The following is a 283,508-nucleotide window of genomic DNA, read 5'->3' as shown; positions in this document are numbered from 1 at the left end:
TACTGTCTCTGCTTTGTAGAGGGGAAAAGTCTGTCAGTTTAAGGAATGCAGCCAAGGTCTCTTGCTAATCAGGATGGAAGCAGAGAGGCAACCCCAGTCCATGGGGCTCCAGAGCTTGTATTTTAGTTCTCCATCCCACTGGCTCCAAGGAGGATGAAGCCAGCAGGCACCTGTGTCCCCTCATGGGTTGTTGGTGCCTGTAGATTGCAGGCACCAACCCCCCGTTGCGTCACACAACCCCGACTTGAGCCCTGCCAAAGGTGCGACTGTCTGGTGTCTGACCCCCTGGCTCCCAGCAGCCCTCCTGGACAGAGGCCTGGTCGCAAGAGAGTTCAAGAGACACCCAGTTTCCACCTGTCCCCACACCATGAAGGTCCTCTGGACACCAGCCGCCCAACTTCATCACTCCAGCAGCCCTTACAGCCTGAGCCTCCCAGGGCATGAGTGCAAAACTTCCAGTTCCTGTCGGCCTTGGAAATGGCCGAGGTTGGGGCCTAGCCCAGAGCTAGGAAGAGGCCCCTCTCAGAAGGGCCTTGATGTCTGGGATGATGGAATAGGGATACACACACTCCCAAAAAGTCAGGAAAGGAGAAGGCTTAGAGGTAACTCAGAAGCCCTGGAGGTTTGCATTTAAAACTCATTAAATAGTAGACACTCAAGACAAAGCAGGCAGGTGTCGAAGCCTACCCGCTCATCTTTCTCCCTCCAGAAGTTCCCGTAGCCCTGGTGCAGGAGCCAGAGGTTGCATAGATGCTCTCAGAAAGTGTCTGATTGGTCACCAATAAGAAGGCCCAGAGAGGGCAAGCAATTGGCCCAAGGCCACACAGCCCATGTTCTTTCCCCTACAACCAGGGAGAAAGGAAGTGGCACCGGGGGTGGAGGGGAAGAAACAATGGTCACACAAGTAAGGCAAGCCACACGAGTAGTGGATAGAGCATGGGGACAGCAGCAGGCTCCACCTGAGGCTACCACTCACCAGCTGGGTGACCATGGTGGACGCTTCACCACTCTGGGCCTTTACAACACATGCCTCTTGACACCTCCCAGGGAGGTGGCTGTGCTTATCTCCCAATTTGCTGATGTTTGTAAAGTACCAGCAGGCACTCAGTATATGTCAGTCCCCATCCTGATCCTTCATGATCTGCCTCCTCCAGGAAGCCCTCCCAGATGTTTCTGGCTCCCAGGGAATGTGCTATTCTCTAAGCCGCCCCTACAGGCTTCTGCACTGGGAAACCACCTGTTTCAACTCTATTCCCCTTGTTACTCTGGTAAGTAAGACTGCACATTCCAGAAGGACAGGGACAGGGACACTCTATGCCTTTGGCTCAGGGGGATCAGGAAGCTGATGTAAGTGAAAACCATCTAGACTTGCAGTGGTATGAGAGTCCTCAACCACCCATCCCACAGCTGGCCAGTGGCCCCCATGTCCCCTGGGAAGAGGATTCAGCGGCCCCTCAGCAGAGCTCTTAGGCTGGCCGGCCCCCATCACCCTGACTGGGGCACTCAGCGTCCTCTGACAACACAGCTCCTGCTCCTTCCTACCCCAGCCCGGGCTTGTGGCTCAGTGAAGCCAGAGGGGCCTCCAGAGAGGACAGCATGGGAGGAGAAAGGGAGTGCAGGGGCCAGAGACCTACGGAGAAATGAACGGAGGCGGAAAGAAGCCGAATGAACGACAGAGAGACGACCGGGCGCGGTGGCTCCCACCTGTAATCTCAGCACTTTGGGAGGCCGAGGCAGGCAGATCACAAGGTCAAGAGATCAAGACCATCCTGGCCAACATAGTGAAACCCCGTCTTTGCTAAAAATACAAAAATTAGCTGGGTGTGCTGGCGTGCGCCTGTAGTCCCACCTACTTGGGAGGCTGAGGCAGGAGAATCGCTTCAACCCGGGAAGCAGAGGTTGTAATGAGCTGACAGCTGAGACGGTGCCATTGCACTCCAGCCTGGGTGACAGAGAGAGACCCTGTCTCAAAAAAAAAAAAAGAGAGACAGAGACAGAGAAAGCCCAAAACAGGGACAAAAGAGAGAGAGAGCCCAGGACAGGAAGAGAGGCGCAGAGGAAGGAAGAGACAGTGAGGTGCAGAGGGACTGAGACAGCCAGAGACTGAGCTGGAGAGGGACAAACTGAAGGACAGAGAGAGGGACAGAACAAAGAGAGACGACACTGCGAGGGAGAACAGGAGGCAGCTCCAAGGCAGGCAGGACAGAGCCAGGAACACGAGCCCCAGAGCCCATGTGCGCTGCACTTTCCGCTTCCCTGGGGGCTTCCCTGGGCGCTCCCCTGGCCCAAGCCTGCTGCTCCTGGCACTCAGGCAGGGCTTGGGGAGACAGGTAGTGACCACTGAACTTGTGCACGGGCTGGGTGCTGGGGCCACGCTCCCTTGACGCCTCCCAGGTGGATGACTGTTCTTATCCCTAACCTGCAGGTGAAGAAACTGAAGCTGAGTGCCATTGGGTGACTTGGCCGATGACACTGAATGTCAGGGTGCAGGCAGGAAGGTCATGGATAAGGAGACAGAGGCCCAAAGAGGGGAAGTGCCTGGCTCCAGGTCACACAGCAGCCAGCTGCAGAGCCTGGGGCTGGAAACCGGCTCCCCTGGCACCTTGCCTGGCTCCTAAGAAAACAAAGCGAAACTCATTAAGTCTTTGGTAATGAGGCTCCAGGTCTTCTCAGATGGGCGGTGGCCAACACTCTAGAAGCCGTCAACGCCCGCCCCTCTGCATTCTCCGTGCCCACCTCCTGCCTCCGCTCTCTTTTCTGGGAAGGGCACCTCTGAGACTGCCCAGACTTGCCCTCTCTTCTAGGAACCAGGCCCCACTGGTGGCATCTGTGTCTCCCCACCCCCTTCAGCCTAGAGTCTCACGTAGAACCAACAGGCAGCAGGGTGGCCATTTGTACACCCCCCACAGTGACATCAGCCAAGCGTGTCCTCAGGCTCCCCACAAAGTCCTCGGCCCCCTGGAGAAAGGGAGGGAGGGCCAGCACGCTGACTCACACTGAGTGGCAGCTCCTGGCACACGCCTTCGCACGCCATGGCCTCCTGCAACCAACAAGGAAGGGACAGGGAGCAGAGCCTGACTGGGAGAGGAAGAGAGCCCCACAGGTCACCCAGGACAGCTGCCCAAGCGTGAGCTCATGCTCCTGACATTCCCCGGGACCTCCAGACTGTCTTCCTGTGTGTCCCGGTCCCATCCCTGCCCCGAGCCAAAGTGTGGGCCACCTTGCCCTGCAGCCCCTCCCCCTCCACACATATGCCCTGTGTCCTGGGATACAGCAGGCTGGGAAGAGAGGGACACTTCCTGGCTGTGGGACAAGTCAGAGATCCTCCTGGGCCATGGTGGTCCAGTCTGGGCCACTGTTTTCCTGTCTGCATCATTTGGGTGGAGGGGGGTAGCGTTATGGCCTCTGAGGGTCCTTAGGCTCACCTCTCCTGACCCTCACCTTGCCTACATGACCTCTGGGGCCTTGGGTCCTCATTTCCAGCCTCCTAGGTGGCCCTGGTGCCTTGTAGGCTGATCCCGGGCTTCCAGAACCTTCAGGAGACAGCACTCATGGTTCCTGGGGGTCAGGGAGGCACAGATGCTGTGATCTGCGTGGCCTCTGCGCCAGCCTCCTGACCCAAGGAAGGAGCATACTGGGGACAAGGATGCAGGGAGTCTGCCTGAGGCTGCTCAGGGCTGCACCACACATCCCCACGTATCCCCAACCCAGCATGCTGCTGCAAGGGTGGGACACAGCCCGTGTCTTCACAGAGCTCCCAATCTGGTGCTGGCAGAGTCTGAGGCAGATACAGAGATTACAAGGCAGCTCTTCCCAGACAAACGTGTTGTCCAAAAGCCCTTCGGGGTGGTGAAATGGCAGAAAGGAGCTTTGCTGGTGCTATGAGTTTGCAAACCAGGAAGAGGCAGTCTCTGGCATGCTGCAAGGTGCTCTCTCAGGGAGCAGGGAAGGGAAGCTTGGGTTTTGTGCCTCACAGAGCCCAGATCACGCAATAGAGTCATACATATTCAGCAGGTCTGGGGGAAAGACTACCCATATTTATGAAGGGAGGGGAGCGTATGCACACAGGCACAACAGTGTAACGCACATTCCGTGTTCACACTGGGCTAGGGTTCTAGTACTAAAATGAGGTGGAATTTGGCTCTTTACAGCAAAAGGTGTAGGACACAAAGTTTGTTTGCAGCCTCTATAAGCTGCTGAAATGGTTAAGGTCTGCAGTTATGTATCAGAAGAGGGTGTGTGAGGCCAGGCGCAGTGGCTCATGCCTGTAATCCCAGCACTTTGGGAGGCCAAGGCAAGGTGAATTGCTTGAGCTCAAGAGTTCGAGACCAGCCTGAGCAACATGGCGAAACCCCGTCTCTACAAAAAATAAAAAAATTAGCCGGGCATGGTGGTACATGCCTGTAATCCCAGCTACTCAGGAGGCTAAGGTGGAAGGATCCCATGGGCCTGGAAGGTCGAGGATGCAGTGAGCCACGTTCATGCCACTGCACTGCAGCCTGGGCAACAGAGTGAGACCCTGCCTCAAAAAAAAAAAAAAGAAAAAGAGAATGCTTGTAAGGCAGTTCCTCCATCCGGTCACAGCTATAGTGGTCTGGGTTGTAAGTCCAAGACAGGAAGAATGTGATGGCTTGCCTGACACCTCCGATTATTGGGAGTTTAGCAAGGGTGTGGTTATTTTTGAGATGGAGTCTCACTCACTCTGTTGCCCGGGCTGCAGTGCAGTGGAGCAATCTTGGCTCACTGCAAACTCCACCTCCCAGGTTCAAGCCATTCTTCTGCCTCAGCCTCCCGCGTAGCTGGGAATACAGGCATGCACCACCATCACTCAGCTAATTTTTGTGTTTTTAATAAAGACAAGCTGGTCTTGAACTCCTGACCTCAAGTGATCCACCTGCCCTGGTCTCCCAAGGTGCTGGGATTACAGGCGTGAGCCCCTGTGCTCGGCCAGGTGTGGTTATTCTCGCAGTGGTAGGAATTAAGGGAGTTGCCATGCCAACCGGGCCTCAAACCTTCTGCCTGTAGGTAACTTTTTTTTCTTAACCTTTGGTATCTGAGATGATGAACTAGAGAGGTTCCCCCAGTAACATAGGCTCTGGATTCAGTCAGGGCTGGGAGCCTTCCTGGGAGGTGACAGTGGAACAGCGGTGTGAGGAAGGGACTGGATGTCAGGCCCCTGTGCCCAGCACACCCCTTGCTTCCCTGTGGTCGCTCTGGGCTCCCCAAGGCCCACCCCTACCCGTTCCCAGGTGTTCACAGTGCCTCCTTCCTAGATAAACAACAGAGATGTCAGAGCTGTTGGTCCCTTAATGACCCATGGGCCACAAGAGCAGAGAATGGAGAAGGAAGCTGAGTGGTACGTGGGGAGCTGGGAACAGGGCCCACGCTAGAATGTAGGGCTCATGCCCTGACCGGCGCCCTGTGCACTGCCCTTCTGTGCCTGTTCTCAGACTCCAGGACACAATGTCCCCCAAGCCTGCCAAGGTGTCCCCATCATTCGTGCACTGATTGGCCGTGGGCTTCTCCCATGTCCTGGGCCCGACTTTCATGCACTCTCACCCCCTGTGACCTCATTGTAGCCCCTTCACTCCAATGTGTTGGCCTCTGTCCCCATCCCACTCACAGCCTCCTGAGTCCCCGTCAGGGCTGGCAGCCCAAGGGGTGGGAGGGGAAGCCTGGCTCTGCCTGACATGGCCAGTTTTCCCAGGAGAGGTGAAGATTTCTAAACTGGACCCAGTTTTCCAGAGCATTCACCAGCCTGGCCCCACCCCCACTCCCCACCAAAGCCTCCGCCCTGCTGGCTGGGTCTGACTTACCCACCCTGAGCACCAGGAACTGGATTCCAGGGCCAAAAATTTGACCACATCCTGGTGGGTCCAGCCTAATGCTCCCCAAAACAGGGTGGAAACCAAGGGAGCGATCAGCTGATGAGCAAAAAAGTCAGGAGAAGCTTCTAACAGCAGCACTCACTGCAAGGAATTAAAAACCCAGCCCAGAAAACAAACACAGAGAAACCTTGCTTTTCACCTGACCTGAGTCCTGAAGAAATCTTAAGAAAACTTTTGTAAGTAAATCAAAAGTTGCTTTGGCGAAGGGAGCTGACCTCTTAACAGCCACCTTTATTTCTTGCTCGTTCTAAATGCCTGTCTCCTCCACCAGGGTCCAACTCTCTTCAAGAACGAGGGCTACCTCATGTGCATTTTGGTAACCCAGCACCCAGCATTGGGTCCGGCCCATTCACTATGGATGCCCTTGGAATGAGTCGATGAAGAAGTGAGCTAAATTTGCTAATAGAGGAGGTAATTCACAATCCGTATTATCTGACACAGAGCTCCCATCCAGAATTTATAAGGAACACCTACAAATAAATGTGAAAAAAGCAGACTGCCTGATTTTTTTTAATGAGCAAAAACAAATCCCCAGATGTAGTGGCCCACGCCTGTAATCCTAGCGCTTTGGGAGGCTGAGGCGGGCGGATCACCTGAGGTGAGGAGCTCGAGGCCAGCCTGGCCAACATGGCGAAACCCCATCTCTACTAAAAATACAAAAATTAGCCAGGCACGGTGGCACACACCTGTAATCCCAGCTACTCCAGAGGCTAAGGCAGGAGAATCGCTTGAACCCAGCAGGCAGAGGTTGCAGTGAGCCGAGATTGCAAAACTGCGCTTCAGCCTGGGTGATAAAGTGAGACTCTATCCTTGCTGCCCTTCCCGCTCCCCGCCCAGAAAAAAAATTGAACAGACACTTCACTTAAAAACAGTAAAGATACCAAGAGGCCAATAAACATAGGAAAAGATTCTCGACTTCTTTAGTCACCAGGGAAATGCAAATGAAAACCAAAAGGAGACTCCACCACACTCCCACCAGGTTGGCCAAAGGTAAAAAGTCTCACAATACCAAGTGTTGGTGAGGATATGGAACAACTAGAACTCTCAGACACTGCCCATGAGAATGGAAAGTGGTAGGATCACATTGGAAAGCTGTTTGGTGGTATCTATTAGAGTTGGAGCATGACACATACTTTCCCTGTGATACGATCTGGCTCTGTGTCCCCACACAAGTCTCATATCCAATCGTAATCCCCATGTGTCAAGGGAAGAACCTGGGAGGAGGTGATTGGATCATGGGGCAGTTTCCCCCATGCTGCTCTCGGGATAGTGAGGGAGTTCTCATGAGATCTGATGGTTTAAAAGTGGCAGTTTCCCCTGTGCTCTTGCTCTCTCTCCTGCTGACTTGTGAAGAAGGTGCTTACTTCCCCTTCCACCATGATTGCAGCCTCCACAGCCATGCAGAACTGTGAGTCAATTAAACCTCTTTCCTTTATAAATTACCCAGTCTCAAGTAGATCTTTATAGCAGTGTGAAAACAGACTAATACACATATGGCCCAGCAATTCCACTCCTAGACACCCTAGAAGAATGAGACCATTTCCCACCAAAAGATATGAACAAGGACATTCATAGCAACTTGACTTTCAATAACCACAAATTGGAAATAACCCAAATGTCCATCAATAGAGAGAAGGATACATAAATGACAGCACCTTTGTTAAATGAAATATTATACAGCAATGAAAAAGAACATACTACAGTTCCATGCAAAGACAGGAATAAACCTCACAGACATATTGATATGCAAGAGAATCCAAACACAAAAGACTAAATACTGTGAGATTCCAGTTACATGAAGTTCAAGAACAGGCAAAACTAATCTATGGTGATGAAGGTCAGAAAAGTACATTTAGAGCAGGCATGAAGGGGCCTTCTGGGGTGTTGGAAATGTTCTGCATCTTGATCTGTATCTTGTAACTTGAGTGGTGATTACACTGAGTAGTTATATGTAAACACACATTGAACTATACACTTAAAATACTTTACTGAATGTATAGGAACTTCAATAAGCAATTAAACATTTTTTTTTTCATGTTGTGAAAACACATCCAAATCAGGATAGAAACCAGAAAAGGCATTATCAGGTAACCACATGTGTAGCTGGTGGGGATTAGAGTCAAAAACCTTCCAGAAACAGCATTCACTACAAGATTTTTATTTTATTTTATTATTATGATTTTATTTATGAGACAAGGTCTGGCTCTATTGCCCAGGCTGGAGTGCACTGGCACAATCTCGGCTCACTGCAACCTCCATTTCCCAGACTCAAGCCATCCTCCCAACCTCAGCCTCCCAAGTGGCTGGGACTACAGGCATGCACCACCAAACCTGGCTAATTTTTGTATTTTTTTTTTCCCATTAAACTTTTTTGATGGGTCTCAAACTTCTGTGACAAATTTTTGGTCAAGTCGATTCCATTAAAAATTTCTGATTTTAAAAACTAGCAACTTAAAACTGCCACACGCAAAAAAGAAAATCAAACTGGTCCACAAAACATTCTCCTTTCCTTCTGAGGGTTTTACAGTGCATCATTATCATTAACGAGTCTTACCACTAAACTTTAATGGCCAATTGAAACCAACAATTCTGAGACGTTCTCCTACCACTGATTAAGTCGGGGTGGCAGGTATTAGGGAGAATATTCATTTAGCCTTCTGAGCTTTCTCGGCAGACTTGGTGACCTTGCCAGTTCCAGCAACCTTCTTGTCCACTGCTTTGATGACACCCACCGCAACTGTCTGTCTCATATCATGAACGGGAAAGCGGCCCACACCTGGATAGTCCGAGACGCTCTCAACAAACATGGGTTTGCCAGGAACCATATCAATAATGGCAGCATCGCCAGACTTCAAGAATTTAGGGCCATCTTCCAGCTTTTTACCAGCGACGCTGCCATGATGAACATCCTCTTTTCCTTTTTTTTTTTGAGACAGAGTCTCTCTCTGTCACCAGGCACCAGGCTGGAGTGCAATGGCACAATCTTGGCTCACTGCAACCTCCGCCTCCCGGGTTCAAGCAATTCTTCTGCCTTAGCCTCCCAAGTAGCTGGGACTACAGGCACGTGCCACCACACCCATCTAATTTTTGTATTTTTAGTAGAGATGGGGTTTCACCATGTTGGCCAGGATAGTCTCGATCTCCTGACCTCGTGATCCTCCCGCCTCGGCCTCCCAAAGTGCTGGGATTACAGGCGTGAGCTACCACGCCCGGCGACAAACATCCTCAAGAGACACATTCTTGACATTGAAGCCCACATTGTCCCCAGGAAGAGCTTCACTTAAAGCTTCATGGTGCATGTTGACAGATTTTATTTTAGTTGTAATATTGGAGCCAAGGCCACCACCACACCAGCTCTGAGAACACCAGTCTCAACTCCGCTGTCAGGAACAGTACCAATACCACCAATTTTGTAGGCATCCTGGAGGGGCGGGTGCAAGGGCTTGTCAGTTGGACGAGTCGGTGGCAGGATGCAGTCCAGAGCCTCAAAGCAGCGGGCTCCGCTGGCATTGCCATCCTTACAGGTGACTTTCCATCCCTTGAACCAAGGCATGTTAGCACTTGGCTCCAGCATGCTGTCACCATTCCAACCGGAAATTGGCACAAATGCTACTGTCGGGGTTGGAGCCAATTTTCTTAATGTAAGTGCTGACTTCCTTAACGATTTCCTCATATCTCTTCTGGCTGTAGGGTGGCTCAGTGGAACCCATTCTGTTACCACTAATAATTAACTGTTTCACACCCAGTATGTAAGCCGGAAGGGCTTGCTCACAGGCCTGTCCATTCTTGGAGATACCAGCTTCAAATTCACCAGTACCAGCAGCAAGAATCAGGACAGCGCGGTCAGCCTGAGATGTCCCTGTAATCATGTCTTTGATGAAGTCTCTGTGTCCTGAGGCATCAGTGATAGTCACGTCGTTCTTGCTGGTCTCAGATTTATACAGAGTTATCAATGATGATACCACATTCACACTCAGCTTTCAGTTTGTCCAAGACCCAGGCAGACTTGAAGGAGCCTTTCCCATCCCAGCAGCCTCCTTCTCCAATTTTTCAATGGTTCTTTTGTCGACGCCACCGCATTTGTAGATCAGATGGCCAGTAGTGGTGGACTTGCCCGAATCTACGTGTCCAGTGACGACAATGTTAGTGTGAGTCTTCCCTTTCCCATTTTGGCTTTTAGGGGGAGTTTTCATGACACTTGTGTTCTGGCAGCAAACTCGTGAAAAAGGTAATTTTTGTATTTTTAGTAGAGACAGGATTTCTCTATGTTGCCCTGGCTGATCTTGAACTCGTGAGCTCAAGCTATCTACCTGCCGCAGCCTTCCAAAGTGCTGGGATTACAGGCGTGAGTCACCGTGCAAGGCTCACTACAAGATATTTAAAAGCCCAAATTTTAATTTACAGATAAAGCCAACCCATCGTCTGAATTTACCATCCGGGAAGTTGTGATCTGGGGTCACTTTGAGCTCCTCAAGCTGTGATCTAGAGCCACAAAGTCCCTAAGAAACAGGGCCCAGCACCCTGCAGCAGCATCAGTTTACCCAACAATTTAAGAGAGAAAAAGTATTTGAAAATGTTAAGACAAATATGGCCGTGTCATGGCGGGGCCCCTGCTGGCCCATAAGGCACCTTTGTGCAAAGTAGAAAAAAAGCACGCCCCTTCTTTGGGATAGATGCAGCCCCACGTCAGGCACAAAGCTTGACAAGAGGCACTCAGGTGGGGAGTCAGGCCCAACTCCTCCTCTTTGTGCAGTGAACAACCTGACCAACCGTTCCAGCAGCCCTGTACTGTGGAGTGGGAACTCAACTCACACGTGCACAGATATTAAGCAGGAACCTCCAAGGAGACTCTCTGCTCACAGCCAGCCTGTGCGGCTGCAACCTTGTAAATGTAAACGTAAAGTGACCCTTTACACGAGACTTTAAGAGGGATGGGTTAGCAAAGCCAGAGGAGAATAATACAAGGGAAGCAGGAGGGATGATGCTGGAAGAAAGGATGGGGGCTGATCAGGAAGGCTCCCAGACACTCCTTGCCCTGCCCCCTGGGCTATCTGGACTCAGAGCTAACAATTAGGTGCAAGTGGGGGTTCTCTCTTCCCCACTCATATGGGAGGGGCCTCTCTAACAACACAAGCTGGGTCACCAGCTTGGAAGGGGTACCTGGCCAGGAGTCAGGATCCCTAGGTCGCTGTCCTAAGACCCCGGGGACGGGCTGTGCAACCTTCTGCCCCCTCTCCAAGGAGGGGCTTGGGTAGCTGATGCTCAGAGGCCTGTCCAGCTCTGACTCAGCAAGACCAGGTGAGGCTTACATCTCCTGAGCCCCCTCCCCAACTTCTCCCCAACAACATCCCAGTGCCCCCAGCCTCCATGTCCCCCTAAGGGTCCCTCCAAGTAACCCATAGTAAGGCCAGCCAGGGTTGGGCTGAGTCTGAGAGAAAATCAGCTCCAATCTAGCCCTGAATCCCCCAATGTGCCCCTGGCCCTCTGCCCTGGGAGCACGAGGTGCCAGCATGGACTGGCAGGGCGGGCACCCCGTTCTGAGCCACCTTCTCCTTAATACATGCTTCCTGCCCCTCAGTCCCCCACTTCCCCTCAGTCCACGCACATCCTCCTTTCTCCCAGACACCCAGCGCCGTTCCACCTGCCTGCTGCCCACAGCAGCCGCCTACAGCACAGGTCTCCCAGGTGCTGGCTCTGAAGGAAGACGGGGGGGCCACCGCCTGAAGAGGAGGCTCAGGTCATGCTCAGTGGGACCCCGGACTGAGCATGGAGACAAAATGCCTGTCCCTCAGGAGCCCCCTCTCTGATCAGGGAGGAACAGCCCCTGCTCTTGAAAGCTTCTAATCTCATGGGGAAGCATAGCCCTGGAACGCACCGATCATCTAGTCTGATGGGAAAAACACAGCTCCCATCGTGTAAGAGTTAAGGGGTAGGCAATGCCCCTCCTTCCTCTGAGAACCTTCTAACCTAATGGGGGAGACACAGCCCTGCCCTGGAGTCTTTTGATGGAGGAGCCCTCAGGACACTCTTCCTGCAGGTAGCAGGGACCCACCCCCACCCTCAAGACCCACTTCTTTCCAAGGGTGGAGATGAAGCTGTTTCTGTCCTCAGGGTGTTCGTCTGCGGGATAAGACGCAGCTCTGGCCCTCAGGCAGCCTCTGGTGTGATTCCTTGTCTGATGGAGGAGGTAGCACACCCAGCAGATGCGGTCAGCAACCAAGTTCCAAGGCCTCCTCTGCCCATGTGTGCAGGGCTCCCCCTGGGCCTGTGGTTCTGGGCCAGGGTGGGAAGCCAGAGCTGAGATGAGAGGTCCGGGCGGGGGGTATGGGGAGGGTCACCCAGGGGCCGAGAGCCACTTTTCACAAGCACGCTGCTCAGTCCTGGCAAGGCATTCTCACACGCTGCCTCCCTTAGGCCTCGTCGTGGTCTAGGAGTGAGACCAGCCAGGGATGGGCCTCCCTGTTTGACAGATAGGGAAACTGAGGCCTGGAAGGAGAGGTGACAGGACCAAGGCTACACAGGGGGCAGGACTGGTGCCTAGGTTTATCTTCAGACGGTAAGAGGGAGGGAGGGAGACACCGAGAAGAGGTAGACGAGAGAGGAAGCTGGTTCCCCACACACTGGCCCAGGCAGGCAGTCGGCTCCCTCTGCCCCAGTGCCCCCGAGATGGCCTGTCTGGAGCTGGCCTTTCTCAATCCTGTTTGGATAATGACTTTTATGTGAAGAAACCCGGCTGCACCAACAGACATTTATGAGCCTGGCTTATTGGTCTGCACTAGGGAGCCTGGGGCACAGCTTCTGCGTGAGCCAAGGGAAACACTTGCCAAGGTGTGGCCCTGGCCAGCCCACGGCTTCTCTGAAAGGCAAGCCCGGGAGACGGCTGGGAATCCCCAAAGGTCAAAACCAGAAGGGACCACGGGGATGAGTGGGTCCAACCCCTGCCTTTCACAGAAGGGAATGGTGAGGAGCAGAGAAGGGTGGCGACCTGCTCGAAGTCACCGACACTGGCTCCTAGCCCCGGCCAGGGCTCTCTGCAGCATTGGAGCCGCGTGGAGCAGCCCTTCCCTCCAGCTGTCCTGTGGGGACCAGTCAGGGTGTCGGAAAGGTCTTCTGTATTTGGGTTTCTCGGGGGCTGCCCTTTGTGTTTATTTTGTTTTGTTTTTTTGAGATGAAGTCTCTGGCTCCAGTCAGCAATGAGATCCCAAGGCCTCCCAGGCTGGAGTGCGGTGGCGCGATCCCAGCTCACTGTAAATTCCGCCTCCCGGGTTCAAGCAATTCTCATGCCTTGGCCTCCCAAGTAGCTGGAATTACAGGCGCCCACCACCACGTCTGGCTAATTTTTGTATTTTTGTAGAGAGGGTTTTTGCCATGTTGGCCAGGCTGGTCTCGAACTCCTGACCTCAGGTGATCTGGCCACCTCGGCTTTCCAAAGTGCTGAGATTACAGGTGTGAGCCACCATTTCCAGCCTAGGGGGCTGCCCTTTGTAAGGCTGTCCCCTGGCTCTGTATCCACCCCTATGGCATCACTTGAGGAGGCTAACCCAGGGCCTGGCCATGGCATCTGACCCAGAGCACTACGCTTAAAATGTACGCACTCCGTAGAGGTTTGTCCCTGTCCCCATGCCCACTAGCCACCAGGATCCCCCAGGCAGGGGAAAGGGCTCTGCTGAGACAGCTGAGCTGCTCCCACTGGGGAAGGAGTAGAACTTGCTATTTGTGGGGTACCACCCATGTGCCAGCCCAGGGCAGAGCACTTGAACATAACAGTCCCTCATTCAAGTCTCAAGGGTTGTAAGACCAGGCATCTTTATGAGTTAAAAAAGGAGATTCCAGATGTTGAGACACTTTGCCTGAGGTCACGCAGCACCTACGTGGGGAGTTGGGATGCCAGCCTGGCTCAGTCTGCTTCCAAAGCCCACACTTGATTTCCCCACTGTCCTGGCAACCTCCAGAAGGGCCCCAGGCGATGCCCACCTCCTCCAGGGAGCGCCCAGAGCATCCTGTCACCTCAGCCCCTGACCTGGTCCTGCAGGGGCCAGCCTCTGCCCATGGTTCAGAGCCGGCCGTGCCCCCAGCTGTAGCCTCAGCTGTGGGGCTCCCTAAACTCCCTGGGGAGAAGCGATGGGACAGGCATAGGCAGACCTGGCCTTGGCACACATTGAAGCCCATTGAGATCCCCAGGCCCACTCAGGCCTGCACGGGGGGCCCTAGGGCTCAGCTGCAGAGGATTCATGGGCCAGACTCAGGGGTCACAGTTCCAAGGCTGGGATGGGAGTTCTGAGGCTTGGGCTCCAGCTGAACTCTGCCGTGACCTGCTGTGTGACCTTGGGCATGTTGCCGGCCCTTTCTGAGCCTTCATCGCCAGGAGCTGGTCGCTGACATCCTGTGATACGTGGATCTGCATGCGCCTGGTTAGATCCAAAGGTTCGGGCAGAACCTTTGCTCAACAGGAGGGCAGAGGAGGGGAAGAGAGCTGGGCGGGGAGCAGGTATGACCTCCTGGGCTGGGCCTCTCTGGTGGGACTTTGCTGATGGCATTCTTCACTGGTCACCACATCAGCAACTCTACCAGGGTGGAGGGTGGCTTGGTGGTGCCTCCTGCAGAAAGTCATGGCAAGCCCTGAAGTTTATGGGTGCAAGACTGAGGGCTCAACTCCTGGTCCCACTCACTTTATGGTTATAGAACAATTTGGATTCTCCATTTCTTGTGCTATGGCTCAGTGGCCCACGGGAGGCTGGCTCTGGAGAGCAGGTTGGGCACATCTCTTCCCAGCACCACACTCAGGGATGTCACGCTGGCCATGGTGGGAATATTTCCACCATGGAAACTAACACTACACATAAGGGGCTTTTAGTTGTGTGGCATTGGGTTGGTTGGTCTGGAAAGCCAATTGTTAAATATTTATCAGAACACCGCACTGGTTGTGTGAATAAGTTAGATTTTCCTAGAAACTTGTCATTTTTATGTAAGTTTTCACATTTGGGGCATATACATTCTTTTAATTTAAATTTCATTTTAAGTTGCCTCCTCAGCTCAATAGGCAGTGCGTCAGGCTCATAAATTTAATTTTAGCAACTAAAGGAAAATTGCACAAATTGGACTTCATCAAAATGTAAAACTTTGATGCTTCAAAGGACAATATCAAGAAAACAAAAAGACAAGCCCCAGAGGGGGAGAAGATATTTGCCAAATTGTGAATGTGATAAGGCTCTAGTGTCCAGAATATGTAAAGAACTCTTATCACTCAACAATGAAAAGATAACCTAATTTACAGAGCGGACAAATAATCTGGATAGATATTTCTCCAAAGAAGATATACAAATGGCCAATAAGCCCATGAAAGATACTCCACACCTTTAGTCTGGAAGGAAATGAAAATCAAACCTGCAGTGAGAAACCACCTCACACTCACTAGAATGGCTATAATGAAAAAGACAGACCGGGACAAGTGCTGAGAAGGAGATGAAGACCTTGGAACCCTCATACACTGCTGGTTGGAATGTAAAATGGTGCAGCCGCTTTGGGAAACACAGGTGCAGCTGCAGCGCTGTGATAGATTGACAGCTCTTCTACCTCTGGGGAGGAGGGGAATGTGACAGGAAGGGGCTGCTGCCCTGGGGGCTCCTTCGGGGAGGATGCAGGCACTTTTCTAGAGGTCTGGGCTCTGTGTGTTTGCAGGTACAGGCATGGCTCCCCAAAAGATTGCAGGAGATGAGTGTCCCCTCTCTTGGGGTCCCCCAAGGGCCAGTAGGTCTGAGATGGTACCAATCTCCTTCAGAAACTGAGGTGCCTTCCTTCTGTTTCCTGTGGTATAAAGATATAGGAATATATATTGTTAAGCTCCTTTTTTAAAGACCTCTTTTTCCCAAAGAACCTTGCCAAAAGTTCATCCGTTTAATTAATCTTTTCCAAGAACCAAGTTTTGGAATTTTTTTTTTAGTCCTGTTTTTTTCACCAATTTCCACTTTTACATTTATCTTTCCTTTCAGGGGGTTAATTTCATTATTTTCTAAATTCTTCAGTCTGGGGCTTAGTTTGTTAACCTTCTGCCTTTCTTCATCCCTACCGTAAACATTCAAGACTATGCATTTCTTTTTAAGAACCATTTTAGTTGAGTTCATGAGTTTTCATATGTGACAATTCTACTGCTCAGTTCAGAATTGCCATCGTAATGTCTCCTTTGATCAATGAGTAATATTTAAATGACTGGTTTTTAAAATTTCCAAATGAATAGGGTTTTCTTATTATCCTTGCTGAGTTGTAAGTCATTCGCATTAGAGTCAGAGGATGTAGTCTGGATGATGCACTTTATTCCAATTTTGTTGAGACTTGCTTTTGCCAATAACCACATAAGTCAGTTTTCATGTATGTTTCATGTGCTTGAGAAAAATGTATAATTGCCCATGCAGGGTCACCTATACATTGATTGGATGGAGCTTGTTATTTGTGTTCATCAGATCTCCTATCGACTACTCATTTTTTGTCCGCTTTATTTATCGATTGAGACATGCTAGAATCTCCCACCTTATTAGTAAATTTTTCCAGTTCTTGGAGTTCAATCAATTTTAGCGTCATATCTTTTGATATCAGGGTAATAATAGTTTGATATAAATTGAGAAATGACCTCTGTTCTTCTGTTTTCTGGAAAGATTGTGTAGAATTGGTGTAAATCCTTTAAACATTTGGTAGGACTTTCCAGTGAAACAATCTGGGTCAGGAGATTTCTTTTCAGGAGTTTTAAAATTACTAATTGATCTGGGTAGATACCCAGTAGTGGGATTGCTGGATCAAATGATAGTTCTCCTTTCAGTTCTTTAAAGAATTTCCACACTGTTTTCCATAGTGGTTGTACTAGTTTACATTCCCACCAGCAGCGTGAAAGTTCCTTTTTCACCACATCCCTACCAACATCTTTTATTTCTTTATTTTTTGATTATGGCCATTCTTGTAGGAGTAAGGTGATATGACACTGTGGTTTTGATTTGCATTTCCCTGATCATTAGTGATGTTGAGCATTTTTTCATGTTTGTTGGCCATTTGTATATCTTCTTTTGAGAATTGTTTATTCATGTCTTGAGCCCGTTTTTTGATGGGATTGTTTGGTTTTTTCCTTGCTAATTTGTTTGACTTCCTTGTAGATTCTGGATATTAGTCATTTGTTGGATTTGTTCGATTGTGAAGATTTTCTCCCACTCTGTGGATTGTCTATTTACTCTGTTGTTTCTTTTGCTATGCAGAAGCTTTTTAGTTTAATTAAGTCCCACGTGTTTATCACTGTTTTTGTTGCATTTGCTTTTGGGTTCTTGGTCATGAAGTCTTTGCTTAAGCCGATGTCTGGAAAGGTTTCTCTGATGTTATCTTCTAGAATTTTTATGGTTTCAGGTCTTAGATTTAAATCCCTGAGAAAAAGATACTTGAACACTCATGTTACTCATATTTTTAGTAGCACAATTCACAGTTGCAAAACTGTGGACCCAGCCTGAATGTCCATCAATCAATCAATGAATAAAGAAACTGTTATATATATATACATATATATATATATCAAAATTTCTGTGTGTGTGTGTGTATATATATACATACACACCATGGAATACTATTCAGCCATAAAAAGGAATGAAAAATGACATTCACAGCAACCTGGATAGAATTGGAGACCATTATTCTAAGTGAAGTAACTCAGGAAGAGAAAATCGAACATCACAGGTTCTCACTCATAATTGGGAGCTAAGCTGTAAGGATGCATAAGAATGATACAATGGGCTTTGGGGACTTGAGGGCAAGGACAGGAGGAGGGTGAGGATAAAAGACTACAAATTGGGTGCAGTGTATACTGCTAAGGTGATGGGTGCACCAAAATCTCACTAATCATCACTAAAGAACTTATTTATGTAACCAAACACCACCTGTGCCCCAAAAACCTATGGAAATTTAAAAAAATAAAATAAAACAGAGGAAAACATGAAAAAGATAAAATTACTAGTTCAATTTCTTTAATAGCTATATGGCTATTAAAATTACGTATTTCATATTGGGTGAGTTTTGGCTGTTTGTACTTTTTGAGAAAGTAGTCCATTTTATCTAAGTTGTCAAATTTGTGCCTGTCAAGTTATTTTTAGTATTCCATTACTATTGTTTTGATGTCTCCAGGGTCTGTATTGTTATTCTCATTTTATTCCTGACATTGGTAATTTGTGTCTTCTCTTTTTCTTTGTTGATCTTGCTAGGCATTTGTCAATTGTATTTATCTTTTCAAAGAACCAGATTTTCTTTCACTGATTTTCCCCATTGCTTTTTGATTTTTATTTTCTTAGGTTTCCACTCTTATCTTTATTATTTTCTTCCTTCTGGCTCATTTTGGTTTATTTTGCTCTTCTTTTTCTAATTACTTAAGGTGAGAGTATCAGTTGAAGCTTTTTCTTTTTTTTCCTAATGTAAGCATGTAGAGATTTCAATTTCCTTCTCAGCACTTGCTGTGTTCCATAAATTTGAATAGGTTGTGTTTTTATTTTTCTTGAATCTTCTTCTTTGACCTATGTATTAGCTAGAAGTGTGTCGTTTAGTTTCTAAGAATTTGGAAATTTTCCTGTTACTGATTTTTATTTTAATTCCATTGTGGTCGGAGAGCACACTCCACAATGTGAAGTCTTTTAAATTTGTTGAGATTTGTTATATGACTAAGGGTGTGGTCTATTTTGGTTTATGTCCCACAGGTTCTTGAAAAAGAATGTGTGTTCTACTTTCGTTGGGTGAGCTGGTACAAAACGTTGAGTAGATACTCTTGGTTGATAGGGTTTGTTGAGTTCTATAACTTTGCTGATTTCTGTTTAATTGTTCTATCAATTGTTGAGAGAGTGTAAAAGCCGTCAACTATAATTGTGGATGTGTTTATTTCTCTTTTCAGTTTTATCAGTTTTTGCTTCATGTATTTTGTAGCTCCATTGTTTGGTGCATGCACATTTAAGATTTCTATATCTTCTTGGTCAATTGACTCTTATCATATGTAATGGCTCTCTCTATCCCTGGTAATTTCTTTGCTCTGAAGTCTGTGTTATCTGATATTAATATAGCCACTCCTGCTGTTTTTCAATTAATGTTGACATGGTATATCTTTTTCCATTCTTTTCTGCTAAACATACTTATATCGTTATATTTGAAGTGAGTTTCTTGTAGACAGTATATAGTGAGAGTGGTCATATTTATCCACTCTACCGATTTCCATCTTCTAATTGGTTTATATAGACCATTTGCATTTAATGTAATCATTGATACGTTAGGACTTAGACCTGCCATTTTGCTTTGTTTCACTGTTTTCTTTTTCCTACCTTCTTGTGGATTACTTGAACTATTTTTTATGATTTTTTGATTCATCTATAGTGGTTTTTAGTGTATCTCTTTGTAAATTTTTTTAGCAGTTGCTCTAGACATTACATTATGTAAACATAACTGATCACAATCTACTGGTATTGTCATCTTAACAGTTTGAGTGAAGTATGGAAAACTTATTTCTCTTTATGTTATTTTTTCCTCCCCATTTATAATTGTCTTAAATATTTGATCTACATACATTCAAAATCACATCAGTGTTACAATTTCTGCTTCAACCATCAAACATAATTTAGACAACTTAGGAGAAGAAAGTTTATTGTATTTATCATAGTTTTGCTCTTTCTATTGTCTTCTTCCATTCCTAACATTTCACATTTTCTTCTTTTATCATTTTCTTTCTGCTTAAAGGCAATGATAGGTTTGCAGTGACAAAATCCCTTAATTTTCTCGCATCTGAGTGTATCTGCATTCCTGAAAGATATTTTTGCTGAGTGTAGAACTCTAGGTTAACAGTTCTTTTCTTTCATTATTTGAAAAATGTTGTGCAACATCTTTCTGTCTTCCATGGTTTATGATGACAAATCTTTGGTCAATCGAATTGTTTTCTCCATAAGTAAGAGGTTATTTCTCTCTTACTACTTTCAAGATTTTATTTGGCTTCATTTTTCAAAAGTTTGACTATAATTTGTCTTGGAATAGATTTGTTTGGGCTTATCTTGTTTGGAGTCCACTCCACCCTTAAATCTGTACGTTCATGTTCTTGGCTCATTGCAACCTCCACCTCCCAGGTTCAAGCGATTCTCCTGCCTCAGCCTCCCAAGTAACTGGAATTATAAGCACGCACCACCACGCCTGGCTAATTTCTGTATTTTTTTTATTAGAGACGGGGTTTCACCATGTTGGCCAGGCTGGTCTCAAGCTCCTGACCTCAAGTGATCTGCCCACCTCAGTCTCCCAAAGTGCTGGGATTACAGGCATGAGCCACCACTCCCAGTCTGATTTTATATTTTACTCTAGTACAAAGTTTTGCTTTTTCATCCATTTTCATGATACATGTTTTTCAACTAGGTGATTTATTCCATTCCATTTCCAATTACTATCATTGCTGGCTCATTAATTTTGTTCATCCAAATATTTAAGTGCCTATTGTGTGCCAGGCTCTGTTTTAGGTGCTAAAATGTGGCAGTGAATCAAAGAATCAAAAATACATGCCCTCTGCGTTAAAGTCTGGTTGGAGGAAACAGACAATAAACAAATGGCTGAGCAAACAAACATATGACTAGAACATATATTGCCCATGGAGAAGAATAATGTATGTAGATCTACTGAGGAGAATATGGACAGGTGGGTGGGGGAGTAACTTTACTGTGCTGTGTTAATGTCCTAGGGCTGCCATAACCAGATATCACAACTGAGTCACTTAAACAACAGAAATTTGTTCCCAAATTTCTCATCATTTTGAAGGCTGGAAGTTCAAAATCAAGGTATTGGTAGGGTTGGTTCCTTCTGAAGACTGTGAGGGAAGGAGCTTGTGTTAGTCCCTTTTCACACTGCGATAAAGAACTGCCCGAGACTGGATAATTTATAAAGAAAAGAGGTTTAATTGACTCACAGATCAGCAGGGCTGGGGAGGCCTCAGGAAACTTAGAATCATGGCAGAAGCCTAAGAGGAAGCAAGACCCCTTCTTTACAAGGTGGCAGGAAGAAGTGAAGGGGTAAGAGCCCCTTATAAAACCATCAGATCTCATGAGAATTCACTCAATAGTACGAGAACAGCATGGGAGAAACTGCCACCATGATTCCGTAACCTTCACCTGGTCTGTCCCTTGATGTGTGGAGATTATGGGGATTATGGGATTACAATTCAAGATGAGATTTGAGTGGGGACACACAGCCTAATCATACCAGAGCTATTCCACGCTTCTCTCCTTGGTTTATAGATGACTGTCTTCATGTTCACATTCTCCCTGTGTGCATGTCTCTCTCCAAATTTCCCCTTTTTTATTAGGACACCAGTCACATTGGATTAGTGCTCATCTTAACCTCATTTTAATGGGATTACCTTTGTAAAGACCCTGTCTCCAGATACAGTCACATTCTGAGGTATTAGGGGTTAGGATTTCAGCACATGAATTTTAGATGAGACACAATTCAACCCATAACAAGTGAAAACTGACGAACACTACCTCAGCCAGGTGCTCAAGATTCATGTCGGTGATGATTAGGACACAGAGCAGGGCAAGGGCACTGATTTCTATAGAGGTCAGGAAGCCTCTCTAGTAAAGCAAACTGAGTGACCTGAAGGATGCAAGGACACAGCCATGGAGACATCTGGAAAATCTGAGACCCAGAAGAGGAAGAAGCAAGTGCAGGGCCACGATTGACTCGTTCAGAGAACCAACCTCTGGGAGGCTAGTGTGGCCCAGGGGCAGGGAGGGGAAGAGACAGGGTATGTATTAGTCTGTTTTCAAGCTGCGATAAAGACATACCCAAGACTGGGTAATTTATAAAGAAAAAGAAACTTAATGGGCTCAAAGTTCCACATGGGTGGGGAGGCCTCACAATCATGGTGGAAGGCGAAAGGTACATCTTACATGGTGACAGACAAGGGAGAATGAGAGCCAAGCAAAAGAAGAAATCTCTTATAAAACCATCAGATCTCGTGAGACTTAGTCACTACCATGAGAACAGTTTGGGGGAACCGCCCCCATGATTCAATTATCTCCCACTGGGTCCCTCCCACAACATGTGGGAATTATGGGAGCTACAATTCAAGACGAGATTTGGGTGAGGACACAGCCAAACCATACCAGGGTACTAGAGGATGAAGTCAGAGAGGCGAAAGGCAGAATCATGTTGACCTTATAGGCCAAGGAAGGGTCCACTTCCTCTGAGTGAGACGAGGAGTTGCCAGAAGAGTTTGAGCAGAGGAGAAGCCTGATTTGGCAGAATCCCTCTGGCTGCTTTGCTGACCACAGATTATAGGGAGGCAAAGGCAGAAAGCAGAGAGACCAGTCCGAGAAGCACTTGTAATCCCGGTGAGAAGCAATGGTGGCTTGGACCAGGGAGGAAGCAGTGGAGCAGGGAACAAACAGTCAGACAGAGATTATTATTTGGAGGCAGATCCAACAGGGTTCACTGATGAATGAGGTGTGGGGTGTGAGAGGAAGAGAGGAGTGGATGACTCCACAGTCTTGGCACAAGCACCCAGAAGCATGGGGAAGTCTCAGGGAGGGGCGTGTTTGCAGGGCTGGACATCAGGAGGATGGTTTTGCAGGTGTGAAGCCCAGGTGCCTATTAGATCTCCAAGGGGCAATACGGGGGAGAGGACTGGATAATCTCACTAGAGTCCAGAGGCAGAGGTCTGGCTGGACATAGGACTGTGGGAGTGGGCATATATTTTCAAAGCCAGAGATCTCCTAGCAGTGAGTGTAGGTAGGAGAGAGATGGAGCCCAAGGAACTAAGCCCTGGGGCACTCACATTTAGAGTCTGGGGAAAACAAAGGAGCCAGGGAGGTAGGAGGAAGCCCAAGAGAGAGTGGGGTGTCCCAGAAGAGAAAGGGTCTCAAGAAGGGGCATGATCATCAGGTGTGGTGGCAGGAGAATTGTTTAAAGTCAAGAGTTCAAGACCAGCCTGAGCAACATAGTGACCCCCCTGCCAAAACCCCTCTCTAAAAAAATATTTTTCTTAACAAGCTGGGTATGGTGGCACACACCTGTGGTCCCAGCTACTCAAGAAGTTGAGGTGGGAGGATCACTTGAGGCCAGGAATTCCAGGCTACTGTGAGCCAAGATCGTGTTCCTGCACTACAGCCTGGGTGACAAAGCAAGACCCTGTTTCTAAAAGAAATAAAAATGATAAATAAATAGATAAAGGCCATGACCAGCATGTGAATGAAAAAGGCCTAAAAAGTGACCCCAGCTAGGCCTCCCATCCTGGTAAATAAATGCCTTTTTAATTTTAAAATTAACTTTAGGGCCAGGCGCATTGGCTCACACCTGTAATCCCAGCACTTTGAGAGGCTGAGGTAGGCGGATCACTTGAGGTGAGGAGTTCAAGACCAGCCTGGCCAATATGGTGAAACCCTGCCTCTACTGAAAAAACAGAAATTGGCTGGGGGTGGTGGCAGGCGCCTGTAATCCCAGCTACTCGGGAGGCTGAGGCAGGAGAATCCCTTGATCCCAGGGAGTGGAGGTTGCAGTGAGTTGAGATTGTGCCACTGCACTCCCGCCTGGGGGACAGGGCAAGACTCCGTCTCAAATAAATAAATAAATAAAACTAACTTTACTGAAGTATAATTTACATGTTGTATATAATTTAAATAAAGTAAAAGCATCCATTTAAGTGTATGGTCTGATGAGTTTTGACAAATGTATAAACTCCTGTAATCACCACCCCCAATCAAGAGCTAGAACATTTTCACTAGCCCCAAAAGGTGCCTTTTCCATTAGCAGTCCGTCACCTTCTCAACCCTTGACAACAAGCAACCGCTAACGTGCATTCTGTGGCTATCGACTAGATTTTTTGCCTGTCCCACAAATAATTATAAATTAAATCATTGACTAGGTATTCTTTGGCATCTTGCTTCTTTTTCTCTGCAATTTGTTGAAAGTATCTGGCACTTGATCTCAAAAGTCACCCACTTGGTCCTCCTCCAAGAGTACTTAAAAAAAAAAAAAGAAAAGGTGGGGCCGGGCGCAGTGGCTCAAGCCTATAATCCCAGCACTTTGAGAAGCCAAAGCGGGTGGATCACGAGGCGGGTGGACCATCCTGGTCAACAAGGTGAAACCCCGTCTCTACTAAAAAAATACAAAAATTAGCTGGGCATGGTGGCGCGTGCCTGTAGCCCCAGCTACTCAGGAGGCTGAGGCAGGAGAATTGCTTGAACCCAGGAGGCAGAGGTTGCGGTGAGCCGAGATCGCGCCATTGCACTCCAGCCTTGGTAACAAGAGCGAAACTCCGTCTCAAAAAAAAAAAAAAGAAAAAGAAAAAGAAAAGAAAAGAAAGAAGGAATCTGTAGTTCATTCCTTGTTATTGCTCAGTAGTATTCCATCAGTCACAATTTGTTTATCTGCTCGCTGTGGACGGACATTCCATGCTGTTTCCAGCGTTGGGATATTATAAACTTTTATGAACTTTCATATACAAATCTTTTCATGGACATGTTTTTATTTCTCTTTGGCAAATACTTAGCTATTGCTGGCTCACATGGTAAATGTACGTTTAATTTTCTTTTTTTTTTTTTTTGAAGGAGTTTCGCTCTTGTTACCCAGGCTGGAGTGCAATGGCGCGATCTCGGCTCACTGCAACCTCCGCCTCCTGGGTTCAAGCAATTCTCCTGCCTCAGCCTCCTGAGTAGCTGGGATTACAGGCGCGCGCCACCATGCCCAGCTAATTTTTTGTATTTTTAGTAGAGATGGAGTTTCACCATGTTGACCAGGATGGTCTCAATCTCTTGACCTCGTGATCCACCCGCCTCGGCCTCCCAAAGTGCTGGGATTACAGGCGTGAGCCACCGCGCCCGGCTCACATTTAATTTTTATAAGAAACCAAGTCTGGTCCTTTTTAATAGCCCCTTGTTCTGTGCCCATGCTTTTATGCTTCTTTTTTTGTTTGTTTTTGGTTCTTTTTTAGAGACAGGGTCTCGCTCTGTCACCCAGGCTGGAGTGCAAAGGCATGATCACAGCTCACTGCAGCTTCAAACTCCTGGACTCAAGCGATCCTCCCACCTCAGCCTCTCAAGTAGCTGGGACTATAGACACCCTCCACCACACCCAGCTAATTTTTGAAAAATTTGTTATGGAGACAGGGATCCCACTATGTTGCTCAGGGTGGTCTTGAACTCCTGGCCTAAAGTGACCTTCTCAAAGTCCTGGGCTTAGAAGCATCAGCTACTGTGCCCAGCGGCACACTTTTATTTAAATTATGTAGGACCCTTATGACCCAATCTGAATACTCTCACTCCGATACCTGAAGTGTTTGCAGGTCTGATTCCTCTGTTTGTGGTTTCTCTGTGTTTTAAATGTTTTATTGTGAGCTTATGATCATTAGCACTCTAACTGTAGGAACTTTATAAGATCTGGTTTCATATGTATTTCCCCAGAGAGGATTTTAGTTTCTTTCTGCTGGAGACCTGGGAGTACTTATTCACCAAGGACTCCTTGAAGCCAAGTTCTCAGCCTGGGGTTTCTGGACCAAGCAATTAGTGGGAATTTGGGCCCTGATCTCACCTGACGGCCGGCTCAGAGGAGAGTTTATTTCCCTCTTGATTCTGAGTGAAAGCCAAGACCAACCATATCCAATCCCATTTTCTCGCCACATCCTTTTAGAAGACAGATCTTTTTCAAGTTTGTCCTTTCACCAAGGATGTTGCCTGCAGACGCTCTGACTTCATGTGCAGTCTCAGATCCCACTTTCTACTCGATCAGGTCCTGGGCCGCATCTTCTATCTCCCCTGCATCTGTTAAAAAGCAAAGCTGCATTGTAGTGAGAGGAGGTTACCAAGTGGCACAGCTCCTTTGGAAAAGTTTGGCAGTTTCTTATAAAGTCAAACAAACCCTTACCATACAATCCTGCAATCTCACTCCCAGCTATTTACCCAAGTGAAGTGAAAACACTGTATTTGCACCATAACTTACATGTGAATGTTTGTAACAGCTTTACTCGTAATAACCAAAAGCAGTCCAAGTGCAGTGGCTCACACCTGTAATCCCAGCACTTTGGGAGGCCGAGATGGGAGGATTGCTTGAGCCCAGGAGTTTGAGGCCAACTTTGGCAACATTGTGAGACTCTCTCTCTACAAAAAATAAAAGAATAATTAGCAGGGCCTGGTGGTACACGCTTGTAATCGCACTACTCGGGAGGCTGAAGCAGGAGGATTGCTTGAGCTCAGGAGTTTGAGGCTGCAGTGCCATGATTCCACCACTGCACTCCAGCCTGGGCAGCAGAGCAAGACCCGTCTCAAAAATCAAGAAATGAGGCTGGGCCTGGTGACTCATGCCTGTAATCCCAGCACTTTGAGAGGCTGATATGGGCAGATCACTTGAGGACAGGAGTTGGAGACCAGCTTGGCCAACAATGGTGAAACCCTGTCTCTACTAAAAACACAAAAATTAGCTGGGTGTGGTGGCATACACCTGTAATCCCAGCTACTTGGGAGGCTGAGGCATGAGAATCGCTTGAACCTGGGAGGTGGAGGTTGCAGTGAGCCGAGATCATGCCATTGCACTCCAGCCTGGGAGACAGAGAGAGACTGTCTAACTAAATAAATAAATAAATAAAAAGACATAAAAAGCAAAAGCTGAAGACAGCTCAGATATTCTTCAGTGAGTGGATCAACAGACTGTGGCACAGCTGTACAGCACTCACACACTGATAAACGCAACACTCACACACTGATAAACGCAACACTCACACACTGATAAACGCAACACGGATGGATCTCAATTGCGTGATACTAAGTGAAAGTCAGACTCAAAAGACAACATGTTGCTGGTTGAGTCCATTTTTATGACATCCTGGAAAAGGCAAAAGTACAGGAAGAGAAGGCAGATCAGTGTTTGCCAGGAGCAGCGATGAGGACAGGGGTTGACTTCCAAGGGATGCAGGGACATTGACGAGAGATGAAATGTCTCTGTTTTTTTGTTTTGTTTTTTTTTGAGACAGGGTTTCTCCATGTTGGTCAGGATGGTCTTGAACTCCCGACCTCAGGTGATCCACCTGCCTCAGACTCCCAAAGTGCTGGAATTACAGGCGTGAGCCACCGCACCCGGCTGACATCTCTGTCTTGATAGTGATGGTGGATACGCAACTCTATGCATTTGTCAACACTCAAAGAACTTTATACGAAAAAGGGTATATTTTATTCTATGTAAAGTTGACCACAACTTAAAAAATAGCAAAGCTCTAGTTTACAGGAATCTTCTAAGCCAGCTGCCAGTCGAGGGCTCACCCCTCTTGATTTGTGTACATATTCTTTTTTTCTTTTCTTTCTTTTTTTCTTTTGAGAGCTTCATCTACCTTCTTGCCAGCTCAGTCATGCCTTTTAAAAGATTTTTTAGAATTTTTGTCCAGAGTTCCAGCTTAATGGGGTACACCTTCTTTAACCTCAAAGGGTTCTAGTCCAGTGGAAGACAGAAGAGGCAGGTACAGGAGAACATCGATGGATGGCAGCTCCCCCAGGCGCCTCGGGGCCTCCCGAACCTGCCTGAGATCACATAAATTTTTCATAATGACAGTAATGGCTGTAATTAACTGGCATAAAAATGTGATAGGCAGAAGCAACTGGCCAGGCTCACAGCCAGGGTGGTGGAACCAGGTGACTCACAGCCCGGCTGTGGGTAACATCAGGACAGGCTCCGAGGGGCGGGCACCCTGACCAGGTTCAGAGAGAGACCCGCATATCTACAGATGTCACTCTGGGCAGGCAGCCTCAAGATTGGGACTCTAATGAGGATGGGCCTGGCTCAGTCCTAGTCAGTGTCCAGGGACTCTGGGGTTGTGTCACTCTTGGAGGGAAACAAATGCCCAGAGGATTTCACCCTTGTGCTGAGAGTTCAAGTTCACCAGGCATGGATCCAAGCCCTTCACCAGTTTGGCCAACCGCATAGAGCTCTCTCCGGGCCTCTGATTCAACAATACCTGTCTCATTGGCGGCAGTGAGGATTCGGTTAGCTGACATGTGTAAAGCACTTAGCACCATGCGGGCCCCTCCATAAATGCTGATCATTATCATCATCACCCCATTTAACAGATGAGATCACTGAGGCCCGCTGCTGTTAAGGGACTTAGACAGTCATGCAGCTACCACGTTGCAGAATTGAGTACACCTGGCTCTGGAACTTTATAGGACAGAAGTTCTCAGGCCTCAGGTGGGACTCAAAATATCCCAAGGAGGGCAAAGGGGCTCCCCTGGGCCCATTCCACCTAGCTCTGAGCACCTCAGCCCTGTCCTCACTGTTGACCACCCATCTTCTCTGCATTTTCTTCCAGGCTCTAAACACCTCCTCCAGGGAGCCTTCCTTGATTCCCCTTCCTCATGTCAAAGTTCAGAATTCCATTTCACTCAAAGGCCTATTTAGATGCCAGGTACTGCCTGGAGCTCTGGGGATGTAGCAATAAGGAGCCAGACAGAGTTTTGTCCTCGTGAAGCCGACCTATTGGTGGAGAGAAGAGACAAATCAGTTTTAAAACAGTAAATGTAATTATAAATCATGATCAGGTCTGTAAAGGAAGCAAATAAAGAAGTCTGAGAAAGCCTCCTGGGTGAGGCAACATTTAAGCTAAAACCTTGGATGAGAGGGCCCCAGACACTCAGGAATAGTGCGTTTCAGGTGGGGGCGGGAAGCTTACGCAAAGGCCCTGGGGTGGAAAATTGCCTCCAGGGTTTAGGGAGCTGCAAGAAGACCTCTGTGTCTGGGAAGGGAAGGAGGAAAAGGGTGAACAGAAGCAGCAGGTAGGGGCTAGGATGCAGAGCCTTGTCCGCCAGCTGCGCCCTTTGGCTTTGACTCCAAGCGAGGTGGGAGTCACTGCAAGGTTCTGAGCCCAGGATGCTGTGTGGGGAGTGGGCGCTAAGGAGACAGGGCAGGAAAGAGGGAGATGCAGCAGGCTAGATGGGTCTCATGAAAGCTGGGACCAGAGAAGGGGCATCAGGCGGCAAGAGGTCGACAGACTGGGCTCCTGAGGACCTAGGGTTCTTTCTTCTCTAACTCTCTGCTGTCCACTGGTGCCGCCCATCCCTTCTCTAGCTTTATATCCTAGCTTCAAACACTTCTTCCAGGAAGCCCTCCCTAATTTTCCCACCCTCTGAGCTTGCACCCCAGGCTCTCCCTTCCCCCATCCACATCTCAGGCTGTTGAGAAGATTCTCCTGGAGCTGTGCACAACCTTGTCACCTAGAGCCATCCCTCACAATACAATCAAGAACTACGACTAAAGGTAGAGTCCAAGGCTGGGGACAGTCCCTGAGACCAGAGGCTTAGGGACAGCTAACTTCAGAGGGGACCTGTTTTTTCCCAAATCCTTTTAATGCCCACCTGCTCCAACAGAGGCTGGATCCAAAGGGTTTTGAAGTTGGTTTGCAGAGGATGGAATTCCCTAGTACTGGCAGCTTCCAGGTTAGTGCCAGCCTGGAACCTTCTCCCCACCACCCTCACCCCCAGCCACAGGGTTCCGGTCCTGACAGCTCTCCCTCCTAAACCTCACTCACACCTTTCCCTTCCTTAACAGCCCCCAAGCCAGGGCCCTGCTTCCTTCATTTACCCAAAAAAAGCATATTAAGCACCTACTACATGCCTGGTTCTGAGCTGCCCACTGAGATCAGAGATGGCCAAAGCACAGCCATGCCTCAGGGGTTCACAGTCTGGAGAAGGCAAGTGGGCAAACTGATGATGGCGATGGTGGTGGGATGGTGGTGGGATGGTGGGGATGATGGTGGGGATGGTGGTGGGGATGGTGGTGGGATGGTGGGGATGATGGTGGGGATGGTGGTGGGATGGTGGTGGGATGGTGGGGATGATGGTGGGGATGGTGGTGGGGATGGTGGTGGGAATGGTGGTGGGATGGCGGGGATGATGGTGGGGATGGTGGTGGGGATGGTGGTGGGATGGCGGGGATGATGGTGGGGATGGTGGTGGGATGGTGGTGGGATGGCGGGGATGATGGTGGGGATGGTGGTGGGGATGGTGGTGGGATGGCGGGGATGATGGTGGGGATGGTGGTGGGATGGTGGTGGGATGGTGGGGATGATGGTGGGGATGGTGGTGGGGATGGTGGTGGGAATGGTGGTGGGATGGTGGGGATGATGATGGCGATGGTGGTGGGATGGTGGTGGGATGGTGGGGATGATGGTGGGGATGGTGGTGGGGATGGTGGTGGGAATGGTGGGGATGATGGTGGGGATGGTGGTGGGGATGGTGGTGGGATGGTGGTGGGATGGCGGGGATGATGGTGGGGATGGTGGTGGGGATGGTGGTGGGATGGCGGGGATGATGGTGGGGATGGTGGTGGGATGGTGGTGGGATGGTGGGGATGATGGTGGGGATGGTGGTGGGGATGGTGGTGGGAATGGTGGGGATGATGGTGGGGATGATGGTGGGGATGGTGGTAGGGATGGTGGTGGGGATGATGGTGGGATGGTGGGGATGATGGTGGGGGTTGGGGGAGGGATAGTGGTGGGCATGGTAGAGGGCATGGCAGTGGAGATGAAGGGAATGGTGGTGGAGGTGGTGAGGATGGTGGTGAGGATAGTGGGGATGATGGTGGGGATGGTGGTGGGGATGGTGGTGGGGATGGTGGTGGGAATGGTGGTGGGATGGTGGGGATGATGGTGGCGATGGTGGTGGGATGGTAGTGGGATGGTGGGGATGATGGTGGGGATGGTGGTGGGGATGGTGGTGGGAATGGTGGTGGGATGGTGGGGATGATGATGGCGATGGTGGTGGGATGGTAGTGGGATGGTGGGGATGATGGTGGGGATGGTGGTGGGGATGGTGGTGGGAATGGTGGTGGGATGGTGGGGATGATGGTGGGGGTTGGGGGAGGGATAGTGGTGGGCATGGTAGAGGGCATGGCAGTGGAGATGAAGGGAATGGTGGTGGAGGTGGTGAGGATGGTGGTGAGGATAGTGGGGATGATGGTGGGGATGGTGGTGGGGATGGTGGTGGGGATGGTGGTGGGAATGGTGGTGGGATGGTGGGGATGATGGTGGCGATGGTGGTGGGATGGTAGTGGGATGGTGGGGATGATGGTGGGGATGGTGGTGGGGATGGTGGTGGGAATGGTGGTGGGATGGTGGGGATGATGGTGGCGATGGTGGTGGGATGGTAGTGGGATGGTGGGGATGATGGTGGGGATGATGGTGGGGATGGTGGTGGGGATGGTGGTGGGAATGGTGGTGGGATGGTGGGGATGATAGTGGCGATGGTGGTGGGATGGTGGGGATGATGGTGGGGATGATGGTGGGGATGGTGGTAGGGATGGTGGTGGGGATGATGGTGGGGGTTGGGGGAGGGATAGTGGTGGGCATGGTAGAGGGCATGGCGGTGGAGATGAAGGGAATGGTGGTGGAGGTGGTGAGGATGGTGGTGGGGATAGTGGGGATGATGATGGGGATGGTGGTGGGATGGTGGGGATGATGGTGGGGGTTGGGGGAGGGATAGTGGTGGGCATGGTAGAGGGCATGGTGGTAGAGGCAGTGAGGATGGTGGTGGGGATAGTGGGGATGATGGATGATGGTAGAGATGGTGGTGGAGATGGTGGTGGAGACGGTGAGGATGGTGGTGAGAATGACGGTGGGATGGTCGTGGGAATGGTAGTGGGGATCATGGGGGTGATGGGGGACGGCAGGATAATGGGGGTGGTGGGGCAGGAGGGTGGGATGGTAAGGATAATGGTGGGGATGGTGGTGGAGATGATGGAGGTGATGGAGGATGGGGGGATAATGGGGGTGGTGGGGGAGATCGTGAGGTGGGGTTGGTGATAATTGTGGTGGGCATGATGGGGATGGTAATGGAGATAGTGGTGGGGATGATGGTGGGGATGGTTGTGGGATAGTGGGAATGGTGGGAATGATGATGGGGATAGTGGGGATGGTGGTGGGGATGGTGGTGGGGATGGTGGAAATGGTGGCAGGGATGGTGGGGATGGTGGTGGGACTGATGGTGGGGATGGGAATGAGGATGGTGGTGGGGATGGTAGGGATGGGGATGGGAGTGGGAATGATGGTGGGGACGATGGTGATGGCAGTGGGGACGGTGTTGAGGACGGTGAGGCTAGTGGAGAGGGTGAGGGGACAGCGAAGAAGGTGGGGATGAGAGCTCTCATTTGTCAGGGCTCACTATGGTGCAAGCATGATACAAGCACTTGACTTCTAATCCTCATAAGAGCCCTATGAGGTAAGAATAATTATTCTAATAATGGGTAACACTTACTATTTATTAAGTGCCAGGTGCTCTTCTACAGTCTTTACAAGTGTTAGCCCAACCAAAGCAGCTACAATTATCGCCCTTATTTTGCAGATTAGGAAACTGAGACACAGAGAAGTTTTTTAACTTGACCAAGGTCGCATAGTCAGTTATCATGAGGGCAAAACGACTTGGTTATGATGGATGTGGACAGCAAGTGCTATGAGATACAGAGGAGGGTGTCCCACCATCATCCTCCTGGGCAGATCAAGGCAGACATCATGGAGCAGGTCATGTTAACCCAAGTCTTAAGGTGTTAGTAGGGGTTTGCCAGGTGGGCATGAGGGAAGGCAGAAGGCTCCTTGGAGCAGTGGCGCAGAGGCGTGCTTAGGGAACTGGGTGTGCCTCAGCATGGCTGGAGGATTGGGGCGGGGATGCTCAGGCTGGAGAAGTGAGAATAAACCCAATCCCGAGGAGCCCTGCAGGCCGGGCTGAGGGCTTGGACTTTATCCTGACGGCAATGGGAGGCTGTAGCCTCCCACCCCCAACTCTCCCCTGAACTGCCAAGACCTGTTTTCAACTCTGCTGGGTGCTGAAAAAATAAACCTTCCTTAAACCAGGCCAACTCGACAACCTTCACCTGCACCCCCACCAGAAGACTGTGGGCCCTGCCACCCACTCCATTTTGTTACACCCCAAATTGTCCTTGAGAGTCCACAGGTCACCCCACTGCCTCCCCTTAACACTGTACCTAGGTTCAGTGTATGGGTCCTATCCCAACTCCACAGCTCCCACACCTCGTCCCCCTGCCCACATACCCTGTCTTCTCCCATCCACCTGTCTACAGCCTGTTCCTACCTTGGAGTCAGCCCAGGAGCCACCTCCTCCAGAAAGCCCTCCCTGATCACTGTAACCTAGATGAGCTTCTGCCTCAGCTCTTCCCAGTTGCACGTCACATGGGATCCATAAAATTTATGAACTACCAGCTTTCTCCTTTCCAATTCCATCTCCCCAGCTGGAATGACAGAGAGATGCTTAGGGTCAAGACCGTATCCTAGAACTAAATGTAAAAGGCAGGAGCTGTTTTCTCAATGCTCCAGCAGGTGTCACTTAGTCCTCCTGACCATCAGGCCACTTGAGGAAACTGAGGCTCAGAGGGGTGAAGGGATTTCTCTCTGGTCACCAGTCAGGATTTGACTTCAAGTCTGCCTGACACCAAACTCCATGTTAGCAGCTGCCTCTCACAGATTTCCCAGAGCCCACCCTTCCCCAGGCAAGGCGCCCAGCAGGTGCACAGCAGAAACCCTCGGGACTGATCCAAAGCCTGGCCCAGCCCAGGGGTCACCCTCCATGTGAAGTCCTGCCTCAGCTTTGCTTTTTCAGATGGAGTCCTCTAAAGACTGCTGGCTGCCCTCCCAGTTACTGCTGTCGGCACAGCCAACGGCAGCATCAGGGTCTGGATGGCCCCACAAGTCCTTGGGAGCTGGAGGCTGAGTTTTCAGAAGTTCTGAGCTCCTCTGACAGATGCTGCCCTGGACTCACCTGAAAGGCCATGGGCAGGAATCCAAATCAAGGCCCGAAAGAACCCAGTTTAACAGGTGCAAGCTCACATCACTCAGCCCTGTCAAACTGCGGCCAGGTGTCACAACCACAGCCGGCCCACATCAGGCCCTGACTGTATGTCCAGCACATGCTAGGCCCTCACAGGCCATTCCCCTCTCCTCCCAACAGACAGTACCTGCAGCCCCTTTGTGCAGATGACATTTGATGCATCTCTTCCACCAGCCAGTCACCCACTGAGTCTACAAATATGTACTGAATACCTACTATGTGCCAGACCTAGAACCCAGAACTGGGCTACAAAAATGTGCAAGATAGGCCAGGCGTGGTGGCTCATGCCTGTAATCCCAGCACTTTGGGAGGCTGAGGTGGGCAGATCACGAGGTCAGGAGATCAAGACCATCATAGCTAACATAGTGAAACCCCATCTCTACTAAAAATACAAAAAAAAATTAGCTGGGCGTGGTGGCACGCTCCTGTAGTCCCAGCTACTCAGGAGGCTGAGGCAGGAGAATTGCTTGAACCCAGGAGGCAGCGGTTGCAGTGAGCAGAGATCGCACCACTCCAGCCTGATGACAGAGCGAGACTACACCTCAAAAAAAAAAAAGTGCAAGATATACACAGTCCCAACTCTTTATCATAGCATCTGAGGGGTGCTGGCTTTGGGTCCCAGACCAAAACCCCCTTGGGTGGGGTAATACAAAGGCCTCACTATGAGGATAAGAAAGGGGAAAATAACTCCACACATCCTCAGTAGAGCCTGGGGAACTGTGGCGAGCATCTACATGATTTATCCTGCCAGCTTGTACTGGGGACACCCCCGAGGGAAATCCCCACTGGACCTGAGCTCTGGGAGTGGCTCTTCTAGAGGGGCTGTCTGGCTGAGTGTCCCCCACCCATGCACCCTGCCAACATGGGGTGGGGGGCGGGGGTGACAGACAGCAAGAGAACCAGGACCACGGCATGCCATCCAACCCGGGGGTGCGCAGGTCATGAAGTCAAAGTCACTGTGCAGCCAAGGACTGGCCTTTAGCTGTGATGGCAAAGACATTCTCCAAAGGGACTCTCTGGAGGGCACGTGGCTGAGAAGGTGTGAGGAACAGAGCCGGCCAGAATAGGAACCAGAGACAGGAGGACCATGATTCCCAGATAGGGGGCTCCTGGTGGGTCTATTGCCTAAGATGACTGGGCCACACAGGCAGAGTCTAGGGCCATTCCCCCATGCGCAGATGGAGACACCAGGGCCTGCAAAGGCGGAGTGGCCTGGGGCTACACAGCAAAGGGCAGGCGCAGCCCAGGCAGACAGTGGAGCTGGCCCAGGGCACAAGCCGGCGGGAGAGCCCTGAGTCAGCAGGTCCTCCTCACCAGGGCCTGCGTGGCTTCCTCATGAGGCCCCATCACGTCCTCATGACTGGCTCTGCAGCCACCAGAGAATTACTCACAGGCTTGTGACAGAGGCCCCAGGCAGAGTGGAGAGGGTGAGGTAGGGGAGATGGGCCTCTGGCCAGCGCCCTGCCCAGCTTCCTCCTTCCTCAGCCCCTTCTCACCCCTGCTTCTCCTTTCCTGGGGCGTCTGCCGGCATCCAGAATCTCTGTCAGCGGGGAGCAAAGGCAGAGGCCGAACCTCCCCCGTTAGACTGGGGTCTCCTCTGAGGCAGAGCCGGGGCCTCTCCCGCCACATCAGGAGCTCCCCCAGGGGTACCCCTCAACGGGTGGCTCTGCCTGGGCAGAAGCTGAGCCTCCCCCTCAAACCGGGGACCTTCCCAGGGTGAACCTATGTCTCCTCCACTCCCCTAGGAACTCCCCGGACCCCCTTGCACTGGGGTCTGGCCATCCCTGGGAAACGAATCCCCCTCCACTTAGGGTCAGTGCGAGGGAACCTGAGAGGTGGCTGTTCGAGGCAAGCTGTGAAGCAGAAACCACATGTTTCCAAAGGCCCCGAGGTGAGGGATGCCCTCCAGCCTCACTCCAACCTGGATGCATGCCACCACCCAGCCCTGGGACCTAAGGTAATTGACCCAACCTCCCGGAGCCTCTGTGGCCTCACTAGTGAAGCACAGTGACAGCTGCCTGCCTTGTGGGGTGGGTAAGAAGTAAACAATGTCATGTTTGTCAAGCGCTTAATGTAGGGCCTAGCACATGGTGAGTGCCCCACAAACGGGCCCAATTATCATTGTTATAAAAAGAATCACGAGAGATGACCTCACCTCAAGGCTGCCGTGTGTGTTACAGTTTACAAAGCACTTCCCTCTGTGGTGGCATGGGAGCCTGGAAGAGCCCATGAGGTGACAGGGCTGGAGGTTCCCAGCAGCGGCAACCGAGGCCTAGGCTCCCTTCCCACATCACCATCCTCCTGGCTCTGGCCTTGTAATCCTGACCCACTGGTTGACACATGTCTGTGCTGCATCAGAGCGATTATAAACTGGGCGGCTGGAGCACAGTACTTAACCTCTCTGAGCCTTGGCTTCCTCATCTGTAAAATGGGAATGATAGTACCACCCTCACAGGCTGGCTGCAGGGAGTGAATGATGTTATGCGTGAAAAGGGCTTAGAACACCATCTGGAAGAGGCAGTGCTGCCTGTAGGAGTGTTTGCCAGTTTCATGATTTATTCAGCACCTACTCAATGGGAGTGTTTCATTTTTAAGTATCACATCTAATCCTTACAACCATATTGTTGCCATTTTACGAGGCATTTTAGGTGGTGTGCTCTGGGAAACTGACTCTGGGAAGGAGATTTGCACACTGAATTGGCAGATGCTCTCAGGATCAACACATAGGGTGGATGTGGGCAGGGCAAGGGAACAATTGGGTGGAGAGAGCAGCTGGGCTGTGGTGGACTCCAACAGAGGTGTCAGCTAAGCCCACAGGAGGCTAAAGACTGCATTTCCCAGCATCCCTTGCAGCTGGTGTGACCATGTGACCAGGATATGTCCAAGACATGTGAGAGGAAGTGATAAGTGCAACTTTCAATTGTATCCTTGAGAAAAAACAGTAAAGAAACCTGCCCTCCCTTTCCCCTCTCTCCCTTCTCATTAGATAGAATACAGATGTGATGGAGGGGCCTGGACAGCCAGACTAGGTCATGAGGCAGAAGCCAAGTGTTAAAGAGAGTGGAACAACGAGACAGAAAGAAGCTGGTCCCCACATGTCAGTCAGCTCCTTGAGTAGTCCTGGACCACATCCATTTCACCCTTCCCTCTCCTTCCTTGTTAAAGCCACTGCTTTTCTGATCTTTGTGACAGTAGCCAAATCTGTGGGCCAACTGATTCAAACCAAGGTAACCCCATCAAGAGGGAGTCTGTTAGCATTTGATCTCTCTTCTTTGATTCTTTTTTGTAGACGTATTGTATCTCTACACACACATGTTCATCTATTTATGGGGGCATGTATATTTGAACGTGTAGGAGGTGTGGGTTTCCCAGTACACAAACTCAGGTATGCAAACATAAACCAAAAATAAAATTCTAAGCCCCCAACCAACTGAATGGACTCCTCCTCTTGGCCAAGGGCATTCTAAAGGAAACCTGAAACACTAGTTCTTCAGGCCATGATGGGAAGGGTAGTTGGACATGTCTCATCATACCCCAGGCACAGCTGACCAGCATTAACAGGAAAGCAGAGATCTTAAGACAGACAGACTCTTTAAGTCTGATAAGAAACATTTATAATCTATTCTCTCTGAACCTGCTATCTGGAGGCTTCATCTGCATAATAAAAACCTTGGTCTCCACAACCCCTTATCTTAACCCAGACACTCCCTTCTATTGAATCCAGGTCTTTAAATAAATCCTTTCAACCAATTGCTAATCAGAAAGTCTTTAAGTCCACCTTTGACCTGGAACCACTCCCTCCCCGTTTCAAGTTGTCCCACTTTTCCAGACTCAACCAATGCACATCTACACGTATTGATTGATGCCTTATATCTCCCTAAAATGCATAAAACCAATCCGTATCCCAACCACCTTGGGCACATGGTGTCGGGACCTCCTGAGGCTGTCACGGGCATGTCCTTAACTTTGGCGAAATAAACTTCTAAATTGATGGAGACTTGTCTCAGATACTTTTTGGTTTACACAAGAAACACAATTTATTTTTTCTGCAACCAAATGTAGTCTGTGTAAGGCCGGTTGCCTCGCCGGGAGCTCGGACATACACACCCGCCCCCCTTTTTTTTCCCCAAAGCCCAGACATGCTCAACAAGCTCAGGCAAGCTCAGACAAGCTCGGACATGCTCGGACATGTTCCTTCTCCTCTTCTCACACAGTCTGGCCTTCAAACAAAGGCTTGTAATCCTACCCAATAGTAGTCCTGCTTTTCCCACACCCTGCTCTCCCACAACCAATCGAGCTTCTTCACTCCCTATAAAACCCCATGCCTGAGAGGAGTCCGTGTGACTTCTCGGGCCCTTTCTGTCGGACCGCAGAACCTCACCCGGGAGCCTGAATAAACCCTTCGCATTGGATCTTCTTGTGCTGGCCTCAGTTTCTTCATTTTAAACTTGGCGAGAACAAACCTTACAGTCTGTGTCTCAAGTTTCTCATTCCCTGATGGTGGAATCCTAAACCAGCCAATGAGCAGCGCTGGTCATTTCAGATTAATTTCAGTCAATGAGGATTTGTTTGCCTTTGAGCAAATCAGGGTGAGTTCCATCAACATAGGGTTTTTTCTTCCTGACCCCCACCCCTACTTCCTTTCCCAGTGTCAGGCCTCCATGTACAAGCCCGGACCCAGAAAGTCTAAAGTCCTGCCCGCTTCAGCTCATCACCGCCCTCCCCCTCTGCATTCACCATTATCCTTGATCGCCCAGTGGAGCTTCCCCTGGACATTGAGTTTCTCAGCCCACCCTGACATCTTAACCATTCTTGCTCTGTGAATATCCCTCCACCCCACTCCACCATCTTAACTGCTCTTACGCCTTACCCCACCCATCATTGTAAGTGAACTTATGGTAACATATACTCCTTGCCCCTACTCCCACCACTGTAACTGATCTTACTCGGTAACACTCCTGCACTCTCCCCAAAAGATTTGCCCCAACCTATAAAACCAACTCCTATCCCGCTGCCCTTCGCTGATGCCCTTTTCAGCCTCAGCCCACCTGCACCTAGGTGAATAAAGAGCCTTGTTGCTCACACAAAGCCTGCTTGGGGGGGTCTCTTCATTCAAAGCGCACATTTTAACACCCAGTAGCATTTAAGTTTTAGTTAATGACTTAAATATAGTTCATAATCTTGCTGACTGGAGCAGGGGCCATCTGGCATGCAGGTAGAATCAGAGGTAGACAAGGCATGTGGTTTGTGACCCATCCTTTGAGGATTCTGTATCCCTGCCTAGTTCCCAGGTGTGGGGTCTCAGCTGTCTTGGCCCCATGTCACTTGTCATGATCCCACAGTGCCACGTACACCTTTCTTGGAAATTTGAGCGGCTCTGCACCCACTTCTCAGGTCAGAAAAATCAGGGCAATGCCAACTAGTGGCCTTTTTTTATTTATTTATGGTACATAAAATATTGGTATCTGATTATTGATAGAATCTTAGATTTGATCAATTTTGGTAGCTGCTTCTATTCTCCCCATTTTGCGAATGAGGAACTGAGGCCCAGAGAGGTAAAGTCAAGGTCATGCAGCTAGCAGTAAATGGGGGAGCTGGGACTTGAATGGACGATGACTATAACCATGAGGCCATTCTGCCTCTGTGAGTGTTCCACCCTTTGCAGTTTCTTCCTCGTGGTCTTCTTTGAGGTTCGTAGACTTCTCATAAGAAAGACAAGGAATAAGGCAAGGATTACTCCTATTTTATAGTAAAGAAAATGCAGGCCCACAGAGGAGGGATGATTTGGCCTTAGTGATCCAGCTAGAGGATGATGGAACAAGGTCTGGATCCAGAGCTCCTTTGGGGAGAGTCCTGACCTTGTCAGCAATGGTCCCAACACTTACAGACACACACACACACACACACACACACACACACACACACACACACAGCCTGCATGCCCAAATGTGCATATGCACTCAGGCATATACACCCACAGAGCAGAGCAGGCCTGACCTCCTCCCAGTGGCTTCATCCTGTTGTACCCGAGCGAGTCAAGGAATGTGCCACACTCTGAGATTGAATTATGAGTCCTTTATGATGCCGGTGACGGAGAAGTGGCTAACATCCAAAATTCTCTCGGCCCCTAGGAAAATGTTAGGTGGTCTTTTATACCCTGGCTTTAAAAGGGAGGGGGAACCCAGCTGAAGCAAATTTTTCACAAAAGCAGAGTCAGCAAAAAGTTAAAAGATAAACTAGTACATGAGAAATAAAACAGCGCCAGGTGCGAGGGGTAAGGCTGTCATGAGAGACACACAACTTATAGATAATGGGGGCTCTGGGCGCTCGACGGCACCTGCATTCCCAGGCTCTGCTGGTACCACTTAACTCGGCCTCTTATCAGCAAATGCATTCCTGGAGGTGCCCAGTGTCAGCCCGCCCCAGCTACGTACTACAGTTACATACTTAATAGTGGGAAAATAACTAAAATGAAGAAGCCAAGATGGCGTCTGTCCAGCTCAAGAAGCTAACGTAAAGCCTGAACAGTTTTTAGTGTGAGAAAGACAAAGTTTTAGTTGGCAAAAAGCAGGTTATCACATTCCCAAAACACAAAAATCATTACCTGGCGCTCTCACTCCAACTCCCTCTCTGGGCAGCAGGGCAGGGCTGCTGGCGAGGAAAGTGTGACCACAGAGCTATGATCCATTCTTCACTCCAATTATCAGTGGGAAGGACCTGTCTGCTCCTGAAACCAGGAAGAGCATCATCAAACGCAATTCCTAAGTGTACCAGAGGGAAGTCTGACCCATTAGCCAAGGGGTAGCTACTGTGTGAGGAAAGGAGAGGCCATGGGAAGCAGCAGAGAGAGCCAGGAGATTCTGGTTCGATTCCCAGCTCCACCACCATGTGACCCAAGGCACATCTGTCTTACCCATTTTGTGTTGCTATAAAGGAATACCTGAGGCTGTGTAACTTATAAAGAAAAGAGGTTTATTTGGTTCATGGTTCTGCAGGCTGGAAGGTTCAGGATTAGGCGTCTGGTGAAAGCCTCAGGCTGCTTCCACTCATGGAGGAAGGTGAAAGGGAGCTGGCAGGAGCAGAGATCACATGGCAAGAGAAGAATCAAAAGCGCAGGCAGGGAGGCACCAGGCTGTTTAACAGCCAGCTCTCACCGGAGCTGGAAGATGAGGAACTCACTCACCTCCCAGGGAGGGCAATCATCTGTTCAAGAGAAATTCCCGCCCATGACCCAAACACTTCCTACTAGGCCCCACCTCTAACACTGGAATCAAATTTCAACATGAGGCTTTGGGGGACAAACATCCATACAGCACCATCATGACCTGTTGGAGATGCCCCTCTGGCATTGGCATCTTTTTTGTTTTTTTTTTTTTTTTGAGACAGAGTTTCGCTCTTGTTGCCCAGGCTGGAGTGCAATGGTGCGATCTCGGCTCACCACAACCTCTGCCTCCCAGGTTCAAACAATTCTCCTGCTCCAGCCTCCGAGTAGCTGGGATTACAGGCATGCACCACCACACCCTGCTAATTTTTTTTTTTTTAGTAGAGACACGGTTTCTCCATGTTGGTTAGGTTGGTCTTGAACTCCCGACCTCAGGTGATCTGGCCACCTAAGCCTCCCAAAGTACTGGGATTACAGGCATGAGCCACCATACCCGACCCGTATTTTTTAATGATAATAAAAATAACTTATTGTACTTGGAAAATTCTGTTCCTTTTGTGTCAGGGATCATGTCTGTGTTACCAATCATTAGATCCCCAGCACAGAGCCTAGCACATAGTACAAACTTTTTTTTTTTTTTTTGAGACAGAGTCTTACTCTGTCACCAGGCTGGAGTGCAGTGACAGGATCTTGGCTCATTGCAACCTCCACCTCCTGGGTTCAAGCGATTATCCTGCCTCAGCCTTCTGAGTAGCTGGGACTACAGACATGCGACACCATGGCCAGCTAATTTTTGTATTTTTAGTAGAGATGGGCTTTCACCATGTTGGCCAGGATGGTTTCGATCTCTTGACCTCGTGATCTGCCCACCTGGGCCTCCCAAAGTGCTAGGATTACAGGCACGAGTCAACACACCTGGCCACAGTAGGCAGGTTTTTTTTTACTTTTTTTTTTTACACGGAGTCTCGCCCTGTCGCCCAGGATGGAGTGCAGTGGCGCAATCTCGGCTGACTGCCATCTCCACCTCCCAGGTTCAAGGGATTCTCCTGCCTCAGCCTCCCAAGTAGCTGGGATTACAGGTGTCCGCCACCACACCCAACTAATTTTTTGTATCTTTAGTAGAGACGGGGTTTCACCATGTTGGCCAGGCTGGTCTCGAACTCCTGACCTCATGAGCCACCCACCTCCGCCTCCCAAAGTGCTGGGATTACAGGCGTGAGTCACCACGCCCAGCCCTCTGTCACAGTAGGCACTTTTAATGAATGATTGTTGAACGATAGAGTGGCCACTCCTTTCTATTTACACACTTTTTTTTTTTTTTTTTTTTTTGGCTAGTCAAATGAAGCAGTGGGAGTGGAGAAGTAACAAAAAAAACCTGTAACTGGTTGTATTTACATAAACTTTTACTGACCTCCTCTCATTTCATTTCATGATGTTGGGATTAATAGTCTCATTTTATAGATGAAGAAACTAAGGCTCAGAGAGACTGGGATGAAGAACAAGTTTGTAACATTCATTTCTATGTGCTAATACTCCCTGGATTTATCTTTTCTGACCTTCATTTTCTCTCCTCCCTAATTGAATCCACCCACCCCACTACACACCCCCTCACACACACACATTTATACACACATATAAGAGTAATGAGATCCATAGGTACGAACATACTCATTGCTCAGAAAGAGCAAAGCTGTGTGTTCTTACAAGGGGAACATGATGATAACTGGAAGAACAACGGCTAGGGACTCCCCAGCATCCGTCTCCCTTTTTAACAAGGACTCTCAATTTGCCAACTTGGAGCTTTGGGAGAAACTGGCCTGCCCTCAGCTTCAGAGGTAGGTACCAATTGATTTAAGTCTATCAGCATATCCCACGCGTCTGGCCACAGCCATTGATTGGAAAATGGACAGATGACCCAAGGCAGGCCAATGGGAGCCAAAAAGATCCCATACATGAACTTTTTTGAGTCACCAGGGAGGTACATTTTTCTTTTCTACTGCATTTGAATCTAAAAACATAGAGTTCCAGAAACATCTTGCAGCCATCTTTAGAACACAAAAGGAGAGTATGAGAATAGACCTAATACTGAGGCTATGGAAATGAGCATCTGTGACATGCTGGATCAAGCTGTACCTGAAGGCCAACTTACCCATGACTTCAGTTCCATGGGCCAATAAATCCCCATTTTTAGTTGAATTGGATTTTCTACAACTTGTAGCTGCTGAAAAGCATCAGATACAGCCCAAATCTTGTATTGAATTGTAATCCCCAGTATTAGAGATGGAGCCTGGTGGGAGGTGGTTGGATCATGGGAGGGTTTCCCATGAATGGTTTAACATCATCTCCCTGTACTGTCCCCATCATAGTGACCTCTCGTAAGAGCTGGCTGTTTAAAGGTGTGCCACTCCTTGCTCTCTCTCTCCCTCTTACTCCTGCTCTTGCCACGTGATCCACCTGCTCCCTCTTTGCCTTCCACCATGATTGGAAGCCTACTGGGGCCTCCCTGGAAGCAGATGCCACTATGCATCCAATAAAGCCTGCAGAACTATAAACCAATGAAACCTATGTTCTTTAGAAATTGCCCAGTCTCAGATATTTCTTTATAGCAACACAAGAATGGCCTAATACAGTATCCTGACAAATATAGACAGTTTCAACAGTCTTCCCATGAGCAACCCAGTGTCTGTTTTTATAAAGGTCTCATAACCCTACTGTTACCAGCAGAGGGTGTCTAGGATCTTGGCATTTTGAACAAAGAATTGGACAAAATGCACAAACAAAGCAAGGAAAGAATAAAGCAACAAAAGCAGAGATTTATTGGAAACGAAAGTACACTCCAGTGCAGAAGCGGCGGAAAGCAGCCAATCACAGGCTAAAGTGAAGCTACAAAGTTGCCCTTCTATGCAAGCAAAGACTTGGCCAGCAATCAGTCTGATTGGCTGTGGACAGCAACTAATCAGAGGCTGAAGTGAAGTTGCAAAATTACGCTCCTATGCAAATGTATGATTGCTTGCAGAAAGCAACCAGAGGTACTTTTAATTTTTCATCTGGCCAGCCGAAAAGATGGGGGTTTCCTAAGGGAGTAGCCTCTGGTCTTTTTGTTACTTAGGTGTGGGAAATTAGAGTTTTCCTTTTGATTTCATTTTAGGAAGTCAGCATGAATGGGCCTTAGGTTCCCTGCCTCCAGACCCTATTCTCCTGCCTCACTACTTGTTATGATCATGGATTGTAGAAGAGCAGGAAGTGGGGGTTAATAGCTGATCAGCTGAAGGTTATATGCCCAAATATAAATCTGGGGTGAAGCCGCAGAGGCTGCTGGCTGAGTATGCAGGTGGGGCTAAAGCACCCGCAGTGGAGGACACTGGCTGAGGCCAGCCAGTTTTCTTCCATCTGAAAGGAGACACAGCTCTTTCACAAACAAATTCCTATCTTTCGGCCAGCCTTCCCATGGGCAGCCGTGACAGTTTCCCAGCTTTGGCACTAGAATGTCCTGAGGTATGTCCTCCCTAATCATATCTATCAACCACCTACTGAGACATCTCCATTTGTAAAGTGATTTATTAATTCAGAGAGTTCCCGTGACCTTCGAGTGAGACCTTACCTGGTCAAAATGGCTGAGAAGCATGACGGGAGGGGTCACTGGGATTTGAGGCTTAGGTTCAAGTCCTGGTTCTGCTGCTTCTGGGCTGTGTGATTTTGGGCAGAATGCTTACTCCTTCTGCGCAAGACAGAATGATGGCCCACTAAGGATGTCCACGTCCTAATTCCTGGAACCTGTGAACGTGGCAAGAGGACCTTTGCAGATGTGGTTAAGGGTGAGGATTTTGAGATGAGGTGATGATTCTGGACTATCCAAGTGGGTCCAGTCTAATCACATGAATCCTTAAAAGCAGATAACCTTTCCCAGCTGTGGTCGCAGAGAGACACGCTATGGAAAAAAGGTCAGAGAGACGCAACATTGCTGACTAGGAGGCTGGAGGAAGCTAGAACCAGAGGGTGGGTGGTCTCTGGAAGCTGAAAAGGGCAAGAAGACGGATTATCCCTGAGAGCCTCCTGAGAGGAACGCAGCCATGCCGACCTTGGGTTTTAGCCCAGTGAGACACAAGATGGGATTCTGACCTCCAGAACTGTACGATGATAAATTTAGTAGACGTAAAGAAAGAAACTGAGGCAAAATTAATATAGAGAGTTTATTTCGGCCAAGGTTGAAGACAGCAGCCCAGGACACACTTCCAAGTTGCCTGGGGGAGTGCTCCATCCAGCCTTTGTTACAAGGAGGTTTTTAAAGCGGATACGCAGTTGTTTGATAGGCATTCTCACTGGATTACAGAGATGACATTGATCCATGATTGGTGATACCTTGTTGAATAATAACAGTATGAGTTATCGTGGTCAGCATATGGCGTTTTATAGCTACTTGGCATCAGTCAGTCTGGAGCCCACATAGCAAATGTTTCCAAGAGGTCATTATCTGGCTGAAAGCAGGAGTGAGATGTGACTGCCATCACATGCTGTCACATGTCAGTGCCTCTCTGGGCCTGAGAAATAAGTAGGCTCACATTCCTCAAATAAAAAGTTTCTTTTCAGCCAGGCATAGTGGCTAACACCTGTAATCTCAGCACTTTGGGAGGCCAAGGCAGGAGGATCACTTGAGGCCAGGAGTTAGCGACCAGCCTGGGCAACAAAGTGAGGCCCCATTTCTATTTCTTAAAAAAGGTTTTAATTAGCTTGGCGTGGTGGTGAACACCTGTAGTCCCAGCTCCTTGGGAGGCTGAAACGGGAGAATTGCTTGAGCTCAGGAGGTCAAGGCTGCAGTGAACTATTATTGCACCACTGCACCCCATCCTGGGCAACAGAGGAAGACCCAGTGTATTAATTCATTCTTGCATTGCTATAAAGAAATACCTGAGACTAGGTAATTTATAAAGAAAAGAGATTTAATTGGCTCACAGTTCCACAGCTGTATGGGAAGAATGATGCTGGCATCTGCTTGGCTTCTGGAGAAGGCACAGGAAACTTACCGGAAGGTGAAGGGGAAGCAGGTACATCTTACGTGGCCAGAGCAGGAGCAAGAAGAGTGTGAGGGGGGAGGTGCTACACACTAAACAACCAGATCTCATGAAAACTCACTATCATGAAAACAGCACCAAGGAATGGTGCTAAACGAAGGCTTTCGTGAGTAACCACCCCCATGATCCAATCACCTCCCACCAGGCCCCACCTCCAATACTGGGGATTACAATTTGACAGGAAGGTGGGGCAGGGACACAAATCCAAGCCATGTCATTCCACCTCGGCCCCTCCCAAATCTCATATCCTTCTCACATTGCAAAATACAATCATGCCTTCCCAATAGTCTTAGCTTATTTTTTTTTTTTTTAGAAAGAAAGAAAAAAAAGAATGAAGAAAAGGAAGAAAAAGGAAGAGAGAGAGAGAGAGAGAATGGGAGTATTGCTTTCTTGCCCAGGCTAGAATGCAATTTAGCAATGGGTATTGAAAACCACTTTTATACCAATAATTATACTTAATGATGTAGACAGGAAGGGATAAGGGAAGAAAATAACAATCAAGCAGCTAACCAATATTTCATTTAAACCTATGAAATGCTATGCGATTACTGAGGAGTGATTTACTTCCAATTATGTAGTCACTTTTGGAATAGGTGTGAGGTGGTAATGTATGTTTTGTGTATTTGAAGTAGAGAGTTCTATATATGTTTATTAAGTTTACTTGTTCCGGGTCTGAGTTCAAGTCCTGGATGTCCTTGTTAATTTTCTGTCTCGTTGATCTATAGAATCGTTAGTGCTTCTTGTTACATTGATCCTTTTGCCATTATGTAATGTCCTTCTTTGCCTCTTTTGATCTTTGTTGCTTTAAAGTCTACTTTATCAGAGGCGAGAATTGCGTCTCCTGCTTTTTGTTTATTTGTTTATTTTTACTCTCTGTTTGGATGGTAAATCTTTCTCCTTCTCTTTGTTTTGAGTCTTTGTGTATTGTTGCATGTGAGATGGGTCTGGATGCAGCATACCGATGGGTTTTGGCTTTTTATCCAACTTTTTATCCAAAAGTTTAATACTGCCATTTGATGCTAGCTGGCTGTTTTGCCCATTAGTTAGTGTACATTTTTTATTGTGTTAATGCTCTTTGCTTTTTGATATATTTTTGGAAAGGCTGATATTGGTTGTTCCTTTATATGTATAGTGCTTCTTTCAGAAGCTCTTGTAAAGCAGGTCTGGTGGTGGTGAAATCTCTAAGTACTTGTTTGTTCACAAAAGATTTAATTTTTCCTTCGCTCATAAAGCTTAATTTGGCTGGATATGAAATTCTGGGTTGAAAGTTCTTTTCTTTAAGGATATTAAATATTGGTCCCCACTCTTTTCTGGCTTGCAGGGTTTCTGCTGAGAGATCTGCTGTAAGTCTGATAGGTTTCCCTTTATGGGTAACCTGACCTTTCCCTCTGACTGCCCTTAGTATTTTCTCCTTCATTTCAACCCTAATAAATCTGGCAATTATGTGCCTTGGGGTTGGTCTTCTTGAAGAATATCTTTGTGGTGTTCTCTGTATTACCTGGAGTTGAATATTACCCTGCCATGCTAGGTTGGGAAAGTTTTCCTGAATGATATCCTGAAGAGTATTTTCCAACTTGGATTCATTCTCTTCGTCACATTCAGGTACACCTATCAAATGTAAATTAGGTCTTTTCACATAGTCCCATATTTCCTGGAGGCTTTGCTCATTCCTTTTTATCCTTTTTTCTCCAATCTTGTCTTCTCGTTTCATTTCACTGAGCTGGTCCTCGACTTCTGATATCCTTTCTTCTGCTTGATCAATTCGACTGTTTAAACTTGTGCTTACTTCGCGAAGTTCTTGTGTTGGGTTTTTCAGCTCCATCAATTCACTTATATTCCTCTCTAAATTGTCCATTCTTGTTAGCATTTCGTCAAACCTTTTCTCAAGGTTCTTAGTTTCTTTGCATTGGGTTAGAACAAGTTCTTTAATTCACGGAAGTTTCTTATCACCCACATTTTGAAGCCTGCTTCTGTTATTGGAACACACTCGTTCTCCATTAAGCCTTGTTCCATTACTGATGAGGAATTGCGATCCCCTGTAGAGGGAGAGGCATTCTGATTTTGAGTATTCTCTGCCTTTTTAGTCTGGTTTCTTCTCTTCATTATATATTTATCCCTCTGTCGTCTTTGTAATTACCGACTTTCTAACTAGGTCTCTGAGCGGACGTCCAACTTTTGATTCCCAGCGCCGAAATCTGAGCAATCCACTACGCCAGCCAAAACAGCAGTGCTAAGATTGATGGTGCTTTTCTGCCCGGGAATCTCCGGACTCTGCACCTAGAACTGCTGCGCTAAGGCGCCAGCAAAACCGCCGCGCCAGCCACAAGAGTCACCCTGGCGACCCGTGGGGCTCCTCCGCTGGGAATCTCCTGGTCTGTGAGCAACAAACATTCGTCTGAAAGTGTGGCATCCCCTCACTCTCCGCGCCTCCACCGGGAGCCACGTGCCCGAGCTGCCAGTGATCAGCCATCCTGGATCTCTCTCCAGTCTTAGCTTATTTTAGCATTAACTTAAAAATCCAAATTCCAAAGTCTCTTCTAAGCCAAAGCTAGTCCCTTCTGCCTATGATCCTGTAAAATCAAAAACAAGTTAGTTACTTCCAAGACACAAGGAGGGTGTAGGCATTGGGTAAACATTCCCATTCCAAAAAGGAAAATTGGCCAAAAGAAAGTGAATACAGGCTCCATGCAACTCCAAAGCCCAGACAGGCAGTCATTAAATCTTAAAACTCCAAAATGAACTCTTTTGACTCCATGTCCCATATCCAGGGCATACTGATGCAAGGAGTGGGCTCCTAAGGCCTTGGGTAGCTCCACCAATTTGGCTTTGCAGGGTTCAGCCCCTGCAGCTGCTCTCAAGGGCTGGTGTTGACTGCCTGTGGCTTTTCTAGGTACAAAGTGCAAGCTGCCCATGGCTCTACAATTCCAGGGTCTGGAGGATGGTGGCCCTCTTCTCACAGCTCAACTAGCCTGTGCCCCAGTTGGGAACTCTCCATGGAGGCTCCAACCCCACATTTCTCCTCTGTGCTGCCTTATTAGCAGCTCTCCATGAGGGCTCCACCCCTGAAGCAGGCTTCTGCTTGGACATCCAGGCTTTTCCATACATCCTCTGAAATCTCCCAGACCTCAACTCTTGCATTCTTGCACCTGCAGGCTTTACACCACATGGAGGCCACCAAGGCTTATGGCTTGCACCCTCTGAAACAGTGGCCCAAGTTGTACCTGGGCCCCTTTTAGCCACAGCTGGAGCTGGAGCAACTGGGAGGTAGGGAGCAGTGTCCCAAGCTATTAGCTTTCCTTTTAGTTATGCAAATTTCTGCAGCTAACTTGAATTGCTCCCCTGAAAATAGGCTTTTCTTTCCTACCACATGGCCAGGTTGCAAATTTTCCAAACGTTTGCACTCTGCTTCCCTTTATAATATAAGTCCCAGTTTCAGCTCATTTCTTTGCTCACACATATGAGCATAGGTGGTTAGAAGCAGCCAGGTCACATCCTGAACACTGCTGCTTAGACATTTCTTCCACCAGTTACCCTAAATCATCACTCTCAAGTTCAAAGTTCCACACATCCCTAGAGCAGGGGCACAATGCAGCCAGGCTCTTTGCTAAAGTATAGCAAGAGTGACCTTTACTCCAGTTCCCAACAAGTTCATCATTTCCATCTGAGACCTTCTCAGAGTGGTTTTCATTGTCCATAACAACATCAGCACCTTGGTCACAATAATTCAGCAAGTCTCTAGGAAGATGCAAATTTTCTTTCATCTTCCTGTCTTCTTCTGAGCCCTTCACACTCTTCCAACCTCTGCCTGTTATCCAATTCCAAAGCTGCTTCCACATTTCCAAGTGTCTTTATAGCAATGCCCCACTCCTTAGTACCAATGTTCTTCATGAGTCCATTCTCACATTGCTATAAAGAAATACATGAGACTAGGTAACTTATAAAGAAAAGAAGTTTAATTGGCTCATGGTTCTGCAGGGTGTGCAGGAAGCATGATGTTGGCATCTGCTTGGCTTCTGGGGATGTCTCAGAAAACTTACAATCATGATGGAAGGCAAAGGAGAGGCAGGCACATCTTACATGGTCAGAGCAAGAGAAAGAAGAGTGTGAGGGGGGAGGTGCTACACACTTTGAAACAACCAGATCTCACGATAACTCACTCTATCACAAGAACAGCACCAAGGGACTGGTGCTAAACCATTCATGAGAAACTGCCCCATGATCTAATCACCTCCCACCAGGCCCCACCTCCAACACTGGAGATTGTAACTTAGCACAAGATTTGGGCTGTGACACAAATCCAAACCATATCACCCTGTCTCACAAATTTCTTTTTCTTTTCAATTAAAAATAGTTTCTCTTCTTTATCAATTTATATTGGGTTTGTTTTGTTTTGTTTGAGACAGAGTCTCACTCTGTTGCCCAGGCTGGAGTGCAGTGGCACAATCTTGGCTCACTGCAACCTCTGCCTCCTGGGTTCAAGCAATTCTCGTGCCTCATCCCCCTGAGTAGCTAGGATTATAGGCATGCACCCACACGCCCAGCTAATTTTTGTATTTTTAGTAGAGATGGGGTTTCACCATGTTGGCCAGGCTGGTCTCAAACTCCTGACCTCGTGATCCACCCACCTCAGCCTCACAAAGTGCTGGGATTACAGGCATGAGCCACCTCGCCCAGCCTATAAATTTATATTGTTTAGTCATCAAATTTGTGCTAATTTGTTGCAACATCCAAGAAAACTAATACAGACACTGAGCCTCATCTCCCTCCTTTGTAAGTAGGAGTTGTAGGAGGTTATGAGCTTGGTCCTGAAATCACCAAGTCCTGGGTTCAAATCCAGGGTTGCAGAGGGGTCCCACTCGTCTCTTGCCAGGCTGGGCAAGGGGCTCAGTCCTCTGCCTGCCAGGGGCAGCCTGCCCCGCACCTCAGCGAGGAAGCCTGAGTCTTAGGCTGGTGCAAAAGTAATTGCGGTTTTGTCATTACTTCTAATAGCAAAATTACTTCTGCACCAGCCTAATACTTGGCCTTGCACTTCCCCATTCCTGCTTTCAGACCTTTGACCTTGAGCTGCCTCACCCTGGCCAGGGCCAAAGCAGTAGGATTAAGGGGGAGTCTTGGGACAGACCGGAAGAAACAAGGGCAGGGCACAGGTCCTGACCCTGAGCAGGTGCAGCCTGAGCGTTGGGGGAGGGATGAGCTCTGCAGGGCGCAGTGCTACAGGTGCCTTCTGCTTCTGGCCGTGGGATTCGCAGAAAGGCAGCTAACCTCTCTGAGCCTGTTACCCCACCTGGAAAACGGGGAAGAAATTATTAATGAGTTTTACCATGACCCCGTAAGGAAACCGTGGGCTTGGAGAGTTTAACTTGTCAAGGTCACAGGCAAACGGCTCAGGTGAGACGTGAACCGAAGGCCAGTGGTCTCACCTCTAGGCCAGGCTGCCGTGCACTGTGCAGGATGCCTGTGACCACCGACAAACGTGCTCACTTCGGGGAGCTAGACCTCCGCGAGAAGTGAGGTTGGGCCTTGGGGTTATGGGAAGGAGCCAGTCCCTCCTTGAAGGGCGCGACTCCGCGCCGCCAGCCAATGGGCTCCAGCGTTTCTCCCGCGCCCAGGCAGTGGGTGGAGACCCAGCCTGTGATTGGAGCTCATGCACTAGGGGCGGTGGCTCAGGATTCGAACGCGCAGTTTAGACACTAAGGCGCTCGCCGCCTGCACTAATCCCGGCTAATGCCTCACTCATCCCTCGCTGCGGGCTCACTCCCAGGCCGGGCCCGGCTGTCACGGGTCAGGGCCCGGCGGGGCGCGCCTCTCTCACCTGCTCACGCCACCCGTTTCACCCCTCCCCACCCCCGGGACCCGAGCGGGAAGGGCCCCGGAGTTCTTTTGGTCCGGGCCCACGTTCCCATGCCACATATGGGAAAACCGAGGCCCAGCAGGAAGGAACTTGCCCAGGGCCAGCAGAGCTGGACTTCCCCTTGGCGCTTTCAGGCGTCTGACCCTCATCACCTGATCCCCTCTAGAATAAAGGAGGGTTTTGAGGACCAAACGCGTGCCCTAGTGCGGCCAGAGCCTGGAACATAGTAGGCGTTGAGTTGTAAAGCAAGGAATCTGGCCCTTTGGGGTCAGCCCAGAACTCCACATTGAAATAGTGAAAAGGACAGACTGTGGCCTGAAGACCTAAGTGGGAGAAGTGAAGGGTAAAATATTCTGGAAGGTACAGCATAGGCTAAAACGTGCCTCTGTTATAGGAATATCTGCTAGAAATATAGCTCCTAGTGTTCCTTGAAATACTTTTTCTTTCTTTCTTTCTTTTTAAAAATTTTTGCTATCGCTTTGCAAAATAGAAGTTCCTATTTTCCACACGAAGCACCGGACTGGCAGTTTGCTGACATATTTCATTTAATCCTGTGAGCTGGAGATTACATTACAAATGAGGAAACTAAACTAAGTGAAATCAGAAGGGTTAACTCACTTGCCCAAGGCCCTGCAGCTGGAAATAGATGGAGCTGAGATTTGAATGCCAGGCTGCAGGGTTTTGTTTTGTCTTGTTTTGTTTTCAGCTGAATTGAACTAAATGTCTGCTTAGAGCTTTCAGACTGAAGGTTCTGTGGCTCTGTTGCAATATTTAATATTTTCAAATGGATCTTCTCAAAGAAGGGAAAGTCAGCTATGCTATAGCCCGGTTCTTCAGTCTGCTCCCAGCCTCTGTGACCAGGTATCCCAAAACTACCAGGAGAGGGCACCTCTCTGATTTCCTAGCCTCCTCTGGAGTCTGTTCTTTTGCAGAAAAATCTCCCCCAAAATGTACAAGAGTTTATGCACCTAACAGCCATTTGTCCCGTTTTAATAGAGTCCCAATAAAGACTTGGGAGAACTGGGAAATGCATCTCAATTCCACAGACCTTTCCTGACACTGTGTGGCGGATACTGTGCTGGTCCTGGACAGAGCAATAAATAAGACCCTCGCACGCTCTGCCCCTCAGATTCCCCATCTGTACCAGATCAGAGATGGCAGCAACAGCATGCAGCCCCATTCTCTCCCTTCCACGAGTGTGCATGCAAGCGTGCTCCCTTCCAGCACTCACGGCAGTGCTCACTGATCACGGGACACGAAGCACATTTCAGCCTCAAGTACGTATCTCCCAGGATTGGTTGAGACCAGGAGTTCAAGACTAGCTTGGTCAGCATAGTGAGATCTCATCTCTACAAAAGTAAAAAAAATTAGCCTGGCGGACTGGTGCACACCTGTGGTTCTAGCTACTCAGGCAGCTGAGGCGGGAGGATCACTTGAGTCCAGGAGTTTGAGGCTGCAGTGAGCCACGATCATGCTACTGTACTCCAGCCTGGGTGACAGAGTGAGACCCTGTCTCTCAAAACTCCCAGCAGCCCCCAAGCACCAAGGGTAGAAGTGCTAGGGAAGATGAAATGTTTTGTCCTCCTGAAACTTAGGTAGCTCAGCTTCCACCTAACTTTGCCATTCAGCCCAATATTCTCCAATTCTCCCAGGGTCCCGGCCCTGCGGTTGCTCTACTCCTGGAATGGATCCTTCCCCATGATGGGTGACACTGCTGAGCCAAGCCAGAGAGACTCGGGGCAGAGTCTCCTTCTGCCTCTTCCCTCGTGGTGCAAAGGAAGGATGTGTAAGGAGCCCCCTGAAGACCTGTTCCTTCCAGGCAGTGCCTCCCAGCAGGACTGTCCCCTCTCTCTCCCTCCCTAAGGAGGCTCAGCACTCCTGCAGTCACACAGCAGACACCTCCCCAAGACCACATTGGCTCAGGACAAAGGTGGAAAGGAAAGAAGTAATGGAAGTGTTGGGGTCAGCCAGACAAGAATCCCATAGAACTGTGGTTTTCCCATATCCATTATGCTGTCATCTCCAAGCCTTTGCACGTGCAGTTCCCTCTGCAGTGACGGCCACCACCCCACCCCCCGCCCCGCCTTGTCTGGCAAACTCCTATTCATCTCTTCAAACCCTATTCAGATGACATCTCCTGTGGGAAGTCTTCCTTGCCCTCCCTCTAGACGGTCACCAACTTCTTGTTGGCCACATCTGTGCCTGTGCATGTATTTGTTTCTCATAGCCACTACAGTGATTTCTGTACTCGTCTCTCCCTCTCTGCACTGTAAACTCTTTGAAGGCAGAACTGTGTTTTATTCCATCAGGATCTTCGCCGTCCTGGCACAGACAGGGAACTCGCTAAATATTTGTCGGCCTGTTGATTAAAGCCCAAACCCTACCACCTGAAAAGATGAAAACACACCAAGCTGACGAGCCAAAGACAAACCTCATTATCCCCAATTTGCAAGTGACTCAGCTCAGGCAAAGAGACATGCCAAAAAGTCACCTGCTCATACCACTGGCCAAGTCAGGGCGAGGACCTAAGAGTCCAAGCTCCTCAGCATTTCAAGGAGGGGAAATGATCCCTCCCTTTGATCCTGCAAATGAGATGCCCAACCCTAGGAGTCCATTAATGATTTTTCACTGTTTATATTCCAAAGCTGGAACACTTCACCCAGGTGGCTACAGCCAGGAACTTACACGATCACAGTTAAAAGTTTGCACCATTTATTTCAGCAAACACCTTTTAAGAACTCAAAAGACAAAGCTGGGCGCGGTGGCTCATGCCTGTAATCCCAGCACTTTGGGAGGCTGAGGTGGGCGGATCACGAGGTCAAGAGATTGAGACCATCCTGGCCAACATGATGAAACCCCATCTCTACTAAAAATAGAAAAATTAGCTGGGCACGTTGGCATGTGCCTGTAGTCCCAGCTACTCAGGAGGCTGAGGCAGGAGAATCTTTTGAACCCGGGAGGCGGAGGTTACAGTGAGCTGAGATCGTGCCACTTCACTGCAGCCTGGTGACAGAACATGACTCCATCTCAAAAAAAGAAAAAGAAATCAAAAGACAAAGTGTTAATATTCTTCATAAACGAGGAACGCTTACAGATAAATAAGAGTAGTAACTCAGCAGGAAAATAGATAAAAGTCACGAAGAGGCAAGCCACATAATCTAAAGTCAATTCGACTATGATTCGTTGAGCAACTACTGCATACCAGGCATGGTTCTAGATGTTGGAGGTCTTGAACAAGACAAGGTCCCTGCTCTCATGGAATGACCTAGTGAGGCAAAACAGGCAAGCAAACAAACATATATCCTTCCTATGGCAGGTCTACGGAGCAAAGTAAAATAGGGTGACCTGACAGAGGTGGCACAGCGACTCTAGGTGGGATGGCCAGGAAAGATCTCCCAAGGAGGTGCTGATATCTGAATGCCAAGAACGGGCAGTCGTGCAATGGTAGGTGGGGGAAAGCCTTCAGAGGAGGGACCAGCAAAGGTAGTGCACGTTCTCCAAGAAGGAACGAGCTGGGAATATTCAAGAAGCCAAGAGAAGGCCAGCATGGCTGGAGAGAAGTGGGCTAGGAGGCAAGCGTAGAGTACAGGACCGGCTGGAGTCTGCAGGACTCCGTAAGCGGGAGAGAGACTTGAGACTTGAATGAGGCTGGAAGACGTGGCAGATTTTAAGCAGGAGAGGGGCATCATTTAGTTACATTTTCAAACTATCATTCTGGCCACTGTGTGGAGAGTTGACGAAAATGAGAGCAGAAGCAGGGAGTCCAGTTAGGAGGCTCCTGCATTAGCCCAGGGGAGAATTGACAAACGCCTGGAATAAAGTGGAAGCGGGGGAGGTGGGGGTACAAGCGCTCGGGATGTGCTGGGGGTGGAAATTGATGGGACTTGCTAATCATGGACTGGAATTGGGGATGAGAGGAAGACAAGTCTCAAGGAAACTGTGTATACATGTTTTTTTGCCTTGAAAAATTGGGTAGATGGTGGTACTTCGTAGGTGGGAAAATGGCAGAAGACAGGCAGGAGCTGGTTTGGAGCATTAAAATAATAGTAAGCGCTCACACTTACCAGGCTTTTCCTCTGCCTGGCTTGCTCTACATCAGGAAGTCCTCAATCTCCACACTGTTGATATTTGAGATGAGATAATGTTTCATTGTCCTGTACATTGTGGGATGTTAACTAGATGGTCCCTACCCACTAGATGCCATTAGTATGCATGCAAGTATACATGCATGAGTGTACACAGAGAGAGAGAGAGAGTTGGACAACCAAAAATGTCTCCAGACACTGCCAAATGGCCCCTAGGGAAAATCATTCCTCTTGAAGAGGCTGTTCTACATGGATTCTCTTATGTAAGCCTCACAACCACTCTATAAGGTCCATCCTGATATTATCCCCATTTTACAGATGAGGAAACTGAGGCCCAGAATACTTAATTTATCCAAGGTCACGAGTCTTTAGTTTTAGCCAAGTTGGGATTGAGTGCCCACTGACCATTGCTATGGTATCAGTGTGTCTCTCCGAAATTCATGTTGGAACCTGAGACCCAATGTAATAGTATTAAGAGGTGGGACCTTTGGGATCGAATTAGTGTCCTTACCAAAGGGCTTGAGGGAGTTGATGTGCCCCTTCTAACTCTTCTGCCATGTGAGGACACAGCCAGAAAGCACCATCTTGGAAGCAGAGAGCAGTCCTCACCAGACACGAAATCTTCTGGCCCCTGATCTTGGACTGCTCACCTTCCAGAACTATGAGAGATAAGATTCTGTTCTTTATAAATTACCCAGTCTCGGGTACTTTTGTTACAGCAGCACAAACGCACTAAGACAACCATTTGTGGAGAGAGCTCCAACAGGCAGGTGTGTACATGCCACTGAGGTGCAGGGGAGTGTCAGGGTGAAGACAGAATCTGCAATTGGGAGTCCCTGGTGTCCAGATGGGACTTCCACTGTGGAACTGAATGAGGTCACCTAAGGAGACTGTAACATCCCCTCTCTTGAAGAACTTCACTTCTATTTTCTCTACTCTTTTCTGCATTACCAGTTAATCATTCCGATAAGCAAACACAGACTGTCACTGTTCCTTGGTGCCACCTCCCCCTCCAATGCCTGCCCCATTTCTCTGCTCTCTTTCATAGCAAAATTCCTTAAAGAGTTGGTACAATCTGTCTCTTCAAAATGTCACCATTCATTCTCCCCTCCACCCACTCTAAGTAGGCATTCATCCCAACACTCAACTAAGACTGCAGCCTCCAGCCCATCAAATCCAATGGTCACTCCTCTGTCCCCATCTTTCTGGCCCTCTTGGCAGCTTTGGACACACTTGCGCTCCCTCCTTCTTGAAGCATCTTCTTTCCTTGGCTTCCACGACACCACACGGTCTCGGCTCCTCCTCTAAATGTGGAAGGGGCCCAGGGTCTGGTCCCAGCCCCCTTCACTTCCCTATTTACATCAAAGAAAAAATATGGATGGCTAGTACACATTGAAGATTGTGCTCAGCCCCGATTATAACCAAAGAAATGCCCACTAAAACAAATGAGATCTATTTTAACCTAGCACGATAGCAAAGATTCAAAAGATCAATTATACTCAGTATTGGCATAGATGTGGAGAAACAAACACCCTCATTTGCCATTGATGAGAAGATAAGTGGTATCATCTTTTTTAGAAGCCATTTTCCCAATATTGATCGAGACATATAAAATAGAATGATCAATCCTATACTTTGTTCTAAACTTTCCTATTGACGTAATTTCAGACTTACAGAAAAATTGCAACAATAATACAGAGAATTCCCAGATACCCTCCCCGTCATCCACATCACCTAGATTCCCCAGGTATTATCTCACTACACGAGTGTTCTCCCTCTCCCTCTCTCCCTCCTTTTCTCTCTCTCCCCAAATATATATATACACATATGTATGTACATGTGTGTATACATACACATACATAAGGATACATGTAAACACATACATTATGTATAAACCTACAGCATGCATATATATATACATATATGCATATGTGTGTATATATAATAGTTTTTTATTTTTATGCTACATACATATATATTTTTCTGAACCACTTAGTGGTAAATTGCAGGCATGATATTCTTTACCATAAACACATAACCAAAGTACAAGAATCAAAATCAGGAATTAACATTGATATAATACGACTATCTAATCCACAGATCTCAACGGGACCTCACCAGCTGTCAATGTGGCATCTCTTTCAGCAAAAGTAAATCCAGTATCATGTGTTGCCTCCGATTGTTATGTCTCTTTAGTTTCTTTCAATCTGGAACAGTTCCTCAGTTGTCTGTTTCATGACTTTGTCATTTTTGGAATCCAGTTTTATAAAATTTTATTTGATAGAATGTCCCTGAGTTTGGTAGATTCATTTTGCCTTAAACACTTCTGTCTTTCTCTTCCCTCTGCCCGGATATTGGTCTCTTAGCTTTTCAAGTTACTTTCTTCTCCTCCTTTTCATCTCCCTTCAACTATCACCCCTTCCAAAGAGCCTTCCTACTAAATAGAATTACAATCAATTCTCAAATTTTTTTTTTTTTTTTGAGACGGAGTTTCGCTCTTATTACCCAGGCTGGAGTGCAACGGCGCGATCTCGGCTCACCGCAACCTCCGCCTCCTGGGTTCAGGCAATTCTCCTGCCTCAACCTCTTAAAATTTTTTTAAAAAAATTGGCCAAACAATGGAGCAATGTGATGTTTTAGACCAGGGGTTGGCAACTACCATACATGAGCAAAGAATGGTTTTTACATTTTTTTAATGGTTGGCAAAAAAAAAAAAACTGAAAGAAGAAAATTTTGTGAAATATTCATGAAAATTAAATGAAATTCAGCTTCAGTGTCCACAAATAAAGTTTTATTGGGACACAGCTGGGCCCGTTTGTTACATTTATCTGCGGCTACTTTCCTGCTACAATGGCAGAGCTCAGCAGCAGCCCCCAAGAGTCATTGCTCTCATCTCCTTGCGTGGCTGCTCAGCACGCTATGAACCACATGCCACCACTCCAGGTCGACAGCATACATATCGCTATGGGCAGCATTGTATTTATTTATTTGTTTATTTATTTATTGAGATGGAGTCTTGCTCTGTTGCCCAGGCTGGAGTGCAGTGGTGCAATCTCAGCTCACTGCAACCTCTGCCTCCTGGGTTCAAGCCATTCTCCTGCCTCAGCCTCCTGGGTAGCTGGGATTACAGACGCCCACCACCATGCCCAGCTAATTTTTGTATTTGTAGTAGAGATGGAGTTTCACCATGTTGACCAAGTTGGTCTCGAACTCCTGACCTCGTGATCCACCAGCCTTGGCCTCCCAAAGTGCCGGGATTACAGGCATGAGCCACCGCGCCCAACCAGCACTTTATTTTTTTATTACCAGTGCATACACATCATGTCAAAACAAGAAGAATGGACTTCCAATGTTGTACTTTTTTAAAATACGTGATAATCACGTGGTAAAATACGCATAACATAAAATTTGCCATCTTCACTATTTTTAACTCTACAGTTCAGCAGTATTCAGCACATTCACTTTACTGTGCAATCACCACCACCATTCATCTCCAGAACTCTTTTTGTTTTGAAAAACTGAAAATCTGTACCCATTAAACAAGAACTCCCCATCCCCTCCTCTCCTCTGGCCCTTGACTACTACCATTCCACTGTCAATAAAATAAAATTTCGATGAACTGAGTTTCCTAATTGGCTTTTATTATTGATTCGCTAATTCGGTAGCATCCCATCGGTGAACTAGAAAGACAGCCCAGTGAGCAGAGGGGGTTGGCTTTGGGGGCACAAAAGGGCTGAAGGGGAACAGAAACAAGGAACAAAAAGTAGACTGGGCATTTCAAGGTAAATTTCCTTGCAGGGTGAAAGCAGGGGGAACTTCCTTACCACATCAGCTCAGGTTGACTGGGTGGGACCTTGTTTGTTGGTTGCTGTAAATCTGTTTTTTTGGAAAACTGACCGTTTTAAAGGTCAATTTGATGACGGGGCACCTGGCATGAGTGACTCTATTCTGGGATCTAGTGCAGGAGCTTAATCCAAAACAATGGTCTCCAGTAAATTTTATTTAACCCCACTGTCTGTCCCTATGGTTTTGACTAGTCTAGTTACCTCATAGAAGTGGAATTATATGATACTTGTCCTTCGGTGACTGGCTTATTTCATTGACCATAACATCCTCCAGGTTCATCCACGTGATGGCATGTGTCAGAATTCCCTTCCTATTTGTTTATTTATTTATTTATTTATTTATTTTGAGATAGAGTCTCGCTGTGTCCCCCAGGCTGAAGTGCAACGGCACGATCTCGACTCACTGCAACCTCCACCTACCGGGTTCATACGATTCTCGTGCCTCAGCCCCCCAAGTAGCTAGAATTACAGGTGCGTGGCATCACGTCCAGCTAATTTTTTGTATCTTTTTAGTAGGGGCAGGTTTTCGCCATGTTGGCCAGACTGATCTCAAACTCCTGTCCTCATGTGATCCACCAGCCTCTGCCTCCCACAGTGTTGGGATTATAGGCATGAGCCACTGCTCCCAGCCATTCCTTCCTTTTTAAGGCTGAGTAATAATCTATGTATGTATATACCACATTTTGTTTATCTACGTATCCATCAATGGTGGAGTGTCACATCTTTAAGGCCCAGTGAAGCCTGCATTATTTTGTTATCCAATTAGATAGCAAAACCTTGTGCTTATTAGCCAATGACACTATATCTGTGCTAAAAGATTATAATATATGTCTGGCTCCACAATATCTAAAATATTTACTCTCTGGCTGTTTTTGGCAAAGTTGGCCAACCTGATTTTTATTTGATCCTGGCTTCACAGCAGTCATGGAACTGAACTTCAAACCACTTAGTTGCACGCCAATGTTGGCATGGCCCCATTTCAGATACCAACTCAAATGCTCAACCTTTTATCCGAAACTTTGTGTGGACTTCCCTGCAAATTCACTTGACTGTTTCCTCCCAACTTTGCCAGTTCAAACGTCACTCAGAACCACCCCTAACCCCCATCTCCACCCACAGGCCAGGTCTGTTGCCATGGTTTGAATATTTGTCTCCTTCAAAACTCATGTTGAAATTTAATCCCCAATCTGGCTGTATTGAGAGGTGGGGCCCCTAAGAGGTGGTTGGTTCATGAGGGCTCTGCCCTTATGAATGGGTTAATCCAGTCATGGATCAGTGAATTAATGGGTTCATAGATTTATGGGTTATCATGGGAGAGGAACTGGTGGCTTCATAAGGAAAAGAAGAGGCCTGAGCTAGCCTGTGGGCACTCAGCTTCCTCACCAGCTGATGTCCTGCACCACCTTGGGACTCTGCAGAGAGTCACCAGCAGCAAGAAGGACCTCACCAGACGCAGCCCCTGGACATTGGACGCAGCCTCCATAACTGTAAGAAATAAATTCCTTTCTTTGTAAATTACCCAGTTTCAGGTATTCTATTATAAGCAACAGAAAACAGACTAAGACACCTGACCTTTCTTGCCCAAACAGTCCTTCTGTAAATACTTCCTTATGCCTCTTCTGTACCCAGCCCTTGGAAGTTGGCATGAGAGAGAAGGTGACACTTAAGCACCCAGACCTGTCCCTACCTTCCCACCCACATGCTCAGCACCTTCCTGAAATTAATCATAGAATATTTGAATTACGTGATCTGAGGTGCTCAGGCTCTGCAGCAGATGTGAATTATACAAGCTCTGAGCTTTTAAGCTCTCTTATTGTGTGTTGGGGGGCGGGGGGGCGGGTTTTTTTTGAGGCAGAGTCTTACTCTGTTGCCCAGGCTGGAGTGTAGTGACATGATCTTGGTTCACCGCAACCTCCACTTCCTCTGGCCAGCTTGCCCTTCCCTTCTCCCCTCACCTCTCACCTCTCCCTGTTGAGAGGCTAGTCACTTGTCAAGGGTCTCCCCAAACGTCACCTGCACAGGAATGTGCTCCTGTGTTCCTGAGTGGCGGTCACAGCTCTCCTTTATCCTCATACGTACAAATCACCTCATGCCTACAAATCCCTTCAAGTCTCAGAGCCTCGGTCTCAGCATCTGTCAAATGAGGAGAAGAAAAATACACCCCTCAAAGGTTTGTTATGGGAATGAAACTCAGTAACACAGAAAACACTTAGCCCAGAGCCTGACACAGGGGAGGAGCTCAGCCAGCATGAGCTAAAGACCCCGCTCCAGAACCCTGGCTGGTCGCACCAGATCAGGGCCTCCATGGGCAAATGCAGAACCAACTGAATGAGCTGCTGAGCCTGAGCCCAGGAAGAAGGGAAGTGCGCACCTGGCAGGGAGGTGCCCATCCAGGATGACTCCCTGAAAGAGGATGGATTGCTTCTGCCAGGAACTATTTAGATGATGGTGGAAGATGAGGGTGAGATGTAGGGTGAGGTCAGCACGTGATTTCACACCAGCACTAGAGTAAGAGACACGTGGTGGTGGGCGGAGTCAATCACAGCCAGAGTCAATCATCAAACCTTCTGGGGGGTTAAGAGCTTTGTCCTGAAAGTCAAGCAAAGAAAACGAGGACAAGAACCATGCATTTGTTGAGCGCTTACTATTTGCCTGGTGCTGTGCTAAACACAGGATGTGTTCCAGTTTGGTTTACACCAAAGCTAGCATCAGCACTGAAAGTGTAACAGAAGGGCCAGGTAGACAGGGTTTGAATCCCAGCTCTACCTTGTGCTGGCTGTGTGACCTTGGGCAGGTCACTTTCCCTCTCTGAGCCTCAGTTTTCTTATATGTAATATAGGGCAGCAAAGGAAAAAACTTTTCTTTCTATCCTTCTAGTTTCCTGAACGGAGCCCCTGTAACAAAAAAAACAGATTAACAAGGGAAAACCATGCAAATGTATTCAATATAAATTTTACATGAGACAGGAGCCTTCATAAGGAAATGAAGACCCACTGAATGCAGTGGTGTGATCATAGCTGACTACAGCATCAACCTCCTGGGCTCAAGCAATTCTCCTCCCTCAGCCTCCAGAGTAGCTGAGACTACGATACAGGTATGCACCACCCAGTTTCTTTAGCTGAATCCTGGTTGCTTACGCGGTGACTCACTGTTCTCGTAAAAACCTTATAACTGTCCCCAGAAACCAGACAAAGTGAGGAGATTCCACTGGCTGTCATTTACATACCTGTAGCAGAGTGGTCCCCAACAGGTAAAAAGTCTTTGAATAGAATCCAGAACAGAATCAAGCAGTAAATCCATCTGCTGGTGCCATGCCTCCCGCGAGGGCTTCCAGAACCTTCTAATCATCGCAGAATCAAGAAGTTTCCAATCACGGCAGAAGGCAAATGGGAGCGGGCATGTCATATGGCAAGAAGCAAGAGAGAGAGAGGGAAGGGGTCTTTCAAACAGCCAGCTGTCACGTTAACTAATAGAGTGAGAACTCACTCATGACCGCAAGAAAGGCACCAATGTCTTCATGACGGATCCGCCCCCGAGACCCAAACACCTCCCACTAGGCCCCATGTCCAACACTGGGGATCACATTTCAACATGAGATTTGGAAGGGACAAATATTCAAACTGGATCGTTGTGCCCCTGGCCCCCAACTCTCATGTCCTTGTTACACCGCAAAATACAATCACCCCTTCCCAATAGTCCCCGAAAGTCTTAACTTGTTCCACCACCAACTCAAAAGTCCAAGCCCCATGTAAGACCCAAGGCAGGTTTCTATCACCTACAATCCTATACAGTCTCAAAAAATGCACAAATCAATCATTGATTGATTTACACTTGTGATATTTTAAGTTGAAATCTTACTATGTTTGTCAGCAGTGCTAAAAAAAGTCATAAAAATTTAAATTCATGATAAGCATAAGTTACTATATTTCAATGAATAATTTGAGTGCTTGAGAAAGTTGTGTTTATTATTAAGGCAACTGAAGTATTTTTAAAAGAAATTAAATATATTAAATTTATACATGCAGTTAAAAATGTTTAAATTTGTGTCAACTTGAAATAACCAAGAGCATCAGAATCTAAAGAGTTTGGGCCAGGCACAGCGGCTCACGCCAATAGTCTTAGCACTTTGGGAGGCTGAGGTGAGTGGATCGCTTGAGCCCAGGAGTTCAAGACCAGCCTGGGCAACATAGTGGGACACCATCTCTACAAAAAAACTTTAAAAATTAGCCAGGTGTGCTGGCCCACATCTGTCATCCCAGCTACTGAGGCTGAGGTTGGAGGATCGCTTGAGCCCAGAAGGTTAAGGCTGTAGTGAATCATGATTGTGCCACTGCACTCAAGCCTGAGCAGCAGAGTGAGACTCTCTCTCAAAAAACAATAATAACAGCCGGGTGCAGTAGCTCATGCCTGTAATTCCAGTACTTTGGGAGGCCGAGGCAGGCGGATCACCTGAGGTTTGTAGTTCCAGGCCAGCCTGACCAATCTGGAGAAACCCTGTCTCTACTAAAAATACAAAATTAGCCAGGTGTGGTGGCGCATGCCTGTAATCCCAGCTGCTCGGGAGGCCGAGGCAGGAGAATCACTTGAACCCAGGAGGCAGAGGTTTCAGTGAGCCAAGATGGCGCCATTGTACTCCAGCCTGGGCAACAAGAGAGAAACTCCATCTCAAAATAATAATAATTTTAAAATACAATAAAATAAAACAAAATAGAGTTTATTCAAGGACAGGGTGTGAGGATGGCCCTCCCAGAAACACCAACTCCAAAGTAATGAGCTCAGCATTCCGAAGTAGGGAAGTCAAGGTTACATTTATAGGGGCAGAGACAGGAGTTTTAGCAGGATTACAACATTTTTCATACAAGGCTGGCACATCGTTATAGCCGTTTGACTGGTCAGTGGCAGTGTTTCTTTCAGGGAAGGCACATCTCACATTTTTTGGGAAGGGTGTGATAGCTATGGGTTTGCTGGCATCCGGTCCTCGCAGAGCAGGACAACCAAGGGCAGGTAAACGAGTCACGGGGTCGTTAATTAAGAAGGCAGGAGGGCTTTGTCCCTGCTGATGTTTCATTCTCTCCGGTCATTGTACAGAACAAGAAAAATAAGAAAGCGAGTTAATCTACAATCTGAGGAGCAAGAGGCGTAACCGCACGTGAGTCATCAGTCACCTCTCTCTCAAGGCTGAAGTGTCTCGGGGGTTCTGACAGCTTTGAAATTATATTTTCATGCATGTTTAATTAGCTAAGATTGTAAGTGGAACCAAATATTCAGTTGTATCATTTTAATAATTTTATAATAATTTATAAAGTTATTTTTTTCCTTCTGAGACAGAGTCTCGCTCTGTCACCCAGACTGGAGTGCAGTGGTGCAATCTCAGCTCACTGCAACCTCCGCCTCCTGAGTTCAAACAATTCTCCTGCCTCAGCCTCCCAAGTAGCTGGGATTACAGGCATGCAACACCAGGCCCAGCTAATTTGTGTATTTTTAGTAGAGATGGGGTTTCACCATGTTGTCCAGGCTGGTCTCGAACTCCTGACCTCGGGTGATCGACCCGCCTCAGCCTCACAAAGTGCTAGGAATACCAGCATGAGCCATCACATCCGGCCCACTAAAGTTGTTATATTTTAAAAGAATACTTTTTCTGAGATTTGGTTTGTGAGGATCGACAAGTAGCAATCACCATCTCTGCTTGCTGAAAAGCTGCAGAGGCCGCCGGGAACCCACGCACCTGAGTCTTTTACCTTTACCCAAGAAAGGAATAAAAGAGGTCAGATGATGACAACTGTGTCCTCAACAGCCAGGCCCCAGGAATCAGTGGCTTTTGATGACGTGGCTGTGTACTTCACTAAGAAGGAATGGGCCATGATGGTGCCTGACCGGAGGGCCGTGTACAGGGATGTGATGTTGGAGAACTATGAGGCTGTAGCAGCGCCGCCCACTTCCAAACCAGCTTGGGTTTCTCATCTGGAGCAAGGGAAAGAGCCCTGTTTCACCCAACCACAGGGAGTCCTAAGCAGGAGGGACTGGAGAGCAGGCTTTATAACTCGGAACTGAGAAGATATACTTACTTAGCTAAAGCAATGTTACGTGTAATAAAATCAAAAATTCTTCAAAATCATCGATGCTGGGAAGACAGGAGAAAGGCTTAATTCTTGACATTTAAATACCAGTTTTCCAAGTCGGGAGTTGATGTAAGAGCCACCTTAAATTATGTCAAATGCACATTTTTTTTTCTGTAGACTAGTTTCTGTAGGTTTAATGTTTTTCATTCATTAAAATAATTCATTTTGATGTACAAAAAAAGAACACTTTTTCTAATTTTTTTAAAATTTTTAATCATGATAAAATATACATACCATACAGTGTTCCATCCTAGCCCTTTGTAAGCATGCAGTTCAGCTGTGTTAACACATTCACACTGTTAAATGCAGCCAATCTCCAAGACTCTTTGCATCAAAACTAGAATTCTACGCTCACTAAACGACAATTTACCACTCCTCTCTCTCATCAGCCCCCGGGGCACCCTCCTTTCTACTTTCTGTCCCTGTGAATCTGACTGTTATAGGTACCTCACTGAAGTGGAATCGTAAAGCCAGGCACAGTGGCTCATGCCTGTAATCCCAGTACTTTGGGAGGCCAAGGCGCGAGCATCACTTGAGCCCTGAAGTTCAAGACCAGTCTGGGCAACATAATGAGACCCCATCTCTAACAACTAAAAGAAAAAACGTGGAATTTGTCCATAAAAGAAGATTTTTAACCTGAACTCAAAGCTGAAGTGGAATTGTTGAATTTGAAATGACGGTAAGTAGAATAATAATTTGTGAAACCAAAGGAGATTTTTTTTTTTTTTTTTTTGAGACGGGGTCTCAGGCTGGAGTGCAGTGGCCAATCTCAGCTCACTGCAACTGCAACCTCTACCTCCCAGGCTCAAGCAATCTTCCCACCTCAGCCTCCGGAGTAGCTGGGACCACAGGCATACGCCAACATGCCCGGCTAATTTTTTTGCATTCTTGGTAGAGACAGCATTTCATGCGGCCCAAGCTGGTCTCACATAATGATGGCTGTGAAAATTAAGAGCTGGCCCCCGACTCCCACTTGCCCAGAGACTTAGGGTCACTACAAGGTCCGAATAGCCCACGAATCATCAAGCCAGGCCCTGGTAACTTGTTCTTATCCAGACAGACCAGGCTGGCTTCGGCCAGCATGGGTCGTGCCCGTCTTCAATTCCTGTCACCAATAACAACAGCAAACCAACACCGACCCTTTTCTAAATACCTCCTATGTGGTAGGGCTTTGTGTGCTCTATCTCATTTCGTTCTTATAACGATCATAGGAAGAAGACACTTTATCACCCCATTTCACAGATGGGAGCATCAAGGCACAGACAGGTAAAGGCAGCGCTAGGATTTAAATGCAGCTCCAGGGTTCTCCAATATGTCCTGCTAGACCTCAAGCTTCCTGCCCTGCCAAAGAATGAGATCTGTTTAATTACTTGCTCAGAGCAAGCCCCTTTCTCCTTTCTTCCTTAACCTCTAAGAGGCTGCACCAGGTACCTTTTCTCCTGGCGCCTCCTGCTGGAATCTGCGTGTATGGCACAGCCATGCCGATTGCTCAGGGAGGAGCTCACCTGAGAACAGGGGAAGGGCGGAGAGGTCTCCACGCTCCAAGATCTCTAGAATCTGCCCCAGAAAATTCTTTAACTTTCAGTTAAAGGCCAGTCCCACAGTCCCATCGGGGCCTCTTCACTTGTCACCTAGAGCACAGCCTCCCACCTGCTCTCAGAATCCCTCAAACCCATTCTCACCAGCAGTCAGGGTCCTCCCTTCCACGGCTCCCTCCTACCCACAGAACACAGCCGGAATGCTCTCTGGCCTGGCACTCAAGGCCTCCATGGCTTAGCCCCAAACTATTTTCTTGGTTTTTTTTTTTTATTTGTTTGTTTGTTTTTTGTTTTTTGGTTTTTTTTTTGAGACCAAGTCCTGCTCTGTCACCCAGGCTGGAGTGCAATGGCGCAATCTCGGCTCACTGCAACCTCCAACTCCCGGATTTAAGCAATTTACTTGCCTCCCAAGTAGCTGGGATTACAGACGACCAGCACAACACCCACCTAATTTTTTTTTTTTTTTTTTTTTGTATTTTTAGTAGAGACGGGGTTTCACCATCTTGGCCAAGCTGGTCTCAAACTCCTGACCTCGTGACCCACCCGCCTTGGCCTCCCAAAGTGCTGGGATTACAGGCGTGAGCCACCGCGCCCAGCCTATTTTCTTGGTCTTATACCCCAAATCTCCTCCTACAATTTACCCCACACCCCCCTGCGCTTCCACATTCCCCTCACTTGGCTGTGCTCTGCCTCCTGCCAGAAATGTCCTTCCCCCACCTCTGCTTGTCAAACTCCTACCCATCCTTCAAAGGGGAGCTCAAAGGCCACCTCCTCCATGAAGCCTTCCCTTCTTGTCTTAGCTAGTATTAAACTTTCCTCTTCTGTTGAAGCCAAGGCTGTGCACAAGAGCCTGACTCCTGACAGCACCAGCATCTCTGCCTAAAGATTTTCTCTACCCGTGGGCAACAGACCAGGAGTGCTGGGGAATTACCCCACCCTACCCTCAGGCACCACCCTGGACCCATGACTGGTGGATACATAACCCAGCTCCCTGACTCCTCATTGCAATAACACTTAAGTTTCTTTCTCTACAGTGTCCCAAAGATCCCCAATGGGATCAAGCTCCAGTTGCCCACGGCCCTCAGTTGCTTTATCTGCACTCTTTATCAACTCCCTAATCTCTACTGTCTCAGGTCCTCACTCCACCACCAGTATTTCCTGGGACTGCCTCTCAAATGAACAACTTATGCTGAATTTACATCTCAGGATCCGTGTCGGGGGAACCCACACTCAGACCCTCGTGCATTCCCTCCCCGGTACTTAATTTTTTTCAGAGATGGGGTCTGTGTTGCTCAGGCTGGTCTTGAACGCCTGGGCCCAAGTGATCCTCCCGCCTCCGCTTCCCAAGTGCTAGGATTATAGCCATGAGCCACCACATGAGGCCCCTCCCGGGAATTTAGCTGACGACTTTGCTGCCGCACTGTCCACCAGCAGCCTTGAGTAAGGGTCATTAAAACCACAGACTGGATGGACCGAGCACTTTCTATGTGCTTGGGCCTGTCTATGTATTATCTTGTTTGTTTGTTTGTTTTGAGACAGGGTCTTGCTCTGTCACCCAGGCTGGAGTGCGGTGGTGCTATCTTAGCTCACTGCAGCCTCCATGGGCTCAAGCGATCCTCCCACCTCAGCCTCCTGAGTAGCTGGGACTACAGGCACATGCCATCACACCCAGCAAATTTTTGTATTTTTCATAGAGACAGGGTTTTACCATGTTGCCCAGGCAGGTCTCAAGCCCCTGGGCTCAAGCAATCCTCCTCAGCCTCCCAAAATAGTGGGTTACAGGCATGAGCCACGGTGCCGAGCCTATCATGTCGTTTAAACCTCACAACCATCTCGGAAGGAGGTGCCATGATTAACCCCCATTTCACAGATGAGAAAACTGAGACTCAAGTGAGATGACTTGTCCAAGGTCTCCTAAGCCAGGAAAGGCTAGGAGGATGTCAACCCAGGTGGACTGATTCTAGAGATGGAAAATGTGACCACCTCATGGGGTATGGCAGAAATAATTATAGCGCCTTCCTCCACTGTGGGTGGAAATGCCTGCGTGGTGTTCTTTCTACACAAGGGTGTGTATGTGTGTGCACGTGTGCTGCATGTGTGCATATGTGCACGTGTGTGGATGCATGTACACATATGGTGTGTGTGTGTGCATGTGTGTGCGCACGTGTGCGTGTATGTACGTGTATATGTGTGTGCGTGTGTGTGCGTGCATTGACATGCTGTAAGTGTGCGCGTGTGTGTGCATGTGTGTGCATGCGTGTGTGTGCATCCATGCCTGTCCTTTGCTCCTGCTGGGTTGCTCATAAGGAGGGACCTGTGTCCCACCACTCCCGCCCGCACAGCACCTGACTCTGTGATTTGTTTATTAAGTGCTTATCAAAACGAATCAACGACCCAGGCTCACAGGACAAAGGCATTGAGGTAACAAGACAGGATGAGACACAAAAAACCTCCCTAACAACTGGCTTTGCACCCTTGGGCCGGTCACTGCCCCTCTCTGGGCCCCACTCATCCTTCTCTGGGGCTTCAGTTGCCCCTCCGTTTGGTGAGAAGTTCCCACTCTAAGGGACCTGCCACTGACCCCACACAAAGGTGGCCCCTGAATTCTGACCCAAACTACTAGGAAAAAGACGGTCCCAAAAGCTAAAGGAAGGTGCTGAGTGGGGTGGGACAGAGGCGGGAGCATCCGGCTCAGGCCAGCCAGGGCCGCCTCTCCCGAGAAAACCGCCCCCTCCGGGCTTCCAAGATGGGAATCTGGCGCCACCTCGTGGTCTCCGCGTCTTGCAGCCTTCGCGTTTTCCTTTCCCTGTTTTAGCTCTTCTTGCTGTTAACCCCACGGCTGCCCTCTGGGAACTCTGAAGTACTTCCAGTCTCTTCACCAGATATTTGTCTACTGTGCCCAGCTGTGCCCAGGCTCAATCCAGAACAATCATGAACAAATTCCTGTCAACAGTTTAGAGGCGTCTGGATCTACACTGCCCATAGAAAAATGATGCAAGCCAGCAAGGCACGGTGGCTCACCCCTGTAATCCTAGGACTTTGGGAGGCCGAGGCCGGCGGATCACTTGAGGTTAGGAGCTCTTGACCAGCCTGGCCAACATGGCGAAACCCCGTTTCTACTAAAAATACAAAAACTAGCCGGGCGTGGTGGTGCGGGCCTGTAGTCCTAGCTACCCTGGAGGCTGAGGTATGAGGATCGCTTGAACCCGGGAGGCACAGGTTGCAGTGAGCCAAGATCGCAACACTGCACTCCAGTCTGGGTGACAGATCGAGACCCTGTCTCAAAAGAAAAAGAAAAATGATTCTAACCACAAATGTGTGCCTCACAGGTAACCACATTTTCTAGGAGCCACATCTTTTTAAAAGCTGAAATAAATAGGTACGATTAATTTCAACAATACGTCTTTGGGCTTTCGCTTGCTTGTTTTTGTTTGAGACAGGGTCTTGATCTGTTGCTAAGGCTGGCGTGCAGTGGCACGGTCACTGGTCACTGCAGCCTCAACCTCCTGGGCTCAAGAGATTCCCCACACCTTGGCCTCCCAAGTAGCTGGGAGTACAGGGAGTGCACCACCATGCCTGGCTAAGTTTTAAATTTTCTATAGAGACAGAGTCTTGCTATGTTGCTCAAGCTCATCTCAAACTCCTGAATGTAAATGAGCCTCCCGCCTCAGACTCCCAGCGTGTTGGGATTACAGACATAAGCGACCACATCCAGCTAATAATACTTTTTCATTTAATGAAATACATTCACCATATTATGACATGGAGTCAATTATTTTTTAAATTACCCTCTTTTTCTCCTTCCAATTCTTTGAAATCTGTGTGTATTTTACACCAGGGGTCCCCAACCCCCCGGTTATGGACCATTATGGGTCTGTGGCCTGTTAGGAACCGGGCGCAGAGCAGGAGGTGAGCGGTGGGCTAGCAAACAAAGCTTCATCTTTAGATTCTCATCGGAGCACGGACCCTATTGTGAACTGCGCATGCGAGGGATCTCGGTTGCATGCTCCTTATGAGAATCTAATGCCTGCTGATCTGCCACTGTCTCCCACCACCCCCAGATGGGGCCGTCTAGTTGCAGGAAAACAAGCTCAGAGCTCCCCTGATTCTACATTATGGTGAGTTGTAGAATTATTTCATTATATATTACGATGTAATAATATAGAAATAAAGTCCACAATAAATGTAATCCACTTCAACCATCCCGAATCCATCCCCCCAACCACCGTCCGTGAAAAAGCTGTCTTCCACAAAACCGTTCCCTGGGGCCAAAAAGGTTGGGGACCACTGTTTACACCTACAGCACATGTCAATTCGGGTCAGCCACATTTCAAGTGCTCAGTAACCTCGTGTGGCAGTGGTTACATGGTGGACAGCATGGGTCTAGGACCTCACAGGCTTACTCTGACCCCCTGGCAGCCCTTCAGACAACTGGCTTATTACATCTCCAGAGTTCACCTTTCTAGCTCTACTTCACTGACTAGGGATAGGGCTGGACAAGTCATCTTACCCTTGGAAGCATAAAATAAGGGTAATAAAAATACTTAACTTCTGGGGTTGTAGCAAGGATTCAGTGGGATAACATATGCAAAGTGCTTAGCACAGGTGCCTGGCAAGGAATAAATGTTCCATAAATGGCGACCTAATGAATCAAAGCCTTAGCCCATCTTTCGGCATGGTGATGGTTTATTTTCTGCATCGAGTTGGCCAGGCTCTGGCACCCCGTCATCTAGTCAGTCTAGATGTGAAGATATTTTTCAGATATGATAAACGTTTAAATCAGCAGACTTTGAGTAAAGTAGATTGTTCTCTAAAATGTGTGCGGGCCACATCCAATCAGTTGAAGGTCTTAAGAGCAAAGACGGAGGTTTCCCAAAGAAGAGGCAATTCAGCCATCAGAATGCAACATAGAAACCCTGCTGTTTCCAACCTGTAGATTTCAGACTCAAGACTGCAACATAGGTTGGATACAGTGGTTCACGCCTGTAACCCCAGCACTTTGGGAGGCTGAGGTGGGCGGATCGCCTGAGGTCAGGAGTTCGAGACCAACCAGGCCAATGTGGTGAACCCCCATCTCTACTAAAAATGCAAAAATTAGCTAGGTGTGGTGGCAGGCACCTGTAATGCCAGCTACTGAGGAGGCTGAGGTAGGAGAATCTTTTGAACCTGGGAGGCAGAGGTTGCAGTGAGCCAAGATCACACCACTACACTCCAGCCTGGGCAACAGAGCAAGACTCCATCTCAAATTTTAAAAAAAAAGACCACGACATTAATTCTTCCCTCATTTCTGACTGGCTGGATCTACAAATTTCAGACTTGCCAGCCCCTACAATCATGCGAGCTAATTTCTTAAAATAAACCTCTCTCTCTGCATGTATAAATGTCCTCCAAGGGGATGCAGCCACAGCAGTGCACAGAACACACACGACGTCCTCGTTCCGAACTCACGCAGCATTAGAACAACGGAACATCCCAGCCCTTCCCTCCCTCCGAGCACCATGTCTCTCAGGATTGAGAGCTGAGGCAGAGGTTGAATCAACGCCCCGATCTGGAGACTGCTTTCAAGGGGGTGGGACCAAAGGTTGGGCTTTGTCAGGGGAAAGGGCATATGAGGTTGCCAGGCAGGGCCAGGGTTATGGGGATCTGCTCTTGAGGGTACACCTGCAGGTCCCCACGGTGCAGAGTCAGGGGTGGGCGAGGTCCCTAGGCACAGAAGGGCTGCTTTGGGGATCCGTGGCCCAGACCCCGACACCCTTCTTTCTCTGGTCTCCTGCCAGAATTCCTGTCGAATTTGGCGGCCTACAGCAGCCAGAGTGATTCTCCTAAAGCACACATCGTGCCATTGACACCTTCCAAAGTCCTTCCCAGGCTTCCCCATGACCCCATAAAAATAAAGCCCAAAAGCCTTGTCCACGACTTACAAGGCTCTGTGTGACCTGGCCACAGCCAGCCTAGCCTCTCACATTATAGAAGCGTTGAAGTATGTTCTAAAACAGCATGTAGTCAGAAGCCCCTGTTTATGAAAACTTAAAATAACTATATATGCATAGAAAATAACTGCTGTCTATTGGAGCTTGGGTCTGTGCCAGGCCACGATGTGCAGAGTCGTTTACTGGGTATCATCTTGTTCCTTAAAACAATGCCTAGTATCTCCTTTACAGAAGAAGAAACAGGCCCGGAGAGGCCCCCAGCTAGTGAGGGGCAGAGCCAGACTTGACCCCAGGTCCACCAAGACCAAAGGCCACGATCTTCACTGCCAGGGTGGTTGGTGTCTCTGTGCAAATTGAAGATAATAATAGTTCCCACCTCACAGGGCTGCCGCGAGGATTAAATGGGCTGAGATGTGTGAAGCTCTCAGAACGGCTCCTGGCATGGCACAGGGCTCAGGAAACATCCTCACCCACAGCAGCGTCGATCCGCCTCTGGGCAGCCTGGCCAGATCGTATGCACATAGATTCCGACTGATCTCTGGAACTAGGGTCACAGGTGATCGTATTTTTTTTAGCTTTTCCACAATGACCGGGTAATACTGTTGCATTTCTTTTTTCTTTTTAAATTCTTGCACGTACGGTGCCCTTGGTGAGCTCTCGACTTCCTCAAAGCAGGCCTGTCGATGTTTGAGTGGTCTCCCAGCTTCCCCCAAGGCCTGGCACAGAGACCCCCACACCCAGTAAAGGAACCGAACAGAAACCTGCTCAGAAGAGCCCCTCCCAGCCCAGGCACTCTGCCCGCAGCCTTGGCAGGGGCGGGTGTTGGAGGGGTGGGTGTGGGTGAGTGCCAGGAACTGGCCTGACCTAAGTCCCCAAAAGGCCCCATGAGATGCTCTGTGGCTCTTCCGGACCCCAGGGGAGTGGTGGGAGCAGCCGTGATGCATGAGACCTCCGGCCCTGAATCCACCAACAGCTGTGACCACTTCAGCTATTTTAAACCTCTGGGCACCAGGAAACTCCTGGCCCATCAACCAGGCTCTGGGTCCAACATGATGGCCTGAGCCAGGGCAGGAGCCCTGAGGGTGGGTGGCCAGGTCTCAGCCGGGTTTTTAAGGGGAGGGGGCTTCATATCTTCAGCCTTGTGCCTGGCTTATTGTCTCATTTGAAACCGTCCTTACGCTGGGGGATCAGTTATTTCAGAGGCAGAAAATGGGGCTCCGAATGGCAAGGCACATGGGCTTGAGGCTGTACCAAAGCAGAGCGCGACTCTCTCATCTACAAAGCACAGATGACTTTCCGCTCCTGCCCTCACCCAGCCTTGTCCTTGCTTCCCCAGTGGCCCTGCAAGTTCCTCCCTCTGCTACTCTTAGGAGCTTTGCAACCCAGAGTCAATCCCCCCACCTCCTCAGAGCTCACTGTCTTCATCTGTAATGCGGCGGAGTTACTGGGAGGGTTCAGTGGTCTAACTCTAATACACGAAAAGTGCTGCTTGGAACAGGGCCTGACCCACAGAAAGAACGCAGTAAGTGCCCGACCTTATTCCTGCTTCCCTGGGCATCACGGCCCCATGTTATCACTACCCTGCCCAACATCCTGTCATGAGCTGCCCCCGGCCTCTGTCATCATGGGTCACAGTGTCCTCCCCGACTCTGGCCCAGTCTCCCCACGGGTGAAATGAAAGGTAGAGCCCCACGAAAGTGAGAACATCAGTGGGTGCCCATTATCTGCCACACAATAAGGGCTCCAAAGTGACTCAGGGCAGAGGGGTGCCCAGACACGAGCCCACCTCTGGGGGCACCTCGAAGCCTTTCCAAACCACACATTTTGTCCCAGTTTGGCAAGTGACCACCCGAGAGATTCCTCCTGATGGAAGATGTGCTCAGCCAGGTGCTAGGAGCCCATCAGAAGTTGCTGGCCTCTGCCGAGCATGGTGGCTCACTCCTGTAATCCCAGCACTTTGGGAGGCCAAAGCGGGGGGATCATCTGAGGTCAGGAGTTCAAAACCAGCCTAGTCAATATGGTGAAACCCTGTCTGTACTACAAATACAAAATTAGCCAGGTGTGATGGTGCATGCCTGTAATCCCAGCTACTTGGGAGGCTGAGGCAGGAGAATCACTTGAACCTGGGAGGCAGAGGTTGCAGTGAGCTGAGATGGTGCCATTGCATTCCAGCCTGGGCAAAGAGAGAGAAACTTAAAAAAAAGTTACTGGTCTCTCCCTGGGTCTGTGAGCTGTGCCATTAGGGGACAAATATCTCCTGGCTAAAACTTGGGCCTTTCCTCTTCTCCACCCACATTCCTCCCAAATCCCTGCCACTCAGAAGCAGCTGGGCTCTTCACCACCTCCTAATTTGGGCCACCTCGGGGAGAAGGTCGGAGTCCAGGGGCTGGGTGTGTCAGCACTGGGCACTTGTGGGTCTCACTCTTCTGGTCCGGGGTCACCCCTTCCTGCAGGTCCATCTTCCATCAGCTCTAACTCCTTCCCAAACACGCATCCCCTCCACCCGACTCCTTCCCTTCCACGGCCTCTGCCACCCACCCTCAGTTTTTGTCCTCACCTACCAAAGATCACAGGGGTGACATATGTGTCTGAACAGCACTTGGCCTGGGTCAGAGGGGAAGGGCTGGGATGCAGGTGGGGCAGGCTCGGGCCCACACTGATTGTCACCCTGCACCTGTCACTCTGTGTAGCACCCCCTTTCCCTTGGTGGCTCAGGTCAGATCTGGGGTCCTAATCCTTGCCCCTCCCCTCTCCCTCAACCCACACATCCTGTCAGTCACCAGGTGCCACTAAACTCCCAGCCCATAAGCAGTGGCCGGATCAATCCCCACTCCTCCAGCCTAGCTACAGCCAGGGTCTTCCTTTCTCCACCCCAGCTCAGCCTTCTGTCCAGGGGCAGCGGGGGCAGCCAGAGCGACCCACTTCACACCCGATCACGGCTCGCTGAGGCAGCCACTCCAAGGTCCCATCTCCCACCCTCCAATGCCTTGGCTTGGCGTCCTGATCCCATCAGCTGCCGGGTTCCCCACCCCCACCGCTTCCCATTTTCCCTATGGTGAGGTCCATCTGACTGGTGGGGGGTGGGGGTATCGGGCTGCACCCGGCTTTGCACAGGCGGCTCCCTCTCCTCGCCTTTAGTTTGCAAACGCCTCCTTTAAGAAGGCTCGGGCATCCTCTTCTCTGGAAAGGCTTCCAGGACCCTAGGCTGGGTTAGGGCACTCTCTTTGTGCTCCCACATTGGCATTTTCTGCCCCACTTGGCTGGGGCGTCAGGAGGGGAGTCAGGGCCCTGCGTCCTGGCGCCCAACACCTGGGCGCCCACCTTAGGGTTGTTGAATGAATGAATGAGCAAAATAACCACGGAAAGCACCAAACTGGCTTTGATGATTTCACCGCGACCGCAGCGGGGCAGGACGAGTTGGGGGCGGGACCACACTTGACGAACAGGCCCACAGCCCACTGCGAGAGGACTGAGGCGGGCCGCCACGCCCACGGCCCACCCACCGGCTCTTGGATAAGGCCGCGCGCGAGGCTGTGGGGCGCAGGCTGCTGGAGAAGGCGCACCTGCTGCAGGTGCTCCTGGCGGCCCCGGACCAGCGAGAGCGGGCACTGCGGCGGGGAGGATGCTGCGCGAGCGGACCGTGCGGCTGCAGTACGGGAGCCGCGTGGAGGCGGTGTACGTGCTGGGCACCTACCTCTGGACCGATGTCTACAGGTGAGCCGGCCCACGGTGGCGCCCGGGCCGAGATCTCGCGCCCAGAAATCCTGAGACGCGCTCAGACTCGGGGACGTGGACAGCCTTTCTCCAGCCCGAGCCGTCCCTCATCCCGAGGTCCCCGAGCCCAGAAAGGCTAAGAACCTCATCCAGAAACCTGACGACCCCCAAACCTCGTGTCCACCTTCCTGAAACCCTGAGACTCTCCCAGACCCCCTAACACAGCCTCAGCCCCACCTCTCTCACGACCCCTTTCGCAGACCCTCCCCTTCACCCGTGACGCCCCGTCTGGCCCTCTCCAGTTCTCCTCCCGGAGACCTCCCACCCCTTCAGCTTCCCCGCCGCCCTCTCCCCTTTCACTTCCCCTCAGCACGTCCCTTCCCCCCGACCCACCTCAGCCCAGCCCCTCTCTTCCTTCCCACTCTCAGCTCAGCGGAGCTCCCGCAGAGACTCGCCCGGGACTGGGGCAGGGCCCAAAGGGAGCTGCCCTGAGGCGGAATCTGGGCCTGGAGGTTGCTCAGGCTCCGATTTCGCCCTGTGGGGGCTGCTGGTGGTTGCTTGTCCCCAGGCACTGGCCCTGAGCTCCGTGTCCCCAGATGCCTTTCCCTTACTTCATTCTGAGACCACAGAGGGACCATATTCCACCGAGCTGACGACGGGGACTTGGGGTGTACAGTGGTGTACTTTGTTGGAAGAGGGACCCTGATTTAGAATTCTGCTCCCTCCCCTTCTCTCTGTCCAAGAACTTGGTTGAGTGCTGGATTTCTGAGACAGCTGGAAGTAGGGTAGGACCCTATCACTCCCCTCAAATCCCAGCAAGCAGCTGAGTCCAAAGATCTGTCTCCCTGAGTACATGGGATGGGGCCTTGGAAAGGTGTGGCTGGTGTGAATGAAGGGGTGGGGCCATGCTGGGGTTTGATCCGCACCCTCCATTCCAAGCATTTAAAACGCCCCCCATTGCTAGGGTTGGAGGGGTCAGTGCTGGGGACTGAGGGCAGGCAGGACTCTGAGGTGGGACCCTGTGCTGACACCAGGCGGGCCCCCTAACCTCTGTCTGCCTTAAACTGAACTCACACGGAAGCACCATGGTGGTTTATTGCTCCCAAATCATCCCGACACCTGGAGCACCCTGCCTCTCCCAGGCCCCCACCAACCCATCATGTGTCTCCCCACACAGCCCTGGCAGCCCTCCCACCTGCCCAGTCAGTCTCCTGCCACCTCTGCAGAGGCACTGACCACGCTGATACCACCAAGACCCAGGACCAGGGACTCACTCCAGGCCTCTGCCCCTTGCCTCAACCTCTGCCTCCCCCATGTAAACCTTAGAGGTGGACTGGGTGGTCTCTGAGGACAAGAAGACAGCAGTGGAGGATGGTCCAGGCACCAGTGGGCTGGAAGAGCTCCCCTGCCTTCCCCACCCCCAGCACTGGACTGGGCGCCGCTAGGGAGTGGGCATGGAGCCAGGCTGCGCAGGTCTGTAAGCCTCAGCTGTCACCATACCCGCCTGATTATTTGCTGGGGCATGGTTGGTGCGGCCTGAAAGACTGGCAAGATGCCCCCAGTCAGGGGTGAGGAGCAAAGGAGAGGTCCTGCTCAGGCCCCTGCCCTCACTCTATTCTGGCAGAGAGAGGCCAGGCAGGGGTGGGGGCAGGGAGTGGGGAAGGGGTGGGGGCAGGGAGTGGGGCACATGTGGACTCAGCCTCCCTCTAGCAGGGGGCAGCAGTGTGACTCTTCCCCTTGTTCTTTCTCAACAACCGTAAAGACCCTCACCCCCACCGGCACTTAAAATTCTCCACCGCCATTGAGGGGGCAGTGCGCTCCAGACCAGTACTGCCCAAAAAAGTCCAATCTGAGCCACAGTAAAGCCACATTTGCGTTTTAAGTGTTCTAGTAGTCCACATTTTTTTAGAAGTTAAAAAAGGCATAATTTTAATCATATATTTTATTTAACCCAATATTTTAAAATATTACTATTTCAACATGCAATCAATATAAAAATTATTAATGAAATGGTTTACATTCTTTTTTTTTTTTCATGCTAAGTCTTTGGAATCCAGTGCACCTTTTTTTTTTTTTTTTTTTGAGACAGAGTCTTGCTCTGTCACCCAGGCTGGAGTGCAGTGGTGCTATCTCAGCTCATTGCAACCCACTGCAACCTCTGCCTCCCAGGTTCAAGTGATTCTCATGCCTCAGCCTCCTAAGTAACTGGGACAACAGGTGCCTGCTACCACACTCGGCTAATTTTTGTATTTTTAGTAGACACAGCGTTTCACTATGTTGGCCAGGCTGGTCTCAAACTCCTGGCCTCAAGTGATCCACCCACCTCGGCCTCCTGAAGTGCTGGGATTACAAGCATGAGCCACCGCACCCAGCCTTCCAGTGCGCATTTTACACTTCTGCACATCTCAGCGTAGACTGAGCTCATCTCAGGTGCTCGCTGGCCACCATGCTGGCAGCCACCGTCCTGGACAGCACAGGCCTAGCGCAGTTTCTCAATGTCAGCACTACTGCATTTTGGGCTCAACGTTTCTTTCTTGCAGTGGGATATTTAGTGGCATCCCTGACCTCTGTCCCCTAGATGACAGTAGCAACCCCCAAACTGTGATGACCAAAAATGTCTCCAGACAGTGCTAGCATGGGGTGTGGGGGCAAAATCACAGCCAGTTGAGACTCACTGGTCCAGTGGAAGGAAGCCACTCCCAGGACTAAGGAGCTTGAGTTGTTACTGCTTTGTTACTCGAATTATGTAGTCATGAGAGCAACCGTCAGCACTGATAACAGGAGGAGGTATTAGTGGGCACGTATGAACTGAACCCACCACCTCCTTTCTTCCTCACTGTAGACTCTGATCATCCCATTTTACAGATGAGGAAGGTAAGGCTCAGAGAGGTGAAGCCATTTGTCCAGTGTCACACAGCACTCAGGTCCAGATCTGTCTGACTCAGAACTCGTGCTCTTATCCCCCACTCTGTCCTATGATGTGACCCTAAAACCGGCAGGTTGAACTGGACAACCCTCTCAGCCTGTGTCTCTTCCACCCTGGCCATGAGCCGCTGTCCCCAGAGACTTCACCAACTCCCATTTGGCCTTCCACGTTTCCCTGAGTCCTTTGCATCCCAGACACAGGTCTTGGCTCAAGACTCCAAGGGATGTCCCCAGAGCCTCCAAGTAGACCCCAAGGCACAAGGCCCGGAGAGTGCTGGGCCCAGTTTATTAGGGAGTGGCATCCTGACCCTCACTCCTTCTGAGTCGCAAAATTGAGTGAACAGGCCTCAGCACCCATTCCCTTCCCCAAGGGCTCTGGGCTCCCTTTCCTGTAATGCAGACACGGCCTGTTCCCCTGCACACACACAGCAGGGGCCTCCCCAGCCCCATTCCTCAATAGACCTTGTGGTCCTGGCAGGCACTGCCCTAACTGCTTCCATCCACAGGCTGTGTGACCTTGAGCAAATCACTTTACTTCTCTGAGCCTCCACTGACCCAAATGAGGGTTGATCAGAGAACACGAGGAAAGACCTTGTGTCCAGTAGAAATTGTATGCTCAGGGTCACAGTTATGAACAATCTACCACTTTGCTGCCCCATGAGGGGTCATCCAGGCCACCATGGGCAGGGGTGTTCTGGGCCACCCACGCTCTCCCAGCAAAACTGGCTCCTTTGAGGATGGATGCCTTGACCCAGCCACATTCTGACTGCTGGTCTCCAGCAAGCAATGAATACATGCACAGAAAGAAGGAAGTAGTGTGTTTCCTAGAGACTGTACTTTGTGATTGTTGTTAAAGATACTCGCTGTTTCCTTCTACTCTTCCCAAATACACTCATCTTAGTCTTGGCACAGGTATGCCTGGCCCACACACTCTCCTCCGGTGGTGCCTTTAGCTGATAGCCACTTCTTCAGGGGGGCTGGCCTTGGTCCCCATCTGATTCAGGCTTAAAGTTGGAGAGAGGGCACAGAAGGAGTGCCTAGGTTGGTTCCATCCTGGCCACCTATGTCTCTTGAGCACTGGAGGCACGGGCACTCTCAGAGTCTGGAAGGATTAGAGAGAGGGCACCCTTGGAGTAAAGTAGGTAGCAGGGTGGTCACCCTGTGCCCACAAGCTGGGCCTCGGGAATGGCTTCTTCTGTCCCTCCCTCGGCTTAGGCTTCTGTCAGAGAGTGAGAGTTCTCGAGAAGGCAGGGGTCTTCTTTTTCTCCCTGGTGGACAGAGGCCAGGATCCAGATCCTGAGGTCTGCAGGAGCTTCAGGACACTGGGATGGCATGAACACTGTCCCTTTGCCTGTGCAAAGCAGTCTCCTGGTTCCATCTGCGTCCGTGAGGTGGAAGTGGGCAGAGGCTGACCAGCCATTGTCCCAGCAGAAGATAGAAGGAGGATAAATGTCAGCTAGTAATATCAGGTCAATAATAATAATTTGCCCATAACTCCCTGGCAGAAGATGAGAGGGCGGCATCAGGCAGGCGCTCCTAGACTTTGGCACAAACTCACTCCCAGACTGTGTCTCTTGGTTGGTGTGAGGGCTGGAGATGTACTTGCTTTTTTAAAAAGTGTCATTAGGCCAGGAGGGTCTGAGATCCAGTTTGCAGTGTTGGGGGCCTGGGGTGCTATGCACTCCCCTCCCCATAGTGCACCAGGCCCCACCTCACTGATCTCCTAGCAATTCCCCAGCACTCCATTCTGGCCACACTGGCTTTGTGGATGCCGTTAGCCCTTGGCTGAGCCAAGCTCATTCCCTCTGCAGGGCCTTTGCACTTACTGTTCCCTCTGCCTGGAACACCATCCCCCAGATCCCCACAAACCTGACTTTCATCAGTCAAGTCTCATCTCCAATGTCACCTCCTCCAGGCAGCTTTCTTTGACTACCCCATGTCGCGGTGCCCTACCCTGATTCTCGAGAACTCTGTCTCATCCCATTTTTTTCTTTGCACATCTGCTCATTGTTTCTCAATATTACTAGTTTACATTTATTGAACACTTGTTTTGTGCCTGGCAGCCTTCTCAACACTTTGCAAGCTCATCTCACGGGCATGTAATAACTGACGTATTTAAACCTAGCAACAACTTTATGTTAGGCACAATTGTTGCCCCCCTTTTGCAGTTGGGGAAACTGAAGGAAGGAATGTTTGTCCAGGATGGCACAGCTGGTAAACTGTGGAGTGCAGAGCCCAGGCCGCTGCCTGCTCTGCCGGGCCGCCCTCCTGGCACTTGTGTTTCAGTGGTCCTTGTTCGTGGTCCTCCCTGGAGTCAATGAACAGTTCCCTGGAGGGATGGATGGATGGATGGATGAATGAATGTGGCCTGTGATGCCGGTGGACTGGCCTGTCATAGGGCTGAGCTCCCCACCCTCAACCTCAAGGGACAGACACCATTGTATGGGCCTGTGGAAGGTCAAGGGCACGTGGCCAAGCTTGGCCCAAGCAGCGCTGGCTCCTGAGAGAATGACGGTGGGAGGAATTCAGGCCAGGTCAGGTGGTTCATAAATCAGAACAGCACCCAGAGCCCTCAACCCCAAACAGGAGGCCTTGCCAGGAGTCGCTCCAGGGCTCTGGTTTCAGGCTAGTTCCCTGGCATTGGGAGTGTTCTAAGAAGGACCGGGCCCAGAGTCCCCTGCATAGCTGGGGTCCCTGACACCTTCACTTATTGACTGCAGGGCCCTGAGTTGGGATGGGAGCCCAGTGGCAGGGGCTCACCCCAGGCCCCACTCCTAGCTGGCCAGACACACTTTGGAGGACACACCTGCCACACTTTGGAGGAGGCAGTTTTTGAAGGCTGCTCTCTCCCGCCCGGCCATGCCAGACCTTGCACCCAGGGGTGTTGATGGGCCCAGGCCTGCTTCTCTCTGTCATCCACCCAAGGGCCCAGGACAGGAAGCCAGTCTTCGGTGTCCCTTCTCTGAGTCTCAGAATCCCACCTGTGAAATAAGTAGGGGCTCTCATTCGGCCCGCTCCAGAGCCAGGCCTGACCCTCCCCTCTGCCCCGCACCAGGCACGCCTACCTGAGGAACCTCAGGGAAGGCTCCAGCCTTCAAATTCCCTCCCAGGGCAGGGGCATCCAGGCCCAGGCCTCAGAGAGCTTGTGTTGCCCTTACACTCAGCCATTACTGTCCCTGAGACTTGAAGCAGGTGCTTGCCTTCTGGGGGCCTCAATGTGCTCATCTGTAAATGAGCACATTGGTAATTGGGCCTTATGGGTTATCAAAAGAATAGACTGAGATCCTATGGGCCACGGGCTTGGTACAGTGCCTGAGACGTAATAATTATCAGTTCCCTGGTGCTCTAGTGGTTAAAAAAATAATAATAATAATAATAGCAAATACTCAGTAAATTGTTATGTATTAATATTGAGTTTACTATGAAAACAAATAATAATGAGACATGATCCCTGTGCTCAAAGAATTCATAGCACTTATGGGAGAGAAATGTTGAACTGTATTTATTTTATTTATTTATTTATTTATTTTTTGAAAAAGAGTCTCACTCTGTTGCGCAAGCTGGAGTGCAATGGCACAATCTCGGCTCACTGCAACCTCTGCCTCCCAGGTTCAAGCGATCCTCCTGCCTCAGCCTCCTGAGTAGCTGAAACAACAGGTGCACGCCACCATGCCCAGCTAATTTTTTGTATTTTTAGTAGACAGGGTTTCACCATGCTGGCCAGGATGGTCTCGATCTCTTGACCTCATGATCCACCCAACTTGACCTCCCAAAGTGCTGGGATTACAGGTGTGAGCCACCAATAAATGGAAGGGGAGTTTTTTTTTTTTTTTGACTAATGAGATCAAGGATGACTTCCTGGAAGAGGTGGCAACTGAGCTGGGTCTTGAAGGATGGACTGGGGATTCAGAGTGAGACCAAGAACATGCCACTCAGGGGCAGAGATCGCTGGCAGGAAAGTTGGGGCACACAGAGACAGAAAGGTCATAGCTTCAGTAGCCTGAAGTATAAGGCTAGAGGGTCAGGGAGCTCTAACCGGGCCTTGAATGCATTGTTCGGGCATTGAACTGTATTCTGCGAGTAGTAGGGAGTCACTGAAGGTTTCTGAGGAGAGGAGTAGCTATAGATCAGATTGTTTCTTCCCTAAGGAGAGGTCCAGGACAGCTGGATGCTCCAGGTGGTGAAGGAGGCTGGCTGAAGACAGACATCATGGTTTGCCTCCACTGATCCCGTTCAGGGCAGCTGCCCACCCGCAGGGCTCCAGCCACCAGCATGCCGAGCACCAGGTGCGAGGTCTGGACTGAGATCATCCTGTCTCCGGTCCTTGCCGTGGGGTTGCATGCCAGGCTGGCACCCATGACTCCCCTCCTCAGACTCCTCTAAAGCCCCAAGAGCAGGATGTCACACCCAGGCTGCCAGGAGCTGGGGTCACTCTGGGGATGAGCCCCGGCTGGTGTTAACGAGGGCCAGGCCAGGCGGGCAGGTTGAAAGCGCCAGATGCCAGTGAGGAGTAGGCACTTCGTGCTCTCGTCTGGGGCTGGTGAGCCACCCCAGCCCTGCAAGGCCAAGCCGGTGGCCCTCCCCGCTGACTGAGCCAAGACCAGAGACGACCCATGTCTCCTAGAGACCACGAAGCATTTGTGGGGCTGGGCAGGTGTCCTTTGACACCAACCAAGTGGCCATTTCTCTCCATTTCCACAGCCACTATCTGGTCCCAAGACACCATCATCGCTCATGTGAGCAGCTGCAGCCACCCCCTCCCCAACTTCCTCTGCTGCTCCCCTGAAATCCATCCCCCACCTTGCCTTCCAGGTGATCCTGCACCCCGGATGATCTATCTACGGTGCAAAACTGATCATGCCACCCCCGCTTAGAAACCTTCAGCGATTCCCCTCTGCAGTCAGGAGAAAGGCCAGCTCCTTGCCATTATCTAGAACTCCTGCTCCCACCACTCTCCCTCCCGCTTGCTCACAAACTCCAGACGCACTCCTCTCCTTCCAGTTTCTCCAACATGCATGACTAACCTCCACCTTGGGCCATCACGCAAGGTGTCCTGTTGCTTGGAGATCTCTGCTCCTCTTTCTCTCCTCCCTTGTCCAACTCAGTGGTTGTCAAACTGTGGTCCCTGGACCGGCAGCATCAACATCACCTGGGAGCGTGTTAGAAATGCAGTTTCTCAGGCTGGGCGCAGTGGCTCATGCTTGTAATCCCAGCACTTTGGGAGGCCAAGGCAGGTAGATCATGGGGTCAGGAGATCGAGACCATCCTGGCCAACATGGTGAAACCCTGTCTCTACTAAAAATATTTTTTTAAAAAAATAGCCGGGTGTGGTGGTATGCACCTGTAGTCCCAACTACTCAGGAGGCTGAGACAGGAGAATGGCTTGAACCCAGGAGGTGGAGGTTGCAGTGAGCCGAGATTGCGCCACTGCACTCCGGCCTGGACAACAACGTGAGACTCCATCTCAAAAAAAAGAAGTGCAGTTTCTCAGGTCCCACCCCACAGCTGATGAATCAGAAACTCAGGGGCTGGGCCCATTCACCTGTATTTTAGCAGTCCCTGTAGGTAGTGGTAATGCACACTCAAATTTAAGAATCTCTGGTTTAATTAATTCTTTTTTTAACAGTCAGCACTGCAATGGTATAATGAATTCTCACCTGTCCTATAGAGTATAAGGCTTAGACCTTAGTTCAAATGCCACTTCCTCAGGGAATCTCTCCTGGAACCCCAGACTGGGGCCTCATGGCACCCTATCCTTCTCCTTTATAGCAATTATCACAGCTGTAATCATGTAATCGATTGAAAGTCTGTCTTTTCCAACCAGGCGCAGTGGCTCACGCCTGTAATCCCAGCACTTTGGGAGTCTGAGGTGGGCAGATCACCTGAGGTCAGGAATTCCAGACCAGCCTGGACAACATGGTGAAACCCCAACTCTGATAAAAATACAAAAATTTGCCGGGCAAGGTGGTGGGCGCCTGTAATCTCAGCTACTCAGGAGGCTGAGGCAAGAGAATCGCTTGAACCCAGGAGGTGGAGGTTGCGCTGAGCTGAGATCGTGCCTCTGCACTCCAGTCTGGGTGATAGAGCAAGACACTGTCTCGAAAAAAAAAAATGTCTGTTTTTTCCATGGGCCCAGGGAATGTGTTCACTTTTTCACCAATGTACCCTCCAACACCTAGAACTGTGCCTGGCACGTTGTGAGTGCTCAGTAAATACATGTTGAGTGAATTAATAACCATATAAATAAGCCCTCCTCCTCCAGCCCTCCTGGAAAAAACATTGGTACTTACGGTGTGCCCGTACTAGGCCAGGTGCTGAAACAAACACAAAAAGATACAATCCCTGCCTTCAAGGAGTGAACTGCCAAAGGGCCAGGCAGTAACTGTGGGCAAGTGGATTGAGTTAGGTCTTCAAGGAGAGATGGACATTTGCCAGGCAGACAAGTCAGGGGAAAGTCTTGCTGGTGAAAGAAACGGCATATGCCAAAATGCACAGTGAGATGGAACAATGCAGGCACTGAAGCGGTGGAAGGAATCGCAGAAAATGAAGCTAGAGAGTCAAGCTGAGGTGCAGTGGCCAAATGCCCCTAGTTCAACACCAGGATGAAGAGTTTGGATTTTCTTGTATAGGTAGGCACTGAGGAGCCAGTGAATATTTTCAAGAAAGCAAACAACCTGATTTCTGTTTTTTTAAAAAAGTCACTTGGGTAATACAGTTTGGAAAGCCAAGAAGGGCAGGTGCATTCATTCACTTATTGCCAAAGTCTACATTGAGCATAGCCATGTCCTGGGTTCTGGGATTCAGCAGCAGGCAGAAGAGACGTGGCCACAGGGATTGGTAGCCTGTCCCTCCATCCACGCTTTCCTTCGCCTCTCTCTAATCAGCAAGGAGGTCACAACCATCCCCGTGCCCCCTCCGTTTCCCTCAATACTGTCCTGGGCCCCTCCCCGAAGCCTCCAGGGACAGTCAAGGTGCCTGCAGCCCCTGGCTCTCAGGTTTCTGTGAGAAGGATTCTAAAGGGTTCTTTCTGTGGAGGAAGGCAGCCAACAGGATCTGCAGGGGGACAATGGGCCCCTTTGTTGCTTCCGCCAGGGCCACTCCAAGAATAGCTGTTTGCTCAGCTCAGAGCAGGGTTGGTGCTGGGGAATAGGAGGGTGTGGGGCCCTGGAGCTGCGATGTGGGCTGGGCATTAACCCTCTGGAGCCTCTGAGGCCTCCTTTGGTTTCTCACTGGCCCAGAGGAATGAAGGCGGGCAGGAAGCATCACTTACAGTAACTGAGTCAGGGTGCTAAGAGATCATCTTGTAAAACATCTTTTCCTAAACAGAACTGTGTGCAGAAGCTCAATATATAGGACCATTGCTTTAAAAAATGTGCCCTTCTAGGGCCAGGCATGGTGGCTCATGCCTATAATCCCAGCACTTTGGGAGGCCCAGGCGGGCAGATCACTTGAGGTCAGAAATTCCAGACCAGCCTGGCCAACATAGTAAAACCCCATCTCTACTAAAAATACAAAAATTAGACAGACATGGTGGTGCACGCCTGTAGCCTCCACTACCTGGGAGACTGAGATGGGAGAATCACTTGAACCCAGGAGGCAGAAGTTGCAGTGAGCCGAGATCGCACCACTGCACATCAACCTGGGTGACAGAGCAAGACTCTGTCTCAATTTAAGAAAATAAATAAATAAATAAATAAAAGTAGTAGTGGCTCTGGTTAAGGCGGGCAGAGTGAGGGGGGCAGGAATCCATCAAGGATATCCCAAGCTTGCTTTCTTTTCTTTTTTTTTTTTTTTTTTTTTTTTTGAGACAAAGTTTTACTCTGTCACCCAGGCTGGAATGCAGTGGTGTGATCTCAACTCACTGCAACCTCCACCTCCTGGGTTCAAGTGATTACCCTGCCTCAGCCTCCTGAGTAGCTGGGGCTGCAGGCACACACGACTACACTTGGCTAATTTTTAGATTTTTTTAAAAATAGAGACAGGGTTTCGCCATGTTGACCAGGCTGGTCTTGAACTCCTGACCTCAAGTGATCCATCTGCCTCAGCCTCCCAAAGTGCTGGGATTATAGGCATGAGCCACCACACCAAGCCATCCCCAGCTTTCTAGAGCCTTCCTCCTCACCCCTTTGCCCAGGGCCTCTCTTCTGCACTCTCTGGACTCAGCCACCTCTGCTCTGGTTCCATCCTCTCACTTAACACTTGATGAAACTGAGAGAGGGAAAGTCCCTGGCCCAAGGCCACCCAGCACATTGATGGGCAAAGCAGATACTTGCAGGAGAGAAATGCTTCCCAGACCGAGGCCACAGTTTCCCAGACTCTCAAGGCTTTTGCCAAAACCATCTTCAACCTGTCTCACTATTAACACTTTTCTTTAATCCAGCTCACATTTCTCTTAGTAATTTTATTTTAAACAGAGATTTTATGGCATTACCATAAGTGTCAAGGCTTTATCAGTCACCATAAAAAGATATTGCATTTGATAAACACATAAGTCTTCTAGATTGTTCCTCCCTGTACCACCTAAAGCACCTGAGGTGGGTACCCACCCTTCTCCTTGGGAGTGGCTCACCTTCAGTCCCACTCACCTCTGCCCTCTTTGCTGGGTGAGTGGCTCACCTTCAGTCCCACTCACCTCTGCCCTCTTTGCTGGGTGTATGATGGGCCAAGCTCTGGGCTAGGCTCTGAAGAATGAGGATGAGATAGGCCAGATCATGCCCTCAGGGGGCTTATAACCCAAAGGAGAGCAGGTACCACGTGGCAACTCAGCAAAAATGGCCCCAGCCCTAGGATGGGTAAGAGACAAGTACTGTGGGCAGGAAGGTGGCAGTCCTCCTGAGGCATAGGGGCTAACACATGGACATTCAGAAGGTGCAGACCCCCTCAAGTCAGGGGCAAAACTGGGTTAAAACCCAGGTCCTCTGCACATGCACCCTCAGTCCAGGACTTTTGTCCAGACTCTGCACCCCTCTTAATGATGGATGTGGCCAGGCTTATGCCTGTAATCCCAGCACTTTGGGAGGCCTGAGGCAGGTGGATCACTTGAGGTCAGGAGTTCGAAACCAGCCTGGCCAACATGGTGAAACCCCAACTCTGCTAAAAATATAAAAATTAGCCGATTGTGGTAGCGGGCACCTGTAATCCCAGCTACTCGGGAGGCTGAGGCAGGAGAATCACTTGATCCCAGGAGGCAGAGATTGCAGTGAGCTGAGATGATGCCACTGCACTCCAGCCTGAGTGAGAGAGCAAGACGACTCCTCAAAAAATAAAAGATGGATGTGGACAGGGGACAGCAGGCCATGGCCAAGAAGTATCCAGTCTCACATCAGCCCCGTGTCCCAGGTGGGCTGTGGAGTTTGGAAGGAAGCAGGACAAGAACCAGAGCATCCTTGGGGTGTCTTCACTGAGCTCCTCTCCCAGCACTGGGCACAGGCTGCCGAGCCCTTCCCCACTCTCCTGCCACAGCCCAAGATCAGTAGTCTTTGCCCATAGCCCGTGAAGTCTGTGGCCTGGGTCAGACGCTGCCCGACAGCCTCTACAGACTCACGCCCACAGCCTTGGCCAGCCCAGCGCTCTGAGCAGTGGACCGCAGTGCTGAATGTCCGGACCAGCGGTTCTCAGAGTGTGGTACTGGGACCAGCAGCATCAACAGTTCCTGGAAGCAAGCTAGACATGCAGATTCTTGGGCCCTACCCCAGACCGCCTGAATCGGATGCTCTGAGTTGGGGCCCCGTAGTTTTGACAAGCCCCCAGGTGCTGCCAGCACCGCTGCTTCTGTGCTTTAATAGCCACTGACCTACACGTGTCATTCAGCCCTGGCCACTGTTTCCATCTTCAGCTGCCCCAGCACCCTCAGCCTCTGCCATTCCCACCAGCCTCTCCAGAGGTGGAATCCACAAATCTACAGCCTTCAAAGGAAAACACCCTATATATTTAAACAGCACCCCTGATGATTCTGATGCCTGCCATAGTTAAGAACTCCTGGAACCCAACAGCTCCAGGCCCCCAAAATAGCGGCTGTGCCTTTGAGACAGGCTTACACATATGTCTTAGTCACAAATCCCATGAGAATCCCACCTAAGTCCCTCTGAGCCCTCATGGGCCTTCAGACCAGCGGCTGGATTTAGCAAAGCCGCCAGCCCTAGGCACCTTCCTCCCTTAGTCCCCTGTCCTTCCTGTCACCTCTCCTTAAGCCAACAACAAAACACCATGGACCGGGTGGCTTAAAAACAAATTCATCTTCTCACAGTTCTGAAGGCTGGAAGTCCAAGATAAAAGGGGTGGCATGGTGGGTTCTGGTGACGGCTCTCTTTCTGGCTTGCAGATGGCCACCATGTCACTGTGTCCTCACATGGTCTTTCCTCAGTCCACGGAGAGAGATCTCTCTCTATCCACCTGTCTCTCCCTCTCTTGCTCCTCCTCCTCCTCCTCGCTCGTCTTTCTTCTCCTATTTGATTAGAAGCCTGCCCTTGGCTGGGTGCAGTGGTTCACACCTGTAATCCCAGCACTTTGGGAGGCTGAGGTGGGTGGGTCACCTGAGGTCAGTTCAAGACCAGCCTGGCCAACATGGTGAAACACTGTCTCTACTAAAAATACAAAAATTAGCTGGGTGTGGTAGCATGCTCCTATAATCCCAGCTACTCAGGATGCTGAAGTAGGAGAATCACTTGAACCCAGGAGGCGGAGGTTGTCGTGAGCTGAGATGGTGCCACTGCACTCCAGCCTGGGAGAAAGAACGAGACTCCATCTCAAAAAAAAAAAGCCTGCCCCTATGACCTCATCTAATCTCAGGCTGGGTGCAGTGGCTCACTCCTGTAATCCCAGCACTTTGGGAGGCTGAGGCAGCTGGATCACAAGGTCAGGAGATCAAGACCATCCTGGCCAACATATTGAAATCCCGTCTCTACTAAAAATACAAAAATTAGCTGGGTGTGGTGGCACATGCCTGTAATCCCAGCTACTCAAGAGGCTGGGGCAGGAGAATCCCTTGAACCAGGGAGTCGGAGGTTGCAGCCAGCCGAGATCACGCCACTGCACTCCAGCCTGGCAACAGAGGAAGTCTGTCTCAAAAAGAAAAAAAAAAAGGAGCTCTATCTCCAAATACCATGACACTGCGGGTGAAGGCTTCAACATGCTAACATGTTGAACACAAACCTTCAGTCCACAGCAGCCAGATCACACCAATTTGTTCTGCTCTGAAATCTTGATGGCTTTTCAAGAATTCCGAAAGTATTTCTTTTGCAATGGAAAACCACTTCTGAACCTCAAGAAGTGACTCAGAAAGTGAGGGATGTCAGGGCACCAAGAAAGATGTGGCAGGAAGGAAGGGATCTTTATAACAAGAGACACCCCACCTTTGCCCCATTAGGACCCAGGCTCCAGGCTCCATCTCTGTGAGGACTCAACACTTGACTCAGCGACCCTGGGCAGGGAGACGGGGTTCCAGGCCCAGCTCTGCCGGCGGAGCAGATTCTTTCCTGCCTGAGCCTCCATCTTCCACCTTCACAGGACCCTGTGGCTCCCAAAACTGGCCGCCCATCAGAGGCACTAGGAAACTTGTTAGGAATTCAGATCCCCGGGCCTCACCCTCGAACATTCAGACTCAGGAGGTGCAAGATTGACCCAAGAGATTCCGTGTTCAACACATGTCCTCCTCACAGCCAGGTGACTGCAATGCAGCCTGTTCCTTTGGGGTCTCCCAGACCAGATAACCTGGGAGGGCTATTGCAGCCTTGCCCCTCCAGAATATTTTAAAAAAAGAAGAGACAGGGACTTGCTCTGTTGCTCAGGTTGGAGTGCAGTGGCACAATCATAGCTCTCTGTGGCCCCAACTCCCAGGCTTAAGCAATTCTCCCACCTTAGTCTCCTGAGTAGTTGGGACCACAGTTACTCACCAGCATGCCCAGCTAATTTTTTAATTTACGGAAAGACAGGGTCTCGCTGTGTTGCCTGTGCTGGTCTCAAACTCCTGGGCTCAAGTGATCTTGGGCTTTGACCTCCCAAAGTGCTGGGAGCAGGAGTCTCCTCTTAAAAGCCCCCCATCCCACCTACCCCAGGGCTCCCCCTAACCCTCTCTTGTCTCTCCCCACAGCGCGGCCCCAGCCGGGGCCCAAACGTTCAGCCTGAAGCACTCGGAGCGAGTACAGGTGGAGGTGGTGCGCGATGGGGAGGCGGAGGAGGTGGCCACCAATGGCAAGCAGCGCTGGCTTCTCTCGCCCAGCACCACCCTGCGGGTCACCATGAACCAGGCGAGCACCGAGGCCAGCAGTGACAAGGTACCACAGGCTGGAAGTCCAGCCATGCGGGAGAGAGGCAGGCTTTTCCCATGGAAACCGCATGTAGGCCATGTGTCATTTTCAGTTTTGCAGTAATTCCGTTGAAAAGGCAAAAAGAAACAAGTGAAATTAATTCTTTTTTTTTTTTTGAGGCTGGAGTGCAATGGCACAATCTTGGCTCACTGCAACCTCTGCCTTCCAGGTTCAAGCAATTCTCCTGCCTCAACCTCCTGAGTAGCTGGGATTACAGGCACACACCACCATGTCCAGCTAATTTTTGTATTTTTAGTAGAGATGGGGTTTCACCATGTTGGCCAGGCTAGTCTTGAACTCCTGACCTCAGGTGATCCACCCGCCTCAGCTTCCCAAAGTGCTGGGATTATAGGCATGAGCCACCAAGCTTGGCCAATTGTCTTAATATATATTACTTAACACCATCTATCAAAATATTATCTTGATATATCATCAATATAAAAATATTAACAAAATTGTTCATTTTTAAGAGACAAGACCTCACTCTGACACCAGGCTGGAGTGCAGTGGTGTGATCATAGCTCACTGCAACCTCAAGCTACTGGGTTCAAGCAATCCTCCTGAGTAGCTGGGACTCCAGGCACCTGCCATCATGGCCAGCATTTTTTTTTTTTTTTCCAGAGACAGAGTCTCACTATATTGCCCAGGCTGGTAGTTGATATTCTTTTTCCATACCAAATTTAAAATTAGTGTGTGTTTTACACTTACACCACATCTCAGTTCAGAATAGCCACATTTCCAGTGCTCGGTAACCATGTGGATGGTGCGGGGTTAGACCATGGAATGATGGCTTCACAAAGGGCAAAAATTACAGACAGCTGAGCGATAGAAAGTGTGGAGGCTCTGAACCGTAGAATCATTGGAGTTTACAGTCACAAGCGTCCCTGGTCTATCTGTAAAATGGGGTGCTGAACACCCATGGGTGATTTGCCCAAGTGGTGAGGCTGAGACCAGAACTGTCTCCCTGCTGGATTCTATAATTATGAACTTTACCATGTGCTCCGTCACAGTGATGGCACCAAACATGGTCCAAAGAAAATAGCCTCAGCTCTGTCCCCTCCATGGGCACTAGACATGTAGCATGGCAGATATGAGGGCCCCCCAGGCAGCAGAATTCACACAGTGGCACAGGAAGGCAGACGGCATCCTAGCTGCACTCAGTCAACAGGAGGGGAGTCTACAGTCGAGTTCAGTTACCTGAGAGAAGCTGCCCACCAACCCAGGAGTGCTTCCTGGAGGAGAGGGTTCTGATGCTTGGAGAGGGTTGACTTGACAAGCCGTGAGTTGTGAGGGAGAGCAGTTGCTTGTGGTTTTCCTGATTGTGATCTGTGATCTCTGCTGTCTTTTCTCCCTACCCCAATGCGCTCCCTCCCTACCAAGGTCACCGTCAACTACTATGATGAGGAAGGGAGCATTCCCATCGACCAGGCGGGGCTTTTCCTCACGGCCATTGGTGAGTTGGTGTGGCTGCAGCCTCGGTGCCTTCATCTCCCTGGGCCTGGCACTGCTGTCCTTCTCCAGGGCACTTAGGCTGTTCTTAGTGCGCCAGACCTGGCCCTTGGAACTTCTTCTGAATGGCATATGCCTGGCGAGGGATGTCACATGTGACCCAGTCCTTCCATACTGGGGTGGGAGCTTATCTGCAGGAAGAGGCACTCCCTGATCCATCAGCAATTCCCCCCAATGTCAAGGTCCCCTGCCCAGGGTCTGTGGGCCCTAAAAGAGAAAAAAGGAAAGTGTGTTCCTCCCCTGCCTCTCCCCTACAGCCTGGAGAAGAGCACCCCTCTCATGGCAAGGGGAATGGCCACAGTCTATAAAACCTACGGCTGTTCTCGACAATCCCAGCTGCCCGTGGCCCTCCTCAGATTCAGCCCTGAGGGTGCAGAGATGCAGCCTCCAGGTCCCTAACTCACCTAGTCCAAGCCCTTCATTTGATCTGCAAGGATGGTGAGGCCCAGAGAGGTTAGGGGATTCATTCAATGTCACACCGCAACTGGGCAGCAAGTTGAGTCCAGAACCCAGGATTACCGCTGTCTCAGGTTCTGTGCATTGCATCGCATTGCCCTGTGCGGGGTGCCAGGCCTGCATGCCGGGGAAGAGGACCCCAGCATGGCTCCACGGGACCCTGAGCTGTGATCATCTGAACTTTCTGTCGCTCCACCCCCCTGCAACTGAGGCATTACTTTCAAGGCATTTTATTTCATTTTTTAATCATAGAATGTTAAAGCCAGGAGGACATTTCAGAGGGTCATTTTGTTCACCCAGCCTTGGTTTAACATTGACAGCGCTGCCGCACGGCAGAGGAAGGGAATTGCTGGTTATTGAGAGTCAACTGCTTGCGGATCGCTTTAAGGATAATGAGGTGGCCTGCTCACTGCAGACCTGCTCGCTGTCTAGAGCTGTGCTGGGCACTTTGATGAGGAGGAGGAGGGGGAGGATGATAAACAGCTGATATTGACTGAGCACCTACAGTGTGCCAGGCTCCAGTACTCTCGAAGTTTCACCGTTGCAATTTCAATCTCTTCTTTGAACAATTCCAAGGATAGACACTATGATTATCCCCATTTTATAGATGAGAAAATCAAGGCTCAGAAAAGGTAAAACAGACAAATACTTGCCTGCAGCCACATCTCCGGAAAATGGTTGGTGAGATGCCAAGTCATTTCAGTTATCCCACATTCTCAGGGGGATCTCAGAACCTCCCCAAAAATACAACCAGCTCCCAAGCCAACCCCTCCCTCTCCAGCCCTGTGCTCTCGGCGGCTGAAATAGACTCGGCAGCAGGGCTCTTCTCATTCTTGGCTAATTCCGAAAGGGGCTTGGTTCCTGGTCCCCTGTCCCTCTTTCTGCACCAAGGAGGTGCCCAGCCCTGGGGTAGGAGACCTCGGGATGACCTTGGTGAGGGTGGCAGATGATAACCAAAGAGCCCTGGGCTGTGCTGAGCCCTGGCACGTGTGTGAACCCTGCATGCACACAGCACACAGGCTGTCTCAGATGACAGTCCCTGAAGAAACCTAATCCCACCGAGACAGGGATACCTGAGGACGGGGGCAGGAAGGGCAGGGGCCTGACACCTGTCAAATGAGGGTGATCCCAGAAGGCTGACTGCATCATTAACAAGACTTCCACCAAAGCAAGACAGACTTAGGATAGACGGCAAAGTAAGGTCCGATAAGGAGGCAGGACTGGACTTTTCCTCCCCACCAGAAGACAACAAAGCTGGGCTTCCTCTAAGCTCAGAGGTACCAGCATGGCTGAGTCCCAAAAGATGCCACGTATGCCCATGACAAGGGACCGAGTCCATACTTCTGTGGTCCTGAGGGTGTGCTCTCTTAACTATTTATTAAACTGCGACAAGTTCCAGATATTTAGATTCCATGGGCCAATCAAATGTCCCCTCCCTCACCCCCTTAAAATGAGAAGACTAACAACTATGATGCTTGGCAAAAAAAAAAAAAAGAGAGAGAGAAAGAAACAAATGCATTAAGAAAACAGTTTACGGCCAGGCGCGGGGCTCATGCCTATAATCCCAGAACTTTAGGGGGCTGAGGTAGGCAGATCACGAGATCAGGAATTTGAGATCAGCCTGGCCAACATGATGAAACTGCGTCTCTACTTAAAATACAAAAATTAGCCAGGCGTGGTAGCACAAGCCTGTAGTCCCAGCTACTCAGGAGGCTGAGGCAGGAGAATTGCTTGAACCCAGGAGGCGGAGTTTGCAGTGAGCTGAGATTGCGCCACTGCATTCCAGCCTGGGCGACAGAGCAAGATTCCGTTTCAAAAACAAAAAAACAATTTGCTATCAACTTTAACCATCATTTTAACTCCTAAAAAATAGGCAGGGTCTAATCTCAGAATAAAAGACAGTCATTCAATTGCAAAAAGAAAGCTTTAAGAGAAACTAACCCCACTGAACTTCTGTTTCTGTTCCAACAGAGACCCTGGTGAAAAGCTGGTTTCCCTTGGGAAGCACTGTTCTGTCTGCCCCCTCTAGTCTTCTCTTTCCTCGGGCATCTGCCTCAGGAGCGCTTGAGCCCCTCATCCTGAGTAATCAATCACTCAGGGGCAGTGCCTCGGAGGCAAGGACACCCCCAATATCTCGAGATGCTGGGACTGACCTCCGGCACAAAAATATACCTGAGTCTCTCATCTTTGTCCTATCCTGAGTCCACATTGAGGAGAAAGAGCCTTGGCCTCAGAGTAGACAGAAATAAGCCTAAGATCTTTCTCTGCCCCCTCCAGCCACCTTGTGACCTTGGGCAAGTCACATTATCCCCCTGAGCCTTGGCTTCCTCATCTACAAAATGAGCTTCACAGAGCAGCCTTGTGTGGCGTTTACAAGGATTCAGCGGGATGCTGCGTGCAAAGGACCCAGCACAGAGTGGGTGCTCGGTCAATGCCCTCCCTGCTTTTCTCCCTTGTTCTTGGGGTAGCCACATTTCCTCTCTGCCTGGGTGAAGCTAAAGAAACGTATGGTCCTAGGCCAGGCACAGTGGCTTCCACCTGTAATCCCAGCACTTTGGGAGGCCAAGGCAGTGGGGGGAGCACCTGAGGTAGGGAGTTCAAGACCAGCCTGACCGATGTGAAGAAACACCGTCTCTACTAAAAATACAAAAAATGAGCCGGGCGTGGTGGCACATGCCTGTAGTCCCAGCTACTCAGGAGGCTGAGGCAGGAGAATTGCTTGAACCCAGAGGCGGAGGTTGTGGTGAGCCGAGATTGCACCATTGCACTCCAGCCTGGGCAACAAGAGCAAAACTCCGTTTCAAAAAAAGGAAAAACAAACCTATGGTCCCTCCCGTCTTCCTCCTGGGATTTGGGAACAAATTCATGGTTCCTTTGGCAAATCAGGCTGTGGGTCTTGGTCCCAATCCTGCCTAGGACTTGCTGTGTGACCTTAACAAGTAGCCACCCCGACTAGGACTCACTGTTTGCAAATTATAAAATGAGGGGTTTGAGCTAATTAATCCCTAAGGACCTTCAAGACTGGTTAGGGTTGATTTGCAAAGCTTCCTTTTTTGGGGGAGGGATGGGGGGAGGGAAGGGGAAGGTGGGGGGAGGGAGGAATAAGCCCACCCTATCTGAGGTCCTGGCAGTGGAAGCAGTACACACACACAGGCCCCAAAAATGTTAACATCAACCTAAGGGGCTCGGTCCTAGGCCTTCTCCCCAGAGCCTGGGATACTTGCCCTGGTTGGCTGTGGGGGAGGGAGTCCTTTCTTCCCACAGCACCTCAAGCTGCTTAGTAAGGCAAGAAGGCTAGGCACCCTGCCACTCCCTGGCCACCCTCCAAAATGCTTGTGCCTCTTGGTCACAGCTGAGGCCTCAGTGTCTTGATTCTCAGGGCAGACGGCCTTGAACCCAATCCTAGTGACATTTCCCGTCAATCTGCCCCACACCCAGGAGCCACCTGACACTTTGGGGCTATTCTGGGGAGCTGAGGTGGGATACAGAGCCTCTGGGAAATGTCCTCTGGAGCCCAGAGGCCCTGAAGCAGTGGCCCTCTCCCTCCTCCCCCTCGGGAAGGCAGAGCCATCCTGAGAGGCAATGCTCTGGGCAGATCGCATCAGCCCTGTCCTCTGTTCCTACCTGCAGCATTCCACTGGAATCTAGTTAAATCAGACACTGGGGGAAGCCTTGCAGAGGCGAAGTCCTATGGGCATGACTACAGGGGGATCTCTGGGGGTGAAGGAGCCAGAAGTCACTTCAGTAGATTAGGAGACAGGTCATGGGTCATAAGAGAGGAATTATGAGGCTGGGCGCAGTGGCTCACTCTTGTAATCCCAGCCTTTTGGGAGGCCAAGGCGGGTGGATCACCTGAGGTCGGGTGTTCAAGACCAGCCTGACCAACATGGAGAAACCCTGGCTCTACTAAAAATACAAAAAATTAGCTGGGCGTGAAGGCACGCGCCTGTAATCCTAGCTACTCAGAAGGCTGAGGCAGGAGAATTGCTTGAATCTAGAGGCAGAGGCTGCAGTGAGCCGAGATTATGCCATTGCACTCCAGCCTGGGCAACAAGAGCGTAACTCTGGCTCGAAAAAAAACACAAAGAGGAATGATGAAGCCCTGTGCGAGGTTGGGAGGAGGACGATAAGGGAGCCACACTGCAAAATGCCCACATTTCATAACAGGAAGGTAATGAAACCTGTCTGAATTCAATAAATCAGGAAATCGTGATAAGCATGATTATTTAGTATTTAGGGAGGTTGCCTCAGGCAGCCAAGGAGAAGAGCTGGACGGGGAGCAGCTGTCTTTCTTTAGAAGCAGCGTGTTACTATTTGATTTGATTTGATTCACACTATGTCCAAATATGACATGAATCAAATGTTTAAATTTAAGAGTTTGTAATGGAAAAAGCAGTATGGAGTGCACCATAGTTTCTCTCCCAGCCCATGGCCCAGGGCTTTCATGGATCCACCACAAGGCGTCTCAATGTAATGTCAACTTGCAGCCTAGAGACAAGGGCTGCCAGGGTGGGGATGTGGGCACTTCCTCTGGGAATGACCTTTAAGGGAGCAAGTCTTGGGTCTCTGACTTTGGGCCGGGCTTTTGGAAACAGCCTGGTGGGAGGTCAGCCTGGGTTCATTGCAGGGAACCCAGCGGAGAGCAGGCATCTGGAGTCCAAGGCCCTGCTGAGAGCCTGGCTCTGCGCTCTCTAGGAACTTAAATGGTCATTCCCTGCTGGGGGCCTGGGTTTCCTCATCTGTAGCGTTAGGGAGTGGAGGTAATCACACCTTCCCTGGGGTGGCCAAGAGAACATGCCATGGCAAACACTGTGCAGCTGCAGAGCAAGATGCCCACAAGGGAGAGATTGTTATCTTGAAAAGGGCAGAGCGGCTCCCTAAAGAGGCTGGGCCCAGCTCCTTCCCAGGGAGGAGTTTCAGGCAGCCGAGCTCCCTGAAAGGCAGCATTCAGTGGGTGTGACCGGCTGGAAAGTTCACAAAGGTCCCAGAGCCAAAACCAGTATTATTCCTGCCCCGGCACCTCAGCCTCTTTGATAGTCCCTGGTGCTACTCCCTGCCCTTCTGTCCCCTGGGGTCCTTATCCTGCACTGATCTCCCAGATTACCAGCCAGATTTGCTGACAGGTGACTTCTCTGAGCCTGGGTTTGCTACCCTGTGAAATGGGAGCATTTCAGGAATGCTGTGCCTGTAAGTTTTCCAAATATGTGCTATGAATCAGACCAACCGCACTGTGTACCCCAGTTCTGCTAGTGTCCCTATGTGACCTTGGGCATGGGACTTTACCTCTGAACTGAGGCTCCCAGATCTGTTCAGCGAGGATCGTTCCCCAGCCCCCAGCCAGAACAGTGAAGTGGTGGGAGGGCCCGGACCTCCCCGATGGCAGCTCTTGCTGCTGTAAGCTACGAGGTCCACACGGTGTCTGCTGATGGTCTCCAGTGGGTAGTGGGATGTTGAGGCAGGGGGTTGCATAAGAGGACGTGAGCAAGGTCCTCCCTTTCCCGTGACCAAAGGAATGGCTGAGACACACCCTAGTCCCACAGGTCTTCCTCATGCCCCTCCCCCACCCCAGCTTGCAGGCTCAGCAACTCACCCATGTCTCTTTTCCCCAGAGATCTCCCTGGATGTGGATGCAGACCGGGATGGCGTGGTGGAGAAGAACAACCCAAAGAAGGTACCTAGCTATCAGGGAAGTCACCACCCTGAACCTGGGGATCCCACAGGCAGCCACGGTTCTCCCACCAAGCAGGCAATTCCCATTTCACAGCTTAGGAGACTGAGGCCCAAGACAGGCTCCCAGACACACAGCATACCAATGATGGAACCCACAGAGAAGCCCAGGCTCCTTATAGAGACAGCTACGGAGCAGGCTCCTGAGTCTCTGTTTCCCCATCCCATGATGGGGACGCCCAGTTCATGGTACTGTTAGAAAGAATAAATGTGCCCGCTATTCGCTACAGAGGAAGCACTGCAAAGGAATTTGCTCTTCCTATTTTGCCTTTTCTTTTAAGACTGGGGAGATGGGGGAGACAGACCCTCAGGACAGAGGGTTGCATTCATCATTCTCAGTTCATTCTGTAAGTAGCTAACTATTGACTGACGGCAAAAAAAAGAAAAAGAATATCTCAGTTCAAGGCATAGTATTCCCTCTGCTGGTACATGCACAGTCCTTCTCCTCTTTCTATTTATTCATTCATTCATTCATTCATCATTCATTCATTTGTTCCTTCGTTCATTTACTTATTTTCTTTCATCTTGCGTTCCCCACTCCCATTCTGTTCCCCCACAGAGGACCATTTTGATGGGCTGAATGTGTCTCTTTCTGCTCTGGTGTCTCTTGGGAGGCATGTGGTGTGGTTGGTGTGCGTGTATTTTTAATTTGTGCCGACAGCACGGTGTTCTCCATCTCATTCTGATTTGGACTTTTCTCTCAGCCCAGTTTTTAGGCTCCATCAGTCCTGCTCTGTGTACATTCAGGCTGTTGCTTCTAACTGCTTTCCTTTCTCTGCCCTTCTTATCATCTAAATTTTTGCCTTGGGCATATGTAACCTTTATAATAACACTCTGAAGCCTGGGGTAAATTTACGTAGAGGGGTGCTTTATAAAGTAAAATAAACACAGCCTGATGAGAAGCCTGGGTCCTGGCAGCCTGCCCCTGACTCTCTGCAGGTCAGGGGAGGGTGCTCAGCCCTGTGGGGGAGCCCCTTTCTTCTAGGATCTCAAGCAGGTCTTGCCTGAGACCAGGGCCAGCCCTGCACACTCATTCTCTGAGTCTGTGGCCAAGCCACATGACCGTGAAGTCCACAGAGGCCTCTGAGGCCCAGCAGCCCCAGGGAGAGAGCTTCCAACCACCCCCAAGGGCCTCTGCAGTCTTGGCAAAGTCACACAATCCCCATGAGCCTGAACTTGGCTAGAATTTTTAAACCTGGGCTGGTGAAGTTTTCGCATTTTCTTTACTCATCCCATAAGTATTTGCTGAGCATCTTTTATGTTCCAGGAGTGGGTCAGGCCCAGGGGATGCAGAAAGAACAAGAGAAACACAGCTCTGGCCTTAAGGAGCCTATGGTCCACATTAAATATGGAGTGTTGTGGGTGGCTGTGTCATCACAACTGTCCTGAGTCCTCCCAGAAAGGATGTGTATGGTTCCAGGTGTGGACCCGGGGAAGCTGTTCTGTCCTAGAGAATCAGAAAGGCCTCCAGGAAGAAGAGATGGTTATGCTGTAACCAAGGAGGGGTAGAGTGGGCCAGGTGGAAAGGGACAGGACAGCAGCAGAGGGACCAGCTTGGGCAAAGGCCCAGGAGCTTGGGTCTTTTGGGAGCAGAAAGGCACCGGGATGCGTAGGGCAGAGCGAACAAGGGGCAAGGTGGAGGAAATGAGATACAGAGGAAGGCACGTTTCACCAGGCCTTGCAGGCCGCGGCAAGGAATCGGGGCTTCATCCTAACTCAACAGGGAGCCCCTGTCCTGGCTTAAAGCAGGGAAGTGACACAATCTGGCCCAAGTTTGTTCTAGCAGCGCTCTGGCTGCAGTGTAGAAAGTGGAGCACCATGCAGGTCCTATTTGGAGCATTCGGAGCGTATCTGGAAACAGCTGGGTGTCATCCATCCAGGCGCCTCCTCCCGAGCTCCCCTAGGAACCTTGGGACCTCTGGTAGAATGTCTGTCTGCTCATTTCTCTGGCCAGCCTCCACCTCCCTGCCTCCACCCTTGCCAGACACCAGCTGACCCAGACAGGAGGCCCATAAATGCCTCAGCCAGCCTTCCTGTCTCTGTACCTGTATTGAACTTGTCTTTGACGCCCATGCTGATCCTCTGTGGATATCAGTCTTGAGATTCACATTTGCCAGGTCACAGCTGCCCCAGTGGGTGGCGGCTACTCTTTGCTCTGATCCTGGGGCTGTCTCTCTGGTGCCCCATGGGGTCTATACTAGGATAGAGAAGAGGGCACTGACCTTTCTTCCTGCCACTGTAGGCGTCCTGGACCTGGGGCCCCGAGGGCCAGGGAGCCATCCTGCTGGTGAACTGTGACCGAGAGACACCCTGGTTGCCCAAAGAGGACTGCCGTGATGAGAAGGTCTACAGCAGGGAAGGTAGCAGCAGGCCCTGCTTTTGGGGGACAGGATGGGAGCAGTGAAAAGATTCATGCCCAGTCTTGGGCTGGACTGAGGGTGAGGTGGGTGTAGACTCAGGCCTCCTGGGGATAGTGGACACAAATACCCACTCATCCTCAAAGTCAAAGGCAAAACTGTAAACATGGTTTGATTAGAATCTTTTTTTTTTTTTGAGATGGAGTCTTGCTCTATTGCCTGGGCTAGAGTGCAATGGCACAATCCCAGCTCACTGCAACCTCCACCTCCCAGGTTCAAGCAATTCTCCTGTCTCAGCCTCCTGAGTAGCTGGGATTACAGGCATGTGCCATCATGCCCAGCTAATTTTTGTGTTTTTGTAGAGACAGGGTTTCACCATGTTGGCCAGGCTGGTCTCGAACTTCTGACCTCAGATGATCTGCCTGCCTCGGCCTCCCAAAGTGCTGGGATTACAGGTGTGAGCCACCACAGCTGGTCTGGAACCTTTTAAGTTACATACATGCATAGAAAATAGACCAGAAGGAAATTCCCAAAAGGTTAATCATCTCCAGTGTTGGAGATGACAACTGGTTTTTATTCTCTTTTATGCTTTTCTTTTCTTTTTTTGAGACTAGGTCTTGTTGTGCTGCCCAGGCTGGAGTACAGTGGCAGGATCATAGCTCACTACAGCCTCAACCTCCTGGGCTCAAGCTATCTTCCTGCCTCAGCCTCCTGAGTAGCCAGGATTACAGGCACATGCCACCATGCAGGCTAATTTTTTTTATTTTTGGGGGGATCTTGTTATGTTGCCCAGGCTGGTGTTTGTCTCCTGGCCTTAAGCAACCCACCCAGCTCTTCCTCCCAAAGCCCTGGAATGACAGGTGTGAGCCACAGCACCCGGCCTCTTTATGCTTTTCTATAGTTTCTGTAGTACACATCCATGGGGATTTTTTCCTGATTATCAAAGTAAAAAGCATTGGAAAGCTGAGGCTCCAGCAGAGTATCTCTTCATTCTCACCTCCTGCCCCTCAGATCTCAAGGACATGTCCCAGATGATCCTGCGGACCAAAGGCCCTGACCGCCTCCCCGCCGGATACGAGATGGTTCTGTACATTTCCATGTCGGACTCAGACAAAGTGGGCGTGTTCTACGTGGAGAGTGAGTGACCCCAGCCCAGCCCAGCCCTTTCTAGCCACCTACCCTCCTCCCCTTAGCAGGTGTGGCCTCCACAGGTGCAGGTGCCTGGAGAAGACCTGGATTGGTCTCTGGGTGATTGTAATGTGGCAATGCTGTTACCAAGTGAAGTTGAAAGACTTCCTCCTCTCAAGTGTGTCTGGAGTGACGTGGGTCTATGTAGAACCCAGAGGCCCTACCTCCCAACGAATCAGGGGTGGAAGGGCATTTGGGCACCTTCTTTTCTGGAGTCATGTCGACTTCAGGACACCTGAGGCAGGGCAGGCACCACCTCCAGGCATTTTCTTCCATCTCTGACTTCCAAAGACCCTTGACAATGCAGTGGGCACCTCCAAGAGTTGACCCTTTGCTCCTCTTGATGGTGACAGGTGTCCTGGGCCCCCGTTGTGTAGGCCACGGGCTCCTGCCCTGGAGCTAGTCCTGGTAGCTGCCAGCTCTGTCTCACCCTTTCTGTAAACATGTGTTGAGCCCCTTGGTGCCAGGCACTGTTCTCAGCTTTGAGATCTCTGCAGTAAACACAACAGTCACAGCCTGACCTCAAGGAGTCACCAGTCTAGCAAGAGAGACATAATCAACACAACTGGGGAAGTGAAATAGAATAAGTGAGGAGAATGGCAGAGCAGAGGCACCACTAAATGGGTGCCTCTGAAAGGCCTCTCTGAGGAGGTGACATCTGAGCTGAGACTCAAATGAACAATAAGAAGGAACCAGCCACTCGTGAGCTGAGGGAAGAGTGTTCTAAGCAGAGGGAACAGCATGTGGAAAGCATAGAGGAGACCAGTTTGGAGTGTGGGAGGAGCAGGCGGAAGCCCAGAGCGGGGCGTGTATTGGGAGTCAAGGTCAGGGAGACGGGCCAGGGGCCAGAGCGTGCAGACTGGGTTTGGATTTTATTCTGAGTGCAATGGAATGCCATTAGCAGGTTTTAAGCAAGGGACTGTCATAATAATGACACATGTATTTAAAAAGCTACCTCAGCAAAATAGTTGGCATTGCAATTTGCCATGGTACAGGGCAGGTTGTGGGGTGGGGGGGTTTCTGCATACCCAGCTGCCTGGGGGGGCAGGATCTCTGGCCCAGCCCTGGACCCACCTCTTGACAGACCTACTATATCCAGGGCACTCACCATGAGGTGAGTGAGGACCCTGAACCCTCACCTCAGAGAGCTATTTAGCCAGGATGGCAGTGGAGAGCAGCCACCTAACACCAGTCCTCCTTCTAATCCACCCTGGGCTCCAAGCAGTGACCTCACACAGGTTGGAATGTGCCCAGAGTCAGGCTGGCTCCCCTGCCCAGGGGGCTGGAAATGTTGATGTTTACACCACCCAGGCCAGAGTTGTCATGGAGGATGGGGTCGCCAGCGGGAGCAGGAGGGATGCGGTCAGGACCGCAGCCTTGGCCCCTTGACCTTGGTGTCGTGACATAAGACCTGTTGCAAATAATGATGTCTGGACATTTTCTCAACGTTTCTTCTTTTGCTAAAGGGAGTGAACTCTGGTCTGGTTCCATAATCTCATCCCTCCCCGTCACTGGCCATCTGAGATGGGTCCTGAGCAGACAAGGAGAAAGATGAACTACCACCAAAAGGGCTTTGAGAACGTTCCCCAGAGCCCTTTCTCTGGGCTGCCCATCTTGGGGGGAGCAGCCATGACGCAGGCAGTGGCCACCCAGAAGAGATAGTTTCCCAAAAATGCTGACTCCTGGGTGAAAACTCTGAGCTACACACACACACACACACACACACACACAAGCAAAGGATGACAGATAATTGATCAGTAGCACAGTCTCCTTTTCTTCCATGCAAACATGTTGGAGTTTTGTCAAATTCCATGTACACCTGTGGATGAGCAAATGTCAGGTGTCCTGGTAGGGTCAGACCAGCTCTCCCCAAGGGAAGGGGACTGGGTTGAAAACCGAAGGACCCCTATAGGGAGTGTTGGAGTCAGGGAGCTACAATTCCAGGTCCAGGCAAGTGTCTTCACCAGCCCCAGCCTTGGGGTACTCACCTCTGATGTGGTATGGGAATAGCAAGAGTCCCGACTGTCCCGGGTGTCCCGGGTGAGGATCAAATGAGGAAGATGTGTTGGGCACTGAGTGTGGTAGCTGGCCTTTGGAAAGCTCTCCAGAAATGGCAATTATGGCTTTTGTTGAGATTATGATGATTGTTAGTTATAATGATTGGGGTGGTCAGAGATTTCAGTGCTCCTAGGAAGACCTGGTGGCTGCTTTGGCCTCATGTTCTGCCCAGAATACCAAGCACTGGGGCCTTACCTCTTTACACGAGGATATGGTAATCCAGTTTGCCCAGGACTCTCCTTGTTTTAGCACTGAGGGTCCCTCATGCCAGGACACCCCTCAGTCCTAGGGAAACCAAAACAGCCGGTCACACTATCAAGGAGTCTCACTGGGAAGTAGAATCTTTCCAACGTACCTGGGAAGGTGAAGGCAAACCATACCACGTGCTGGCCAATGCCTGGGGCAGAGAGGTCCCGGTGATCAGCGGGCCCAGCCCAAGGCACGAGGACTACTCAAGAGCAGCATTGTTGGTTCTTACAGAGAGAGCTGGCCATGCTCAGTGTGAGGTCTGCGCCCAGCCAGGGCTGGAAAACGGGGGAAAGGAGGTTCCTGTGGACAATGGCTGAATTGTTCCTACTGAGAAAGCAGTCCGCCTGGAGCTGGCCCCAACTGTCAGAAAGAGGCCCAGAATAGAGACGTATTGTAAATCACAGGCTACGGGCCACATCAGGAGGGAGAAAGCTGCCTGCAGATGGACTAGAACATGTCTTCCACCTGCCCTGCCACCCCCAGCCAGATCCCCGTTCCTACCCCAGACCTTGGCAGAGCCCCCCAGGTGCTCTGAGCCCTGGGAAAGCTTTGGCTATGAGGCTGCTGCAAGGACAAGTTGGCTTCTCGGCCTGACTCTCCCCTGAGCATCCGTTCAAGTATAGCTGGGGCCTGTGGGCGTGGGAGGGCCCGAGTGCCTGGAGGAAAAAAAAATTTTTTTTTTTTTTGAGATGAAGCTTTGCTCTTGTTGCCCAGTCTGGAGCACAATGGCACAATCTCGGCTCACTGCAAGCTCCAATTCCCGGGTTCAAGCGATTCTCCTGCCTCAGCCTCCTGAGTAGCTGAGATTACAGGCACCTACCGCCATGCCCAGCTAATTTTTGTATATTTAGTAGAGACAGGATTTCACCATGTTGACCAGGCTGGTCTTGAACTCCTGACCTCAGGTGATCCACCTGCCTCAGCCTCCCAAAGTGCTGGGATTACAGGCATGAGCCACCACGCCTGATGGAAAATGTTTGAATTATGACTATCTCTCTGAATTACTGAGTGATAGAGCCATCGGGTGCACACTATTATTTCTGGGTGAGCAGGACCTCACTTTCTGTTCTTTGGGACTTGCAGTATCTGAATTTTTCTACTTCATTCCTTGGACTCCTCCCTCCCAAGGGAGGATGAGTTAGGACATGGTTTCCTTGCTTTCTGTTCCGAAACTATTCAATGAAAACTCCAAAAAAAAAAGAAAAGAAAACTCCTTGACATCCTCGTAATACCAGTCCAAGCAGTGTTACCGATGGTTACCCATGGTTACCAAGGTTACTGAAGTTACTGAGGCTGTGAGACTTGCAGTGACCCTGTAGCATGGGTATCATTATCTCCCACGAACAGTTTACTCAGTAAACTGAGGCTCAGGGATGTTTAGTGATTTCCCTGAGGTTTTATAGCTTGTGAAGCCAGAGCAGTATTTAAAGCAAGGTCCCTCTGACGTTGTAAGCCATAACCACTCAGGGAAGCACCCTTAGTGAAATTTATAACCAGGCTCTAATTGGGCACATTGTCCCACAGGAGGAGCCATCCCAAGCCCTGGCTTTGTGGCTCATCCACTTATTTCACACATTTTAATCAAGTACCTGGTTTGTACCAGGCTATTCTGGTTACGTGTTCTAACCCTCGAGCACCTCATCGTTAACCATTATCATTGTCTTTGAAAGCAGTAAGCTGAGACTGATTCTGCCCTTCCAGCTCTACAGGGCATAAAGAAATTCCTTCTGGAACTGCATAGGGTCCTCTCTCCATGCCTTTACCCATGCAAGTATCTCCTCTCCCACCACACCCATTTCTGCCACCCCTCGAGGGCATCTCAAAGGCTGCCTTTCTCTGCTCAAATGCTTCCCATCCTGCCTCCTCTGCCCTCCCCACCCCAAGTAACCAGATGATCTCACCTATAGCTGCCGTTATGCTTCCCACATCCGCTCCATCTTATCAACAGCTGAGCACTGCTCTGAGACAGAGAGGCTGCATCTAGACCACCTCTGTCTCCCCGAAGGTCCTTGCCCAATTCATGTGCTCTCGATCTGCCTGAAAACTCCCCCTTAGCCTCTCCCACAGGGAGCGTTGTGAAAGCCACCGGTTCTTTCAGAAGATATTTGTTAAACAAGACCATGTGCCAGGCAAGCCCTGGGCCCCACTGGGCCTGTCCCTACCCTCGCACAGGTCAACTACATTTAAAAAGGCCATGATGAGGCCAGCTGCGGTGGCTCACACCTGTAATCCCAGCCCTTTGGGAGGCCAAGGCAGGCAAATCACTTGAGGCAAGGAGTTCAAGACCAGCCTGGCCAAGATGGTAACGAAACCCTGTCTCGGCTAAAAATACAAAACTTAGCCAGAAGTGGTGGTGTGTGCCTGTAATCCCAGCTATTTAGGAGGCTGAGGCAGGAGAATCGCTTGAACCCCAGAGGCAGAGGTTGCAGTGAGCCAAGATCATACCACTGCACTACAGCTTGGGCGACAGAGTGAGACTCTGTCTCAAATCAATCCATCAATCAATCAATCAATAAAAAGGCTGTGATGGAGATGGCAGGGGGCTGTGGGAGCTCCAAACAGATCCCCTGGCTTTGTCTCTGGGGTATCTGGGCCGGATTGTTGCAAGTGACACAAACCAAGGCCTGAAGGAAGAAGGGGCACAATTGTTTCAGGCAGAGGGAACAGCACAAGTCAAAGTGGGAGCTTTCAGTGGGGCAGGAGCACTGGGGGGACCTGCCTTTCCTCCCAGCCACAAAAATGGACAGCCCGTTCACTGGCCTTGGCTTCCATGATATGGAGGGGAATTCTGGGTACTAATGGGCTCATAAAAATATGTTGTATTTTTGCAAACAGAATGAGAGCTTGGGATTCAGAATTAGACTTGAATCTGAGTCCCAGCTCAGCTCGGCTATTTACTGGGTCTCTGACTTTGGACAAGTCACTTCGCCTTTCTGAGATCGGTTTCCTCATCTGTGAAATGGAAACAATTGCATCCTTCCCTGACACCACTAACTGCTCTGCTGGCAATTTCTTACGTGCCATTCACGAGAGAGCTTGCTCATTTTGTAGACGGGGAAGCCAGAGCCGGAGAGGGTGACCGTCTGACGCAGCGCCACGCAGCCAGCACACAGCGCTGAGACAATGGCGATGACCTAGCCATGGCCATTCTGGTGGCATTTCTGCTTGTGCTTTTCTCTCTGTCTAGAGGACAAGTTACGTTGCCCTTTTGTCCCCATCAGTGATCCCACCCCACCGACCTCTTTCTGATGCAAGCGAGGGTCTGACGTTGGTCCCTTTCCCTCCAGACCCGTTCTTCGGCCAACGCTACATCCACATCCTGGGCCGGCGGAAGCTCTACCACGTGGTCAAGTACACGGGTGGCTCCGCGGAGCTGCTGTTCTTCGTGGAAGGCCTCTGCTTCCCCGATGAGGGCTTCTCAGGCCTGGTCTCCATCCATGTCAGCCTGCTGGAGTACATGGCCCAGGTGAGGGCTCCAGACCTCCACCACAGGCGGCTTCCCCTGGGGGCCAGCGTGGGGCTCCTACCAGTGGGCCATTCCTAGGCGCCCACGCTGTGCTCCAACCCCTCAAAGCACCAAGGGGGTGGGTCCAGGATAGGAGACCTTGATGCCCCCTGCAAAGCCAGCATGTGGCTGCCAGGGTCCTCTGAGCCATGCTCCTGGGATCAGTCTCCTTGCTACTCCTGCTCCCCACAGATTCCCTAGGGGCAATGTTTTCTGACACACTCCACGCCTGTGCCCTGGCCTGCTCTGCTCCCTGCCTAGGTCTAAGGCCCAGAGTCCTGATGGTTAGCACAAGGAGCCACCTGGGTGGGGTTGGCTGACCACCACTGCATGCCTTGTACTTCCTGCCCTTGTCTGACCCCTCCTTCAACTGTGGGTTATACCAACTCTGACCACAGGCTGAACCCCAAATCCCAGCTTCACGTTATGCCCTACCCTGGGACCAGGCATCTCAGCCAGCTTTGCTCTTGCTTTGGGGAGAAGCTGGTTGAGAAGAAGTCCTGTACCTCTAGAGAAGCCCTCTTACTGAGTGCCTGTTCTGCCCACGAGAACCTCTCACCACAAAACCTTTCGCCCCCAGACCCTAGCATCTCAGGCCCACCCTGTTTCACTCAGAAAAAGAGAAGGGACCTGGCTGCTCTCCCAGACACAGGAGCCCCTCATTTTTATCCCTGGGCCACTTTGGGACAGGATACAACGGGTGCTACAGAAGGGTGAGGCTGGAGCTAGCTGAGACGTGTGAGAATGAGCCCTGGCAGCAGACTGCCCAGGTTCAAATCCCAGTTTAACCACCACGAGAGCCTGGGCAAGTGAATTCAACTCCCTTGGTTTAGGGTCATTTGCCTTAGTTTCTCCATCTGTAAGACAGAAAGTCCAAAAGCATCTGCCGCCTGGGGAGGTTGTGAGCATCTAAACTTGTAAAGTCCTACTTACAAAGCACCCTCAAGCTCAAGGGAAGTGGAAAAGGCAAAGCTAATGGGTAGGGGGTGGGGATGGGGCTTCTTATTGTACCCGGGCCCAGGGCAGCCCAACCCCCAGGCTCTCTCAGACAGACCCCTCCGGTGGGCACCTGCTCAAAAGGCAGACCAGGGCAAGAAAGGCAAGCTGTGCAACAGGCCCCCCACCCCTCCCCACAAGAATGGGGTCCACTTCCTGTAGCTTTTGAAAGCCAGCCCCACAAAGGAACCCTGGAATCACACGTCACTTTCCCTCAGGTTCTGGGCAAGCTGCTTGACCATTCCTTAAAACAAAACAGCCTGGCCGGGCACGGTGGTTCACACCTGTAATCCCAGCACTTTGGGAGGCCAAGGCAGGCAGATCACTTACGGTCAGGAGTTCGAGACCAGCCTGGCCAACATGGTGAAACCCCATCTCTACTAAAAATACAAATATTAGCTGGGCATGGTGGTGAATGCCTGTAATCCTAGCTACTCGAGAGGCTGAGACAGGAGAATCGCTTGAACCCAGGAGGCAGAGGTTGCAGTGAGCTGAGATTGTGCCTCTGCACTCCAGCCTGGGCAACAGAGCAAGACTCCATCTCAAAAAAAAAAAAAAAGTCTGGACATAGCAAAACTGACCCAAAACAACATTAATATGCTCACAGATAAGGGCAAGATGCCCAGGGCAAAAACAGAGGAAGGCGGGGGCTGGCTCAACTGCTATGTGGGCCAATTTCAGGAAGAGAAGTTTGATGGGACAAGATAGGACAATGGCTGCATGTGAACTCAGCAGCTGACTGCCTGGGTGTAAAGCCTGGCTCTACCACTTACCAACCATGTGACCTTGGGTGGGTAACAGCCCTGTGACTCAGTTTCCCCATCTGAAAAGTGAGGATCATGCAGTATCTACCTCCTGCGGTGGTCAGAAGGCAGAAATGAATTGGCACATGTAAAAGTACTTAGCACAGGCTAGGTGCACAGTGAGCACTCAGGAAATGTATTCATTGTCATCAGTTTCACCCACTTTGGAAGGCAGGTGAGGAAAGCACCCTGACAAGACATTTTGATCCCCACACCTTGTCTCTCACACCCAGGACATTCCCCTGACGCCCATCTTCACAGACACCGTGATATTCCGGATTGCTCCGTGGATCATGACACCCAACATCCTGCCTCCCGTGTCGGTGTTTGTGTGCTGGTAAGGGGTGACCCCAGCCCGGAGAGGCAGCGTGGCAGAGTGGCCAAGAGCCGGGTCAGATGGACTTGAGTCTAGTTCCCGGCCCCGTCGCTTACCACTGTGTGACCTTGAACAACTCTCTTGGCCTCTCTGAAATGCCCACATCATAGAGTCACTGTGAGGATTAAATCAGACGAAGCAGGCAAAGCATTTATCCAAGGTCCAGCACACAGGGTATACTCTAAAAATAATAGCTGCCATTCTGTTCTCTTGCTTAACCCCCTACCATGCAGTTGGCAACCTCTTATGAAGTGGAAATGCAGCAGAAATGCAGCTCATCTGACTCATTCATTAAACAGACTTTTATTGAGCACTTATTATGCACTAGGTCCACAGCAGCAAGATGAGAACCGAGAAAAAAAGTGCCTACAGTTAGATGACTGCTAACCCCAAAAGGGACCCCTGGAGTCCTCACATCCATCCCATCTTCATGCCAGGCACAGCTCTTATTTGAAAATCTATGAAGTCAGAGGTGTGAGGCATTGGGACAGGTGGGGGTGAGAGTTCCCCTCCTCATTTTATTTGTTCATGATCTTGACAAATGCCACATGAGTGGGTGGGTTTACTTGGCCTTTGATTCCAGTGGCCTTTCTAAAGGTGGCCGTGAGCACAGGTGTGGACTGGTCTGCCCAGCACAGTCCAGAGATACCAGCTGCTGTCACCATCTCAGGGAGATGACTCTGGCCCCTCCTCACCCTTTCTCCTGGCCTCCCCTTCTTCCCCCAACTTCTCAGCATGAAGGATAATTACCTATTCCTGAAAGAGGTGAAGAACCTGGTGGAGAAAACCAACTGTGAGCTGAAGGTCTGCTTCCAGTACGTAAACCGAGGCGATCGCTGGATCCAGGTGAGGAGCCCACGTCCAGGCTAGGAAAGACAAAGCCTCGGGGTCAGGCAAAGAAGAGCCGGCTTCATGTAAACCGCCTGGCACCCAGCAGCTCCGTAGCTGGGACTCTTCTCTCAGCTCATATCTGCACATGCGCACAAAGACATGAACATGCAAGGCAGGGCACTGCAGTGCTGCTTCTTATAGTAGCAAAAGATTGCAAAGCAGCCTAAACGTCCATCCGTGCAGGACTGAGTAACAGGCTTCCCAGGAGTTCTGTGCAACCGCTAAAAAGGATGAAGCCAATCTCTTAATATGGATACAGGATGTGCTTCAAGTTAAGTTGTTACTTGAAGGAAAACATATTCAGGATGCTGCTTGCTGTTCATGTGTTTTTTGTTTTGTTTTGTTTGTTTTGTTTTGTTTGAGATGGGGTCTCGCTCTGTCACCCAGGCTGGAGTGCAGTGGCATGGTCTTGGCTCATTGCAACCTCCACTTTCCAGGCTCAAGCAATCCTTCCACCTCAGCCTCCCAAGTAGCTAGGACTACAAATATGCACCACCACGCCTGGCTATAGGTTTTTGTTTTTGTTTTTTTTTTTTTTTGAGACGGAGTTTCATTCTTGTTACCCAGGCTGGAGTGCAATGGCGCGATCTCGGCTCACCGCAACCTCCGCCTCCTGGGTTCAGGCAATTCTCCTGCCTCAGCCTCCTGAGTAGCTGGGATTATAGGCACGCACCACCATGCCCAGCTAATTTTTTGTATTTTTAGTAGAGACGGGGTTTCACCACATTGATCAGGATGGTCTCGATCTCTTGACCTCGTGATCCACCCGCCTCGGCCTTCCAAAGTGCTGGGATTACAGGCGTGAGCCACCGCTCCCGGCCCCTGGCTATTATTTTTTAAAATGAGGTCTTGGTCAGCCATGATGGCTCATGCCTGTAATCCCAGCACTTTGGGAGGCTGAAGTGGGAGGATTTCCTGCGGCCAAGAATTCAAGACAAGCTTGGGCAACATAGCAAGACCCTGTCTCTACAACAAGTTTTAAAATTAGCCTGGCATGGTAGTGCATAGCTGTAGTCCTAGCTACTCAAAGACTGAGGCAGGAGGATTGCTTAAGCCCAGGAGTTTGAGGCTGCAGTGGGTCATAATCACGGCACTGCACTTCAGCCTGGACAAGAGAGGGAGACTCTGTTTCAAAACAAAAAAATGGGGCTGGGCACAGTGACTCATGCCTGTAATCCCAGCAGTTTGGGAGACTGAGGCAGGTGGATCACCTGAGGTTGGGGATTTGGGACCATCCTGACCAACATGGAGAAATCCTGTCTCTACTAAAAATACAAAATTAGCCGGGCATGGTGGCGCATGCCTGTAATCCCAGCTACTCCAGGGTCTGAGGCAAGAGAATCGCTTGAACCCAGGAGGCGGAGGCTCCGGTGAGCCAAGATTGGGCCATTACACTCCAACCTGGGCAACAAGAGCGAAACTCCGTCTCAAAAAAAAATGGGGTTGATATCGGTAAGAAATCTGCTTATGATGTGCAAAGACTGCCTGTGGACAGTTATGCTGCCATCATCGGTGAGAGGGAAGGAGGATGGGCCACCAGGGGATGGGAACAATATAGCCATTCTTCTCCTTTGTGCTCTTGTGTTTCTTGAGTTTTCTGCCCATGCACACAAATTGTCCCTTGGGCTTGTCTCACAGCTCTCCTTGGTGTCCCTGCAGGATGAAATTGAGTTTGGCTACATCGAGGCCCCCCACAAAGGCTTCCCTGTGGTGCTGGACTCCCCCCGAGATGGAAACCTAAAGGATTTCCCTGTGAAGCAGCTCCTGGTAAGATGCTGAGGGCCACTTGGGGGTGGAGGATGATCCTGGAGACTCTCACAAGACAGAGTGGTCAGGAGACCTTGGGCCACCTTCACACATTTGTCTGCTGCCCGGAGCCTCTGCTTCTCCTCTGCAAAATGGATCATTTGGGATAGCTGCCTCTGAGGTCCTTTCCTGCTCTGATAACTGATGTTTTTCCAAAAACGTGGAGAGTTTTCTAGTGGGAAATGGGAACTAAGGGAAATAGGGTAAGACCTAGTTCCAGAGGCTCTGGCCCCTGCTGCTGCCCTTCCCCTCCAAATTGCAGCAAAGTGAGTTAAGTAAGTTTCAAAGAGGGAAAAACATAGTTATGCAATTGTCAAAAATCATGGTTCCAACTTCCAAGTTCATCAGGACCTTGAGGCTATGGTTTTCAGGGTGTGTGTGTGTGTGTGTGTGTGTGTGTGTATGTGTGTGTGTGTGTTTGGTTTCGTTTTGTTTTGTTTTTTTCTGAGATGGAATCTTCCTCTGTCGCCCAGGCTGCAGTGCAGTGGCGTGATCTTGGCTCACTGCAACCCCATCTCCCAAGTTCAAGCGATTCTCCTGCCTCGGCCTCCCAAGTAGCTGGGATTACAGGCATCCTCCACCACTCCCAGCTAATTACTATATTTTTAGTAGAGACAGGGTTTCACCATGTTGGACAGGCTGGTCTCCAACTCCTGACCTCAGGCGATCTGCCCGTCTCAGGCTCTTAGAGTGCTGGGATTACAAGCATGAGCCACTGCGCCCAGCCATGTTTGTTTGTTTTTTAAGCCATCTGACTCCTCCAATTCTGGAAGCCATTCTCACTCCCCTTTTAGGCCCTCAACAACCTAGTGTGCAAGGGCAGAAACGAAATCAATCTTTCTTTTGTCTTCACTCTTCTGCCCTGAACAGGCTGGAGGAGGTTTGAACAGGGCATGAAACAAGAGACTGGAGTAGGTCAGGGGACTTTTCCCAAGGTCACATGCAGGACAGTGTCCCTGTTAGACACCAGGGCTGCCCAGAGCAGACCCTGTGCCAGGTTCACACAGACCCTGTGCCAGGTTCTGCCCCACATTCCTTGCCCAATGCCCGGTTCACAAGGAGATACCACAGCCAATGGTGTCAGTGCAGAGCTTTGGAATGTCAGAGGGGCCAGGTCTTGAGTCCTGATTGCACCTCTTAGCAGCCATGCCACCGTGGGCAAGCAATTACCTTCCACGAGCCTCAGTTTCCTCACCTGTAAAATGGGGATAGAAATGGTATCAGTCTCACAGAATGTTGTGAAGACTGAAGGCGTTATATAAGGCATCAGTGTCGTGGCTGATATAATTACCATTATTAGCTGTTGTTATGGCTGTCACTCCCTGGCCCTGTCTTCAGTGAGCTTTCCCTAACACTATGATGAGTAGAGCCAAACCCACCACTAGCAGCGGTTGCCGCAGGCATGAGAAGCAAGGCCTTTCCAGGTCAGCACCTGCCTTCAGTATTCCAGGCTGGCCTGGTTCCAAGGCCCCAGGCCTCACGGTTCCTTGAGGCCCAGGCCAGGCCTGGCTTTGTACTGCATGCCTGTACGGTGCTGCAGAGCCCCAGCACCCCAGCCTCAGCAAGCTCCCACGTTGCCAGCTGGGGCCCCAAGGTAAGAAAGCGCTAAGCTACTACCATCCACCCCATGGGCTCAACTGTCCCGTAAGCCTTTCAGCTGAGCCAGAATAAGCCACATCCTCCCACTCCACTGGATTTTGTCAGGCAAGCTTCAATCCAACCCCCGTGCTAGCTCCCAAACAAGTCCCCTGCATTTGTTCCCCAAAAGCCATGGAAGGAATCTTAAAATTCAGGGGCAGATGGGGTTATATCTTGTGCGCTAATTCCAGTTTTTTTGGAGGTCTGAGTGAAGAAGGGTTCTGAGGCTTCCTCTGGGCTCAGTGGCAAGCCTGGCAGGTTGAGAGTGGGTTGAGAGGGCATGTATCTTCATAGCTGCCATTTGTGCATGTATTGGTCAGCTTCACCAGGTAAGGCCACACTAACAAACCAAGCCAAAATCTCCATGACGGACAACAGCAAAGGCCTGTTTCTTGCTGGCCTTCCATGTTGATTGCTGCGTGGTGGTCTGCCGCTCTGCTTCCTTATGCCTTCCTCACTCTAGTGCTCAAGCTGCCAGAGCAGCCCCAGTTTGGGAAATGCCATTCTCCTAGCACAGGGAGAAGTCCAAGAGTTGGCAGACACATGCAGGGGCTCCTATGGCTTCTGCTGTTAACTGGCATGCATCCCTTCTGCTCACATTTCATTGGCCAAAGCAAGTCACGTGACCAAGTCTCACACTGGGCAGGGAAGTATATTCGTTTTGCAGGAAGATACCAGAAGTCAGATGTCAATGGGTCAGGATGCAAAATTCTGTTACTGTGCAGAGGGTAGCAAATCTCTGGGAATAATAATACAAGCTGCCACCCTTCCTCGGGTTTCCTAATCTGGTACTTCTTTTATAGATGGGGAAATGGGCCAGAGCGCGGTGGCTCATGCTTGTAATCCCAGCACTTTGGGAGGCTGAGGCAGGCGGATCACTTGAGGTCAGGAGTTCGAGACTAGCCTGGGCAACACAGTGAAACCCCGTCTCTACTAAAAATACAAAAATGAGCCGAGTGTGGTAGTGTGTGCCTATAATCCCAGCCACTTGAGAGGCTGAGGCAGGAGATCACTTGAACTCTGGAGGCAGAGGTTGTAGTGAGCTGAGATCGCACCACTACACTCCAGCCTGGGTGACAGAGCAAGACTCCGTCTCAAAAAAAAAAAAAAAAACAGATGGGGAAACTGAAAGTCCATAATGTACAATGTGGACTAATCCTGAAATCACCAATATGTATCTGTGCTGGGGAAACAGAGGCACATGCAGATGCCACACACTCACACCCACACTCACACTTGCATTCTCTCTTACAAACTCACGTTCTCACTCACGCTGTCACACTTACACCAAGATGCTCACACACACAGCCTCCCCAGGCCCAGGCCCAGGCCCCTGCTCTTTGGTAATCATAAGAAGACCATGGGCAAACCTCCTGGGTACCCACAGACCCAAACTGAAGGTAGTGAAAGAGGGTGGCTGGCTTGGGGACTGAGGGACCTGGCTGCAGAAGATTAATGCAGGTGTGTGCCCTCTGCCTAGGGCCCAGATTTTGGCTACGTGACCCGGGAGCCCCTCTTTGAGACTGTCACCAGCCTTGACTCATTTGGAAACCTGGAGGTCAGTCCCCCAGTAACCGTGAACGGCAAGACATACCCCCTCGGCCGCATCCTCATCGGGAGCAGCTTTCCTCTGTAAGAGAAGCCAGGCTGGGGCTCGGGGCTGTGGGAGTGGGGAGGTCACTGTTTCTCTTTCGGGGTGGCCTGGGTTGCTCACACATGGAGCAAGTGGCTGGGAGAATTCTTCCCTCCCACAACTTCCTGTTAAGAGACCAACACTCTTGGAAAGAAAATCAAGTTAGCCTTTACATCTTCATGTGAATTAGGATCTAATATATAAACAAACAGACAACTGTCTTCCCCAAATGGAAAGGTGTATAATGAGATTATAAATCAGCTGGTTGGCCGGACACGGTGGCTCTCGTCTATAATCCCAACACTTTGGGAGACAGAGGTGGGTGGATCATGAGGTCAGGAGTTCGAGACCAGACGGGCCAACATGGTGAAACCCCGTCTCTACTAAAATTACAAAAATTAGCAAGGTTGTGGTGGCACAGGCCTGTAGTCTCAGCTACTCAGGATGTTGAGGCAGGAGAATCACTTGAATCTGGGAGGTGAAGGTTGCAGTGAGCCAAGATCACGCCACTGCACTCCAGCCTGGGCAACATAGAAAGACTCCATCCCAGGGGGAAAAAAAAGATTGAAGTGAGTAGAAGTTAATGTAGCAAAGAGGCACGCAGATGAGGGCGAATTTTGGAGCCCTCCTGTGCCCTAGCCCCCTCCAGCAGGATGGGCAGGACTCCCAAGCAGAGAAGGTGGCCTCCCCATGGTCACTGACACCCTCAAGGGCTGAAGCCCAGGCTCTCTGCCCTTCACACGGGCCGCGGCTGCAACTAACACCTACCTCTTTCCCCTTGGACTCAAACACCTTCCTGCCTGTGTCAGAGTCTCTTAGTCCAGCCCAGTCATCGGGACTGGGACTTCTCTGCTGATGCCACTCTGGGTCCGGGGTGGATTCCAGAGACCACACTCCTCTTGCAGGCCCTCTGGTGAGGCGAGTAACCTTCTGAAATTCCTCTTCCTCCCTCCGCCAGGTCTGGTGGTCGGAGGATGACCAAGGTGGTGCGTGACTTCCTGAAGGCCCAGCAGGTGCAGGCGCCCGTGGAACTCTACTCGGACTGGCTGACTGTGGGCCATGTGGATGAGTTCATGACCTTTGTCCCCATCCCCGGCACAAAGGTGAGCTAGCCCCCGGAGGCTGAAGTGAATAGGATAAGGGCAAACCCATATCTTACCAGCCCCAGCAGAGAGTGAGAGCTAGAGGAACGGGACAGCATAGAGGAAGGAGGAAGTAGGCTGAAGCTGGTTTGCATGTTGTTGCTGTGGCAGGTAAAATTTTAACTCACTAAATCCAAAGTAGTAGCATTTCAACATGTAATCAACCTAAAAATTATTAACAAGGGATTTAAATTCTTTTCTCATACTAAATCTTCAAAATCTGGCAAGGATTTTACTCGTATTGTACATCTCAATTCAGACTAGCCACATCTCAAGTGTTCAATGGCTGCTGTGTTGGCGGTAACGCTCTAGAGAGAAACAGGGTATGTGCCTGTGGCACTGGAGAGAGGTGCTCTCATTTTCTTATGGGCACAACTTCATACCCTGGAAATTCTCTGCAAATTACCTGGCTGCTTGGCAACTTGGAGAAGTCCTGTCCAAGGCGGCCTTTGGCTCTGAGCCTTGCCTTGGTGACATTGCTGAGGTAGAGGAAAGGTGAGAAACATTCCTCTGAAACAGAGAACACTGTTCCGTGCAGCCTTTACCACTCGGTGTGGGAGGCCCGACGCAACGTGCAGGCAAGGCACTGGGTCCTGGGTACAAGGCCTCCCCGTGCTCCTTGGGTGCCTTCCCGCTGTGACCCTGTCGCTCTGGACTGTCTCTTGCAGAAATTCCTGCTGCTCATGGCCAGCACTGCAGCCTGCTACAAGCTCTTCCGAGAGAAGCAGAAGGATGGCCATGGAGAGGCCATCATGTTCAAAGGTGAGTGGCCACAGGGCCTTGGCAGGAACTGGCGAGCTGGAGGCCCCAGAGAGACCCTCGGGAGGATGGGGCAGATGAGCACTTTGTCCCTGAGCACCCAGCTCCACTTCCCTGGGCGTCTGGCCTGATCCGGGTTTGTGAGGTTGCTGTGGTGGGAAGCAGCTCTGGTCTCCTGTGACCCTCGCTGTGGTCAGGTAAACCGTGAGCTGCCCACAGCTCCTTAGTGTCACCAGCAGTTCACAGCGGAGCTTCAGGACCTAGTGTGTACTTTAAATGGCACCAGACCCAGAGGAGGGTTAAATGCTTGAAAACCGACACATGGCTGGGTCTGGTGGTTTATGCCTACAATCCCAACACCTTGGGAGGTTGAAGCAGGAGGATCGCTTGAGGCCAGGAGTTCGAGACCAATCTGGGCAACATAGTGAGAGCCCCATCCCTATAATTAAAAAAAAAAAATTTTTTTTTTGATAGTTTCACTCTTGTTGCCCAGGCAGGAGTGCAAAGGCGCAATCTCTGCTCACTACAACCTCTGCCTCCTGGGTTCAAGTGATTCTCTTGCCTCAGCCTCCCAAGTAGCTAGGATTACAGGCTTGTGCCACCATGCCCAGCTAATTTTTTGTATTTAGTAGAGACAGGGTTTCACCACGTTGGTCAGGCTGGTCTCGAACTCCAGACCTCAGATGATCCACTCGCCTTGGCCTCCCAAAGTGCTGGGATTATAGCTGTGAGACACTGCGCCCAGCCTCTCTATAATAAATATTTTGAAAAAGAAAAAGAAAAGAAAACTGATGTGCAATCTGCATTCAAGAAGCTTGTATTTTAAAGAGAGATAGAAAAATAGATACAATTTAGGGACAGGAAGAAAAGTGGACTCTGGTGAGCAAAAGGCATGGTCAGACACTGTTGCTGCCAGACCAGGAGTGAGACATTATCTTCTACATTTAGACATTCATATAATTGGGACAGACATAGACAGAGAGAGGTTTGCATTTGAATTAATCATGGAAAGAGGGAAAGATGATCAGGTGGAGACAGCCAGCCAGGTTAGAGACACCGTGTCGATTCCTCGTACTTTTTTTTCTTCTTTTTCAACTTCTATTTTAGATTTAGGGGGTACCCGTGCAGGTTTGTTACCTGGGTGTATTGTGTGATTTGTCGTATGAATGATCCCACCACCCAAGTCCAGAGCATTGTGGCCAACGGTTAGTTGTTCAACTCTTTCCCTCCTCTGTCCCTCCCGACTCTAGCAGTCCCCAATGTCTCCTGCTGCCATCCCTACTTCCAATACCTTTTTCATTGTGATAAAATATACCTACTCTGACACATTTGTCATTTTAACCATTTGTAAGGACACAGTTCCAGGACACTAAATACGTCTACAATGCTGACTAACCATCAACAGTCTCTATATCCATTATACATTTTTTTCTTCAGTTACTTTTGTCACTTTCAGGTTGGTATCCATAATGTATCTCATGCCTGAAAGCCTGAGTTCCTGCAGCTGGGTGATACTTACATGACTGCCCCCCAGATCCAAAGACAGTGTTCCTGTCACTGGTGTCTAGGACAGACAAGATGAATTTAACACCACTACCCTTTTTTAATTCCCCACCGATGCGAAGTTTGTTCTCGGACTGGCAAGCTCGAGTCTCGACTTTCTGGAGGCTTCCTTTCTAATAGTAAAAAAACTCTCAAAAACTACCCATAGGATATAGGGACCATTATTTTTATATAAATGGGGTAAGCAGTGGTGTGGAAACAGCTTAGACACAGGGTCTGAGAGCCCCCAGACCTCTCTTTGTGTTTTAGAAAGAGAGTTAAAAAGAGAAATAGATAGAATACAGCTTGGGGACAGGAAGAAAAGTGGACTTGGATGGGCAAAAGGCATGGTCAGGCATCATCGTTGTCAGGCCAGGACTGAGACATTATCTGTTGGATTTAGACTTTCACATAATTGGGACAGACAGAGAGAGGGTGTGCAGATGCACAGTCAGCAGGACTAGAAGCACACAGGAGACCTGGGGAGGAAGGCGAACCAGGCGATGCCAAAGAACCACGCTCTCCACTGGACCAGAGCCCACAATGTGTGGGGAAAACACATCCCTTTAAAAGATGGTAAAAACTACAGACTTGCCCTCCAGAAAAATGCTTATAGGAACACGTCCCCTGAACTTGGATCAGTTTTAGAAAATCACAGATCCCCTAAAGTCTTCTGGCTCTACATGGACCCACCCTTCTGAGTCCCTAAGCCTCAAAGATTACATCCAGCTTATAGCTGGGCATCTTTGCTGCTGTCCAGCTATAAATCTGAGAAGTGCAAACCCCTTAAGGCCAGGGGTTTGCCTCCCAGATGAGGCAAAAAAAAAAAAAAAAAAGGTTAAGAGCATAGGCTCTGGAATCAGACTCCCTGATCTGCAACCCAACTCTGCCACTTGCTAGATGCGAGACCTGGAACAAGTCATATAACTTCTCCGTGCCTCAGTTTCCTCATTTCTCAGGGTAGTAACTACCCCATGGAAATGTGGGAAGGATCCATGAGTTAATTCGATATAAAGCATTTAGAAAAATGTCATCCACATAGTAGGTGCTCATTGAGTGTTAGGCATTACTAATCAAACTGGAAGCCACATAAGCCATCACGTGATATGGGAGGCAGACACAGGCCACTCCAGGGCAGCAGCCAAGCTGAGGCAGCTCTGGAAAACAGAAGGGTGACCCCTCCAGCCATGCTGCTTCCACCACACTCATGCTGGTCAGCTGCTCATCCTTAGACGCAGGTTCTAGGTGAGAGAACCAGGGGGCTACTTGTGCCACCCCCAATCCCACTGGCCAGAGCGAGAGCAAGGCAGCTACCACCACTGTCCTGGCTCAGATGTCATGGTCAACCCTGGAGAAAAGAGTGTGTTGTGCCCTCCTCAAGCAAAGAGGGAGGGCTGATTTCCCCTGGGAGTGCCATCCTGTGATCCAGCCTGTCCCCAGCCCCATCTCCGCCATCCCAGTCCAGCAGTTAGCCCAGGGACTGGGGAGTCTTGGCAAAAGGGGAGCGCCCAGTGTGGGTATCTAAAGCTTGACCATTCCCTGTCCTTTAACCCCCACAGGCTTGGGTGGGATGAGCAGCAAGCGAATCACCATCAACAAGATCCTGTCCAACGAGAGCCTCGTGCAGGAGAACCTGTACTTCCAGGTGACGGTGGGGCAGCGGCGCAACTGGTGCTGGGATGCAGGGCCAGAGGGCCCCTGGGAGGGATGAGGCTCATGCCCTCACATCCTTGGGGCTCCCATAGACAATGGCCAAGGGCTTAGGGACTCCTGACCCAGAGCACAGCAGCACAGGGACGAGCCTCCACTGCCATTCAGCCAGCCTCCTTGCTTTGCTCCTGGGCTAAAGTCCCAGGGTTGAAGGAGTGACAAAGGTGATGTGCAGAGACTAGAGGCACACAGGAGACCTGAGGAGAAAGGTGAACCAGGAGACGCTAAAGAGCCACGCTCTCCGCTGGACCAGAGCCCACAACGTGTGGGGAAAGCACACCCCTTTAAAAGATGATCAAAGCCATAGACTTGCCCTCAGAAAAATGCTTATATGAACATATTCCCTGAACCTTGATCAGTTTCAGAAGATCACAGATCCCCAAAGTTTTCTGTCTCTGCATGGACCCTCTCTTCTGAGTCCCTAAGCCTCAAATGTTACATCTAGAAGTGGAAACCAGTCATATTTTATGAATTAAGTCTCTACGTATTTGCATGGGCATATTTAAGAGGACTAAGAAAAAAATCTTTAAAAGCAGAAAATAGCCGGGTGCAGTGGCTCATGCCTGTAATCCCAGCACTTTGGGAGGCCGAGGCAGGCGGATACCCTGAGGTCAGGAGTTTGAGACCAGCCTGACCAATATGGTGAAACCCTGTCTTAAAAAATAAAAAAAATAAAAAAATAAATAAATAAATAAAAAATAGGCCGGGCGCGGTGGCTCAAGCCTGTAATCCCAGCACTTTGGGAGGCCGAGGTGGGTGGATCACGAGGTCAAGAGATCGAGACCATCCTGGTCAACATGGTGAAACCCCGTCTCTACTAATACAAAAAATTAGCTGGGCATGGTGGCGCGTGCCTGTAATCCCAGCTACTCAGGAGGCAGAGGCAGGAGAATTGCCTGAACCCAGGAGGCGGAGGTTGCGGTGAGCCGAGATCGCGCCATTGCACTCCAGCCTGGGTAACAAGAGCGAAACTCCGTCTCAAAAAAAATAAATAAATAAATAAATAAAATAAAATAAAGAAAGAAAAGCAGAAAACAACTCAAACTGGTTTAAACAAAAAGGCACAATTTGCTCATATAAGTAGAAAGTCCAGCAGCAATATGGATTTCAGGCACAGCTTGATTAGGGCTTCAGCTCCATTTCTCTGCACTGAGGGTAGGAATGTGGCTGCAACAGTTCAAGACCTCACATGCACCCAGCACACCATCTACAGAGAGAGAGGGCTGTTTTGTTATTCTTGTTTTGTTTTGGGTCTTTTTCTTGTTGTTTTTGTTTGTTTGTTTTTTGTTTTCTTTCTTTTTTTTTTTCTTTTAAAGACGGGGTTTCACCGTGTTGGTCAGGCTGGTCTTGAACTCCCGACCTCAGGTGATCAGCCCGCCTTGGTCTCCAAAGTGCTGGGATTACAGGCTTGAGCCACCACGCCCGGCCCTGTTTTTTGTTTTCTTACAGTCTCCTCTGTTGCTCAGGCTGGAGTACAGTGGAGCTATCTCAGCTCACTGCAACCTCCATCTCCCGGGTTCAAGCAATTCTCCTGCCTCAGCTGCCTGAGTAGCTGACTACAGGCGCATGCCACCTTGCCCAGCTAATTTTTTGTATTTTTAGTAGAGACGGGTTTTCACCATGTTGGTCAGGCTGGTCTCAAACACCTGACCTCATGATCCACCTGCCTCAGCCTCCCAAAGTGCTGGGATGACAGGCATAAGCGACTGCACTGAGCCAAGAGAGAGGTCTTGTATGCCCCAACAATTGACCAAGAGCTTGCATTTCACTGATTAGGCCAACCTGAACCGATGACTGTGGCCACAGGAATTCCATACGTTGTTTGGCTTAATCCTGGGTTACTGCCTGTCTCTAAGCTAATCACTGGAGCAAGGAGGTAGAGACGAGAATCCAATACTTAGCTTTCACCTGGAGGTGGAGGTGGGGCCAGTCCAACCCAACAACACAGTGTGGCATGACAAGAGGAAGTGGGTGGAGTGAGTGCTGGGGAAGCAACACAAGGCCCACTCAAATTCACAGCACTTACTGTCTATTTAGAATTTGGCTTGATTGATTGATTGATTGATTGATTTTGAGATGGTGTCTCACTCTGTCACCCGGGCTGGAGTGCAGTGGCACGCTCTTGGCTCACTGCAACCTCCATCTCCCAGGTCCAAGCGATTCCCCTGCCTCAGCCTCCTAAGTAGCTAGGATTACAGGCATGAGCCACCACATCCAGCTAATTTTTGTATTTTTAGTAGAGACGGGATTTCACCATGTTGGCCAGGCTGGTCTTGAACTCCTGACCTTGTGATCTGCCCACCTCGGCCCCCCAAAGTGCTGGGGTTGCTGGCGTGAGCCACTGTGCCCAGTTGGATGTTAACTGTATTACAACTGTCCCCCCTCTCCGCCCCATGGTCATTTCTTGGCATCGGGTAGATTGTGCCACCCCCTCACTTGGGGCATTAGGACCATGGGCAACTCACTAAGGCTGTCTTGGGTTCTCTCATCTCTAAAAAGGGGATAATAGGGGTTGGACACAGTGTCTCATGCCTGTAATCTCAGTACTTTAGGAAGCCAAAGTAGGAGGGTTGCTTAAGGCCAGGGGTTTGAGACTAGCCTGGGCAACATATTAAGACCTGTTTCTACAAAAAAATAAATAAATGAAAATTTTTTCCTTTTGATTTGGGTAGAAAAAAGGAAAAAAGAAAAATTAAAAAAACAAAAATTTTAAAGGGGATAATAATAGCATCTATATCACAGGGCTGGAGCTTAAATAAGTAATCTACGTAATGCACTTGGAACAGTACCAGGCACATGTACACGTTAGCTTTTGTTATTGCCAAAGTCATCAGTGTTATCCTCAGCTCATGAGGTGGAGGGGTCACTGAGGTGCTGTGTGGGAAGCACTTAGCACAGGGACCCACTCTAGAGAGTGCTCGGTAAATGGCAGCTGCTACTCTGACGTCTGTGACCTTCCTCTGCCCTGTTGTTACGACTGCTGTTCCTGAACCCTGGTGGACAGGGCTGGGGAGAGGCTCCAGAGGCACCCACTGAGTGTTAGAGGTCTCTCTGGAGTGCCAGGTCCCCTGACCTGGTGCTGCAGATGGGTGGAATTGACAAGGAATGACACCTGCATGCCCTCCCTCCCTTCTCCTACCTAGCGCTGCCTGGACTGGAACCGTGACATCCTCAAGAAGGAGCTGGGACTGACAGAACAGGACATCATTGACCTGCCCGCTCTGTTCAAAATGGACGAGGACCACCGTGCCAGAGCCTTCTTCCCAAACATGGTGAGGCCCTGCAGACCCCAACCCTCGCCTCATGCCAGTACAGGGCAGCCAGATCCAGAAGGACCCCTCGGCTGAGGCTATCCAATGGGGAGGCCCAGGTCTCAATCCGGCTGAGCTGCTGTGTGACCTCACCTCAGGCATTTGCCCTCTCTGAGCCTCCATTTCCTCCTAAGGGTGATATGCTTGTCCTAGCTGCTTCACTGGGATATTGGGAACCCTTTTCCTTAACAGATAGGAAAGTGCTGTGCAAAAGATTAAAAGTCCTTTATGTACAGGAGGGATTCCTGTTACATAGAGGTGAGTCTTCCATAACATAGAAAGAGGTTACAACAATACACATGTGTACATGGACACAGATATACACATACCTGTGCAAAGAAACATGTGCACTCATGGACACATATAGACACACATGCATACAGAAACACGTGCACACATGGACACATATAGACACACATGCACACAGAAACACATGTACACTCATAAACACATATACACATGCACATAGAAACACGTGCACGCATGGACACATATAGACACACATGCACACAAACACGTGTGCATGGACGCATATATACATATATTCACACAGAAACACGTGCACACATGGACACATATATACACACATGCACACAGAAACACATGCATGCATGGACACATATATACACATATGCACACAGAAACGTGCACGCATGGACACATATATACACACATGCACAAAGAAACACGTGCACGCATGGACGCATATATACATATATGCACACAGAAACATGTGCATGCATGGACGCATATATACATATATGCACACAGAAACATGTGCACGCATGAACGCATATATACACACATGCACAAAGAAACACATGCACGCATGGACACATATATACACACATGCACAAAGAAACGCATGCATGGACGCATATATACATATATGCACACAGAAACACATGCATGCATGGACACATATATACACACATGCACAAAGAAACACATGCACGCATGGACGCATATATACACACATGCACAAAGAAACACATGCACGCATGGACGCATATATACATATATGCACACAGAAACACGTGCACGCATGGACACATATATACACACATGCACAAAGAAACACATGCATGCATGGACGCATATACACACATGCACACAGAAACACGTGCACACATGGACATGTATACACACATGCACACAGAAACGTGCATGCATGGACACATATATACATATATGCACACAGAAACGTGCATGCATGGACACATATATACATGCATGCACACAGAAACACATGTGCACTCATGGACACATACACACATGCACACAGAACCACATGCACACATGGACACATATATACACACATGCACAAAGAAACACGTGCACACATGGACGCATATGGACACACATGCACAAAATACATGTGTGCATGGACACATATATACACACATGCGCACAGAAACACACGTGCATGCATGGACACATACACATGCACACAGAAACACATGCACGCATGACGCATATATACACACATGCACACAGAAACACATGCACACATGGACACATATATACACATATGCACACAGAAACACATGCACACATAGACACATATATACACACATGCACACAGAAACACGTGCACGCATGGACACATATATACACACATGCACAAAGAAACACGTGCATGCATGGACACATATATACACACATGCACACAGAAACTTGCATGCATGGACACATATATACATATATGCACACAGAAACGTGCATGCATGACACATATATACACACATGCACACAGAAACATGTGCACTCATGAACACATATATACACACATGCACACAGAAACATGTGCACTCATGGACACATATATACACACATGTACACAGAAACATATGTGCACTCATGGACAAATATACACACATGCACACAGAAACACGTGCATGCATGGACACATGTATACACACATGCACACAGAAACATGGACATGCATGGACACATATATACACACATGCACACAGAAATGTGCATGCATGGACACATATATACATATATGCACACAGAAATGTGCATGCATGGAGGCATATATACATATATGCACACAGAAACGTGCATGCATGGACACATACACACACATGCACACAGAAACACATGTGCATATATAGAAATGCACAACACACGTTTGTGTGTTGTGCATTTCTATATATGCACATGCACACAGAAACACATGCACACATGGACATATATATACACACACAGAGAAACACATGTTCACGCATGGACACATATACACACGCACACAGAAACACGTGCGTGCATGGACATATATACACACATGCACACACAGAAATGTGCATGCATGGGCATGTATACACACAGGCACACAGAAACACATGCACGCATGGACACATATACACACATGCACACAGAAACACATGCAGGCATGGACATATATACATGCATGCACACACAGAAACGTGCACTCAGAGACACATATATACACACATGCACACACAGAAATGTGCATGCATGGGCATGTATACACACAGGCACACAGAAACATGTGCACGCATGGACACATATACACACATGCACACAGAAACACATGCAGGCATGGACATATATACACGTGTGCACACACAGAAACACATGTGCACTCAGAGACATATATACACACATGCACACAGAAACATGTGCATGCATGGACACATATATACACAGGCACACAGAAACACGTGCACACATGGACATATATACACCCGTGCACACACAGAAACACACTTGCACACATGGACACATATATACACACACAGAGATGCACATGCACACACAAATGCATACATATCATACATGTGTGCACATTCACACATATGTACATGTACACACAGATACATGCACACAGCTGTGTATACATACATGTACAGACATATGCGAATGCTTTTGCACACACATACATACAGAGGCAGATTGCCTGGTTTTCTGCCTCAGCTCTGCCATTTGTTGGTGACTTAGCCCTGCTCCGTGCCTATCCAGTCACAGTTCCTACTTCACAGGGTTGCTGTGAGGGTTCAATGAGCTTAGGACAGGCATATGTGTAGTAGGTGCTCACTGAATGGAAGCTGTTGCCACCACAATCCACCTTCACAGGTGAACATGATCGTGCTGGACAAGGACCTAGGCATCCCCAAGCCGTTCGGGCCACACGTCGAGGAGGAGTGCTGCCTGGAGGTGCACGTGCGCGGCCTCCTGGAGCCCTTGGGCCTCGAGTGCACCTTCATTGACGACATTTCTGCCTACCATAAGTTTCTGGGGGAAGTCCACTGCGGCACCAACGTCCGCAGGAAGCCCTTCACCTTCAAGTGGTGGCACATGGTGCCCTGACCTGCCGGGATCCCTGGTGTTTGCCTCCTTCCCTGAGTTCTCCAGACCCCTCACGCACCCAGAGCCTTCTGCTGCCATAGACTGGACAGCCCCGCTGGGAGACCTTTGGGATATGGGGTGGGATTTGGGGTATCTGTGCCTTGCCCTTCCTGAGAAGGGCCTCAGTGTCATCTGAAGCCATCCCCAGTGAGCCTCGACTCTGTCCCTGCTGAAAATAGCTGGGTCAGTGTCTCTAGAGCCCCGACATAGGAACAAAACAAAACACAGCAAATGCCCAAACCATTCCCCAAAGAATTTTTAGTCTCTAGTCCAACACCACTGAATGAGGGGAGAAGGGAAGGAGATTCTGGGATCGCCAGTTCTTCCAGCAGCCATGCTCTGAAAATCAAGGCAGAACCCAGGGAAAGGGACCCCAGGATCCCAGACGTATCTTGAACTGCCATCGTCATTTCAAATCCACCTCCCTCAGGGCTTCCAGGTGGCCACCCCCATTATTCATTCCTTACCAACCTCTCAAATCCTCTTGGCTTCCTCTCTGCAGTGTGGACACTGTTGGCCAGCCCTCCCCACTCCCTGAGGGTCCAGTACGTTAGTTTAGAACCTTCCCGGAAACATTTCACCTGAGCAGGCTTCCCCACGGGTGGGATGCTCCTTTTGCCTCGTCTGTCTCATGGACGCAGCCTCCCCCAGATGCATGGGGTTGCTTCCCAGACCAGCATACTTGTGGCATGAGAGTTCAACGTGTAAAGATGCCCCTGGTCAGCCACATCCATCTTCTCTTGTCTGGCCCTTGATTCTCTGGCCAGTCCCTGACCTTCCTCCTCTCACTGCCTCCGCTTTCTTTCTTTTTATTCCTGATGCCATCTGTCCAGGCAGCTAGGCAAGAACTTGTTCACCAGCAACCAGATTCAGGCCTTCCCCAGGGCATCATAAGTGACATCAGATCCAATATGTAAGGACCCTGGTCTACCCTCCAGCCCAACAGCCAGTTCTGGGTCAGCTGCCAGCTTAGAGATGGTTTGATTATCCCATTGAAATTCACCAGTGCATTTGCCAAAGACCCTCTCATTTGGGCATATCCAGATTCATTCCCTGGCTTCAACTGAAAGACTCAGTTTCAATCTTTAAAAGTTCTTTAGGGCCAGAAGAATCAATGAATTATAATCCATTGTGAAGAACCAATTTACAACCAATGAACAGGTTATAATGTAATTTACATTCTTGGAGGAACAAGATTTTCATTTGAGATTATTTCATTCAACCACTCAACAAACATTTGTTGTGTGCCCCTAAACAACAGGCATGGTGTTGGGCTCTGCAAACACAGTGGTTAGTAGCAATCTGGACCTGATCCCTACTGGCATGGAACCCATCAGTCCCCGACGTGCAAAGCCATCATTTAAAGGCCAGCCTCTGCCCCTTCAGTGATGCTCTCTTTAGAAATGCCAGTCCAGGACGGGCGTGGCAGCTCATGCCTGTAATCCAGCACTTTGGGAGGCCGAGGCGGGCAGATCACGAGGTCAGGGGTTCAAGACCAGCCAGGCCAACATGGTGAAACCCCGTCTCTGCTAAAAATATAAAAATTAGCAGGGCGTGGTGGTGGGCACCTGTAATCCCAGCTACTCGGGAGGCTGAGGCAGCAGAATCACTTTAACCTGGGAGGCAGAGGTTGCAGTGAACTGAGATCGCACCACTGCACTCCAGCCTGGCAACAGAGAGAGGCTCCATCTCAAAAAAAATAAAAATAAAAAAAATAAAAAAAGAAGTTCACTATATTCAGAAATCCACGGGGCACAAAACTTCCAGCAAGTCACTGTCTTGGTGAAATGGGAGGTGGGGGAGTCTTCTTTAAACAGGCCCTCTTCCCATCTAGCTGGGCAGTACCACCCATCCAATGAGTCCCCAGAGCCTCTAGAAGCTGTTGTCCCCTCTCGGGACAGACAGCAGCTCCTCCCTTTGGAGGCCAAAGCCCCAGATCTCTCCAATCCCAGAGCTGAAAACATCAAGTGCCTTTTCGAGGGTGTCTATCTGGAGACCTAGAGTTTGTCATGTGTGTGTGTTTGGTTAATGTGGCTTTATGGGCTTTCTTTCATTTTTTTTTTCTAGTCTATATTAGAGGGAAGTGAGCACCTCCCATGTGCAGACAGTGTGTCTTTATAGATTTTTCTAAGACTTTCCCCAATGATGTCGGTAATTTCTGATGTTTCCGAAGCTCCCAGGACTCACACACCCATTCCCATCTCCCCTGCCACCCAGTGTGACAACCTTCAGTGTGGATGTACCCCCGTGGACTCATGGCTCTTCCCCACCCCACTTTCTATAAATGTAGGCCTAGAATATGCTTCTCTTGCAAAACTCAGCCAAGTTCCTGTTTCCATCTTGATGTTGAAATATCTTATGTAAGAGGGCAGGGGAACACAGTTTCAAATTTCTGGAGAAGAGGCTGTGGTGGAGATCTAAAGATGTTTAGGGAAGAGCTCGACTAAAGAACAAGAAAATAAATGGTCCAAGGGGAAGTCACGTGGCTGTTGGTGTGATTTTTATTTTTTTAAAGACATTTATTCAGTGTCACGATCAGACTATTACATTTAGCAATCAACAGCATGGGTGCAAAAAAAGAAAAAGAAAAAGAAAAAAATCTGCATTAAACCCTTTGTTGGAATGCTTTACACTTTCCACAGAACAGAAACTAAAATAACCTGTTACACAATTAGTCACAAATACAGTCCTCGAGTATTTGTCTAAATCATGTCTTCTTTGTAGCAGCTAGGCCCTGCCACCACTGTGCTTGGCTGAGTTCACAAATCTGCTGTAACCTGTAGCTTCCCTGTCACTTCTCTGGCTCTCCGCTCCTGCTAAGCTTTGTTTCTTAATTAAAATCTTCTGCCACTGCCATAGCTACTGCTGCTACTGGAGCCACCATAGCCACCTTGGTTTCATGGTTTGGCAAAGTATTGGCCGCCACCACCATAGGGGCCAGAGCTTCTGCCTCCAAAGTTTCCTCCCTTCATGGGTCTAAAATTTGTCAAGACTGATTGTTGTAACTGCCAAAATCATTGTAGCTTCCACCACCTCCAAAATTGCCTCCATCATTACCAAATCCATTATAGCCATCCCCACTGCCAGCATATCCACCACCACGGCTGCCACCAAAGCCACCATGACCACTGAAGTTTCCTCCATGACCGAAGTTGTCATTCCCACCGAAACCACCTCCATGACCACCACCAAAGTTTCCAGAACCGCTTGGACCCCTCTGGCTGGATGAAGCACTGGCCATCTCTTGCTTTGACAGGGCTTTCCTAACTTCACAGTTGTGGCCATTCACAGTATGGCATTTCTGAATGACAATCTTATCCACGGAGTCATGGTCGTCAAAGGTTACAAAGGCAAAGCCCCTTTTTTTGCCACTGCCTCTGTCAATCATGATTTCAATCACTTCAATTTTTCCATACTGTTCAAAATAATCTCTTAGGTGATGTTCTTCAGTGTCTTCTTTAATGCCACCAACGAATATTTTTTTCACAGTTAGGTGGGCACCCGGTCTTTGAGAATCTTCTCTTGAGACAGCTCTCTTTGGTTCCACAACTCTTCCATCCACTTTGTGTGGCCTTGCATTCATGGCTGCATCCACCTCCTCCACAGTTGCATACGGGACGAACCCAAAGCCCCTGGATCGCTTGGTGTTTGCATCTCTCATTACCACACAATCTGTGAGAGTTCCCCATTGCTCAAAATGGCTCCTCATGCTCTCATCGGTTGTTTCAAAGCTCAACCCTCCAATGAAGAGCTTCCTCAGCTGTTCCAGCTCTTGAGGAGACTCTGACTTAGACATGATCGCAGGGAGAAGAGAGACTTTAACGATACTTCTTCGGCGGCGTCCACGGGCAGGAAGGGTGTGATGTTCTTTACTGCTTCATAGACAAGGTCTGGAGTGAGGCAAGCCACACACTGGGCCCTGCTGGTCCTGCAGCCCCTGCTGTTCTTGGCACAGGGTCTGGGCTGTCAGCATAGGCATCTCGAGAGTTCAGAATCCCCCACACATTCAGTGGCTGCATATTATATGGCCACCACCCAAGGTCAAGACCGAATAAAGCCTATGTTGTTCTGATGGGGTTCCCCAGAAGCAGACCCTGAGATGGGCACTTGGGAACAAGTGATTTATTAAGAAAGGGCCAGGTGAAGTAGCTCATGCCTGTAACCTCGACATTTTGGGAGGCCAAGGTGGGAGGATCACTTGAGCCCAGGAGTTCCTTACCAGCTTAGGCAACATAGTGAGATCCCATCTCCATAAAAAAATTTTTTAAAAATTAGCTGGGTGTGGTAGCGCATGCATGTAGTCCCAGCTACTCAGGAGGCTGAGGCAAGAGGATCGATTGAGCCTAGGAGATGGAGGCTGCAGTGAGCCATGATCGTGCCACTGCACTACATTCCAATCCACATGACAGAGCAAGACCCTGTCTCAAAAGAAAAAAAAAAAAAGAAAGAGCCTCCAAGAGAAACCAAGATGGGAATTGGGGGAGCAGGCCAGGGAAAGGGAAGAAACCATACAAAGGTGTGAGGTGAAGCCTAGACCAATCCCTAGAGAACTCTGGAGCATAAATGGCACCTCTGAGCTGTTCTGTCTGGAGGCTGAGTCTTCGTCCACCTACACCAGTCATTGGCTCTAGGGACTGTGGCCCTCTGAATGGGCAAGAGGCACCAGGAGCTCACAGGCAACCATCTAAAGATCACAATTGGGATTAGGAACAAAGTCACAAGCTGGGGAATAGGCTGCCACAACCAGAAGAGGGCACCAGCCATGTCCACCACTCTGGGTGATGTCATGTTCTTTTAATAAAAAGTTATTACACACAAATATTTGTGATTTGATCCATGGTATGAAAATCCATACAACATAACCATGATCTATCAGGGTCTTTGTGAACAAACTCCTGAAGCCCTAAAATGGAGTCACCTGATTGGTTGCTGAGTCTAGAAGCTGCTTCCAAGTTCTTTGGAAGACACCTGGGTCCCTTCTCACTCCTTAGTCCCATCTTGGGCTTCTGGACCAATGTCTTGGTGTCACTATTTTGAGGGGCCACTGCAAAATAAAAATCACTGGTTGATTTAATCCCAGGCTTAACCCAGGGGCCCAGCCCTCTGAAATCCCCTTTTATACCCAACTAATGTGGCCCAAGCCACTGCAAGACCAGTCTTTCTTAGGTTTCCTGACCCACCTAGTTCTGCAACTCCCCAAGGGATGCTGGTATGTTCAACAAGTTCATCCTGGTGTGTTTTCACATCTTTGCCAATCACCCACCTCAGTGTCACTGAGTGTCACCTTGAGACTTTTGAACAGTGCTTTCCAGTGGAAATATAATGCAAGCTACATACTGTAATTTTGAATTCCCTAGTAACCACATTTAAAAAGTAAAATGCAGGTGAAATTACTTTTAATAATATATTTTCTTTAGCCCAATCTATCCAAATCATTGTTATTTCAACATGTAACTCAAATTCTAAAATTTTAATGAGATACTTTACATTCTCATTTTTTGTAGTAAGTCTTTGAAATCTAATGTGTATTTTGTACTTATATCACATGTCTATTCAGACTAGCCATATTTTAAGTGCTCAATCCACAGGTGGCTACCATATTGGAAGATATTGTTCTAGAATCTTCTCTGCCAGGCTGAGCACCAATTGTGGAAATAGGTGCATTCCTTAAACCTCCAGAGTCCAGCTAGTTTGGCTGTAATGGTTAATAAAAGTTTATTACTATAATACCGAAAAGAGAAATGTAAAATACACACAAGCCATCACTGGCCCTGGTATGCAGACCCTTGCCCTTCCAAAAGGTCCTCTTGCCTGGACCATGGCTGCTGCCAAGTTACCAAGGCCCCCCTCTCTCTCTGCAAGGTGAATGCCTTTGGCCAGGTCCCCTCTGCCCACTGTCAAGATAGGAACCCCCTGCCAGGTCCCCTCTTTCCCCTCACTGTTCCTGTAGATACAACTTGATTCTACATTTAATCTAAAATGTGTACTTGGAGTCCCAGGTGAGAGTAGCTCGTTATCTCAGAGTCCTGCAACATCCAGATGGGATCTGAGCCACACCTTGGCATAGCCAAAACCCCGTGGAAGTGGTTGCGGGGAGGTCTCTCCCCCTGAAACAAAAAGCAGCCGGGAATGAATCTGCCTCTCCAGTGAGATTCATGCCGGATCCTCTCCTAAGCAGTATCAGGTCCAAGAGGCTGATGGAAAAGTTATTAGTAACTAAATATAGTGAGTGACACCAAATGGCAGCATGTGGGATCCCTTCTCCACCTGGGCATCCAGAAAAAGGATGCACTGAGACAGAAAGCCCAGTTCTGCAGCCTTATCTCAAGCCTGGCTGATGTGAGAGATCTTCACCCCAGCCCCGTGGCAAGCTGGGCTCTTTTCCAGCCCCGATCTTTGAAAAAGCAAAGGTCTTCTCTGGGTAGTTTCTAAGCAAACTGCTGGGTTCAGGCCATGCCAGCTTGGCCTCAACCCCTCACCTTCCACAAGCAAAGGTCTGCTTTCTGACAGTCCTGGTTATACCCGACAGTCTCTGACCAGCATGCTAAGGCTCCATGCACAGGCTGCTGTGCTACTGAAGAGCTGAAGAGATACATTCAATCTTTAAAAAGTAACGTTTAATTTTCCGGCCAGGCGTGGTGGCTCACACCTGTAATCCCAGCACTTTGGGAGGCCAAGGCAGGCAGATCACCTAAGGTCAGGAATTCAAGACCAGCCTGGCCAACATGGTGAAACCCCATCTCTACTAAAATACAAAAATTAGCCACGTGTGGTAGCTCATGCCTGTAATCCCAGCTACTTAGGAAGCTGAGGCAGGAGAATCGCTTGAACCCAGAAGGCAGAAGTTGCAGTGAGCTGAGATCATGCCACTGCACTCCAGCCTGGGGGACAGAGCGAGACTCCATCTCGAAAGAAAAGGGGAATATTTTGTTTTTCTACTGATGGCAATTTCTGGCACAGAGTTGGTGCTCAGCAAATGTGTTTTGAATAAAACAAACATCTTTTCAGCTAGGCAATGGAAGCACAAAAGTCAGCCAAACATTTCTTAAACACTGATTGCATGCCTGCCAGGTGGAACTATATGAAATGCCATTTGGAAGGTCAAAATGGTCAAATAGAGGTGATTCCTGATGGTTCAACCTAATATTTTCCATTCATCATCTCATCTAATTCTCAAAACTAAGCTGTGAGGTTGTTACCCTCACCCTACAGATGAGGAACCTAAAGCGCAGAGAGAGGAATTTGCTCGAGATCACACAGCAGGTAATCGCAGAGCTGGGATTCATATCTGGGAGGTCTGGCTCTGGAGCCCACTCACTGAGCTCCTGCTCTTGACTACATCTCAGAAACAGCTTTCTAGCTGGGCACCATGGCTCACATCTGTAATCTCAGCATTTTGGGAGGCCAAGGCAGATGGATCACTTGAGGTCAGAAGTTTGAGACCAGCCTGGCCAACGTGATGAAACCCCATCTCTACTAAAATACAAAAATTAGCCAGGCATGGTGGCGCAAGTCTGTAATCCCAGCTACTAGACAGGCTAAAGCAGGAGAATCACTTGAACCTGGGAGGCGGAGGTTGCAGTGAGCCAAGATCATGCCACTGCACTGCAGCTTGGGTGACAGAGCAAGACTCCGTCTCAAAAAAAAAAAAAAAGAAAAGAAAAGAAAAAAAAAAACAGCTTTCTAACCCAAGTTTAGTGTTCTTTCATTCACAAATGTTACTTTATCTTTGCACCAAACCGTTTTTAGCATGTCAGGTGTCCTATTAGAAGAATCCTATCAACAAGAAATCCCCTCTACCTGCAAGCAAGATGTCTAGAGATTATAGGATTCCTACAAACCCCTCTAAGGCAATAAAGCCCATAATGAAATGACCTCTATGTAGGTCAGTATGTGCTCTCTCTAGTTCTCAGCTAGGAGTAAGATGGCATCTCTAAATCGTGAAAAGCAAATTATATTCATTCATCCATCCGTTCACTTTTTTCCATTAACATTTGCTAAGCATCTACTGTGTGTAAAACCAGTGATCCTACGATTTTTCATCTAAACCAGGGCATTTCTGAGAGCTCAGAGGGGCCCTACAAATAATTCCACCAAGACAACAGGAGAATCTATAACCATCCTGGGCAAACCAGGGTGTTTATTCTCCCTGGAAAGCCCTGAGCATGAGATATGATCTCACCCCTCAAGGAGCTGCCAGTGAGTCAGAGAGACAGACAGGAAAGCAGAGAGGCAGAGTGATGGAATAGGCACCTGATAAATACTTGCTGATGGAGGAATGAATAAGGTACAAAAATCTGTGGGGACACACACACACACACACACACACACACACACACACATTTGTGCTAAAATGAGTGACTGCTGAATGAATGTAGGAATGAATGATTGGGCAAAGAAGGGGAGGAGGGGCTGCCAAGCTGAGTAGAGACACAAAGAAGTGCAGGTGTGTAATATGTCCGGGAAATTGTGACTATATTGAGTGGCTAAAATATAGATTGCAGTCACGCTGGAAACTCTAGGGTTGGTGCACTGGAAACCCCCTGAAGGTTTAAGACCACTGTGGTCACATGATCATTCCAGTATTTTAGGAAGCTGACAGTAACATATTTCTTTATTGATATTAAACTCATAAAGAAAACATTTTTAAGAAACTGTCTGAGGAATGAGCAAACCACAGTACAGCCCTGCTTTTAAATATTCTGCGACACATATGATGAAATGGATCTATGCGTACTAACATGAAAAGACCTCCGAGACACAGCACTTGATGAAAAAAATGGCAGCTTGCAGAACATGTATATTATCATTTGTATTTTCTTAAAAAAATAAACAAAAAGCCAGGCACAATGGTTCATACCTGTAATCCTAGCACTTTGGGAGGCCAAGGCAGGCAGATCACGAGGTCAGGAGATCGAGACCAGCCTGGCCAACATGGCGAAACCCATCTATACTAAAAATACAAAAATTAGCCGGGCATGGTGGCACACACCTGTAATCCCACCTGCTTAGGCAGGTGAGGCATGAGAATCGCTTCAACCTGGGAGGCGGAGGTTGCAGTGAGCCAGTATCATGCCACTGCACTCCAGCCTGGGAGATAGAGCAAGACTCCATCTCAAAAGATAAAAAAAAAGAAGGAACAGCAAGCAAAGCCATGGATTTCTGTAGAAACATACATATGTAAATACATACAAAGAAAAAGATCTGGAAGCAATCCCATGACTGACAATAGCAATCACCCCTGGGAAAGGAAGTGTGACTGAGGGGATTTAAGCTTTATCTATATTACTTGAAATTGTTACATAGTGAGAATTTAATTACATATGTACAGTATTCTAAAATAATTTTTTAGAGATACCCTTGACATCATATTTATGCTGAAGTCTTCCCATTCTGATAAGCAAAATCTATTTCCCTAATAATGCACGGTTTTCCTTTACCTCGTTCCTTCCCCCAGCTGAGCTTTCCACCACCAATTTAAGATTGATGGCTCCCTACAGATACTAATTCATTTAATTCTCCTCCCTGGAAGGTGACTCTGTTTCTTTTTCACCATCTTACACAGTAGGAAATGAATGTACAAGGAGGTTAAGTATCTTGCTCAAGATCACAGAGCAAATAGCTGATACAACAGGGTTTTAGAACCCTAAGGCCTGCACACGTAACCATTCCACCTCCCAGCTTCCCTAAGCGGCCAAATTGCCCTTAACATTCTGCAGCTCTCTGATTTCTGTTCCCATCGGCTGACATCTGGCTGCTACAAATAAATATTTACCACTATTCATTTTTTGCATTTCATTTGCATGGCTCTGTCTGTGATAGAAAACAGTGCTCAAAATCCAGATTCAGGTGGAAAGGGCGTTTGATCATAACAACATGCCGTGTTTGCAAAGTGCCCACCCATACACATCCAGAGGAACAAGCTAACTGCTCATTTGAGAGTTTGCTGGTGATGGCAGACATCTGGGAGTGAGGCGGAAGGTTAGCAGGGCGGGTGAGCGCCAAATGTATGTGTGTGTGTGCTGCTATAGGGCCAGCTGCGTGACAGTCCCCAGAAGTCCTTGGACCACTTGCTAAGTCCCAGCAGCTGAGCTGACTTCAGCTGTATGAAACGCAGCCCCATCTGGAGTGGGGGTGGCTCATGCCTTTTTGTTCCGGGAGTTCCATAGAGGCTGCTCTTGAAATTGGAGAAGCCTGTAGCCTATGATTGTCCCCATCCCACTCAAAGAGAATATTTTGAGAAGTGTAATTATATGGTGGGGTTTGCATGGGATGAGGGAAGAGAGTTTAGATAAGCCTTTTCTAAAAGCAGATTGGCAAAGGCTGGTAGGGAGAGCCCTGGGTAGTTCTGTGAGGCAGGAGCACCCTCTGCAGGTGGACCGGAGTGGCTGCAACCACCATGTTCCCACAAGCCTTAGGGGCACGCCTGCAGCCTAGGCACCAACCTAGCAGAAGAGGCTGACCTACTTGCTGGATGACCTGCAGTGAGTTGTTGACCCTTTCTGAGGCTCAGTTGCCTCAACTGTAAATGAAGAATAGTAATCCCTACCTTCTGCTGTTGCTGAAATTATTACAGAGAGGACATGTACCAAAGTGTTCTACATAGAGCCGGGTACACAGTACATCCTCCAGGCTGAGCACAGTGGCTCATGCCTGTAATCCCAGCACTTTGGGAGGCTGAGGCAGGTGGATCACAAGGTCAGGAGTTCAAGACCAGCCTAGCCAAGATGAAACCCGGTCTCTACCAAAAATATAAAAATTAGCTGAGCGTGGTGGTAGGTGCCTGTAATCCCAGCTACTCAGGAGGCTGAGGCTAGAGAATCGCTCAAACTCGGGAGGCAGAGATTGCAGTGAGCTGAGATGATGCCACTGCGCTCCAGTCTGGATGACAGAGCAAGACTCTGTCAAAAAAAAAAAAAAAAGTACGTCCTCGAAATTTGGCAGCTACCATCATTAGTCACTAATCATCCCAACATCCCCATGAATCTTAGCACAGATGGCCACCAAGTGACCTAACATAAGGGACAAGGCTTCTCTGAGAACAATCGGTGGGATTCGGGTGGGAGCTAGAAGGGATCTGCGCCGCTGGCTGGTTGACATTTTGATTTGCCAACTCTGTCTATTCCAACGCTGGGAGTCCTTGACACCCAGCATGGGAGGCTCTGACAATAAATATATTCATAAAGAATTAAAAACAGTCCAGGTGTGAAGACACAGTCCTATAATACAAGCACTTTGGAAGGCAGGGGGATTGCTTGAGCCCAGAAGTTCGAGACCAGCCTGGGTAACATAGGGAAACCCCCATCTCTACAAAAAATTTTTTTTTGTTTCGAGACAGAGTCTCACTCTGTCGCCCAGGCTAGAGTGCAGTGGCATGATCTCGGTTCACTGCAACCTCCGCCTCCCAGGTTCAAGTGATTCTCTTGCCTCAGGCTTCCATGTCACTAAGATTACAGGCACCCGCCACCACACCTGGCTAATTTTTGCATTTTTAGTAGAGATAGGTTTCACCATGTTGGCCAGGCTGGGCTCGAACTCCTGACCTCAAGTGATCCACCCACCTTGGGCTCCCAAAGTGCTGGGATTACAGGCATGAGCCACCGCACCTGGCTACAAAAAATTTTTAAAACTTAGCTAGGCATGGTGGCGCACGCCTGTGGTCCCAGCTACTAGGGAGGCTGAGATAGGAGGATCACTTAAGCACAGGAGTTCAAGGCTGCAGTGAGCCATGATCATCCCATAACACTTAAGCCTGGGCAACAGAGCAAGACCCTGTTTCAAAAAAAAAAAAAGAAGAAGAATTAAAAACAAGCTTGCAGATAGCAATAAGTTCTCTGAAGAAAATCAAATAGAGTAAGTGGGTCAACCCTCAAAATGCCCACAGTCTGGGGAGGCAGACATATGAATGGGTCATCGTTAAAGCAGGTGCTGCATGCATAGATGGCATGTGCAGAGGATATTTTGATAGGGACAGTCAAGGAGGGACATCCTAAGGGAGAAAAAAGTTGGAGCTGAATCTTCAATGTGACAAGTCAGCCACATGAAGGAGGAGGAAAGGACACTCCAGATCCAAGACACAAACGTGGGCAAAGGCATGGAGGTAAGGAACGAGGCAGGAAAAGAGCAAGCTGTATTACAGGGACAGATGCAGCAGGCAGGGCCTGCAGGGGAGCGGGGGAGCCTGGAGCCTTGGAGGCTATGGCAGGAGTTGGTGGTTAATTGGACATAGAAGGGGAGAAGAATCAAGGATGACACCAAGTTTCTAGCTTGGATATCCAGTAGATGGTGGTGCTAAGGAGAGTGGAAGTATAAACTCCTCAGGTGAGATGTACCATTTGGGATAGGTTGGGTTTAAAGGACCGTTGGGACATTCAGATGGAGATGCTCAGAAGACAGCCAGAGAAATGGAAGAGGATGAGACCCATTGGTCAAAGGCAAATGAAATCCTAAATTTTAGATGAGAAGGCCCCAGAGCCCCACCACAGCAATCTATTGCTGTAAAGTGGGTTTTTCCCAGAGGCAAATAAATCTCCCAGGCAACATCTGATATTTCCTCCTAAATCCAACCCTCCTTCACCCTCTGGCTGGGGAAAATCACCCAAGTTGCCCTCAATTACATGACACCAGACTACAATTGATTGTACAAATGACAGTTGATACAACATAATGCGTTTTTATTTTAATTTTGTTTTTTATTTTCATGTTTTTGAGACAGGCTCTTGCTCTGTTGCCCAGGCTGGAGTTGCAGTGGTGTGATCACGGCTCACTGCAGCCTTGACCTCCTGCACTCAAGCAATCCTCCCACATCAGCCTCCCAAGTAGCTGGGACTACAGGTGTGCACCACCACGCTTGGCTAATTTTTAAAATTTTGTAGAGCCTGGGTCTCATGTTGCCCAGGCTGGTCTCGAACTCCTGGGCTCAAAGGATTCTCCCACCTCAGCCTCCCAAAGTGCTGGGATTATAGGTATGAGCCACCTTGCCTGGCTGGTTTTAATTTTAAATTCTGGACATGATTTCTAGCTCTTGGGGGGAGAGAGAGCTCCTAAAAAAAAAAAACCTCTCACCTAAGGCTGCTCAGTTTTCCTGCTGTCCAAAGACAGAGGGTCTGGAAAATAGGGGCAGCTTTTCCAACCCAAAAGCGTTGTTACAAGAACTAAATGAGACTGTTTATGTAAACACCTTTGTAAGGGATAAAGTTCAGTATAAACATAGTGTGTAGCAGACTGTCTGGTGAAAAGCAGTAAGTCACTCTCTAGACGAATGGAAACAAATCCAAAAAACCTACGGTCTTATCATGAGGACACCTTGGGAAAATACGTCAGGAGCAGGCCATGAAAAGTCCTTCTGCAGCTGTGACTTTCTGGAATCCCAAAGTCCAGGGCGGAGATACAGGCGCCCAGGAATTTATTCTACCATAACTTTGAGCTCCCCAAATCCCCACGAAGCCCAGGAATGATGTGACTGCAGGGCGTGTGGGCCCATTTGGCACCAAGAGCCCTTCCATAAATCAAGGTCTCACTTATGCTGGCCGCAGACTGCTTTTTCCAAGGTGACCTGGACAAAGTAAAAGGTAGTCGTTTATCTAGGGGTGGCATCTGCCTTGGAGATGAAAGAACCCTGAAAATGCTAAGAAGACCAATTCTTTAGAAACGTATTCCTTGCAGGAAGAGCTTTCTTCAGCTCAGACGACAATTCAGGAAGAGTTTTCCTCAGCTCTGACGACAATTCTGTTGGGAGGAGTTAGACAGAGAGAGGCAGTCTTCCCATATCCAGCCAGCTTGGGTGATGCAAGAGGCCCCATGGAGCAGACCAGAGGTGCCCTGTTCCAGTGCTGGATCAGCACCAGTGAAAGTCAAGGTGACCTCAGCATTGTCACCAGCTACCCAGAAGGCAGCCACATGAATCACAGAATCTTTTTTTTTTTTTTTTTTTTTTTTCTGAGACAGAGTTTCACTCTTGTTACCCAGGCTGTAGTGCAATGGCATGATCTCGGCTCACTGCAACCTCCGCCTCCTGGGTTCAGACAATTCTCCTGCCTCAGCCTCCTGAGTAGCTGCGATTACAGGCACGCGCCACTATGCTCAGCTAATTTTTTGTATTTTTAGTAGAGACGGGGTTTCACCATGTTGACCAGGATGGTCTCGATCTCTTGACCTGGTGATCCGCCTGCCTCGGCCTCCCAAAGTGCTGGGATTACAGGCTTGAGCCACCACGCCCGGCGAATCACAGAATCTTAAATCAGAGGGCCCAACACCCTAATGGTTCAGTCAAAGATGGGGAGGGGGCTTGTCCAAGGTCACATGACCTTGAAGGGAAGATTCCAGGTCAGACCCAGAGGTTCAGGCCTCACTGCACACCCCCTTTAACAAGGCCACACTAGTAGTGTAGTGGGGTCCTAGTCAAGGACTCCAGAAACTCAGTCCATCCATCCAGTTCACTTGGCCATCTTAATGTCTCCAGAAGCACCCACATCAGCGGTAGGAATGGAGACCGAAGACTATAAAAACGTGCCCTTAACATGTCAAAAACAAGCAGGAAGAAAGGGAAAAAAAATCACTCCTGGGGAACCTCGGGACTTGGAAAGTTAACAACCTACACAAACACCTGGGGTGACCGAAGAGGCAGGTGCCTTGGAGGCCCCAGGCCACTCCTGCCCAAGGTAAGGCCAGACAATGAGGCCAGCTCTCAGCCGATCCGTGGAAGGGGCTGGAAAAAGCAGCTGAGATGACTAAAATGGAAACTCAGAAAAAACAAAACCAAAAAACCTTCTTCACAGGACTGCTGTGGGGATTAAGTGGGATGATGGACCATAATGCTTGGCGCAGCATAGAAATGGGTTCTGATATTAAATGGCTAACGAAGCCATCAAGGACTGGGTGTCCTCGTCTGGGCACACCCTCTCTTACAGAACAGAGCTCACGGTGTCTAGGTGTCTGCTCACTTGCCTGTCTCCCCCGCTAGAGAGTAAGTTCAATGAGCAGTGACCACCTGGCTTGCTCATTCCTGTAGCATCCCAGCGCTTGGTGCCTGCCACATAAAAGGCGCTCTGTTTGTGTGAATGAATTAATTAATTAATTAACGAATGAACGAACAAAAGAATGGCACCCTTGAGCCACCTGTGAAATCACCTCAGCTCATTCACCAACCGCCCAGTTTGCCTGGGACTCTCTCAGTGCTGAAAGCTGGGCAGCCTCGGGCTAGCTGCACATTACTCGACAGAAACGCCTGACTCAAGCCAGTAAGTGACAGAGATAAACAATAAGACTGACAAATTCTTAGGAAGGCGGGGCGCTGTGGCTCACGCCTGTAATCCCAACACTTTGGGAAGTCAGAGCAGGATGATTGCTTGAGCCCAGGAGTTCGAGACCACCCTGGGTAACATAGCGAGATTCCATCTCTACAAATATATATATATTTTAAATTACCCGGGCATAGTGGCTCACGCGCCTGTAGTCCCAAGCTACTCGAGAGACTGAGGTGGGAGGATTGCTTGAGCCTGGGAGGTCGAAGCTGCAGTGAGACAAGACTCCAGCCTGGGCAACAAAGTGAGACCCTGTCTCAAAAAAAAAAAAAATTTTTTTTTTCAGGAAGAAAGGGGTTAAAATCGGAGCAGGGACCCGGCCAGGATGGCTCCGCCCCATCTAAGTCTTAGCCCCACCCCTGAAAGCCGCCCTGCCTCTCAAACTCCTCTCGCTTCTGAGAAGGTCACCTTAGGCGGGGAAAGCCAAATGGGCATGCGCCGCTACTGCGCTATTGCGCACGCTCGCTGTGATTTGCCCCGCCTTCCCTCCGCCCACAGGGGAAACCGGAAGCTGCCTCCCACTTGGTGGCTCTTACGCGGCTAGCGGGTCCTCAGTGGGTGCAGGCTGGGCGCCGCAATGTTCGACGGGACAACGGCGGAGGGCGACCTCGGGGTTAAGGGGTGGGGCTGACGTCAGGAGCCAAGATGGCGGCGGTGGTCGCCTTCTCCTTGAGGCGCCGGTTCCCGGCCACAGCCGTTGGCGGAGCCTGCCTGCAGGTGAGTCCCGGAGCCTCAGAGAAGGAAAAGGCAGGAAAGTCATGGAGACTATCTGGAGCTGAGGGGGCTGCGGAGAGGCTAAGAAGCATAGGGCAAGGCCTCAGGGAGAGGGAGGACCTCCCATGGGCGCAGTGCTTTGGTTTGGCTTGGAGCATACCTGTCATATCCTGCGCCTCGCAGCAGCTTGTGAGTTAGGGCAGGGGCAATTTTTTACAGCTAAGGGGGATAAAAGTTCAAAGAGGGGACTTGAATTGCTCAAGGTCAATGGCAAGTGAATGCCTGCTGGAACCAGAATTCGAATACAAACATTGGAGTTCCAAGCCCTTTTTCTGCCACCAAAGTGTCGCCTCTGTGGAAGAGGGAGACCTGTGCGTTGTGAAGGATGGGAATTGGGAAGCGAGGTCACCATTCTAGGGTGCAAGGTTGAGGACCGCGATTGGTGAGGAAAGGATGTGTGAATTGATGGGGACGGGACAGGGGAAGGGAGAGATGGAGAGAAATGCACCCAGCCCCTTACCCCAAAGGATCCCGCTGGTGAATGGCAGGGGGTGCAGGAAAGACTGGGTTCCTTAAAGCAATGTCACCCATAGTTTTACTAGAATCCTCTCAGTGTTTCTGACTCTAAAGGGCATGATACGGACCTCATAGAGTTGACATGGAATGACAGGGAGAGACCTTGGCACTGCTCTTATTACTGTGCAATGTGCAGTGATTGATTTTCCCACACTCCTTGTATGGTCAAGAAACAACACACTTCTGATCCGCATTCTAAGTGGGAACGTTTAGAAGGGAAAGGGAAATTGCTTTTGTATACATAAGGGACTAAGGATTTACAAGTCCATTCGAAGTCTGTTTCCTCTTCTGGGCTTCTCAACAACCCCTTTAAGGCGGGCAAGCAAGAATTCTTACCTCCTTGCTGAAAAGGGGAGATAGAGGAAGCGGACAGCCTACCAGAGCCTCAAGCTGACATCCTCTGAGGATTAAATTGATAATTAATAATGATCTTGTTTACTCGTTCCTTTTATGGTTGTTGAGCAAACAAGTTGTGAGAGCCCCACCAATGAGAGAGAGTTCCAAAACTCAGGCCCCTCTTCTAAGAATGAATTGTAGAAAAGGCTAGTTTCATAGGTCATTGTAATTCCACAAGGCCTTTGGTACTAATACTACCCACCTTTGGAGGACCTTGCCTGGAATTACAACAATGATCTATGAAACTTGCCTGAGGGCAACAGAAAATAGAGGAGCTCCAAGGCCTCCCTTTCTTTGTGGGAATGTGCATTTATTTATACCCAGAAAGGCCGCCTCAAAAGAATTCAGTAATGACCTTGGTGTGTTACCTGTGGGTAACATTCAGGTTCAGGTTCTGAATTCTTTTTATGCGTGTAGTCTGCACCACTGAACCACAATTCTGCCTTTAAGTATTTAACTGTAATATATTAACTATTATTTGTGTTGCCTTATTTCTTCATCTGGACTATGAACTCCTTTAGGGCTAGAAGTGCCTACTTAAAAGTGTGTATCTTGCCGGGTGCAGTGGCTCACGCCTGTAATCCCAGCACTTTGGGAGGCCAAGGCAGGTGGATCACCTGTGGTCAGGAGTTCGAGACCAGCCTGGCCAACATGGTGAAACCCCATCTTTACTAAAAAATACACAAAAATTAGCTGGTCATGGTGGTGGGCGTCTATAATCCCAGCTGCACCGGAGGCTGACTCAGGAGAATCGCTTGAAACTGGGAGGCAGAGGGTGCAGTGAGCCAAGATTTCGCCATTGCATTCCAGCCTGAGTGACAAGAGTGAAACTCCATCTTAAAAAAATGATGATAATAATTGTGCATCTTGTTCCTCGGGCTGGCAGGGCTAGGATACCTGTCTACAAATCAGAGTAATGCAAACACTGATAAGGTTGCCAATCTTGTAGAGCAAAAATTATTTTCTGGGCTATGCTAGAAGCTTGACCCTCCCCAGTTATCTTATGAGGCAGATATTAATACTACCCACCCTTTACAAAGGAAGAAATAGAATCAGAAAGGTTAATAATTTTGGAAAGAACACACAGCTAGTAAGTGATAGAGCTTGGATTTGAAGCATCACCAGTCACACTTTTCAGCAAGCCTGCACCTTCTGTTTTACTCAGGCTTATCTTCATACAGTCCTTTTTGCCTTCTTCCTCTCCATTTCCCCACTTTCTTCTCTGGCCCCCAAATCTTTATCCACTGCATCCAACTCCAAGCCTGCTCCCAAAGGACACCACTAGAGGAACAACAACCAGCCTTTAGCACCATTCAGAATTCACCCTTCTCAGTCCAGTTGTTGCTTGCCTTGCTTAAATTATAAACTATGAAATTCATACTATCCAAGATTTCCTAGGAATGTACTTTCTGCCTTGAATTCTCATTAGTCTTGTAGATTAACATAAAAGTGCTTTCAGGGGGCCCTCTTTCATTGTGGATTTGTAGTATAAATTGCTGTACAGGTACCACGGGGGAAAAAATCATATAGTCTCAATGTATGATTAGAGTAACAACTTCTCTTGTTCCTTGGGTCTCGTTGCAAAATGGAATTATCTCTTTGTGCTGTTCCATTTTGTCTTTGCATTTTCACCACTGGCTAAAAGATCGGGTTTTTGAATCAAGTGACTTGTGTTGCTATATGATCCTATCCTCATCCTTTAACTGGGAACAATAAACATTTCTCATAGAGATGTTAAAAAGATTAGAGATCATTTGGCACAGTGTGTGACACATGATAAAGGCTCAGTGAGTGAAATCTAGCAAATTTTTAGATTTATTTATTCAGTGAATTTTTTGTTCATCACAGATAACATAATCCTGTGAATTAACTCTTTGTACAGACCTCAAGATGAGCAAAGCTCCATCACTTTCAGAACCATGACCACCTCTGGTGATTTTGATTTCAGAATCTTCTTTCATTCTGGTAAACCCCCTTTGCCCCACCAAATATTATATGAAATACTTTTTTTTTTTTTGAGACAGAGTCTCACTGGCCCTGTTGCCCAGGCTGGAGTGCAGTGGCACCATCTCAGCTCACTGTAACCTCTGGGTTCAAGCAATTCTTCTGCCTCAGCCTCCCGAGTAGCTGAGATTACAGGTGTCTGCCATCATGCCCAGCTAATTTTTTTATATTTTTAGTAGAGATGGGTTTCACCATGTTGGCCAGGCTGGTCTCAAACTCCTGACCTCCGGTGATCTACCTGTCTGGGGTATATTGACTTAGACATTCAGTGCAGTGCATGCTGGCATTGCTCTTATTTCACATCATTCATATGATAAGACTTAAAAAATTTAAATCTGTTCTAATGCAAACTTAATCTCTTTTGGAAAGATAATACATGAGTATCTGTGTAGAGTGGACATGAAACAGATATTTAAGTATTAGAAAGAAATGTTGAAGGTAATGTTGCAGGTAACTGTAGTCATCCCATAGGCCTTGTGGGACTGAGACCCAGCTTGATAGAGCCTGTTGCCCACTAACAATACTAAATCAGGCTTTAGAACTAGGTGGGGATTATAGCTGACATCTCCAGAGTCCCAGATTCTGTTTAAAGCCCAGGTTAGGGGCCAGGCATGGTGGCTTACACCTGTAATCCCAACACTTTGGAATGCCGAGGCAGGTGGATCACTTGAGGCCAAGAGTTCGAGACCAGCCTGGCCAAATGGCAAAACCCTATCTCTACTAAAAATACAAAAATTAGCTGGGCATGGTGGTGCATGGTTGTAATCCCAGCTACTTGGGTGGCTGAGGCACGAGAATTGCTTGAACAATTCTCGTTGGAGGTTGCAGTGGTCTGAGATCATGCCACTACACTCCAGCCTGAGCAACAGAATGAGACTCTCCAAAAAAAAAAAAAAAAAGTCCAAGTTAGGGCCAGGCGCAGTGTCTCACACCTGTAATCCCAACACTTTGGGAGGCTGAGCTGGGAGGATTTCTTAAGCCCAGGAGTTCCATACCAGTTTAGGCAGCATAGCAAGACCCTGTCTCCAAAAATTAGCTGGGCATGATGGTATGCACCTATAGTCCCAGCTACTCGGGAGGCTGAGGCGGGATAATCGCCTGAGCCCAGGAGTTCAAGGCTGCAGTGAGCCATGATCTCCAGCCTGGGCAATAGAGCAAGACCATCTGTCTATAAAAATAAAAAATAAAGACCGGGTGTGGTGTCTTACACCTGTAATCTCAGCATGTTGGGAGGCCGAGACAAGGCAGATCACCTGAGGTCAGGAGTTTGAGACCAGCCTGACCAACACTGAGAAACCCCATCTCTACTAAAAATACAAAATTAGCCGGGCGTGGTGGCACATGCCTGTAATCCCTGCTATTTGGGAGGCTCAGGCAGGAGAATTGCTTGAATCCAGGAGACAGAGGTTGCGGTGAGCCGAGGTTGTGCCACTGCACTCCAGCCTGGGTAACAAGAGTGAAACTGGGGCTGGGCGCGGTGGCTCACTCCTGTAATCTCAGCACTTTGGGAGGCCGAGGCGGGTGGATCACGAGGTCAAGAGATCGAGACCATCCTGGTCAACATGGTGAAACCTCATCTCTACTAAAAATACAAAAACTTAGCTGGGCATGGTGGTGCGTGCCTGTAATCCCAGCTACTCAGGAGGCTGAGGCAGGAGAATTGCCTGACCCAGGAGGTGGAGGTTGCGGTGAGCCGAGGTCGCGCCATTGCACTCCAGCCTGGGTAACAAGAGCGAAACTCCGTCTCAAAAAAAAAAAAAAAAGAGTGAAACTGTCTCAAAAAAAAAAGACACTTGGGCCGGGCGCGGTGGCTCAAGCCTGTAATCCCAGCACTTTGGGAGGCCGAGGCGGGTGGATCACGAGGTCAAGAGATCGAGACCATTCTGGTCACCATGGTGAAACCCCGTCTCTACTAATACAAAAAATTAGCTGGGCACGGTGGCGCGTGCCTGTAATCCCAGCTGCTCAGGAGGCTGAGGCAGGAGAATTGCCTGAACCCAGGAGGCGGAGATTGCGGTGAGCCGAGATCGCGCCATTGCGCTCCAGCCTGGGTATCAAGAGCGAAACTCCGTCTCAAAAAAAAAAAAAAAAAAAAAAAAAAAAAAAAAAAAGACACTTGACTAGACTAGTCTTTTAAAAAAAAGACAAAGAAAAAAAGGCATATTGTCCCACTTCCCCTACCACCTGCCTCAGGCACAGTAGCCACCCACTCTGTAAAACAATTTTGTCAGTTCCTTAAAAAAAAAACTAAATTTGTAGCTACCGTGCAGCCCAACAATTACACACCTGGGTGTTTATCCTGAGAAATGAAGACTTAATGTTCACACAGAAATTTGTACACAAATGTTCATAGCAACTTTATTCATGTCACCAAAAATGAGAAATATCCCCAGTGTCCTTCAGTAGTTACATGGTTAAACTGTGGTACATCATACCATGAAGTACTACTCAGCCATAACAAGAAAAAAGCTACACAGCAACTTCGATGAATCTCCAGAGAATTAGGCTGAATGAACAAAGCCAATCCCAAAAGGCTGCATACTAGATGATTATATTTACACAACATTCTTGAAATGACAAAATTTGAGAAATAGAGAACAGATTAGTGATTGCTAGGGCTTAAGGAGTATAGGAGAGGGAGAGTGGGAGAAAGTGGACATGGCTATAAAAGGCAGTGTTAGTGATCCTGTGCTTATGGGAATGTCCTGTATCTTGACTAGCACTGTCAGTATTCTGGTTGTGATTGGTGTGCTACAGTTTGCAAGATGTTCCTGTTGTGGAGACTGGGTAAAGAGTATGTGGGTCCTGGAATGGTGGTTCATGCCTATATCCCAACTCTTTGGAAGGCCCAGGCAGAGGATCAGTTGGGGCCAGGAGTTCAACACTAGCCTGGGCAACATAGTGAGACCCCCCCCCCCGACACCCCACCATCTCTACAAAAATAATAATAAAAATAAAAAAACTAACTGGGCATGCATGTAGTCCCAGCTACTGAGGAGGCTGAGATGGGAGGATCACTTGAGTGCAGATGGTTGAGGCTGCAGTGAGCTGATCATGCCACTGCACGATCAATGACAGAGCAAAAACCTTGTCTCTTATTTGTGTGTGTGATAGAGTCTTGCTTTATTGCCCAGGCTGGTGTACAGTGGCACAATCTTAGCTCATTGCAACCTCTACCTCCCAGGTTCAAGTGATTCTCCTGCTTCAGCCTCCCAAGTAGCTGGGATTACAGCTGCCCACCACCACATCCAGTTAATTTTTTTTGTATCTTTAGTAGTTTCATAGTTTCACCAACATAGTTTCACCATGTTGGCCAGGCTGATCTTGAATTCCTGACCTCAAGACCTCAAGTGATCCCTCCCACCTTGGCCTCCCAAAGTGCTGTGATTACAAGTGATGAGTGTGTGGAGTCTCAATATTATTTTGTTTTGTTTTGTTTGAGACAGGGTTCACTCTGTCGCCCAGTTTGTAGTGCAGTGGCGTAATCTCAGCTCACTGCAACATCTGCCTCCCAGGTTTAAGCAATTCTCCAACCTCAGCCTCCCAAGTAGCTGGGACTACAGGCATATGCTACCACGCCCAGCTAATTTTTGTATCTTTAGTAGAGACTGGGTTTCACCATGTTGGCCAGATGGGTCTTGAACTCCTGACCTCAAGTAATCCACCTGCCCTGGCTTCCCAAAGTGCTGGGATTTCAGGCGTGAGCCACTGCACCTGGCCTCAGTCTACAAATGCATATGAATCTATAATTATTAAAAAACAAAAAGATTAATTTTTTTAAAGGCAGCTAACTATGGATATATGCAGTAACCTGTATGAATCTCAGAAGCATTATGTTGCATGAAAGAAGCTAGACACAAAACTACGTACTGTATGATGCCATTTATATGAATTCTGTAAAAGGCAGATTTGTGATGATAGAAAGCTGATCAGTTGCTAAGGGTAGGGAAAGGGGTCTGATGGCAAAGGGCACAAGAGACCTTTTTGGATGGAAATGTTCTGTTGTAATTGTGCTGGGATTACATTGCTTTGTCAAAACTCATCATGTTATGCCCTTAAAATTAGTGAATTTTCTTGTAATGAATTATACCTTATTAAATCGAACAGAAAAAAAGACCCAAAAAATGGGACATTAAGCAAGCAAAGTCCACAGGTGCTGATAACTTCAGGAATCTTTCCTCTTCTCACTTCCTCCCAAATACCACAAGGTGGCACTAGTCAAATGTTCATGTCGGTTTACAAAATGGGGTTCCTGGTGGAAAACATCTGTAGAAATGGCCTTCCTTTCGTTGATGAATTTAGCCAACTTGGTGATAAGGTAAAACACAGCTTTCATCTTAACTTTCATTTTCTTCATACATTTTCTTCTTTTCTACTGATAGCTGATGTTTATATTTTCAGCTTCAGTTAGTACGGGACACTTTACCAATGAGTAACGTTACTGGTGGAGGGTCTTGACTACAAGTCCTCTAGGTTTTTGGCATGTTGAACAAAGAATTGGACAAAGCACACAAAGCAATGGAAGACGAAAGCATAGATTTATTGAAATGAAAGTACACTCCACAGAGTGGGAGTGGGCTCGAGCAAGTAGCTCAAGAGCCCCAGCTGTAAAATCTTCTGGGGTTTAAGTACCCTATAGGGGTTTCCTATTGGTTACACCCTATGCAAATGAAGACTTGGCCTGAGACCAATCAGAGGCTGTAGTAAAGGCTCCCTGTCTCCAAATCCTATTCTCCTGCCTCAATAATAAACACCATTGCATTTTTTGTTTTGTAATTAGTTAACTTTCAGAGTTTTTACTTTTCTATATCAGTTTATTTTTAAAATAAGCAGGCCTGGCTTATAGTCTCAATTTTTTTTTTTTTTTTTTTTTTTTTTTTTTTTTTTAAGAGTCTTACTCTGTCGCCCAGGCTAGCTAGAGTCCAGTGGCATGATCACAGCTTGCCGCAGCCTCAACCTCTTGGGCCCAAGCAATCCTCCCACCTCTGCCTCCTGAGATGCACACTACCATACCCAGCTAATTTTTTATTTTTTGTAGAGATGGGGTTTTGTCACGTTTCCCAGGCTGGTTTCAAACTCATAGGCTCAAGCAATTCTGTAACCTCAGCCCTTTAAAGTGCTGAGATTGCAGGTGTGAGCCACCGCCCCCAGACCACACCCCACACTCCTTCCCCTTAATTCCTGTTTGTCAAACCTCCATTTAAATGTCACTAGAGGAAGCCTTCTCTGACTCTTAAACTCATTTAAGTCTCTGCTGTAGGCCGGGCGTAGTGGCTCACACCTGTAATCCAAGCACTTTGGAGGCCAAGGCAGGCGGATCACCTGAAGTCGGGAATTCAAGACCAGCCTGACCAACGTGGTGAAACCCCATCTTTAAAAAAAAAAAAGTCTCTGCTGAATTTATCCAGAGCTCCCTGTACTTTCCCATGAGTATCATTCTTTATATTTCTTGTGGATGTTTAATTTAACTCTTGTTCACTACAAAGTAAGTTCTGTGAAGATGAAGGTTTTTGTGTATTTTATTAAGTGTTGTATCACTAGCCCCTAATAACCATGTCTGACATATTAGCATATGGTAGGTGCTTAATACTTGTTGGATATTGAATGACTGTCTTTCCCAGGAAGATTATGTATCAGTAATGCATGGGTTTATATCCAGTGTTACATCTGTTGTACCAGCTAAATGGAATTATCTTGCATTTTTTATTTTTTTTTCTTTTTTGTGAACTTTTAAAAATTTCAGGCCTGCCGAGGAGCCCAGACAGCTGCAGCTGCTGCTCCCCGTATCAAGAAATTTGCCATCTATCGATGGGACCCAGACAAGGCTGGAGACAAACCTCATATGCAGACTTATGAAGTTGACCTTAATAAGTGAGTATCTCTGTGAAAGCCAGGTGTAAAAGGAGAGCTCTTGATTTGATTCAGGGACATGCTTTTCACATCTTCGGAAGGCTTAAAAATCCAAGATCATCCGGTGGCTCTGGAATCTGTCATCTTGTTTTTAAGACAAGAATGAGGTTGGGCCGGGTGCGGTGTTTCACGCTTGTAATCCCAGCACTTTGGGAGGCCGAGGCGGGTCATCTCTGGATCATCTGAGGTTAGGAGTTCAAGACTAGCCTGACCAACATAGGGAAACCCCGTCTCTACTAAAAATACAAAAATTAGCTGGGTATGGTGATGCATGCCTATAATCCCAGCTACTCAGGAGGCTGAGGCAGGAGAATCTCTTGAACTCGGGAGGCGGAGGTTACAGTGAGCCAAGATTGCTCCATTGCACGCCAGTCTGGGCGACAGAGCAAAAACTCTGTCTCAAAACAAAGAAAGTATGACAGATTTCTAGAAATACTGGTACAGTTAACTTTATGCATAGTATTTGAAGTCATTTAGCATATTACCATTTTTTTAATGCTGAATGAATTGATTATATCTTATATATCTGGACCTGTGTTTTCTGTAATAACAGAACCACAGGAAACTTGCCTAGAATGGACAGGGTAGGGATGTGGTTAAAATGTTTAAAATTGAACTTGTGTGGGCCAAGCATGATGGCTCACACCTGTAATCCCAAACACTTGGGGAGGCCAAGGCGGGTGGATAATAAGGTCAGGAGTTCAGGACTAGGCTGGCCAACATAGTGAAACCCCTGGGCACCTGTCATCCCAGCTACGCAGGAGGCTGAGGCAGGAGAATCAGTTGAACCCAGGAGGTGGAGGTTGCAGTGAGCTGAGATCACGCCATTGCACTCCAGCCTGGGCGATAGGGCAAGACTCTGTCTCAAAAAAAATAAAAAACAAAAAAAATAGAAAAATTGGGCTTGTTAGTTCTCTATTTCTGTCAGAGCAAATTAGCACAAACTTAGTGACTTAAAATAACCTAAATTCATTATCTTATAGTTCTACAGGTCAGAAGACTGGTATAGCCTCATCAGATTAAAATCAAGGTGTCAGCAGGCTACATTCCTTTCTGGAGCCTAAGGGAAAATATTTTTTGCTCATTTGGGCTATTGGTGGAATCTAGTTCCTTGTGGTTATGAGCCTGAGGTCCCTATCGTCCTGCTGGCTGTAAGGTGAGGGCTCTTCCAAGTTTCTAGAGGCTGCCACATCCTTGGCTCTTGACCTCTTCTTCCATCTTCAAAACCAGCAGCAGCAGGTTGAGTCCTTCTTCACATCGCATCTCTCAAACCCACTCTTCTTCCAATATCTTTCACTTTTAAGGAACTCCACAGTTAGCCAAAGAAAGAATCTAGCAAGCTGGGCTCTGTCCTCCTGCTGCTCCACTCCACACCCCCATACAACCAGAACTGTTCTCTGATCTATTTTATTTGTAAGTGAATAAGTGTTTTATTTGTTTCAAACAAAAGCTTCTGTGGCACCAAAAAAAAAGTTTGAAAACCACGAATACTCTAAATGCTTATTTCGACTTTCTGTAACAGCACATAAGTGCTGTTATGAGGTAGCGTTAATTGATATATAACCTTCTTAAATAGATAAAATTTTCAAATACTTAGCAACCAAAAGTCCCTAGCAAAATTCAAAGGAATAGAAATTGCACAGACCACATTTTCTGACCAAAATACAGTAAAACTAAGAACTCACATTAAAAATGTAAATAAGCCGGGCACAGTGGCTCATGCTTGTGATCCCAGCAGTTTGGGAGGCCGAGGCAGATGAATCATTTGAGGTCAGGCATTCAAGACCAGCATGGCCAACATGGTGAAACCTTGTCTCTACTAAAATATAAAAATAAGCTGGGCATTGGATAAGCTGGGCATTGTGGTGAGTGCTTGTAATCCCAGCTACCTGGGAGGCTGAGACTGGGCTTGAACCTGGGAGGTGGAGGTTGCAGTGACCCAAGATCACACCACTGCATTCCAGCCTGGGTGACAGAGTGAGATTCTGTCTCAAAAAATACATACATACATACATACATACATACAAAAAACCCTAACTGCTTAGAAACTAAAAAGTACATTTCTGACTACCTATTTGATGAAAGAACACATTAAAAATATTGCCAGATACTTAGAAAATAAAGACATTGCAAATCAAAACTTACGGAATGTGGCTAAAACTGGAAGAGTTAAATTGATAACTTTTTTTTTGAGACAGGGTCTCATTATCACCCAGGTTATAGTGCAATGGCATGCTCACAGCTCACTGCAGCTGCAAACTCCCAGGCTCAAGCAGCCTCACCCTTCCAAGTAACTGGGACAATAGGCACATGCCACCACACCCAGCTAAGTTTTGTATTTTTTGGAGAGACCGAGTTTCACTATGTTGCCCAGGCTGGTCTCAAAGTCCCGGGTTCAAGTGATCTACCTGCCTCAGCCTCCCAAAGTGCTGGGATTACAGGCATGAGCCACAGCACCCAGCCTGTAACATTTTTTTTTTAAGACAGAGTCTTACTATGTCACCCAGGCTGATGTGCAGAGGCATGATCTCAGCTCACTGTAACCTCCACCTCCCAGATTCAAGCAATTCTCCTGCCTCAGCCTCCAGAATAGATGGGACTACACAGGGTTTCACCATATTGGCCAGGCTGAACTATTTTTTAATGATAAAAAAATTTAAGGAATCTTTGGGTTCACTTCCAGTTTTGGCACAGTAGCTCTCATCAGACTAGCCCTCCTACAAATAACAATTATCAACTCTGGACAAAATATAAGAAACAACTGCCTGAACATTGGAGAAGGACCAAGAGTGGACAGACACTGGAGGGGAGTTAACACTTGGAAGAATGAAATGGTATTGGACAAATTACCATTTTATCCTTACACGTTTTTGCCTGAGGACAGGTCCAAGTTGGTATGGGAAGTGACAGGACTAACACTTCAATGGAAAACCACAATCTGTCTGGGTGCATTGGCTCACGCCTATAATCTCAGCACTTTGGGAAGCACCAAAGCAGGACAACATGGTGAAACCCCCCATCGCTACTAAATACAAAAATTAGCCAGGTATGGTGCCACATGACTGTAATCCTAGCCACTCGGGAGGCTGATGGGGGAGAATCACTTGAACACGGGAGGTGGAGGTTGCAGTGAGCCGAGACCATGCCGCTGCACTCCAGCCTGGGCAACAGAGTGAGACTCTGTCTCCAAAAAAAAATCTTAGCTTGAATAACAAGAAGACTCGTTTTGGGGCTTCCACAACCGCTAGGAAATGAGAAACCTGGAAAGAAGAGAACCACAGAGGAGGAACCCTAAATTCTGTTCATAGACTCTGCCCAGATCTTACATTGAGCCATATTAATTGCTTGTGTAAAATTTCAAAATCTACACTTTTCAGAAAAACATAATACAATCCAGATTCTCTACAGCATATTAATTTTTTTTTTTGGGGGGGTCTGAGTTTCACTCTGTCGCTCAGGCTGGAGTGGTACGATCTTGGCTCACTGCAACCTCCGCCTCCCGGGTTCAAGCGATTCCTTTGCCTCAATCTCCCGAGTAGCTGGGACTACAGGCCCCTGCCACCACGCCGAGCTAGTTTTTGTATTTTTAGTAGAGATGGGGTTTCACCATGTTGGCCAGGCTGGTCTTGAACTCCTGGCCTCAGGTGATCCACCGTTCTCAGCCTCCCAAAGTGCTGGGATTACAGGCACGAGCCACTGCACCCAGCCAGAATGTAAAGAATTTTTAAATTTTCTCATAGATATAGGAAATTATGCTCATAATGAAATAGGAAATTTCATTAGAGAAATAGCAACTGTTGAAAAGCCGAATGGAAAATCTGGTACTGAAAAATACAGTATTTGAAAAGGAAAATTTACTGGATGGTCTTAGCAAATTGGAAATGGCAGTAAGAATCAGCAGACTTAAAAATATTAATAGAAATTATCTGGTTGGTTTTTTTTTTTTTTTTTTTTTTTTTTGACAGTGTATTGCTCTGTCACCTAGGCTGGAGTACAGTAGCATGACCTTAGCTCACTGCAACCTCTGCCTTCCAGGCTTAAGCATTTCTCCCACCTCAGCCTCTCGAGTAGCTGGGATTACAGTTGTGTACCACCATGCCCAGCTAATTTGTTGTATTTTTAGTAGAGACAAAGTTTCACCATGTTGGCCAGGCTGGTCTTGAACTCCTGACCTCAAGTGATCTGCCCACCTTGACCTCCTAGGTATGAGCTGCTGCGCCTGGCCAAAATTATCTGTTCTTAAGAAAAGAAAGAAAGATTTTTGAAAAGGGAAAGAGCTCCTGTGATTGATGGAACAGTATCAAAAGGTCTAGGGCAGGCATGGTAGCTCATGCCTGTAATCCCAGCACTTTGGGAAGCTGAGGCAGAAGGATCACTTGAGGCCAGGAGTCCAAGACCAGCTTGGGCAACCTGTGAGACCTGTCTCTACCCAAAAAACATATTTTTTGAAAAATTAGCCAGGCATGGTGGCACACACCTATAGTCCCAGCTATTTGGGAGCCTGAGGTGGGAAGTTGGCTTGAGCTTAGGAGCTTCAGGCTGCTATGCGCTACAGTTATGCCACTGCACTCCAACCTAGTCAACAGAGCAAGACCATGGATGGATGGATGGCTGGATGGATCTCACACACTTGTAATTGGACTTCCAGAAAAGATAGAGAGAAAAGGCAAAATATATATCTATTTGAAGAACTCATGGCCAAGAATTTCCTGAGCCCATGAAGGACATCATTTACAATTCCAAGAAGCTTAGTGAACCCCAAATAGCTAAATAAAAATAAAACTGCCCTGCTCCATGATGTCAAATTGTCGTCAACCAAAAATAGGAAAAAATCTCGAAAGCAGCTGGAGAAAAACAACATATTACATACAAGGAAATCATATGAATGATTGCTGACTTCTCATTGGAAACTGGAGGCCAAGAGACAGTGAAATAGCATCTTTAAAGTACTAAAAGAAAAACTGTCAGCCTAGAGTTCCACGTTCAGAAAAAAAGATTCTTCAAGATGATTATGAAATGAAAAAATTTTCAGATAAACGGAAGGTAAAAAGAATTCATAGCCAGAAGACCAGTACTACGAAATGCTATCGGAAGTTAGTCAGGCTGAGGAAAAATAATATCGGGGGAAACTTGGCTCGTAGAGAATGAATGAAGAGCAAGCACTGGATATGGTAGCTATATGGATAAACATAAAAGGATTTTTTCCTCTTAATTTTGTTAAAATTGATATGACTGTTTAAAGCAAAGTTATGATATTCTGTAATATGAAACGCATATAGATGTAATGCATATGATAACTAGCATAGGGGCTGGTAATAGCAGGGTGAATAGACCTGTAATAATGTAGCAGGATTCTTGCATTACTTAAAGTGGCACAATAGTAACTCTAAATAGGCTATGAAAAGTTAAAGATGTAAATTATAATTCTGAAGTAACTTTTTTTTTTCTTCTGAAATAGGGTCTCACTCTGTCATCCAGTCTGGAATGCAATAGCACGATCGCGGCTCACTATGCCCTCCCAGGCTCAAGCAGTCCTCCCTCCCTGAGACCTCCCAGGCTCAAGCAATCCTCCCACTTCAGCCTCCTGTGTACCTGGGACTACAAGCATGTACCATCCATCATGCCTCGCTGAAATTTTTTTTTTTTTCCCTAAGAGACAGGGTCTCACTATGTTGCCAGGCTGGTCTCCTGGGCTCAAGCAGTCCTCCTCCATCAACCTCCCAAAGTGCTAGGATTACAGGTGTGAGCCACCGTGCCCAGCCAAGAGTAATCATTTTTTTTAAATGCAAAGAGATGTGGCTAAAAAGCCAATATGTAAATTAAAATTGATTTCTAAAAATACTTAGTCTAAAAATATTACTTAGAATAAGAAAGGAAGAAGAAACCAGCAGCAAAATGATGGAACAAATAGTAAGATGATAGACCTAAATCCAGACATGTCAATAACTATATTAAATGTAAAAACCATTAAATACTCCCAGTTAAAAAGTCAACAGTGTCAGAATAGATTTTTTAAAGAAGCAAAACCCAACTATATGCTGTTTGTATAAAGTGCAAGAAAAATAAATAATACATTTGAAAATCAGTGTAATTCACCATATTAACAGAATAAAGGAGAAAAACCATTTGATTGCTTTAATATTATATGCAGAAAAGCATTTGGCAAGATTTAACACTCATGATTTTTAAAAATGATAATGGGTTAAAATGGTAATTGTCACAGTGTGTATATTTTAACAGAATAAATAAATAAAACTATAAGGAATTTAAATTAAAAGGAATAGTCCTAATTTTACTTAAATAATAATAACTCTGTAAATAGGAAAAGAAGGGAACTTCCTCAGCCAGGTGATGACTGTGAAAACTACAGCTAATAGCATACTTTATTATGAGTGTTGAACACTCCCCATAAAATCAGGAACAAGGAAGATTGTCTGCTGTGTATTTGAGTTCAGCATTGTACTGAAGGTTCTAGCCAGTGCATCAAAGGCAAGTAAAAGAAGTAGAAGGCATATGTAAGCTTGGAAAGGAAGAAATTAAACTAACTCTAGTCACAGGCAACATGATTATACAGAAAATTTCAGGGAGTCTGCAAAACTAAAAGAATAAATTTAGCAAGGCTGCAGGATGCAAGGTCAGTATACAAAATACTATTTTTGTGTATTTCAGTGGCTACAAATAATTCTATTTTTTATACTAGCATCAGTCATTCAAAATTTCACTGGAGGCTTAGAGAAATTGGGCAAGAAAAAGAAATTGGAAAAGAAGAAGTAAAACTGTCTCTCATAGATAACATAATCTTGTAACACAAAATCTTGGGCAGGCACAGTGGCTCGTGTTGTAATCCCAGCATTTTGAAAAGCTGAAGCAGAATTGCTTGAGCCCAGGAATTGGAGACCAGCTGGGCAACAAAATGAAACCCCCATCTCTACAAAAAAGCAAACAAAAAATTAGCCAGACCACATGCGATGGCTCATGCCTGTAATCCCAGCACTTTGGGAGGCCCAGGTGGGCAGATGACTTGAGTCCAGGAGTTCAAGACCAGGCTGGAAAACATGGCAAAACCCTGTCTCTACTAAAAATTCAAAAATTATCTGGGCTTAGTAGCACACGCCTGTAATCCCAGCTTCTTTGAAGTCTGAGGCACAATAATGTCTTGAACCTGGATGGCAGAGGTTGCAGTGAGCCAGTATCACGCCACTGCACTCCAGCCAGGGCGAAACAGCAAGACTGTCTCAAAAGAAAAAGCTAGCCAGTTATGGTGGCACTTGGGACCAAGCTACTTGGGAGGCTGGGGTGGGAGGATCACTTGAACCCCGGGCAGTCAAGGCTGCAATGAGCCATGATCTCATGCCCTACACTCCGGCCTAGGCAACAAAGGGAGACCCTGTCTCAAAAAAAAAAAAGAAAGAAAGAAAGAAAACCTAAGACCTTGCCCGCCAGGAACTATTAGAACTAATAAACAAGTTTAGCAGGGTTGCAGGGCACAAAATTGGTCTACAGAAATCAAGTGTAGTTTAGTTTTTTATTATGTATAATTTGTCCATGATTGTTGTTTCAACCTATGTCTATCTTCACTTTATATTGCACCATGTTTTAATTATAGTTCTATTTCCCTCTAATCTGACTCTGAAACCCTACTTTTGAACCCTATTTTGTAGCTATGTATACACAAAAAAAGTAGCTATATTCTTTGATTTTCACAATAGCACAATTTTTTTTCTGAAAATACTGGCACATAGCAGATATTAGAAGTTAAGTGTATTTTTCTAGGATAGGCATGGTGGCTCACACCTGTAATACCAGCACTTTGTAAGGCCAAGGCAGGAGGATTGCTTGAGGCCAGGAGTTTGAGACCAGCCTGGGCAACAATAGCAAGACTTAGTCCCCACAGAAAAAATTTACACATATATATATTTATATATGTAACACCCTGCTTACCTAGGAAAACACCTCTATCAGTACTGTTGAAAACAAACAAAAATTGTATTTCAATACACTAACAATGAACAATCCTAAAATGAAATTTAAAAACTATTTTGCAGCCAGGCATGGTGGCTTACGCCTGTAAATCCAGCACTTAGAGAGGCCAAGGCGGGCAGATCACAGTGTCAGGAAGTCAAGACCATCCTAGCTAACATGGTGAAACCCTGTCTCTACCAAAAATACAAAAAATGAGCTGGGCGTGGGGGCAGCAGAATTGCTTGAACCCAGGAGGCCAGAGGTTGCTGTAAGCCAAGATTGCACCACTGTACTCCAGCCTGGGCAACAGAACGAAACTCCGTCTCAAAAAAAAAAAAAGCTATTTTGCATATAACAGTATCAAAAAGGAAATTCTTAGGAACAAATTATGGACAACAAGACAAAATCCTGTCTCTACAAAAAAAAAAAAATAGCTGGGTGCGGTGGCCTGTGCCTGTCTTCCCAGCTACTTAGAGGCTGAGGTGGGAGAATCTTTTGAGCCTGGGCAGTCAAGGCTGCAGTTAGCTGTGATTGCAACACTGCACTCCAGCCTGGGCAACAGAGTGAGACCCTGTGTCAAAAAACAAATAAATAAATAAAGACTTATACACTGAGCCAGGCCCAGTGGCTCAGACCTGTAATCCCAGCACTTTGGGAGGCCGAGGCAAGCGGATCACCTGAGGTCAGGATTTCAAGACCAACCTGGCCAACATCATGAACCTGGTCAACATCATGAAACCCCATCTCTACTAAAAATACAAAAATCAGCTGGGAATGGTGGTGTGTGCCTGTAATTCCAGCTACCCCGGAGGCAGAGACAGAATTGCTTGAACCTGGGAGTCGGAGGTTGCAATAAGCCAAGATCATGCCACTGCACTCCAGCCTCAATGACAGAGTGAGACTCCGTCTCAAAAAAAATAAAAAAAAAGACTTACACACTGAAAACTATAAAACATTGTTGAAAGACAAGAAGACCTAAATAAAGGGAAAGACGTGCCATGTTTTTGGGTTGGAAGACAATGTTAAGGAGGCAGTGGTCCCCAAATTGATTTCCACATTCATTGCAATCCCTATCAAAATCCCACCTGCCTTTTTAACAGAAGTTGACATTGATTCTAAAATTCTTACAGAAATGCAAAGGACCCAGAATATCAAACAATTTTGGTATCCATGTAAAATCTGAGAAAGTTTATGTTGTACTCTTTAATGAGCCCAGCTTAAAGGGGGGCTTTGATATTTTAATTTTTTTTCTCTGCCCAAGTATGATCTGCAGGATGACTTTTTAACTATAATTTGAAGTTTTTATAAGATGCAGATACTAGCCTTTGTAATGTAAAAAAACAAAGACTTCATCGTCATTTAAAATATGCTAGGACAGGAACAGACAGGTCATTAGAATAAAAAAGTAGCAACAAAACAGACCTCATTTTATCTAAGGTTCCAGTATTAAATACGAGAGAGAGGTATTACAGGAAGCAAAAGAGGATTTAGTCGGTAATTTGAGACAACTGATGAAGTTTTTGCAGTTTTAGGGGAGTAACTTTAAAAAATTTTTTAATAGAAAAAAATGTATTGGGCCGGGTGTGGTGGCTCACGCCTGTAATCCCAGCACTTTGGGAGGCCGAGGCGGGTGGATCACGAGGTCAAGAGATCGAGACCATCCTGGTCAACATGGTGAAACCCCGTCTCTACTAAAAATACAAAAAATTAGCTGGGCATGGTGGCGCGCGCCTGTAATCCCAGCTACTCAGGAGGCTGAGGCAGGAGAATTGCCTGAAACCAGGAGGCGGAGGTTGCAGTGAGCCGAGATCGCGCCATTGCACTCCACCCTGGGTAACAAGAGCGAGACTCCGTCTCAAAAAAAAAAAAACGTATTTACAAAAGAAAAAGAAAAAAATGTATTTATCAAACTCAGGAAGCACAGTGGTCTGTTTAGGCTTTAAAGTGATAGATAATGTTATGAAAGAAAAAATGGCCAACTTTATTAACATAAAGATTTAACTCATGTATGTCTAAAATTACATTACCAAAATAAGGAGTCAAATAGCAAATTACTATTGGTGGTGAGGGAGGAAGCAGAAATAGCAACAGATATAATATATGAAAGGTTCAGATCATGAAAAAGAATTCCCAAGATCCCAGTAAACAGGCAAAGAACGTGGACAGACTGAGTCTCTAGAATGAGTCCTCTGGAACAGCTTTGTTCAGGCAGGTGGTGTTCATCTATTTTATTCTCTGCTATAGCCCCAGCATCTGGAACAGAACCTGGCAGAGTAGATGTTCAATAAATAATTGGCCAGGCACGGTGACTCATGCCTGTAATCCAAGCACTTTGGAGGCCAAGGCGGGCAGATCACCTGAGGTTGGGAGTTCAAGACCAGCCAGACCAACATGGTGAAACCCCGTCTTAAAATAAAATAAAATAAAATAAATAATTGGTGGGGGGCCAGGTGAGGTGGCTCATGCCTGTAATCTCAGCACTTTGGGAGGTTGAGGCGGGCAGATCATGAGGTCAGGAGTTTGAGACCAGCCTGGCCAATAAGGAGAAACCCTGTCTCTACTAAAAATACAAAAAATTAGCTGGGCACAGTGGCACACACCTGTAATCCCAGCTACTCGGGTGACTGAGGCAGGAGAATCACTTGAACCCAGGAGGTAGAGTTTGTGGTGAGCCAGTATTGCACCATTGCACTCCAGCATGGACAACAAGAGCAAAACGCCATCTCAAAAAAAAAGAGAAAAAAATACTGAGAGGAATGGGGGCAGCTGTGGCAACCAGAAAATAGATTTGTGGAGCACTTACTGTGTTCCAGGTACTATGAAAATTGCATCTTTTTATGTAACTTTCACAATAATCCTGTGCCATAAATACTAACTGACCTCTACAGATAAACTGAGGTTCAGAGAGAGTAACTTCTATAGAATCACAGTCTCTACATGATGATTATTATAGTTAAATTATGACTTACGTGTCAGATGCTGCTCTAAAGATTTCGTGTGTATTAACTCCAGCAGTCCTGTGAGATGCGGGTGCTGCTTTCTGCACTCAATGGATGAAATGCTCAGGCGGAAATTAAATCATTTGCCTATAAGCTGGTAAGTGACTCAGCCAAGGTTCAGACCAGGCTCTTGGCTGCCAGGCCCACACTGCAGGTCCCAAGCCCAGGGATGCTGCGCTTAGTACCATGCCACTACTCCTATATGTCCTAGGAGGCTCACAGTGATTTGATTAGGGGACTGTGAGTGATTGGCTGTCTTTTATTCTCTGTACTACGCCTTCTGTTATGGGTTTGTATTATTAATTACTGACTATTTAAAACTATTGTCTAAATCCTAAAACTTAAACTAAAATTTGAAATAAATTATTTGGAAAAACTTTGCAGGGAGCTTCAGAAGTAAAAAACAAACACTTGGCCATTGTATGGAAGTTGTTTCATACTTGTTTACTACGAGATACTAACCTACATACTTGTCTACTGCTACTTTAGCTTCTGTTTCCTAGAAATGTGTTTGCACCAGGATCATCAAAATAGAACTGTGCAGTACTTAAAATGTCTAAGAATCTACAAAGACAAAACTATGGAAAAAATTCTGAAGGTGACCTGATAAGGCCAAATGGATAAGCTAATATATCCAGGTGTCTCCAATTATATTATGATAAAATGTAGGGAGATTGAACTTTACATAAATACCACTGGATATTTTTCTTTGTTAGATGTGGCCCCATGGTATTGGATGCTTTAATCAAGATTAAGAATGAAATTGACTCTACTTTGACCTTCCGAAGATCATGCAGAGAAGGTGAGCATTTCATTCCTGTTGGGCTCCAGATATTGTGTTGTGGTCCTCCAGAGAGGCTTGGGCTGGCCAAAACTGATGGAAACATCTGGAAAACAGCTGCAGCTCTCTGCTGGGTGAACCTGCTGTGCAACCTAGTTCCTTTTCTTGGGTAAATGCATCCAAAATTCTAACCATGGTGCAAGTTCTGGTTTCTAAGTTTACTTCCCTTCGGGAGCATTCTATCCTGTGGTTACTGCATCCAGCGGTCCCTGTGAGCTGCTACACGCTGCAAGGCTTAGCTGGGACCTGCTGGCTGGCACCTTTCGTGCTGCTGAGCTCTTTTATTAAGGGAGCAGTGGAGAGTTTCTATCTGGCACTTAGGCTTGTCCAGCAAGGTAGATGTGCGAGTCTCCTTCAGCTCCTAGCATGATGTGTACTCAGTAGCTGTGTTCTGGATTGGTTGTGACAGTGTCTCCCTCATTGTCTGGTTACTTGTGCTGCTGGCACCACGTGAGCCCATTTGAGGCGGTGGACAGACCAACATTTTCTACCACAATAGCAATGTATTTATTTTCTGCATTAGAAAAATACAATTACTAATGATGGTGTCATAGGGATATAAATTTTTTTTAATGTGAATTTACGCAAAACAAGTTAAAGAAAACTCCTCAAGAGATATTTTAAAGAAAAGTTAATTCAGGTAGTTCTCAGATGTGGCAGAAATTGCACGGGGTGCCACGAAGACCGACTGGCCCTGATGTCTGTGGAGCCAGACTGTGTGCCCAGTTCTGTTCTGTGCACTGTACATGAGGTAGATGGGTGTGCTTGTTATTTACCTTCAATTTAAAGGTGAGGCCCAAAGAGGGTAAGGGACTTCCACAAGGACACGTGGAGAGTGACTTGAGAGCCAGGAGTCAGCCAACGCTGTCAGACTCCGGACTCCAGACCTGCTCTCTCAGGCACTGACTTGGCTTGGAACACCTGGGATAAAACAAAAGTAGAGAGTAGCTTGGTTCTGTGAGGACACTGAGCTTTTTTCTAAGAGAACCTTAAAAAAACGGAAAACCCAGTATAGATACCGGCCCACCGCTTTTTATCTGTTCTGCTGTATATGTCAAGCATTTCAAGTCTTTTTAAGACAGCTGTTTTGATTCAGCTAATCTTATTTAGTGTTGCAAATGCTGATGAATATTATGATAGTTCAGCTGAGTCCTGCTGTTCAGGGAACATTCTGCAGCAATTACATCTGCCCATGTAAGTCCTGGCAACACAGGAAAGGTAGATGCTTTTCAGTAACCTTTCCCTGTAGGACTCTTTCAGAGCCAAAAGAACATAAGGTGCTACCCATCTGGACTAAAAGAAAAATGAGGCAGAATTGTATTAATTGCTACTCCTTTTTATTACCATCTGTTTTTCTTATTTTTTAATTCCCATTTTGTAAGAGAATTCCCAGGGGAGCCTTTTTGAGAGAAATTTCATTGGATTTTTTTTATTTTTATTTTATTTTATTTTATTTTTTAAGAGACAGGGTTTCACTGTGTTGCCCAGGCTGGTCTCAAACTCCTGAGCTCAGGCAATCCGCCCGACTCGGCCTCCCAAAGTGCAGGGATTACAGGCGTGAGCCATCACACCCGGCCTTTTTTTAAAATTTTTAGGCCGTTTCTTGTAAAAGCAAACTGCTCTAATTGGATGCCAGGTTTGCATAAATGTATTGATAATATCCAGTCTCTTGGGGAACTCTAGGAGCATTTGCTTAAGACACATCTTTGTGTTCTCTTACACTCTTATTAAGATTTACAGGAGAGGGAGAGAGTCTTACTGTCTTTTTTAGTCTTATGAAAGTGATAATGACTGGACGCAGTGGCTCACGCCTGTGATCCCAGTACTTCAGAAGGTCTAGGCGGTAGGCTAGCTTGAGGTTAGGAGTTCGAGACCAGTCTGAGAAACATAGTGAGACTCCCTTTCCATTTGAAAAAAAAAGTGAGGCCTAGTGCAGTGGCTCATGCCTGTAATCCCAGCACTTTGAGAAGCTGAGGTGGGCAGACCACAAGGTCAGGAGTTCCAGACCAGCCTGACCAACATGATAAAACCCCATCTCTACCAAAAATACAAAAATTAGCCGGGCGTGGTGGCGCACATCTGTAATCTCGGCTACTCAGGAGGCTGAGGCAGGAGAATTGCTTGAATCCAGGAGGCAGAAGTTGTAGTGAGCCGAGATCACGCCACTGCACTCCAGCCTGGGCAACAAAGAGAGACTCCATCTCAAAAAAAAAAGAAGAAAAAAAGGTGATAACCAGTGCAACTATCTCAAGCAATCAGGTTTATCTGACCCAATGATCTTCAAAAAACAGCTTCAGAGAACTGGCACTAGAGGTTTAGATTACATAATCATTTTTAAACTCCAAAATGCCCAGGAAATTTCCATATACAGGAAGTAGGTCCAGGCTAAGAAAATTCTCATGTCAGTGTCCTGGGTCAGCACCTTTTTTGTTTAGTTTGCTTTGCTTTGCTCCAGTTTCACATTAGTTTATCCTCCTTCTCTTTGGAAAGTCCATGCTGAGTCAGCTTTTGTGGGTTTCATAGCCCCCAAGTACCATGCTGCTTGTTTTTTGAAGACAATAGAAGAAGTCCTACCTCTGTCAAGTGTGGTGGCTCAGACCTGTAATCCTAAAACAGTTAGAGGCAAAGGCAGAAGAATTACTTGAGGCCATGAGTTAGAGATCAGCCTGAGCAATATAGTGAGACCCCTGCTCTAACAAAAAAAAAAATTTTTTTTTTTTTTTTTGAGATGGAGTCTTGGTCTCACCCAGCCTGGAGTGCAGGGGCGCAATCTCAGCTCACTGCAACCTTCGCCTCCCTGATTCAAGTGATTCTCCCACCTCAGCCTCCCGAGTAGCTGGGATTACAGGCACCCGCCACAATTTATATTTTTAGTAGAGACGGAGTTTTACCATGTTGGCCAGGCTGGTCTCGAACTCCTGACCTCAAGTGATCCACCCACCTCAGCCTCCCAAAGTGTTGGGATTCCAGGTGTGAGCCACCACGCCCAACCTAAAAAAACTATTTCTAAATTTGCCGGGCATGGTAGCACATGCCTATAGTTCCAGCTACTCGGGAGGCTGTGGTGGGAGGTTCGCTTGAACCCAGAAGTATGAGGCCAAAGTAAGCTACAGTGAGCTGTGACTGCGCCACTGCACTTCGGTCTGGGCGACAGAGGAAGACTCAGCCAAGAAAAAAATGGAGAAGAGCTGTCTCTTGAAATCTGTATCCAGGTCACCTCAACCTTAAGATAACCAAGACAATGTTGATTTACTTTACTTTTGGATATTTTATCTGTTAGATTTGTGTTCAAATACCAATAGCTTTAAAAAACAGGCTTGACAGGTGTCCAGTGGCACACCTGTAATCCCAGTGCTTTGGGAGGCCGAGGCAGGTAGATTGTTTGAGCCTAGCAGTTCACGTCCAGCCTGGGCAACATAACGAAACCCCATCTCTACAAACCCCATCTCTACAAAAAAATACCAGAAAATTAGCTGGGTGTAGTGGCCTGCTGTTGTAGTCCCAGCTGCTTGGGAGGCTGAGGTGGGAGGATCACTGGGCAACAGAGTGAGACCTTTTCTTTTAAAAAAAAGAAAGCACAGGCTGATTTTTCTCTCAAAACACATGATGCATAGAGCTAGAACTGCTGTGGAAACTCCATGATGCCAGCAGCCCGCAGGCCCCTGGCCTCCTCCAGGGCCATCCTTGGCATGTGGCTTCTAACCTCAAGGTTGTCACATGGTCAAAATGGTTTTTGGAACTTAAGCCATTAGAACCACATTCAGGGCAGGAAGAAAGAGGGAAGGGAGAAAAGTCCACAGGCACCTCTGAGAGAAGCATGTTCCATGTCAGTGCTGCCCCTGATGGCAAAGCAAGGAGGACCCAGAAGAAAAGATTAGAGACAGGACTGATTCTGGATATGGGTGAGGATGTGTTAAATGTGTGTCTCTTTCAGGCATCTGTGGTTCTTGTGCAATGAACATCAATGGAGGCAACACTCTAGCCTGCACCCGAAGGATTGACACCAACCTCAATAAAGTCTCAAAAATCTACCCTCTTCCGCATATGTATGTGATAAAGGATCTTGTTCCTGTGAGTTTCTGCATCTGTCTGGTTTTGTTTTCTTTTGCATAGTGGGCGGTGCTATATGTGTTATGCTATTAGTTCTTTAGGGCAGGATTTCTTTGAGTATTTAAGGTTCCTCTTCTAGTCAGATAGTAAACAGATGGGACTGTTTCCTATATTATGGCAAGAGGAGGACCACAGTGTCGCTGAGAGGTTTGGAAAATCCCCAGATCTGAGACAGTGTGGCCAGAGTTTAATTAAAGAATTTGAATGGCAGAATATAAACGCCTAGAAAATCCTCCAGCAGCTCATTTGGTTAGGTTTGTTTGAGAGTAACGGCGCACAGAATTTTAGAGTTGGAACATTCCCAAAAATGAATACTTTGGCCATAACTACAAAGAAATCATGTGGAAAATACCAGTTGGGAAAGCAACAGCTGTTTATGAGTTCTCCCTGAATTGCTCCCTCCTTTATATTTGACCACCTTTGGTAACATGGTGCTTTCAAGGGCAGAAAGGACTGTGGGATTGGAAAGTTTCCCAGGTAGGTGAGGGAGAGGTTTCCTAACCATGCTTAACATTGTGACCATTTCTCCTTGTGTAATCTTTGCATATATTCATGACAAAGGAAGAGAGTCTGGCTTCTGCCTGGCATAGAGTGGACGAGTAGGCAGTGTCCAAGAAATGGGGTAAATAAAGCTGAGGTAATGATGGAATCTGAGCCTTTTCTTCTTCTTCTTCCTCTTAACCACAGGATTTGAGCAACTTCTATGCACAGTACAAATCCATTGAGCCTTATTTGAAGAAGAAGGATGAATCTCAGGGAGGCAAGCAGCAGTATCTGCAGTCCATAGAAGACCGTGAGAAACTGGTCATTAGTCCCTATTTATTGTTTTGATCTGAAGAATTTATTGCAGAAATGTTTGCCAAGAGCGTGGCTTGGCGGGGAACATGAGATGATGCAAGCCATTTAGTGTATTCTGGAAAGGAACTGGCACAAGGGTTGGGCACTCATCCTCTTAGGGCCTGGTGAGTAGTGTGAACCCATGAATGGCCTGGAGTGGACCAAGGAACTAGAGTCCCATACCCTGCCTGCAAGAGTGGGTAGTTGCTGTGTTGCCAGTCCATCTTTTTCAAAAGAAACTAGCATGTAAATTGTCTGGGCTTTAAAAGGTGACCTCTAAGTCAGAACTGTTCTCTCACTGTGGGCAATGAAACACGTATGCTGGCCAGTTGTAACTACCACCATCCTGCTTTACAAATGGAAGTGAAATGTTAATGGTAAAACTGAGCCATTAGTGTTCTTTGCTGACACCATACTTCTGGTGACCTGTGGTGCAGGATTATTCCCAGCCAGCTCACTCTCTGGAAATTGCCGTTCCTGTGTACAGGCTATAAAATCTTAAAGCGGAGGCATCATTATCAAGTTTTCAGTCTTTCTTCTTCTACACTACTTTTGCTCCTCCATGAAGAAATCTTCTCTGATTTGCACACTCCCTACCTGCATACTCGTGGACATGTAGGTAGAAAAGGAACCAAATGGAGACAGAGCCCCAGCTGCAAGCCTGTGCGGGCCCAAGAGCAATAGCTGTGTCTTCTTCCTTTCTGGATCCCTAGGCCCTGGCACATGTTATTTTATCAATAAATATTAGTTATGTAAATACTGTAAAAATATGTATAAATGAAAAAAGGCCAGATGCAGTGGCACATGGCTATATAGTCCCAGCTACTCAGGAGGCCAAGGTAGGAAGATCACCTGAGCCCAGGAATTTGAGAGTTTGAGGCCAGCCTGAGCAACATAGTAAGACTCTGTCTCTAAAACATATGTATACGTATACATATATGAATATATGAAGAGTATATATGTATACATATATGAATATATGAAGAGTATATTTATGTATACATATATGAATATATGAAAAGTATCAATCGTATGAATGAGTAAATGAATTCTACCTTTTATTTTATTTATTTTTTTTTTTTTTGAGACAGAGTTTCGCTCTTGTTACCCAGGCTGGAGTGCAATGGCGCGATCTCGGCTCACCGCAACCTCCGCCTCCTGGGTTCAAGCAGTTCTCCTGCCTCAGCCTCCCGAGTAGCTGGGACTACAGGCATACGCCACCATGCCCAGCTAATTTTTGTATTTTTTAGTAGAGACAGGGTTTCACCTTGTTGACCAGGATGGTCTCGATCTCTTGACCTCGTGATCCACCCGCCTCGGCCTCCCAAAGTGCTGGGATTATAGGAGTGAGCCACCACACCCGGCGAATTCTACCTTTTAAGACTTCATAAATATTTAGCATCGTGTCCTGTTCCCCATAAAACATTAAGAAAGGCAAGTCCAGCTGGGCGCAGTGGCTCACACCTGTAATCCTAGCACTTTGGGAGGCCGAGGTGGGCAGATCACTTGAGGTCAGGAGTTTGAGACCAGCCTGGCCAACATAATAAAACCCTGTCTTTACTAAAAATACAAAAATTAGCTGAGTTTGGTGGCACACACCTATAATCCCAGCTACTCGGGAGGCCAAGGCAGGAGAATCACTTGAACCCAGGAGGTAGAGGTTGCAGTGAGCCAAGATCGTGCCACTGCACTCCAGACTGGGCAACAGAGCAAGACTCCATCTCAGAAGAAAAGAAAAGAGCCAGGCGCAGTGGCTCAAGCCTGTAATCCCAGCACTTTGGGAGGCCGAGGTGGGTGGATCACGAGGTCAAGAGATCGAGACCATCCTGGTCAACATGGTGAAACCCCATCTCTACTAATACAAAAAATTAGCTGGGCATGGTGGCGCGTGCCTGTAATCCCAGCTACTCAGGAGGCTGAGGCAGGAGAATTGCCTGAACCCAGGAGGCGGAGGTTGCGGTGAGCCGAGATCGGGCCATTGCACTCCAGCCTGGGTAACGAGAGCGAAACTCCGTCTCGGGGGGAAAAAAAGAAAAGAAAGAAAGGGGAGTCCTAGTAAGTGTGCCCAGTCTGTCACCATCGAGATGGTGCGGGTCAGCACAGTGGCCTGCATGTCAGTGTAATCCTGGGGCGAGACTTCAGAGCTACTTTTCTCAGGCTACAGCTTTGCCCTCAGTTTTCACCTCCCCGAGAGTCTCATGCATCCCAGAGTCCAGGCTGAACCGGGCCCTCTGGCCCAACTAGTCCTCTTGCATTCCTAGGCAAGGCAGATATGTAGCTAGTGAACATCTCCCTGATGTGGTATTATTAAGGATTGAAGAGCTCCCCTCAGCCTATTTGGTTTTCTAGATACAAGTTGAGTATTCCTTATCCTAAATGCTTAGGTTTCGGTGTTTGGGGTTTCAGATGTTTTCAGATTTCAGGATATTTGCCTTACATTTACCAGTTGAGCACCCCAAATCCAGTATGTGAAATCCATGCTCCAGTGAGCATTTCCTTTGAGCAGCATGTTGGTGCTCAAAAAAGTTCAGATTTTGGAGCATTTTTGATTTCAGATTTTCGTATTTGGGACGCCCAACCTGTAATAGAAATTTGTTCATTTACATATCAAACATTTGTTTGACATTTTTTGCTTCCTTAAATTAGCATGCTGAACTTAATAAATAATTGGAAAATATAGAGAAATTTATGTATGTATTTATTTTTAATTGAGCAGCCCCCAAACCACAATAGATTCAGAGAGGCTCCATCATTTTTTAAATAAGCTGTAATTTCCAGCCTGGGCAACATAGGGAGACTCTGTCTCTACAAAAAATTTAAAACTTAGCTAGGCATGGTGGTGTGCACCTAGAGTCCCAGCTACTCAGGAGGCTGAGGTGGGAGGATTGCTTGAGCACAAGAGTTCCAGGCTGCAGTGAATTATGATCGTGCCACTGCACTCCAGCCTGGGGGACAGAACAAGACCCTGTCTCAAAAAAAAAAAAAAGAAAAAAAAAACTATAATTTCACCACCAAAAGATAACCTCTGTTAATATTTACAATTTCCTTTGTTTTTTTGTTTATTACATTATATTTTTATGTAGCTGGGATCAAAATGTAAATATGCTTTTGTATCCTGGTTTTTTCACTTACGTTGTGAGCATTTTCTTCATGTCCTTAAAATTCTTCATAAGCATTAACTTACATTTTGCTTTCTACTGCTCCAGATGTATGCACCATGTGCTATAAAACCATTTCACTATTGCTGGACAATGAAATTGTTTCCTATTTTTTACTGCTAGAAATAAGGCTAGATGAACATCTTTATCCTTCCAGTTCTGCCCCAAAACATTTTAATTTCTTACTACAGATTTTTCTATGCGTGAGTTAAAGACTGTAACTATTATTAAGGCTCTTGGCCGGGCGCGGTGGCTCACGCCTGTAATCCCAGCACTTTGGGAGGCCGAGGCGGGTGGATCACGAGGTCAAGAGATCGAGACCATCCTGGTCAACATGGTGAAACCCCGTCTCTACTAAAAATACAAAAAATTAGCTGGGCACGGTGGCGCGTGCCTGTAATCCCAGCTACTCAGGAGGCTGAGGCAGGAGAATTGCTTGAACCCAGGAGGCGGAGGTGCGGTGAGCCGAGATCGCGCCATTGCACTCCAGCCTGGGTAACAAGAGCGAAACTCCATCTAAAAAAAAAAAAAAAAAAAAAAAATGCTCTTAATCCTATGACCTGCCTTCTAGACCAGAGGGCCAGTTGACACGCCCACCAGCCTTCTGAACATAACATAGATTTGGTTGAAGACTCATGATTCAGTCACAACCATAGATTCTGTCTCATCTGTACTCATCTGTCACCTCAGGTGTCAGTGGGCCCCTTTTGTTTTGCTGCTTTTAATCCTGTAAACATTTATGTTGTTTCCAAGCTCAGAAAGTCCAGTTAGTGTTTAGGACTTGTTGGGCAGATTAAGCCAGTGTGGCAGGTGTGAAAGTGCAGGAAGCCAGAGCCAACTGCCAGGACCACATCCTGGTTCTGTTGCTTACAGTGGCACGTCCCTTGGCACATGGCCTAACTCACTCTCCATGCCTTCTTTCCTTGCTTGTAAGTGGAACTTCCTGGTACTCACCTCATAGGATTACTGTGATGAGCAGTTGAGGAAAGCGTGTAAGGCACAGGGTGCTCTGTCAGGATTGGCAGTGGCAGTCATTGGGGATGATGTTGATGTTCCCAGTGGAAACCTGAGGGCCCTTCTGCTGAGCCCAGGGCAGAAGTGGCTATAGCCTCCTGGTGCTTCAGCCCCCAGGCCTTTTGAATCTCTCCCCTCTTGCCTGCATTCCAGTAAGTTGGAATTTGTGTGAGCTGTTTTTGTGTTCTTGTTTTCTATTTCTTTTTTAGACAAGTGAGAGGTTATTGTTTATTAAAGGGTAAGCGCACTATACGTGGACTTAACCCTGGGCAGATGTTTACATTTCACTTGCAAGATCTTTATTAATCTGCTAAATATCTGCAAATCACCCCTTGGATTTTGCCAAGAAAATTTACATGCAGGTAGGCACTTTGTTCATGCACTGACCCCAAAGGTCACATTTAATCTGCTGAAGACATGACAGCATCTCTCCCCTTACAAGCTCCTGACTCCTTTCTCCTCATACAGGATGGGCTCTATGAGTGCATTCTCTGTGCCTGCTGTAGCACCAGCTGCCCCAGCTACTGGTGGAACGGAGACAAATATCTGGGGCCTGCAGTTCTTATGCAGGTGAGGCGCTCCTCAATTGCTTTAAGAGAAATTGAAACTCAAGCATCCAGAAGTCCAAGAGGACAATAGATTGCTATAAGCCAGCCCTTCTGAGGGTCTTGATTTCCTTCATTGCCATCCAGTCCAAACAGGGTAATTGGTTGGATTGTACTCACTTGGTTTCAGTAAATCCAGGCCTTGTCTGCAAATTGCCTTTTTTTCAGTGCAGTGAGAGTCATCCCAGGGGGTGGCAAACCATGCCTTGCAGATGTTTAAAATGTATTTCCTGTGCCCCTAGCACTTATCCATTTGCCTGCGTGGTCAGAAGCTCCCCATCTCTATCTCATAGGATTTGTAACATGAGATTTGTAGCATGCAAGCAGGGGAGAAAGCAGTGTCTCTGAAGGGCAGCTGCCCAGCTATGAGGTTGGAAGCTGTTTCCCAGCTAATGAAAGCCTGGATTTAGGAGTTGCTTAGAAAGAAAATGGTATTAGTGTTCACTGCAAAGAAAGTCACTGCCTTTGTTCCCAGAAAGCTTGTACCTTTAGATACATGCTTTTCATAGACTCTAAGCAACTCAAAAACCAACTTCTCATTTCTCATTTTCCCACAAAAAGAGAAGTTACAGGGTAGTGTGACCACATGAGCAATACTGATTCCCAGCCATGTAAAGATTGAACAATGAGGTACACTCATACTTGTCACTTTTACCAGCTGCTCCGAGGTATTGAGGATGTAGAGGTCCTCCAAGTAACACTGCTAGAGCAGGCCCATGGTCATGTGATTAATTCATTTCAACTTGCTGATCTCAGGCTGCTGAGAGGGCTGTGTGAATTCAAAAACTCATTATCTGTAGACAGGTCTGTTAAATCATTTCTTTACTCAGAGACAGTGAGTCCAGCATGGGTAGGTGCTATGGAGATAGATAAGAGGGTCATATGAAGTTCCTGCCTTCACTAGATCATAAGCTGGTTAGGAAGCTGTTGAGCAACATGAAATAATTAGGAGATGATGCCCAGCATGTATAATTAAACACCCGGGTACCAGGTGCAGTGTGGATCAAAGGTTTGCAGGGACCATTAATCAAGATTCCCTGAAAGATGGGCAAGAATTAAAGAGTGTGGAGATGAGGCATCTAAGCTGAGTGAATTCCCTTTCCTCTGCACTCCCAGAGCTTTGAGTTGAGCCAGTGTGCCGCTGTGGCCTGTTGACTGGCAGCTCAGCTAATCAGTCCCTGGTTTTCCAGGCCTATCGCTGGATGATTGACTCCAGAGACGATTTCACAGAGGAGCGCCTGGCCAAGCTGCAGGACCCGTTCTCTCTGTACCGCTGCCACACCATCATGAACTGCACAAGGACCTGTCCCAAGGTATGTGAGACTGGTGGCCCTCAGCTCTGCCTCAGAGCTGACACACCAGAAGAAGCATGTGCTCACAAAGAGGTGACTGGCAGAGAGCAACCCTCATCATTTGAGATGGAAAGGGACCAGAGTGTACCTGTCCTGTCAGTGTGAGCCTAGGGGCTAGTTTGGCTCTTAGTTGCAAGGAACAGACTGACTTGGGCCACTTGAGTAGCAGGCTTTATTTGTACGCTACACAGGGACATTGTGGGAGTTAAGGATGCCACAGGAATCCATGAGCAGGTACCTGCATTCAGCCTGACTTCATAGGAAACAGAAAGCAAAAGCCATCCGAATGTGGGCAGCTGTGAGGACTAGATTTCTTCTCCATTTCTTTCTTGTGATGTCGGCTGCTAATCTGCTCTGCTCTCCAGCAGCCTGTTCTTTCTTTCAGCTCTGTGGAGGTTTTCTCTGACTCAGAGCTTCAGTTTTCACTCCTCTTCCTGCTTGCATTAGCTCCGCTTTTGGCTCACTCTGGCCTGAACTCTGTGGAGAATCCAGAGACTCGTAGCACACTTCCAGCCTCAGCCACCTACCATCTGCTCCCAGTGCTTCTCGGCACTGGTTCCTGAGAGGGCACGCTTAGGCCCAGCTCAGCTTCTCATGCCTGCACATCAAAGGTTGCAGCTGGCTACAGACTGGCTGCCCTTTGGCCAGGTGCTGTCTCAGTCTGTTTTGTGGTACAATCACAGAATTTCACAGCCTGGGTAATCTTATAAAGAAGTTTATTTGACACACAGTTCTAGAGGCTGGTGCCAGTGTCTGACAAGAACCTTCATGCTGCATTACCCCACAGCAAAAGGTAGAAATTGCAGGAGAAGGGGGCCCAAGCTCATCCTTTTTTTTTTTTTTTTGAGACAAAGTTTAACCTTTGTTGCCCAGGCTGAAGTCTGATGGCGCGATCTTGGCTCACCACAGCATCTGCCTCCTAGGTTCAAGTGATTCTCCTGCCTCAGCCTCCTGAGTAGCTGGGATTACAGGCATGCTTCACCACCCCCAGCTAATTTTGTATATTAAGTAGAGATAGAGTTTCTCCATGTTGGTCAGGCTGGTCTCAAACTCCCTACCTCAGGTGACCTGCCCGCATTGTAATCCCTCCCAAAGTGCTGGGATTACATGCATGAGCCACCGTGCCCAGCCCTTCTCATACTTTTTTTTTTTTTTAAGAGACAGGGTCTCACTCTGTTGCCCAGGCTGCAGTGGCACAATCATAGCTCGCTGCAGCCTGGAACTCCTGGCCTTAAGTGATCTTCCTACCTCCTGTGTAGCTGGGACTACAGGCACATACCACCACACCTGGCTAATCCAAAGTCATCCTTTTATCAAGAACTTACTTCTGTGATAATGGCATTAATCCATTTGTGAGGGCAGAGTCTTCATAACCTAATCATGTCTTAAAGATTCCACTTCTCAATACTGTTACATTAAGGATTAGGTTTTCAGCATATGAGTTTTTGGGGACACATTCAAACCATAGCAGGTATCAGCCCTGGTCCAGTCAGCCCTGGCCAGTGGGCAGCGAAAGACCAGGTTCAGAACATGGTTCAGAACATGGCTGCCCTCAACAGAGACTGTGGGCGAGTAATTTCACTTAAAAGTTTCAGTGAGTTGCCAGGCACAGTGGTGCGTGCCTATAGTCCCAGCTACTCAGGAGGCTGAGGCTGGAGGATCGCTTGAGTCCAGGAGTTCTGGGCTGTAGTGCACTATGCCAATGAGGTGTCTACACTAAGTTTGGCATCAATATGGTGACCTCCCAGGAGCGGGGGACCACCCTAAGAAGGGGTAAACCGGGCCAGGTTGGAAATGGAGCAGGTCAGAGCTCCCGTGCTGATCAGTAGTGGGATCCTGCCTGTGAATAGCCACTGCACTTCAGCCTGGGCAACATAGCGAGTCCCCATCTCTTTTAAAAAAATAAGGTTGCAGTGAGTCAGTGGGCAGCCAGATGGAAAACTGTAGAGTGGCCAGTTAGCAATAAAAAGATTACACCATGTATTTGAAAACATGAAACAAGCTATAGAATTCACTTATTTTTTGCCTGGAAATCCTCTGAGTTTCCAGCAGCCTCACTTGGGGAGCCTACAGGCTCTAGCTCCCTATTGTCTGGGCTTCCATCTGGGTCCTGTCCCCAATGAACTCTGACTTCTGTGGCAAGTTATGCTACAGAAGTACTTGGAACAGTGCCTGGCATATAGTAAGCACTCAATAAATATCACCTTCTGTTATTTTTTAAAAAAACATGAGACCAGGCACAGTGGCTCATGCCAGTAATCCTAGCACTTTGGGAGACCAAAGCGTGTAGAACATGAGGTCAAGAATTCAAGACCAGCCTGGCCAATATGGTGAAACCCCATCTCCACTAAAAATACCAAAAAAAATTAACCAGGCGTGGTGGTGCACAACTGTAGTCCCAGCTACTTGGGAGGCTGAGGCAGGAGAATCACTTGAACCCGGGAGGTGGAGGTTGCAGTGAGCCAAGATCATGCCACTGTACTCCAGCCTGGGTGACAGAACAAGACTCTTGTCTCAAAAAAAAAAAAAAAAAAAAAAAAAAACATGAGTACTGGGCCTGTTAAGACAGAGACAGCATCTTCAGTGGTGGGGCCTGGCTCGTGTATTTCCTCAGAAGCTCTGCAAGTGACTGAGGTGCATTCCTGGTCACAAACCTGTGCATGGAGTGGGTGGGTGCAGCAGACAGCTGAGACAGCCAAGAACAGGTTCTCTGTGTCTTGCTCTCCCTTCTATAAAACAGGGCTGGAAGTTGGGACTGAGATATTGACATAGGCTGATCATGAAACTGGAAGGGACTTGAAAACCATCAAGTTTAACCCCCTTGTACAGATGGGAAAATTGAGTCCCAGGTGGAGGGGGGAGTTACTCACCCAAGGTCGCTGTCAGGTCAATGGGAAGGTAAGACTAGAGTTAGGCCATCTGCCTCCCAGTCCAATGCTCTTTCTTCCTGCACGGATTGGGTACGCTCCTGTGTACCGACCTTCTAAGTCTAAACACCCTTACCGACCCTGTGGGGACCAGAAACACGCAGGTGGTTCCAGATTCAGAAAGATATACAGTGAAAAGTCTCCCTCCCACTCCACCCAGCCACCTCCCTGGAAGCAGTGATGCTGTCAGATTCTTGTGTGAACTTCAGAAGTATTTTATGCTGCACACAAATGCATATGTGTTCTTTTCTGCCTTTTTTATATCACCATCATCTGTATTTTTTCACCCAGTATATTTTGGAGATTATCTCATGTCAGTATATGAAGACTGTCTTTTTTTTTTTTTTTAGAGACAGGGTTTCACCATGTTGGCCAGGATGGTTTTGTGGTTTCGATCTCCTGAGCTCGTGATCCACCCACCTCAGCCTCCCAAAGTGCTGGGATTACAGGCGTGAGCCACCACGCCCGGCCTGAAGAGTGTCTTTTTGACCAACGTTATCCTCTTTCTCTTCTTCTCTCAAGATCTCTTTTCTTTCTTTCCTTTTTTTCTTCTTTCCACAACACTTTTTTAGGGGGTTAGTCTTACTTTCTAAAATGAGGGGAACCTTCACTAATGTCAGATAAGTCCTTGTCTCATTTTGCCAAGTACTTGCTTGTCTCCCTTCCTACTTCAATGAAGCTGGCATTCAGTGTGTTTAATTATCATACCTCCTGCAAAGCAGACGTCAGCAGCCATAGAGGCAAACTGCAGCTAATACCAATGGTACTGGCCAATTGAACTAATCATGGTGGTTACAAAGGGTTAATAGAGAGGGTCGTTTCTTCCAAATACCGTTGAGAGCTGGTATATGCTGATTTCTGCTGCTGCTGGTTTAATAATAGTGATGATGTGAAATATTTCGAGATGCCTGGCTGATTTTGGCATTGGCCTGTAGATCTAGAAGAGACACTATCCTGGGTGTCTGAGCAGTCAGAGAGTGCAGCTCTGCTCTGGGCCTGTTTGCCTGTCACACCGGAAGGAATTCGTGGCAGAGCTCTTGCCAGAGGGAGCTGACCATCTTTAAATGTCAGAAAAGGTAGACAGAAGAGTCCTTAGCCCAGCCCCTATGGTTTTGAGGGACTTGATTTGCATTCACCTTGCTTTGACACTGAACCAGCTGAGGAAGGAGTTTCACCCGGGATTTTGGGCTTTCCCATTCTGTTTCAGTTATCATTTTCTCTTCTCTGTTTTCAAGGGTCTGAATCCAGGGAAGGCTATTGCAGAAATCAAGAAGATGATGGCAACCTATAAGGAGAAGAAAGCTTCAGCTTAACTGTTTCCATGCTAAGTATGACCTGTACCCAGCTCAGAGCTGAACATAATTTATGTCTAATTTGAGTTCTTTGAAGATCTTGGTTTTCCATGAATACAGCATGTATAATAAAAATTTTAAGAAATAAATGTTATTCTACTTTATTAACAAAAAAAAAAAAAAAATGAAGCCTGTTCCTTTACTTGCTGCAGGGGAACGTGAAGGTGCCAGGAGTCCTTGTCCTTGAAGGGATGGACAGGGCTCCAGAGCTGAGCGGGGGTGGGGGGACCCTCGCTGGAAGGAATTGATGAGGCATGGAACTGACATCAGACAGGGCCTGGGCTTGTTCCCAGCTTTGCGGCTCACCAGCTGGACAACCTTGGACAAGTTCCTTCGCCTCTTTGCTGCTCCAGTTGCCCCTCTGTAAAATGGGATCCACAATTGTGCCTACTCCATTCCCCTGGTAGGAGAATGCCTGGCACTTACTCTGAATGCTCAGTTAATGTTAATGTTCTGTATCATCCCGGTTTCTATAGTTTTCAGTACCAGAATTCCTGAAAACCAAATTTTGGTAAGTCTTTGGATACGTTGGCAAAGCCAGGTTTGAGATTCCTCCAGCACAGATCAATGACCCTGATCAACTGTGAATCCAGGTAGTTCCACAAAAGACCTCGAGGGGCCTCTCACTGCAAACATGAACTTTGTAGCACTGCTGCCGTGGCTGGGATGCTCAATGCACAGCAGTAACACTCATTTAAAAAGCAGTGTAGACCGGGTGCGGTGGCTTATGCCTGTAATCCCAACACTTTGGGAGGCCAAGGTGGGTGGACCATTTGAGGTCAGGAGTTCGAGACCAGCCTGGCCAACATGGTGAAACCCCATCTCTACTAAAAATACAAAAATTAGCCAGGCATTGGTGGTGCACACCTGTAATCCCAGCTACTTGGGAGACTGAGGCAGAAGAATCTCTTGAGTCTGGGAGGCACAAGTTGCAGAGACTGAGATCACACCACCGCACTCCAGTCTGGGCAACAGAGTGAGACTCTACAGACACACACACACACACACAAAAAAAAAAAAAGCAATGCCAAAAAAGGGGAAAGGGGCTTGGCACAGTGGCTCATGCCTGTAATCCCAGCACTTTGGGAGGCCAAGGCAGGCAGATCACAAGGTCAGGAGTTCAAGACCAGCCTGGCCAATATGCTGAAAACCCGTCTCTACTGAAAATACAAAAATTAGCCAAGTGTGGTGGTACACGCCTGTAGTCCCAGCTACTCAGGAGGCTGAGGGAGAAGAATCGCTTGAATCCCTTGAACTTGGCAGGCAGAGGTTGCAGTGAGCCAAGATCGTACCACTGCACTCCAGCCTGGGTGACAGAACAAGACTCTTAAAAAAAAAAATGGGGGGGAATGGGGAAGTAAAAGTGGAAGCTCCTCTAAATTCATCCCCTGTTGATAGCTCATACATTTCCTTCCACACCCTAGGTTATTACAAATATGCAACATATATAAAACTTTCCCCCTTCAAAATTAAGGTACCACAGAGCCAGGATCTGTGGCATGCGCCCCTAATCCCAGCTATTCAGGAGGCTAGGCTGGGAGTATCAAGTGAGCCCAAGATGTTGGGGCTATGGTTTGTCATGAGTGGACCTGTGAATAGCTACTGCACTCCAGCCTAGAGACACTATCCCTTAAATAAAAAAATAAAAAATAAAAATGCCTGACACAGTGGCTCACACCTGTAATCCTAGCACTTTGGGAGGCCAAGGTGGGAGGATTGCTTGAGACCAGGACTTCAAGATCAACCTGGCCTACACAGTGAGACCCTGTCTCTTTTTTTAAAATATATAAAAAGATTTTGCCAGGTGCGGTGGTACATGCCTGTAGTCCCAGCTACTCGGGAGGCTGAGGCTGGAGGATCACTTGAGTCCAGGAGTTCTGGGCTGCAGTGCGCTATGCCGATCAGGTGTCCGCACTAAGTTCAGCATCAATATGGTGACCTCCCAGGAGCAGGGGACCACCAGGTTGCCTAAGGAGGGGTGAACCGGCCCAGGTCAGAAACGGAGCAGGTCAAAACTCCTGTGCTGATCAGTAGTGGGATCCCGCCTGTGAATAGCCACTGCACTCCAACCTGGGCAACATAGTGAGACCCTGTCTCTTAAAAAATAAAATAAAAAATTTTTTTAAATAAGATTTTTAAAAAATAGGGTATCTTATAGTCTACTAGCAGCTTTCTATTTTTACCTCACAATGTAGAAGGGACTTCAGTGCTAATAAAGACCTACCTTAATCTGTGTGCATGTAAAATTTTTTGGAACTGCTGCTTAAGAGCACTGTGGCATGAGTGTGCCCTTACTTAACCAAACCCCTGCTACAGCACATTTGGGTGGTCCCTATTCACCTTTTCACCCAAGGCTGCTTTTTTAAGTTGTAGCTGGAAACCTCTGGATCATCCGGAAAACAAAGGTTTCATGCATCCTGAGGTAAGCAGCTGAGAAAACGTCTGACTCACCAAGAATGAGCCTTAATGAGCATGTTCTGGCTTAAAAAGGGTTGACTCAACACGCATTCATCTCAGGCATTATGGAAGGTGAGGTGCTGGGGACAAGGATGAACAAGATTTGTCCCCTGCCTGCCACTTGGGAGCCAAGGTCACAAAGGAAAAAGGAACTAACATCAGAAATGTCGAGAACAGGGCCAGTTGCCCTTCACTACAGCATCTCAGAATTCTTGACGACCTCAGTGAGACACACTGTACACGGCCTATAGCGTTGAAGCTTAAGATTCTAGAGTGCAGCCGGCTTCTTGAAAGACAGTGGGGCTGAGCACGGTGGCTCACGTCTGTAATCCCAGTTCGAGACCAGCCTGACCAACACAGTGAAACCCCGTCTCTACTAAAGACACAAAAAATTAGCCGGGCATGGTGGTGCACACCTATAATCCCAGCTACTCTGGAGGCTGAGGCAGGAGAATCGCTTGAACCCGGGAGGCAGAGGTTGCAGTGAGCCGAGATCAAGAAAGGAAGGGAGGAAGGGAGGAAGGGAGGGATGGAGGAAGGAAGGAAGGAGGGAAGGAGGGAGGGAGAAGGAAGGAAGGAAGGAAAGAAGGAAGGAAGGAAGGAGGGAAGGAATCTGAACTTCAGGCCATGTCTGTGGATAGCTTCTGTTGCCCAGCTCAGACCTAATGGCTTTCTGTCAGCCTGTGAAAAGGTCACATTCCTTGGATTCATGGATAATATGACTTGGCTTCTAATCTCCAGATCTGTAGGGAAAGATGGATTTTTCTTATGAATGACTTTTTTTTTTTTCTTTTGGAGTCTCACTGTGTCACCCAGGCTGGAATGCAGTGGCACCATCTTGGCTCACTGCAACCTCTGCCTCCGAGGTTCAAGCAACGCTCCTGCCTTAGCCTCCGGAGTTGCTGGGATTACAGGCATACTCACCACACCTGGCTAATTTTTGTATTTTTAGTAGAGATGGGGTTTCACCATGTTTATCGGGCAGGCTGATCTCTAACTCCTGTCCTTAAGCGATCCTGACTTCCCAAAGTGCTGAGATTACAAGTGCGAGCCAGCATGCCCAGCTTCTCATGAATGGTAAAGATGGGTCCACCGCTACTGATAAGAGGCAGCGTATATTTTAGCTTGGGAGCTGTCACTCAGTCAACCCACCGTCATCAGAGGTTGGGTTGACTCTGACAGTCACTCTTTCGCAGTTGAACTCGAGCTAAATTGGTATATGTTATCAACTGATAGTTTAATTTACTGCTTAATCTTTCATTGAATTGGAAGCAAAGGTTCAACTGTAACAGCCACAAAGGCTTTTCCAGGAAAACTGCAGACCTGTGCAGGGAACAGTATTTTGTTGTTTATGCTACTTCTGTGCTACAAGAAAATACTTCCAGCCTGGCCCTATGGCTCACGCCTATAATCCCAGCACTTTGGGAGGTGGGAAGATTGCTTGAGCCCAGGAGTTAGAGGCTGCCTAAAGGTATGACCGTGCCTCTGCACTCCAGCCTGGCTCACAGAGCCAGAACCTGTCTCTAAAGAAATTAAAAATAGGCTGGGCACGGTGGCACATGCCTGTAATCCCAGCTACTCCGGAGGCTGAGGCAGGAGAATTGCTTGAACCCAGGAGGCGGAGGTTGCAATGAGTGGAGATCGCGCCATTGCACTCCAGCTTGGGTGACAGAGCTAGACTCCGTCTCAAAATGAAAATAGTGTTTCTTAGGACTGAAGCCAGACATCTCTTCTTACCTAGCTCTGGACGTGTTGAACATCTGTGACTCTATTTTCCTATCTGTAAAATGGGAATTAGCAGCATTCCCCTCTCAGAATTGTGGTTGAAGTCTAAATAAGAGTAATTGTGAAAGCATCTTGCCTACGATAGTGCAAATGCTCCATAAACTCAAGTGAACGGATTTGGCCCTCTAGTGAATGCTGGGAGGCTGCAAGATTAATTCCTTCCCAGCCCTCTGGAGTTGACAACTGACATATTTCTGACATGACTGGCCAGAGCTAGAGGCCTCCCTGATGGGAGGATGGTTTTTCCGCGCAAGGCTAATATTGCTCATTTCTCATCTCTCCCGTCACACTGACTGCTCAGGGCAGGGAGGGACTCCTATTGCTCGAATTCTCTACAGGTCCCTTTCCTTCCTGGCCCCTGGATAACTACCATACAAAGTGCTGAAACTCAGCCAGGCACAGTGGCTCACTCCGGTAATCCCAGTACTCTGGGAGGCCGAAGTGGATCTCTTAAACCCAGGAGTCCGAGACCAGCCTGGGTAACATGGCAAACCCCATCTCTACAAAAAAACAGAAAAATCAGCTGGGCGTGGTGTAATCCCAAAGTGCTGGGATTACAGGCATGAGCCACCACGCCCAGCCCGCTCTGGTTTTATGAAGCCTCCAATCCAGTGCCAGGATCCATAGTGCTCACCTGTAGTCCCAGCTATTCAGAAGGCTGAGGTGGGAGGATCACTTGAGCCCAGGAGGTTGAGGCTGCAGTGAGCTAAGATCATGCCACTGCACTCCAACCTGCGCAGCAGAGAGACCCTCTCAAAAAAAAAAAAAATGTTGAATCCCCACTTTACTTCATGTCTAGACAGCCGTAATCCTACCAACAGGGTTTGTTACTAGGTGAAAAATCTTCTTTTGTTGCAAAAATCTAGTGAAACTAGAGAAATTGAAAAGTAAGGCAATGCTCTGGAATAAACTGGCCCAAATTACTGATTTCTCAAGCTTTTTGCCACTGGGACCAGGCCTATTATGCCCTCTGCATGGGCTCCCAAGACAGCCACAGCCTTGAAGGAAAGCCGTTTGATCGATTCTAGCCCACGTGGGACTGGAAACTTCAGACACGGTTATCCAGGGGGAGAGTCTGGCTCGCAGACCGCTTAGATGACCACACAGCAGGAGCCATTTCCTCAAAGGTAACCCTGAGCAGATGGCAGGGCCTCCCACATCCTCTGTGGTTTGGAAGGAAGCTTCCTCTGGCCTCCCGCCTCATTAAGGAGAAGACAGGAGCTGCAGATGCAGCTCCTTCCCAGCTGGCTCAGGGACTAGAGCCCCTTTAAGGCCAGGCAGACTCAGCAATAAAAAGAATGAAGGGAGCACCCGTGCAAGGCAGTCCCCCATGCAGTCCCCAAGCCCTCTGCTTTTATTTAATTTTATTTATTTATTTTTAATTGTTATTATTATTTTGAGAGAGGGAGTCTCACTCTGTCGCCCAGGCTGGAGTGCAGTGGCACGATCTCGGCTCACTGTAACCTCTGCCTCTCGGGTTCAAGCGATTCTCCTGCCTCGGCCTCCTGAGTAGCTGCGATTACAGGCGCACATCACCAGAACTGGCCAATTTTCGTATTTTTAGTAGAGATGGGGTTTCGTCACATTGGCCAGGCTGGTCTTGAACTCCTGACCTCAGGTGATCCACCCGTCTTGGCCTCCCAAAGTGCTGGGTTTACAGGCATGAGCCACCATGCCCAGCCCCCTCTGCTTTTATGAAGCCTCTAATCCAGTGCCAGGATCTAAAGAAAGCAACTGGTGGGCCGGGCGCGGTGGTTCACGCCTGTAATCCCAGCACTTTGGGAGGCCGAGGTGGGCGGATTACAAGGTCAAGGTATCTCAACGTAGTTTTCATTAGAGAAATGCAAATCAAAACTACATTGAGATACCATCTCACGCCAGTTAGAATGGCGATCATTAAAAAATCTGGAGACAGGCCGGGCGCGGTGGCTCAAGCCTGTAATCCCAGCACTTTGGGAGGCCGAGGCGGGTGGATCACGAGGTCAAGGGATCGAGACCATCCTGGTCAACATGGTGAAACCCCGTCTCTACTAATACAAAAAATTAGCTGGGCATGGTGGCGCGTGCCTGTAATCCCAGCTACCCAGGAGGCTGAGGCAGGAGAATTGCCTGAACCCAGGAGGTGGAGGTTGCAGTGAGCCGAGATCGTGCCATTGCACTCCAGCCTGGGTATCAAGAGCGAAACTCCGTCTCAAAAAAAAAAAAAAAAAAAAAAAAAAAAAAAAAAAAAAAAAAATCTGGAGACAACAGATGCTGGAGAGGATGTGGAGAAATAGGAACACTTTTACACTGTTGGTGGGAGTGTAAATTAGTTCAACCATTGTGGAAGACAGTGTGGCGAGTCCTCAAGGACCTAGAAATTGAAATTCCATTTGACCCAGCAATCCCATTACTGGGCATATATCCAAAGGATTATAAATCGTTCTACTATAAGGACACATGCACACGAATGTTCACTGCAGCACAGTTTACAATAGCAAAGACCTGGAACCAACCCAAATGCCCATCGATGATAGACTGGACAGGAAAAATGTGGCACATATACACCATGGAATATCATGCAGCCATCAAAAACGATGAGTTTGCATCCTTTGTAGGGACGTGGATGAACCTGGAAACCATCATTCTCAGCAAACTGACACAAGAACACAAAATCAAACACCGCATGTTCTCACTCATAGGCGGGTGTTGAACAATGAGAACACATGGACACAGGGAGGGGAGCACTATACACTGGGGTCTGTTGGGGGAAATAGGGGAGGGGCAGCAGGGGGTGGGGAGTTGGGGAGAGATAGCATGGGGAGAAATGCCACATACAGGTGAAGGGGAGGAAGGCAGCAAATCACACTGCCATGTATGCACCTATGCAACAATCTTGCATGTTCTTCACATGTACCCCAAAACCTAAAATGCAATAAAAAAAAGAAAGAAAGAAAGAAAGAGATAGAGACCATCCTGGTCAACATGGTGAAACCCTGTCTCTACTAAATATACAAAAAATTAGCTGGGCGTGGTGGCACGCACCTGTAGTCCTAGCTACTCGGAAGGCTGAGGCAGAAGAATCACTTGAACCCGGGAGGCGGAGGTTGCAGTGAGCCAAGATCACGCCACTGCACTCCAGCCTGGCGCCTGGTGACAGAGGGAGACTGTCTCAAAAAAAAAAGAAAGCAACTGGCTTCTACCAAGTTCCTGCCATCTCATTTCATCCTCTCCATGGCTTCCATTTTGTACATGAGGGGAAGGGGGGCTTAGAGAGGTAAAATGACTTTTTAAAGCTCACACAGCTAGAAAGCAACTCATGCATGCATCCATGTCTTTCTGGTGCCAGAGCCCAGCCCCTTGCCACGGTACCATACTACCTCTTGCTGAGGCCACCTGAGCCAGCCATTTCCAAACCCAGCCTTCCTGCTGCCCTGGGGACTGGGTTCCTGCCAGGAATTGGGCTAAACCCAGGGGGAGGTCATGGGGGCTCTGACAAGTTAAGTAGCCGGCCTCCCCTGGAAATGTCACTGGAAGATGAAACAACTCTTGTCACCTGACCCAAGGAAGCCAGTCCCATGCCCCAGGTGGTCCATGGGAATAGCCCCCAACCGGCTGGCACAGGCAGCCTGCCCCAGCTGAGTAATGGCTCCGCTGGTCCCCAGCTGCTCAGGCCAAAACCCTGGGGAGCATCTTGAATTCCGCACATTCCTGCACCCCCACAGCCCATCCACCAGCAAGTCCTGCCAACGCGTGTTCCTGTACCATATGTTCACTGGGATCTTGCTATGAATCAGGTGCTGCTTTCGCTTCTGGGGTCTATCCCCTGCCCCCACCCTCACCACCATCACAGCTGTGTCTCCTTCCAGCCCCTTCCACAATAAGGTATGGCTGGAGTTTTCCTTTGCTTGACTGGGGCTACTTCCCAGTAGACAGCAGCCTCCACAGAGACAGGGGCATCTCTGTTTTGTTCACGCTCATGTCCCTGGCTCCTATTTATGGTGCCAGGCACTCCATAAATTCATATTGGACAAATGACCGATGGTCCTGCCCAAGTCTGTCCTTGGCCCTAACGTGAACCTTCCCTTGTTTGCCCTGGGGTCTCGCAGATCCACTCTTCCCTTTGGAGCTTCTCTGCCCAGAGATCCTGGAGACAGGGACCGAGGCCTGTGGCGGTCACAGTGGGGTAGCAGGATAGATACTGCACGCACGTATGACTTCTCTGGTGCCTTTCAGGGGTCTCCATGAATCCGCCCTGTGCAGGTTTGTCTTCAAGTGACGCTATGAGGCTTCTCTTTCTCTGGCATTTCAAGGCCTCCAGTGCATCGTGGGAAACTCTCCTGGATCTCCAGGTTGGGGGGCACATCTGACCCTGTGAATCTCTGGGCAGGTGTGTCTTCCTTCTTTGCGTTCATCAAGCAGCGCCAGGCACTGTCTCAACTGCTTGACACGCATTTTCTTGTGTGATCCTTGCAGCAGTTCTGGGTGAAGCAGGCATTGCTATTCTACAGGTTGGGAAAAGAGGGCCAGAGAGGGTCAGTGACTTGCTCACAGTCGCACAACCCGGAAAAGGTGGAGAGCTGGACCAGCATGCACAGTCCCTAAACCCCTGGGGCGTGCAAGGGGGCTGACTCCGTGTGACTTTTTTTTTTTTTTTTTTAAGATGGGGTTTCTCCGTGATGGCCAGGCTGGTCTTGAACTCCTGACCTCAGGTGATCCACCCACCTCTCCGTGTGACTTGTGTCGGTGCGTCCGGGGCTGTCCCTCGTCTCCGGGCGCCCCGCCCCCGGCGTACGCGGGGGAGCCGGCGAGGACTACAAGTCCCGGCATCCCCGGCGCGGGCGCGGCGCGGGCCGCAGAGGGCCGGGCGGGGCTTGCGGCGCGCACGGAGGGACTGCGGCAGTGTCGGAGCCGCTCAGAGCCCGGCAGCCAGGTGCCCCGCCCGCCCGTCCCGCGCCAGCCCCGCGCCACCCGCCCCGGGCCGCCCGGACCGCACCCCCGCCCAGGGCCTTGCGCACGCCGGGGCCCAGGCCAAGGGCCGCAGCGCCGGGGCCGGCGATGAGCGCGAGGAGCCGGCATGAGCGCAGGTGAGTGCGGAGCCCGGGTCGGCCCCGAGCCTGCCGCAGTCCCCGAACCGCCAGTCGTCGCCCCTCCGGGGCGACGCCCCCCACCGTGGAGTCGCGAGCCCAGAGAGCGGGCCCTGGGCGGAGATCCTGGGCCCATCCCCTCCCCTTGACGGGGACTCGGCCCGGGTATCTTCCCAGAGACGCCGAGGGGAGGTGGGTAGGGGGGTGGCGCCGCCGCGCACAGCTGGTCCCTCCCCTCCCCTGCACCCCGCAGCCGCGGCATTGGGAGCCGGGCACTTGTGCTAGAGGGTCCTGGGGCCGTGCGGGGGCGGGGAGGGCACCCCACGCCCACTTAATCGAATCCCATCCCGAGTGACGATTGTCCAGGTGGGGGAGGCAGCTGCATCCTCGGGCCTCTGGGCAGTTACCCCTCTGGGCTGAATGAATGAATGGTCTTGGGGAAGCCGGGACCCCATTTCCTGGGTAGATGTCCTGGGGCACAGCGCCACTCCTGACCCCCTGCCTCAGGCCCCCAGAGAAAACCCATCACACCCAGGGCCAAGGGCCACACCCTCCATGCGACCCATCCCAGGCCAGATGCCCTACGCCCACTCCTCCAGGGTCTAAGTTAAACCCCACCTGCAGCCAGGCAAATCCCAGCACTTTGGGAGGCCAAGGCGGGCAGATCACCTGAGGTCGGGAGTTGGAGACCAGCCGGACCAACATGGAGTTGTGGTGAGCCGAGATCGCACCATTGCACTCCAGCCTGGGCAACAAGAGCAAAACCCCATCTCAAAATAAATAAAATCCCACCTGCTGGGAACGGGTCCAGTCACCCTCCCCCATCCAGAAAGGTCTCATCTCAGTGTCTGTCACTCATCTCCCAGCCCCACAGCCTAGAGTGCATCCCCAGTGAGGGAGGGGAAAGTGAGGAAAGACGGCCCCTAGAATTCACCTCCAAAAATGGGAAGACGGTTCACACACACTCCCGCCCCATCCTGGCAGAAGACAGGAGCTCCCTGCCACCGAGGAACCATAACTAAGAAGGAGGCAGCCACCAGGTCACCAGCAGGAAGCCAAGGCTTCCGCAGGAAATGAGAGGTCCCAATGGCTTTGGCTCTAGCCCCTCCGCTCCACACTGTGCTGGTGACATTGCCCCCAGGCTGTGACCTCAGACCAGGTTTAAGTCCAGTCTTGCCGCTCATAGCTGTGTGACTTTATTCGTGTTAATCCACCTCTCTGGGCCTCGTTTTAAATGGGAATCCTAATCTGTACTTTTCATGGAATGGCTGTAGGGAGGAACTAAGAAGAATGTGCTCATTCAGATGCACTCATTTCCAGCTTCTCAAACCCTTTCAAGCTCTATGACCTTGGACCAGGAATTCACATGCTGACAATGGGGATAATAATAGTCACTACTGTCAGGGGGGCAGGGGGGGGCGGGGCTGGGGGTGGTGGTTTACACCTGTAATCCCAGCACTCTGGGAGTCCAAGGCGGATGGATTACTTGATGTCAGGAGTTTGAGACCAACCTGGCCAACATAGAGAAACCCTATTTGTACTAAAAATACAAAAATTAGCTGGGTGTGGTGGTGTGTGCCTGTAATCCTACTCAAGAGGCTGAGGCAGGAGAATTGCTTGAAGCAGGGCGGAGGTTGCAGTGAATCGAGATTTACGCCACTGCACTCCAGCCTGGGATACAGAGCAAGACTCCATCTCAGAAAAAAAAAAAATAGTCACTACCTCAGAGGGTTGTATGTGAAGATTATTTGAGTTAGCACACTGAGGGGCTTCCACAGTGCATGGTAAGCGCTCCATGGGAGTTGCTGTTAATCAGAAGAGTAATGACAGACTGGGCGCAGTGGCTCGAGCCTGTAATCCCAGCACTTTGGGAGGCCGAGGTGGGTGGATTACTTGACATCAGGAGTTCGAGACCAGCCTGGCCAACATGGCAAAACCCCTTCTCTAAAAATACAATAATTAGCTGGGTGGGGTGGTGTGCACCTGTAGTCCTAGCTACTTCTGGAAGCTGAGGCAGGAGAATTGCTTAAACCTGGGAGGTGGAGGGTGCAGTGAGCCGAGATCTTGTCATTGCACTCCAGCCTGGGAGACAGAAGAAGATTCCATCTCAAAAAAAAAAAAAAAGAGCAATGGCACCCATCGTGAAGCAATGGCACCCTTTGTGGGGCTCTCACCCCACACAGCCTGTGGGTGCCTGTTCTGGGCTGGTCTGAGCTGGTGAGAGCTCAGATCCCCTCCTGCAGCAGCCCTGGGGAGACTGGGCTGTGGATGGGGATAAACAGGTGTGCCCGGGCTTGATCCTTGCAGGGAGGGGCTCTGGAGGTTTCCACAGCTGTGACTTCTTCAAATTCTGCTCCCCTCCTCCTCCTTGCCAAAGTTGACAGAGAGTGTCATTGTGAAGTGACAGTCATATGATAGACATAAGAAAGAACTTCCCAGGGGTGACCGCTGTTTACATCCTGGGGCCTCCACCCTCTTTATGAAGAAGCTTTTCTTCATAATGAGGCTTAAGGCCCAAAGTGCTGTAATCCCAACACTTTGGGAGGCTGAGGTAGGAGTTCAAGATCAGCCTGGGAACAAAATGAGACCCTGTCGCTAACTAAAAAAAAATTAGCCAGGTTCAGTGGTACCTGCCTGTAGTGCCAGCTACGCAGAAGGCTGAAGCAGGAGAACTTCCTTTAGTCCAGGAAGTCAAGGCTGCAGTGAGCTGGGATCGGGCCGCCGTGCTCCAACCTGGGTAACAGAGTAAGACCCTGCCTCTTTTTTTTTTTTTTTTTTTTTGAGAAAGTCTTCTTCTGTCGCCAGGCTGGAGTGCAGTGGCACCATCTCATCTCAGTGCAGCCTCCACCTCCCAGGCTCAAGCAATTCTCCAGCCTCAGCCTCCTGAGTAGCTGGGATTACAGGCACGTGCCACTGCGCCCAGCTAACTTTTGTATTTTTAGTAGAGATGGGGTTTTACCATGTTGGCCAGGCTGGTCTTGAACTCCTAACCTCAGATGATCCACCTGTCTTGGCCTCCCAAAGTGGTAGGATTACAGGCCTGAGCCACTGTGCCCAGCCAAGACCCTATCTCTTTAAAAAAAAAAAAAAATGAAGAGGCTGGATCCCCTACACCCTACTCCTAGCACCTTTGCCTTCAAGCTCTGTTGTGTCCATGAGATGGACATTCATTCATTCAGTCAGTCAGTCAGTCAGTGTTTCCTGACCCCCCAGCACATGGCAGGCACTGTGGGCAGGAAGGGCTGTGACACTCCTGTGAGCCTGGTGCTGATGGAGTGTCAGGAAGTAGGTGTTCGGGGCAGAGAGGACCTGGGAAGAAGGCCAGCCCTGTTCCAGCTTTGAGACAAGTCAGGGCAACTGCCCCTGACGCGCGGTGCTCTCGTTTGTCAGACTGGGTACGGGAGCCCACCTTGTGTGCTTGGTGCGGGAGGAAATCAGGTCAGCACCGCAGTGATGGCTCAGGGCAAGCCCAGCAGGGTACCGGCTCCTTTCCCATCCCTGAGCCCACTGGGCTGCTGGCCTGAGGGTTTTAAGGCACAAGGAGAACTGTTGAATGGGCCTGGGGAGTAGTGAGGCAGCCGGGGCTTCAGACAGGGTGATGAGAAAGGAGAAGGGAGCCTGGGAAATGGGTGGGCAGAAGCCACGCCCCCCTGGCCCAGGAGCTGGCAGCTACCCACCTGTCCGGGCTAGCACCCCAGGAACTTCAAATGCCTGGGCCAAGCTGGCTCCTGCCTCCCTGTGTGTCGGATGCCTCGGGATTATCATCCTAGAGATGAGAAATGGAAGCCCAGAGAGGCAAAGGCACTTGCTCAACGAAACACAGCTTCCTTGGAAGAGAACCAAGAACACATTCATGGTAAAGAAGAAGAGGATCATGATGATGATGATGATGATGATGTGTGGCCTTTGGGCAACTTGCTTCACCTCCCTGGGCCTCAGTTTCCCAATCTGTAAAATAGGGATAAAAGTAGTACCCACGTCATTGGGGTGTGGTGAGGAATAAATGAATGACTATAAAGCGCTTGGAACAGCATCTGGCGCCTTGTAGCCCTGGGGTGTTCTTTCCCTTACACCCCAGAAATGTCTGGAGATGAGCCTTAAAAGATAAGAAACTCCCACCCTGTCCTACTTCAGGAAGCCAGCCTCCAGGGTGGGTGAACCTCAGTTGGAACTCCAGTGCCAGCTGGGACTGCTGACATTCTGAAAAGAGACAAAAAAAAAAAAAAAAAAAAAGCTGTGGCTTGTCGGTGGCCAAGGACCTAAAAGCCCAGCTAGACAGTATCAGTCATCCTGAATACCCACTCCTCTGCCCCCCACCCTGGGCCAGGAGCCAGAGTGGGTTCCCCTCCCCCAGCCAGAGAGCAGAGAGGCCCTCAGTGGTTGCTCTTCTGCAGGTTGTCATCGGGAAGGGAAGGAAATGGCATTCTTGCCCCAACAAGGGTCACTCGGGGACTGGACTGGGACCAGAAAGTGAAAGTGAAACCAGCCAACCAGATCCACCACCCCAGGGACCCAGGCAGGCAGGCAGGGGTTGGGGGTCTCTATGAGCCTGGCCTTAGGTCCCCCGACCAGCCTCAAAAATCTACACCTTCTATTGGACATGCCCAGAGACCCCAGTAGTTTGGGAGCTGCAGGCTTCTGTGCTGGTGTGTGAGAGAGCGTGGTTTTTTCTTTTCTTTTTTTTTTTTTTAAGACGGGGTTTCACCATGTTGGTCAGGCTGGTCTTGAACTCCCGACCTCAGGTGATCCACCCGCCTTGGCCTCCAAAGTGCTTGGATTACAGGCATAAGCCACCACATCCAGCCAATAGTGTGTTTTAATGTCGGATCTTTAAGATGGAGCACATCCCTCCCATAATTAAGAGAGACACAAGATAAAAATAAAGATTGTCTTACTGGCCGGCTGTGGTGGCTCACCCGTAGTCCCAGCATTTGTGGAGGCAGAAGTGGGTGAATCGCTTGAGCCTATGAGACCAGCCTGGGTAACACAGTGAAACCCCGTCTCTACAAAAAATAACAAAAATTAGAGTATAGTGTTGTACACCTGTAGTCTCAGCTACTCAAGAAGTAGATAAGGGAGGGTGAAACCCTGTCTCAGTAGCAATTGTATTACTTAGAGCGTGTGCGTGTTCTGCAGAGACCAGGTTCTTCCTAGAGCTGGCTGCGCCATCATTTGTTTCCTGAATCTATCAAGCGGATGGGAAGAGAGATTGGCCATAGGTGCGGCTTCCGTTAATTTGATTTTCAAATTTTCTGGTTGAGAGAGGTCTTACGAGGTACAGGACATGTGCCCTCTTCTCCAGAAGTGCCCACATGGGCCCAAAAGCACAGGCGCTGGGCTCCAGCTTCCTGGCTCCACCACTTACTGCTGGGGCTTCTGTGTCTCTGAGCCTTAGTCCCCTCATTTATAAAACGGGAAGACTGGCCAGGTGTGGTGGGTCGTGCCTGTAATCCTATCACTTTAGGAGACCGAGGTGGGCTGATCACCTGAGCTCAGGAGTTCAAAACCAGCCTGACCAACGTGGCAAAACCCCATCTCCATTAAGAATACAAAATTAGACCGGGTGTGGTGGCTCACACCTGTAATCCCAGTACTTTGGGAGGCCGAGGCGGGCGGATCACTTGAGGTCAGGAGTTTAAGACCAGCCTGACCAACATGGTGAAGCTCTGTCTCTACTAAAAATACAAAAATTAGCTGGGCTTGGTGGCACACACCTATAGTCCCAGCTACTTGGGAGGCTGAGGCAGGAGAATCGCTTGAACCCAGGAGGCAGAGGTTGCAGTGAGCGGATATCATGCCACTGCACTCCAGCCTGGGTGACAGCAAGACGCCATCTCAAAAACAAAACAAAACAAAACAAAAAGAATATAAAATTAGGCCAGCATGGTGGCTCACGCCTGTAACCCCAGCACTTTAAGAGGCAGAGGCAGGTGGATCACCTGAGGTCAGGAGTTCAGGACCACCCTGACCATTATGGTGAAACCCTGTCTCTACTGAAAATACAAAAATTAGCTGGGTGTGGTGACAGCCACCTGTAATCCCAGCTACTCAGGAGGCTGAGGCAGGAGAATCGCTTGAACCTGGGAGGCGGAGGTTGCAGTGAGCCGAGATGGTGCCACTGCACTCCAGCCTGGGTGATAGAGCCGAGACTCCGTCTCAAAAAACAAAAAAAAAGAGAGCGTATCTGCAATAGAGCTATCTGATACTATTCCCCAAGCCTCAGTTTGCCCATCTGTAAAGATAGCCCTGCAGAGCTGATCATTTATCAGTCCAGACTCTACTTTGCATTTCCTCACTGCCAGGCCTAGGCTGGGCATGGGGATCAAATAAGCAAAAATTAACCAGGAGTGGTGGTGCCTTCCTGTAATCCCAGTTACTTGGGAGTCTGAGGCAGGAGAATTGCTTGAACCCAGGAGGTGGAGATTGCAGTGAGCTGAGATCACTTGACTATACTCCAGCCTGGACGACAGAGTGACACTCTGTCTCAAAAAAAAAAAAAAAAAAAAAGACACTACACATAAGAATCAACAGAAGACCAAAGAGCCAGATAAGGGACCCAGGAAGACATGAGCTTCGGGCTGTATCAGACCAGATGCTTTTTTTTTCCTTTTTGAGACACAGTTTCACTCTTGCGCAGGCTGGAGTGCAGTGGCGCAATCTTGGCTCACTGCAGCCTCCTCCTCCCAGGTTCCAGTGATTCTCCTGCCTCAGGCTCCCAAGTATCTGGGATTATAGGTGTGTGCCACCATGCCTGGTTAATTGTTGTATTTTTAGTAGAGATGGGGTTTCCCCATGTTAGCCAGGTTGGTCTTAAACTTCTGACCTCAAGTGATCCACCTGCCTCGGCCTCCCAAAGTGCTGGGATGACAGGCGTGAGCCACCAGGCCCAGGCTGAATGCTTATTGTTTTTAAGGAAGTAAGAGGAGGAGGTGCCTCCCCAAATGACCTTTTTCTTTTCTGTCCACAGACAGCAGCCCCCTCGTGGGCAGCACGCCCACCGGTTATGGGACCCTGACGATAGGGACATCAATAGATCCCCTCAGCTCCTCAGTTTCATCCGTGGTAAGTGGGCAGAGTGGGGCGGGGAAAAGCTGTGGGTGGGCGTGATGCCCAGGCCCACGCAGACACCCCGGCTTCCTACTCCAGTGCGGCCCCACCCCGACCTGGGCCCTCTCGCTGTGTTCACAGAGGCTCAGCGGCTACTGCGGCAGTCCATGGAGGGTCATAGGCTATCACGCCGTGGTCTGGATGATGGCTGGGATCCCTTTGCTGCTCTTCCGTTGGAAGCCCCTGTGGGGGGTGCGGCTGCGGCTCCGGCCCTGCAACCTGGCCCACGCCGAAACACTCGTTATCGAAATAAGAGACAAAGAGGTGAGAGTCAGGCCGAGCCTGGGCTAGAGGAGCGCTGTGAGGGTCAGGGGCGGGGTGGAGGATGTCTGGGTTCCAACCTGGCCACTGACTTGCCATGGGCCACTAAGCAGGTTCTGCTCTTCTCCGGACCTCAGCTTTCCCATCTGAGCAGTGGGCAGAAGGGACTGGTCGGGTGATTTCTGAGGGCTCCCCATAGCCTTGATGTCTGCCTTCTCCAGCAAGGGCCCCCTGGCTGTGGGACAGGGCCTGGGAGGGGAGGGGACCCTTCCGGGACTGAGTCCATACCTCTGTGTTCCAGGATAGTTCCTGGCAGCTCTTCACTGTCCAGGTGCAGACTGAGGCCATTGGCGGAGGCAGGTGAGGTAGCCCCATCACCTCTTCCCAGAAGCCCCTGCCCTGGCCTCTCCGACCTCCCCAACCCCCAACCCCCTCACCAACCACAAAGGCTGACTCCAGCTCCTCCCATCCTAGGGGGAGGAAAGGTGGCTCTTTGAGCACAGGGAGGTGCCAGGGCAGCTCCCAGAGCTTGAGAGTAACCTCCACCCCTCTCCCCAGCCTGGAGCCACCCCCACAGGCCCAGGCAGAGGACGGCCGGAGCCAGGCGGCAGTGGGGGCAGTACCGGAGGGTGCCTGGAAGGATACAGCCCAGCTCCACAAGAACGAGGAGGCAGTGAGTGGACGGACAGGCTCTGGACAAGTCCTTGCCCCCCTCTCTGGGCCTCAGTGTCATGATCTGTGCAACGGGAGAGTCACACTTCATGTTCTCCAACCACGTTTTGGTTCTGTTGTCCCAAACGTCCAGGATGCTGTCTGAGCACGTGCACACTTTCGAGCCCCTCCCACCTCTCTGTCTGGTGACACCAGTCCCTGCCCCCTACCTCCCATCCCTCAGCTCCCAACACAAGCACACTGCTCCTGGGGCTCGGGCCAGCTTCCAACCCATCCTCTCCTCTCTTCCACCCAGAAGCGGGTGCTGCGGTATTACCTCTTCCAGGGCCAGCGCTATATCTGGATCGAGACCCAGCAAGCCTTCTACCAGGTCAGGTAGGAGTCAGGGCCTGTGCGGCTCACATCACCTCCCAGAGTGGCACTGGTTTGGGCACAGACAGTGGCATGGCGTGGCCTGGGCTCCCCTCTCACCTCTGTTGCTTTTGATCTCTGAAACCCTGGGCAGGTTACTGAACCTCTCCAGGCCTGTGTATCTCTGTCTGTAAATATTGCATGGAGGTAACTGCTGCCTCCTAGGATTGTTTTGGCAGTGAAATAGATAATAATTCACGTACAGCTTGGCATCGCGTCTGGCCCGAGGTGGTGACACCACTGTGAATCAGACCATCAGCTCTGGACTCAGTCTCCTCGGGGTTTAGTCACCGCTCTGCCACCTACAAAACACTTAAGAAACATGAGCTAGGGCTGGGCACGGTGGCTGACTCTTGTAATCCCAGCACTTTGGGAGGCTGAGGTGGGTGGATCATGAGGTCAGGCGTTCAAGACCAGCCTGGCCAAGATGCTGAAACACCGTCTCTACTGAAATACAAAAATTAGCCGGGCATGTTGGCATATGTCTTCGTTCCCAGCTACTTGGGAGGCTGAGGCAGGAGAATCACTTGAACCTGGGTGGCAGAAGTTGCAGTAAGCCAAGATCGCACCACTGCACTCCAGCCTGGGTGACGGAGCAAGCCTCTGTCTCAAAAAAAAAACAAGAAACATGAGCTCACCACACACCTTTGTGTGTGTGTGTGTGTGTGTGTGTGTGTGTGTGTGTGTGTGTTTTGAGACAGAGTCTTACGCTGTCGCCCAAGCTGGAGTGCAGCGGCTCGATCTCACGTCACTGCACCCTCCACCTCCCAGGTTCACGTGATTCTCCTGCCTCAGCCTCCCAAGTAGCTGGGATTACAGGTGCACACCATCATATCCAGTGAATTTTTTGTATTTTCAGTAGAGACAGGGTTTCACTATGTTGGCCAGACTGGTCTCCAACTCCTGACCTCGTGATCTGCCTGCCTCAGCCTCCTAAAGTGTTGAGATTACAGGTGTGAGCCACTGCGCCTGGTCTTTTTTTTTTTTTTTTTTAATTTTTATTTTTAATGGAGTATCACTCTTGTTGCCCAGGCTGGAGTGCAATGGCACAATCTCAGCTCACTGCACCTCCACCTCCTGGGTTCAAGTGATTCTCCTGCCTCAGCCTCCCACGTAGCTGGGACTACAGGTGCCTCCCACCATGTTCAGCTGATTTTTGTATTTTCAGTAGAGACGGGGTTTTACCATGTTGGCCAGGCTGGTCTCAAACTCCTGACCTTAGGCAATCCACCCGCCTCAGCCTCCCAAAGTGCTGGGATCACAGGCGTGAGTCACTGCACCCTGCCCACACACCTTAGTTTGAATGCCCTAGAAGCAGACCCCCAGATGAGGGCTCAAGGGCAGTGGGTTTGTTTTGAAGGTAATCCTGGGCAGTGCTGGGGAAGGGTCCGTAGAAGAGAAGGGAGGTTATGCTGGCTGCCACCGCCGTGGACACCCGAAGTTCAGTCGCCCTGGGATTTCCTTGGGCCAATGTAGACCACACACCCCTCCGGGCATCCTCACGCAGTTAGTGAGGGAGCTGGGACACTTACCCATCAATTCCCTGCCATTATCGGTCACGGGACAGGAACTCTACTACACTTTCTGCTTTCCGGGCTCACAGGCAGAGCATACACACACAGCTGGAAGGTGTCAAGTAAAGACAGGTGTTTTCGCCGGGCGTGGTGGCTCACGCCTGTAATCCCAGCACTTTGGGAGGCCAAGGCGGGTGGATCACGAGGTCAAGAGATCGAGACCATCCTGGTCAACATGGTGAAACCCCATCACTACTAAAAATACAAAAAAATTAGCTGGGCACGGTGGCGCGTGCCTGTAATCCCAGCTACTCAGGAGGCTGAGGCAGGAGAATTGCCTGAACCCAGGAGGTGGAGGTTGCGGTGAGCCGAGATCACGCCATTGCACTCCAGCCTGGGTAACAAGAGCGAAACTCCGTCTCAAAAAAAAAAAAAAAAAAAAAAAGACAGGTGTTTTTTCAGGGTCCAGCTTTCAGGTGGAGGTGAGGCAGAGGGGAGATGGGGATGACAGCAACAGCTTCTGCTGCATGATGGGAATAATAGCAAAAATCGCTGGCGTGTTTATCACCTAGCAAGTGGCAGGCACATCCACCACACCTGGCTAATTTTTGTATTTTTAGTAGAGATGGGGTTTCACCATGTTGGCCAGACTGGTCTCAAACTCCTGACCTCAGGTGATCTGCCTGAGAGGCTTGCCTTACTTAATCCACCTATGTTGAGGTCTATGAGAACGGCACGTCTGCCAGGGTCTCTTGACCTGCAAGACACTTAGGGGTCTCTATGCTGGAGCGATCCCCACACACCTATGGCCCTAGGTAGTAGGTGCTGTCACTGCCCCCATTTTGCAGATGAGAAAACTGAGACACAGAGAGGTTAAGTGACTTGCCCAAGGTATCATCAGTGTAAATAGTGCCCTATCACTAAATAACAGCTGCTCTTTTCACTGTTGATATTATTAGCATCATCTCTCGTTGTTTTCCTTTGGTGACTTGGTTTGGGGCCCAGTCAGAGGAACAAAAGGGCAAAGCCAAGCCTTGGGTTCAAGGGGGGCTTACTCGCTCCCAGGAGCTCAGTGTGGCAGAAGAGGGACAGGGGGCCTGGAGCTCGGAGTCTCCAGCCTGCATGGGTGGGGATGCAGGGTTCAGGCCCCATGGCCCACACATGTCCCCTCCCACCCACCCCCAGCCTGCTGGACCACGGCCGCTCTTGTGATGACGTCCACCGCTTCCGCCATGGCCTCAGCCTCCAGGACCAAACAGTGAGGTCAGTGCTACCTTGGGCCAGGGCGCCCTGAGAGCTGGGGCCCCCTGTGTTGTTCCCAATGTGGCTGCCTTCCAGTCACCTGCCTTCTCTGGGCCTCAGTTTCCCCAGCTGTAAAATGGGGAGCTCCTTCACCCCAGGAGGGTGAAGGACCTCCTCCTTCTGATGGCTCGGCCTCATCTTCTCTTCCAGGAAGGCCATTTATGGCCCCAACGTGATCAGCATACCCGTCAAGTCCTACCCCCAGCTGCTGGTGGATGAGGTAGGGCTGTCCCTGGGTCTTGCCCCAGCCCTGGCCTGGCTTGCCTCCTCTGGGCCACCTTACAGGGGCAGCCACACCAGCTGCTCCTTCTCCATAGTGGAGCATCGTCTCAGAACCTGCCGCAGTCAGCCTAGCCAGAGAGACCAGGTCCAGGAATTGGAGGTTTCGCCCAAGGCTTGGGCCACAGATTGGGGTGCCACTTGCGGCATTGGAGGCCGAGAGGCAAATCCATGCAGCCTGAGCACCTACCAGGTGCCCAGAGACATGCTCTAGAGCCCGGGTCCTTTCTGCGTCCTCCACCTTCATGCTCCCCACAGCCCCATGGGTCAGGCCTGGGACTGCACTGTTCACACCTGAGAAACCCAAGCTTCAGGGGGAGGCTGTGATGTAGCCAAGGTCACACAGGGACAAAGAGAAGCCAATGACTGGGACACATCTAGAATAAAGTGTGAACATCCCAGCCCTCTGACTAGGGGCAGGCACCATGAAAGAGAAAGAGAGATCTTTGAGTCTGGCCCATAGAAATCACTGTCTGTCACTTAGGAGGTATGTGGTTTATGTATTTTGTTATTTTTTTTGAGACGGAGTTTGGCTCTTGTTGCCCAGGCTGGAGTGCAATGGTGCGACCTCTCTTCCCTCAGCCTCCCGAGTAGCTGGGGCTACAGGCGCCCACCACCACATCCAGCTATTTTTTTTTTTTTTCAGTAGAGACGGAGTTTTACTATGTTGGCCAGGCTGATCTCAAACTCCTGACTTCAGGTGATCCACCCATCTCGGCCTCCCAAGGTGCTGGGATTACAGGCGTGAGCCACGGCACCCGGCCAAAGCTATGTGGTTTTAGGCCAGTGGCTTAACCTGTCTGTGCCTCGGTTTGCTCATCTGTCAAACGGAGCTGATGGTGGCACCTGCCTTGTGGAATTGTCATTGCTGTTGTATGACATTTAGATAAAGCTCTTGGCACGTGGGGTGGTTCAGTAAATACCCTTGTCCTCTTTATTTGTTTGTTTATGTTTTTTTGAGACAGGGTCTCACTCTGTTACCCAGGCTAGAATGCAGTGGTGAGATCTCAGTTCACTGCAGCCTCCACCTCCCCAGCTTAAGTGATCCTCCCACCTCAGCCTCCTGAGTAGCTGGGAGCATAGGCACAGCCCACCCCATCAGGCTAATCTTTGTTTTTCTTTTAGAGATGGGGTTTTGCCATGTTGCCCAGGCTGGTCATAAACTTTGTCTTCTTTAGAGCAGAGACACCGAGGGCCCTGGGGATGTCTGGGTGGGTGGGGACGGGACTGATCAGAAGAAAGGTCTGCCTCAGTCCTTTGGCAGCCGGTGGGCCCTCTGCTCCCATCAGCACAGGAGATCTGGCCTGTGGCTGGCCTGCCCTGGGACGAGGACCTGATCCTGCCTCCTGCCCCTCCCCCAGGCACTGAACCCCTACTATGGGTTCCAGGCCTTCAGCATCGCGCTGTGGCTGGCTGACCACTACTACTGGTATGCCCTGTGCATCTTCCTTATTTCCGCCATCTCCATCTGCCTGTCGCTGTACAAGACCAGAAAGGTGAGTGATGTGATGCGGGCAGGGGCGGGGCAGGTGGGTGTCCAGGGGCCCCCACCCACCCATACCCCTCTTGTCTCATGCCCACAGCAAAGCCAGACTCTAAGGGACATGGTCAAGCTGTCCATGCAGGTGTGCGTGTGCCGGCCAGGGGGAGGTGAGGAGCTAGAGCCCGGGGGAAGGGGCAGGAGGGCAGGGGGAGGTGGCTGGGGCTGGCCCCACCTACCTGAGCTCCTCTCCTGCCTGCCTGCAGAGGAGGAATGGGTGGACTCCAGTGAGCTGGTGCCTGGAGACTGCCTGGTGCTGCCCCAGGAGGGCGGGCTGATGCCCTGCGATGCCGCCCTGGTGACCGGCGAGTGCATGGTGAATGAGAGCTCTTTGACAGGTAAGCCCCCAGCCCCTGGCCTGCAGCTTCCTTCCTCCCCTGCCATCCGCCCTTTGCCCTGCAGCAGAAGTTTTCATTTGAGTTTCCTTTTTTTTTTTTTTTGAGACGGAGTGTTGCTCCATTGCCCAGGCTGGAGTGCAGTGGCATGATCTCAGCTGACTGCAGCCTCCACCCCCTGGGTGCAAGTGATTCTCATGCCTCAACCTCCTGAGTAGCTGGGACCACAGGGGCATGCCACCACACCCAGCTAATTTTTGTATTTTTAAGAGACAGGGTTTCACTATGTGGCCCAGGCTGGTTTTGAACTCCTGACCTCAGGTTATCTGCCCACCTCAGCCTCCCAAGGTGCTGGGATTGCAGGCATGAGCCACCGTACCCGGCCTCCTTTTCCTTTTTCTCTCAAGTAACAATCCCGGCTTTAGCAATTGCTAACCTCACACCCTTGGGCCATTACCACTTAATATCTCTGTGCCTCAGTTTCCTCTTCTGTAAGATGGCTGTTAGTCCCTCCTTCTGGACAGAGTTGTGCAAAGTGCTTAGCAGTGTGAGAGGTGAAGCATAAACAGCCAGCCACTCAGCGTATCTGAGTTATTTCTTTTTTTTTTTTTTTTGAGGTGGAGTTTTGCTCTCGTTGCCCAGGCTGGAGTGCAATGGTGCAATCTCAGCTCACTGCAATCTCTGCCTCTCAGGTTCAAGCAATTCTCCTGCCTCAGCCTCCAAAGTACCTGGGATTGCAGGCATCCGCCACCACACCTGGCTAATTTTATATTTTTAGTAGAGATTAGGGTTTTACCATGTTGGTCAGGCTGGTCTCGAACTCCTGACCTGAAGCGATCTGCCAGCCTTAGCCTCCCAAAGTGCTGGGATTACAGGCATGAGCCACTGTGTCTGGCCCTGTGTAAATATTTCTGTTGGTTGGAGTTAGAAAAGCACTCCATGTGTGTTATAAAATAATGACAGCAGAAAGAGGACAACTCCCCCACCCCGCCCCACTGCACACACGATGCCCCCACACACACTCTGACTCCCCGGCTGCTTCCTGGGAGCTGGCTGCCACCCGCTTCCAGGAGTGTGTCCCTGTGCCTTTATGTCTCTGTCCTCTCTGAGCCTCATTGTAAAATGGAGCTGTGATTTCTTGTTCACACCTGGTTACAGAGTTAACCAAGACCTAGGGCTTAAGGGAGAACTCTACACATAACTCCTGGTTTGCTGGTGGGAGGGAGAGGTGTGGAGTGGGCCTCACACCCCACATTCCCTGCCAGGAGAGAGCGTTCCAGTGCTGAAGACAGCACTGCCGGAGGGGTTGGGGCCCTACTGCGCGGAGACACACCGGCGGCACACGCTCTTCTGTGGGACCCTCGTCTTGCAGGCCCGGGCCTATGTGGGACCACACGTCCTGGCAGTGGTGACCCGCACAGGTATGAGCCAGGAGGCTGAGCTTGAGAGAGATGCTGGGCTCAGCACCTGTGGGAGAGGTGGAGCAGGGCAGGGTGGGCCCTGAAACCTTGGACCCCATGCCCACTTCTGCTGCTGCCCTGCTCAGGGACCTCCAGCAAGTCACCCCCTAAGTGGGGCCTGAGCACTCCCATCTTAGCAGGAGAAGTTGGGCCAGACCGAGACCAAGCATTGCAAGGTCTGCAGGAGCTGCCGGGTTTACAGTGCTGGAGCGGGCAGGGATGTCTGGAGCGGGCAGGGATGTCTCGAGCGGGCAGGGATGTCTGGAGCGGGCAGGATCTTCCCTGTGTCTGGATCTTAAGTGGAACCACCCAGTGTTTAGATACTATCCACTAGTTCCTTCTTTAAAACCTTTAAAAAGCTTTAAAGAGCCTACCAGAGCCAGGCCAGACTTGTTAGGACTCTACCCTGGTGATGACTAATCTCAAAACATCCTTTCCCGGCCGGGCGCGATGGCTCAGGCCTGTAATCCCAGCACTTTGGGAGGCCAAGGAGGGCAGATTACAAAGTCAAGAGATTGAGACTATCCTGGCCAACATGGTGAAACCCCATTTCTACTAAAAATACAAAAACTAGCTGGCAGGGGTGGTGTGCACCTGTAGTCCCAGCTACTCGGGAGGCTGAGGCAGGAGAATTGCTTGAACACAGGAGGTAGAAGTTGCAGTGAGCTGAGATCATGCCACAGCACTCCAGCCTGGTGACAGAGCAAGACTCCATCTTAAAAAAGAAAAAGAAAAAAAAAAAAATCATGTCTTGCAACTCCAGAGGCCCAAGTCGGGAGGGCTTGTGTGGGGAGACCTGCCCTCACCCTAGCTTCCCTGCCTTGGGGTCCCTGCCTCCTCCCCAGGGTTCTGCACAGCTAAAGGGGGCTTGGTGAGCTCCATCTTGCATCCCCGGCCCATCAACTTCAAGTTCTATAAACACAGCATGAAGTTTGTGGCTGCCCTCTCTGTCCTGGGTGAGTGGCCCCCTGTACCCTCCTCTGCTCATAGCTCCCAGCCCAGGTCCCAAATCCCACTCAGTCCCTCGCTGTCCCCCTAGCTCTCCTCGGCACCATCTACAGCATCTTCATCCTCCACCGAAACCGGGTAAGCCTTTGGGGGTGGGCTGGGGGTTGCTGCCAGCAGGGTCCAGGGCCAGCCAGCCGGGTGCTCACATTCACGGTGCCCCCTGCCAGGTGCCTCTGAACGAGATTGTGATCCGGGCTCTGGACCTGGTGACCGTGGTGGTGCCGCCCGCCCTGCCTGCCGCCATGACCGTGTGCACACTCTACGCCCAGAGCCGGCTGCGGAGACAGGGCATCTTCTGCATCCACCCCCTGCGCATCAACCTGGGGGGCAAGCTGCAGCTGGTGTGTTTCGACAAGGTGGGGCTGCAGGTGGGGTTGGCTCAGGGGAGTGGGACAGTCACAGGCACCCTGGCCAGGCCCCAACATCAGTGCCCACAGGACGACAGGTCCTGTCTAGGGGTGGAAACCCCCAGAGGATCCACCCCCGCCCCCACCCCACCTACTCCTGCCCTCGCTGGGCTCATGGTCTGTCAGATGAAATGTCTAGGATCATGTGTTCGAGAACTGGTGGGGGGCTGGGTGCCATGGCTCACGATGGTAATCCCAGCACTTTGGGATTTGGAGGCTGAGGCGGGTAGATCACGTGAAGTCAGGAGTGTAACACCAGCCTGACCAATACGGCGAAAACTCGTAAATACAAAAATTAGCCAGGCGTGGTGGCTCATGCCTATAATCCCAGCTACTTGGGAAGCTGAGGCAGGAGAACCGCTTGAATCCGGGAGGTGGAGGTTGCAGTGAGTGGAGATCACACCACTGCACTCCAGCCTGGGTGACAGAAACTCTATCTCAAAAAAAAAAAAAGGCTGGGCACAGTGGCTCACAGTGGCGGGAGGATCACAAGGTCAACATCGAGACCATCCTGGCCAACATGGTGAATCCCCATCTCTACTAAAATACAAAAATTAGCCGGGCATGGTGGCATGCGCCTGTAATCCCAGCTACTTGGGAGGCTGAGGCAGGAGAATCATTTGAACCTGGGAGGCGGAGGTTGCAGTGAGCCGAGATTGTACCACGGCATTCCAGCCTGGCAGCAGAGGGAGATTCTGTCTCAAAAAAAAAAAAGTACTGGTGGGGACATGGGGCTGTAGTGTGCGTCCCTTACTGCTGTCAACCCTAGGCGTCCAGCAGTGACCAACACAGACATCCTTGTGGTCACTGGAGTGGGTGTGTCCCCTACCAGAATAAGTGATCCGGGAGTGCACAAAAGAGCTGTGGGGGTGGGGATGGGGGGAAGGGGCGGGCAGTGGGTTTTAGGAAGGCAGCCAGTGGGGTAGCATGCCGGGTTGTAGGTGGGGACACTTCCTTAGAGAGAAGGCAGTCAAGGAAGCCCTTGATCAGGCCCCTCAGTGACCTCATTCGGGGAGGAGCAAGGGTTAAAGGCGGGAGCAGCATAGCACAGATGGACTGCACGCCTGGGCATGGGGAATGGGAGGACAGGACAGGGCCGGGTAGGCAGTGGCCTGGTTGGCAGAGGCTAGAGGCTGGATGACATTCAGAGGGTGTTGGGGGCCACAGAGAGCTTTTAAACTGTGGAGGGGGTGACCAGATTCCCACAGCTCCCAGGCTAGCCAAGGAGCCAGATGTGTACTTGTACAGTTCAAGTCTAGGGTGGGGAATGCCGGCGTTGACTCATGCCCTCATTCAACAAATATATTGAGCGCCAGCTGTGGGCCAGGGCCTCTAACCACCAAATGTGGGGAAGCGAAGAGGCCATGGCTGGGAGCCCAGAGCAAACCACCTACCCTAATCGGAGGTAAAGAAGACTTCCTGGGAGAGATGCTGCTGGACAGGGAAGCAGTGGGGGCTGGGGAGGCGGCTCCAGCTCAGCTTCCTGGGGTTCCCATGGGGTCTTCCTGGCCTGGGGTTTGGATGCCCAGCTCAGCAGGGCACCCCCCATTCCAGGACTCATCACTGCCCCACCCACCTGTCTCCCGCAGACGGGCACCCTCACTGAGGACGGCTTAGACGTGATGGGGGTGGTGCCCCTGAAGGGGCGGGCATTCCTGCCACTGGTCCCAGAGCCCCGCCGCCTGCCTGTGGGGCCCCTGCTCCGAGCACTGGCCACCTGCCATGCCCTTAGCCGGCTCCAGGACACCCCCGTGGGCGACCCCATGGACTTGAAGATGGTGGAGTCTACTGGCTGGGTGAGGAGGCCAAGCAGGTCAGCCCCATGCCTCTTGGCAGTGGGGCCTAGCAAACCCCACCCCATCTTCCCTCTAGGTCCTCCAGGGTGGTCTCTTACTATGCCCACCATTCATAATACTAGGCCGGGCACAGTGACTCATACCTGTAATATGGCTCCCAGCACTTTGGGAGGCCAAGATGGGAGGATCACTTGAGCCCAGGACCCTGGCCTGACCTACATGCAAAACCCCATCTCTGCCAAAAATACAAAAATTAGCCGGCGTGGTGGTGCATGCTTGTAGTTCCAGGAGACTGAGGTGGGAGGACTAATTGAGCCCGGGTGGGTGAGGCTGCAGTGAGCTGTGATCACGCTACTGCACTCCAGCCTGGATAACAGAACGAGACCTTGTCTCAATATAATAAGAGGCTGGGTGCAGTGGCTCATGCCTATAATCCCAGCACTTTGGAAGGCTGAGGTGGGCAGATCACCTGAGTTCAGAAGTTCGAAAAGAGCCTGGCCAACATAGTGAAACCCTGTCTCTACTAAAAATATAAAAATTAGCCAAGTGTGGTGGAGCGCACCTCTAGTCCCCGCTACTCAGGAGGCTGAGGCAGGAGAATCATTTGAATCCAGGAGGCAGAGGTTGCAGTGAGCTGAGATCACACCACTGCACTCCAGCCTAAATGACAGAGTGAGACTCCATCTTAAAAATAAAAATAATAATGTCCAGGCCACATGCTGAGTGCCTGCTATCACCAGCGTGAGGCTGCAGGGGCCTGGTATTTCCTCTTCCCCAAGCCCTGGCAAGCAAGCTCAAATGCTGCTGCACGGAGGATGCCGAAGCTGGGAGATTTGGAGAAACGTGTCCCTGGTCACCCAGCAGCTTGTAAGCAGCAAAGCTAGAGTTTGAATTTGAATCCACCTGACTCCAAAGCCCACGTTCTTAACCCACCATCCAGTCTCCCATGAAGGAAGTGTTCCTTGAGTCTAGCTCGAATCTCGCTCTGAGCCAAAGCCCCCAGACACCAACCTTCCCTGCCTGCCTGCCAGGTCCTGGAGGAGGAGCCGGCCGAGGACTTGGCATTTGGGACCCAAGTCTTAGCAGTGATGAGACCCCCACTTTGGGAGCCCCAGCTGCAGGGAATGGTGAGCTGAGGGGGGCCTGTGGGGTACAGGGCAAAGGGGTGGGCTCCCCGGCCAGCACCTCATCTGCCTCTCTAACCCTGCAGGAGGAGCCCCCCGTGCCAGTCAGCGTCCTCCACCGCTTCCCCTTCTCTTCGGCTCTGCAGCGCATGAGTGTGGTGGTGTCGTGGTCAGGGGCCCCTCAGCCTGAGGCCTACGTCAAAGGCTCCCCGGAGCTGGTGGCAGGGCTCTGCAACCCTGAGACAGGTGCAGGGGGCAGCCCCCAAGGCCCCCTGGTTGGGCATTGGCACAGAATGAGGTGGGTGCCCAGCTGCTGTGCCTGCCGTCCCCTCCTCGTGACACCCGCCTCTCCCTGGCAGTGCCCACCGACTTCGTCCAGCTGCTGCAGAGCTACACAGCTGCTGGCTACCGTGTCGTGGCCCTGGCCAGCAAGCCGCTGCCCACTGTGCCCAGCCTGGAGGCAGCCCAGCAACTGACGAGGTGGGTCTGTCCCCTGGCCCATCCGCTCTGAGGACTGGGCAGAGGGAGGCTCTCCCAAAGGCAAAGCCCAGGGAAGATGCCCTGCCTGGTGGCTGGGAGAGAGGCCCTGGCCACTGCGTGACCTCTGATCTGGGTCTGCCCACCTGCCAGGGACACCGTGGAGCAGGAGCTGAGCCTCCTGGGGCTGCTGGTAATGAGGAACCTATTGAAGCCTCAGACAACGCCAGTTATCCAGGCTCTGCGGAGGACCCGCATCCGCGCCGTCATGGTGACAGGTACAGCGGCATGTGAAAGCCCAGGGTAGGAGGGCAGAATCCACCCCTTCCTGGTAGAAAGAAGGGGTACCAGGGTCCCCTTCCTGGGGCATCTTTTTGGGCTCTTGCTTCAGGCCAGGTCCTTTTCAAACATTTCACAAATCTTCACAGTATCCCGCCGCAAGTGGTAATCATCACCCCTGTCTGACAGATGAGGAAGCTGGGGCTTAGAGGAGTGGAGTGACTTCCAGGGAGTCCAGGTGTGCTGTCAGACAGCCTGTGTTCCAGCCCGGCAACTCACCTGCCAGGTGACCGCTCCAGGTTCCAGGTCGCACCTCTGAGAAATGGGGATAATGTCAGCCTCAAAGGCTGTAACAAGCTCAGGGAGCAGGAAGAGAAAGATTCTAGTCGGGCACAATGCCTCACGCCTGTAATCCCACCACTTTGGGAGGACAAGGGAGAAGGATTGTTTGAACCCTGGAGTTCGAGACCAACCTGGGCAACATGGCAAAACCCCATCTTTACAAAGAATACAAAAATGGCCTTCACAGTGACTCACGCCTGTAATCCCAGCACTTTGGGAGGCTGAGGCGGGGGATAACTTGAGGTCGAGTTCAAGACCAGCCTGGCCAACATGGTGAAATCTTGTCTCTACTAAAAATAAAAAAATTAGCTGGGCATGTTGGTGGGCGCCTGAATTCCCAGCTACTCAGGCGACTGAGGCAGGAGAATTACTTGAACCCAGGAAGTGGAGGTTGCAGTGAGCCGAGATCGTGCCATTTCACTCCATCCTGGGCAACAAGAGCAAACCCCCCCGCCCCCCCAAAAAAAGAACATAAAAATTAGCCAGGCATGGTGGCATGTGCCCGTGGTCCCAGCGACTTGGAAGTCTGAGGCAGGAGGATCGCTTGAGCCCAGGAAGTCGAGGCTGCAGTGAGCCATGATCATACCACTGTACTCCAGCCTGGGCAACATTGAGACACAGTCTCAAAAAACAGATTGTATGCCGGGCACAGTGGCTCACGCCTATAATCCCAGCACTTTGGGAGGCCAAGGCGGGTGGATCACGAGGTCAAGAGATCGAGACCATCCTGGTCAACAAGGTGAAACCCCGTCTCTACTAAAAAATACAAAAATTAGCTGGGTATGGTGACGCACACCTGTAGTCCCAGCTACTCGGGAGGCTGAGGCAGGAGAATTGCCTGAACCCAGGAGGCGGAGGTTGCGGTGAGCCGAGATCGCACCATTGCACTCCAAAAAACAGATTGTAGCCGGGTAAAACGGCAGGAGCTAAGAGGTCTGTGTCCCTCTTCTTGCCCTCCCCGCTCCTGCACTCATGCATGTGTGAACATGCATTCACTGGCACTTGGCAGCAGAGTCACGCTGCAGTAAAGAATTTGGTGGCTCATATCTGTAATCCCAGCACTCTGGGAAGCCAAGGCAGTGGGATCACCTAAGGCCAGGAGTTCAAGACCAGACTGGCCAACATGGTGAAACCCCATCTCTACTAAAAATACAGAAAAATTAACCAGGTGTGGTTGCAAGTACCTGTAATCCCGCTACTTGGGAGGCTGAGGCAGGAGAATTGCTTGAGCCCAAGAAGGAGGAGGTTACAGAGAGCTGAGATCAAGCCACTGCACTCCAGCCTGGGCAACAGAGGGAGACTCTGTCTCAAAAAAAAAGGAGTATATATGGAGCTCCAGCACGGGGCTCCAGTTTCTCCTAAGACCCTTCAATGCCTGGATCTACAGATGAGGAAACTGGGGAAAGGGATGTCGATAACCTACCTCAGCTCACTCGGCTGGTGGTGGCAGATGGATTTCATCCAGCCTATTTTCCATCTGTAAGGATCAGGATGAGGATGGCCTCCCCGGATAGCCTCAGACCCTGACCTTGCCCCATACCCCCCAGGGGACAACCTGCAGACAGCAGTCACTGTGGCCCGGGGCTGCGGCATGGTGGCCCCCCAGGAGCATCTGATCATTGTCCATGCCACCCACCCGGAGCAGGGTCAGCCTGCCTCCCTCGAGTTCCTGCCGATGGAGTCCCCCGCAGCCGTGAATGGGGTTAAGGTGAGGCTAACCCAGAGTTCCAGCTGTACCGCACCCTGTGACCCCACCCCTGTGTCACCTGACCCAGGCCCCAACTCTCCAGGGTGGGCAGGGGGAGCTAAGCTGAGCTTCCTGGGCCCCCAGGATTCTGACCAGGCTGCAAGCTACACCGTGGAGCCAGACCCCCGATGCAGGCACCTGGCCCTCAGCGGGCCCACCTTTGGTATCATTGTGAAGCACTTCCCCAAGCTGCTGCCCAAGGTAGGGCTGCCCCCAGCTCCCTGGCTCCCTGCGCCTCCCCTGCTCTGTCTCCCTCCTGGCTCATTCTCCCTGGTGGATGCCTCAGCCCTCCCCCATCTCCCTGTGCCCCCAGGTCCTGGTCCAGGGCACTGTCTTTGCCCGCATGGCCCCTGAGCAGAAGACAGAGCTGGTGTGCGAGCTACAGAAGCTTCAGTGAGTGCTCGGCAGAGGGTGTGGGCAAGGGCCTGCAGGGACTGACCTTGTCTGTTCATCTGTCCCTCCCTCCCTCCTTCCCTAGGCCCCTGTCTCCCTCCTCAGGCATCAGAGAGCTGTCACCCCTCCCCACCAAAAGCAGGCAGGCTCTTCCGGGTCTTTCATGCTAAAAATAATCATTGTAGGCTGGGTGAGGTGGCTTATGCCTGTAATCCCAGCTCTTCGGGTGGCCAAGGCAGGAGGATCACTTGAGCCCAGGAGTTTGAGACCAGCCTGGGCAACAAATTGAGACCCCATCTGTACAAAAAATTTAAAAATTAGCCAGGTGTGGTGATGCATACCTGTTGTCCCAGCTACTCAGGAGGCTGAGGCAGGAGGGTTGCTTGAGCATGGGAGGTTGTGGCTGCAGTGAGCTGTGATCGCACGCACCACTGCACTTCAGCCTGGGCAACAGAGTGAGACTGTGTCTCAAAAAAATAATAACAGGCTGGGCGCAGTGGCTTACGCCTGTAATCCAACACTTTAGGAGGCCGAGGCAGGCGGATCACCTGAGGTCAGGAGCTTGAGAGCCACCTGGACAATATGACAAAACCCAGTCTCTACTAAAAATACAAAGATTAGCCAGGCGTGGTGATGCATACCTGTAATCCCAGCTACTCAAGAGGCTGAGGCAGAAGAATCACTTGACCCTGGGAGGCAGAGGTTGTCATGAGCTGAGATCACACCACTTCAGCTTGGGCAACAGAGCGAGACTGTCTCAAAAAATAATAATAGGCTAGGCGCAGTGGCTCATGCCTGTAATCCCAGCACTTTGGGAGGCTGAGGCGGGCGGATCACCTGAGGTCAGGAATTCCGAGACCAACCTGGCCAACATGGTGTAACCCTGTCTCTACTAAAAATACAAAAAATTAGCCAGGCATGGTGGCAGGCGTCTGTAATCCCAGCTACTCAGGAGGCCGACACAGGAGAATCGCTTGAGCCCAGGAGGTGGAAGTTGCAGTGAGCTGAGATCACACCATTGCAGTCCAGCCTGGGCGACATGAGTGAAAATCCATCTCAAAAAAATAATGATAATAATAATAATTGCATCTGCTCACCGAGCCACCTGTGTGCCAGGCACCATGTGGTATTAGGGGCCCAGCTGTCATCATATTCTGCCAGCCCACCCTTGGGGTGGGTGGGGTCGTTCCCCGGGCCACACCTGCCCACGACTCTCTTCAGGTACTGCGTGGGCATGTGTGGAGATGGCGCCAATGACTGCGGGGCCCTGAAGGCGGCCGACGTCGGCATCTCGCTGTCCCAGGCAGAAGCCTCGGTGGTCTCACCCTTCACCTCAAGCATGGCCAGTATCGAGTGTGTGCCCATGGTCATCAGGTAAGGCGGGCAGGGGCCGGAGGGTGAGGGCTCAGCAGGCTGGTCAGCCAACCTGGGCCCCTAATGTCCATGCCCTGCCACCCAGGGAGGGGCGCTGTTCCCTTGACACGTCATTCAGCGTCTTCAAGTACATGGCCCTGTACAGCCTGACCCAGTTCATCTCTGTCCTGATCCTCTACACAGTGAGTATCTAGGAGCTCCGTGTCCAGAGCCATGCCAGGACCAGGGAGGGGACACAGCCGTGTGCCTCAGAGCCAGCAGGTCCTGGGAGAGATGATATGGGCTCAGATCCTGACTCTGCTACTCTCCAGCTGTGTGGTTGGGGAGGTGGCAAGGCTCAGGGGAGACGAGAAAAACACCAGGCATGGAGCCCGGTGCCCACTAGGTCCTCAGATGGCAGCAGCTGTCATGGGCTACCAGCTTGACCCCGACTTCAGGAGCTCCCCATCTGCAGGGAAGATGGAGACAGAGCCAAGACCCTTGCCCCTGGCCCTGGCCCATCCCCACAGATCTGCCCATTTCCCCAGACACACTTGCTCTGCCCCACACCTTGGCTGTGCCTCCCACACCCTACTTGGAGGAGATCTCCCCTCCCCCACTCTGCACACGACCTGCTCCCCCCAGCAAATGAGGTGACACTGCACGGCAGCGCACATCTTGTACTCGGGCCTGTCCCTGTGTCTGCCTGAAATCGAGGAGCTTCCCGAGGGTGGGAAACCTTCGCTCAGATTTAGGCCCCCCAACGTCAGCACAGGTGCCTTTTCTATCAGACCAGGGGTTTGTCTCAAATCAAGAGCTGTGCCTCCTCCGTGGGCTGGCAGGAGACTACTACCCCCATCAGATTGGGGGATGCCTTCCCCATCAGTCTCCTTTGGGGCAGGGGCGGGGCCTCTGCTATCAGACTAGGGGCAGCCAGGGCCAGGTCTCAGTTTCCCCTCTGCCCTCCCTTCCCTGTGGCAGATCAACACCAACCTGGGTGACCTGCAGTTCCTGGCCATCGACCTGGTCATCACCACCACGGTGGCAGTGCTCATGAGCCGAACGGGGCCGGCGCTGTCCCTGGGACGGGTGCGGCCGCCGGGGGCACTGCTCAGCATGCCTGTGCTCAGCAGCTTACTGCTGCAGGTGGCCCTGGTGGCCGGCGTGCAGCTGGGGGGCTATTTCCTGACCCTAGCCCAGCCGTGGTGAGTAGGGAGCTGACCACCCCCATCCCACCCCTGCCCCGTCCACCCCACGCTCATTCCCTGACCCCCATCCCTGTACTCCCAGGTTCGTGCCTCTGAACAGGACGGTGCCCGCACCAGACAACCTACCCAACTACGAGAACACCGTGGTCTTCTCTCTCTCCAGCTTCCAGTACCTCATCCTGGCCGCAGCTGTGTCCAAGGGGGCGCCCTTCCGCCGGCCGCTCTACACCAATGGTGCCGCTGCAGGCGCGGGGCAGGAGATGCTGGCAGAGAGGGGAGGAGCCTTGGGGGGCTGGGGGAGGCAGATGGGAGACAGATGGAGGGCGGCTGGTGCTCGCATGTGTGTCTGTGGTCCCAGGGGCGTGGCTCCTGCCTGAGAGACTCTCCCGCCCCCAGTGCCCTTCCTGCTGGCCCTGGCACTCCTGAGCTCCATCCTGGTGGGCCTCGTCCTGGTCCCCGGACTCCTGCAGGGGCCACTGGCGCTGAGGAACATCACTGACACCTGCTTCAAGCTGCTACTGCTGAGTCTGGTCACCTTCAACTTCGTGGGGGCCTTCATGCTGGAGGTGGGGCCCCACCCTGGGTCTCAGCAGCAGGAGAGAAGGGAGGTGGGGGTGGGTTGACCCCAGCTCAGCCCCAGCTGCCCACTACCCTATCCCTGCCCTTTGCAGAGCATGCTGGACCAGTGCCTCCCAGCCTGCCTGCGCCACCTCCGGCCCAAGCAGGCCTCCAAGAAGCGCTTCAAGCAGCTGGAACGAGAGCTGGCCGAGCAACCCTGGCCGCCACTGCCTGCCGGCCCCCTGAGGTAGTGCAGGCCCATGGGCACCCCACACACTGGAGTTCCCTGCCTCTGAGCCGCCAATTGGACCCCTCTCCAGCGACACCACCACCACAGCCCCGAGGTTGGCGATCGTCTACACTCCTGCCCTGAGACCACCCCACCCTGGGGAAACGTTGACTACTGTCCCCCACCTTGGACCATCCCTCGTAGGGACGGCAGCACCCAGCTCCCATCAGCGCTGCTGTCAGTGTAGCAAATAAAGTCACGATATTTTCCTGGCTCTCCCGTGCCTGTCTTGTACCTGGCACTATAGACCCTCCCACCTGTCCAGGAGGAAATGCACACCCCCAGGTGCCCGGCTGGCAGCACCTCCATGTGTCTGCTCCTGGAACCCCCTGGTTTTTCAGGCTGCATTAGTCAACTCCCTTCTGTGGGCCTCTGTTCCCTCATCTCACAGTAATAATGTTTCCTCTGTGTCCAGCGTGTGCCTGCAGGCTTCATTTAGCCTTTTTTTTTTTTTTTCTTCGAGACAGAGTCCTGGTCTGTTGCCTAGGTTGGAGTGCAGTGGCGCAATCTTGGCTCACTGCAACCTCCGCCTCCCGGGTTTAAGTGCCTCAACCTCAGCCTCTTGAGTAGCTGGGGTTGCAGACGTGTGCCACCACACCTGACTAAATTTTGTATTTTTAGTAGAGACGGGGTTTCGCCATGTTGGCTACGCTGGTCTCAAACTCCTGACCTCAGGTGATCTGCCCGCCTTGGCTTCCCAAAGTGCTGGGATTACAAGTGTGAGCCACTGTGCTCAACCCCGTTTAGCAATTTTTTTTTTTCTCTGAGTCGGAGTCTTTCTGTGTCGCCCAGGCTGGAGTGCAATGGCGCAATCTCAGCTCACTCCAACCTCCGCCTCCTGGGTTCCAGTGATTCTTCTGCCTCAGCCTCCCCAGTAGCTGGAAATGCAGGCACCCGCCACCACCCCCAGCTAATTTTTGTATTTTTGGTAGAGACGGGGTTTCACCATATTGGCCAGCCTGGTCTCAAATTCCTGACCTCATGATCCGTCCCCCTTGGCCTCCCAAAGTGCTGAGATTACAGGCGTGAGCCACCGAGACCGGCCCCCCCGTTTAGCATTTTACAAGCATTGTCATGTCATCCTTCCAACAACTGGAGTACTATTCCCATTTTACAGATGAGGAAACCGAGGCTTAGAGGTTACACAAGTAGAGTGCAGCTAGATAGCTTTGACTCCAGCTTCGATGTTCTAACCCTCCGACCCTCCTTTGCAGGACAGGGAGACGTGGGCTTGTGTGGAAGGCATTTTTGCCAGCAGGCAGTTCCCTCTCTCCCACCCTTGCTCTCCCTTCCCACCCTAACATCCTGGGACATGTTTGCGGGCACTTCCTCCCTCAGATGAAATCCAGGCTGGGAGCCCACATCTCCCAGCCAGAACCCGCACCATCCCTCAGGGAAGGGTGGGTGCCTCTGAGCTCATCCCCCCAGCAGGTCCCTGGCCAACCCCTCTGCTCTAGAGAGGCAGCTTGGCCATCTGGCTCATCTGGGCAGGGGAGAACAGGAAAGAAAGGCTGTTTCCTGCCTTCCAAAAGCCCTGGCCAGCCTCATTCCTGGAACCCCTGGTTCTATCCCCGGGCCTGCCGCAGTAGGGGCTGAGAAAATGCTGAATCACACTCAAGCTGTGGGTGTGAGGATGTCAGTCCTGCCAGGAGTCACGTCCATGGTGGACCTCTGCTCTGGTACCGTGTTGCCAACCGCGACAGTTCAGGGTGGGAGATGCCGTTTAAGAGGAAGCTACAGAGAGTCCTGGGTTCAAATCCCTCCTCTACCCTTAGCCCATTATTCATGAATCTACTGGACAGTTGTGTACCAGGCACCAGGACTAACTCAACAAACTGAATAAAATGGGAAAAATGGTCTCAGCCTGCATGCAGTTCACCACCCACACGAAAGGCTGGCAGGGAAGGAGCACATCTCCAGGGACATGGTGGGAGCACAGCAGGCACAGCCCCATCCCTCCCCTGCCCAAACAAAGTGCCAGGGGAATGGGTAGAAGGAGTGGAGAGGGTCTGGGAGCCAGCACCTGGGAGTTGGCAGCTTTAGCCCGTTTCCCAGTTTTTCTTTTTTTTCCTTTTCTTTCTTTTTTTGAGACAGGGTCTTGCTCTGTTGCCCAGCCTGGAGTGCAGTGGCTCAATCAGGGCTCACTGCAGCCTCCACCTCCCCAGGCTCAGGTAATCCCCCCATCTCAACCTCCTGAGTAGCTGGGACTATGGGCCTGCACCACCACACCTGGCTGATGTTTGTATTTTCTGTAGAGATGGGGTTTTGCCATGCTGTCCAGGCTGGTCTCAAACCCCTGGGCTCAAGTGGTCCACTGGCCTCAGCCCCCTGAAGTGCTGAGATGATTACAGGGGTGAGCCACTGTGCCCGGCCTCCCCCTTTTTTTCAAGTGTTGGGCTCAGCATTTCTGCTGAGTGGTTTCCTCTCTTATGCCAGTGGGATTGCTCCTGGCAGCGGTGGGGTCTAAGGGCAGGCAGAGAGGGCTGCGCTGGCCTGAGGTGACAAAGTCTCTGCTGCACTGCAATAGACACTGGGGGGTGGGGCATGGACACTCATTCAACAAAGCAGCACTGGGGAACGAGTGAGGCACAGGACATACTTAGTCCCTGCCTAAGACTCAGAGTCTAAGGGAGGTGGGGGAATGACGGGGGGAAGAGATTAGATGGCAAGGGTCTAAATCACGGACCATCCCCATCTCCTCCCGGCCTGCAGCCCGGACAACTCCATCCCACCTCAGGCCTAGGTTCTGGGGGCAGGGTGAAGGCTGCCCCAGAGGCAGGGGATCTGCACCCCCACACCAGCCAGCCAGTCTCTCCGGGAAGAGTTTAGTGTACAGTTTACTCATTCATTCCACATGTTTGCTGAACTGCTGCTCGGAGCCTGGCACTGAGCCTAATGAGCAAAACTGAAGATGAGCAAAAACAGGCCTCATCCCGGCCTACACGGGGCAAGATGACAATCTCATTGGGAGGAGGGACAGGGCTCAGAGGGTCACAGACATAGGCCAACAAGACAGCTGTGGGCAGTAAAGCTAGAAAGCACAAAAGGAGGAAAAAGGGAAGGCCCCCTGAGGAAGGGAGGGTTCGATCTGTGACCCCACAGGGAAGACCTCAGCCAGTGCTCGGGAGGAAGAAACGGGGCCGGCGTGGGAGGGAGAGGGGTTCGGGAGAAAGCCCTCAACGGCCAGTGGCTGGAGGAGGATGAGGAGGCAGAGCCGGCTTGCCATAAAGGGCAGGGGCCCTGGAGGCCCCAGAAGAAAAGCCCCGAACCTGGGTGAAAGTCTTCAGTAGAAGGGGCCATGATCTGCCACGGGTGAGGGAGGCAGGACCCACATGGGAGGGCCCAGAGTGGAGGCTATCTTGAGCCCAGGCAAATGATGATGGTGGTGTCAACTAAAGAAGAAATCAGCCTTTAGGCCGGGCGCAGTGGCGCACGCCTATTAATTCCAGCACTTTGGGAGGCCGAGGTGGGTGGATCAGCTGAGGTCAGGAGTACGAGACCAGCCTGGACAACATGGTGAAACCTCATCTCTACTGGAAATACAAAAAAATCAGCCAGACATGGTGGTGGGGCCCTGTAGTCCTAGCTACTCCAGAGGCTGAGGCATGAGAATCACTTGAACCCGGGAGGCAGAGGTTGCAGTGAGTCGAGGACATGCCACTGCGCTCCAGCCTGGGAGACAGAGCAAGACCCCATCTCAAAAAGGAAAAAAAAAGAAAAAAAATCCACCTTTTGGCTGAGCACAGTGGCTCATGCCTGTAATCACAGCACTTTGGGAAGCCGAGACAGGCAGATCAGCGAAGGCCAGGAGTTCGAGACCAGCCTGGCCAACATGGTGAAAACCCATCTCTGCTAAAAAAAAAAAATAACAATGCAAAAATTAGCCGGGCATGGTGATGTGCGCCTGTAATCCCAGCTACTCAGGAGGCTGAGGTGGGAGAATACCTTGAACCCGGGAGGTGGAGGTTGCAGTGAGCCGAGGTCGAAACATGGCACACCAGCCTGGGCGACACAGTGAGACTCCCCGTCCCCCATTGGCCCCCCAGTTGATTTTTTTAACAACAACAAAAAAATCAGCCATTGAAAGAATTAAAGTTTTTTTCTTTCTGTTTTTTTTTTTTTTTTGAGACAGTTTCGCTCTTGTTACCCAGGCTGGAGTGCAATGGCGCGATCTCGGCTCACCACAACCTCCGCCTCCTGGGTTCAAGCAATTCTCCTGCCTCAGCCTCCCGAGTAGCTGGGACTACAGGCATGCGCCACCATGCCCAGCTAATTTTTGTATTTTTTAGTAGAGACAGGGTTTCACCTTGTTGACCAGGATAGTCTTGATCTCTTGACCTCGTGATCCATCTGCCTCGGCCTCCCAAAGTGCTGGGATTATAGGCGTAAGCCACCGCACCCAGCCCCTAAAGTTAGTTTTATTGAGTCTTACTGAGGACTGAAACCCGGGAGAGTGTTTCAGAGGCCTTCTTTTAGGCTACTTCAAAGCAGCATTTCAGCCCACAGTTTAGATAGAGGCATGGGTGGTTCCACATGAGCTCAGATGTTATGGTCAGGCATGGTGGTTCACGCCTATAATCCCAGCACTTTGGTAGGCTGAGGCGGGTGGATTGCTTGAGCTCAGGAGTTCAAGACCAGGTTGGGCAGCATGGCAAAACCTCTCCTCTACAAAAAAATTCCAAAAAAAAAAAAAAAATAGCCATGCATAGTGACTCTCACCTGTAGTCGCAACTACCTGGGAGGCTGAGGTGGAAGGGTCACTTGCTCCAGGAGGTGAGCTGTGATGGTGCCACTGCACTCCAGCCTGGATGACAGAGCGAGACCCAGTCTCATTAAAAAAAGAAGAAAAAGGTTACATCAAATGTCTTCAGAAGCTACACTAGTGCAATCTCACCAAGATTTGGGTTAGAGGATCCATCTAGTTATATCTATATCTATATATAGATATCCATCTAGTTATATCTATCTATACAGAGGATCCATCTAGTTATATAGACATAACTATATACCTATATCCATATAGTTATGTCTATATAACTAGATGGATCCTCTGTATAGATATAACTAGATGGATATAGAGGCATAATCATCAATCCTGTCAGGTGCTATCTTAAGTACAGGAAAAGGCACACCCAGAATCATTGAACTTTTTTTTGTTTTTTTTTTGAGATGGAGTCTCACTCTCAGGCTGGAGTGCAATGGCATGATCTCAGCTCACTGCAACCTCCACCTCCCGAGTTCAAGCAATTCTCTTGTCTCAGCCTCTCAAGTAGCTGGGACTATAGGTGCCCTCCACCACGCCCAGCTAATTTTTTGTACTTTACTAGAAACAGGGTTTCACCATGTTGGTCAGGCTGGTCTCAAACTCCTGACCACGTGGATCCACCTGCCTCAGCCTCCCAAAGTGCTGGGATTACAGGCGTGGCAAGCCACCATGCCTGGCCGGACTTATCTTTTCTAACAATGCAGTGATTCAGGCAAGAGCCCAGGAGCCTGTGCTCTGCCCTGCCTGTCATCTTCAAGGCATCCTTCCGCTGGGCTGCCCCCAGTCACTGAGTCAGGGGCCTTGTCAGCTTCTGACAAGCAGAAAAAGCAAGTGTGGTTTCTTAGGGTTGCAACTTAGTCTCACGGTGGCTTAGGCCAGGGCGGGAGCAATGGACAGAGTCATAAAAGAAATTTTCCAGGTAGCATTTCTCGAGTAAGATGGATTAGATGCAGGGCTGAGGGCAGGTGAGGAAGCCTGGGTAATGGAAGGCTAGGTGGCCAATGGGGCACTGGGAACCCTCGAGGGCTGGGTCTGGGGGAGGGTTAGGGGGTCATGAATTTGGACTTGGATGCTTGTTGAAGTCGATGCACCTTGGGGACATTTGTGGGACACGCAGCCTGGGTCAGGGCTGAAAGAAGTGATGGTTATGGCCGGGGGCAGGAATTCATGCCTGTAATTCCAGCAACTCAGGAGGATGAGACAGGAGGAGCGCTTGAGGCCAAAATTTTGAGGCCAGAAGTTCAAGACCAGCCTGGGCAACACAGCAAGACCCTGTCTCTAGAAAAAGAAGAAATGCTGGTTGTGGAAGCCAGCTGTGGCCCAGAGCTCGGCAGTGTGGAGGGTGCTGGCCTGGGAGACACGCAGGCTCAGGTGGAGAGGCAGAAGAAAAACCAGGGCCAAGGGTGTCCCGGAAGCTGGGAGAAGGCAGAGAGGCTTACTTTCTGGCTGAGGGGCCTAGGGTGAGTCACTTTGGGAGGCACGGTTTTCTCCTCTGTGAAATGGGCCACACATCCACCCTTGTCCACCTCACCCACTTCGCCCACCTCACCCACTTCGCCCACCTCACCCCGTCGACGTCGAGCAAGGAGCAGCTGTGAGGAGGAGGAAGCTTTGCACGGACGTGAGGACGGCTCCAGGCACCTCTCCCCCGAGGGACACCCCCAGAGGAGATGGAACCCCGAGGGCACGACGTGGCGGCCTGGGCGAGCCGCTCGCGTTAGGACCCAGCGGTTTCGGGGCTGGAGGGCGGGCGCCAGCCCCGTCGGGGGCCCGGAGGGGAACTCGATGCGGTCCAAGGGGCGGCTCCGGCGAGCGGACTCGGAGCGGGCGACGGAGTGACCCGGACAGGTAGGCGCGGGGCTGGCGCTCGGGGGCCCTGGGGCGCGGCCAGGGGCGTCAGCGGGTCCCCCGGCGCGGGAGATGGGGGTGCCAGCCTCTCCAGGTCTCCGATCCTGGGGCGGCCGCGGAGGTCCCTGAACCCCGCGTCTTCAGAGCGGAGCCGAGGGGGCACCTGGAAAGTTTGGGGTTGCTCTGCGCAGAGATCGCGAGTTGGGAGGGCGGGGACCTCGAGTTTGGGGGGAGCCAGAGGTGGGGGCGTCGGGGGATGGGACATCTTTTGTTCTCCCGGGGAAGTTGGAATGTGGCGGGTGGGGTGGGGGGGCCCGGCGGGAGCGTCGGAGACAGAGACGCAGAGAGACAAAGAGAGATCAGAGACGGGAGCGCGAGGGCGCGCGGAGCAAGTTTCCGCGGCTGATTGTTCCCAGCTGTGCGGCGCTGCAACCTCTGGGTTCCTCCCGCCGGGACCCCTCCCCCCAGCCCGGCTCTGGAGCCGGCCGAGGCCTCCCTCCGTCTGAGGTGTGAGCGAGAGTCGGGGGGCCCCCTGACCCACTCCTCCCAGGACGCAGGGGAGTCGGGGGTGGGGGAGGCCTCAGCTGTGGAAGAGGCCAGAGCTGGGGGTGGGGCAGCCTCCCGGGCAGGTCCGGGCCTCGCGCACGCCCCAAAGCCCCTTCGTCTAGAAGTCCTTGCAGATGTGGTCCCCTGGGGGGAGCCCATTAACGCCACACTGACTTCCCTCTTTCCTGCCTCCTCGCTCGCCCTTGGGCCTCCTTCCCCCTGTAAGCCTGGGTTTGGGGACCAGTCTTGGGGAAGGAAGACTCCAAGTAGGGCACCGACAGGCACCCCCCAACACCTTGCAGCCCCTCATGCCTCAATTCGGCGCCTTCTGCTGAGCACTGGGGGCTCCCACTGGCCAGACCGATGGGGAGAGGGCAGGGAATGCTCTCTGGGTCTCTTCATCCCCCTCCCGTGAGGAAGTCAGGGGTTTTCAGAATGGGGTGTGGGGAGCCAGCTATCCCTTGCCTCTGGGGCAGCTTGGTCCTGAGTCTCTCTCCCCGCTCCCACCCGGCCTCAGTGAGGTGCCCAATGCATGAGAGGGCCAGAGGGTCAGGGAGGCCTCAGGATTGGGAGAAAGGAGGGAAAGACCCCCATGTTTTCTCCCGTTTCCCTCGCCTCTCCCTGGATTCCCAGTGGGGAAATATAGCAAAGCTCGGGTTTCCCGCTAGCTGTCTGGGAGGACTTCCTGGGTTGCAGCCAGGAGGGGCCCTCCTGGATAGACTGCACCCTCATAGCCCTCCCAACGGAAGGCTGACCTGAGGTGGCCCTCTACTGAGCTGAGGCTGGATGTAGGGAATCTGAGGCTCCCCCAAGTCTCACCGTGTAGCCAGGCATGGAGACTGGACCCTTGAATGTCAGGAGCCTGCTGAAAGCCACGGACCAGTGCCCTCTCCCTCCAAATGACACACACCACACTTGCCGGTCAATGTCGGGGGTGCAGGGCCCCCTGGGCTGGGTGACGTCACCACCCCTTCGGTGCTGCCGTTCTGGGATCCAGAGGAGTCCCTCAGGCTTCACTCTAAGTGCTTCCTGCTGCTGCAAATAGCCCCGGTGTGTCTCGTGAGCCTGTGATGAACACAGCCAGGTCTTATGAGGCCTGGAGACCTGGCAGGAGAGGCGTCTTCTAGGGGCTGAGAGACCTGCCTGGCCTGGCCTGGCCGCTCTGGAGGCCATGTGCATGTGGCTTCCTGCTGAGCAGGATGCTGGGGGCGGGGTGGGAGGGCCCAGGGGCTAATTGGGAGCAGGTGGTGAGGTGGTGGGCTTGGCAGAAACTGCTGAGTCCAGGCTGTGATGCCGGCTGGCCAGGGCTGGGATCCCAAGGGTGGGCCTGGGTTCAGGGATTCATGCATTCAGCACCTCGGACACTCGGGGACGTTCTGGGACAGAGGGTTGAGCATGGGTGCGGGTAAGGAGAGAATGGTCCGGACTGGGGGCACATTAGAAATATCCCCTTAGTGACACGGTCCGCCATTGCCTGACAACGAGCAGTACACCCACTACAGGGGTTTGCTTGTCAAGATCAGCCCTGGAGCGGGGCTGGAGGCCTTATCCCTTGTGACCTGAACACCTGTGTGGGCCAGCAGGGACTGGGATGGCTCTCTGAAGTAGGGACATCCCAGCTCTCCCACTCCTGGCTTCTATTCTGGGTGTCACCTTCTCCGGGGCGAAATCAGGGGATCCAAGGTGGGCTCTGCTGTCCTGAGTGTGGCCCCGGGCAGAGCGCTCCCTCTCGTTTTCCCCCAGCTGTCCTCTCTGACACCCCCCCCCGGCCTGCCTCTCTGTGGCCATGAGAGCTGCCTACCTCTTCCTGCTATTCCTGCCTGGTAAGTGCTCCTGGGGCAGGGGGTAGCTCCCCTTATGTTTGCGGGGAGTGGGGTTAATAGGAGGAATTCACAGTGAGTCTTTGTCATAACTCATGGCCAGAACTCAGCTCCCCAGCTCCCAGGGCCTCCAGCCTGCCTGGACCACAGACTGGACAGGCCAGCCCTGGCAGCCTCTGCAGGCAGCTCCCGGCCCTTCCCCCAGCCTTCCGCAGCAGCAGGCAGGCAGGGTTCTGGAGGGCACGTCCCGGGCACAAGGCCCCTCTGGGAGCTGAAGTGCAGGTGTAGGGGGCACCCAAGGCAGGGGTTCCAGACGCTTGTGTTCTAGATCCATTTGGGGCCCTTCAGCTCTAGACAGTCTTGACCTTGGAGGTGTCTACTGGCCAGATGAGGAGACTCAGTGAGGACCACAAAGGTCCTAGCACAGCCAACATTAATTCATTCAGCTGTGATGTGTTGAGTCCCTACCACGTGCCAAGTGCTGGGCTAGACCCTGGGGGTTCAGCAATGAACCAGGGACACACATCGTTGCTCTCATCAGGCTGCCAGTCCAGGGAAGGGAGGCAAATAGGAAACAAGCAGACATGAGAAACTCCAGCATGTGCTGAGCGCTGGACAGAAATCAGCAGGCGGGCCGGTGGGCTGGGGGTGGGTCGGCCTCTCCGCACAACTGAAATTCCAGGGAAGACCTGAAGGAGCTGAGCAGGCCTCACAGGCTCAGGGAGCTTCAGGTGCAAAGGGCCTGAGGCAGGCAGGAGCATGTGGAGTCCCAGGAGCAGCCAGGAGGCCGGTGACAGGGAGGGGCAGGGTAAGGTCAGGGAGGTGACCCACGACGAGGGTGGGGAAGGGTCTTTACCTTTGAGGAAGAGTCTGGATCCTCTAGGAATCTGCTTGTGGGGTCCTAGGCTCTTACAGGCCTGCTCTTGTGACCCCCACCTCCCCTCCCCAGAAGCGCCTCAGGCCCCTGTCGCTCCTCCCCTCGGGGCACCCCACATGCTTTGCCTCCCCACAGCAGGCCCGCTGGTTCAGGGCCAGTATGACCTGGACCCGCCGCCGCCATTCCCTGACCACGTCCAGTACACCCACTACGGCGACCAGATCGGTAAGGGCCTTCCATCCCCAGGGTCGCCAAGGAAGGCCTGGCTGCTCAGATGTGCATGGCTCAGCCAGGGACCGCACTGGACAGCTCATGGGAGCTCTGGGGTTGGGTCCCTGGCTCAGCGAGGACCTTGTTTGCCCCTGGGGCTGGTGGGTAGCCTGACTCCCACCAATTCCACTTTCATCTTTGTTTGCAGACAACCCAGACTACTATGATTATCAAGGTAATGGGCTGGGGACAGGATAGGATGGGCCAGCAGCTGGGTGGGGAGAGCCCTGGGAGCGGGTGGAGGGAGCAGACCCCCTTATCCTCCCCTGGCTGCAGAGGTGACTTCTCGGCCTTCGGAGGAACAGTTCCAGTTCCAATCCCAACAGCAAGTCCAACAAGAAGTCATAGCAGCTCCAACCCCAGGTAGGCCCCACCCCCTACCCCACCCTCCCCACCCTGTCAACCCTGGGAGTGGGGGGGTCTGCCAGGGCTGGGCAAGGTGATTCCCCTGCCCTGAAGAGACCCTTTCCAATGATGTCTGCCTGCCTCTCTTGACATCAGAACCAGGAAATGCAGAGCTGGAGCCCACGGAGCCCGGGCCTCTGGGTAAGGGCTTTCCTGCCAGCCGGAGAAATGGAGGCACGGCCTGACGTTGGGGTGGAGTAGGGAGCGGTGCTGATGGGCTGGAGGCCTTTTGCTCTTGCCTGTTTGGGCTGCTGGCAGTGATGTGGGGAGGGGAAGCTTGCTCCTGCTGTAGGCTGGCACCACCAGGCCCCCCACGCAGCTCCAGGAGGTCCCACTCTGCCCCCAGTGGGCCTGGCCAGAGGCTAAATTGGCAGCCTAGGAAGGGCCATGTCCTCACAGATACTGGGAGGGGCAGGGAGTGTGCTGGGGGCTTCCTGTCAGCCAGAGCGCCTGCCTGGGTAGTGCATATGTGGAGGCAAGGAAGGGCCGGGGAGTGCGGGCTGGCTGAGCGGTGCCCCTCCAGCTGCCCCAGCTGAGGGCTTCAAAGAACAAGACATGTGTGTGCAGGAGAATCCAGGTGCCCACCCTCATGTGGGTTGGTGTTTGCGTTCCTATGTGGACTTCTGTGAGCCTGGGTAGTTCTGCTTGTGAGTCGGTGTGGGCTTTCATGATGCGTGGGTGGGTGTGAATTTCTGTTTGAACTTCGGCTTCTATAGTAAGTTCAGTGGTGAGTTGACAAATGAATGTTACAGCCTGGGAAAGTCTAGCAATGCTGTGTGTGTCTATGTGGGCACGTGGAGGTATGGGTGTCTGCATGGGACGTAAGGGTACATGGGGACTAGGTCCTGCGAGCCAGTCTCAGGTGGGTAAGGTTGGGGGCCGTCCCCCAACTCTGGACTCCTAGTCTGATCCCACCTGTCACCCAGACTGCCGTGAGGAGCAGTACCCGTGCACCCGCCTCTACTCCATACACAAGCCTTGCAAGCAGTGTCTGAACGAGGTCTGCTTCTACAGGTGAGCACGGGCGGGCAGCTGCTGGGAGGACTCCGGAGCACGGGGGCCAGAGAGCACAGGGGACGGCTCTGGCCAGCCCGGGTGGGAGTTGGAGGAAGAGTGAGTCCTGAAGTTGAGCCTGGGCCAGGGACGTCCCCTCCTGGGCTCCATGGCCAGGTTCTGTCTGGGCTATCCCAGTGGGGCTGGGTGGAGGTGGGGCTGAGACCTCCCGGGCCCTGTCCCCACAGCCTCCGCCGTGTGTACGTCATCAACAAGGAGATCTGTGTCCGTACAGTGTGTGCCCACGAGGAGCTCCTCCGAGGTAGGAAGGCCTTCTCCCCAAGGCCTCCCCTGCCCCCACGCTGGCTTCATTATCTGGCCACCTAGCCACCCACCTGACGTTTATTCAACACGTATTATGCGCCAGGCACACTTCCAGGACACCCTGAGCGCCCCTCCCTGCTACTTTTCATCCTCAAAACACTCCCATCACCAGAGTCGGGGAGGAACAGAGGTTCCCATTGCCCAGCCCCACCCTGACCCCGCCTCCTTCCTGCCCTCAATAGCTGACCTCTGTCGGGACAAGTTCTCCAAATGTGGCGTGATGGCCAGCAGCGGCCTGTGTCAATCCGTGGCGGCCTCCTGTGCCAGGAGCTGTGGGAGCTGCTAGGGTGGTGCTGGCATCCTGAGTCCTGGCCCTCCTGGGATCCGGGGCCCTCGGGCCCTGCCTGACCTGGTGCTTTCTTCCCCATCCCTATGTTCCTTTCATTCTGTAAAAAGTTAGTGGACTGCAGCCCTGGGGGTTGCAGGCTGCAGGGCAGGCTCCTCCTTCAGCCTGTGGCCACCTCTGGGGCACAATGGGGGCTCCCCACTGCCCAGTCTCTGCCCTTCGGGTTGGGGGGCATCCCAGGCCTCTCCATGGCACCTGGGCCCCTGACAGGCCTCAGCCCGTTTTGATGACAGACAGTCCCCTATTCAGTCCCCCGAGGTAGGCTGTGTCCCCCCACCCCAGCTGGTCTGCTTGGATTTCCTACAGCCCCCCGGGCATGCACCACCTTTATTTTATACAAAATTAAAAACAAGTTTTTACAAAAGACTGAGTCACTTTTTGGGGGAGAGCACAGAGGGGCCAGCCAAGTGCCCCCAACATGGACTGTCCTGAGAGGCTTCCACAGTCCCAGCCCCACCTCCTCACCCACTGGCTCCAGCTCTGCCCTGCCCAGAAAGATGCGTCCTGATGGTGCATGCATGCACTCGTGTTGCAGGAATTACACGGGAGATGGAAGGTTCTAGGGACACAGCTTTCTCATGACCAGGGCTACTTGGTGAGGACGTGAGTTCCCATCACCAGAGGGACACAGTGAAGATGGTAGGCTACCCCTGGAGGGTGGGGGGGCAGGGGCTTAAGGTAGGCCGACTGACATTCAAGGCCTTTGTTTGGGAAGTTGGAGAGACTAGTGTCATTCAAAGGGCAAAAACAGTGGGGTGCAGTGGCTCACACTTGTAATCTCAGCACTTAGGGAGGCTGAGGCGGGCAGATCACTTGAGGCCAGAAGTTCGAGACCAGCCTGGCCAAAATGGTGAAACCTTGTCTCTACTAAAAATACAAAAAAAAAATTAGCTGGAAGTGGTGACATGTGCCTGTAGTCCCGGTGACTCAGGAGGCTGAGGCACAAGAATTGCTTCACCCTGAGAGGTGGAGGTTGCAGTGAGCCAAGATCGTGCCACTACACTCCAGCCTGGGTGACAGAGCAAGACTCAGTCTCAAAAAAAAAGAAAAAAGGGCAAAAAGGAGCAAGCCATTTTAACAGCTCCTTCCAATCAGCACGTGGGGCCTCAGTTCTGCATGAAGGCTCACGCTCCTGTTTAACCCTCCAAACAGGCATCTGTAGTGGATACAATTCATATCCCCATCTTAGAGACAGGAAAACTAAGCCCAGAGACATTAAGTAACCCACCCACAGGCCCACAGCTATCAGTGGCAGTGCTGCAGCTGAAGTGGGCAGCTGGGACTCCAGCAGATGAGGATGAGTGTTAATTTCTCCTTTGGACACTGATTGAGCACCTCCTATGTGAACATTCCCATTTTACAGACAAGCAAACTGAGGCTCTTACTTTAAGCAGCTTTGCTCAGGATGACTCAGCGGCGCCAGGATAAGACCCCATGTCCACACCCAAACCTGCACTTTTTGCCATACTGTGTAGAAGGCCTGTCACCGTCCCGAGGGTGGGCTTGAATCTGAGGCGTGGCCAGAGAAAGGGGCAAGAAAGTATGGGCTGGAGGCCAGGCTCAGTGGTTCATGCTTGTAATCCCAACAATTTGGGAGGCCGAGGCAGGTGGATCACCTGAGGTCGGGAGTTCGAGATCAGCCTGGCCAACATGGAGAAACCCTGTCTCTAGTAAAAAATACAAAATTAGCAGGGCATAGTGGTGCATGCCTGTCATCCCAGCTACTTAGGAGGCTGAGGCAGGAGAATCGCTTGAACCTGGGAGGCAGAGGTTGTGGTGAGTTGAGATCGCACCATTGCACTTCAGCCTGGGAAACAAGAGTGAAACTCCATCTCAAAAAAAAAAAAAAAAGGAAGTATGGGCTGGAAAGAGGCTGGGTCCAGCCCCCAGCCTCAACAGCCCCATCTGTTCTATGGATCAGGTGACCGAGGACCCCAGAGGCCTCCCCATCTGACATCCTGTAAGGCTGGTAAGTTCCCTTCCCAACATAGGCTTCCTGCCTCTCCCTGCCTCTTCCTGCTACCGGCTCCACCAGGATTGATGAGCACTCAGACCAGGGATGAAGTTGGGGTCCTGGGCTGGGTGGGGTCAGACCCACAGCTGCTGGATCTGCCTCTGTGCCTCTCCCTGCACCCCTCCCTAGAGGGCACCATCCCTCTTGCCCCAGACCCCACCTATCTTCCCCCACATCTCCTGTCGTCTAGAAAAGGGACACATCTGTATAAACTTTTTAGAAAACGAAGTCTTGTTACAAAAAACAGTTCTGAACAGTTAACATTGTAAAAGTATAAAAATACAGGGACTTTGAGCACTGAGGAATTTCCTGACACACACTCTGAACTAAGGCGGAGAGATCTCTGGGAAGCCGGAGTCAGGGCCTGGGCCTGGTCCCCCTCCTCTTTCCCACGAGCCCATGCTCCAAGGCTGACCAGAGAAAAGGGCTCTCCCCAACCCTGGCTATGGCTCAGCCTCTAAAGGAGGACCTTGTAAGACCTGCAGTGGTCTGTCCTGGAAGAGGGGGCTGGAATGAGGTGGGCCCCGCTCGATGAGGGAAGCCTCTAGGCCTGGAGCTGGAGTACCCCTCTTCAGCCCTGACAGTGGAACACCTTCTCATCCCACCCCAGCTGGAGGCCCCCAAGGGACTAGGCTTTGGGGGTGCTGTCCAAAAGGAGGACCCTCCCCTGTCCCAGGCACAGGGCCGTTCTCTAGATGCCAGCAGAGACTCATTTCTCTGGGGGGCCAGAGGGTGGGGAGAAGGGTGCTGAGCTCCTTCGAAGCTCCTGCTGCAACTGTCCCTTCAGTGTGGACACCTGGGGAAGAAAGAGAAGGTAAGGCTAGCCAGGTCCTCAGCCTGGCTTCAGAGAAAGGGAGGCAGGCGGGAAACCGGAGGGACCCAGTGCCACGGTTTCAGGAAAGGTCTGGCCTCACTGAGAGCCAGGGGCTGTCCTGCCCTTCTCATTTTGTTCCTTACAGCAGAGTCAGGTGTCTTCTGACTGTTCCGAACCTTTGAGAACTCCGCACCCATTCTTTATCCCCATCATCACTTGAGTAGGCGTGGCTCCAGCCCAGACCCAAGGGGTGGACATGTGACCTAGCCTGGCCTGGCAGAGCAGCATTGCCTGGCAGACAAGGCTGGCTCAGGCATAGTCAGGAAGGGGCATGTGATCTGAGCAGGCCAGTGAGGGACAGGCCTGGGGCTTCTGCAGCCGCTCTCCTCTGGGATGACAGGTTGCTGGGAGAACCAGAGGCTGGAGCTGCTGAGGCCACCTGGCCTCCCAGGGAGAAGGCTGCCCTAATGGAGCTAGGGGAGCAGAGCCCAGCAGGAAGGCCTGGGGCCCAGGAGCATCCCACGGCCCAGGAGCATCCCACGGCCCCTGGTCTGGTCTTGGGTGATACCAGTGCAGAGCCAACCGCACTTTTTGGTTATGGGAGCCATCAACTGCCTATACCCACAAGGTCTTGACTGGCCCCCTCCTCTTCCTCCAGCCCCAAACATCCATCCTGGCCCCGCCTTCAAAGGGGGCCTGCTACCTGCTCCTCCAGCCCGCGCACCCTCTGGCGGTGGACCCGCTCTCGTGCCTCCAGGGTGCGCTCGGTCTGCGCCTGGGCACTGCGCAGGCGCTCCACCTCCCGCTGCAGCTCCAGCTGCTGCTGCTGCGCGTCCACCTCCAGCTGGGCTGGGCTGTGGCTCTGCTCCAGTGACACCACCTGCGCCTGCAGGGAGGGGCTGCAGTCAGGGTTCCAGCCCAGCGTGAGTGTGTGTGCATGTGTGACAGGTTGTCAAGTGCCTCCCTGGGACATGGCCAGTGCAGAGGGAGAAGGCAGGAGAAATCCTTGCGTGTCCTCCATCCTGCCGGCCCTGACAGTGAGCCTGTGAGCCCAGGGTAAGTGCACTCAGGGACCCCCACTCAGGCAGGTATGTGCACTCATGCGCACGTGCGTGCGTATACACACACACACACACACACACTCTCTCTCAGATGTCATACAGGCACAAAGGCAAGCATGTAAATACCTACTGGGTTCGCACAGGTGTATGTGTGTGCACAAAGGCACAGCTCCCACATACATGAAAACATCTGTACACAGACACATATTCACAATACCCAGACACGCCACACCATGTGTAAGATTCATGCTCCATACACATGAATGCTCACATGGATTCCCACTCTGCTGCATGTTCACAACATACATGAGGCCACAGGCTCACGTGCAAACAGGCCTTCAGTGTCTTCTGTACACCTTAGGGAGAACCCCTCCTTCCATGGCTCGGCTGGGTCACCCGGAAGGCTCAGGGCTCCTGGGGGAGGGGGTTGTGGGCCCTGGGCTGGCTGGGCTACCGGCTCCACCAGGATTGATGAGCACTCAGACCAGGGATGAAGTTGGGGTCCCGGGCTGGGTGGGGTCAGACCTCCAGCTGCTGGATCTGCCTCTGTGCCTCAGCCAGCTCCAGCTCAGCCCCTGTGAGGGTGCGGTCCAGGCGGCCCTTCTCTGCGCTCAGCCGAACTGTGTCTTCATGGCTGCGAAGCTTCTCCCGCTCCACCTAAGTGGGAGGGAGAGCTGGAGATCAGGGTGCCAGGAGGGGCTTACCGAGGGGGCTCAGGGTCCTGAACCCCACCAGAGGCAGCAGATCCTGGGGATGTGCAGTGGGACTCACCACAGCTAGGTCCCAGAGGAAGTGAGGGGAGAGCCTGGGGGAGCAGCCCACCTTGTCCAGCGTCCTCCTGAGGGCTACGCGGTCCTTCTCCAGACGTAGGGCTGAGCGCTCCACCTCCCGCTTCTCAGCTTCCAGCTGAGCCAGGGCGTGCTGCAGGCTGCCCAGGCGCTCCTGCAGCAGCCGCCGCTCGTCCTGCAGCTTCTGGACCGTGTGCAGGGCTGCAGCCTCGCCCTCCTGCCGCTGCCGCAGCACCTGCAACAGAAGCCAGGCAGGCCCCAAATCCCTCTGGGCCTGAGCGTACTTATCTGAAGCTTGGAGAGAGTGAGGCTGGCCCGCTCACAGAGCAGCAACCGTGAGGCCCATTCAGAGAACTGTCACGTGAAGCCAGATGCTTCTCTCAGCCTCAGTCTCTCCATCTGTATAACAGGACTATGCGATGAATGAACCATGCTTCCCTACTGGAGGCTGCGCCAGGGTTTGGGATGAGGTTGAGATGGGTGGGAGCGTCCCCACCCTAGTCCAGGGCCTCACAGTCTTGGGGACAGAGGGGGCGCACCCTGGCCCTCACCTCCCGTAGCTGTTGTAGCTGGCCCTCGGCCTCCACCCGCTGCAGCTCCAGGTCAGCCACCTCGCCTCGCAACGTCTGCACCTGCTCACCCAGGGAGCTGCTCTGCTTCCGCGCCTCAGACAACGCCTGCCGGGCAGCGTCCAGCCGTTCCTGGGGGACAGGGGCTGATGATGCCAGGCTGGCCTGGGAGCCCTAAGGCGTCCCCTCTACTCTGCACTTCAGGCAGGTTCACAGCCCATGAAACAAGCAGTCATCTCACCTACAGGGTAGGCGCCACGCCAGGCCCATCCCACGGCCTATCCACTGACCTGCATAAGGTGGGAACCACTCAGATCCCAACTCTCCCCAATAAACCCTGCACCTGGGTCCCCTCAGGTTCATACGAGTAGTCTTGTCTTTTTTTTTTTCTTGAGACAGAGTCTCACTCTCTTGCCCAGGCTGGAGTGCAATGGCATGATCTCGGCTTACTACAACCTCCGCCTCCAGGGTTCAAGTGATTCTCCTGCCTCAGCCTCTTGAGTAGCTGGGATTACAGGCGCCCACCACCACGACCAGCTGATTTTTGTATTTTTAGTAGAGATGGGGTTTCACCATGTTGTCCAGGCTGGTCTCAAACTCCTGACCTCAGGTTGATCTACCCGCCTCGGCCTCCCCAAGTGCTGGGATTACAGGCGTGAGCCACCACGCCCAGCCAGTTTTGTCTTCTTACGGGATATACTTAGAGCCTCCTCTCATTGGCTGATGCTCTATTGGGCCAACCCCCCCCTCAAAGCCTGCTCTCATTGGCTCCAACTGACTGCCCATTGGCTGGCTCTTTACCAGGGCTCCCCTCCAAGCCTACTCTTACTGGCTGACTCTCGCACTGGGCCCACCTCAGCCAGACCCTGGGCCCCAGACCTGGAGCACTTGGCGGTCATGTTCACAGGCAGCCAGAGCTTTCTGTAGATGCAGGTTCTTGTCCTGGGTGCTGTTGAGGCTGGCGCTGCTCTGGGCCAGGGCCTCTGTCAGGCCCCGCACCTTGTCCCGCAGGGCCCCCTCACTTTCCTCCACCTTGGCCAGGGCCCCATTCAGCCGCTCCACGGTCAGCTGCAGGGTCCCTGCTTTCACCTCGCTGTCCGCCACCTGGCAGGAGGACAGCCAGAACCATCAAGGGGCTGTTGCCATCTGGTCTCTACACCTCTGCTCCTACTGTGACCTCCACCTGGCATGCCCAATCCACGCCCTTCCCACCTCTCCCTGGGCCTCCATCATTGAGACCCACTGTTCTAAGCACTCGCGCTAGCTCAGCCTATTGCAACCTGGGCTCCTTCCCAGGTTGCTGGCTAACTACTCGTGCCCAGAGTGCCATCAACCCAGTTGTCTCAGACTCCCTGGCTCCTCCCTGTCCTCATTCCCCTCCCCTCTCTGCTGTGGAGGAGAAAGGGTAACCACCACAACCCTAACATTTTCTATTTTTGACTTTGGTGGGTGTTCAGGTAAGGCTAGCAGAATTACTGAACGTTCCAGTTACAGCTTAGCTTCCTAGCAGTTAAGGCAAAAAGGGAAATGAGTGAAACCCACATCTCTTAACTCATCCCAAAGGACTCCTATGCATGCAGATTCGGTCATCAAATAGTCCTGAATTCGAATTTTGCCTATGCCTCTTACTAACTATGGAATCTTAGACAATGACATCACCTCTCAGCCTCCATTTGTCCATCTGTGAAATGGGGATGTTGGTAATACTTGCCTCACAGGGTTGTGCAGTATAGTGCCTACAAAGCTCTTGGCACAGGGCACACGGATGCTGTGGCTGTGATTTGGGGAGGAGCTCACCTGTCTCTGCAGGGAGTCCACCCGATCCTGAAGAGCCTGGGCCTGGGCCTCGCGGTCGCTCAGGCCCAGGCGGCTGCGCTGCAGCTCCCCCTCAAGCGAGCGCCGCTGCAGCTCCAGCTTGACAGTGCGGCTCTCAGAGGCGTCCAGGACCTCCTTCAGGCGCCGCTTGTCACCCTCCAGCTTTGTTTCATTGGCCTTCATCTTGCTGATCTTCTCCTGCAGGTAGTGCGGGGCTCAGGCCCAGACGTCCAGTGCACCCGCACCCTTCCCGCACACACCCTGGGCCCCTTAGGAGAAAGTGGGGAACAGCCTCGAAGGGTGACCAGTGTGACCCTGGGGCCAGCCTGGGACCCTCTGAGGGCCTTGGTCTCCCCATGTGTTCCCAGGATGAGTGGACATGAAGATCCCAGAGACCACCTTCCAGTTTTAGCCCAGGCCAACAGGCTGTGGAACCCAGGACTGCCCCTTCCGCTCTCTGGCCCCATTTCCTGTCTGTGGGGATACTGGATTGGTCACAGGGAACCACAACCCGGGTGCTCCCAGGAGCCCTGAGGTGGGGGCGGTAGAAATGCAGATTCCCGGGCTCTTCTCCTGCCCCGCTGACTCACGTGCAAACTGAGCCGAGCCTGGCAGTTCCAAGGGGCCCTGCTATTCTAGGGTTTCGGGTGATGATTCCCCCTCTCCTGCCCAGGGTCAGCCAGTGAAGACAGTCTGGGGAGTGGGGATGGGACAGGGAGGCAGACTAGGGGTCCTCCCATCCCTGGTACTATCCTAGAGACAGGGTGGGTCAACAGCGGGTATTTACCCTCCCCAGCCCCCATCCTGAGTCTAGCCCCTCTGCCATCCTGCCCAGAGCCCCAGCCCTGCCGTCTGGGGCCCCCACTCTGGCTCCTGCCCAGCTTTGTTCCTGGCCTCCTCCCGCAGCCCCTGCGGCTGGGCCCATGGCCAGAGCTGAAGCCGCAGACACAACAATCCAGTTAAGCTCGGCCCCAGGCCAGAGGCAGGCGGTGGGCGGGGTGAGGGGCAGTAATGGAGGGATAGGCTGGGGAGGGCAGAGGAGGACTTTGGCTGCAAGAAGGCTCTGCATTGTCACTACCAGGGCCTGAGCTTCCTGCCCCAGACAGACGGACACACATACCAGCACATACAGATGTCCCCCAAACACACATAAAAACCCCAGAATGCACTCGTGTGGCTACACAGAGACATAAAACAGAGACTCCCTGCACACCACCTGTGTTAAGAGTCTGTGTATCATCCCTGTGGGCAATCACTGCTCCTCCTTTTACAGATGAGGAAAATGAAAACCAGGCAGATGACGACTCAAAGCCCAAGCACTTTTTCTTTCTTTCTTTTTTTGGAGGAAGGGTCTGGCTGTCTGCCTTGCTAGAGTGCAGTGGCACAATCACAGCTCACTGTAGTCTCGACCTCCCAGGCTCCAGCGATCCTCCCTTCAGCTTCCCAAGTAGGACTACAGGCCCACACCACCAAGCCCAGCTAATTTTTGTATTTTTCATAGAGATGGGGTTTCACCATGTTCCCCAGGCTGGTCTCAAACTCCTGGGCTCAAGGGATCCACCCACCTCGGCCTCCCAAAGTGCCAGGATTACAGGCGTGAGCTAATGCACCCTGACTGAGCTCTTTTTTCTACAGCCTAGTGAGCACAAGTGACATGAGACGATGGAGCCTGAACATAGTTTCACAGAGTCGCAGGCTGGACACCTCAGTGGGTTGCAGAGAGACTCAGGCAGACAGACACAGGGAGACACGCAGTAGGAGTTGGACACCCACTCCCGGACACAGATTCCCCCTCGCCCACTGGCCCTCAGCTCCTGCCCACCTGGCTGGCCCGGAGCTCGCTCTCAGTGGCCTGCAGGCTCCTCTCCAGTGTGGCCACCTGGTCCAGCGTGGCCCGGCGCTCCCGCTCACTGCGCCGCACACTCTCCTCCTGCAGCGCCAGCTCCGCCTGGACCCCGCTCAGCCGCCCATCCACACTGCGCCGGGCTGCAGCCACCACCCACCCCATCAGGCATGGGCGTGGCCAAGCACAGCCCCGAGACCCAAACCAGGCCACAAAATGTCCAGCCTGCACTCCACCCAGGGCATGGCCTGTCTGCACCCTTCACAGTGTGCGGGCCTACACACAGGTGAGGCTGACCAAGGAGGTCCTCTGGAGGAAACAGCCCTGAGTCAGGTCACGGGGGCCACGGCTCCTGCCTCAACTACCCAAAACACAGGAGAGAGAACAGGGACCCCCAAGAGTCAAACTCACCTTCCTCACTCTCAGCCACCGCCTTCTGCAGCTGCCTGGCCCTCGACGTTGCGCTGTCCCTCTCAGCCTCCATCTCAGCCAGCTGGCGATTCAGGACACTGGTCTGGGTCCGAAGTTCATCCTGCAGCCCCGACATGGGGGAACAAAGGAAGACCCCGGCTCTGACACCCTGCAACCCCTCCGGACCTCCAGGTTCCCTATCCAGCCACTCACGCCCAGGCTTACTCGTTCTCTCTGGGCGCTCCGAAGCTCCTGCAGGAATTCCCGGAGGGCCCCACGCACTGCCTCTGGGTCCAGGTCTGGAGGAGCCGGGGAGGTAGCAGGTCCTGGAGATGGTGGCTGGGACCCAGGGCTGCATTCTAAGGTGCTGGGGCTGCTGAGCCCTTCCCTGCATCCTAGAAGAGAAGATGCTAAGGAATGCAGGAGCCACGGGCCTCCCATGCACCTCACTCACTCCCAAATGCATCACACTCACTCCCGTCCCTACTGCTCCCAACAGCCCTCAGAATCAAGCCCAACCTCTGCTATAGCCTAGGGGCCTTCTTGCCCATCCAGCTGAAACCCTATCACCCTTTACAAAATGGCCACCCTGCATCCATGTTCTAGAACATTCTCTGTCCCGGCCCTAGGGCCTCTGTGCGTGCTGCTCCCACTCTCCCCATGGCCTCTCTTTGCCTGGCCCATCCTTTAGGGTACCCTGCCCCCTGCCTACAGAGGCCTCCCTGGCCCCAGGCTGGATTAGAGTGAGCATGTCCCACCCTCAGGGGGGTCTGATGTCTGCCACCCCACCTAGACCACAAGCACCATGAGGGCTGGGCCTCGTCCCTTCCATCCACCACTGTTCCCAGTGCCCAGTGAAAGGGCGGCCACTGCATCACCTCAACGTCTCTCCAGACTGAGCACCTACGGTGCCAGGCGCTTCATCTTTATGACAACTTCCTGACAGGTAAGGAACAGTTTACCCTCTTCCCAGGTAAAGCTGGCTCAAAGCAGTTAAGTGATTTGCTTGTTCTCTTGACTGGGTCTGGTGGCTCATGCCTGTAATTCCAGCACTGTGGGGGCTGAGGCGGGCGGCTCACTTGAGGTCAGGAGTTGAAGACCAGCCTGGCCAACATGGCAAAACCCTGTCTCTACTGAAAATACAAAAATTGGCTGGGTATGGTGTCTCATGCCTGAAATTCTAGCACTCTGGAAGACCAAAGCGGGTGGATCACCTGAGGTCAGGAGTTCGAGACCAGCCTGGCCAACGTAGTGAAACCCCATCTCTACTAAAAATACAAAAATCAGCTGGGCGTGATGGCATGTACCTGTAATCCCAGCTACTCAAGAAGCTGAGGCTGGAGAATTGCTTGAACGTGGGTGGCAGAGCTTGCAGTGAGCCAAGATCGAACCACTGCACTCCAGCCTGAGCGACAGAGCGAGACTCTGTCTCAAAATAACAAATAAATAAATAAATAAAATTTAAAAAGTAGCTGGGCACGGTGGCCCACACTTACAGTCCCAGCTACTGGAGAGGCTGAGGTCTGCAGACTGAGGCAGGAAAATCACTTGAACCCCAGAGACAGAGGTTACAGTGAGTTGAGATAGTGCCACTGCACAGTAGCCTGGATAACAGAGCAAGACTCCATCTCAAAAAAAAAAAAAAAAAAGGTGGGCTGGGCATGGCAGCTCACACCCAGCACTATGGGAGGCCCAGGCAGGCAGATCACCTGAAGTCAGGAGTTCAAGACCAGTCTGGCCAACATGGTGAAACCGTGTCTCTACTAAAAATACAAAAAATCAGCCAGGCACAGTGGCGCACGCCTGTAGTCCCAGCTATTTGGGAGGCTGAGGCAGGAGAATCGCTTGAACCTAGGAGGAGGAAGTTGCAATGAGCCGAGATGGTGCCACTGCACTCCAGCATAGGCAACAGAACGAGACTTCAACTCAAAAAAAAAAAAAGTGATTTGCTTGTTTCCAATGCTGGAAAGTTTCAGAGCTGAGATGGGAACCCAGGCAGCCCGACTCCCTGGCAGAAAATTGTGCACCCTGCTTGGAGTGAAGGCCTGGGGAGGTAGAGGGGGCAGGGTGTGTAGAACCAGGGTGCTACCTGGAGGCTGGCACTGGAACTGCAGGACAAGGGTCCTGCCATGAGCATACTGCCTCGGCGACGTCAGAGCGACACCAAAACTGCCTGGCAGCCACAAACCTGGTCACCACCCAAAGAGCCCTACTCAGAGGTTCCCAAAGAAGCATGCCTGCCCCTGGGGCCTCCAGCTCTAGAAGGTCCCATTATCTCAGGGTAAAAGTCCTGCAATGTCTACTGTAGCAAGCCCTTTGTCCCTACCCCTTACTCTCCTGCTTGATGCTCTGGGACTGCTGGCCCCTGCTGTCCACAGGAAAGGGGTGCCTCCACTTCAGACCTCCCCACTGATCCTGAGTCCCAGCTCACAACCGCTCTCCCCTTCCCCATCACCTCCTCAGTGAGGGACCTGCTGCCCCCACATAAACAGCCCTGGCCCCTCCCTTGGCTTTTCCCCAATTTTTTTGTTGTTGTGACAAAACATACATAACATAAAAGTGTCCCAGTTTCACCATTTATTTATTTATTTTTTAGACAGGGTCTTGCTCTGTTGCCCAGGTTGGAGCACAGTGGTATGATCACAGCTCACTGTAGCCTCTACTTCACAGGCTCAATAGATCCTCCTGCCTCAGCCTCCCAAGTAGCTGAGACTACACGCATGTGCCACCATGCCTAGCTAATTGTTGTTGTTGTTGTTTTATAGAGATGCGGTTTCACCATGTTGACTAGGCTGGTCTCGAACTCCTGGACTCAAGTGATCCAGCCCCCTCAGCCCCATAAAGTGCTGGGATTACAGGTGTGAGCCACTGCACCCAGCCCTTTTTCACTTTTCTTTTCTTTTCTTTTTTTTTTGGAGACAGAATTTTGCTCTTGTTGCCCAGGCTGGAGTGCAATGGCGCAATCTCAGCATCTCAGCTCACTGCAACCTCCACCTCCCAGGTTCAAGCTATTCTCCTGCCTCAGCCTCCTGAGTAGCTGTGATTACAGGTGTGCGCCACTGTGCCTGGCTAATTTTTTGTATTTTTTTTTTTTAAGGTGGAGTTTCGCTGTTGTTACCCAGACTGGAGTGCAATGGCGCGATCTCGGCTCATTGCAACCTCCGCCTCCTGGGTTCAAGCAATTCTCCTGCCTCAGCCTCCCGAGTAGCTGGGATTACAGGCGCATACCACCATGCCCAGCTAATTTTTGTATTTTTAGTATAGACGGGATTTCACCTTGTTGACCAGGATGGTCTCAATCTCTTGACCTCGTGATCCACCTGCCTTGGCCTCCCAAAGTGCTGGGATTACAGGCGTGAGCCACCGCGCCCGGCCTGTATTTTTTTTTTTAAGTAGAAATGGGGTTTCATCATGTTAGCCAAGCTGGTCCTCAACTCCTGACTTCAGGTGATCCACCCACCTAGGCCTCCAAAGGGCTGAGATTACAGGCATAAGCTGCCGTGCCTGGCACATTTGCACCATTTTTAAGTGTACAACTGAGCGGCATGAATTACATTCACTGTTGTGCAGCCATCACTATCATCTGTTCCCCGATCATCCCGACTAGATGGTCAGGAGTTTGGCCCAATAGGTCAGGAGTTTGAGACCAGCCTGACCAACATGGTGAAACCCCATTTCTACAACAACAACAACAACAAAAAATATATATATATAAAAATTAGCCGGGTATGTAATGGCTCACATCTGTAATCCCAGCACTTTGGGAGGCTAAGGTGGGCAGATCACTTAAAGTCAGGAGTTCAAGACTCGACTGGCCAACATGGTAAAACCCTGTCTCTACTAAAAATACAAAAATTAGCCAGGTGTGGCAGAGGCAGGAGAATCACTTTAACCTGGGAGGCAGAGATTGCAGTGAGCTGAGATCATGCTACTGCACTCCAGCCTGGACAACAGAGTGAGACTCCATCTTAAAAAAAAAAAAAGACAAAAACAATATATTATAACAACTCTTTCCATTTAACTATATCTGGTATTGTGAGCAACCTAAAGATGACTGAAAGTATATGGCAGTGTGCACATATGCCATATGCAAGTACTATGCCATTTCATATCAAGGACTTGAGCATGCACCAATTTTGGTATCCAATGGGGTCCTAGAACCAATCCCCCTCGGACACCAAGGATACTGTCCTTTGTTACAGTAGCTTTGGCAAACTAGGAGCCCCAAACAGAAATTTTAACAACTACATAGAGCAGTAACCCCCCAATCCTCAGCCCTTAGTAACCTCTAATCTGCTTTCTGTCTATGAATTTCTTTTCTTTCTTTTTTTTTTGGAGACGGAGTCTCGCTCTTGTTACCCAGGCTGGAGTGCAATGGTGCGATCTTGGCTCACCGCAACCTCCGCCTCCTGGGTTCAGGCAATTCTCCTGCCTGAGCCTCCTGAGTAGCTGGGATTACAGGCACGCACTACCATGCCCAGCTAATTTTTTGTATTTTTAGTAGAGACGGGGTTTCACCATGTTGACCAGGATGGTCTCAATCTCTTGACCGCGTGATCCACCCACCTCGGCCTCCCAAAGTGCTGGGATTACAGGCGTGAGCCACCGCGCCCGGCCTGAATTTCTTTATTCTAGATATTTCATATAAGTGGAATCATACTGTATTTGGTCCTTTGGTGACATGGATTTCACTTATCATAATGTTGTCAAGGTTTATTCGTGTTATGGCATGTATCAGAACGTCATTCCTTTCGAAGGCCGGATAATATTCCTCGGTCTGTCCACACCGCATTTGGTTTATGCATTCATCTGTAGATGGACATTTGGGCTGTTTCCTTTGACTATTGTGAGTAATGCTGCAATGAGCACTGGTGCTCAAATATCTGCTCATGCCCCTGTTTCCAGTTCTTTGGGGTATATACCTACAAGCGGAATTACTGGGTCTACAGTAATTCTATTTTTAGCGTTCTAAGGAACTGCCAAATTATTTTCCACGGTGACTGCAGCATTTTACATTCCGAACAGCAATGTCCCGTGCCTGGTTTTTCCTTTGGAAGGATTTCCTAGAAGGGATCAGGCCTGGCGGTGTATCTATGTGAGGGAGATGTTGAGGTCACAGGCATAGTGCGGGGCTGGGGATGAGAGGCTGAAGAAAATAGGGTGTTGCTGGAGAGAGGGCAGGGTCAACTAAGGATGGAGGCTCAGAATATCAGAAAAGGAGTCAAGGGCATTAAAACCCTCCATCTCCCAATCCAGGAAAGGCGTGGTGGCGCAGACTTTGGGAGGCTGAGGTGGGAGGATTGCCTGAGTCCAGGAGTTCGAGATCAGCCACATGGCGAAACCCCGTCTCTACTAAAAATACAAAGATTAACCAGACGTGGTAGTGTATGCCTGTAGTCCCAGCTACTTAGGAAGTTGAGGTGGGAGGATCACTTGAGCCCAGGAGGCAGAGGTTGCAGTGAGCCGAGATCACACTACTGCACTTCAGGGTGACGGAGTGAGACCCTGTCTCAAAAACTAAAAATAACCACCTCCCCTCCCCGCAAAAAGAAGCGACCTAGACCGGGTGCTGTGACTCATTCCTGTAATTCCAACACTTTGAGAGGCAGAGACAGGAGGATTGCTTGAAGCCAGGGGTTTAAGACCAGCCTGGGCAACATAGTGAGCCCGTCTCTACAAAAACTACAAAAATTAGCTGGGCGTGGTGGTACACCTGTATCCCAGCTGCTCAGGAGGCTGAGGAGGGAGGACCAGTTGAGCCCAGACAACAGAGTGAGGCCTTGTCTTAAAAAAAAAAAAAAAAAAGCGCCCTAGAGAAACATGGATCAGTGAAGGGAGGGGCCTCGGTAACGGGGCGGGACTAAGAAGCGAGCCTCGGTGGAGGGGCGTGGCCCAGCGAAAGGCGGGCTCCTTGAAAAAAAAAAAAAAGACTGTAATGTGGGGGCGGGGCCTCAGTGCAGCCCGCCCACCTTCCCCCTTCTCTGCCGCCCCGCGCTGGCTTACCTCCAAGGGGCGCATCCCGGGCAGGGGAGCCGGGCACCGGTTGCGGAGCTGGGCTGGGCGCGCGACCAAGGCCAAGGCCCCGGCGCAGAGCCGAGCGCAGGCCGCCCAGCTGGGCCTCCGCCGTGCGCCGCTGCGACTCCACGCGGGCCAGCTCGGCCTCCAGGCCTTGTGCCCGGCCCTCGGCCGCGCTCAGCCGCAGGCCCAACTCTGCAGCCTCGGCCCGCGCCGCCTCCAGCTTCAGCTCCAGGCCGCGGGCGTGGTCCAGCTGCTGCTTTTCAGTGGCGCGTGCCTCCTCCAGGGAGCCCAGGAGGCCTCGTTCGCGGGTCCGGAACTCGCCTTCTTGGTCCTGCAGCTTCCGCTGGGCTACCTGGAGCTGGAGTGATTTCAGGAGGTGGGGTCGGCAAGGCCTCCCCCAACCCGATGCCCCACCCCCAAGGCCCAGACTGGAGCCCCACCATCCCTGGCTGTGTGATCAGCACAGCTCTTGCTCCATTAGTGCTCGCCAATCAAGCAGGCAGGCAGTGCCAAAACATCCCCGGAGTGTGGGAGAAAATACTAGAATTTGTTTATTTTGTTGATTTGTTATTTTTTTGAGACAGAGTTTCGCTCTTGTTGCCCAGGCTGGAGTGAAGTAATCAACCTCACTTTACAGAAGATGAAACAAGCACAGAGACCCTAAATAACTTGTCCAAGGCCACAGAGTTAGTAAACTGCAGAGCTGGGATTCAAAGTCAGGCACTCTAGCTCCAAAGGCTATTGTGTGTGTGTGTGTGTGTGTGTGTGTGTGTGTGTGTTTTGTTTTTGGAGATGGAGTCTAGCTCTGTCGCCCAGGCTGGGGTGCAGTGTCACAATCTCGGCTCACTGCAACCTCCACCTCCTGGGTTTAAGTGATCCTCCCACCTTAGCCTCCGGAGGAGCTGGGATTACAGGCGAGCACCACCACACCCAGCTAATTTTTGTATTTTTAGTAGAGACAGGATTTCGCCATGTTAGCCAGACTGGTCTCAAACTCCTGGCCTCAAGTGATCCACCAGCCTCGGCTTCCCAAAGTTGCTGGGATCACAGGCGTGAGCCACCCTGCCCAGATGTTTTTGTTGTTTTTTTTAGCTTGACAGCAGCTTATTAATCACATGTACTCACAGCCCTAGGGGTCGGGGGGAAGGCGGGGAGGTGGGGAAGTGAAATGCACACCACATAGGGCCACACAGGGGCTGCGGGCTGCAGATGGGAATAGTTAACGGCCAGGAAGGTTAAGTCCCTACTGGTTCCAGAGGGAGGTGTGTCCAGAGGCTGTTCCCTTAACCACTAGGCTACAATGCCCCTCCTTGCACATAATTTATCAATAAATCTACACACAGTGGGGCATGCACTAAAAAATTATTTACTGATGGCATGCGTGGTCACACAGACACAAAGCCACCCCTGCCATTTAGAGAGTCAGCCTCTCACAGTCACCAGTTTCACAGGAAACCCCAACTACTGAGCAACTGAGTGCCAGGACCTGTGCCAGGGCCCTTCATACATGCCCTGCTGTGCTAGCCCGTCTCCCGTGATCGCTCTGAGGCACAGAGATGGTGGCTTGGTCCGGGCCGTACAACAGACTCATGGCGGCGAAACAGCCGGAAAAGGCAGAGTGGAAAGCATGTGGGCTTTGAAGTCAGACCGACCTGGGTGGCTGTGTGACCGTGGGTAGATCCCTTGGCCTCTGAGGGCTCTGTAAGATGGGGCTAATGGTAGGATGGGTGCGGTAGCTCACACCTGTAATCCCAGCAGTTTGGGAGGCCACAGCAGGTGGATCATCTGAGGTCAGGAGTTCCAGAGCAGCCTGACCAACATGGCGAAAACACAAAAAAATTAGCTGGGCATGGCAGCGGGCACCTGTAATCCCAGCTACTAAGGAGGCTGAGGCAGAAGAATCACTTAAACCTGGGAGGTGGAGGCTGTAGTGAGCCAAGATCGCGCCACTGCATTCCAGCCTGGGCGACAGAGTGAGACACCGTTTCAAAAAAAAAAAAGAATTGGGCTAACAGTACTTACCCCATGGGCCTGCTGAGAGACTCAAACAAGGGCGTATCTACAGGGCCTCCCCGCACCTGTTCTGTGGCACACAGTAGACCCACTGTTCTTTGAGTTATTGTTATTTGGGTTGTTTTTATTATAATTGGGGAAAAGTCTCAAGGAGAGGGGGATGGAACAAGCCCTAGGGAGCAGCCTTTCAGAATGAGCCCGGCATTCAGGTGCCCATCTGCTTCTTGCTGGGGGGAGGAAGGATGCACCAGCCTGCCCGCCTGCCCAGTTACCTCCTGCCGCATCACCTCCAGGCTAGCCTCGCCCTTCAGCAGCCTCTGCCGGAGGCCCAGGGTCTCCCGTCGGCTCTCCTTCTCTGCCCGCTCACCCAGCGCCAGGCGGCCCTGCAGCTCTGCCAGCTCCCGGCCCAGCCTGGTGTTCTCACTGTCCAGCATCTTCATCTGTGACAGAGCAGGAATGGCAGCAGGTTCAGCTCTGCCCCTGTACCCCCAGTCCTGGCCCCAGAGCACTCAGGACCTACTCCTTTAGGGACACATGCATCAAATGCCACCCCATACCCACTGGGAGCCAGCCTCTAGATAACCACACTGAGCTCGAGTGATGCCAGGCACTTGGACACCAGTGGCCTGTTTACCATTTAATCAATGGACCAAAACTACCTTTCATGAGGGGGTGGGTATAATAGGAGGGCTCAGCCCTTAGCAGGCCAGGAGCTCACAGGCCGGAACCACACCTGGGTTTCTTTCACCTCTACAACGTGATGAACATTTTTGGAGCACTTACCATCTGTGTCCAGGCCTGTTCTAAGCACTGCAGTTACATTAACTCATTTAATCTTCGTACAATGCTATATGAGGTAGGTAGTAACGTTATCCCTATTTAACAGATGAGAAAACTGAGCCTCAGAGAGTCACAGTAACCTGCCCAAGGTCACACAGCCCACACACAGCAGACTGGGATTCAATCTGAGACAAGCACAATGTTCTAAGCCCCTATTTCTCCACAGGGGCAGGTGGGGGTGCTGCCTACCTACCCCATGGTGCTACAGTAGGGGTAACATGAGATGCCATAGCATGCAATGCACCCAGCAAGAGCCTGGCACGCAAACGTTAGTTCCTTTCAGGGAGTCTTGTGATTTCTCAGGAAGGGGCCTGGGTGAAGGGGGCTGTGGTGGGAGGTGGAGAGGATTTGTTCTCTTTCTTTTTTTGAGATGGAGTCTCACTCTGTCACCCAGGTTGGAGTGCAATGGTGTGATCTTGGCTCACTGCAGCCTCCGCCTCCCAGGTTCAAGTAATTCTCCTGCCTTAGCCTCCCAAGTAGCTGGGATTACAGGCGTGTGCCACCAGGCCCAGCTAATGTTTTGTATCTTTAGTAGAGACGTTTCACCATGTTGGCCAGGCCGGTCTCGAACTCCTGACCACCTTGGCCTCCCAAAGTGCTGGGATTACAGGCATGAGCCACCGATCCTGGTCAAGGATTTGTTCTTTAGGTTGTGGTATCTCTGGGTATCACAGTATCTCTGACTATCCAGTTGTGATATCACTTTTTTTTAATTAGAAAAAATTTGGTGGAGGGCCAGGCATGGTGGCTCACACCTATAATCCCACCACTTTGGGAGGCTGAGGTGGGTGGATCAGCTTACATCAGGAGTTCAAGACCAGCCTGACTAACATAGTGAACCCCATCTGTACTAAAAATACGAAAAAAATTCAGCCAGGCTTGGTGCATGCATCTGTAATCCCAGCTACTTGGGAGGCTGAGGCAGGAGAATCACTTGAACCCAGGAGGTGAAGGTTGCAGTAAGCCGAGATTGTGCCACTGCACTCCAGCCTGGGCAAGAAGAGTGAAACACCATTTCAAATAAATAAAATAGAAATAATTTTGTAAACTTCTTTTAGAGACAGGGTCCTGCTTTGTAGTGCAGGCTGGAGTATAGTGGTGCGATCATCGCTCGATGCAGCCTTGACTTCCGGGCTCAAGATTTACTCTCACCTCAGACTCCTGAGTAACTGGGACTCCAGGAGCGTGCCACCACACTGAGCTATTTTTTAAATTTTTTGTAGAGACTGGTTCTCACTACGTTGCATGGGCTAGTCTCGAACTCCTAGGCTCAAGCAATCCTCCCACCTTGGCCTCCCAAAGTGCGAGATTAAAGGCATCAGTCACCACGGCTGGCTAATTTTTTGTATTTTTAGTACAGACAGGTTTTCACCATGTTGCCCAGGCTGGTCTCAAAAACTCCTGGGCTCAAGTGATCCAGCCTCTGCCTCCCAAAGTGCTGGGATCACAGGCGTGAACCACTGCACCTGGCCTGGCTGTGGTATCTCTGGATGAGGCAGCACCTAGGAGATGAATGAGGCCACCTCCTGTTCTTTGCGTCTTCTAGAGTGAGAAGCCTGAGCCCACAGTGTCCAGGGCAGTGCCCCGTGGACAGCAGGTGCTTGTTCAGTGTGTGCTGCTGTTGATGAGTTTAGATCATCTAATTCATGGGTGGGCAAACTACAGCCCACAGGCCAAATTCGGCCAGTCTCCTGTTTCTATAAGGGTATGAGCTAAGGATTTATTTTTTTAAAACATTTTTAAATAGTTGAAAGTGAATCATTTCTGGCTGGATGCGGTGGCTCACGCCTGTAATCTCAGCACTTTGGGAGGCCGAGGCGGGTGGATCATGAGGTCAGGAGTTCAAGACCAGCCTGGCCAACATAGTGAAACCCTGTCTCTACTAAAAATACAAAAGTCAGCTGGATGTGGTGGCGGGTGCCTGTAGTCCCAGCTAATCAGGAGGCTGAGGTGGGAGAATCATTTGAACCCTGGAGGCGGAGGTTGCAGTGAGCTGAGATTGCACCATTGCACTCCAGCCTGGGCAACAAAAGTGAAACTCCATCTCAAAAACGAGAAGAGGAGAGGAGGAGAGGAGTGGGGAAGAGGGGAGAGAAGGGGAGGGGAGGGGAGGGGAGAGGAGGGGAGGAGAGGGCAGGGGAGGGGAAGAGAGGGAAGGAGAGGAGAGGGGAGGGGAGGAGAGGGGAGCAGAGGGGAGGAGAGGGGAGGAGAGGGGAGGAGAGGGGAGGAGAGGGGAGCAGAGGGGAGGGGAGGGGAGAGGAGGAGAAGGATTATGTCTAAAGGAAGAACAAAATTTCTTGATAGAAAATTCACATTTCAGTGTCCCTAAACAAAGTTTGGAACCCACACCCATCCGTCCCTGCCGTTTGGGACTGCTTTCTCACTACCCCAGCAGAGTCAAGTAGTTGCAACAGAGACTGTGTGGCCCGTTAAGCTGGAAAAATTTACCATTTGGGCTCTTCACAGAACACAATTTGCCAACCCCTGACCTAGTTCATGAAATCTGTAGCTTTTGTTGTTGGCAGATTGCTTTGGCAACTTGACAAGGACGCCAGCTCCTCCCCTTGGAGAAGTGTGAGCCTGAGTGTGCACACAAATGCACACAGACTTTCGCACAGTTTCAGGGATTCCAGGACTCCTCAAAGCCCATCCATTCACACCAAGCTTACGTGAGAGGGCTGGTCATAGTTCAAGCCCCTGGTTTTACATATGGGGAAATACGATTCCAGAAAGGGGGAGCTACCGGCGGCCCTGGGGCACATAGCAAGCCTGGGTTAAGGGGTGGCACAGGGAGAGTACCTGCCGCCGGAGCTCCTGCAGCTCCCGCCGAGCCTCCAGCCGTGAGCGCTCCACTTCCTGCAGCCCAGTCCGCAGCTCCCCAGCCTCCTTGCCCACAGCTGTCCGTGCCTCCTCCAGGAGTGCCAGCTTCTGCTCCTTGTCCTCGTTGGCAAGCTTCAGGCTGGAGAGGGCAGAGGTCAGAGGCTGCCCTGGGTCCTGGGAGTAGCCAGTGGCTCTACACAAAAGCCACCTCCTCCAGTTCCTGGAGTGGGTCAGGCACTGCCTGCCCATGTGGCCCCTCCCAAGAGCTGAGCCCCCCAGGGCTGGGACCCAGGCCCTCGGCTGGGAGGGGTAGACCAGCGACTCCAGGAGGGGACCTGGTCTCCAGGGTGATGACGGCGGGTGGGTCTGAGTCTGGACCCAACTCTGCCCGCTGCCCCTCTGCCCTGTTCCCCAATCAATTGGGAGGAAACCCTCCTAAAATGACCCAGGTGCCGGGCTCTGCTTAGGAGACAGAGAATCCCTATCTGGGCAATTTTCCCAGAACCTTTGGGGTGAAGTTAGGTTTCAGGGATGGGATTCCGTGAGGACTTGGGGCTGGTCACCCCGCTCCCCGTGACGCCTCACCTGATGCGCTCACTCTCTGCCTTCTTCACAGCAGCCCGCAGCTCCTCATTGGAGCGCCGCAGGGCCTCGCGCTCCTTGGTGCCCTCGCCCAGGCTGCGCCGCAGCTCGCCCGCCTCCTGGCGCTGCACCTCACGGCCCTCCTGGCTCTCACGCAGCTTGCGCTGGGCCTCTAGCAGCTCCCGCCGCAGCCCGTCACGGGCATCTTCCAGAAGACGCAGCTGGGTCCGAAGCTCTTCTGCCTATGCATGCACATGGCACATGTCCCCAGGCCAGCAGTCAGGGTCCCCCCTCAAGCTGGGTCTTGTACCCCAGATCCCTGGCCCCAGGGAGCCTGCCCCATCCCTCTGCAGTGCTCGGACCGCAGGCTGTGACTTATCATTTGAGCAAGGCATGCTGTAATCAGTAACGTTTTGACCTGAAGTCACCATCAGTCAGGATTGTTCTGTGCACAGCAGCAAGAGGGCAGAGACCCCAATCACCCCTCCTTGAGGCCAAATCTCACCTGCACACGACAGGTGCTTCATGAGTGCCTGCTGTCTCCTTTGTAAGTTGCAAGTCATTGGTCCTCAAGTGCAGGGAGGAATCTTACACTCTCCCGGGTCCCACAGGACCAGCCCCCAGGCACACAGCGCCATTTAGGGTGTGCTGCTCGGAAGAGGGGGGTGCCTGCTCACCTCGCGAAGACAGGAGTCGCGCTGTTTGCCCAGGTCTCGGCCCTGCTCTTGCAGCCTCCTCACCTCCTGGGCGTGGGCCGCAGCAGCCTCCTCCATCTGGGCCCGTAGGTCCCGCAGCTCGGACGTCAGAGCGTTCACGGTGCTCTGGGACAGAGGGGCTCCTCAGAGTTGGTCCTGCTGTGTCCCCCGGGCCCCAGCTGCTCCCAACTCGCTGGCTGCACTGTCCACTTTCAGCTCCAAACATGGCCCCTCCCGTTGGCCTCCCGGGCCCTCTGCTGACCCCTGGATGCACTGTGAATGCTGTCCGTGTGGCCAAGCTCTCCCTCAGGCCAAAAAGATTCTCCAGGGCAGGGCTGAGCCACCTCCCTCAGATGGGGGCTCCCAAAGGAAGGGCTGAACCTCCTCTCCCACAGCCTGGAAGCTTCTCCAGGACAAGGGGGGTCCTGCCTCCCCACGGTGGGGGCTCCTCAGCCAGTGCCTCTTCATGAGATGGACACCAACTGCCCGGCCCACCCTACCCGGTCCTGCTCCTGCCGGCTCTGGGCGTCCCGTTTCTGCCGCTCCATCTCCAGGGAGATGGTGGCCAGGTTGTGCCGTGTGCCCATCAACTTCTCTGACAGTGCCGTCTTCTCAGACTCCTTCAGAGACAAAGCCTGGGCAGAGGCAGAGGACAAAGGGCTTGGGGGATGGGTTGGTCCTGGGGAGATGCTTGGACTTCTTCCTGCCTGGGAAGTGTGGCCACTGGGGGCTTAGAGGCCTGAGTGTGCCACCGCAGGTGGACCCGGGGCAGAGGCAGCCCTGGGAAAGGGCACAACAGCAGTCACAAGAACCCGGACATGGATACCACCCACAGAGCTCACCAACCCGCCACGACACCCCTACGACAGTCTTCCATTCTTCCCTTTTTTTTTTTTTTTGAGACAGAGTTTCTCTCTTGTCACTCAGGCTGGAGTGCAATGGTGCGATCTTGGCTCACTGCAACCTCTGCCTCCCGGGTTCAAGTGAATTCTCCTGCCTCAGCCTCCCAAGTAGCTGGATTACAGGTACCTGCCACCACACCCGGCTAATTTTGTATTTTTAGTAGAGACGGGGTTTCTCCCTGTTGGTCAGGTTGGTCTCGAACTCCTGACCTCAGGTGATCTGCCTACCTTGGCCTCCCAAAGTGATGGGATTACAGGCATGAGCCACCTCCCCCGGCCTTCATTCTTCTATTTTACAGATGAGTAAATGGAGGCTCAAGAGGGCAAAGTGACTCATCCAGGTACACAGCTGTCGAGGAGAGGAGATGGGCATGGTCTGCCCTGTCTCCATTACATGATGGGAAAGTTAGGGATTTGGTACTGTGGGGACAGGTCAGCTGATGCCTGTGGGCCTCATCGGGACTGCTCAGAAGGCAGCCGTGAGGATCCATGCCCGGCCTGGGGTGGGACGAAGCATGAGAGAATATGGAACAGCTTTCCTGGTGTCATGACTGTCACTGTCACTCAGCAAGTGCTGTGTCCCAGGCATGAAGCACAGCAAAGCCTTGTGAACCCCCACTTTTTTTTTTTTTGTTTAAAGAGATGGGGTTTCACCATGGTCTCCATCTCTTGACCTTGTGATCCACCCGCCTCGGCCTCCCAAAGTGCTGGGATTACAAAGGTGTGAGCCACCACGCCCGGCCTGCGAACTCTCTTCTAATCCCATCCTGCAGGTGAGGAAACTCAGGCCCCCAAGAGGGAAGTGGCCTGCCCCAGGGCTCACAGCTGCCAGGTGGCTAAGCAGGGCCCAGACCGAGAACAGGAATAGCTCAGAGAGCCGCGAAGGCCACACCAGGGCTCACGAACCTGCTGCTTCTCGCTCTCGGCCAGGAGGAGGCCCTCGTCGCGCTCCTGCTGCAGAGCAGCGATCTCCTCACTCAGCTCTTCCTTCTCGGCCTCCAGCCGGGCCAGCAGCTCCTCCTGCTCACGCTGCAGCTGAGTCTGCAGCTGGGCTCGCTCGGCCTCCAGCTCCCGCCATGCTGCCTCCTAGGGGGCCAGGACCCGGCGTATGTGATACACCAGGAGGGGCACAGGCAGACCCCTCAAACCTTAGGGCAGCAAGAGCCATCTAGCCGCCATACTCTCAGAGATAGGGAGGGTGACCAGGTAACTACAAGGGGGTGATGAGGGCTGTGATGGGGACACACCAAGGCTGTAAAAGGGTCCAGGAGTAGCAGTGGGCTGGCCTGGGGGTCTGAGTGTGATCCCCTGAGGAGGGACAAGTAGCTTCAGCCAGGAAAAGAGAGAAAAGATAAAGAACCCCAGGCCAAGAGCACAGCCCCTGGAAAGATCTAGAGGATTCAGGGTGTAGAGGGAAACGGGATACGGTGAGCCACGCGCCAGAGCCCCAGGAAGTGGCCAGGCCAGGCCAGGCCACGTGGGCCACAGGGATTCTAAGGACAGTGCAGGGAGTGGGGAGAGGACTCAAGTCAAGGTGACAAGGAGCATCTGATGTTCAGCTCAGGGGATGTTCTGACAGCTGCGAAGAGGGCGCAGGGTTGGGGTGGAGGGGAGTTAGGACTGGCTGTGAGGAATGAAGGGGGTCGGGGGGTGGCAGAGGAGCTGGAGAGAAGGACACAGATTTGGGGACATTAATGAGGCCAAGCCAGGCAGAGCAAAGGGCAAGAGCAAGAGGGAGGCCGTAGTTTAGCTCCCTGGGGACTGGATAGGTGGGCAGGTAGAGCCCACAGGCAAAGAGCAGCGCCCCCCGAGGGGCTGAGGGAAGGTGCCTGCCCCGGCACTTGCCCCTAGCAACTTTGTGAGAAGCAGACAGAGCTGCCTCTTCTTCTTCTTCTTTTTTTTTTTTTTTTTTTTTGAGGTGGAGCCTCATTCTGTCACCCAGGAGTGCAGTGGTGCAATCTTGGCTCACTGCAACCTCTGCCTCCAGGGTTCAAGCGATTCTCCTGCCTCAGCCTCCCGAGTAGATGGGATATAGGTATGTGCCACCACACTCGACTGTTTTGTATTTTTAGTAGAGACAGGATTTCACCATGTTAGCCAGGATGGTCTCCATTTCCTGACCTCATGATCCACCCACCTCAGCCTCCCAAAGTGCTGGGATTACAGGCGTGAGCCACCGTACCCAGCCAAGTCACCCCTTCTTAAAGAGCTTTACCGCCACCTGCTGGAGAAGTGTGATACAATCACCCAAGGCCAAGGGGACTGCAGGATGAGTGGTGTCCCCTGGAGCCACGCAGTCAGAGCCTGCACCGCTGTCGGAGGCAGCCCTGTCCAGGATTTGGTGGCCCATGGTCCCTGTCCTGAGGGCCACTCTGGAGAGCTATGCCAGTGCCAGCAATAACTTATGCAGCATTTGCTAAGTGCCAGTCACTATGCTAAGCCCTTTATGCAGATGGTCTCACCTCATCCTCAATAGCTTCCACTATCCTATCCCCATTTCACCTTGGGTAGCATTACCAGTAAGTGACCAAGATTAGATCCAAACCCAGGCAATATAACCACAGAGTCAGTGTTCTAGTAACTTCCCCTTGCCTTTCTATATGCTCAGGTTTGAGTGGCCCTTCATATGCAAAAAGTACTTCTTAGCAAATAAAAATGCTCTCCTGCTGTACATTAGGTCAGCATTTCCCAAATGTGATTGTGCACCCTCTGCATCAGGATTACCAGGGCTGGACCAGATTTGGGACCTGGGAATCTGCATGTCTAATAAGGTTCACAACCTCCCCACACCCCAGTCCTCCCAGCTGTCCCCAGGGCCTCCACAACAGAGATTAAGTCCCATTTCACAGATGTAGAGACCAAGGCAGAGCAAGAAAGATGGTGAGACAGTAGCTCAGAGTTCTGCCCACCCCTTCCCTACTGCTCAAACCTTTTCGCGCTGGAGTCGCTGTAAGTCCTCCTCATGGGCTGCCCGCTGCTCCCGCAGAGAGGCCTGGGCTTCCCGCTCAGCCTGCACCAGCTTCTGGGCCATCAGCTCCTTGTCTAAACTGGCTTTCTCTTGTGTAGTTATTATTTGCTGCCGCAGGCCTGCCAACTCCCCTGCACGAGAGGAATGGAGGAAAGGGCAGGGTTGGGTTGAATCCTCTCCTTGGGCCAGCAGACTTAGGCCATGTGAGCCACATGGGCAAAATCCCAGAGGGAGAGGGCCTGCCTGGCATCTAGGATGGGTCCTCTTGAAGAATTGACTTGACCTCTCTGAGCCTCAGTTTCCCTATCTGCCACATGGGCCCACTGGCCCTGGCCCCTTTCCTGCCTACCTAGAATGGCATCAAAGGCATAAAATGACTGATGAGATGGCCTCCCAAATAGGAAGGATATCGAAGATATAACAATGCTAGGCCAGGTGCCATAACTCATGCCTGTAATCCCAGCACTTTGGGAGGCTGGGGCAGGGGGATCACCTTAGGTCAGAAGTTCGAGACCAGCCTGGCCAACATGGTAAAACCCTGTCTCTACTAAAACTACAAAAATTAGCCGAGTGTGGTGGCGGGCGCATGTAGTCTAGCTACTTTGGAGGCTGAGGCAGGAAAATCGCTTGAACCTGGGAGCAGAAGTTGTAGTGAGCTGAGATTGCACCACTGCACTCCAGCCTGAGTAACAAGAGCGAGACTCTGTCTCAAAAAAACGAAACAAAACAAAACAAAAACCCTATTACTGATTGAGCACCCAGCTAAGTATTCTAGACATAACTTCATTTTGCCTTCATAACATGCCTAGGTAGTTTATCCTCATCCCCATTTAACAGATGATGAAATGGAGGCTCAGAGAAGACCAGCAGCGACTTCCCAAAGCTGCACAGCTACATATACAGCATCTCCTTTAATGACTGACATACACCTGTCAAGCGTTAACTATCAGCATTAGTGGAAATGACTACAGGAAATGGAAATGGTATAGCCACATGGACCATCTAAGAACCATCTCCCAGGTTGGAAACGCACCAGCATTTCCCTTCCTGGTTCTGTCTGGTCCAGGTGGACATGGACAGGAAAATTAATTTCCATGACCCAAGTAGGTGCTTAGTTAATGTTACGTGAGCAGAAAGAAGCCCTGAGTTCAGAGACTGGATGGGGAACTATGAAGAGACATGGGGCTGGATTTTAGCGCAAGAGAATCATCTGAGAACCACAGAGAACTCAGACTCTCTAACAGGCCTGATGGCGGATGAACAGCAGTTACCGTCGACCAAGCCAGACACCGTGCTGTGAACTTCACACACTTTTCCTACTTCATCCTGGCAACAGGCTCAGAAGGTAGGCACTGTCACCTCTAATGATCAGATGAGGAAGCTGCAGCCCAGAGAGGAAAGGGGCTTGCTCAAGGGAAGAGCAGATCTAAGTGGTAGTGCAAGACTGGAACCCAGGCCAGCCAGGCTCCTACTCCAGTGCTCCCAACTTCTGTGAGACCCCAGACTTTGAAAGGTTGCAGTCTGGGCAGGAGCCTGGTGTTCCCCCCAAGTCCCCAGCCCCTCGTACCAGTCAGGGTCTCCTTGGCCAGCAGCAGGGCCTGCCCGTCGGCTTCCAGCTGCTCTCGGCGGGCCTCGAGCTGGGCCAGCTGCCGCTGCACCTCAAACAGGCTACTCTCCAGGGCTTCCTTCTCCAAGCTGCAACACATACAGTCCCTGAGGCCCTGGGACTCAGCCTGCCTGGCCCCAGGAAACTGTGGATCTCAGGGCGTGGCCAGGCATGGGCTGAGTGCCAACCTACCTGCCTGGCCAGGCCCACCCTCCCTGGGGAAGCCTGAGCCATAGCTAGGACGTGTTGGCAAGCCAGACTCCTTGGTAACTGCCCCTGGGGGTCAATGCCTGGCCATGGTGTGGCCCCAGGAAGACTCCCCAGGGTGGGTTGGGCAAAGCCCAAGGCCTTACCGCAGACGTGTGGCCTCCTCTGACAGGGTCCTGCCTTCACGCTCTGCAGCTGCCAGCTGCACGGCCAGGCCAGAGCGCTCCTTGGCTAGTGCCTCCTTCTCCCGGGCCGCGCGCTCCAGCGCCTCCGCCTGCCGCTGGGCCTCCCGCCGGGCCTGCTCCAGCTCCTGCTCCCGCCCGCTCAGCTGCCGGGAAAGCTGCCGCCACCCAGAGACTGTGAGCAGTACTCCCAGTATCCCCCAGCTTGTTCATCAAGCCGCACCCCAACTCTGGGTCTAACCCAGTTCTGGCAGAAGGCCTGGGTTCGAGCCCAGGGTCTGCCCTGATGTGCTACATGTACTTGGGCAAGTCATGACCTTCTCTAGATCTGCAATGCACGTGCATACGAAAACGAGGCCCGGCCAGGCACGGTGGCTCATGCCTATAATCCCAGTGCTTTGGTGGGTGGATCACTTGAGGTCAGGAGTTCAAGACCAGCCTGGTCAATGTGGTGAAACCCTGTTTCTACTAAAAATACAAAAATTAGCCAGACATGGTGGTGCATGCCTGTAGTCCCAGCTACTCATGAGGCTGAGGCATAGAATAGCTTGAACTCCAGAGGTGGGGGTTGCAGTGAGCTGAGACTGTGCCATTGCAGTCTAGCCTGGGCAACAGAGCGAGACTCTGCCTCAAAAATCAAACAAACAACAATAAAAAAAAAAAACCAGGGCCCTCACTCAGCTTTGGGAGGAACAGAACCCTTTTATTACTCCAGACTTGCAGAGAAGCTGAATATATAAAACAGACCCAGTGGTGCTGCTCAGCAGACCTCTAGGTGGAGACCTGCACCCTGCTTCCTGCGCCCACCACCCCATCCTCTAGAGGCCCCTCCCAGAAACCCAGGCGCTCCAGGATAAACACTGCATGAAGGTCCCTGGATCCCTGAAACCCTAAGGTCTCTTCCAGATGTGATGTTCCCAAAAGTCTAAGATTCCAATTTTAAAAGTCTTGACCTAATATCGTATTATTAATCTGTACTGAGTGGTGACTCAGGGCCAGACCATCCTCTGAATGTCCTTACACAAGTTTTCCCCTGTATTCTTCAGAATCTCCTTTTTTTTTTTTTGAGATAGACTTTCACTCTTGTTGCCCAGGCTGAAGTGAATTGATGCTATCTCGGCTCATTGCAACCTCCGCCTCCCGGATTCAAGTGATTCTCTTGTCTCAGCCTCCAGAGTAGCTGGGATTACAGGCACCTGCCACCATGCCCAGCTATTTTTTTTTTTTTTTAGTAGAGACAGGGTTTCACCATGTTAGCCAGACTGGTCTCAAACTCCTGACCTCAGGTGATCCGCCCACCTGGGCCTCCCAAAGTGCTGGGATTATAGGCATCAGCCACCACCCCCAGCCAGAATCTCCTTTTGTAATAAGATTGCTTAGCCCCATGTTACAGATGGGGCAACTGAGGTATGGGGAGGTTGGACAGCTTGTCCAAGGTTCCCAGTGAGCAGCAATGCAGCTGTATTTAACCCAGAAGCAGGCTCCAGTGCCTGTGGCTTAACCTAGGACTGGAGGCAGGAGGCTGGGATCCCGGCCTGCCCCACATGCTCTCCACAACCCACCCCACACAGCGCGGCCCACCTGGGCTAGCTGCTCCTGCAACCGGCTGCGCTCATGGCGCAGTGTGGGGAGCTGCTGCTCCAGCGCCTCCTGTGCCTGCTCCGCCACTCGTAGGGAGCCCTCCAGGCCCTGCCGCGCCACCTCCTGCTCCAACCTCAGCTCCTCCAGCCGCTCCTGCTCTTCCCGTGCCACTGTGGCCTCCTGCTCTGCCCGCCGTTGCCAGCCCTGCAGGGCTGCTTTTTCTTCCTCCAGCTGGGGGCCAGGTAGGAGTGGGGCCTCCTGAGCAGGGTGTCCCTCCCAGGATCAGGACACCTCCTCCACCCACTCACCATCCACAGTAGCCCAGGGGAGGCTCCCAAGGAATGAGGGACAGTGCCCTTGGGTGTATGGGACACTGGGGGGGAGATGAGGAGGGCCAATCAAACTTCTGTGCTCTGACACAGAGAGGATAGACAGAGACAGAGAACCAGAGACAGAAAAGGAGACAGAGGTCAAGACAGACAGGTGCAGGGCGGGGCCCGGGACGCCTCATTGAGTAGGGAGGATGGGTGGGCAAGGCAGGTGGGCCCGCAGATGCGCAGTATACCTGGGCGACAAGGCGGTTCAGATCCAACTTGTCCTGAGCGAGGCTCTCGTTGAGGGCACTCATCTTGGACAGGGAGTCCTGCAGGGAGGCCTCCTCTGCCCTCAGCTTAGTCATGGAGAGCTCGAGCTCCACGCGGCCAGCCTCAGCCTGCAGGGTCAGGCCAGAGGGCCAGAGGTGGTCAGGCCCGCAGAGATGAGGAGAGGCAGAAAGGTGGGGAGGAGGTGAGGAGAGGCAAGAAGAGACCCAGAGAGATGAATTCTCAGAGACAGGGGAGGAGAGACAAGGAAGAGACACAGCGTGAGATGGAAAAAAATATCACCGCAGAAAGCCTGCTGCTTATGGAGCCATTTAAAAGCCATGCACCGGCCAGCCATGGTGGCTCACGCCTATAATCCCAGCACTTTGGGAGGCCAAGGTGGGTGGATCACCTGAGGTCAAGAGTTTGAGACCAGCCTGGCCAACATGGTGAAACCCCGTCTCTACAAAAAATACAAAAATTAGCCAGGCGTGGTGGTGGGTGCCTTTAATCCCAGCTACTCGGGAGGCTGAGGCAGGAGAATTGCTTGAACCCAGGAGACAGAGATTGCAGTGAGCTGAGATCCCACCATTGCACTCCAGCCTGGGTGACAGAGCAAGACTCCGCCTAAAAAAAAAAAAAAGCCATGCACCACAGAGCTCTGCAAAAATAGCTCAAGTTGCTGGGCAGGGCCAGAGTTCAGAGAATGCCCCAAGTAGGGTCTAGGGATAGCACTGCTCAGAGCCCAGGCTGCAGCGGACAGGGCAGGCCCCCTAGCAAGGACTCTCTAGGCTGTGGCCCCAACTCTCAGACCCCAGGAGCTGAGTCTCAGGCACTGGATGACCCAGAGCTACAGGCACTGCTCCCAGGAGAATCTGGAAGAGCAGGGATATGGCCATAAAGAGAGGTCAGTCCACTCTTGATGGTTGGGACCAGAGGTCCAGAGGTCCATGGCCTGTGACAAAGATCAGCCTGCATCCAGAAGGAAGGGGTCAGTCTGTTACCAGGCTCAGAGGTCGGCCTGATTTTGGGACCAGTCCTAGCCAGAGTGAGAAGGCTGGGGGCTGGGGGTCAGAGGGAGGTTTGTGGTTGTACAGCAAACGGGGACCCACCTTGGTCAGCGCCTCGGCCACCTCGGCCTTCTCGGCCTGCAGCATGTCCCGCTGCAGCGTGGCACGACTCAGCGCCTCCCTCACCTCCACCAGCTCCTTGGCCAGGACTGAGCGCTTCCCTTCCAGCTGCTCTAGTTGTCTATGGCTGCAGGAAAGAGGGCAGGTGGTAGCCCATGTCACTTTCCTCCCCTGAACTTCCTGTAGCCAGCGGGATGCTGGGCTGGGGACCAGGTCTGAGGCAGGCGTTTGGAGAGAAAGAGCCTGACCCACAGGGCAACCAAGCCCACTATTACATAGCTCCACAACCCTGGGCGTCTGTTTTCACATCCGCAAAAATGAGGTAACACCTGCCTGATTACATTGTTTTTTTGAGACAATCTCACTCTGTCGCCCAGGCTGGAGTACAGTGGTGCGATCTCAGCTCACTGCAACCTCTACCTCCCAGGTTCAAGGGATTCTCCTACCTCAGCCTCCCAAGTAGCTGGGATTACAGGTGCCCATCACCATGCCCCGCTAATTTTTATAGTTTTAGTAGAGATGGGGTTTCCCCATGTTGGCCAGGCTGGTCTCAAATTCCTGACCTCAGGCGATTCGCCTGCCTTGGCCCTCCAAAGTGTTGGGATTACAGGCAGGGGCCACCACACCCAGCTGTTTTAGGGATACAGACTTCACATGTGCTTAAAATGGTGCCTGACACGTCTCCCCAAGGACCTTTAGAAACAAGAATAATATACACCACCGCAATCTACTAAACATCATCATCCATCATGTCCCAGAGAGGGAAGCAGTGCAGTGGTGAAGAGGTTAATTCTGAAGGCAGAATGCCTGGGTTCAAATCCTGGCTCTTCTGTGACTAGTGTGTGACCTGGGGCAAGTTACATGGCTTCTCTGTGCCTCAGTTTACCATCCACAAAATGGAGATAACAACAGCTTCTACATCACAGAGCTATCATGAGAGTTAAATGAGAGAACTGAATTGCTTAAAATGGTACCTGGCACTTAATGAAATTAATAAGGATATTATTATTATCATAGCTAAATTTTAAAAATACTATTATTAGCGGGACATGGTGGCTCATGCCTTGTAATCCCAGCACCTTGGGAGGACAAGGTGGACGGATCACCTGAGGTCAGGAGTTCGAGACCAGCCTGATCAACATGGAGAAACCCCATCTCTACTAAAAACACAAAATTAGCCAGGCATGTTGGCACATGCCTGTAATCCCAGCTACTTGGGAGGCTGAGACAGGAGAATCGCTTGAATCTGGGAGGAGGAAGTTGCAGTGAGCTGAGATCGTGCCATTGCACTACAGCCTGGGCAACAAGAGCAAAACTCCATCTCAAAAAAAATAATAATACTATTATTAATATTACTACTGTTATTTTATTATTGTTGTTATTATCATCCGAGACCTTTTACTAGTTCTGTGATCCCAGGTAAGTGACTACACCTCCTTGAGCCCCAATTTCCTGAAATGGGTGTGGTTAGAAAACCCAACATCAGAGGGGTCGAGATGGTAGGAGGCCCAGGACCTAGTGGGTGCTCTCTACCCCCCACCCTGGGGCACTGTCAGGGGCCCTGAGGCACATTTGAAGGGCCCTGGCAGAGCAGCGGGATGCTGCTCACCTGCGCTCAAGCTCCCGGCGCACCCGCGCGCCATCCTGCACCGCGTCCTCCTGCTCTTCCTCCAGCCGGTCCCGCTGGCGCCGCAGCTCCTCCTGGGTGGCCTGCAGCTTCTCCCGCTCCTGCTGCAGCTCCTCAGCCTGCTGCTGGGCCACCTGCAGGCTGTGGGCCAGGTTGCTCTTCTCCCTTCAGTACAAGGGGACGGGGAGCAGAGGGGATGCAGGGGCTGCTCTCTCCAGGGAAGGTTGCTCTCCTAGCCATGAGCTACATCCTCCCATCTTCCAAGGCACCTGCCTCCAGGAAGCCTTCCCTGACCCTGCCCATGGCTGACTCATTTCACTCACACCCTCCAGCAGAAGAATCTGGCCTTCCTTCTCCCCAGCTCACTCACTGGGAAGCCCAGTGGAATGGATGGAGGTGCTGGCATTATCTCCAAGCACCCTGCCAGGTAGAAGAGGCCAGGCTAGGCTCCTGGGACACATGGGCAAGTGTGCCGCCAGCTCTGCTAGGCCATGCGACCAGGAAATGTCCTCTATAACACCCCATGCCCCTCAATTCTGGGAAGCCCAACAGAGCTGTCTGCAGATCCCACAGCTTCCTGCTACATAGGCACATGGTGGCCATGGCAAGGGAGGGAGGAGAAGGCAACAACTGGGACCCCAAAGACCTGCCGTAAGCTGCCACTTTCCCCACTGGTGGTAAGTGCAAAAAAACTTCACGAGATGATTTTTTTTTTAAGATGGAGTCTCACTCTCATCCAGGCTGGAGTGCAATGGCATGATCTCCATTTGCTGCAACCTTCACCTCCAGGGTTCAAACAATTCTCCCGCCTCAGCCTCCCAAGTAGCTGGGATTACAGGTGCCCACCACCATGCCCAGCTAGTTTTTGCATTTTTAGTCAGAGACGGGGTTTCACCATGTTGGCCAGGCTGGTCTCAAATTCCTGACTTCAAGTGATCCACCTGCCTTGGCCTCCCAAAGTGCTGGGATTAGAGGCGTGAGCCACCGTGCCCAGCCAACAACATGTTATTAAGTAAAAATAGCAGAATACAAAATGGGATGTTCGCTGAACACAACTACTTAAAAAGACCTTTTCCTAAACCAGGGAAGGTGGCTCACGTCTGTAATCCCAGCACTTTGGGAGGACAAGGCAGGCAGATTACCTGAAGTCGGGAGCTCGAGACCAGTCTGATCAATATGGAGAAATCCCATCTCTACTAAAAATACAAAATTAGCAGGGTGTGGTGGTGCATGCCTGCAATCCCAGCTACTTGGGTGGCTGAGGCAGGAGAATCGCTTGAACCCAGTAGGCAGAGGTCACGGAGAGCTAAGATCACACCATTGCACTCCAGCCTGGGCAACGAGAGTGAAATTCCGTCTCAAGAAATACAAAAATTAGCCGGGTGTGGTGGCGGGTGCCTGTAATCCCAGCTACCAGGGAGGCTGAGGCAGGAGAATTGCTTGAACCCAAGAGGCAGAGGTTGTGGTGAGCCAAGATCATGCCATAGCACTCCAGCCTGGGCAACAAGATTGAAACTTCATCTACAAAAAAAAAGAAGTGGAGGACAATTTCTTGTCTTAAAAATCTTCAGTGTCTGGCCAGATGGCTCACACCTATAATCCCAGCACTTTAGGATGCTGAGGCGGAAGGATCATTTGAGCTCAGGAGTTAGAGATCAGCCTGGGCAACATGGTGAAACCCCATCTCTACAAGAAACAGAAAAATTAGCCAGGCGTGGTGGTGTGTCCCAGCTACTCAGGAGGCTGAGGCGGGAGGATCATTAAGCTTAGGAGGTGGAGGTTGCAGTGAACTGAGGTTGCACCTCCTAGAAGCCGAGACTACAGGCACCTGCCACCACGCCCAGCTAATTTTGGTATTTTTAGTAGAGACAGGGTTTCACCATATTGGCCAGGTTGTCTCAAACTCTTGACCTTGTGATCCATCCACTTCGGCCTCCCAAAGTGCTGGGATTACAGGCATGAGCCACCGCGCCTCACTTTTTTTTTTCTTTTCTTTTGAGACAAAGTCTTGCTCTGTCGCCCAGCCTGGAGTGCAGTGGCGCCATCTTGGCTCATTGCAATCTCCACCTCCAGGGTTCCAGTGATTTTCCCACCTCAGCCTCCCAAGTAGCTGGGATTACAGGCACATGCCACCACACTTGGCTAATTTTTTTGTAATTTTAGTAGAGACAGGGTTTCACCATGTTGCCCAGGCTGGTCTTGAATTTCTGACCTCAAGTGATCTCCAACCTTGGCCTCCCAAAGTGCTAGGATTACAGGCATGAACCACAGCACCCAGCCTGAATTTTTACTTTAAAAATTTTTTTTTAGATTTTAATACAGCCAGGCACAGTGGCTTATGCTTGTAATCCCAACACTTTGGGAGGCTAAGGTGGGAGGATCATTTGAAGTCAGGAGTTCAAGACCAGCGTGGGCAACATAGTGAGACCACCATCTCTACAAAAAACTTTAAAATGTTGGGGTTTGTCTGGCATCCTGGGGGCTGAGATCAGAGTTGTCCAGGAATCCAGGGAGGTGAGGGATCAGAGGGTGGTGAGGGCACAGAGAAGGGAGGGAAAACCTAACTCTCGGGCTTCAGTCCCATATTCTTCCCCAGGCCAGGCCCAGGCCCTGGCCCCCAACTAGTGGCAGTTGGGAGGTAAAGGTGGGAGGATCGCTTGAGTCTGGGAGTTCCAGGCTACAGTGAGCTGTGATGGAGCCACTGAGCTCCAACCTGGGCAACAGAGCGAGAGTGTGACTCAAAACAAAACAAAAATTAATAATAAAAAATAAATGTTACTGGGCACATGCGGCTAGTGGCGACCATATTAGTGCAGAGCCACACGCATAAGGCTCGACTGGCGTTATGCCCAGACACTGACTTATTCTTCAGTACCCCCAGCTCAGACCTCCCCAGCACCTGCTCAGGAGCTCATTGGCGCTCCGCAGCCGCTGCACCTCACGCTGGGCGTCCTCGTGGGCCTGCATGGCGCCGTCGGTCTTGTCGCGCAGGCGCTGTAGCTGTTCCTCCAGGGCACGCCGCTCCCCCTCAGTGTCGCTAAGCTGCTTCCGCAGGGTGCCTAGCAGGTCCTGACTTGCTTCATAGCGCCCACGCATGTCCTGGGGTGTGGGGATCACAGAGTCTAGGGGAGCCCTGGGACACCTCCAGAGCCCACCTATTCTCTTCTGGTTCTAGGGATACTCACGCCTACGCAAGGCGGGGTCCAGGGACTGGGCCTGGCCTGGGGCAGGATAGAACCCTAGGCCTGAGAGCCAGGCTTCCATTTCCCTACTCTGTGCCCTCACCACCCTCTGAGCCCTCACCTCCCTGGGGTCCCGGACAACTCCGATGTCAGACAAACCCCCAAGCACGCTAATCTCCTTGGCTCTAGGGCTCTCAGGCTCCTCCCCCTTGCATCCTGGTTCCACCCTCAGTCTCCTCCCTATCCTGGCCCTGCCCCTAGTTCCCAAGCTCCTCTCATCCTAGGCTCTGATTCCCCTTGCTAGACTTTTTCCCAGGGTCCTGGCTCTGTATGACCAGGGACCTCTCCCTCTCTATCAGGACCCTAACACTGCTCCTCCCTCCACCAGCTGCCCAAACACCTACCCCCAGCTGCCCAAGCACCCCCACTTCTGGGCTGAGATTCGCCACAGAGCTCTCGGCCACCTCCTTGGGGGTCCTGACGCCCTCAGTCACTATTTCTCCGGGCTCTGGCTGCACCCCAGGACACTGAGACTCCCCCCCCCCCCCGCCACCCTGACCCCAGACCCGCCCCTGCCTCCGCCCCAACCCGGAGTGCGCGAGCCCCTGCCCCAGGGCCTCTGGCTGAGCCCTGAACGCAAGCCCCTTCCTACCTGGACCTGCAGCTGGCGCTTGTGCAGAGCAGAGTGGATCAGGGCGAGTGTGGAGGAGTCTGAGAAGGCCGGGGACGGGCCTCGGCGGGGCGAACGGCCGCGGCCCGGCGAGGAGCGCCGCGGTGGGGACGGGGTCCGCTGCCCCGAGAGCCCTCGCAGGCTGCCATCGGATGCATCCGCGGTGCGCTCGGAGCCGCTCAGCTGGACGCCGCTCTCAGCGTCGGACAGAACGGCCTGAGTGTAGGGGAGGGAGGTAGAAGGAGGCGGGGAACCGCAGGGTAGGAACCGCGGGGTTAGCTGGGCAAAGACACCCAGGCTGGGCTGGGGACCGCCTCATCCTAAATGCTCCCTGCTACAAGAAGCCTTCCTGATTTCACCTCCTTCACTAGCTCAGTCCTCAGATTGCCACTGAGGCCTCCCATTTATTGTGAAGACATCAATTTGGTGTTGCTCACAGGTGGGCCCGAAAAGTGCCTCCCCTCTGAAACTGGGGGCTTCCCAGGGCAGAGGTGGGTGACCTAGGAGGGGTGCTGGGCAGCTACAGCGTGGGTCCCAGGCCCCCACCCATTTGCAGTTCAGTCCCAGGCCACCGGAAGGCCTGGCAGGAGGCCCGGGACTGCCTGGCAGGGCACTGTCTTCCTGCCTCTCTGGGCTCACACCTGTGCCAGGTCCCTTAGGGTCTGCTGCAGCCCCTCTCCATCCTCTGTCTCCAGGGCCGCCTGCTCCTGTAGCCGCAGGGATTCCTGGAGTGTGGGTAGGGAGACAAAGGGTGTCGGGGTTCTGTCTTAGTCTGAAACCTCCCCTTCCCCTTGCTCCCTGGCCGGCCACTGACCAGGTGGCCTCTGAAGCCATGCCCATAGGCCAGCCACCTGGTAGACCCCACAGCAAGCCCAAGGCCCTCACTGAACAGACCAGGCCCAGAGAAGAGCTGTGTCCTGCCTCAGGTCACACAAACTATTGGAGGAGAGCCAGACCTAGAACCCAGGCCAGGCCCCATGCAGAGGGGTGACCAAGCCAGGCCATACCCTGGAGGAGTGAGCGTCCCACGGGTAGGGGGACAGCTGGCTTTCCAGAGGCAGCATCTGGACCTGGAGAGCACAGGCAGGAGTTCAAGTCCCAACTCTCCCACTTACTGCCTCTCAGACTGGACAAGCATGTCCCCTCTTGGGCCTTAGCTTCCCCATCTGTGCCATGAGGATTATGCTGCAGGGCTGCTGAGAGGATAAAATGGGATGGAGGAGGTGAGTGTGCTTTTTTTTTTTTTTGAGACAGAGTTTTGATCTGTCACCCAGGCTGGAGTGCAGTGGCATGATCTCGGCTCACTGCAACTTCTGCCTCACAGGTTCAAGCGATTCTCCTGCCTCAGCCTCCTGAGTAGCTGGGACTACAGGCATGCACCACCACACCTAATTTTTGTATTTTTAGTAGAGACGGGGTTTCACCATGTTGGCCAGGCTGGTCTCGAACTCCTGACCTTGTGATCTGCCCACCTTGGTCTCCCAAAGTGCTGTGATTACAGGCACAAGCCACCACACCCAGCAGAGGTAAGTGTGCTTACCACGAAGCCTGCACATCTGTGAGGGCTGAACCTGAGTGTGAGTGGGATGCTGGGGGTGGCCCAAGTGGCCCAGCCCTAAGCCTGTGTCCGTGGATCTGGCCGGTCCCCCATCCCACCCTGCCACCTCTCAGGGGCAGCTGCATCTCACCAGTGCCTCAAGCTTCTCGGTGAGGTCTTTGTTGACCTGATCTTTCTCCAGATTCTGCTTCTGAAGACGCTCCACTGCCAGGGCTAGCTCTGTCACTCTGGAGTTGGGGGAGCAACAGAGGTGAATGGGGACCACCCCCGCCTCTCAAATCCCCCAGCTCTGCATCCACCATGCTTCTCCAAACCTGAGGCAGGGACCCTAACATCCACCTCCCTGGCTGTGTGACCTTAGGCAAGTCTGTCTCCTCTCCAGGCCTCACATTTCTCATCTGTGAAATGGGAATAAGGTTCCCACCAGCTTTATTTCATAGGAAAGCATTTGAGGACGTGTCCAGGTGGCAGGAGTAATGGGCACAAGTTTTTTGGTTTTTTTTTTTTTTTTTGAGACGGAGTCCCGCTCTGCCATCCAGGCTGGAACGTAGTGACATGATCTCAGCTCACAGCAACTTCTGCATCCTGGGTTCAAGCAAGTCTCCTCCTGCCTCAGCCTCCCTCATAGCTAGGATTATAGGCACACACCATCACGCCTGGCTAATTTTGTATTTTTAGTAGCGATAGGGTCTCACCTGTTGCCCACGCTGGTTGCAAGCTCCTGACCTCAGGTGATCCACCCACCTCGGCCTCCCAAAGTGCTGGGATTACAGGTGTGAGCCACTGCACACTGCTACAAGCTTCGTTATCAGAGGCTAAGCTGTTTATAATATACACTGGGCAAGTGCCTTTGGAATCTCAGTGGGGTCCCTGGGAAGACTAGCTGAGCTCACAGAGGAAGGCCCTGCCCCTGGCGAACAGATGCTTCCTTCTCCCCAGGTCTCCAGTTTTATCTTCTCAGGGGAGCCTGCCTCGAGTGGCACCTGCCAGGCACCCACCTGGCACTGAGGTCAGCCTTGTCCAGGTCGCTTTGCATCTGCTGCTGGGCCAGGTCCTTCTCACGGAGCACCTTGTCCCGTAGTTGCTCCTCCAGCTGGGTCTGCAGCAGGGCCTGCTTCTCCAGGGCTGCTTCGGCCCGGCTCTCTGCCAGCCGCAGCCCCGTGCTCAGTCCCAGGCCCGCCTCCTGGACAGCTCGTGATGTCCGGGCCAGCTCCCCTCCCAGCTGCAGCAGGTCCCTTAGGGAGAGAGCACAGGATGGGGATGGAATGGGGCTGGCTCCTGACTGCAAATTAAAACTACACTGGGGCCAGGTGTGGTGGCTCACACCTATAATCCCAGCACTTTGGGAGGCTGAGGAAGGCAGATCACCTGAGTCAGGAGTTCGAGACCAGCCTGGCCAACATGGTCAAACCCCATCTCTACTAAAAATACAAAAAATTAGCCACGCTTGGTGGCACACTCCTGTAGTCCCAGCTATTCAGGAGGCTGAGGCAGGAGAATTGCTTGAACCCAGGAGGTGGAGGTTGCAGTGAGCCGAGATCATGCCACTGCACTCCAGTCTGGGTGACACAGCGAGACTGTGTCTCAAAATAAATAAATAAATAAATAATAAAAATAAAAGTACACTAGGCTGGGTGCAGTGGCATGTACCTGCAGTCCCAGCTATGCAGGAAACTGAGGCAGGATTGCTTAAGCCCAGGAATTTGAGGCCAGCCTGGGAAACACAATGAGGCTCCATCTCAAAAACAAAACAGGAATAAAATGGGGAAAAAAGCCCTATAATGGGATGCCATTTGTCCACTCTCAGACTGGGGGAAAAAAGGTGACATAATGCACAGGGAAGGGCTCTGGGCTAACAGGCCCTCCCCTACACGGCTGGTGGGAGGGTGAGTACGACCACAACGGAGGGCACTAGGAAGAGCTCTGAAAACGATGCATGCGTAGGACCTTTCCCACCAGCTCCTCCTCTAAGAAGGTATTCTACAGACAGGTATACCCCAGCACAGAGGACATGACTTGTGGACAAGGAGATTCACTGCAGCATTGCTCATGTAAAACATCCTGGTGACAACCTACGTGTCTATGAAAAGAGGACTGCTATTAAGTACATGATGGTACATCCATTCAGTGGAAAACTCTGTGGCCAAGAAAAACCAGTGGAGAAGTTCTTCCTGGCCCGAAATAGAGCCACCGCCCAGTTACAACTATTAGGTGAAGAAAGCATCTTCAAGAACTGTGAAGATGAATTTTACCAGGCGTATAAACAAAAAACTGTGTGTGTGTGTGTGTGTGTGTGTGTGTGATCTGCTTTATTTGCTTGTATAAAATAACCCTGGACGGTCACTTAAGAAACTGATAGGCCGGCGGGCACAGTGGCTCACACTTGTAATCCCAGAACTTTGGGAGGCCAAGGTGGGTAGATCACAAAGTCAGGAGTTCAAGACCAGCCTGGCCAATATGGTGAAACCCCATCTCCACTAAAAATACAAAAGAAAATTAGCTGGGTGTGGTGGTGCATGCCTGTAATCCCAGCTACTCAGTAGGCTGAGGCAGGAGAATTGCTTGAACCCGGAAGGTGGAGGTTGCAGTGAGCTGAGATTGCACTCCAGCCCGGGCAATCGAGTGAGACTCCATCTTGAATAATAATAATAATAATAATAAAATAAACTGACAGGCCAGGTGCTATGGCTCATGCCTGTAAAGCTAGTACTTTGGGAAGGCGAGGCGGACAGATCACCTGAGGTCAGGAGTTCAAGACCAGCCTGGCCAATATGGCGAAACCTTGTCTCTACTAAAAATATAAAAATTAGCTGGGCGTGGTGGCTCATGCCTGTAATCCCAGCTACTTGGAAGGCAGAGGTAGGAGAATCACTTAAACCCGGGAGGCAGAGGTTGCGGTAAGCCAAGATCACACAACTGCACTCCAGCCTGGGAGACAGAGCGAGACTCCATACCAAAAAGAAACTGATAATGTTTCTCATGGTAACTTGGTGGCAAAAAAAAAAAAAAAGAAATTGTGTATATATATATGTGTGTGTGTACATCTATCTATCATATATATATATATATATGAAGCTGATAATTCTGCTTGCCTCCAAGGAGGGAACGGGAATGTGTGGGGTCAGAGGTGAGAGAAAGGCATGCACCACCATGCCCAGCTAATTTTTTTGTATTTTTAGTAGACAGGGTTTCACCATGTGTGTGCCACCACACTGGGCAACAATAGAAAGACTCCATCTCAGAAAAAAAAGAAAAGAAAAAACTAAGGCAAGACTATTTGTGACTTTTTTTTTTTTGAGACAGTGTCTCACTGTCACCCAGGCTGGAGTACAGTGGCATGATCTCGGCTCACTGCAACCTCCACCTCCCAGGTTCAAGTGAGTCTTGTGCCTCAGCCTCCCAAGTAGCTGGGATTACAGGCATGTGTCACCACACCTGGATAATTTTTGTATTTTTAGTAGAGATGGGGTTTCACCATGTTGGCTAGGCTAGTCTCGAACTCCTGACCTCAGGTGATACATCCACCTTGGCCTCCCAAAGTGCTGGGATTACAGGCGTGAGCTACTGCACCAGCCTTAACTTCTCTTTAAAATGAGAATGGCTGGGCATGGTGGCTCACGCCTGTAATCCCAGCACTTTGGGAGACCGAGGCAGGCGGATCACAAGGTCAAGAGATCAAGACCATCCTGGCCAACATGGTGAAAACCCGTCTCTACTAAAAATACGAAAATTAGCTGGGTGTGATGGCACAAGCCTGTAGTCCCAGCTACTCAGGAGTCTGAAGCAGGAGAATCACTTGAACCCAGGAGGCGGAGGTTGCTGTGAGCCAAGATTGCGTCACTGCACTCCAGCCTGGTGACAGAGCAAGACTCTATCTCCAAAAAAAAAAAAAAAAAAAAGCCGGGCGCGGTGGCTCACACCTATAATCCCAGCACTTTGGGAGACCAAGATGGATGGATCACGAGGTCAAGAGATCGAGACCATCCTGGTCAACATGGTGAAACCCCGTCTCTACTAAAAATACAAAAATTAGCTGGGCATGGTGGCACACGCCTGTAGTCCCAGCTACTCGGGAGGCTGAGGCAGGAGAATTGCTTGAACCCAGGAGGCGGAGGTTGCGGTGAGCCGAGATCGCGCCATTGCACTCCAGCTTGGGTAACAAGAGCGAAACTCTGTCTCAAAAAAAAAAAAAAAAAAAAGAGGAGAATGATAGCACCTACCACACACAGTTACAGGCGTGAGCCACTGTCCCTGGTCTGTGACATTTATGAGACATATGGAAAATTTAGACACTGGCTATTTGATGATATTAAGAAAAGATTATTAAACCAGGTGCAGTTGTTCCTGCCTATAATCCCAGCACTTTGGGAGGCCAAGGCAGGAGGATCACTTGGGCTCAGGAGTTCAAGACCAGACTGAGCAACAAAGTGAGACCTAGACTCTATAAGAAATAAAAAATTAGCAAGCCTAGTGGCATGCACCTGTGGTCCCAACTGCACAGGACCTGAGGTAGGAGGATCACTTGAGACCAGGAGGTCGAGGCTGTAGTGAGCCATAAAGAAAAGAAAAGATTACTAACTAGAAAGTTGTTAATGACCCAAATGAAACACCTTGGCCTCCTGCCTTGGGACTCTCTCTGCAGCCTCCCCAACACTGTTGTTGAGCTGACAGCTCACACCGATCAGACACTCCTGCTCAAGGATCAGGCAGGCCCCAGCTCCCCACTGAGGCAGGCTCTCCCTTCCCTGCAGCGGCTGTTCATCACAACCCCTCCGGCTGCCGTGGGCTCCCACCTCCATGCCTTCGCTCAAGCTGTTGCTTCTGCTTGGTGTGCTTGCTGCTCTGCTTCAACCCTATCCATCCCTCGAGGCTCTGTACGACTTCCATCTCCTCCACAAAGAGGTTTTTCTGATCTCCTCACCCCTCCCATCCTCCTGAGCCTCCAGGACTTGTCCCACTTACGTATCACTGGCCACTTGCTTCCTCAGTCTAGAATTTGGGGGATCTATGTCTTTTCATCACTATGTCTTTTCATCACTAGGCCCTTGGTAGCAAGCTGAATATTCCAGTGGATTAAAATGAGGAACTTCAAACTCTGACTCAGCTGCTTGTGTACTACTGTGTGACCTCAGGAAGATCACTCAACCTCTCTGTGCCTCAATGTCCTCATCTGTAAAATGGGGATGATCACAATTCCCACCTCACAGGATCGCTGTGAATATTAGTTGAAATGAAATATACAAAGAGCCTAGCTCAGAGTAAACATCTTGCAAATGCTGACTGCCACGACTGTGGTAACAGTTAATCATTACAAGTTGCCTCTGTCTTCACAGGCCCTTGTACACAGTAGGTGCCTTGAATTGAGCTGGATGCAAAGAGCAGGGCTGGCTCTCAGCTGCTGCCCCATCCCCAGCCGGGCCTCACCTCTCGGTGGACATCTTCACCTCGCTGACCAGCCGCCGGAACCCCACCACCTGCCTCCAGAGGAGGAGCAGGCGACTGTGCTCGTTGCTGAAGTAGGCATTGAAGGACTGGAGGGAAGACATGGCGAGGGAGGGGTTGGGATGAGAGCGAGTTTACTCCCTCCCCCAGTTTCCCCCATCTCTGACCATCCTGGGAGGCACCATCACTCAGGGAGTGGGTCTTCCTGCCTGTGCACAGAGCTGTGTCGCAGCGGCCACGCTCAGCCTCCCAGGCCTCACGGCTCCCTCCTGCACAAAGACCTCGGTTTCAAGTCCTCTCTTGGCTGCAAGAGGCAGCAAGGAAGGGCAAAGATGCAGGGGACCTAGCTTTGCATCTCAGCTGCCAGTTGCATGACTGTAGGCAGGTTACTTAGCCTCTATTTATTTATTTTTGAGATAGGGTCTTGCTCTGTTGCCCAGGCTGGAGTGCAGTGGCATGATCTCTCAGCCTCCCGAGTAGCTAGGATTACAGGCGTGCACCACCATGCCTGACTAATTTTTGTATTTTTAGTAGAGATGGGGTTTCACCATGTTGGTCAGGCTGGTCTCAAACTCCTGACTTCAGGTGATCGGCTCACCTCAGCCTCCCAAAGTACTGGGATTACAGGCGGGAGCCACCATGCCTGGCCTTAACCTCTCTTTAAAATGAGGAGAATAGGCCAGGAGCGGTGGCTCACGCCTGTAATCCCAGCATTTTGGGAGGCCAAGGCAGACGGATCATGAGGTCAGGAGTTCGAGACCAGCTTGGTCAACATGGTGAAACCCTATCTCTACTAAAAATACAAAAATTAGAGCCAGGCGCGGTGGCTCATGCCTGTAATCGAAGCACTTTGGAGGCCAAGGTGGGCAGATCACCTGAGGTTGGGAGTTCAAGACAAGCCTGACCAACATGGTGAAACCCCGTCTTTAAAAAAAAATAAATAAATACAAAATACAAAAATTAGCCAGGTGTGGTGGTGGGCACCTGTAGTCCCAGCTGCTTGGGAGGCTGAGGCAGGAGAATCGCTTGAACCCGGGAGGCAGTGGTTGCAGTGAGCTGAGACTGCGCCATTGCACTCCAGCCTGGGTGACAGAGCAAGACTCTGTCTCAAAAAATAAAATAAAATAAGGAGAATGATAGCACCTACCACATGCAGTTATCATGAGGAATAAAGGTAAATGCACATGATGCACATGGTACATGCTACGCATTGATAAAGACCAGCTATTGTGATGACGGCTATTTACTTCTGCTAACATGCTACCCTGGACAGTGCTCCCTCTCCCTCTCCAGGCTTCTGAGTGCTCCCTCCTCTGCAGGGCCCCTTCCCCTTGGGTCAAGCTGGCCTCCCCGCACCCCCATGCCCACCTCCTGCTCGCGCCTCCATGCGGCCTCCCGCTGCTCCAGCTCCTTGCAGCTGCGTGTCCAGTCACTGGTCACCTTTCGTATGTCCTCACTCAGAGCCTGGTTGGCCGAGCCTGCCTGATCCAGCTGCTCTCGGAGCATGGCATTCACCTGGGCCAGGCTGGCACTCCTGAATGGGGCCCAGGGGATCAGTAGGCGGTCGCCGGAGGGTTTGGGGGAGCCATCCTGCCAGCCCTGGCTCTCCTTGCTGCACCCTTACCTCTGCTGCTCCTCCTCCAGCCGGATGAGGGCGCTCTCCAGGTCTTGGCTGTGCTCTGTTTCCTGGGTGAGAGGGAGGTTAAAACATCAGGCTGGGCAGGTGGAGGGCAGGGTCTGCCGCTGGCCCACGCTGGCACCCACCTTCAGCCGCTGCTGCTCCAGCTCTCCGGATCTCTCCAGCAGCTGCTGCTCCATCTCCGAGCACCTCTTCTTGTATTGGAGAATCTGGGGATGGGGGAGCTGATGAGCCCCAGGGTTAGGGGCAGGGCAAAGTTGAGCATGTGGAAGGGCAGGAGCGGAGTGGGTGGCCCTGACCTTGGCCTGCAGCCGCTGCACAAGCTGGGCCTGCCGCTGCTGGCCCTCCTGGTAGGCCTGCAGCTTGCGCCGGTAGGAGGCCTGCTCCTCCTGCAGCTGCCTCCGCAACTCCACGCTCTGCCGTACCAGCCCCCTGGGCTCCTGTGTCTCCAGCTCCCCAGACTCCAGCCGCACAGCCTGCTCCAGCTGCAGGGAAGGGCCATGGTGAGGGTCCTGGGCCTCTTGGGAAGGCAGGCTCAGGCCTCTGTAGGGGGCGCCAGGCTGGGGCCAGACCCACAGTGCCTTGTAGGCTAATAGCCTGGAACCCTGGAGAGCAGGCACAAGTGGGCAAGCCCAGGTACAGTGCACGTGTGCATGGGGTGATGCAGCCCTGCACAGACACACAGATGGGCCATGCATGGACACATGCAGGTGAGCTCACAAACCCAAACCATGCATGCAAAGCTCAAAGGTGCACCTGGGGTCAACTCCGGGGCCTCAGTACACCACAGGCTCTCCTTCAGAACACTGAGCCCTGTCGTGGTTTCTGTTTATTACATTGATGCCTGTGTCTCCCCCCACCCCCATCCCAATGTGAGCTCAGGGCCTGGAACTTTTGTTCCTCATTGCATCTTAGTACTAGAATCGTGGCTGTGATATGGCATGGCTCATGCTCCGTAAATATTTGTTGAGATGGTGGATTAATGGAATGAGCTCATGAGAATACATTCAAAACAGAGGCGTCAAGCCGGCTATGCATATCTGAGCTTAAAGATATGCACACACATAACACATACATGCACACACATAACTCAAACATGGACACAGATGAACCCCTCATATCCACAGCATTAAGATTTGTAAGAACTGCACACAGATGTTCCCCTATACAGCACCTGCATATTAAGCCCCCTTCTGGCTGGGCGCTGTGGCTCATGCCTATAATCCCTGCACTTTGGGAGGCCAAGGTGGGTAGATCACGGGGTCCGGAGATTGAGACCATCCTGGCCAACATGATGAAACCCCATCTCTACTAAAAATACAAAAATTATTTCACAGAAACTGGATAACCAGGTAAAAAAAAAAAAAAAAAAAAAGAAAAAAATACAAAAATTAGCTGGGGGCTTGGTGGTGACCACCTGTAATCCCAGCTACTTGGGAGGCTGAGACAGGAGAATCCCTTGAACCAGGGAGTTAGAGTTTGCAGTGAGCCAAGATCACCCCATGTCACTCCAGTCTGGTGACAGGGTGAGACTCCGTCTCAAAAAAAAAAAAATTAGCCAGGTGTGGTGGCATGCACCTGAAATCCCAGTTACTCTGGAGGCTGAGGCAGGAGAATTGCTCGAACCTGGGAGGTGGAGGTTGCAGTGAGCCGAGATCATGCCACTGCACTCCAGCCTGGGTGACAGAGCAAGACTCCGTCTTAAAAAAAAAAAAAAAAAAAAAGCCCCTTTCGTCCTCACCTCACCAAAGCCTCTGCTGCTGCTGCCCGTCCTCCACCCCCAGGCAGCTTGTAGCCCCTGCATCCTCAGACCCCTGTGAGTTCTGGCTGCCCCTACTAGCCATGGAACCCTCTCAACTCCCTTAAGGCACCTGCTAGTCCCAGTGGCCCCTCATCTTCCCCAGCTGTTGGGGGGAAGGCAGGTGAGGGAGGAGCAGGGCAGTGTGAGAGCACAGAGCGGATGGGGGGCACCCAACAGCGACAACACCCCAGCCCAGCTGACTCTGATGCTAACGCCGCACTCACCATCCACATCCTCAGGACCTGGCCTGCTACAGCCCAGACAAGCCATTCACAAGCCCACCCGTGCAGGGCCACACCAGCCACAGGAAGCCAGCAGGAGGGGCAGCTGCTCTCACCCACAATCATCTCGGGTCTTCGGTCCAGGCCAGGTTAGCAGTAGGGAAGGTGCCCCCCAGGCCTGCACTGACCCCATATGCCCAGAGATGCTCTATGAGCCACAGACAAAGCAAGGACACCTCTACCCACCCTACCCCCATGCATAGCCACCAATAGGGAGGAGCTGACTGTGACTACTTGGGGGCTTCCCCCTGCATCTGGAGGAACACAGTCCAGGGGTGTGCAGGGGAGGTGTAAGAGGGGGTTTCTGCCTGGATGGCGGCTGCAGGCCTACCAAGTGTCTGTGCCAAGCCCACTGACGTCAGTGATGCAGTGTCCACATCTGTGTGTGGTGGCCGTGGCCTGGAGCAGCCACACACAGATGTGGACACACGTGGAGACGCAGGACCCTGCGTGTGTCCGTGTGTGGGTGCTGAGTTCACACCGACGGTATGGTGCATCTGGGCCTTCCCGTGAACGGGTAGGGTGGCATCTGTGGCTGCAGGTCTGTGTTGTAGTGTGACTGTTGGGGCCATCTGTGTGTATCGGGGCATATGTCTGTGTGTGTCGGGAAGGCAAGTGCACAACTGCACATGGGTGGGTCTGGGGAGTGTGCCGGGACTCCCTGGTATGTGTGATACACACTTTGTGCCTCTGGGCATACCTCTGTCTGCATATGGGTGTTATGGGTCCGCGGTGGCGGTGTGAGTGTTCTGTGCCTGTGTGGGGTTGTGTAGCCTCTGGCTGTGGGTACAGGTTATGCTGTGCATATTCTGTGATTTGGAGTTTCTGTGTGGCTTGGTTTTAGGGGTGTCACTATGGGGGTTGTGTGGCATCTGGCTGTAGGTGCAGGTTAGGCTGGGCATATTCTGCGAATTGGAGTGTGTCTGTGTGGCCCGGTTTTAGGGTCTCACTATGTTGTTTGTGGCATGTTTTGTGCATCTGTGTCTCTGTGTGGGACCCAGTGTGGCTGTGTTGTGTACACACTCCACATCTGCGTGAAGCAGGTGCTGTTTGCCTGTGGGACACAGAGAGGTTCAGGCCATAGCTGGGTTCTCCTCCACCTTCTCCAATGCTCAGAACCAGAGCCAGGACCCTCTCGGCCACACCTCACCCCTTTCCACAAACTTCACCCCACACAAAACAGCCTTTCAATTTTACTTGCAATTCAAAAGGGAGGGAGGCTGCCACTAAGCCAGAGATGAAAGAAGTTGACTGTCTCCCCTAGCAACCGCTGCCCTCAGACTGCCATTCAATTACTCTTTCCAGGTTGCTATGGACACGAGGGAGCCCAGGGGGTCTGTCCTCCAGAGCCAAGGGAGGCGTGGCCACTCCCTCCTTTCCATTCCCAGCTGTGCCTACAGCTGCTTCTCAGGGACAGCAAGAAGTGGGGGCCCCCATGGGGGCCCTGGGGTCCTCTCTCTTGGCTGGGAGGTGGCCTCTGGGAGTGCCTCAGTTTCCCTCCAGGACATGCAGTCAACAGGACACAGACCTGACCCTCCCCCCACTCCCCATGCCAGAGGTGCTGCAGGGTTGGAAAGATCAGAACAATCTCGCTGACTGCCCTCAACTCCGCCCATCATGCTAGTGAGGGCCGCAGGGGCAGACACTGCCACCTGTGGCCACAGGAACAAGGGGGTGGCAGGGAGAGAGAATGTTGCCCAACTGCAGAGCCCAGGATCAAGCGTCTCGTCCCAACACTACCACTGACCTTGGGCCCTTCACGCCCCCTCTCCGGGCCTTACTTTCCCTGTATACAATAAGGTGGTCTCCAGGCTCTGGAGTGCTCTGGGGACCCGCCCTCCAGGAAAGGCCTTTGAGGTCATTCCTGTTCCACCCCTGCCTCCAGGTGGGGCCTCATTCAAACCATGGTGGATAGAGGACAACTGAACCAGCAGGCACCCATTGCATGCCATTCGGGCCCCCCTAGCCACAGGAGGGAGTTTTCCAGACTAACCCACACCCCTGTGCTGCAGTCCCAGCCCTGCAGTGGTGTCCCAGCAGAGGAGGGACCTGCCACCTCCCACTTCTTCCCTTCCCTGCCAACCTGAGAGCAGGACTGGCTTCAGAAGGTGGCATTTAAGAGGCAGCCCCTGGGGGTATGGCATTGTGCCATGGGCCGAAAGAAAAGCGGGGGGGCTGGCTCTGGGCCCCATCACCACCGACAATGTAGGGCCAGCATGCCCTATACATCCCCTGCAGACCCTGGGAAAGCTAGCTCTCCACTGTCCCGATGTTAGGGCCACTGAGGGCCCCCTACCCTGCTCCTCTACAAGTCCTAACAAGTCAAGGGCTTGTCCAGGCAGGCAAATCCCAGGACATGGGCGTACCCCACAGTCATACACAGGAACACATACCCCTCCTTCCAATACGGGTGTGCGGGTTCCAGCCTGGACAAGCCCAGCTCTGGGGTCCTGTGCTAACCTAACTCTGCCACTACCACACAGGTGACCCTGGACCAGCCCCTGCCTCTCTGGGTCCTTTCCAACTTTGCAGGGGCCAGGTGTGCCCTGAAATCCCTAGCCCAATGTCTCTCACCATATGCAGGAAACAAAACTTCAGAACTTTGTTTCTAGACTGGGTTAGTCTGGAAACCAAACAGAGCCCTGGGCTGGGAGTTGGGAGACCCGGTGTCTAGCCTTAACTGGCTGTGTGTCCCCAGCATGGTGCTTCCCCTCCCTGCGCCTCTGTTTTTCTCCTCTGTTAAATGGGCATCATAATGGTCCCAACCTTGGTGCATTAAATGTGAAACACTCTGCATGTGTCTGGCACATAGTAGGGACTCAACAAACAGTAGCCACAATTAATACGTTATTGCCACCTGCATGCCTCCCATCTGCACACATATACTCTGTCCCTCTTGCAACTCCCTTACCAATCTTCAGCCACCACCAATTTCCCAGAGTCACCTCCTGACCACCTGGAGGCCCAAAGCAGACAGTGCGTCAAGAGCATCCTGCACCCCTGGCACCAGCCCACACCCAGCTTCCGCCCCAGGACCTGGGACCCCCGCAAGCCTGCAGCACGGGTGATGTGGATGCTGCCTGGACACGAAGACAGGCCTGCTTCTCCTTCCTTCCCTGCCTGGAACTCACTCCAATGGGCAGTGACGGCAGGTCTTGTGGCTGCCCCAGATGGCCTGTGGAACACTGGGGGTGCCCACACCAGCCTCGAGCCAGCATCCAGCCACCCCCTCAACCCCAAGGCCCGTGGCAATGATAGCACAGGGAGATGCCCAGAAACTCAAGGGGTAGGGGTCTCCAGGGATCTCGTTCTCTGTGTCCCGCATCCCTAACAGGCCTGGGACAGATGGGAACGAAACGCCCCTGATGCCAGGCGTTAGACTTTAGTCTATTATCTCCTTGATTCCCACAACTCCACGTGCCATTACCATCCCCACTACAGAAAACAGGCTCCAAGAGTGATTTGCTCAACACCACTCAAGGCGGCAGTGCCTCAATCCAAGCCCAGGCCAACCTGACTCCAGGGCTCATCTTTTGCCCTGTGTGTGGGCCTGGTCTAGATGCCTCCCTGCCCTCGAAGCAGGGGAGCCCTGGCCCAGTCCACCACCCGGGCAGCACGCACCCTCTCGCTGACCGCGTTGTACTTAATGGCGAGCTCATCGCGCTCGGCACGGCTCTGGGCCAGCAGGTCCTCCACGCGGGACAGCTCCTGTTGCAGCAGCTGATTCTCCTCCTGCAGTGACAGCAGCGATGCCATCTCTGTGGCCGGCAGCGGGACTGGCAAGGGACAGTGGGCACATGGTTGGCTTCTGGGTCCAGTGGGACATCCTCCCCCCATGGATACCCTACTCATTGCTCAGGACAAGAAAGCCATTCAGGCCCCTGGGAGGAGCCTGGTGGGAATGGTCGCAGCACCAGGCCTGCAAACAGAGCTTAAGAATGGAGGAAGACAAAGAGGAGACCCAGAGCTGGATGCAAAGTGGACCCAACTCCAGCTAAAGTGTGGCCCAGCAGGTTGAGGAGGTACAGGAGAGAGACTCAGTCTAGGAGTCAGGAGACTCCTGAGTTCTTGCTCCCTCCTTCTCCAATTACTATTCTTTTCCAGGCTTCAGTTTTGCTTATTTGTAAAATGGGTAGACCGGGCTCAGTGACTCATGCCTGTAATCCCAGCACTTTGGGAGGCCAAGATGGGCGGATCATCTGATGTCAGGAGTTTGAGACCAGCCTGGCCAACATGGTGAAGCCCAGTCTCTACTAAAAATACGAAAATTAGCCAGGCATGGTGGTGCATGCCTGTAATCCCAGCTACTTGGGAGGCTGAGGCAGAAGAATCGCTTGAACCCGGGAGGCGGAGGTTGCAGTGAGTCAAGATCGCGCCACTGCACTCCAGCCTGGACAACAGAGCAAGACTCTGTCTCAAAAAAAAAAAAAAAAAGGGTAGAATAGTAACCAGATCCTCCCAGAAAAGCATCAAAACCTCGCTCAAGGGAAGGGCTTCATGGAACTTTTAAGGCGATAGCATAGGTCAGGATGTGAGGAGGAAGAGAAGGAGGAGAAAGAGAGAAGAGGGAAAGAAAGGCCAGCGGGAGAAGCGGGGTTGTCCACCTCTTGTGGGCTCCTCTTCTACCCTGGGAGAACAGGACACACGCCCCAGGTGTCAGGGTGAGGGCCCTCTGAGTCTCTCCCTGTCTGGGGCTCTAGGGTGCCAACATCCCTGGTGCTCCCAAGGAGGGCGCCCATCTGTAGCTTGGTAGTTGAACAGGGACAATGGTTAGCGCACCGAAACGCCATCACAGAGAGCTGCCAGCACACCAGCTACGACTGAGTGTGCCCCTCCCAGACCCTCAAGCCACATAATGACACCATGTGTGCCACCGCTGAGAGGAACAGGGATCATCCACCTTCCTGCCCACATGGAAAATGAATGGACAGCACCATCCCCTCAGACCTCTGCAAAACCCTGGTCTGAGCTGAGCTGCCCTCTCCCTATATCTTGGGTTCAGCCAGCTCACACCTTCCCCGGGAGGGAACACGGGATTTGGGGTTCATGTCTTTGCAGCAGGCTACAGGCAAGCACGGAGAGGATGCTCCCCTTCCTTCTAGCTGCATCACATGCGGAATAAGTCAGGGCAAGTTACATCCCTGAGCCTCCATTTCCTCATCTGTAAAACGAGTTCTTCTGTCATCACGTTGTGCCCACCCCACAGCAAGTATTCCAGAAACGGAAGCTGCGGTCATGATCATCATGGTGACTGCTCAGAAAAGGGATGTGCAAAGAGGTGAAATGTGGTGGTGTCTGTGGAGAGGAGCGGATGGGGGTGGCACCTGGGCTCTCAGGCCGAGAGAGGTTGCGAGTGACAATCTCCCTGATGCGGGCAGGCAGGCTGGTGGTCTGAGCGTCCTGGGCCAGGTCCCGTGCCCCTGAACCCTTCTCCTGGCACAGGACGCTGCTCTCCAGTGTCTGTGGGAAAAGCGAGAGGATCTTCAGGGCACCCGGGACCCGGGGCTCCCTGGCCTTGAGGGGAGGGTCACAAAGTCCTACTGCCCAAGATACGGGTCCCAGGAGCCCCCTTAAGATGGAGCGAAGCCTGGGAGTTAGAATCCAAAAAGCCCTATGGGGGGAGCCTCCTGTGTGCTCCCTGCCCCTGAAGACCACCCAGAGCGAGAGGTGAGAACCAAACCCCATGGGCAACCCCAAGCCCTACTGGAGGCAGTCCAGTATTGGGGGCTCCAATTCGGCTCCGACCCTAGATGGAGGAAGATCTGGCTATGTCAGAGGTCCCCTGAACCCTAAAATCTGGAAGTAGGGACCCCCTTCTCCCCAGGCAGGGCACTAGGATGAGGAAGCCACAGCAGGTGCACCCTCTGTTCCCCTCTGCCCCCCATCTTGCCAGGACCTGCAAGCGGGGGCCCCGTATAGCCCCCAACCACCACACTTCTCCCACCCTTGACCCCCAAGATGCACACACCTCTCACCACTCCTGCTAAGTCCATGCTACAGCCCCAGACAGGGTGGGCACAGCCCCCAGGACGCACCTGGATAACCGTCTCTAGTGTCAGCTCGGCCTCCTGTGTCCCCGCCAGTCCCAAGCTCATGGAGGGGATGCTGTGGGCACCCCCAGCCCCCTTCTCCAGGACTCCAAGACTAGCTCAGTCAGCACTCCCCATAGCCAGGCTGCTGTGCTGAGCACCAGGCGGATTAAGCTTAAATCCGGCGGGGCCCCCATGTGACCATAGTGGTGGGAGGAGCAGGATGGGAACTGAGCGGGAGGGGATGGGAAAAGACAAGAGGAGGGAAGCAGAGGCGGGGGTGGGGGTGGGGGGCGGAGGAGCTGAAGGAAGAGGAAGGATGAAGGAGAGGGGAGGAGACTGGAGAGAAAGGGAGGGAGGAGAACAGGGAATGTGGGGAGGCAAGGAGGGGAGGCACCTGGAGGTCAGGACCTCACACACTCTCCACCCTCTGCAGGTTGCTGGGTCCTAGAGCCCTCCAAGCCCTAGCGGGTGGGGTCAGTAACCATGCAGTGGGAAAGGCCAGAGTCCTGTCTTTGGGACTATCTTTGCTGGCCCAGGATGGGGGGCCACATGGTTAGCTAAGAATGTGAGGATTTACAGCATGCTGGGAGTACATTTTCTCACAACAGGTGCAGGGCAAGGAAAGCAGGCTGTGAGATCACCCAGACCAGGCTAGGAACTTAGGTGGGCATGAGCGGTCCAGCCTGGACTGATGAGCATCTATGCAACACCTGTGGCATTCCGAGGTCTGACCTAGACACAGTGGTAGAGCCTGGCAGCGCAAATGCCCTAGCCTCGCCCTTTAGGCACTTACCCACCCCAGCCCCCACTAGCTGGGTGCACTAGGGACAGTGACTTTGCCTCTCTGAGCTCAGTGTCCTCTTACGTAAGTTGTGATAATATTGGAGTTGTCCGGGGATTAAACAAAACATCGTGTGTGCATAATCAGCACGTGACACAGTGCCGGGGGGTCACGCAGTCAACACTCAAGAAATACTCATTTCATTCATTTGAAAACCCAAAAGGCACAGTCCTGGTTGGGTGCCATGGCTCATGCCTGTCATCCCAAC

General features: G+C 50.9%; 5 protein-coding genes, 1 long non-coding RNA gene and 1 pseudogene across 12 annotated transcripts in view; 5 read left to right on the top strand and 2 right to left on the bottom strand.

Annotated features, from left to right (window-relative positions):
- Window positions 1–6,174, bottom strand: part of LOC135269514 (uncharacterized) — a 6,247-nt gene extending 73 nt beyond the window's left edge. Inside the window, exons 1-4 of the long non-coding RNA XR_010337780.1 lie at window positions 6,028–6,174; window positions 3,426–3,613; window positions 688–842; window positions 1–11 (exon numbers count right to left, since the gene is read on the bottom strand). The exon at window positions 1–11 is cut by the window's left edge and continues 73 nt beyond it. This is a non-coding gene — a long non-coding RNA (uncharacterized LOC135269514). The remainder of the gene's footprint in view (window positions 12–687; window positions 843–3,425; window positions 3,614–6,027) is intronic.
- A 59,337-nt stretch (window positions 6,175–65,511) lies between these two features.
- On the top strand, window positions 65,512–65,888 carry LOC105705690 (KRAB domain-containing protein 1-like; annotated as a pseudogene).
- An 11,063-nt stretch (window positions 65,889–76,951) lies between these two features.
- On the top strand, window positions 76,952–131,785 carry PADI2 (peptidyl arginine deiminase 2). The gene is made up of 16 exons (XM_064363354.1): window positions 76,952–77,043; window positions 92,057–92,240; window positions 93,654–93,726; window positions 99,848–99,909; window positions 102,208–102,325; window positions 103,334–103,459; window positions 109,105–109,283; window positions 111,355–111,458; window positions 112,232–112,343; window positions 114,048–114,155; window positions 117,313–117,464; window positions 118,424–118,568; window positions 119,276–119,369; window positions 122,468–122,553; window positions 125,762–125,890; window positions 129,032–131,785. Exons 1-16 carry the CDS (start codon window positions 76,952–76,954, stop codon window positions 129,263–129,265), a joined length of 1,998 nt encoding a protein of 665 aa, XP_064219424.1. The 3' UTR covers window positions 129,266–131,785.
- Window positions 131,786–145,228: 13,443 nt separating this feature from the next.
- On the top strand, window positions 145,229–181,452 carry SDHB (succinate dehydrogenase complex iron sulfur subunit B). Its single transcript, XM_012439941.2, has 8 exons — window positions 145,229–145,323; window positions 154,040–154,167; window positions 165,884–165,969; window positions 169,943–170,079; window positions 170,806–170,922; window positions 175,596–175,697; window positions 176,923–177,045; window positions 181,247–181,452. The coding sequence occupies exons 1-8, from the start codon at window positions 145,252–145,254 to the stop codon at window positions 181,322–181,324; spliced, it is 843 nt and encodes a 280-aa protein (XP_012295364.2). The 5' UTR covers window positions 145,229–145,251; the 3' UTR covers window positions 181,325–181,452.
- A 9,033-nt stretch (window positions 181,453–190,485) lies between these two features.
- ATP13A2 (ATPase cation transporting 13A2) lies at window positions 190,486–216,747 on the top strand. Of its 5 annotated transcripts, none has more exons than XM_064363349.1 (29): window positions 190,486–190,671; window positions 197,639–197,733; window positions 197,860–198,042; window positions 198,341–198,399; window positions 198,598–198,712; window positions 199,007–199,086; window positions 201,822–201,899; window positions 202,089–202,158; window positions 203,579–203,713; window positions 203,801–203,867; window positions 203,964–204,095; window positions 205,358–205,513; window positions 206,398–206,508; window positions 206,592–206,638; window positions 206,728–206,916; window positions 208,557–208,763; window positions 209,795–209,890; window positions 209,974–210,133; window positions 210,247–210,367; window positions 210,518–210,642; window positions 212,533–212,693; window positions 212,817–212,933; window positions 213,046–213,125; window positions 214,347–214,499; window positions 214,585–214,681; window positions 215,460–215,683; window positions 215,769–215,920; window positions 216,083–216,252; window positions 216,358–216,747. In XM_064363349.1, the coding sequence occupies exons 1-29, from the start codon at window positions 190,662–190,664 to the stop codon at window positions 216,493–216,495; spliced, it is 3,528 nt and encodes a 1,175-aa protein (XP_064219419.1). In that variant the 5' UTR covers window positions 190,486–190,661; the 3' UTR covers window positions 216,496–216,747. The 5 variants fall into 5 exon arrangements, with proteins under 5 accessions (XP_064219419.1, XP_064219420.1, XP_064219421.1 ...); XM_064363350.1 differs by having other exon boundaries at window positions 190,626–190,671; window positions 206,728–206,901; XM_064363351.1 differs by lacking the exon at window positions 206,398–206,508 and having other exon boundaries at window positions 190,626–190,671.
- A 6,312-nt stretch (window positions 216,748–223,059) lies between these two features.
- MFAP2 (microfibril associated protein 2) lies at window positions 223,060–229,151 on the top strand. The gene is made up of 9 exons (XM_012439942.2): window positions 223,060–223,146; window positions 225,436–225,515; window positions 226,525–226,614; window positions 226,808–226,834; window positions 226,936–227,022; window positions 227,161–227,205; window positions 227,991–228,078; window positions 228,306–228,379; window positions 228,624–229,151. Exons 2-9 carry the CDS (start codon window positions 225,479–225,481, stop codon window positions 228,725–228,727), a joined length of 552 nt encoding a protein of 183 aa, XP_012295365.1. The 5' UTR covers window positions 223,060–223,146; window positions 225,436–225,478; the 3' UTR covers window positions 228,728–229,151.
- Window positions 229,152–231,009: 1,858 nt separating this feature from the next.
- CROCC (ciliary rootlet coiled-coil, rootletin) lies at window positions 231,010–282,649 on the bottom strand. Of its 3 annotated transcripts, XM_064363346.1 has the most exons (37): window positions 282,463–282,649; window positions 281,752–281,887; window positions 280,049–280,203; window positions 274,645–274,830; window positions 274,471–274,554; window positions 274,331–274,392; window positions 274,075–274,240; window positions 272,689–272,795; window positions 268,263–268,499; window positions 267,395–267,491; window positions 266,348–266,431; window positions 265,689–265,922; window positions 264,754–264,953; window positions 261,837–262,019; window positions 260,210–260,354; window positions 259,082–259,228; window positions 258,517–258,747; window positions 256,900–257,093; window positions 256,508–256,635; window positions 254,902–255,071; window positions 252,879–253,058; window positions 251,571–251,705; window positions 251,053–251,196; window positions 250,379–250,617; window positions 249,773–249,932; window positions 246,406–246,573; window positions 244,106–244,478; window positions 238,328–238,497; window positions 238,103–238,223; window positions 237,671–237,834; window positions 235,831–236,046; window positions 234,913–235,137; window positions 234,016–234,165; window positions 233,499–233,699; window positions 233,202–233,333; window positions 232,319–232,501; window positions 231,010–231,597 (listed from the first exon to the last, which is right to left on the bottom strand). In XM_064363346.1, exons 1-37 carry the CDS (start codon window positions 282,520–282,522, stop codon window positions 231,511–231,513), a joined length of 6,054 nt encoding a protein of 2,017 aa, XP_064219416.1. In that variant the 5' UTR covers window positions 282,523–282,649; the 3' UTR covers window positions 231,010–231,510. The 3 variants fall into 3 exon arrangements, with proteins under 3 accessions (XP_064219416.1, XP_064219418.1, XP_064219417.1); XM_064363348.1 differs by lacking the exon at window positions 274,645–274,830; XM_064363347.1 differs by having other exon boundaries at window positions 280,049–281,887; window positions 282,396–282,484.
- Between the last annotated feature and the right edge of the window lie 859 nt (window positions 282,650–283,508).

Source organism: Aotus nancymaae, unplaced genomic scaffold, assembly GCF_030222135.1.
Source record: "Aotus nancymaae isolate 86718 unplaced genomic scaffold, 86718_ANA_hifiasm-v0.15.2.pri h1tg000053l, whole genome shotgun sequence".
In the NCBI taxonomy this organism is placed as follows: domain Eukaryota; kingdom Metazoa; phylum Chordata; class Mammalia; order Primates; family Aotidae; genus Aotus; species Aotus nancymaae.
The sequence above is the reverse complement of the archived record's forward strand: the minus strand, read 5'-3'. Positions and strand labels throughout refer to the sequence as shown.

Excerpts from the sequence above, each read along its gene's own strand:
- PADI2 (XM_064363354.1), top strand. The coding sequence starts at position 76,952 with ATGCTGCGCGAGCGGACCGTGCGGCTGCAGTACGGGAGCCGCGTGGAG. Across the intron at positions 92,241-93,653 it reads CCGAGGCCAGCAGTGACAAG|GTCACCGTCAACTACTATGA; the intron begins GTACCACAGGCT and ends CTCCCTACCAAG. Across the intron at positions 103,460-109,104 it reads GGGCGTGTTCTACGTGGAGA|ACCCGTTCTTCGGCCAACGC; the intron begins GTGAGTGACCCC and ends CTTTCCCTCCAG.
- SDHB (XM_012439941.2), top strand. The coding sequence starts at position 145,252 with ATGGCGGCGGTGGTCGCCTTCTCCTTGAGGCGCCGGTTCCCGGCCACA. Across the intron at positions 154,168-165,883 it reads TATGAAGTTGACCTTAATAA|ATGTGGCCCCATGGTATTGG; the intron begins GTGAGTATCTCT and ends TTTCTTTGTTAG. Across the intron at positions 170,923-175,595 it reads TAGAAGACCGTGAGAAACTG|GATGGGCTCTATGAGTGCAT; the intron begins GTCATTAGTCCC and ends CTCCTCATACAG.
- ATP13A2 (XM_064363349.1), top strand. Across the intron at positions 197,734-197,859 it reads GCTCCTCAGTTTCATCCGTG|AGGCTCAGCGGCTACTGCGG; the intron begins GTAAGTGGGCAG and ends CTGTGTTCACAG. Across the intron at positions 198,713-199,006 it reads TCCACAAGAACGAGGAGGCA|AAGCGGGTGCTGCGGTATTA; the intron begins GTGAGTGGACGG and ends TCTTCCACCCAG.
- MFAP2 (XM_012439942.2), top strand. The coding sequence starts at position 225,479 with ATGAGAGCTGCCTACCTCTTCCTGCTATTCCTGCCTG. Across the intron at positions 226,615-226,807 it reads CCACTACGGCGACCAGATCG|ACAACCCAGACTACTATGAT; the intron begins GTAAGGGCCTTC and ends CTTTGTTTGCAG. Across the intron at positions 226,835-226,935 it reads AGACTACTATGATTATCAAG|AGGTGACTTCTCGGCCTTCG; the intron begins GTAATGGGCTGG and ends CCCTGGCTGCAG.
- CROCC (XM_064363346.1), bottom strand. The coding sequence starts at position 282,522 with ATGAGCTTGGGACTGGCGGGGACACAGGAGGCCGAGCTGACACTAGAG. Across the intron at positions 267,492-268,262 it reads AAGGCTGACCTCAGTGCCAG|AGTGACAGAGCTAGCCCTGG; the intron begins GTGGGTGCCTGG and ends CCCCAACTCCAG. Across the intron at positions 251,197-251,570 it reads GCCGGCAGGAGCAGGACCGG|AGCACCGTGAACGCTCTGAC; the intron begins GTAGGGTGGGCC and ends CCTCTGTCCCAG.